The sequence below is a fragment of the Gymnogyps californianus genome, chromosome 1 (assembly GCF_018139145.2).
Source record: "Gymnogyps californianus isolate 813 chromosome 1, ASM1813914v2, whole genome shotgun sequence".
Taxonomy (NCBI): Eukaryota; Metazoa; Chordata; class Aves; order Accipitriformes; family Cathartidae; genus Gymnogyps; species Gymnogyps californianus.
The window spans coordinates 44,419,047-44,662,839 of NC_059471.1; the positions used below are offsets into that span (position 1 = coordinate 44,419,047).

Consider the following 243,793-nt stretch of genomic DNA (forward strand, 5'->3'; position numbering starts at 1 on the left):
CTGACAGCAGCCAGTTGAGAGATCAGTGCAGTAGCAGACTGCGCCCATGCAAGAGCTGTATCTTGCAATTATTCCCCTTCTGCTATCAGCAGTCAAGAGAAACACCCATGATTGCATCCATAAAAGTAAATAACATACGATAGGACCAATTATTTGGCCCTGTAGGCAAGAGGCATGCTGCTGTTCGCATCTATACAGCTAAAATCCCTTTGCCTCCAAACAAAATAGCCTTGTCTCTGCTTCTTACTGAGAAAAGCCCTTGGCTCATGCAGAATTCTGCCCAGCTATCATTAGAGATAGAGAGCTATTTGGTATGGTTCCTTGTTTGCACAAGTGGACAAGATGGGCGATTCTAGATTATGCTTAAGCCCAGGTCCCAAACCTGTTTAGTTTACTTGTGCAGATACAGTCAAAGGTTGCAGGGGAAGAGAGATAAGAATATTCTAGGTTCTGTCTTCATTAATGTGTATTTAATTCTCAATACAACTCCACACAACACAGAAGATTGATTAAGATTGAAATTTTAAGGACAGGGACACCTTTTCACTGGTGCACTTTATTCAGTAATGCTGCATACCTGGAAAACAGGCCATCACTAAATTGTTATAGTTTCTATTGCTACAATACATAGAAATTTTGTTCATAGCCCAGGTTCATATAGGCTATGTACATAAAAGAATAAAAAAGGGAGACTTTGATTCAGATAAAGCACTATTACACAGTACCTTTTACAAGATTACATTCAAAATCCCGTTGTTTGGTTGTAAAGACTTAGAAAACACAAAAATAATACCGAAGTTTTCATTTTTTCATGTTTGTCAGAGAAGTAAACCTTGACTGCTGTTACTCAGTAGGAAACCTGGATTAAAATACAGGTACGTCTGGCACTTCAACCCAGTACTGCAGCCACTACGCTGTATTGCCTTTCCCACGTTCTACAAACCTAGTCAAAAAGCAAGAGTAGGAAAATGTCACAAATATTTTACTTTTCAGTGAAATGTTGCTTTTTTTTGTCTAAGATAACTTTTAGGGTGTGTGCCTATTTCTGCTTTCCATGATTGTACAGTAAAATCTCTTTCAATGTCTTCTGCAAAAATCAATTGGCAAACAGATTTTTACAATAACATTATTGGTTTCTATTAAAAATACATGTGTATCATGCTAACTCTCTCACAATAGAACAAAATGTATACACATCCAAGTGCAGAAATTACCAACATCCTGCTGGTTCTTTGCCATGTAGTGTGCCTTTAGCTTCCTAGTTCATGCAATTGTAATATTATCAGTAGATGGCATGATTGGCTGGGACTCAGTACCAATTTACTTTGGGGCATGATGGAATCAAAATATCTGTTGTAGATTCTCATGCTTGCTTTATACCTCATTACAAAATTATTATAGCTGTAGCTATGCACACTTAACCAATTTCAGTGTATGCCATACTATAAGTTAGCGGAAGGGAATCTCACTATTCTCTACAGGGTTCAAAAACCTCAATAAAGGTTTGCCAGCTTTTTTTTTTTAATCCAATTACAAGTGGCAAAAACACATTTACAGCAAAAGTTAATAGTGCATGATTGTGAAGCAGCAATCTAGTTCATGAGCACTGTGTCCAGCAAATGCTACGGGCAATGTGATTCAGCTGCCGATGAAGAAAAATCCACTGCTGTTACCACAGTACATTGATCTATTCCAAACTAATTTCATAATTCCAAGGTTTGCATTGGTTGCTCCTGAATATATGGCAAGCCAATTAAGGGCAGATAGAAACAATTTGTGCAATGTATATCAACATTAGCAACCAAACTTTATTTTCATTTTGCTTTTTAAGGTTTTTAATTTAGCTTTCGTCTAGAGAACGTGCTTGAGTTGTGTTTGTAGGAAGAAATATTATTTTTACAGTGCGAAGGAAAAGAAAAGAAAAATAAAGCTGTAAAGTGCCATGAAAAGCTGTCTGCTACAAGGGCCATATTTCTCTCCTGACAGAAAAGCTCTATGTTCTTTTTCCAAAACCCCTCACTAAACTCAGAAACATTGATCCAGACATTTCTATTGCTTCCTTGCTCCACAGGTTGATTACATACTTCATGAAAAGTCAGAGCTGTTGTAAATTTTCAAACAAAAAAAAGTATACCACTTATCCACACCGCAGCAGAATGGCATTTCAACTTATCTTATAACTTTCCCACCCACCACTTCCACTCACAGTCTCAGGACAGATTAAAATATTAAGTAATGTCAAGTTGTAATGTAATGTAAATACAAATTAAAAGTAATGCCTTGCTCTCAAATGTCTGTAAAAGCAATGTATTATTTTAGTAATTAGAAGAGTCCTTTTTCACATAGTGCCACAAAAAGTGACAAAAATGTGCTAAAAGAATCGAGGTCAAAATCTGGATTTTTTGTTGTCATTGCTTGAATATCAGTTCCCTTTAAAAAGCATCAGACTAGGTTTAGTCCCTGGTGTAACTCTTGCACCTCATCACTTTCAGCTACTCAGCCTGTGCCCAGTTTCAAGTGCAGGTATACTGGGGAGGGAAGAATCTTCTTACAGTGGGTCATCTTACTATCTCAGGCCTCCCCTTTCTCCCTGCTCTTTCTCCAGGAGTTCCCCACTTCAACACAGCCTTTTAGAGCTTCTTTCTATAAACCGTTCATTTAGCCAGAATGAACCCCAACTGAAAGCTGCCTTTTTCTTTTTCTTTTTTTTTAATGACTGCTCAGGTGAGAAAATTATATTTTCTCAAGAATTTTGAGGAAAGGAAGGTTAGGAATGAAAGTAGCATTTAGAGAGCATCGTCTTCTGGGCAAATGTGTTTTACGAAGGCAAGGGATTTTTTGATCCAAAAATCCAAAATACCAGAATCAAAATAGTTGTTAACTACAGTAATAATGTAGAAACCAATTGTAACTAACAGGACCACAGGAGAGAGACTGAAATGGGACAAAAGAAGAGGACATTTTCTTAAGCCATCGAATTAAGGTAGTGACAAAGGATAGGAGGAAGAATAAAAGATGCAGAACTACAAGATAGCAAAGAAATTATTTTGGATTGAAAGAAGAAAGTTAACTCCCTGCCAAAATTCAGTAGAAGTGCCTAACCTGGATGAGTGTTGAAAATAAACACAGAAAGAGTGCCACAGAGATGTAAAGCAGTACAGGAGAGAAGCAGCGTTAGGGAAAAGTAGGAATAACAGCACTAGTAAGGAAAACAGAACTAGAAGGAATGTCATGAGTTAAGTCCAGCTTTCTGCTATCCCAGGTGTAGGTACTTGCTACTGGGAATATGACTCCTATGCTTTCAGAATTCACTTTCGTTCTGTGCTTCTTTTCTTGAAAATTTCTTTTACCTCTCACTTACATTTTCTGCTTGTCCCTAAAACTCTTTTCAAGATATCTAATCTTTCCTGTCAGATTGTGATATTTTCCTACATGTGTCCCCATGTTCTTTGCGTACAAACTCCAATTTCTGTATTTTTAACTAAAGGAAATTCCAAGTCTTCTGTAGATTTGACTGCCTGAATCCACATGTAGCTGACTTCATTATCTTACTTGAAATTATTCAAGTTCATCTTTTTTTAAATTAAGATACCCAGCTACAGATATACTTCAGCTTTTCCTTCCATTGAATTCAATTTGAATCGAATTGTGATTGCTTGATCCAAGACCAGCTCTTCTATGATGTTTTTATTTTTCACTGAAAGAAAGTCTAAACTAGCACTATCTCTTATTTCAGGAACAGTTGGTGAAAAAAATCTGTTAGTATAGAAGTAAGTATCTAAATCCAATATTACAGATATGAAAACATCATCTCATGCTCAGATAAATATATGTTAGACGTTACTAATAGCACTGTTGTGGTCATGATCTGGTTCTGTACACAGAGGTAATAAAATTATTAGTCTAGTACAGCTGGACAAAATGGATGAGCTTCTGGACTCATGAGTTGTAGAATGGAAAGAACAAAACTGAAACATTGCTAAGACACCGATGGATGCATATGCTGAATAGTACATGTAGTTCTGGAACCCAGTGTCAAAAAGGATACAGTAGCACAGAGAAGAATGACAAAGAAAAACAGAGAAGAATGACAAAGAGAAGAAGGTACGCGACGGTTCCCATGCAAAGAACAGCTAAAGAAACTAGGATCCTTCAGCACTGAAAAGATACGCAACAGGGTTTATAAATCCGGAGTGGCATGGAGAAATAAAGCAGTCCCACACTGATCTTCTTAATAAAAGACAGAAAGAGCCTTACATGAAAGATCACACTTAGCAGATCACACTGTCAAACAAAGGACGTTTTTTCTCATAATTCACAGTTAAACTGCAGAACACTTAACCACAAGAATTTTGTGGATGCTTAATGGTTACATGGGTTTGAAAAGCAAATAGACAAACTAATGAAGAAAAAATCAAAGTCTAGCAAGTGCAAAAATATGACTGTTATGTCCAAAAGTCCCTGAGTTGCATATCAGTGAAAGGTGTACTGGGCACCTATCACCACATGTACTTCTCTAGGCACTTGCTGTTGGCTGCGCTGGAACTGGGCTGATGGGATTTCTGCTTCAGCACGATACAGTCATTCTTATATTGCTATTAGCACCACTCGATTTTAGTTCAACTTGGCTTTGGTGTATATTGGGAAACAAAAGTAACTCATTCTTCTAGTTTCCTTCTCTCTTACTGCAATAGAGAACTGCATACAATTCAAACTGGAAGAAACGTGTTTATAGCTGACTCCTAGCCCTATACTAAAACTTCCCTTATCTTTCTTTTTTATGATTCTGGATCAGATTCTCTCTTTTCCCTGGAAGTCCTCTCTCCAGGGATCTGTGAAGACATAAGCTTCATGTGGGAGGCTGAACCAGAAGGGTCACAGCTGTAGGAGCCAGCTAACAGAGGCAAGGAATTTCTCTCCCTTGACTCCGCACTGTTTACTACACCTCCTCAATATTAATCTTTTTCTAGATGCTATTTTAACCTACACATATCATTTCAAATGCTGAAAAAAAACCCACAAATTAAATATGGGGCCTGTGAAAACCTGCTATTGACTAGTAGGATTTGAATCATGTCCATGGTGTTGATCTATTCTGCCTGCAAAGGGAATTAAATTAATGTCAAAGTCTCCTGGCCAATACATATCTACATCCACAAAATGGAAAGCATCTTGATTCTTGCAATAGTGGCACCGAGCTGACGAAAATAATATCCTTTTCACTGCCATTATACTAACACAATATAATTGGGGAATTGCTAGAGTCCCTATATTTAATTTTAGTGCCTCAGCAAATGATCCTAATAGCCTAATGGCTAGATGCTGCTGTTGCTAATGCTGTTCAATTGACTAGGTTTCAAAGTGTATCAATGAGTCTTTTAAGTATCCACTAGAGCTGTAGGTTTCAGATTACAGCTCTTAAACTATATGTGATCTCTAATGAAAAAAGGGGGAAAAAAAAGGAATTGATAAAGCAAGCTAAGGCAGCAAACTCAGCAAAAATTGAGCAGACGATCTAACTTCACTCTATAACTGGGTGAACACATAAATTACATTTAGTCAGTAAATAATACACCTGGGAAAGTAAGCAACAATGCAAATAATAATCCATTTTTTAATAATTAAATCTTAGCTAGGTCCTCATTTGGTCACAATGATAACTTTTTTATAGAACTATAAGTATAATCATGGGATTTGTAAAAAAAAAAATTGCCTTGTAGCTTTTTATGAAAATTAACGCATATCCAGTATTGATCCTGATTTGTGCATGTTAAAACAAGTCTCCTTGGGTAAAATATTCTTAAAGTCAATAATATGCTGTAATCTCATGTGACACTAATAAAATAACACAAATGACAATTCATTTTTGTTTACTTGTCTCCTCTTTAATGGATTGATAAATTTTGTTAAAAAAAAAGAAAACTAGATCTTGGTGCATAGTAGGCATATTTCTAAAACAGTTCTGATTGATTTTTGGAGTCATTTTTGAAGAAACAATCAATCTCTAGAATTCTTTCCTGAAACATTTTAATGGCTGTTGATGTATGTTGTACATATCACAAACACCCAAAACGCAGCACTGAAGGTCTTAATCCAGCAAACACTTTACACTTGCTTCCCCCAAGCATTTGATTCCTCCAAACATACACGTAGCTCCAGCAAGGCGCAGCTGATTTCACAGATTTTAAGTTAAGCATATGTGTTTGCAGATTCTAGCCTAAAAGAAGCTGAGATATTACAGAAAACAATTCTGTCATGATCAGAGTTTATCTGTGTGCAATGCCAGCTGTATTTATTTCAAATTGCCCCAAATTAAGATGGCAGCTATTGCCCTTCCTCAACTAGCTGTGTTTCGCAACCTCTTGGAAAGAGAATAGGAAATGGTGACAGTGCTGTCACGATAGCGCTAAGAACTACCTGTATTTACCGAGACAAACAGAACAACCTTGAAACTATTCTTCTGCCAAAGACAATATTGCATCTCCTCAGTAATGGGAGAGAGAGAGAGAAAAATAAGTTAATTTACTCCACCTGTACAAACTGCTAAGAGGAAGCAGGGTTTCAAGGTGTTGACATGCTTTTGAATTGTGTTGGTTAGGTCAAGTATTTTCACAAGAGCAATCTCAGTGGTCTCCGTTGATATTTCGGTGTTCACATAATGGAGCTAAGGGCTCAGTAAATGGTAGAAAAAATAAAGTCTGAATGGGGAAATGGTACCAACCTATCTTTTCAGAGCAGAGGTGGATTTGGAACAGGATTCACCAGCTGTGAAAGAGTTCTGCAAGCAGCAGAACCAAAATTCTGTATTTGGGCTAAAAGGTACAGCTCCCATGGCAGCAGTCTGATTTCTAACAGGGAAAAGTCCACACTGAAACTGAAAAGTTCAGCTTCCCGCAGTGGGAACACACTCTTCCTCATCTGGATTTAAATGTTTCTTGAGCAGGGGACAAACAGCCTCCATACATAACCATGATGATGCAATTCTGATTTCTTTAGAGAAAAAAGACTAAAAAAGCATTTACTGGACCACATTGTAAAGTGCTATTGAGTTCAGTAGAAATGTTCACGGACCGGATCTGTGGATAAACTTTCTACCCTTTTGTGCTGCCTACTGTCCAGACACCATGTTTCCTATGACCTTGTGTTTGGGCTGTCCTTATCCCACAGTTCCTGAGATTTAGAAGTGACTAAGCAGTACTAAACAGAAAACAAACAAAACAAAGTAAAGCTATCTCCTCTTTTACACAGAGCCTCCTCTTTTTTATTTTTTCTCCAAACATTTAATTTCCAAGAAAAATCCCTGCCTTCATCGGTTTTCTGCAGCAGGAAGAATATTGTCAATGCCTGGCAATTTTTTAATAAAAAGTAGTACTTGCTGAAAATAAACAAATTCATACCAAATTCATAATAAATTCATAACAAATTCATAGTGCTGCCATTTTTTTAGCTTACCGCTTCTGAAATAATCTGAGAAATTCTTTTTAATTAACAAAAGCAAAGAAAAATGTTTTATATGTAAACCATATCAATTTAACAAATTACACACCCTCAAAATTCCAGTTTAAATGAGTTAAATTCTCTGGCTAAACAAGTTTTCAGTGTTGCTCCTCCGTTGTGAAAAGATCTATTCCAGAGACAGATTAACCTATATGCTTTCTGATATCTGCAGGTATGCATTGGCTGAAATACCTTCCTACCTCCTCCCGATTCAATTTAAGGAAACAGATTACTTGAATTAACATTACCTATTAAGTCCTTCGCTTTGTTTTTGCCTCAAACAGCCTCACTTCTAGTCTTAAGCTCCTAGAAATTCCATCCGGCCCTCCACCGTTCATTAAAACAAACACTGCCTATTTTATTATTTGCAGTCCCGCCATCTCTCCACTGAAACAAAAGGGTAGATTGTCTGCTGCAGGAGACACCTGGAAGGTGCACAAAGTACAAAGGCCAGAATTCAAAGGAGTTCCCAGTGTATTCAACAAGCAATTACTTCTGCTTGTGACGGGAGACTGTCAGCTTCAAACATGAGGCATTCTTTGGAAAGATTAGTCCAAATTACATTTTATTACATTGGCCTGCTTGGACGGCCTAAACTTCATCTTGTTCTTATTCTAATGGAATTCAATCAAGGGTATTAATATATTGTTTATGACATGTTTGGAGTTCTTGTGTTATCAGCATACATTCATGAGAGGAGCTTCAAACAGTATCAGATAACAGTGAGCTGGATGTTGGATGTTGTACAGCACAGGGGATTTTATCATCTTGTTGAACCAGTGGCAGTGATTAAATTAAACTGTCTGAACAAAGCTTTTGCATGTCAGGCTGTTGAATGGCAAAATGAAAGAGTGACACACTTCAAAGATCAAGGAGAGAGAGAGCTGGAAAACCATACTTACGTAACTTCTTCTTTAATATATTGAATAACCAAACCATTGGCTGCCCGGGCTTTTACTAGCAAGTAATCAGAACAAAACATTTTATGCATTCTAGCATTAATTCACTACACGTGAATGCCAAGGTGCATACAAAGTTCTCGTATCGTTGTTATTTATCTCAGTGAGCACCACACTGAATCTTAGTAGTTTTTCCCTGCCATACTTTTGAAATACTTCCAGAATATCTGATTTATACCAATTTCCCTTACAGTTTAGTTTTCATATTTGTGAGGTCCAAAAGCACAATTCTTACATCTTTTTTAAAATGAGCAATACCAACATGCATAATTTCATAGACACCAGTAGGCCTGTTTGTGGGAATAAAAAATGTTCATAAAAGTAAGGACTAAAATATCCAGACCCCAAACTCTTGAAATGCAAGGTGGTTAATAACTTATATTACCTTTTAATATCAATTTTTTAAAAAAGAAAAAAATGTTAATATGGAAAGACTGGTTGAAAGAAAAGAAAATAAAAAACAAACTAATGACCTACATGCTATCTTCCCAGAGTGTCTGGTTTCTGAAAATAACGACTTTAGGCAAATTTCATTTGGATACACGAAAGCTTTTAATGTGTACAGCATGATTTACAGTATAGCATATAACTTGCTGATATTTTTGGTATGAACTCAGATATCTTCCTTCTACCAAATCTTATGTAAACAAATACTGCTACCATTTCATCTATTACACTGCAATCTCCATAAAAAATGGCTTTCTTCTAAAATCCCAAATAAGAGACTCCGAGATTTAAAATAAATAGGCTGAACCAAAAAGCAATTTCTGTTACAAGGTTTAGCTGAATCTTCACTGAGGATGGATTATTGGCTAGGTATTCATTTTTTTTATATTCATTACTAGCATAAGTCAAATTTTAAGAAACACCGGAATGATTTTCTTTCATTCTATGCAGAACCCAGAATAGGTCTTGACCTTGTTCAGGGTGTTAACATAATATGAATTATCATTTCTTATCAATAATAATTTCATCCCATTACTTTACTTTGCACATTTAAACAAGCTTTAGTATGCTTTCTGCATAAATAAATAAATTTCCTTTATTTATACAGCAAGATTAATTTGTTTTCATGTGCAAAAATGAAAGCATCCTTATTTTTATCAGAGCTGTGACTTAAAAACCATCTTCTTCAAGACTTGTAGTGTTTTTATTTGATAGTAATATTCTTCCTTCTTGTAGAGCCATAGTGCAATGACATCCATTAACATTCAAAACTAGAGAACGCTTTCAAATTCAAATCCACTTGAGATGGTACAGTAGCAGAAATGGAGCCTGAGGGAAAGAATTTTGAGAATAAACAGAGGACCAACCCATTAGAATATTCCACTGTGTATATCAGTTTTTATAATTGGTGGTACATATGTGTGCATACATGTTTGTATTTCATTGCAGCTCTACAAATAAATCAATATTTAATATTTATGGCAAACAGGCTAAATATCAGATGTTTCAGTGCACTACAGTCTTTATGCAATAGTACAAAGACATCTAATTATCTGCTGTATATTTAAGCATATATATGTGCGTGTGCTTATTTAAGAAAAAATACACAATAACTTCCCAGAGATACTTTTTTATATTAGACATTTCAGGAATTTCAACCTATGATTTACTATATGTATAATTCTTACTTTTTTGATCTTCCTCTGTTTTCATCATTAAATAGCACTGTATATGAGAAAACTTAATAGCCAAGTAACATGAAATGTTTTACTTCCTTAGAAAACATAATTGCTTAATTTTCTTTGCAAAAAGTAAATATTACATATTCACTACTCATGAGGCATGGGCAATCTAACCAAAATAATGTAACCATTTTACTAAATAACAAGTCTATTTTACTATTTCTCCAAGCTATATTTCAATTTAATTTTTCAAATAATTATACCTAAAATAAGTATAAAAATGCTGGCTTTAGTATCATGCAAGTTTCTAAAGTTTGCTGAGATGAACAGCATTATAGTGGAAGGAATTCAAGAAGCTCTTCTCTTTAATTTCAGTTCTGCTACTAGAGAAGTCCAAAAAATGGGTTTCATTATTCATGCGCATATTCATGCAAGACAAGGAGAACGTGACCCAGGTTGTACAGCAAGTTACTACACCCCTCTGTGTTGCAGTTTTTTTCAATCTATAAACTAGAATAAAAAATTCATAGTACTATGTACACAGGTAACGTATCTTTTATTGCGTATTGTGTATAAGCATATGTATATATGCACGGTGCTTTGGGGCTTTATGCTTTTGCCTGCCTAATATGGGTGTAATTCACTAGTAAGTAAGGTGAAAGCATTGAATAACTATCAGATTATAATAATAGTTGAGAATTTCCTCTGGTGTCTTTTAGTTACTATGTGATTTACTGACATCTTCCAAATCAGATAACTTTCAGGTATTTGTAGTATAAGGTCCTCAGCCTGTGAACATTTATACATATGACCAGTTCCACTGCACTCAGCAAAAATACTACATGAATAATGGTAGTTGAGTCTCTGAGAATGCAATTCATCTGATCAATAATAAAAAGCTGTGTCTAATTTAATCTAGATAATTAGCAGATTAATATAATTTGATTTATCCATAACAGTAGTCTAAAACAAGTCAGACTGTGCCCCCAAACTGCATCTCTCCACCAACAAACAAACATGCCTAAGGCAACTAGCTCAGTAGTAGACCTCATTATGGCAAATGTGAAGTTAGACAAGGTGAATCTCCAAGCTAAATACCTGCAAAGTCAGGTTCTAGCATGAGGGAAACAGGGTCTCCATCCCGAACTATTCAAGTGCATGGGAATTCTTCTGTAACTCATAAGGGAAAAATAAATGTATTCAAGACAGGATTGTAATCTAAAGCAGGAACAAGATGAACGCTTTCATGGGCTATATAGGTATGAAAGAATCCACTAACACTCTTTGAGCTATTCGTTTCCTATCATCAACCTTTCTTAAATAGTTTCACTTCAAGTAATAGTAGTTTATTAATTACATTCTCATCAGCGAAATTCAGATTGTTTTCCTGCAGATATAAAATAGAAACAGTGTTGTGCTTCAGTGGTATCATTCACCATGGAAATGTTTCAGTTTCAGGGAAAATGACATTTGGGCTTCATTCCCTATATTGCTAAAGACTTCCAAACCCCAGATAGAGTCTGGGGAAAGCTGCTTGTGAATTCCTTTCCTTACCGTGCTATTCCATACAAAGTCATGGAGACACAGGCTTAAATAGTTCCATATTCTATATCGAAAGTGGAAATAACAAACAGCAGAGTCCTGTTTGTCTAGTAAAAGCCTCATTTAGAAAAGCACTTTACAACATGACTTTGCAGCTAGAGGACACATTACTTCAACTAGAATGCCTGAGGAGTCCGTTCCCATTCCTAATATCTAGAAATGTATTAATTATTCTTAAACATGGCTATTAGAAGTGTTAGCATATCAATATAAAGCAAAGAAAAAGACAATTTAAAGTGTGCAAAAGGAGCAAGGCAGTATTTTACTGTTTAAACTATATGCTTGTGTTAATACTCGTGGTCAGAATCCATCATCATGCATCAATGCGTGGCAGGTCGTAGAGGAAGGAAGCACCACTTTAACTGGCAGCCATAGCATGGATCAAAAGACCAGAGTGATATGCTAATTTGGCTTAAGATGAATAAGCACGTCAGCTGCAGCGTTTTATGTAAAACAGAACTTGTGAAGTTTTACAGTCAGGTAGACACCAGAAAGGAATTACAATAATCTACCTTGGAGGTGACAGAAGTACCATACGGATTAGCATTTCAGCTGTGGCCTGAGAAAATACTATCCTCAACCCAGCAACAGCAAGCACATAAATGAGTAAAAAGTGTAGTGAGGATGGCATGTAAACAACCACTAAAGAACACAAAGAGTAAGATGACTATGATTATCTCTGGCAAGAGATACAGGGAAAAATGCGGCTACAGAGAAACAACTCGAGGAAACCACTGAAGTTCTTATATGTGGCTTTTATCTCCATAGTATCTGAAACACCTTTGTACCTTTATCTGAAGGCCCTTATTCATCAATGCATTTAAACTGGCAATTTGAGATACATCCAGGAGAGCTAGAAAACTCTAGCCAGTGCCTAGTAAGAGAGAGGGTGACTCCTACAGGGCTGCAAGAGATGTTAGCTCCTGAAATGCTCCTGAATGCTAGGTAGTTGCTGTGGCCCCAAAAGGAGTTATCCCCCCTACCTTTGCTCCTGACATGAATAATGAGGGATTTTTCTTTTTATTCTAAAGTTCGACACTGTGTTCTAATAACAGTTCTTACTTCTTTGCCTAAAGATTACCATCTACAAAAGCAGATGTAGCAAAATCACTGGTGTGTAACATAGCTGCCTACTTAAAAATGGAAAGTCACACTGAGAGAATAGTAAGCCAGTGAACTTGGATTTGAAGTGGCTATGAATAAGCTTACAGAATCAATTAAAATATTTGTTTAACATTCCATCTTAAACATTTGCACTCTAGGAAACCCTTGTACAAGTCTGGCAGCATAGGTTAGGCCTCCCTCTTCTAGTGAGAGAAACGGTACTCTATGCTGCTTACAGGGCAATTATTCTGGCCATGACTTTAAAACCCGAAGCTTATGTTAAATGTATATACTAACGTTCCTGTGCTTCGTTTTGTATGAACAAGGATTTGCTGAGTGCCGATGTACCAAATAATATTTCCTCACGGAATTATGCTGGACATGGTGTGAGTCTAGTTTAAACCATTATAGGAATATAACATATAAAATACAAAGATTAAGCATTTTGATAAATATGGATATAATTTATTTTTGCTTCACTGGGATAGGTTACACCTGGACAGGTGTTTTATGGGGACATTGCCCATGAAACTTATTATCCTTATTCTATTGAATGCCAACAGGCATTTTAATTGAGAAAATATTATCGCACATTCAGTGTCAAGTAGTTTAATGGTGTTTAACCAGGTGCTAAATAAGTGTCAAATACTAAGCTCCACACTTCTAATATGTATGTTGCAAAATAAAGATTAAGCAGGTATATTTCATGTGTACATAACCAGGCATAATTCTTGTACTAAGTAGCAAATAGATAAATAAATAAGGCTTAAGCGTACAGGATCTAAACAAGTGGAGCTAGATTCACAGCTTTACTAACACATGAAAATAATTTTATAGGAAATATGCAACGCAAACCCCACCAAAGTAGGATGTATAGTTGCAATGGTATTCCATATATTCCTGCAAATTTTCTGCTTTATATTAATTTACAACAATGGGCAGTTTGATAAGTAAACCAGTGTAAGAGCTGTACGAGCTTCATTACACAGCCACATACTTTTACTGTCACTGTCTTTGTTAGTCCTCTGTCTTGCTACTGTTCTCCGTGTGTCAGATTTGAAATTGGCTTGTGAACTTTTTCAGAACTTCATCAGAAGCTGCATTACATTAAAGTAACTTTATCACTCCCCCTTTTTCTTCTCAATTTAGATAATGAAACATTACAAATGTCCCTACCTTTCTGTCTGACTCAGAGCAGCAAATAACACAATGTTTTCCCTCATATTTTTGTAGTTCAGGATGCTTTAAATGTTGCTAGGCTGTGTAGGAGCTGCTTAAACTTCTCCCCCTCCAAAGAATGACTCTTACTTTCCAAAAACATTTTCGACAATTGAGGAACGTCATAGTCTTGGCCACCACATAGGCCACCTGGTTCTTGTAAGGTTGGTAGTCTGAGCATATGTTTAGGTTGTTCATAGGCAAAACCTTTGGACTATTACAAAGCCTGTGAGAAAATGTTTAGCTTGTGATAGATTTGGGCTATGCTGCAGTAAGGGAAAAAAAAACAAATAACAACTAAGTATATCTTTCAAGGCCTATTTTTATATAGTCTCCTCTGGACAAAAGAATCAACAAGACACTTGCAACAGTGCCATCTGGTGACTCCCATACAGTCAGCCCGAATAACAGGATTCATTTTCAACAGTGAAAAAGTTTGTAGCACAAAAGATACCCACAATAATTAGGAATGTCTAAATTTTCATTTTAACCAGTAAAACACAAATGAATTTCCATACTTGGATACTGTCTGGGGTCAGAGAAGTGCTCTGATTACTTTCTATATTTATAAACAGCAGTCAAAAGAGTAAGACATACAAAATTATAGAAAATAAAAATATTAAAATATTACATCATATGATAATATACACATAATTGGAACTACAAAGGATCTAGTTATGTACAGTTAAGGAAAACAGTGGGATGAAGGAAAACCTAATCTTTAGTCTAGTGCTATAAATTTAAAAATCTGGAGAAATAAGATAATTAGCCCTAATATTGTACCATTCTTTTGAAAGGGCAACTGTGATGACCCAGGTAACTTAAGACCAGTAAGCATCACAAAAAACCCAGGGAAAATTAATGGAAAGGCTAATAAGCTGATTCAATTAATACAAAATTAAAGGAATGAATGTAATTAATGATGGTCAACATGGTTTTGTAGAAAATAGGTCTTGTTAAATCAAACTTACTTCATTCTTTGATGGGATTATTAATTTGGTTTATAATCAAGTCACCACTCTATCTGTAAGTGCATACTTTTAGACTTTCGTAGGGAGTTTTGACTTTAGAAAGCCTGACTGCCCTTTTTTTTTTTAACGGCCTAAACAATCGCAGTAAAAACTCCTTTCACAGGATTCAGAAATGTCTAAATCTTCCAAAATTCAGTTTCCAAAAGCAAAGACATTGTTGATTGATTTAAATGACAGGACATATACATAAGCACACACTATGGCCATATTATATAATGCAAGAGCACACACAATCAGGAGCACCCATCCTGATTTTAGCAGGGTGCTGCAAGGTTCAGTAGCTGAGCTGATACTTTGTCACTGATAACCTGGAACTAAATGAAAAAATTGTTGCTGATACAGTTTGTAGATTACACAAAAGCTGGCAGAGTGGTAAATGTAAACACAAGACAGACAGAAAGAGGGATTTGGAACTGTTCAGTAAGGTGGACCAATTCAAATGAAATCCATTTTAACGCAGACACATGAAAAGCTAAACAACCAGGAAAAAGTTGGGCCATACTTGAAAAGTGGAGGACCATGTTCGGCAAAACAGTAACTCCAGAAAGGACTTAAGGGATCACTCAGAAAGCATAATTCAAAGGGAACGGTGAGTATGATACTGGAGCAAAACAGTGAATAGGGTAGACCGATCTTATCTCCACACACAGCACAGGTGAGATTGCTATCAGACAGATGGGAAAGCAAAAAACCACGGGTTGCAGAGAAGACCGGAATGAGCACTGGCGAAAAGAAAAAAAAATGCTTTACAGAAAGGAAAATCCCTTCAGTTTATCAAAAAGAAGATAGAGTGGTGACTTGATTACAATAGCTCCCTCAGGAGAAAATCCCACAGACTAAAGGGTTCTTTAGTTAAGAAGGAAAACGCATAACAAGCAGCTGTGTACTGAGCTCAAGCTAGATAAATTAAAACAAGAAATAAGGCACACAAAGTTTAATAGTGGAGATGATTAACTATGGAACAAACCAACAAAGGAAGCAGTGGATACACTATCTCTATTAATGTCTTCAACTCAAGAATAAATGTCTTTTTGGATACGCTTTATCTAAACACAAGTTATTGAACTCAATAGAGAGGCTGTTGGGTGAAATTCAAAGGCTTGTGAAATACAGGAAGTCAGAGTAGATGATCTAATGGGAATATTTGCAAAGACTAATCTTAGCCTCAGGATACTAGTCTCCTTGGGTTACCTCTTCAGTCAACAGAGAGTTTCCTTTAGAGAGCAATTCAGAGACGAAGAATAACTTTAGTGCTCCAATTTGCCCCTCTCCACCGAGAGCTTGCCTCTTTCCACTGACTGCAGAGAAAAACAGAGGTTTAAGGATAGTTGAAATCATCTGGGTTTTTCACTAAAATACCACCACCCTAACGTATAAAATTACAATATTATTAAATATTTGGGGAAGGGCTTAGTGGGTGAACTGTGGGGAAGACAGGGACGGGGATGGGGACAGCTCTCTTTTCACTAATTAACACTTGATAACCTAATCTGATTATGCTGGGAGCTACAGCTTGTCGCTGAGAGATTATGATCTACAGTGAGAGACTGAAGATTAACATGGCACTCCTTTCCCACCCCCTTAAATCTACTTTAGGAAATCTCCATCCTTCCTCCATTCCCCTCTCATTTTGGAGACCACAGGCAAGCAACAGATCCAGAAACATTTGGTGGACAGAAATGAGCTCCTGGCCAGAGGGCAAGTGGGAGAATTCATCCTGCCTCTACTTTCCCTTTTCACTACCAGAAATGATAGGAGTTGTCTTAATTCTTACCTAATCTACCACATCTAATAAATGTGGCTATTTATTTGGTATTTATTTTAAACTGTGATGCTACTATGGTATTGGTAAATCCATTGGTATATCCTCACCAGGGAGGCACAACCCTTATCTCAATTGTGCCTTCTTGTCTTAAATGTTGTAGATTGCTGACTAACCGCCAGAAAGTACATAAACACCAAAAAGAAAAAGCTAAAGTGGCTATGAACTACAGAGGGTTGCAGAACTTCCTTCAGTGCAGTTTCTAAGACAGTTTGTGTACATTTCATTACTCTGAATGAAAGGAAAAAGATGCCACTTCAGATTTGCTATGCTGAAAACTCTCTCTATTGTGGCTATTTTACTACTGGTATATCCCATTTGAATAAAAGTTAAATGCATAAAATACAAAATGTTAAGTGCTTAAACCCCAGTTCTCTCTTTTGTGAGCCAAAGCCATGCAATCAATAGCACACTTTTTTATTCTTCCTTCTAGTTTTAAAATGTTTTAAAAAATAAATCAAAAGGTTAAATTGCACCAATCCTTCATTAAACTGGAAATTGATCCTAAAATACTATTTATTAGAATCCATGCAAAACTAACAGAGGGCTATTTTACAAAGCTGCAGCAGTAGTTGCAAATGTTTGTCTGCCATCTAGTGGAATATGCAACTGTTTTCAACAATATTTATATTTATCCTCCTTTGTGCTTTACAAATATTGGAAGTTCTTAAAAAAAATAATTACAGAGGTAAGCATGAAAAGCATGAAGGATAACGGTACCTTCCTCATAAAATTCTTAAACAACAAACTTTAATTGCTGCAAAGACAAAATAGTCACCTTTGTGGATACAAAGGTCTGTAACACAAATCAGGCTGTGTCAGCTGATTATCAGAGAAGCTGGGATAGAAAAAGACGAATATGTTGAAAACAGGGCAAAGCTCTGTTTTTTCTTCTGCCTGAGATTTTTTCCTAGAGATTTTTTGTCCCAAACCTAAACCTATAAACAGATGCCAAATGTGACTCGGATACCTAGTATTTGACTCAGCACAGGACAGTAATAATAAAAAACAAATAAAGTTGTATTTTAGAAGAATGAAGGATATCCCTGATACTTATGTGGTATCTCTACGCACAAGATTGGCATACATATACCAATGCATTGGATACCTACACTGCACACTATAACACTCTAAAGGTATTTTAGGGATACATAAATACAGAAGTTTGTGCACCAGGACACGGAGCAGATTTGGCCATGCAGAATATTGTGCAACTCCAGTCTCTCTGATAGTTGTGCACATATTAGGACCAATCGAAATAATTCTATCAATCAAAACTGTTTCCAAGAGAAAAATGAGTCACCAAGAAAACTATTGAATAGTGCCTGATTATCTTGGGGAAATATTGTAGAAATGACTGCTGAAAAATTGGAAAACATTGAAGCTGACCCCCTCTAATGAGAGAATTAAAATTAAGGGGAGGGGAGAGAGGAAAATGGTGAATTGTGGCAGATGTAGTTGGCAGAAAACCCAGCTCACAGAAGAGAAATGGGAGCACAAGACGTAGAAAGACAAATTATGGTAACACTATACTGAATGAAAATCTTCGGAGCTTTAGTAAAATTATTTTCATTTTTTATTTTAATTATTATTTTTTAATATTTTGATGAAGGAAAACAACCTATTTTAACTAGAGTGCTCTCCCACAGCAAAGCTAACGGATCTGCCCAAAGAAAATCATGTCTTTATGTCCTCTATTCAGTCATAGTTAAGATGAACAATGCCCATATCCACTGTTGGTTCATGTCCTGTATTGCTATTTCACTAACTTCAATAAAACTTCACAGGGTGCAGGTCAATGCTGAATTTGGCCCAACACACCTAAAAATGGAACGGCTGCTGCAAAGTCATCTAACCAGAGCAGACAGCCAGCCACTGATTGACAAAGACTGTAGCTTTATTACTGATGCTGTTCTTAACAGTGAAATGCATAGCCTGAGACACCATGCTAAAAATATAGGCCAGATTATCAGTCTGTGTATGTCCCATAGATATTTTTCTGCCTTCAATGCAAGTGCAATCATCACAACATGTAGGAATAAATAGCTGTGCATGTACCTTGCTGAGTTGTACCTATGCCTGAGATTGGTTTCACCTGAACAGTGAAGCTAAACAAAACATTCATTTTTTAATTAGAAAAGCGCTTGATCTGAAAAGAGCCTGAGTTTTACTTCAGCCTGTATCTCCGTATATACAATATCTTATACAACTCAGACTGTATCCTGAATTCTCCCCAAGAGAATAGCGAGGCTTCTTTTTATATGTCCTAGGAATTGTTTGTCCAGATATTTTTGTTTGTACCTTTACTTCAAAATGTGTAAGAAAGACCAGTGTATGATTCTCCTTTAAATCTCTCATTAAATCTTATGTATGCCGGAGTACTGTATTTGCAAGTGATTAATATTTTTCCTTAACATTGTTCTTGCAGCATTTATATCTCATAAAGTCTTGACCTTTACATGTAAGGTGCGTATTATTGTAACATCCTGGGTTTTTCACAGCTGCAAATCACAAACAGTAAATAACCACCTGCTGCTCACCATACACTTTGAGTTCAACACAAGTTCACTGGTCCCAGGAATGAGACTATTCCTCTGTCCTTGATTAGCTGCCCCCTCCCAAAATTGTAATTCATCCTGTTCACAATCATCTGCCCCTATAAACTGGCTTGGGAACAAAACCAGAGGGTGTACCAAGCAGCTTTGCAAGAAGGTAAGAAGAAATGTCATGAGGAGCTTTTCTGGGAGCCTAGGGAAGTGGGATGGAGCAATAGCTTACGAGATGGGATGGAGCAATAGCTGACGACTTGGCTCCTTCAAGCAGCATCCTCACAAGCTGCGCTAATGGGCAGCGATGGCAGAGGGGTCAGCGGCCTCATTGTCTTACCACTGCCAGCTTCAAGGACAAAAAAACCTCTGGAACAGTCCAAAATGTTTTAGCACAGCCACTCCAGGCTTGCATCTGACCCCGGTTCCCCTCACTGGGCCTGGCCACGTCTCCCTGGCTGGGGCGGTGGGACAGGCCCGGGCTGCCAGGCCCTGCCCTGATGGACCTCAGGGGGCCCCCGCCACCCTCAGGGAGCCCCCGGCCTGTGCAGTACCCTTGCACAGCTTCAGCATTGCTGAGAGTCATTAATAAATGATCCCACCTGATCCAAAAAAGTCTGTTGTTCAAAGGACCAAACCCGTGGGTGGGGAGTAGGGCAGTATGACCACCTATTAACCCTAGTCTCTCTTTCCTGTATCTCCTGTCCATTAAATAGGAAGATAACTCTTACCTGTTGCTATCTTCAAACATACCAACTTTGGATCTGGTGTACAAATAAAATAATCAAATAAAACCAAGCTGGGATGTCCCTCAGCCTCTTCACCGTCCCGTGGCCTCCTTCCCAGCTCAGGGGTCCTCCCGGCTGCTCCCTTGGGGAACCACAGCATGGCAAAGCGCTGCCTCCTCCACTCCCACATTTTCCATCTCCTTCACTGAAAGTTACATTCAAGCGTTAAACTCCCACTTGCCCACATAATGACACCATTGAGCTCTTTCAGAGATCCATTTTCATGAGCTGGTCTCTCCTTACATGTAAGAATCAGAGGTGAGAAAATGGGCATATTTATAAAGTGATAATAAAAGTGCCTAGACTCAATATATTCCAGATTGCCAGTTCAGATAATTAATAGTTGTGTTGTTGGGTTTATTTTATCAGGTAACATTTAAATGTCTCAGAAACCAGGCTTCCATTTATCTTACTGACAGAAACATCACTGATATTCATCCTAAATATTCCTTATTTTCTTCACGTTACTTTTACTCAGAGCTGTTTTACACTGCCCTTCATGGACTCTGCAGTCAGAAGGAACTGCTACAGCCAGCGTGCCTGACACCCTGCAGAGAGGTATTATAGACTTTTCCCAAAAAAATGGATTAAACTATGTCTTTTAGAAGTGTTCTTAATTTCATTTTAACAATATCAAGCAGTAGTCAGTTCGCCATTTCCCTAGTATGCCATGACGAAGTCTACTTACCTTCACTCCTGGGAAGTTGCACCATATTCTTAAGGTATGATTTGTCTAGTATCAGCTACTGGATCCGGTATGTTTTCTCTGTCAGGTTAAAAAGATGTAGCCACGAGACTTCCTTCTATGTTCAAGGGCATACCCATGGTCATTATGTCTCAACTTCTTTTTGAGAACCTGCACACTCCTGAGTTCTTTCAGACCTCATAAGGCTTGTTCTCCAGTCCCAAAACAGTTTTATGGCTTTCATGTAAATTATCCTTGGGTCTCTACAACTTTCTCAAAGTATAAACAGTGGGCCTGGAAGCAGTAATCAGACAGCACTATGGTTTTACTTCACTATGTCTACTTGATAAACCTATTTACTTCCTACAACTTCACAAAATCCTCACAGTAAAGTAGCTGTTTATGATACTTCAAAAATCCTTCTCAATTTACCATTTTTCAGGAACTGAGATTTTGGTTTTTACATTTTTAAAGGTTGTTTTTTTCCCAAACCTCACTCCCAAGGTAACAAGACAGCAAAACAGGTAACAACACAGTACATTTGTGTTTTTACTGAATGATGCCAATGGTGTGTTTTAAGTGAAAATTGTCCTGCATAAATTCAAGTATACTACATCAACATCTCACACATAAGCCCATAAATAATAAAAAAATTAGCCCACTGACATTTCCACCAAACATTGTTCAAATGGAACTCAGTAATTTTTTTGTCTTTCATTCTTTGCTGATAAAACCCCAAGTTCACCAGTTCACTGTTTGCTAGTGCTGATGCTAGGCGACGGGTCTTCAATTCTGTTATCACCCTTGCTCTTTTAAAGGTTGAAATTACTTTGGCACACCTTTCATTCTTTGGAATTCTATTTTCCAAACTTTTAAAGTAATATTTGTGGTTCAAAGAGTTGAACCTCCACTACTAAAGGCATGCCTAAGTCCCTAGCTCAGATCATGCATAGTAATGTAAAGCCCCACTGTTCAGCATTAGCTCTCTTTAAAGCAGGTTGTGTACAGCCATACTACATAGTGTTTTGTCATGGGTCACTCCTGATTCTTAGGTTATGGTCATTTTTTGTGCTGCCTTTTTTTTTTAATTTAAAGTATATTCAAATAATAAGGGCTGCAGGGTTTCTATAGCATGAAACTATAAGCATGCAAAAGTAGACAGGAGTGTTTGAAGGTGAAAAGTGTTGGGGAAGAATGGAAGAACCCAACCTGGTAAGGAGCCAACCTGGTGCAGCCTGCTGGGTGCAGTCCCTGGAGTAAAGTGTGCGCACAACAGCATTCATCTCAGAGGGAACTAGTTGACTGAATCAAAAAGCAAGTCTAGGATTGAACCAGTATTTGCTCAGCTGGAGACTAGCAAGTAGGAAAGAACATTAGCTGACAAATATACATGCACTTTTTATGGATACAGATTTATTAGGTTGCCTTGGCCTGATCATCATCCAGCTTTTTTTAATTTTTGTTAACAGGTTTTTTTTTTGGTTAACATAATTTCCTAAGAAACAAAAACTTCCTAATATTAAGATGGAGACTTCAGGATCATGTTTGTCTTCTTTTCTAGTACTCTACAATCTCCTGAAAAAAGTTATTTTCTTTCTTAAGTTTATATTTCTAAAATGTAATTACACAAATACAAGTGTCAGGGATCCTGACAGTTATCTAGAATGCCATGCTCTCTGCAGGACTGGAGTCATGATAGTGCTTAAGCTCTCACAGCTGTGCTATATGTGACACTAAAGATACACTGTATAAGAATGAAACTGTAAGTGGTAGGCCGGACTGCAGTTTATTCAAAATCACCAAAAAGGAATGAGAATAAACCATCAGTTCCTGCCACAGGTCACCAGTGGTACTCTGCAGTCTTTGCTAGGTCATGTGCTGCTTGACCTATTCATAATTAACCTCAAAAAAGGGACAAAGTGACAAAATTTGCCAATGATAAAGTCAGTGAGGGTGGTAAGACTACTGACAAACTGCGAAGAACTGCAGAAAGACACGTAAGACTGATTACGAAATAAAATGGCAGATACAATTCAGCATAAATAAAAAGTGATACACGTGGAGGTAAACCACCATAGTTTCACATATGAAACAATAGCCTCTGAGCTTATCATTACCACTTAAGAGTGAGATCCTGTGGTTACAACAGATAATGCCATGAAAACAGCTCAGTGCTCAGTTCAAATTTAAAAAGCAAGTCAAGTATTAGGAATTACTAGGAAAGGAATAAAGAGCAGAAAGTAAACAAACAGGCCAGTACTTAACTACATGGCTAATGCTGCATGCAGTTTTGGCTCCCTTCTCAGAAAATAATATATGAGAGACAGAAAAGTTTCAAAGGACAAAAAACACAGAAGCTATTCCATGCCTTTGGTCAGCCAAGGAATACTTTAACTAACACATTTCAGTTTAGAAGAGGAAATTTAAAGGTGAATGTTGCATCTGCAGAACCATGACTGGCACAAGCATGGTAAATAAAAGTTTACTGTGCAGGGAACATTAAATTAAGCTAGTAAAAATCAGGTTCAAAATAAACAAAAAGTGGCAATTCTTTATGCAACAGACATCAATTGATAAAGGCTGCTCTTATTCAGGAAGTGTATATAGTCCAAGGGAAACTGGACAAGTACTGGAAAAAGCAGCATTGGGGATTATCAAATAGACAAACCATATGTTGTTCAGGAAAGCCTGGAACAGAAGACACTTGGAAGCTAGGAGAACACAGAAGGAAAAGAACCAGATGTGCTTGTATTGTTCTTACCCTTCCTCAGGCAGCTGCTTTTCACTACAAAAGACGCTATTGTGTTAGAAAAGCCTTTGGTCAGAACCTGTATAGCTATTCCTATGTTTATCTTTTCCAGAGTTCCAAGAGTAAGTAAGAAGCCCAGAGGAAAAGCTCATGCTGTTTGCTTGGCTTCTTAGTTAAATGTAGTAGTAGGTGGTGTGTGTTACAAATGCAGCCAAGGCTTCTCAGCCATCAATGCTAAGTCCGAGCACTCACATTCACATAGTGGGGATGCTAATTAAGTGATAGACTTATTTTACAGCACAGAAACATTTCCAGTATGAAACTTCCTACTAGAAGGATTTTCTTCTTTCTTTCTTACCAGGAGGAAGAAAAAATATTTCTTTTATTTTTCTGGATGGTACCCCAAATCAAAAGTGATCAGGAGTTCTGTTACACCAATTCCTAAGCACATTTGTTCCATGCAGTATTTTAAAAGAAACTTTGCCAAGTATGCTGAGGGAAAGTATACAGACTTTCTAGGTAACCACAGATGTGCCAGTTTTAAGAAACATGTCCTCCCTGCTTTCAGCCCAGATATGTTAAATATTCAACCTTAAGGTTCACATTTAATTTTGTAAATATGAACTATTAAGTATAACCAGTGTGTCATGGTTTAACCTGTCAGCAGCCAAGCACCATGCAGCTGCTCCCTCACTACCTGCCCCCCCACTCCCAGTGGGATGGGGAGGAGAATTAGGAAAGAAGGTAGAACCAGTGGGCTGAGATAAGAACAGTTTAATAACTGAAGTAAAATATAATACTAACAATAATGAAATAAAATAATAATAGTAATGAAAAGGAATATAACAAAAAAAGAAGAGGGAAAAAGGAAAAAACCCAGTGATACACAATGCAATTGCTCACCACCTGCTGACCGATGCCAGAGCCATGATCTGCCCCTCCCAGCCAACTGCCCCCAGTCTGTATACTGAGCATGACATTCCATGGTATGGAATACCCCTTTGGCTAGTTCAGGTCAGCTGTCCTGGCTATGCTCCCTCCCAGCTTCTTGCACACCTGCTTGCTGGCAGAGCATGGGAAACTGAAAATCCTTGCTTAAGATAAGCGCTACTTAGCAACAACTAAATCATCAGTGTGTCATCAACATTGTTCTCACTAAATCCAAAGCACAGCACTGTACCAGCTACTAAGAAGAGAGTTAACTCTGTCCCAGCCAAAACCAGGACACAATGTTACCATTTAGTTCCATGTAATAATGAAAATGATGCATTTTTAGTTTTATATATGTCAAATTGGGGTTTTGAATGTCAAAAACATGCCCCGCTTCTACAATTCTGCATGACAAATGGTCTACCAGCAAATGTCTAAGTGCATAAAAACAGTAAGCTTATTGATGGTAAAACAGTAGGTGCAACTTACTGGACAGATCAAGAGTTTTATAGAAGTTGTTCTCATATTACATTTGCAGGCTGGTTTTAAGCATTTCAAGGACATAGAACCAAAACTGAAATCAAGCTAATAAGTTAGAAAAACCCCTGGAAATACATAATTGCAAAGTAATCAAGACAGTGACATTCAAGGAAAGTCATCCAAATTCCTGTATTGCCCAAAAATCTGGCAATGGAGGAAAAGGAAAAGCACCAGCAGAAACATGCACTCTAATAAGATTTCATAATTATTTTGGGCATATTTGCTATAGTTTACAGAAAACTTTCAGTTTAAGTTTCACAAGTGAGAACTCACAGACTTAGATGTGACTCCTGAAAACAGGAAGAATGCTCCCCAGTCTTTTCTCATTTTTGACATGTAGCACTGAGTCTAGATAAAATTAAGTAAAAGAGCTAATTGCTAATTTGTGTTGATCTGACCTGGTGTTTTCATGATGTTTTACTGATTTTTCAGATTTCCTAGGATAAATTTCATTGTTGATATCTTTTCATACTAGGGATACCTTAATGTTTTCAAAAAACATTATGGCCAGTATTCAAAAGTTATAAATATGAAGTTACAACATCAATTTACAAAGGATTTTAAGTGTTGATGAGTGAGCAAAATGATACCACTTAAAAGTCTCCCAGCTTGGCTATCCAGAATTTTCACAGCATCCTCCTGGAATGATTTTTTGGCCAGGCTAACTGGAAATAATAGTAAGTGATTCAGTGCAATATAAATATTTTCCTATTCTCTCTGCCCAGCAATATGAAGTATTTAGCCTCATTGATAGCTTTTTGTAGAGCTATGACCTAGAGTACATACGATGTAAACTCTTAAAGTAGAAAGAACTTTTTTTCTCTGCACAAATATAATGTTTGGCTTAACTAAGATTCCAGGTTCGTTTCCAAATGTGCTCCACCCTTTTAACCTTGGAGGTTACTTTAGGTCCCATTAACACTATACCTTGAAACCATGCTAACAAAAAAAAAAAATCAAAAAAGCTTGAACAGCAGCAGATGAAGAATACACACGAAACCATTTTCTGATGAAGTAGAATTCCTGGATGCAAGGATATTTACTGGAAAGTAACATGATAAACAGTTTACTGTATACACTATAAACACTTGTTTTGGCATCAGTGAAGATTCCTAGTGCTGAATGAGAAGACATTGCTATACCAAATAGCTTCAAGACTCATGATTCCCATCAACCAAATCCAATGCTCCTCATATATGCCTTGACTAGGCAGTAACAGGATAGCCTTAATATTTTTACATCTAGTAGTCAGAACAAATGTAACAAATGTAGCATCTAAACCCCGTAAAATATTCAATGTAATCTAGAATTTAAATTTACATAAGTTTCTGCATGGATAACTGAAGTTCCTTTGTTACCCAAGTTAAAAAACACTTTTTCCAACAATTTGAATCAAAAGGATAATTCATTACCTCCATTATCAAAAGTGCTTTATTTCTTACTTTCAGATTGAAACTTAAGTCACTACCCTTACTCTAACTAAAATAAAGTCAGGATAGGCTTCATTTCTATCTGGTCCATAAAGCAAAGCTGAAATTGTACATGTAGTTTTTCAAAGCAAGAGATAAAAACCAGGACATATTAGCACTTCTAATGGATGCATTAACAAGCTATACTCATTATAACAATATTCATTGCTACACACGAGTAAGTTCAGCAAGTGTGCAGTATCTGACATGGTTTAAAAAATACGGGATGCAAAAGAGCAATTGCACTATACTCACAAATAATTCACAAAAATACCAAGTAATGAAGCTATTGGTGAACTTATTAAAAAACTCTTCAAAGCTATTCTATACATCATCCTTTTCAAGAAGATTACAGAAATATTCTGAAACCTTCACACACACACTTATTTAACTTTTTTCTGAATAGTGGCAATCTTCAAAGCCTCTGTTAACTTTAACTTGGCATTCTTCTCACACAGAAGTCTTCTCCCATGTCAGCCTGTCATATTTTCAGCGGCCTAGAAACAGAAAAAACATTTATTGCAAGTCACCAAAAGCAGACACCATTTAGATTAAATTTAATCTTTTCTTGTAACTATTTTCATTTACCTGGAGAACTTAAAAGTCTAAAAATAAGCTACTTATGAAAATCAGATATGTAGTGTTGTTCTCTAATGAATACTTCTATTTTTTAAAAAATAATGCTGTCAACTGCCATTAGCCTCTATTAACACAGCCATTACTGTTTGTTTGTGTTAAATTGTATATCCTGTATCTGAGCAGCTTGCATCCTGTACCTTTTACCCTAATGCTTTCAAGAAGTGCTCAAATGCATGATTTTTTTTCCTTTGGAGTTTACTTCTTTATACAATTTATAGTAATTATTACTCCCACTCATACAGATAAATTATTGATACAAAACTTAGAAGAATGACACTAATCATAACTGCATAAATCACACTGCCAATTATTTGATTAAGGTCATCAGTAAGTATTTTTATTACCAAATAACTCAACCCAGCCAACAAGGTACAGTTGGAGACTGACATTGTCCCGTAACTTGCTTAAAATCTACCAAACAGGCAAAGGATAGCAACAGGAATGATAAACCAGTAAAAGCAAAGGAAGAAGTAAAACAGCCCTCAATTACTTATATACACATAGTTAAACATATATGTATGCACACATTTAAGCAATGTACGCAAATATAAAATATGCATGAGCATAGAAAAAAGTTAAAAATTAAGCAAAAAATTTGAAAACCAGTGAAAAATTGCCCTGTCTAGCATCCATCTAGTCAAAAATCCATAAGGTGACTTTTCTAAGAATCAGAATGCAGTCTTCCAGAACAGAGATAGGCAGGCTAGATCTAGGTTTCCCCTTCATCTCCCCAGAAATAAACAAATAAAAGATACAGTGGAAAAGAAATCATGTTTAGGTAGACAATAAAGAATGAAAATCCTCTAAAAGGCAAGTGAGGATTCTTTTTTTTAAACCACAGTTACCCTCTCTACTAGCTAAACATGTAAATGTTAAATTATGAAAAGCCCTATATATACACACACCATGAAATCCCCTCTTGTTTGCCTTTGGAGAGATTCAAAGGACAGGTTAATGTGGTAAAAGCAATATGTGACAATTACATTAGCAAGCTGCATGCACCTGTTTACAAGTACTGCTGCATACTATTAGACCTGAGGTTGTAGAAATGAGGTGATACAGGTTAAAGGAGAAAGTAGCAATCTATTTGTGATATGATGCAGATAAGGGGGCAAATGGTGGCTACAAAAGCCCAGAACAAAAATTTGTGGGTTTTGGTGGTTGGTTTTTTTTCCTTCAGAAAAGTTAATTAATTATTTCTGAAAAGATTTTATCCATACCATTTCTTGCTTCATGTTCCATTCAGTTGTATTCATTGCCTTTTCTATGAAACAGTTCATTTCCTTGATTTAAAAATGAGTCATATCTTAAAGTACAATTTACAAATTAAAATATAGCAAGTTGAACACACATCTGACTCTTAAAAAGAAATTTATAAGCTTTTTAAGCAAAAGCATTACCTTTAGAGCTTCTGTAGCCTTACGCAGTTCTTTAATAACAGATGATAATGCTTCTGGATTTATCCCCTGTTCACAAAGCCGCACACAAATAGACAACGTCTCCATATCCAAGCCAGTGTTTAATATTCTTGAAATCTCAAACAGAACTGCAACAGAAAAAATGAAAGCATTTTAGTCCCTACAGACTATGAAATTTCAACGATCAAAAATGTTATTCATCAACATTTAATTTCTACAGCAGAGTCTGTGATCATGGCAGCTGTGGAAAACTTGCAGTCTGAACCTCAACAAAAGCATTCATGTTCAGCTTTCCAGCATAAGCTAGAAGCCATAGCTTCCAACATAAATACCATGCTTTTCTGGTTCAGCAAACTTAATTCTGGATAATGGATTTTGAAAAACAAAAAATAAGTGAAGAATTCAATAATTAACATGCTTGCCAATTATGTAAAATGTAGGCTATAAGAATAATCTGTGCTTTTGAACACCAGATACTGACGAAGTCCTACTAAAATGGACTGGAAGCACATTCTTAAAGCTTTTACAGAGAATGTCAGGAGTTTTCTAGCCACCTCCTTCCATCATTAAACATGGCTTTAGGTCTAACATTAACACTGGTTTGAGGACAAGCAATATGATTTGATTTTTACATGACCTGAATCAAGAGCAGCACCATATGTCAGTATGAAACCTTTTGGAGAAGGAGATTCCAGTCAGTTTTGTGCAGAAACAAAGATCGATCTCTCCCCTTCCAAACCTTCCCTGGAAGGCCCATTTTCTTTGATTTTCATAAACAGTTTGTTATATATGTAACAGAACAACTCACTGAGATTTTATTTCTGGTTGCTACAGTAATCTCCATCCTGAGGCTAAGCCCCAAGCAATACAGGTTGATTTTGTAGAGATGTTATTTGCACTGTTTCTGTAATCAAACCTCCCCCAAGCTAGAGGAAAGTGAAGAAGAAGGTCTTTCTCACCATGTAAAAGCAGCATGGCAAGCAACTACCATCCACTTGACTGCTACGAAAATATTCTACTTTGGTATACCAAAGACATACTGCAGCACACCCTCAGTCACACTTACCCAGGCCAAGACATTAAAGGCCTAATGCATCCAGTCAATTCCACTGAAGTCACAGGGAAATGTCAGATGCTATGAAAAAACCTTTAGGTGTGATAATACTCTTGAAGCCCACACAAGTAGGTTTGATTAAGAATATGCTCAAGTTTAAGACATGAAAGCAGTTTGTCAGACCAAAGCCCTAGCTACAAGCCACAAGGGGTGCTTCCTTCTCCATAACAAGGCTTTCTGTTCCCACTGGCTTGAAAGCAAACCATTCCAAACGCATTACACATGCACACCCTGTCCACACAAAAGCATCTTCACCAGCCAGATAAAGCAACCACAAATTGATACATTTGCAGTAAAATGCCATTGAACATTAAGAGCTACAGAACTAAGAAAGACTACTGACAACTTCCCAGAAATGAACAATTCTTATTTTCTTCAACCATTTAAAGTTTATCATAAAATTTACTAAGCATGTGATGTATTTGAAGGCAGAGCAGTAAATCTAACTAAAGATAAGTTCCAATTTCCTATGTCAGCAAGGTCACTAGTTTCTAATAGAAAATATCTTTAGGTGTTGAGGCAGCATCTTTGGCAGAGAGATGTAGCAGTTTCTCCACAAAAAATCTGAGCTCTTAACAAGAATTCTGCAGACAACAGCTGCTAAATATTTATATCTGACATTCTAGATTAAACATTTTACTCTTCTAAACTACTAAAGATATAGAAGAACACTGTTTTTAATACCAACCCATTTACTCCCATTAGGTGCCTATTTCTTATGCAGTAAATTAAGACGCAACACAGATTTCATATTCTATTTAAAAAGGTCTAAAAAAATTATCCTACAAATATTTTTTACTTATTATGATGGGCCCTCATCAAGAAAAATCTAATTACATGGACACAGCTATCAGTGCTTTACATTTTCAGTTACTTCACCAAAGCACTTTAAATAAATATTCTTATAATGGAAATTTCAAAAGATTAATGTTATTTTGAGCAGTAAAAAACCCCAAAACAATTTATTTGAGTGCAGTAAAAGTTCAAACATGAGGGTATTTAAGACTATTTAGGTAAATCTTTAAAGATCAAGTGTATGTTTAAGTTAATAGAAATTTATTTTCTTCTAAAACCACCTGACCTCAGGAAGAGATTAAACGATGAATGTCTATCCTAAATAAAATATACACATTGTTACAGAGGAAGCCTGGGCTCCTAAATCAGAAGGCTAGTACACTTTCCACAGCAGTTCTCAAAAGCCTTATTTTGTCTTTAAACCTACGTATTGTCCCTCCCATCTAAAACATCCCTGCAGAAGTGGAAAGAGGGTAGGCGTCAAGTACAGTTACAAGAACTTAGAATCACTGTCCTTCCCAAACAAATCTCTCTCCACCTGCGCAGAATGGTCTTATCCTCTTGAAGCATCAGAGCAGCCATAATAATCCTGCTAGTCCTGCCTTGCCTCCAGCAGCAGGTGAGAGTGGGTAGATCAGCAGCTGAAACACTAATTTTTACACCAGGAAGGTCAACTCAGGAAGGTCTTTGCTAAGGAATCCTTATGTAACAGTAGCCATAACTATAATACAAGGGAAGATAGTGAGAAAATAACAAATGTAAAGCAATACCCTCCTGAACAGTCTCTAGTCCCTCATCATGGCATCTCCAGAGAAAGTCTTCATATTTAACAACCCTCAGGGGATTTCTTTGCAACTTCCCACTCTGCCTGAAATCCATATAGGCTTTTAGCATAGCCATTCCGTGGAATTCCAGAGTTTCACACCACACATTGCTCAGAAACACCTCCTAAACCTGCCAGCTTTGATTCCTCATTGTCATGCTGGAAGAGAAAGTGAACACCTGATCTTTATTCACCCTGGTCACATTTCTCATGGCTTATAAATCTCTGAAATATTTCTCACTACTCCCAGTGCCACTTCTCTCACATTGCCCATCCCAAAAAAGCACCTTTTTTTTGTATCAGCAACTATTCTAATTCCTTAACACTGACTGCCCTTCTCAAAACTTTTTTGCTGTGTTTTGTTTTTAGCAATTTACTTTGGTTTTCTGACACGAGCCGTCCACAGGAACAACGTACTGGAGTTAAGATCAGTTCAGGTGCTGCCACTTACAGCACCACAGGGTTGGTTCTTCCTCTCCCTTCCACGCACTTCCTTCCCCCCAGTTTAAATCCAAGATGCACAGAGCCAGGTAACATTAACTTGCACTAACTATTTCAAATAATGAGAAAGAATAGCAAATGTATATATTTATAAACATTAAAAAATAACGTTATTCTAAATTAAATACTTAACAGCTAACTAAAACCCCAAGCAAAGTCACACGAGGTGCAAAGATACTAGCACTACATGGATATTTGAAACGTTTCAGACGTTACGCGTAACGTGAAGTAAAAAGAAATTGCTATGCGCTAAATCCTTAAGCAACCGCAAACCGTAATCCCCTTCACGGGAGAGGCGCTCGCGTTAACTAAGAGCCGGCTCAAGGCCCCGCAGCCTGAGGAGAGGGGCGAGGGCAGGAGCGCTGAGGCAGGTCCTGCTCGGAGAGGCCAGAGGCCGACCCGGGGCTGCCGGCGCGGCGGGAGCGGGCCCCCCCCCCCCCCGCCTCTGCCACCCACCGTCCATCGTCTCCCGCACCGCGTTGAGGCTGGCGGCGTTGCTCGCCATGGCGACCCCGCGCCGCCCCTCACCTCCCAACCGGAAGCGGAAGGAGCCCCCACTTCACCGTCTATACCCCCCCCCAGTTCACCAACGTCGTTCAAATACTCCCGCCCCGCCCCCACTCTCCCCACGTGACGCCCCAAACGGAACCCGCTCGCTTAACAGCAGGAAGGCGAAGGGCGGGATTTCTTTCGAATTTGTGTAGCGGCTCCCCTTGGCGATTGGCCCGTTCGAGAGCGGGGGAGTCCTGCCATTGGCCTGGCGGCGGAGACTGAGCGTCGTGATTGGGCAGAGCCCGGGAGGGGGCGGGGCTAGTTAAAGAGCCGCCCGGCGCGGCGGAGGCGGGAGCTGTGATCTGGGGCGAGCATGAGCGGGTGCGGCGGCGTCCCGGTAACGCCGGCAGGTAGCTGCTGCGTGGGCCTCGGCCTCGCGTCAGCTGCTGGGGGCTGAGGAGAGTGGCTTGGGGCGAGGCTCGGTGACACCGTCCTGGGGGGAAGAGGGAGAAGGGGCTGCCCTTGGGGGGGGCTGAGCGGGGGCATCGCCCCGGGACTCCCGTCCCCTTCGCCACCTTAGGCGAGGAAGCCGCCGGGGCACGGCCTGACGGGGGGGGGGAGCAGTAGACCCTCCGGCCTTTCTCCCCCCTTCCGTTGTGGGAGGGAGCGGTGGTGCTTCCCGGAGCCCCTCGGGGGCTGGGGCTGGCCTCGGCCCGTTGCGGGGAGGGGGGGCGGTTTTAGCGCCTGAGCGAAGCGGGACCTTTCTGAGGGCGTTATTGCCTCCGCGGCTCTCCCAGCCGTACGGGCAGTACCGGGCGTCTCCCCAGCGGCCGGCACGGCTGCTTCCCGCCGCCCGGGGTTAGCTGCCTGCAACTAGAAGCTTCTGGGGTTGTCTGGTGTGGACGACGGCAAGCTTGCCGGCAGCCCCGTCTCGCCGCTGTGGTTGTGGCTCTTCGTTTCCTTCTGTGCTTGCTGCTTAGCTTGTGGGTAACGCAGGGCGGGCGGGCTGGCTGGCACTGAGGGGCACCTGGGGCGATCGTCCATGTGCTACCCACATTCCAGTAATACTTCCTTATTTCTGAAGCCCTTGACTGCCAGCGTTTGGTATATGAGTTGTCCTCCAGGAATATATTTGGCTTCATCGCCTTTTTGTTTCTTCTGGTGTTTTTTTTTTTTGTTGTTGGTCGTTGTGGGTTTTTTAAATCGCCTTTTCAGTGTCCTTTCTTGTCCCGTTTTCATAGGTTCTGTTTATTTTTAGTTGTTCTTCGTATCAGCCTTATTTATCAGCTTCACATGTCAGTACATCCAAGCGAAAGCTAACTTCATTTTTGTTAGTCTTTTAAATGTTTCTGGCTCCTTAAAAATGATTGATCATCTCTTCCCAAAACCTTCAGGATGACCCTCAAAAGTCAAAATTATAATTTCCTTTTTTTTCCCCCCTTGATTTTTCCTCTCCCTCTCTCTTTTCCAGGTATAGCTTAGTGTTATGGGTGATACAAAAGAAGCTAAAATGCAGATAACACCAGAAACTCCAGGACGAGTCACAGTCCTGAATCCTTTTGAAAGTCCCAGTGATTATTATACTCTTCAGGAGCAGATTGTCTCCAGTCCTTCAGTCTTTAAATCAACAAAATCCTCGTCTGTAAGATCTAGTCTTTAGTTGAATAACTATACAGATGTAGTGCTAATATTTGGAAATGCATTAAAAAGTGTATTTTATTTAGCGTACTTTATATACTAATTCAAAGAATTTTGGTGGCATTTGGTGTGTCTTCTGATTACAGGAGTATGCTGCTTTTAATACTAACGTTGTCACTTAGTCTTCCTACCTTCCTGACTTTTTTTTTCTTTACGTATTAGGTGTATCAGTCGATTAGCATATACCCGCTAAGTGCCAAAACCAGTTGAAAGTAGATAAAGGACAGTTGTTGGATATGGTGCTCGTCCCACTTAAAGTGGAAAAAACCAGTTCCTACTTACATGCTAAGCAGGCTGGATGCAAGTAAAACTTAATTGCACTTCTATTATGAGCTGTTTGCATATTCACAGAATCAAGTTAATGATTTTGTGTATATATAACATTTTTTAGTTGCAAATTACATTCTGGTTTGCAGTTGGAATTATTTTCTGATAAGCGGTAGAGATGATGTGCTAATGAAACTAAAAAGACTTGATTGGTAGATCATTTTCAAACAGATATTTGAACAGTGTTTTGTAATTAAGTGTTAAAGGGGTGAAGCTGCTTTATTTCTGAATTGGGTTTTGTTGTGCACTATGCATGGCATTATGAGGGAGACTTTGCAGGATGCATATGGGGTTGCAACTCCTAAGTATTCTTGGAAATGTGAGGTGAAAGGAAGGCTGCTCTATTATTTGGATAACTTGGGTTAGGTACGGACACTGGGTTTTCATGGAACCGCAATTTTGATTGTGGCAATCCAGAAGCAACTAAATTTTATCCCAAGTTCTGTATCTTTAGTAGATCTATCCTCAGAAATTGAGAAGAAATTGACACCTCAGTTTGTAAATATTAACTATAACCTTCCACTTTATTTTATCTTGTAAATCATTGTAATACCACTACCAGGATAAAGAAGCCTGATTGACTTACTCATTTTTTTTTTTTTTTTAAAGTAGATCATTTAAATAGAAACTCTTTTGATTGTCTTTGACAGAAACTATATGGAACTTATGATTGCATTGTTCCATTGAGATTTGTCCTGTGGTTTTATGTTTATCTTTTTAGACTAGCAAGCATTAAGATGTCCATTTCTTTTTTTAGACACCAGGAAAATTTAGATGGTCTATTGATCAGCTTGCTCTAATAAATCCTGTGGAAATTGACTCGGAAGATGTTCGACGCCAGGCAATGTGTTTGAGTCATGCGAGGTAACTTACCATCTCTTTTTATGCAGTTAACTTAGCTTGAATGCTAGAACGCTGTTCTTTTGCTTTATTGACACTTCAACACAGCGTTAAAGACTTTTTATTCAAATCTTTTAACATAGATTTTTAAGTGTCCCTGATGTGGAGATAATATTTAAATGAGGCTGCCTCTGTGTCGTTCTTTTTTAATGTTAAGAACTGCTGATCCACTCTGATTGCAATTTGGAAGACAGCCAGATAAAAGCAGTCAATGGAAGCAAGAAAATGTCTTGCCAATGATTGTTACCAAGCTACCTCTTCTGCTGCTTGTCACAACACTATTTATCTTCTCAGAGTGTTCCATACTGAGGCCTATGAAGTGTAGGGTTCTTTGGTCTTTAGGACTCCTGCAGAAGGGTAGAGCTGGGAAAGCTAGCTAGGTAAGCCAGTACCCTTTTTGAAAGATATAGATTGAACTTAATGTGAAGGAGGGAAGACCAATAAGCTTGCCATCCTTGAGAAAAGGAGATTGCTAGTTACTTGAAATAATTTGGGGATCTTGATCTCAACTTTTTGCTTTCTCTGAAAATAACTTCCATGGGGAAAAAAAATGAGTAAGTAAAACAGGCTTGGTATTCACAGCTCATCTTGAGGGATAGTCTTACACAGTAACAGTACAGAACAACATGCCAAGTGAAGGTGGTCAAGGGAAGGCCACAATGGTGAATCCTGTAGACGCTTCCATACATTTCTCAGATATGAACTTGCACAAAGAATTGCACCTCATGGCATGAAGCACCACAGTAATAGAATAAGAAAACAATCCTCCATCCTGTTTATGCCTGTAGGACTTTCAAGTCCTGTTAGTGAAAGGAAACACAGATAGAGGGCTGTTTAGGGCAAGAGTTCTCTGAATATTCATAGAATCAGAATGGTTTGGGTTGGAAAAGACCTTTAAAGGTCATCTAGTCCAACCCCCCTGCAAGGACCAGGGGCATCTTCAACTAGATCAGGTTGCTCAGAGCCCTGTCCAACCTGACCTTGAATGTTTCCAGGGCTGGGGCATCTACAGCCTCTCTGGGCAACCTGTTCCAGTGTTTCACCACCTTCATCATAAAAAAATGTTGTGAATGAGACCTATTGTTCGTGGTTTCTGAATGAAGCTACATCTGTCTCTGAACAGGAAGAGGTATAAGAAGGAATATGAATTTCTTGCTACAGTAGAGATGTAGAAAGAATATAACTGTCCTCAGCTGTTTCTGTGAATCACTATGTCTTAATGTCGATGCTATTTTTCTTAACATCTGTTTGTATCCTGGCCTTCCTTAAGCAGCCAGTAGGTTTCGGATTCTAATGCTTTTTAGATGTTATAAAGCCTTAAGCCTTATGTTTTTAGGGAGTTGATTACATTCTTTCTGGAAGCCTATTAGGACACACACAAACTAGCTTTAACTTAGATGGCTTGGGTGACAATTCCAATGATGGTTAGTGGCATGGCCTGTAGATACAAACACGCGTTATCTCAGTGGGTCCTTTCAGTCTGTCCCACTGTTTCATACCCACTGTGATTTATTTTTCTTTAAATCATCTGATATGACTAGAAAGAGGCTAGTTTGTCTATGTGTAGATTTGCTGTGTCCGTGCTTGCATGTTTCAGTGTAGTACGGACTGAGGTGGTTATTTCTGGTGGCTGCAAATTTTATGTGGTTAAATGCATAAGTATATATATATACATGCACACACACGTGTGTGTGTGTGTAAGATTTTGTATGGCAACTGATTTTAATTTACATTTCATAAATACTGCTTTATGAAAACTGAAGTGTCATAAATACAGCTCTTGGCATTAAAAGTTCCTGATAAAAGAACTGAGTTTTTAAGCCCGTGCATAATGTTACACAAACTATATACTCCATTTTACTAATGCTTGTTAACAAGTAATTTTCTCAATTAGTTGCAAAGAATCACAAGCATAAGAAATTTGGTGTATAAATATTTGAAACTGTTAATTATCCATTATGTAGTGAAAACAGTTTCGGTAGCAGCACAGTGTAAAAGCTCATGAGCACTTTGCGAAGTGTAAGTGTGTATCACGTGTAGACTTGATTTGGTGCAGTATTACTGTTTCCATAAACTGGGCATCATCTGTGTGTGGTGTGTTTATTGCACTGCTTATAAAAGGAGAACGTTTTTCTGGCAGACTGTGTTAGTGAAAAATAGTCTTTGTCAGTAATGGAGCAGAGACAGCGACACAGTCTTGTCCACAAACTTTGTTCTTCCTTTTCTATTTCTACTGGTAGAAATTGAATGTTTCTAAATTGGATGCTATACTATTATATGTTAAGTATTAAAAAAAAAATCTGTACTGCGTGTTACATACTGTGTGTCACAGTTGCAAGTGCTATGTTGCTTGAACTTGCATACAAGACTGGCTTGTTTTTATTCTTGTTAAATACATATGACGTTTTCACTTCGTTATTTTCCTGGAGTTATGCAGTAAAGAAGAAACATCCTCTTCTGCACTAACCAGCACTTTTAGTGGGAGCTGTTTTCCCAGTTCCCCTGTTTCTCCTTTGGAATCTGGCTTGTAAAGATGCTTATTACTCGTGATCCACCATGCATAAATATACAATGATTGTATGCTTTTTTTTTTGTACAATAACTGAATTTTGTGCAAGTGTCTTCACAGAACTGTCACTTTAGCAGCATCTAGGCAGACATAGTTGAAGATGGCATGTCCAAGTATTGCATATCTATTCAAAGGCTGATTAGCATCGAAGAAAGAGGGCTGTGAGGGAAAGTTTATGTATGTATTAGGCACATCTACATGTATTTGTGTAGCTAATAATGTCTGTTATTTGACTGATTTCTAAAATTATTCAAGGGTAATTCAGGTATACTAACTGTGTATGAAAGTATTATGTAAGACGTGATGAATAGTCATTGTAAAATTTTTTGAAGCTTATAAATTACATAGTAGTAACTGAAAGTGAGACTTGAAGGTGAACATTAAAGGAAGTATAAATGTAGAATCTCACACATCATTTGAAGATGGCTGAAGTAACTACAATATTTTTTTAAAAAACTAGGTTAAAAGCTGCATAAGGGAATGTGTTAATTGATCCAAACTGAAATACGATATTGTATCCTGAACTGAAGAAAATACGTCAGACTAGCTATTTGAAAGGGGGAACTCTGTGCTGGGCTGTGTCAGGAATTTGAGTATACAAACATTCCACGAGTATCTTCTGTTGCCCTTTTGTTCCTTACAGTTCAGTTTTTTATTCTGCTTGATTTTGTAGTGAGATTCTTTGTAAGCCTGGTCTCATGGCAACTTTAATAGTAAAATCTATTCATATGACAAGTTCAACATAACTAAATGGATTATTTTGGAAGATCAGTTATGATTGAGTTTTTGTCCAGATAAAAATACTTGCTGATACAAGGAGTGAATAGAAGATTTGCAAATACATACTTATAAGTGGTACAGATCTTTTTCAAATGAACTGAAGTAACTGAGAAGTGCATTTATATTTCTAAATTTATAGTATGAGGTTATTGCACGTAACAGTAAAAACATCATAAGATTTAGGGTTTAGTGCAATTTCATTTCTAATGTTTCTCTTAAGCATCTGTAAAAGATTACATGGTTGGATTTTTTTTTTCCAATTATGTGATGGTTTTGATAATTGAGTTTTTTCATTTGTTACCTAGAATTGATAAGGAGACAGAAGACAGAAGGCAAAAAGCCATTGAGGAGGTAATAGAACTTTCTATGCTATCAAGTATTGATTTGTTTTGGCTACATAACTAAAAAAAGATCCACGTCTATTATAGGATTTCAAAACCCAGAAGCCTGTTATATTTTACTGGTCAGTAAGAAAGTAATTTTGTGTCCTGATTCTTTGCGGTTGTAGTTGGAATCTACATGGTCTTTTTCTTGCCATCTTCTTTCACACACCTGTAGGTCAAAACAGCAGATTTTGTTTCTTTCGTGTTGCTTGGCTAGTGGGAATGTAGCTGTAAGATAACTCTTATAAATAGTTAATTTAAGGTTAAAAATAATGGTTGAGTATTTTGGGTTTTACAGTAACTATAGTGTTAGGTAGCTTAGTTTCTTTTATTGCATTTTTAAAAATACAGCAGAACCTTGGTGATTTTTTGTTTCTTCCAAAGTCTGTTTAGTTGGAGGCAAGACTGTCTTCTGGTAGCTTGTAATTCTTTCCATCCGCTTTTCATTTTATTTCTTACTATCCATTTGTCTAGCAGAGAAGAAAAAGTGTTTCAAATCTTCACTATATAAATTGTCAATGTTATTTCAATTTAAAAAAATAAAATAAAGCTCTGATAGACAAGTCTTCCTGTTATTGACCTTTTTATATCGTATCATGCTGTTACCAGTTTCAGTCTCTATAAACCAAAAATATGTTTTATGATTCCATAAAGGTGCTATGTAGTTGACCTGCAGCTAAGATACTCTGTTGTTCTAAATCTGCATTGAAGAGGATATTTTTTCTTTGTGAGGCATAAGCTAATGGATTATGCAGCTGAACAGCTTGAAGCCATGTCTCTGATAAAAATTATGCCTTTAATAGTTGGGTGTTTCAAGCTGAATTTTTTTCATTTGCTTTGAGTCTTGCTTTTATTGTGAGAACAGGATTTGCCATGTATTTCTTGAAGTGATGTAATAGTGTTCATTTCCTCAGCATCAGGGTGTTCTAGAGTGCAACTGTGACAGCAGATACAGTTTCTGGTTCAAAGAAAAAGACTGAAATGCCAGTACTCATAAATGTTTCACTGCTAACCAGTTTAGCCAAATACACTAATAATGTTGCCAAAAAGCCTTGGTTGTCCACTTCTTTTACTGTTACTGCAGTGTCTCTTTAGCACTTCTGTGAAATAACTCAATTGTCAAAATACAACAATTTAACAAACTGAAAATTTGAAAAGAATTATGTTAAACCACTGTACAGTAAGTATGGTAGAGACGATTCAAATTTTTAAATGAGTAATTAGTGTTAGATGAAACTTTAGTACAATTTTCACTCTGCAGACTTGAAAGATCTGAGGTGGTATGTGTCATAAAGAACATGGGGGTCTTCAAATCAAATTGTTTTTTCTTTAACCTCTCTGGGCCTGAAATAATGAAATATATTTTGGGTATAAGGGATAACTATATAGGTTTTGGAGAAGGAAGAGTTAAAATTCTTAAAATATAGATCTGAGTAGCAAAAGGTATGACTTAATTTTTTCTTGTTCAGGGTACTAATCTAAATATGAGAGTCTCCAGTTTTTAAAAGTGCTAAGATGGTTTGTTTCTATTCTACTCCAGTTTTTCACAAAAAGACTCATAGTTCCTTCTCCTTGGACTGAACATGAAGGCAAGCAAGTTTCTCAGTTTAATTCAACTAAATGTAAGTTGCTTTTGTGTGTCTACCCAAAACTATCTAGCTTTTGGAGAAATTATCAAGCATAATTTTTTTCAACATCAATTTAAATTCTAAGAACCAATGGTAAAAGATGGCACAACTGACAGATTTTTAGCTGTTTTCTCCAAGTGCTTTCTTTATTTAAAAATAATTTATTAATCCAGAATCTTATGTAATTTTTCCTTTTTGTTATTTTTGGTTCCTGTTCTTAAATCTTTTTCCTTTCATAACCTGTCTTCAGCCAGTTTAATTTGCACACACAACTTTGCTGGGTCAATACCGGCAACAGCCAAGTCTTCTACTTCACTCTTTTCTTCTGATATCTGCACGTCTGACTTACTCTGACTGCTTTCCTGCCAATATAAGTATATGGGAAACTGAGTTCCATATTTTTATACCCTTACTTTCTCCATAAATTCCTGTTGTCGTCTTAGTATCCTGCTAGCTCACTGTCACTGTATGTAGGGTTGTGGGTTTTCTAAGTTTATTTCGTTTATGCCATTATTAGATTTTATTATTAATGCTGTATAATTTTAAAACTCTTAAAATTTTTTATCAAGGAGATGCAGCTTGTGGATAGTGTATTTTTAATTGTCAATTGTAAGATTGTTACTTCTTGGGCAGAGAACATAAGCCACAATCCTAGACCTGGGAAAGTGAGTTGTGAAAGAAAATGGTCTAATGTGTTCCTTAGCTGTATAAAAAGGGTGGAGTGGCAGATTCTTCATCTTTGTCTTCAAGTCCAGGCTGCATGATTTTTTGAAAATGTGTTTTACTTGAACACAGTCTGTTTGGCTAAGCATTTTAAATTTTTTAAGTTTTAAAAATCTGTAAGTTTTAAATCTCTGTAATGTAGAGGAGGCTGCAGGAGATAAGATTTGGGCAAAGCTGATGCTACTTCACTAAGCTTTTTTTGAATAGAAGGGTGCTGAAATTCTCTTAATCAGCTATAAAGGTAACCTTTTTTCAGTACTCCTTTCCAATCTCTTCCAAACTTTGATGCAAAAATTTTGTTTAGTTGTATTAAATATTCTAACTTACTGCTGCTAGGTTTCAAAACTCGATATGCAATGCATGCTTAAATATAAGTTCTTGTCTGTTTTACAGCCATAGATCTAAATAGCATTTCTCCAATTGGAAGACAGCTAACTTTGCAGCCTGGGAAAAGCAATGGTGGGTAAAAGGCAATGTCTGAAATTACAGGCTTTCTCTGATGCAAAGTAACCCATTTTTTAATGGCTATTTAATTTCAAAAGGGAATGATTTTTGTGTTAATATTCCTGTAGAAATAATTGTTCTTGAACTGTATGGTACTATTAATATCAATTTCTCATAGTAATTTAATTCTATTATACTCTTTCATATTTTTTCCGAAGTAAAAACTGAAGTCCTCTGTAGACTGTAGAGTGCATTTTTTCCAACTCAATGTATGCACTTTTTCTGAATTAAAAAGTGAATATAAGCCTCAGGTTTATGGGTAAATTACAGTTTCAGGAAGCCTTTAATGTGTTGGATCATTTTGGGTTAGAGAATCTTCATTATTTTCTCTGCCAAATAAATAGCAGAAATCTTAAGACATCTTTTGAACTATTTCATTTTAGATAAGTAGGTAGTGTTTTTCCCCAGACTATAATGATCTTTCTCCCATTTCCTTTTGAATCCTTCCTTTCTTCAGAGACTTCGCTCCTCAGTTAAGAATGCCTCTCTAGAGGCTTTTATGTTACAACCCTTGTTTTATTGTCTCTAGGCCTGAGTGTGCTGCATATAGTGTTGTCAAATCAGAATCCTAGCTTTAATTAACGCTTTTCCTTATTGCAACTGTAACTTAAATAGCTCATTTGCAGAACAATTTGAAAGTGAATTTTTGTTTCTACAGTTTTAGTAAAAGGTCACTGCAAGCTAATTTTGTTGGTTTTATTCATTGCAGCTTCTTGTCAGACGGTACTGTCTTTGCCAGTGGATTTTAATTTAGAGAAAATACTAGGTATGTCGTGTAATATCTAAATTTAATTATGAATATCTAAATAGAAAACTTGTTTTTGTATTGTTTGGTGGTTTTTTTGTCTTACGAAATATTGAAAACCTAATGTATAAATGAAAGTTTTAAGTATGTGTTCTAAATAGACAGTTATTGCATGTTGCATGGGGCATCTGACTTATATGATTTGAGTGTAGACATAAAGATAAAAGAGGAGGGATATGGAGGACAATTGGAAATTGATTAACAATTCTGAATGCATAAAAGGTAGTAAGCAGAAGACACCCCCTACCTCCCCCAAACAGAGCAGTTATTTAACTTGGCAGAGCTGTTTGACTGACAGGTTGCTGGCCATGAGGCTTGCATGCCCAACCTTGCCTTGAGCAAAGCTATGCTGTAATTCTGTGCCTTTAATTTAACTGAAGCCATGGTGGTGACTAGAAGTTGTGTGGTGGCAAAAAAGCCGTGACTGCTGAGTGGGGAGACGAGTCCAAATTAGCTGTCTGATTATAACTGCTGTATCAAGCAATTGCTGCCAGCTTCTCAGGCAAGGGGGCTGGAAAGGCCTGTTCTTACAGCTCATATGGGGGAATAGTGGGTATAGCCAGCTTAGAGGTTTTTGGCTGCGTGCTCCTATCCCAGTATTGAGGTTCACAACCCTGATTGTGGGCCATCAAAATTAAAACAGAAGAACAGAACCATATCTATTGCTTTTGTGTTTCATCTTAACAAATGCTTCCATCAATGCATAGTTTGTGAATTCATGAAAAATTTCTTCTACAAGGAATATCCAATTAGAATAAAGCAAGAGCAAAAAACTAAAATAATCTGGTAAGTCTCAGCATATTTTAATGGGTCTTTGTTAGCATCTATTTGCTTTTCTACTGTAAACTGCTAACTGCTTTGACTTTCTTCGAGTTGAATCTGGTTTGCCTTTGGATGTATCATGATGACTGTCAAAGCATATGGGAGACGTGAAAAAGGGTCTAGTTTTGCTTGAGTAGTATAACCACCCCTTTTTCACAACTCGGATGTGAAGATTACAATTTTGGGAAAAGGCCAGTAAGTAGATGCTAGCCAATATTTATATTTTTTTTTTAAATGCAGACTTCAGTGTTAAAGGATGATAGGCAGAAGTGGAACCTTAGTAGACAGAGTGGACCTTTTGTAATGCTAACAAGTGATCCTTTGGGATAGGTGCCTAAATTAGATTAATTATTTGCTATATTGGTAAATTGGATTAAATGTTTTAATTTAGTTATATATGTCTCTGTAGTGGAAGTTTTTTTTCCCTTGCATTCTTATTGGAAACTCCTCCCCCACATTTCTAGGTGAATATTTTAGACCTGATGAATTTGCAGATCAGTCTCAGGAAAATCTGAGCTCTTCATCACTCAGAAGAAAGCTGTTTTTAGAAGAAAATGGAAGTGTATCTGAGTGTTTGTCCCCTTCTCTGCGTAGTCCATGCGGTAGTCAGCCACTTGGAGTGCTTTGTTCAATAGACATATCTCCAGTCCGGTGCAGAAGCCCTCTGGAAACATCTAGTTCAGTAAGTAGCCTGTTTTGGAGGCTGGATGGAATGTGACTTACCTGGCACAAGAGTAGTTCTTAGAGCAGGCTGTACCGATTCTGTGTTCTAACAGGCTTCACAAGATGAACAACCACGTTTTTAATAAGCTACAACTGCTTTATGAGAGAGTAGGTATTAGACCAAAGGTGTGGGTTTTTTTCAAATTCCAAATTCAGAAAAAAAATATGTGAACAAAAAAAAGTCTTGAAAATATATTACTGACTTTTTATTATATCGAATTATTATGTTGTGCTGCTATTCTTTCTTATAGAAGGAATTATGCTTTAATTTTATGTTATGAAAAGGAAGTAGGAATTGATACATGTACAAGACTTGCTGAAAGCATGTTGAAACAGTTTTTTTCATAAAATGTGTGTACAAAAATAAGTCCTGTTTTAAATCCATGAACTGCTGTCTAAAATATTAGCTGATATGAACAGGTGATATAATTATTTCCCTTATAGCTCATAAACTCATTTATGACTTGTGGATCTTTGAATGCAGTGCTAAATGTGCTTTTTTGTTTTCCATTGACCAGAGATTTCAGATGAGTAGACCTTTATTAGAATACAGAACATAATGTCTGTTTTTTAAATTAAGTGAGATAAATCTTATTCCCGGGTGGACATAGCACAGCTAAACTAGTTTAGGTGGTATGGTTTCATCTGTTTGGTGGCTGAAGTGCATAGAAAAAAACTACCCCAGCCAGAGTGTGGCTTAAAAAAAAAAAGTGTTCATTATGTTAACCTAGTAAAGAATTCCTACAACATAATTATACTGCTAGAAGTGACTTTTCTTTTTGCACCATACTCTTAAGCAAGATCACAACCACTATTCTCTTTTCTTAAGGAAAAGTATTTTGTCTGCTGCTGAGTTAAATAATTCAGATAATGTGGATTCCATTAAAATATAAATAGTGGCTGGCTTTCATCTGCATTGGTATAAGTAAGAAATGGAGATTAAATACTTGACTATATACACAGATAGCACTAATTCTCTGTTTAGGCTTCTCATAGTTCTTAAATATAACAGATGTTATAGTCTTAGTTGGTATTATGTGACAGTTGGAGTCCATTGCTCTTTTTCTATGTGGAGCCATAACGTCCAAGTGAAGAGCTGCAACTGGAATATTTAAGCTAAACTAATGATAGAGATTGTCATTGTACAGGATTAGTTTTCCTCAGTGCTGCCATATTAAGCTTTTTAGTTAGAACACTTTTTATATATACATATTAGTCAAAGTTTACATTATGAAAATACGCCTTTTTTTTTTCTTGGGTTTTTTTTTTTTTTTGTTTTTGTTTACTAAAGGGTCAGTTTTCATCAAGTCCTATTCAGGGAGGAACAAGGGCTTATAGTCTGGGAAGTATAACCAGTCCCACGTTTCCAGAGGGGTCTCCTGCACATAATGGTTCTCCTACTTTTTCACCAATTGCTTTTCACATAAGAAAGACACCGCTGTCAGGTATGGTTAAATTGTGTATGTATTATTCTTTCCTGATTTATATATTTTTATTATAAAAACTGCTGCATTCTTACTCAGCTTTTTTCTGTTCGGAGACAAGTTACTGTGCTTGGCAGACCAGCAGTCTCCTCCTATATGACACATTTACTGTTTAGCAGCGAAATTTCTTAATGATGTAGAACAGTGAAGTGTATCTGCTTGCAAAAAATCAACTAGGGAAAATATTTTAGAAGAAGCAATTGAGACCTAATAGGAATGAAAAAAAATTAAAGGCTTAATCTAGTGTGAGCAGGGGGTTTAAAGCCACATGCCTGAACTGAGTCAGGTCACAATTCTGATTTGGCCCCACCTGAAGCATTTTAATTGGACAAAGAATGTTTAGCTTCAGTTTTCAAATCATGTGATCGTGAAGATTATTTGAAATGAAACTGACTACTGAAGAAATCATGAACATTTTGTGTCCTCATTGCTCTAGATGATGTCAGTATTTCTTGTTTCATCCATTACCTCATAAAACTTAAGCCATGTTTATACATGATTTTGCTCTGATGAGCCTTGTGGTATTTCAGCACCGTTATATGTGGAGATTGCATAGGTGTTTTCTCACTTATCTGATTTTCTTGAAAACTTTATTGCTGCCCCAGATTTTTTAAATACCTATAGAATATGTGTATTGATATTTGTTTGGAAAAAAGCCACAGTGTGAACCAGCCTTCACACATTTTCCTTTGAACACTGTGTAGTATTGACATTTGAAAATGCAAGGCCTCCACTACAGCAAACCATGTCATAGGAAACAAATTTCGTGGTAAAAATGGGATAAAAACTTGCCTCTACTATGATAGTTTAAATGTGCTGGTGGTTTGGTTTTGGGTTTTTTTGGTTTGGTTGGGTTTTTGTTTTGTTTTTTTAAGAAGGCCTTGGAGCTGGGAGACAGGGATCAATGAAATACTATGTGGTTGGCTATAATTATTCAAAGGACTGTAGGGCTTTGAGGATGATGACTTTAATTCCACCTGATACCTGACAGAATAACTTTGTTGTTTTTTACAGACCAAAGAAAATTTACATTTCGTTCTCCAGATATTCCTTCTTCCTCAAATAGAATGACACCCCCAAGTACAAGAAGTCCTTATATAGATGGTTGTTCTCCAATTAAAAATTGTTCTCCTATGAGGCTTGGAGCATGTAGAGGAACTGCCCAGTATCAGACTTCTGTCATTAGAATACCGATTGCAGTTGAGAATCATGGTGAGGATGAGGAAGACAAGGAAAATGCTTCTCCAGCAGAAGCTCGGTTCCCAGAAATGGGTAATGGAATAAACTTATGTCAGCAAGACGGTGATACTTTTGCACATGGTACACATCTTGTGGTAGCAACTGTGTCTATTGCACCAGAGCACTCAGAAGCTTGTCATCAAAGGTTGTCATCATTTCAGGATATAGAAGGCTCAAAGGAAAATAATACTGTAGATATGGCTGATGCAGCTGAAGTGTCAGAGGAAAACACTTGGATAAAAGAAACAATTGGCAATAGCAATGCACCAATGACCAGCTTTATGACGGGGATTACTTTCAGTATTGAAAACTCTCGCATGTGCATGTCACCTCTTGCAGAAAGCAGCGCAATTCCTTGTGACAACAGTAGCATTCAGGTAAAAATAAAAATCTTTTTTTGCTTCTCTGTAAAACTGAGCTCAACAGGCTAACTTCTAATATGTATACCATTCCGGAAGTAATTGTCTATTTTCTCTTGTTGGATGAGGCATGCAGGTGGTATTGTGACTTTTATTTCTTCCCCCCATCCCCTTTTTCCTCTCTTAGTGGAATTAGCATAGCAATTGTAAATTATTTTTGTGTTACTATGTACAGTAATACATTTAACTTAATCCAAACTAATTCTGACAGACCCGTTTACAATTTGCTTTTGTTATTAACTGATGGTTTGTTGGATTAAGTTCTGTTAATCAAATGCAAGTCATATCAGGTATGAGACTCTAAGGAGTTTATTGGTGTTAAATTACAGTACGTTTTTAAAGCCCTGCTTCTTGATTTCAGGTGGACAGTGGTTATAATACACAGACTTGTGGAAGCAGCATTATGGATACTGCGGGGGCTGAAAACAGTTGCAGAGAAAATGATGTGAATACTAACGTGTTTCAGAATAAATCTCAGCTGCTTAGAACAAAGGTAGGAGTTAAATTGTGATACAAAAGTGATAGGCTTCCCATCTAAAGCATCCGTTCCCTATTTTATTCAGTTTCAGAGAGCCTGAGGGGAGAGACTGTCAGGTCATAATAGAGAGCATGTTAATGTAGCATCATTTCAAGTATTATGTTGAAAACAAGGAATAAATGCAGGACAAATACTATAAGCTGGCAATAAAATTAATGTGTTCTATGACAAAGGCAGAGGTAGTTTCAGAGGAAACAGGTATAGGCATGAAGGGTAGTTGTGAGGCTGCTCATGGCTTCTGATGTATTGTAGTCTGTCTCTTATTTTTGTTTTTGTTGTTCTTGCTGCTTTTTTTTATTGCTAAGTTTTTAAATGTGTGCCCGTGGAGAAGCACATTTTTGGGGAGAAATTGTCCGCTACTTTTCATAAACCGGCCTCAAGTTTCCTAGACCATACGTGTCATGCTGACTTGGTGGGGTACAGTCTTTTGAAGACAAGCCCATCTTAAAAACAAAACAAATTACAAAAGACAATACATACCTAGCAAGACTCCCAAGCTCTTAATCTTGTGACTGATGGGAAGGAGTTCTAATTCTTCCAGAGAATGGGAAACAAGGCTAGTTTCTTTGGAGGAGAGAACAAAGATAATCTCCTCTCACTTAGTAATTATGGTCTTACGGTCTTATAAACTTAGTAGCTTATGGTCTACTACTTCGCATCATTTACAGTTCTTGAAGGGGAGATGGTACTGACCACTAGTACCAGGTTATAAAAAAACTCAAGCCCATTCAGCCCTGACTTCACTTCTGTATCTGACATGCCACTTCTCTGCCAAGGTAAAGAGCAGATTGATGGTGTCTTGTAGACCATTGACATAAAATTTTGAACTCTGCCTATTTAAGATTAGGGTAACTCTGCCCTTACAGGAAGAATAGATGGATATTTTATCTTTAACTTCTAAAAATACCCATCTACTCTGATGCCCCAGTCACCCTGTTGGACATGGATTTTACATGTGAATGTACTCATCAGAATCAATTGTCTAATATCAAACCTGTCCTAGAGACTCACCAATGTCATGCAGCTGTCTTCTCCCACTGCTAGTCTTTCAATTGCTAGATCCTGACTAAGCCCAACTTTGCATTTTGGATTAGGATTTAAGTGTGGAGGCATTCAACTCTTGCAACAGAGAACCCACAGAGAATGAAAAGAAAAAAAGCATGGACGTTGCTGGCTGAAAGAATCCAGTCTGGCTCATTCAGAGCATGTATGCCCTGAAAGGAGGTTCTTGCTGACAGCACGTCTCAAAGATTTGTGCAGAGAAAACATCTTTCATTTCTTTTTCATTTCAGAAGGGGAGAGATGGGAGGCTCAGGTACTAATTGTAACTTGAAATTTTCAGCTAGTAAGTTTGGATCTTGTTTCTTTTGGGGAATTTTTGTGAAAATGGTTTTAAAATTAACTTTTCCTTATTAACCTAGGAGTGTTCCGTTTTAAACCATAAGGACAATCAGTTGCTGAGAGCAAAATCTCCAGAGAAGCAATCCTGTTTCCAAAAAGCAAAACCACATAGTACAGTATTTGGTCAAAATGCGACTTGCAACATTTCTGCCTGGAAACATAAAAATGAAAATCAAGTTCAGGGATTTCACAAAAATGGTATGTAGTTTTCTGATGGAGGACTTAAATTGTGTTGTCTAATAAATTTTTATATATATGACCTCAATTACCTGGATTATACATACTATTTTGCTTTTTTAATGTAAATGTAATAAATTGTCTGGTATATATTAAGGAATTTTTAAATAATGTGAGTTTTTCAGGTCTTATTAACAATTTTATTGGTATCGTTAAGCGATCCTTTTGAAAATTAAGGTGGCTAGACTTGGTACAAAGAAACCATAGTGTTTTTTCAGAATTGTGTTCCTTCTGTGATTAGGGTAGATTCCATGAGGAGCCTTGTTTTGAAAGTTTGGACATAACTTCAGCTTCGAGAGGAATATTTCAGATAGACTGAGCAAACCTAGGGTGACTTGCATAGGAGCCGGTGTAACTGCAGAAACACCTACGTTTTAAGACACAACTCCTAAAGGCATGAGGGCAATTTTTCTTTGGGGGAGAGAAAAAGGAAAGGAGTATTAGTTTTGGTTTAGATTGCTTTTCCCCTGATCAGATTTATTGTGTGGCTTCAGGAATACTAGCGCTGGTACCAAGAAAGAGTCACTGGACAGAAATGAACTGCTGGGGGTGTGATGAGAGCAGGGCTGGAGTAACAGCAGAGGGGTGAGTGTCTGTCAGTATCAGTCTAAAGAAACAGTGATGAAACTCAGCTGTGACTTTCACAAGGAAAGAATAAAACTAGTGTTCCAGAAATGGGTCCCTGGAATATGTGTATGTTTTATCGTAGACTGCAGCCTGTTGAAAATGAGTGCTTTGATTTTGATACCAGGCTAGTCCTTTTAATTAAGTTTTCCTTGTGAACAGCTGCATGAAAACTCCATTCTAGTTATGGAAATTATGTACTTTTCCACAATTAAAAAAAAATTGTTTAATTCTCTTAGTAATAAAATGAGCTTTATATCAAAAGAAGCCTTTTAGCAATTTTTTGAACAGTTTTTTCCTTGGTTTGACAGAAAACTACATATCCATCAGTTAGCTTTACCATTTACTTAAGTAAAATGTACTATTGGTTACTTTAAAATTAAATGATAGTGTTGTTACTGTAGTAATTGCATTAGAACTAATCTTGAAGTTGATCACCTGACTCCACCAGTGTCTTCTAAGAACACTTGTGTCCAGATTGATGCTCCGGTACCCTTTCGAAGGAACGTGAGAAGGTGCAATAAGGTTAACTGGTCTCAGTACATCATTAAGAGAATGGTGCAGCCTTCCTTCTATTAAACTATTACACTTTTACTTCCTTCTTATGTTTGATTCCCTATACTATTCTGTTGCTTACAGAAATTACCAACATATTTAGATGAACATTTAGAAATATAATTAACTTTTGCATGCCACTTATTGCAAAAAGTATTAATATAAACAAACTCTTGATACTTTCAAGAAAACCATCGATGAACAAAAGTAATGAAATGAGGAGGGTCCGGAAGCCCAGAACTCTCTTTGCCTAATCAAATCAGATTTGGTTAAATTTGATTGGATTTGTTTAAAAGAACCTTCTGGAATTTATAAATGTGAATGGGGAAAAAAAATCCCTATGGTAATCTTCTAGCCCTAGTGACTAAGAGGGGACGAAGAGATAAGGGAAATACTGAGATTTCAGGGCTCTGTGTTTGTAGAGCTCTGAAGTAAACTTTGTTGTATTCATCAAAAAGGAAAGTCCGTTGTAGTACGTGCCCCAGGTGAAGCAGTCTTCCTCTCTTTTCATAGCAAGGATATCCAGTCCCAGGATACTGGATGGAAGTTCTGCTTCCTATTTGTTCCACAACCCACAGAAAAGCTTGTACCAAAGTGATAGACCATGGCCGATGAGTAGCTATTGGCACACTAAGCCTGAAACAGCTGGTCAGACCTAAATTTGAAGGCAACTGACAACATTTTTTTAAAAATCTCAAAAAGGGGAGGTATGAACAGAATTGCATAGCATTAAAAAGCAGCGCATTAGACCTGAGACTTGTGTGCAAGTGTTGTATGAATAGAACAGTTCTTGAAATATTTTCATTAATAATTCACCAGTGAAGGCTTTCTGAAAAATATACTTAAAGAAAAGGGAAACTTCTATACCATCGATAAAGCGTCACTTGGTTTTAGTTCTCACATTGCAAAAATAATAATAAAAAAAATTACTTTAGATTTCTAACCAGCCAACATGATATGCATTATTTTTACTTCCATAGCCATTTAATCAATCCTTCTGTCACGCATATCGGATTGACAGTAATTGAACCTAACGTCTTGAAACAGTGCCCTACTAAAAGCTGGAAATACACTGAATTGATAACTTTTAGGGAATGAATTTTGTTAAAGTAGAGAATGAACTTAGATTTCTGGAAAATGAATTTATTGAATAGGGCCTTCAAAATGTTCTTAGCTTTAGCTTGTAAGGTTTGTAGCTCAAAAGCAAGACACAACTTGTCTGACATTTAAAAGCTATTTACGACCTTGTGTCTTTTCTGTTTCTCATGATAATTCTCTTTAACAATAATCAATTGAAAGGGTGAATTCCAGATTTCTGTACTGTACAAAGGATTTATTTTTGCAAGTGTGATTACTAAAAATGGTAGTAATGTGAATGTAAAGGGGAAGAGGAGAAGCAGGATGGTCCAAATTATGATCCGTTTCTAAACTGTCTGGCATGATATGTATAGTTAAGATTTGGTTTTATTTTTTTAATTATAATTTTTGATTCTTTATAACGATATGTTTAATGATCAGAGTCTGTCGAAGTATTCACAAATAAAAAAAAAATCACCAAAATATTTAATTGCACCCTGTGTAAGTATTTTCTTAAAGCTAAGGGAAAAGTAACAGCACAAATGGGTGAATGTGAGAAGTAATTAAGGATTCCCCCAAATAAATGGCCTGTATTTTCTGTCACTTTCATAGTCTTCTACTAGATGGGAATTATTTATTTTATGAAAACGTGCATATTTTTTATTATGTTTGTGTAATTGTTTTGTAGAAGAAACCTACTGTGCAAATTATCATGGAAATCATTTGACCATTCTGTTTCTCTAGTTGTACTTAATGCATTGCTTGGCACACGTTGCACAAAACGGTCATTGTTTACATTAAATTAATTTCAGTAGTTTTAACGAGAGTCCTTTAACATGTATAATTGTAAACTGAGTAGTGAAACAGAATAAAGACATTTCTTTCATACCTAGATTGTATTTTTTTTTTTTTTTTTTTTTTGCTACCATTTGCAGCATCCTTCATTTGAGTGCTGCCTGTAACACACGTATGTGTATATTGAGCGGGGGGCTTGGGGAACAGAGGAAGGAGACCAGGCAAGGAGCTTGGCAAGCTTTTGCTCTCATACATACAGTTAAAAAATGGGTTCAGTTACTATAATATATGGTGCTGAATTACAAGTGCGGTACCAATTACAGATCCAGTGCTCTGCACATCTTTCTTGAAACTAAATTTTACTTTTAAAGTTTCTGAAGCCTTTTAGATAGTGGTGACAGGATTCAAACGTCTCATTCATGGGGTGTGGGTTTTTCTATTGCAATCAGTTAAACATGTTCATTATCTCCTTTTGATGCCTTTTACAAATACCGATTTTTATAATTCTGATCCAATCCTTTACAATGACAGCATACAGGGAGCTGAGTAAATATGGCCAAGTGACAACCATGTACTGATCAACTGTGACCCACTGATTCCCCAAGGAAACCATGGAGGAGCAACTGACTAGTATAGAAGTTCGTGAGCTGTAACTCTTTGAAGATCACTTGAGGAACAGTTTCCTGGCTTTGAGAGCTAGGAATTGGCATCAGCAGAACCGGTCTGTGGGTGCTGAAGCTAGAATGAAAACTACTATAATCCCAGGCACTCTGGAGGACAGTTTTACTGAAATGAACTTGCAGAATTCAATAGCAACCACCTCGAAAGGCCCTGTGGTGGGAGTTCAGCACTGAGTCTAGGAGCACACTTAAAATTACTTCAGTCCTCAGCACATAAAACGTGTTTTATGACTACATAGCCAGGTGATGTAGTGAGACTGTAACAATGCAGTTCAGGGCACAAAATGTTTGGGGTTTTTTTGAGAATTCTAACTAATAATTCTAACTCGCCAGCATCTTGGCAATACAAGCTTGAATGATCACCACAAAACCTGTCGTTACTTGCAGATTTTTGTGTAACACAAATATAACTGATGGTTTCCGTCCTTTTTTAAAGGCAATTCAGCAGAGGCTAAGCAATGACTTTAAATTGCCTTAAGGTCTAGGACAAAGACTAATGCACATTTATGGTATGGTTTCTCTCTCCATCTGCATATCATGTGCATATATACACACACAGCTAATCTGGTGTGAGAGAACTTTCCCAGAAGGAAGTGCAAGTCTGCTGAATTTATCTTTCAAGAGTAAATTCTGTTAGCACTTAAGACAAGTAACTAGCACAATTACTTCTTGCAGTTCTGAGGTGCTAAAGAGAATGCACTGAAGACTGAAGAGACTGACTTTTGTCATGCTCTTGAATGGCCTTAAGGCTGTTAAAAAAAAACCCCAAAAAACGACAACTATTCCTTCACTTTGCAAAAGCATTTATTTTCAACCACAAGACAAAACTGTAGACATACTTGGTTTTAAAACTATTGTTCTCCTGCATACATATATTCCTTAAAAGTTTTTTTAAAAAAAGCCAGTTTTACAAATTATTAAAATGTGTATTTAAAAGTAAACAAGATCTGCTTCTAGCATTTTACCCATAGGGAAAAAAATATGTAAATACAAATAATTCATGTGTGACTTCCTATGAACTTTTATATCCAGCTATTTTTGTAGCTTCTTTTTCTTTTTCTCCGGTTCATTCTCTGGAGACAGACTTGCAGGCACATCATTTCCTAGGATCTACAGAAAGAAACGAATTAGAAGTCGGAACATGTTTAACTCAATTCTAGCTTATACTATCCTGATAAAACTTTGAGTTTACTTCTACAGACCTTTTACAAACACTGTACTAACATCAGAAAGTTCTGTTAGTAGTCATCTAAAAGAGGGTCTACCATCATATAACAATCACAGCTAGAACGCTCAACTGAAGTAAAAGCTGGAAAAAGCTAAGGGAAATAGCTTTGCTTTTAAAACAATCACCACTGCAGTGTTTTCTGAAGTGCTGCTCCCATCAAGCAGAGGCCCTGTCAGGCTCAGGACACGGCATAGCAAAATGGCATTTAGCTTTGGCAGAAACTGGAAAAACTTTTGACATAAATGGAAAATAGACTTTTTCTAACGCAAGGAACAACAAGGATAGAGAAAAGCCTGTATGCTTAGACAGAATGACTTGTCCTCAAGGAAAGAGGTCATCAAGAAGCATGCTATGCTTTCTTTGAGAATATGGACATGAGTGGCATTCAAGAGGAGTGAGGCAGGCTATGATGAAATACAGTTCATTTAAGTAGGTTCATAAAACGATTGGACCAAGACCAGACACATGTATACTCCTCTACACTTGAGTCTATGGGCATACTGTAATGTCTGATTAGAGAAGGTAACAGGCACTTCAGAAGCTTGATGCAAGGAAGCCGATCACTAGGACTTTAATACCAGGTTATAAATGACGTGAAAGCCACAACAGCATATACCAGTAGAAGAGTCATTTAATTGTGTTAGAGTAACACAGGCATCTATAGTGGAATTAAACCCACTGCCGTAAGCTGAAGGCTGTGTTTTTGGTCAGCTACTTAAGGATGGCAACGATTATGACATGCTAAGGAGTATCAGAGAGGCTGCAAGAACAGATAACATGGTAACAATAAGTTACCTTCAATGAGTAAGTGTCACAAGAAGTCTAGGTTTCTAGGTGCCATAAAGGCCTGTTTCTTGGAGCAACTAGTCAGAGAACCCATAAAAATGGAGAACCAACTCTTGCCTGGGGACCTGCTTAAGAGGTTACCCACAGAACCATCCCTGTAATACTGATTTCAGTGTACTTACTCAAAATGCATCACCACGGTAGAAGGAAAAAACCCTCAACCCTTAAAATGCATTACATGAGCAATAATAAGGAATTTAGTGAAGATTTTATTAAAGGGGGTTGCAAAAAGGTAAAATGCTTTCAGGGGTGAGATGGAATTTAAAATGAGACTTGGAATAAGAATATGCCATTTATCAACAGAAATTCAAGAGAACAGTTAAAAAAAGTCAGTAGAGTGATAAGTATTACAAGTCAACAGACATCCTTTAAGAAGTGAAAATCTTGTCCAAATGAAGAAGAAATAAGTGCAAAATTAAGTTAAAATAAACAGGCAAGCCCAGAAGACTGAGGAACACTAATAAAAATTCTCCAGATAAATGAGATGCAGGGAATTCTTCCTTGCTCCTCCATCAATGGATAACTTGATGATAATAAAAGCTAAAGCAGGCATAAACAACAGGTCATCAAAGTGTCTTTGAAGCACTCAAGAAAATTAAGACCAACATCAAGAAAACACTTACAAATGACCATCATCAAAAAAAAAAAAAAAAAAAAAGAACAAACTGGGTAAGAGGAATACTAACAGTGCCAGGACTAGACATGGTCCATCGAAGAGTTCTAAAAGCAAGTCAGCTAGCAACTGTTGGTGTGTATAAACTCATTGCTTCAAACTGGTCTTGGAACTAGAAGGAGTAAAAGTTGATGCAAAGTGTTCCCACGTAACACCATACAACACAGAAAACCCTGCATGTATCTCTGTGTGTATGTGATCCTGTATGGATCTATGGTGTGCTCACATTCAGAATCATGCATGTGCTTCTGTTCCTCCCAGCCCAAAAAAATCATATAACGGAACTACAAAAACATAAAGGTGATGAGGAAGATCAAAGATATGAAATAGTTTCCAGAAAAGCAGGAGCTAACATAGTGGATAATAGAAGTATCTAGAATTGAGTGGCATGGGAATGGTAAATAGGAATAAAAGACTATTTTTCATAGTGTAGGAAATACAGTATGTCATCAAGTAACAGTATTAGGCATCACACTTGAAACAAATGAAAGGTTAAGGTACTTTTGCATACATGGTGAGCTGTGGAACTCACTGTTACAAGACACTGTGGGAGTCAGAAGTGTAAGCTGGGAAAAGAAGTGATTAAACAAATTCACAGAACAAGACTCTATCTACTGAACACAAAGAAAGATGTGTATCTCTGGGCGAGACAGTATTTGAGTTCTAAATTGCTGGAAGCTTTGAATGGACACAAAGGGAATGATCACTGTATGTGCATCTTACTCCTATACTCATTCCTTACCAGGAAGGAGGACTAGTAACTGATGTTTAGGATGATGAAGTATTTTGGATTAATCAGTACGGCCATTCCTGTATCAACAGATAAGCTAAAATGGTAGTATTTGCTTTGTTGTAGAGCAAGGACCTTCACAGAAATTAGTACAAGAAGTAGAAGGGAAGGGGGGGGTGTGTGTGGAAATAATCAGCTTGCATTAGCCTTACTTTGTGTCGATTTTCAACAAACAAAGTGCGTCCCTCAGGGACTGGAGTCGTTGCAACACGAGTGTTCCTGAGTTATGCCCACTACAGCAGCTCTGACAAACACTAGTTCGTGAGCACAAGCAGTAGGCAGCTCAGCATGTGAATGCACAGCAGGACGCAAGGTTTCTTTCTACTACAAATTTCATTATCTACTCCTACTTTCTGAAATCATGAGGATTGCCTTCAACTCAAGCTAATACAAAAGCTCAAAGATCAGACTATTACATGTGTTTGGAAACAGATGATTTCTCAGAAAAAAGACATAATAATGTTTGACTGTATAAACAACAAGGGCCTCTTGCTTATTTTGAGTTTTCTTTTTCCTCCACAATTACAGATACTCAATTACTGCAACCATCTGTTTACCAAAAAAGTCAGATGTAACAATGAAAGTATACAATCTTGTAATGGCACGCAAAATACTCAGCAGGCCTGAGGTGCGAGACCAGGTGAAAACCCCAGTGCCCCAGATGCACTAAGAAGCTAGAATTGAACAGTCTGAAGACCAGAGACACAGTTATTAGGACATTACGGTTCTTACATTATCAAGAGAGAATTTTTATATTGTGGAAGTTGTAAGAAAGGACTGCCATTTACAGCCAGCAATTATACAGAGTTTCCTTCTGAGCCACCCATCACAGTTACACCATAATTTACTGGAGCAAAAAAAAGATCCTACTGAGTTTTGGCAGATTTTCAAAAGGGAGACTTGATTACAGAACCATGAAATTCAAAAGATATTACTTCAGCAAATCATGATCTTTCCCATCAGTGGAAATATCCCTGATGGGCCCAGAAGGGAAATTTAATTTAGAGCCCTTTATTCTTTTCAACAGCCAGTGAAAGCAGAGCTGTGTTTTATTGAGAGCAGATATGAAGCAATCGCTACAATCTGCTGCTAAATGATTTTCTTCTTCTGGGTTAAATTTCAATTTTACCGTATGCTGATTTTTAACATTACTGAAGCATAATATGATTCTATGAATCACAAATCTTGTGCCTTACCTTTGGTTCTACCAACACCATCCGAATTTTCTGATGCTGGATGTTGGAAGCATCTAACATGATGTTCACTTTAACTTTATCAAATACATGTAATGTTGTGTCTTCCACAGTAAGTGACGGTACCTGAAAGTTCAAATTTTGTATAAATAGTGCTTACAATGTCTTATGTTTTTATACAAACAAATATTTTTGTAGAAAATTATTAATGTTACATGTCAATAAAAATGAACACAAATTACTGTCCTGAATGTTCAGTGTCATAATACGTGGTATATACATTTTTGCAGTATTTACTCGATATAATTAGTGCAGTATACTAGATATAATCAGATATCAGTAGTATCTATTACAGAAACCAATTCCTGTCAGAACCTGTTTATTTAGACTTATAAAGACCATAGTGGCACTACTACTACAGATTAATAAACTTGCATTTAGAAAAGCCTCTCTTGCCCTTCTAAATCCAACTAGAATAGATTTTAGTCATTCTGCTCACTTACCAAACCAAAAAATAAAACTATTTAAGAACAAACCTTATAAAACATACCTCATTGTTGTAATTCAGTCTTGGTGTTGCTTTACCTTTTTCTTCAAAGAAGACTGTGCCTTCTAACCCATACTTGGGAATCAGAACCACAACTGCGTTTTTTCTTACAAATAATATATATGCATCTTCATTCACTACTCCTTTGCTTTTGAAGAACAGCTGTAACAAAAGTAAAATACATGAATAAGGAAAAAAAAGCACTAGAACATTCTCTTTTGGATTACAAATATACTGGCTTAAAAAAATAAAAACATTCAAATTTATACTATTCAAATCTATACTTTGTGATAAATACACACCATATATTGAAAGCAGATTAAAAAAATCCCATAAACTGTTTATAACATTACTGTAGTATTAAGCATTCATCATATTTATAAAAAACACAAAGTAAAAAGAATCCTCAAGATGCCATTATTCTAAATTTTTCAGAACCAGCAATGCAATGTTGAAGCTTTTCCTCAAAGAAGCAGCCCTCATTCTTAATCATTCCTGCAGCCTTGCTTGGTTTTGCTCTACAAAGCACAACTCAATGTTCCCTCCCTTCCTTTAAAATCAACATGAATTGTCCAAAGTTAATCCTCACATGTCAGAACTACTTACCTGTGTATGGAATGTGACAGATGCTCTTTGTGCGTACTGAGCCATTTTATGTCGGTAATTGAGATTTTTACACATATCTGCTAGTTTATGTTTATCTGTAAGTTCTGGGTAAGTACTGTCTGCTCCTATGGCCACTGCCAAAAGTCGATGTACTATAATGTCAGCATACCTGCAAAGATGAGATTAAATGATCAATGACATATCAAAACATACTTTAAAAAAAAAAAAAATTCTGAATACACTTTTTTTATAAATCTTATAGATAAAAAAGTTTTTGTAATAATGATGGTCTGCTGATAACTCCCCGTATTAGTTCAAGATCACTCTCTTTGCTGACCAAAGATACACTCTGCAGAGCCAGAATGAACTGTACTGTTTTCTAAGAGAAATTCTTTACTGTATTCTACCAATAGAGCCTGTATTATTGAACGTTTACAAAGAAGAAACAAAGTTTTATTTTTGGACTAAAGAATGATGTTTCACCATGGCAGCTTAAGCCGCTCCCTCTTCCCTTTCCCATGAACTAGACAAATTTAGTGTAGAATGGTATTTCAATGCCATTGATCTGCAAAGCATAATCACACTGGAACTTCTTGGTACATAACTTCTATTACAACTTCAGCCAGGAACTTTCTAATACATCAGTTAGCAACTAAAATTTACTATTAGGACTCCGAGAAGCTCCACAAATTATGCACACAAATGCACAGGTATTTTAATTCACCTGTAAGAGATTTCACTTGAAATGTTTCTAAGGAGCAAAATACGATGACAATTATTTTCCCCAAAAATTAGATACTTCTTGGTTAAAAGAAAAAAACACCCTCATTTTCCAAGATGTACGATTTCATTACAATGCAACAACTACAGTAGCAAGTTTCAAATTAGCAATGTTTTTATATGTAAAATACAGTCTCCTCAAAATTTAAACACAGCTCCACCTGAAAAATGACTGACCAAACTCTGCCTCAGTCTCTGGTTAACTTATATAATGCTAAATGATCCTGAAGTGCATTTCTATGCCAGAGATATGCATTAGGGATGTATTTCTCTTATTTTTATGAGCCTTTTTAAAAAATTTTATTAGACCTTAGGAGTCATAGACAGTGAACCTAGAAGCTTACATGAAGATGGATCACCATGTAAAGCTACTGCTGTCTCAATTGAAATCTAAAGCTGAACAGAAATAGTATTTTGTTTTACATGGACACCACCACAATTTAAAATAGAATTTCTTCACAAATAAATCACTTCTTTTTGTTCTCTGAAACTTTCATAAAATAAAAGTACCTTCTAATGGGTGAGGTAAAGTGGGTATAAATAGGTGAGGCTAAACCATAGTGATGAAAATCATTATCCATTCCAGAGCAGAAATAAACAGCTTGCATCATGCAGCGAGTGGTCAAAATTCGCAACAGTGTATTCAGATAGGGGAACTCAGGAGATTCAGCTTTGTCTAATGATTCAGCTAAAGCCTTTGCTGAATCTGTCTTAATTTCCAAATTCTGGAAGGAGGGGAAAAAAAAATTAAAAAAGGTCAGGTATTATTAGCAAATATTAACAGAATATAAGCAGAAATGTAACGGCTACATCCATGCTGATCTTAGCAACTCGCACAGGTATCACACCTAATAACCTAATGGAATGCCACTATTACAAAAAAAAAAAAAAAAAAAAAATCCACGCATGCACAGATCCCTCCCTCATTATTCCTAGTGCTCTATGCAAACAATGAAAAGCTAAGTCAGTAGCCTAGGAATTCAGAAAAGTCATCCATTCAGAACTAAGAAACACTTTATGCTAATATTAACAAGTTTTTTATTTCCTTTCATTTGATTTTTCCATCCCTTTATTGAATAAATCAGAAAGGATATTAAAAAAAAAAAAAAAGGAAAAAGTATTTATGCCACACAAAGATTCTAATCCAAGCACAATGTAAGCAGTAATCAACCTTCTTGTATTTTCTCCACAAAATTATTAAAACTTATACTTGGAAAAGTGATTTGTAAAACTAGTACTGTATGACATGAAGTTTGTTCCCTGTTTGCCAGCGTTCCCTGATAAAAAAATCAGGTAGCGTGAAAATAAATAATGCATTTTTAATTTCCAGTCACACAAAGTTGCATCACAAGATCAGTTGAATTTTCTTTCCTTTATGTACATGTACACCACTGACAACAAAGTATGATCTAGAGATCAAACTATGTCTGTATTATGGTAAAATAATTGCATATGTACTAAAAAAGTGTAACAAAAATATAGCATATTAATACTTAATTGTGATGGTTCTGTCAGAGTAGTGAAAAGTCACTTTGGTTTATTAAAAGAACTTTTGTCTATGCACAGGAATTTAGCTTTCCAAATAAAACGGTACTTTAAAAATAATTTTCAGAGTACAAATGAAATCATTATCATTATTCCAGTTTTATAGCAGGCGAAAATGAAACGGGCTGGGTTTGGGCTCATCTATTAATCTTACACTGATAGAATTCAGGAGTTTCTCTCTTGCCTCTAGAAAAAAAAAGGCGGGGGGGAAGCACTGAAGGGAAAGGAAATATGAATGCACATCACAACGTCTAGAAAGTTAACTTTAAAAGTGTAGCTCGAATGGGGCCCACAATCTTTGAATAAAAGGTCCTGAAACTGGAAAAACCATTTTTCAGTTCAGACTTGTTAATTAAATCAGACTTGTTTCAAGCTAAATTAACCTCTAGCTGATCTAAGGAAAGGATGGAAACTATAAACACATATGAACATGCTTTCTTACTTCCTGACTTTGAGAGAGACATGTTATTTGATGCGACTGACCAATTTTTAAATACATCAATAAGGTATATGATCCGAAGCCAAAAACTGACTTAAAAATCACAGGTGGCTTGGAAAGGAGAAACATTCACAGCGCCCAAGAGTTACAATACAAAAGACTTAAAGAGTGATTTGCTTTCTTTACCTACGAAAGGGTTTTTAAAAAGCACAAGATTCTTCCTTTCATCTAGAGGTACAGATATCTTGCTGCAGGTACCAGCAATTTCAAAGTGTAGCTGATACACTGTCAAAATACTGCTTTCCAACCCTTATTCTTGGGTAAGTGGCCAACCAGAGAGAAAACACAACTTTTTATAATTAATTCACTTAATTAGCATGGTAAAAACTTGCCTTGGACTTTGCTGCCTTCACAAGGATGTCATAATTTGATGGGGGAGGTGCAGGATGCTTCCTGAGTAAGGCAAACTCTGGGAACTCATTGTAAATTTTTTGTGCTACAGAGACATTGGCAAGCAACATGAACTCTTCAACCATGGAGTTTGTTTCTCTATCAACATCAAATAAAATTGTTAGAAAAGCATTACATTATATATTTGGTTTGAGTGCCTAATGAGAAACATTCCACCATCCTAACAATATTATATAACAGTAACTAGTGGTTTTGAATATTTATACAATTAGGCAAACGTTTTAAAGACTAAAAACGTAACAATTATTTACTAAGTTTCAAATACTGAGTCAGACAAATATTCTAAATAACAAAAATAAAATATTCTAAAATAACAAATTAAAGAAAAATGCTCTTTAAAATGTCCACAAAGACCCACAGATAAGCCTCTTGATTTCTTCCTGAGTACTGTTCAAATATCATGCACACGAACTTTGAAAGCACCATGTTGCACACCATAACGTCGTGACAGTATGCATAACTAAGTGTAGATTTTAGCACAGAAACTAAGTAGTAGTATGAGAGAAAGCAAGTATCCAGCTTCAGAAATTGAATTGGTAGCTCCATTTCTAGAACTCCTCAGTAAGATTGTATCACTCTGTACATATGCAATAACTGCTCTGTTGTTCTTAAGGTTTCAGTAATCCATAACTCCAAGTTCTACTTTCTCTCCTTCGTTAGTACCAGTAGGAGAGCATCACAGAGAAGCCAGTGGGATGTAGAGAGTTTGGACCTTAGTGCTCCATTACATCAGTAGTAAAGACTTAAGTTCATATATGAAGCATACAGTTCAAATCTTGCTTCATAAATAGTGCAGTAAAATACAGAGGAATTCTCTTCTCTAGGATCAGCTTGCCCAGAGAAGCTGCAGATGCCCCATCATTAGAAGTGTTCAAGTTGGATGAGACTTTGAGGAACTTGATCTAGTGAAAGATGTCCCTGCCCACGGCAGGGGGCTTTGGACTAGGTGATCTTTAAAGGTCCCTTCCAACCCAAATCATTCTATAATTCTATGATTGTCCTGCATCTAAGACAAATAGGAACTTTGTACACTATTAAGTAAATGTTACTACTTAAACATGCCTTTAATTCCATCCCTGCCCCGAATTAAGTACTTGAGGAAAAGAAAAGGCATACTTGAGCTCCTTAGTCTGCAGATCAATAGGATCATGAGTTTCACTGTCCATGTGGAAACGAACTTCTGGTGAGGAAAGTGTCAAGGCTCTGGAAGACAGTAAGTGGTATTAACGAACTACAGTAAAGCAGACACAGCAGTTGAGTTGCAACCCTGTACACAACATCTGGGTCTATCATGAAACTATAATTTAAAACTAGTAGAAATTTAAAAAGTTAGAAGAAATTAAAAATAAAATTGTGACATTAATGTTCAAATTAGCAGAAATTATGATGCTGACACACATCAACAGTAGCTCCTAAAATTTCAAATGCTACTCCTCTGGTTGTGTTGTTATAATGACCGTAAGAAATCCGTATTGATTGATCTTGTGAAGGAAAAGTTAACATCCCAAGTTTGTATTTTTGGGGAAATAAAGATAGGCATTTTTATGCAAATTGAAATGGCAAAATACTTCTCTTTCAAAAGATTTTCACTAGAAAAATGGACACAGAGGACCATTATACAGTTTGACAGCAAAAGATAGTCAGAAAAAAAACAGAGAAAAAAAAAGTAACAGGGACATTGCATGGTTTACCCATTATCAATTCTTTTCTTCTTCAGAATTTTTGCTAATTTGTTTAGTCCACGTAGGCTGGTAGTAATATCATCATTCATAGCTGCTGAATCAATTCTCATCTGTGCTTCGGCATATGTAAGAGAAGCCTTGAAAAGGTTTTAAAAAAAAAAAAAAAAATAGAGACATCATGATACATAATTGAATACTGAAAAGAAAAACATAGTTCTGACTTACAGGAACTGCAGTTTGCTGTCGAAGTTGGTTCACAATAATGCAAAGCTTTACATTCAACACCTAAATGCATGTCATTCTCAAAGAATAATGGACAAAACAGGACAGATCTATGCAAGATACTAAGAAATACCAGGCATTTACAGTGGGTTTTTTTATGCCGATCACAGATGTATTTTATACATTAGAGGTCTAATTTTTGGAAATATATTAAATACCTATAGAGTCCACTGAATTTAACTGAAAATTATGACTAGCTGGTATATACCATGTCCAATATATATATCAATACATTTATACTTTTAAAATGAAATACCATAACAAAGTAACCACACAAAAAATATTGCAGCCTTAAAGGTTTAAAATAACAGGGCAGAATCAAACATTCTCTTTATTTTTAGGATTTAAGCACCATTTTCTAATTCTAAGAAAATATAAATCAGTAAACAGAAAGAAGAAAATTTTATTATCAAGTCTGTTGATCACTTTTTATAAAAAGGTCTCCAGCTTTTTTTCAGAAGTATAATAATATTTATGTGACTAACCTTGGAATTAATAATACTTTTCGTAAATCTGGTTTTTAGAATTTCAGCCTTATGGTTCATCTCCCATATACATGAAAATGCAAGCCTATAAGAAGGAGAAGGGGGGGAAATTTGTTAAAATCCATATATAAACATCTGGAGTTTCTTGTCAGGATCAAAGTATGGACCATATACATATACCTGTCCACATTAGATCTCAGGGAGCATAAATTGGAACTAAGTAACTCTGGAACCATATCAATCCTCTGCAAAGTAAAGAATAAAAATTATGACTAGCTGTAAGTACATATTTTAATTTCCTAATTCTTAATATACTAAAAGCTTGGAAAGAATAATTATTTTTTTGCTACGAAAGCTCAGATTTCTGAAAGAAAAGTAAGCTACTTTAGAGGAAATTCCTTCCAAGATCCATTTTAATTATCAGGTTTTTAGTAACAGTTATTTCTGAAAAGACATTGTGGTCTGTGAGAAGGAAGTTAAAATAAACAGGGCTAAGTGTACAGTTGTAATGAATACAAATCATGGGAAATAACAGATATTTAGCTATCACAAGAAAGAACAATGGAAAAGGCAAAACCAGGCCACTTCGGCAATTTCAGATTGATATTAAAACAGTAGTCCAGTTTCAGAACTACATGTTATGAATGCTTCAAACAGGAGTTGAAAGGGATATTCTACAGATAATGGATTTAAAAAGAAAAAAAAAGAAAAAAAAATATTTCTCCCTCTTGCTGTGCAGGCTGAATGACAGAAAGCACCTTCATTTTGATAGTCTGAGGCAAATTAAGTGCAGCCCAAAGGAGTCTACTTTTTTTTTTAAACTTAATGTCTCTACTCCCAAGAATTGAAAGAGGAAAGCGATGAAAAATCCAACCGCTTAATTGTACAAAAAACTTTTTATATAGAAAACAATTACTTTTTCACACAGATACACTGTTGTTCCTCTTTTTGCTGACTCCTCATCCAAAGCATTTCCTGGGCGAATAAAATGACTGACGTCTGCAATATGTACACCAACCTAAAAAACAAGCATCACATTACAAAAGAGAAATAGTTCTCAACATGAAAGAAACTTTCTCAAGTTTTTCTTTACAACCCAATTTACCCATTCCCAGTTCCCTTCAGCAGCTCCTATATTTAGTAATAGAAATAGTTAAAACCTATCATACTTCTATTAAAAAAAAAGAATAGTTGCAGCAATTACGCAAAATTAGGGCATGCGTACTTTTAGTGGAAAGTTATATTCATTACCAATGCAACTCTTCTTGCCTGGGGGCTCAAATAACCTCTTTCACTTTCTTCAAGGCTCACTGCAAATTTTTGTTTTTCTGTTTGCTAGACCTTCCATTTTGGTACACTCTGCTATTACAATTACAAATTAATTTATAACAAAGAAAACCTGACTAAATAAGACATAAGGGGGTAGAGAGCAGGTGTTAAGCCTGTAGTTTTTTAATGTCTTTTTTTTTTTTTTAAATAATCATTCCTTAGGCATTACAGAATTAGCTTCACTTTTTCTACCGATAGCTCCTTATCCTAGCCGTAGACACCCATCTTTATCCCTAGCTAAAGCAGTAAACAAATTCTATGATAATTTCCCATGCCAAATGAGCAGAAAGCAGGGTGAATTTAGAATACATTAAATTCCCACTTCTGACACTGATGTAATGCAAATCAAGTCCCTTTCCTTATTACCATCTCGCAGTTGTGTGAACACCATTAATTTCTTTTACAACAGATCTGGAGCTTTGCTCATGTCATTTACTATTACCACTACTGCACTGTTTGTAAAATAAAGGACGTAGTAAATAAATAAATAAATGGCTGGCTTGATTAAAAAAAGAGAAACAATACCTCTATATTTCCATTTTCTAGTTCTCTGCAATGTAATGCATCATCAATATCTGTACAGCCAGGAGGATCAACACTACAAACATACAGATGCCTCAAGTCCTCCCTGTATTTCATATCCTGAAATTAAAAAAAAAAAAAAAAAAAAAAAGTTGTTTTCAATAATATCTTCCATATGAAATAAAAATGATCATTTGAGAAAGGCACTTTGCATAAAATTTTCCAAAGCAACCACGTATTTTCAGAGTGCTTTTTTGTTTTGGTTTAGGACAAGATTTGCAGTAATATTTATTTATAAGATCAAAACAGATGTGCAGAAACTACAGTGACAGAAAAACTAAGACAGAAGATGATGAAGTACTCAAAATTTTTCTGTTTTACAGCAAACAGGAAGAGAAACAGAATAAAACAACAATCTTTTCATGATCTCAGAATTAGTAGGACCAGGAATCAAGATTTTTAAGTGAAATTTTGACTGATGTCCAGCTGAACAAATTGTTTAGGATATGACTGCTCTCAACTAACTTCAGCTTTCTAAGGCTTAGATGTCTAGACAGTTGAAAGGAACTGCACACTTTGGAAGTATCTACCTGTGTATGATGGCTACAAAAAGATCTCAGATAGCTATCTTAGACCAGACAACTGACTTTTAGACAGCTAATTCACACAAAGATCCCTCCTTCAGTTTCCACATTCAAAAGAAACAGGAGTAGGTAATAAATTATAATAAAAGTAGCCCACCTCAAAGAAATTACAATACACAAAACACACAAACAAAAACACATCATGCTCAAATTGTTCCCTGATGACATTTTGCCATACATTCTAAAGCAACCGTTTCCCATATTTATGCTACTGAGGAGAACCTGAAATTCACTAACAGCATTTAAAACGAGCAATTCTGCAAACACCAATTTATCTTTCTCTAGTTACTTTACTGGATTATAGCAAGATATATTAAAGTCTCCTCTCCTCAGATTATTTTAGCGATGACACAGGCTGCCACATTTTGTTACAAAGCTATTTAGCAAGATGAAAAACTCTTAGGGATGATCTTACAATTATTTGAATTGTAGTCTCTCTCCTTTGCAAAAAAACTTTGTTTATATTTTTATTTTTTAATGAAACCTGTAATATGTTTTTTATCTTAAAATGTCTATCCTTAACAAACATAGTTTTAGCCAAAACCCAAAAACTTGCAGAGGCCTTGTTTCCATAGGAAATCCGGCTTAAAGTCCACCCTAAGACAAAATGGTTTTGGACAGCATTTCTCCTCTATTTTTGGTGCACTGGGATATCCAAGAATGTCACAGTTTGATTTGAAGGAGAAAGCACAGTATTTATTACAATAATTTAAAAATTATTACCTGTTCTGTAATGCTCCATGGCATTTTTGGTAGGAAACTAAGGACACCCTGGGAAAAGGGCTGATGAGGGACATCATGTTCAAGCAGAAGAACTTCTGTCTCGGTCTCTTTATCTCCAGCACTTCCCAAGTTCTTTACAAAATGACCCTGAGGAACAATATACATACATACAAATATATATACACACACACATGCACATCAAGCAACATTGTTCGCTCAAAAATAAGTATTTGAGACCATTATCTCATAGGTTATTAGTATATTAAACTACACAGGAGGAGTAATCTTTCCTTCTTCAGTTAACTTTCTCATCTTTAAGAGAGAAATTTAATTTCAAACATTTAATTGATTCAGTAAGTCTGAACTTTGTACTTCCCCCTCTTTTCCTAGAATGGCACTAAATTCTCCACATTTAAGACTGCAAAAATTGTAAACGTGGCAATTCAGTTTTGCAGAAAAGAAAAAACATTGCTGTATAAGCAGCGAAACTAATAAGGTCTAGTTTCTCTATGGGTTTGTGTTGTGCCACACATCCCACTCCCTAATACATTAACTCTACTTCCTTCCTCACGTGTCTCATCCTCTGCAATAATGCTGTCTTTGTCTTAACACTCTTGCCATATATTCCAAGTTTCCTTCATTTCTCTAAACATTTGAGACAGCTGTGCTCTCATTCATGACAAGCTATGCGTTCCTACACAAGCCAATGAAAGCCTCCTCAAAACCTGATGTTCAACACAAATTGAAACCAGTGTCCTCAATTTGTCTTACATCCTCCTGTATATTACAAAGAACTTTTAAGAACTTAATTACCTGTAACTCTGCCCCACTGGCAATTTGACCAATGTGTTTAAAACTACTTGCCAGAATGGTGATCAGCGTGTGGATGAGCAAAGCCACAGTGAAAGGTTCACATTTCTAGGAATCCAGACTAAAAGAAGGCAGTCCCTAGTTAGTCTAAATAAAGCACCTAAGTTAGCACGCATGTTCACTGCGGAACCTAAGGAGCAAGCTTTTTTACGTATGATAACCCATACCTGTTTTTTGGGGGTAAGAGTAAACTAAATCATTTAGGGACTTCCTTAAATTGCACCATCAAAGAATGGCACTCAAAGAACTTAAAATTCACGTCAACACTTTTTGAAGTTACTCAGCATTGCAGATAATAATAAACATCTTACCTAATAAACACATAAAAATTGGATAGATAAAAGTTCAGAAGAAAACATTTAAACTTACATTGGGATACCTGGAATTCCTGGGCCAACCGTCAATAGCAACAATTATTCTTTGTCCTTCCAATGTATCTGCTTGTCTTGTTTCTATTCGAATGCGAGGAATTCTGCGATCAGCTGGTGTAAACAAATGGCGCCTTGCCTATTAACAGCCAGAAAAAGGAACAAATAATTTCTAATTAAAGAAAAAAAAACAAAATCTGCACTTTCAATAACTTATTTCCTTACCTCTTTGATCTGTGATTTGGAAAGCATGCCACAAAACGGTCGCCAGTTTCGTTTTATAATGCCCACTACTTTTCCTGTAGGTCTCAGCATGTCCTTGTTAACAGAAGTCTTCAGCTGGTAGAAAACACGGGTTAAAATCACAAAACTGTCTGAACTCATGGTAACATGTTTGATTACAGCATATATCTCAAACCTTGGAGGTAACTTATGTGTCACTATAATGCCATAAATTCTACTATGACTTCACAAACAGAACTATGTCTCCCTGTGCTTTGCATGACTTAATATTTTTAATATGTGATATGACTACTTTGTTGTGGTTTTTTTTTTAATGGACATCGTTTCAGAAAAACAATGAACAGCAGAAAAAGACTCTGCAGAAACGCTATCTTGTTCCACTGTCTCTGCTTAGTACACAACTATCTCCATTTTCTTTTCCAACCTATTATAATTTTTAGGAGTCCTTTTATGTTGCTTGAAAATTCTCCAGTAATTCTAAACACAATAATTAAAAAACATTCCCATGGAATTCAGTGGGAAGATCATGTTTTTAAAGAAATGCAAATATTTGTTGGACAGGGTAGACGTGTGTGCACTGCACACACATTAAGCGGAATTACTGCAAGAAGCTAAAGAATATTTTACAACTGGTTCCAAATGTATGCATTGCCTATAAAAGCTGACTGTCATAGTGATACAACACCTGCTCCTATTCTAGTAAATCCTAATCTGCACATCAGTATATAGCTTTGTATTATTACCTGACTACCACTCAGTAACTTTCAGATTTATGAAGTTTAACACAGTAATGTGGGAATTTCTGATTGGCATTAATTAAAAAGTATTCATTTTATACATAATCATGTATTTAATGCAACTGTAGGACTACAATTAAGTTTTATAATTTCCGCATTCACAATAGCTTTTAGGAGTCAGTATAAAAAGGATCTATAAATCTAAAGCCTAACATTGTCAGTGTATTGCAGATTTCATCTCTCTCTTAACACGAGTTAAGTAAAAAATTATTTATTTCATACAATGTTTTCTTTCTCCTGTTCATTTTCAATGTCATCTTCATTCTGGCCATCATCTTGCAAGACCACTGAGGACAGTGCCACCCATTCATCTTTTGCCAACAGCTCCACAGCTACAATATCTTCATGAACTGCTCGGTTTAAATGTTTCAGTCCCTGTATAATTATCTGGATTTTTTAGAAAACAAAATGAAAATGCAAATATTCATGATGATAGCAACAGAAGACCCAAATCAAAGCAGTGTAACAGAAAAGTATACATGTATAACAGGCTCCGCACTCTAAAGAACATTGTAAGGCATGTTGTGATGCATTTTTTTCCTCTGCCTAGGTTTCTTTCAGTACTGATGATATTACTTCACGATTCCAATTGCCTCTATAAAAATAATTTGTAGTCTTCTAAAAAATAAAAATAAAAATAAAAAAAAATATTCAGACAATCTTTCTATTTTTGCAGGCTAGGGGACTCCACATACTACTAGGAAATAGGAAAAAAAGAAACAGAGAGCCAGAGAAGCACCTCCAGCTGCCACCACAAATAGGGAGGAGGAGGCAACTGCTGCTGCTTGAAAACAGTGTCTGTACAACTGTACCAACAGAGAATCCAGCAGGCAGACAGCTGGGTTAACTGCTCGGAGGGGAACAGCCTATCTACTCATCACCAGGCATGAAAATAGCCGGGGAACTAAAGCAAGAGAGCCCCACAAGGGCTCACCACAGTTTTTCTGAAAATCCTCCTACAAACATGTTTCTCTGTCTTTCACCATACATTTCAAACTAATTTTAAAAAAAAAAGTGTTATATTTGAGTCAATTGAAAAACTATTAACAACTAATATTCAACCTTATTTTATCAAATACTTTATCAAAGCACCAAGTATAATTTTAAACACATTATTCTTTTCAAAAAGAGCATAGTCAACATTTCAGTAGTCTATATCCATATAAATAAACAAACAAAAACAAAGAAAAAACGTCAGAAAAACACAGAAGAGGAAAAATTACTATAATGCTCCATTTTAACATATGTCATCATAAAAGAATTACATTTTAAGTCATTACTGAGGCTACTTAAAGTTCACAGCATGAAGACAAAATGAAAAACTCACCTCTTTGTTTTCTTCAGCATCTCCGTGAACCCAAACAGTAGCTTCAAGATAATTATCTCTGCTCGCCCTGTAAGTTCCTTGGAGGTAAATACCAGATTTTATTCCTTGCTGCAATTTGCTAAGAGGAATATGTTCTGGGAAAATTATTCTTCCACTTTCTATTTCTTTCTTTTAAAAAAAAAGAAAAAAAAAAGGAAGGAAATTTTCAGACTGTTGTATTCATGATTATTCCAAAACCGAGCTCAGGAACATGACATTCAAACTAACAAACTCCAAAATCATAACTATGTGCAGGTATGAATGTGCACAACAATGAAAAACTACCACTAAGCAGTAATTTTTCTAATGAAGCATAAAAAGCATAAAGAACATAGAAACATGGCAATTCTAGGAACGCCTCCTTTTCTTCTTCTGTTTGCCTGCAGTTACTTAAAAGATACTGCACAAGTGACATATGCTTTTATGTTGATTTGGATATACTGACTAAACATATACTTAGTGAAGAAAATATTAGCATAGTACTGCATAGTAAAGAGTATGGCACACAGTGTAAGCATATACTGTAAATCTATATGAAACATTATGAAAATACATTACTGTGACTCAACTTTGGAGCAGTCAGACAATTAGTTAAAGCTGAATGAACCACAGCTAACTGCTGAAATGGTCAGCTGAGCCCTCCACTTTCTTCCCACTCTTGCATGTCCCACTCCATTCTGCTAGAACTAACTGATGAAATTAACCTTCCCATTTTTTGGTGGTGCTAGTTTTCACCTATATCAGTCTTATGTGAAAATACAAGTCTTGATTCTGATAAACACAAAGCACAAGGAAATAGAAGAGGATATAGCTCATCTTTGAGCTGCAGCCTGCACTTATGTCAACTTAACTGCCCACAAAAATCAGAGCTTTTGATAGAAAATGCTTTTGATCAATAATAAGTTAACACAAACTTTCAAATAATAGACACAAAACAAAGATCTAAATGGTTTGCAATACATACTTTTGTAGTTTTCATTTTGTTTCCATTATTTCTAACATTTATACATTTTCTTTAACCAACTGTTATTATTCTCATCTTCACATCATTTATCTAAAGCAACTGGCTTTTTACAAATAACTAGATACCTACTAATAGGCATATAAGCAGCAGTAAAAACAGCTGCAATATTTCCTTTTTTCTTTTCAGTTGTCAAAAAGTTATATGGCCAAAATGGTAATAAAGTCGAGTCGTCATATTCTAAACTGATGCTAACAACCTGACATACGGTGTCCAATAATATACTGCAAACCATTTGTGATTAATTTATTTTATAAAAAGAAAATAAAAACATACCCCTTCATCAGATACACAAGCAAGACGATCTACAAGATCAGGATTAGCTATCAAGCTCTTTATATACTCCTCACCTACAAAAGCATACACATAAATATTTATGCAAGAGATGTATGGGATTTAGGTATGAAGAGACTGCTGAGACTGTTTATCTGAGCAATAAATTAAACATACATGCCATTTCACTTACATGTATAAGCAGTTATCCCTTCCTCTAGAGCTTTCTCTTTATTAGTTCTGTCATTTGTTAAAAAGATAACTTGAATCTTCTCCTCATCCTCTATTTTCTTCAAGTGTTCATTGTACCATTTTACTGCTACCCGAATGGCTCTGTCATTGCGGTCATTAGAAGATTCTCCTTGCTCTTGCTTTATGTATGTTTCTCTAAATAAATTAAAAAAAAAAGGGGGGGGGACGGACAAAACAAATCCCAACATCTATCCATACTTCCAAAAATTTTTCAGACAAACAAGATCAAGACTGTGAGGCCAAAAGAATCATTGCTGTATCAATTTTTATATATGTGTAACACTCCATAGGCCACTGAAGGGTCAGGAGACAGAAGGGTAAAGAAAAATAGGAAGGAAGTGTTAATTTCTCACTGACAATTGAAGAGAAGTGTCAACCTTCTCACTGACAATTGAAGAGAAGTGTCAACCTTCTCACTGACAATTGAAGAGAAGTGTCAACCTTCTCACTGACAATTGAAGAGAACTGCATTCAAGATGCTAGAACTATGGATTCAAGTTTCCTAGAACTATGATACTGCAGTATTGGAAACTACTTGTGAGCACAAATAAAGGCAAATTAATTGCATCTTCATTTCTTAGAGCTTTCTGTCACTAACAGATTTTCAAATTCTGCTACAGGCTGAGCTGGCAATATTAATAAAGCATTGGAATATGTTTAAAAGGGACACTAAAATGGAAAAGCATTATTCCATTGCTCAAGTTAACAAACAGTCTTGTCTGTAAACTTTATTCAATATTCTAATCACCTTTTCATAATATATATATGCTTATACTAATTATAAACCAGAAAAGCTCCTGGAACATGCAACTATTTTCCAATAGGATTCCTTAGAAGTATACAGTTCTATGCACTCTAGTGTAACTTTTTTACCTAGTTCACATGTTCCAGTTCTGTTTCCCAGTTTCTTTTACTGGACATCAGTACAACTTTGTTATACCCTATTCCACACCTTACCTATGATGTTCATTGGTGAAAGAATAGAAATGTTTTTCAGGGTTTTGAATCACGTCCCTAATTCGCTTGTATACTGGTGCACTCCGATTCCTGACTTCCTGTAAGACTGTCTGTAGCACAATGACATTCTTGATAACAGGATCTTCAAGTATATCAATCTGAGGAACAAAATGGAAATTAATCAAAAATTGTTGTTTAATTCTATCCAAGAACAGGACCTGAAATATTTGTTTGGTTAATACATAAAAAGCTAACATGAATAATGAGTTGCACTACTTCTGCCTTCTTCTCTCACCATTGGGAAACTGAACAGTATACTAAGCTCCCTCCTCCTGCTTGTGGGCAAAAAGTTCAAATAGGATTCTCCAGCCTCTTCGTGACCTGAATTTTGCTGGACTGAAGGTAAGGACTTATTCTGACTTCCATCAAATTCAGCCCCAACGTATGCAGGACTCCAATCAAATTTAAGGCCAGGTGTACACTAGAATTTTGTTTACGTAAGAGAGGTTCTTGTAAACTATAATCTTTGTAAACAAAATACATCTATGCACAATCTGACAGTAATCCAACATAACTTAAAGGCTGTCTGGCATATGTCTTCGTGAGGAACGCAAACCATAAAATAGTACCTGACCACTGTTACACAGCTAACACGGACATGCCTGTGCATGTGTAGGCTTAAGTTCTCCAAAAACAATCCCACTGTTGCACTGCAATTTTAACTTCCACAGATTCAAATCAGCTGGAATTCTGTTAGCTGCTCTTCACCTTTTCAAAGACCAAATTTTTTTGCGGAAATTTGTTACAAATTTTCCAGCACTTTTCTTTGCCAACCCCTGACAGCCATTGTGTGCAAGAGAGAGAAATGTACACCAAAAAGTCATGCTCTCTGTCAGGAGAAAAAGATGTGAGCCTCATTTTCTAAGCTTGTGGCAAGGAACTGTGCAAAACCCATCTCCAAAATGAGACAGCAATAAGGTTCTAGAGGGCATGGCTAGAAGAATTAAAAGCAATGCCAGACCAAGCTTCTTTGCACCTGATGTTTAGATGACCTAAAAGATTTAGAGCCACGTTCACAGGGCAAGAAATCCAGTATTATTCTATGTACAAGCTGAATTACCAGGCCAAATCTTACTGTTGCAATCCTGTTCCAGTTGCTAGGTAAAACCTTCTCCTACTGTTACCAAGACTTCCTAATCCCCGCTGCTCCAGTTCATGGCAGCGTACCCTGGCACATTCTCAGAGTGCTCTGTACTATGTATATACAAACTTTGCCAACAAGACACCAAGAATTCCATGCGTAACAGGCTGAAAACATCCCTTGACTTGCTGTTTTCGGAAGAAAATCCTTACTTACAGCTTTTGGGATGGGTAACTGCTAAAACATGAGCGCGTTGTGCCCCTCTCCAGAGCAATCCATGTTAGGATTCATGAATTACTTCCAGTCTCCAATGTCTGCACGGGGCTATTCTACTTTCTACAGATGTATTCAAAAGCAATCAAAAAACCCAAGTCAAACATTGAGCTTGGGAATTCACTGCCTCCCGGCCTGGAATTCTACTGTGTGCACTGCCCAGACTCAAGCCTTTGCACAATTAGTGACGGGCTGCTGAGTAAAGTTCATCCCATGCTTCCAGAGTTGTACACAGGATGATTTTTGCAGCCTCTATTCATTACCTGAAATCAACATCACTGTATAAAGAACCTAAGCCTACAACAGTCTCTGAAAAACAGAACAGGTATTCAGGAAAATTCAGGTTGACAGGAAAATTCAGTGACCACCCGACGATCCCGATTGCTGCTTCAGAGTCTATTCACTCACCTTGCCTGACTTTCCATACCCATATCAGACCACAACAAACAAAAAAAAATGCTGTTCTTTATTGCTACCGTCGAGGCAGCAAAAACATAAAACCGGAATACAGCCTAAAACCAGACTAGACTCGGTGATGCTGAAGGCCTCCTCAGTAGCTGGTAGGGAAAGGAAAGACTACCCGTTCAGGGATCAAGCACACACAAGTAACAACGGCAAGACCCAAGCCCGACAGCGCACTGCTAAAAGCGCCTCTCCAGGAACGACGCCTGAACCCCACCCCGAAGGGGCGCGGGGTGATTCACACCCACACAGATTTAACCCAGGCCGGAGCAGGGCTTAAGGCTCCGCAGGCAGCACGGCCGGGCCCAGAGGGAGGCGGGCGGCGGGCCCTCCCCGGCGCCCGGGCCTGTGGCTCCGCTGAGGCAGCCACCGCCCGCCCCCCCCCGCGCCGCCGCCTGCCCCTCCCGGCGCCGTCGCCGGCAGCCGCTCACCTGGTGAAGGAGGAGGTTGGTGTCGGGCAGGAGGTAGTGCGGCCCGGGGCAGAGGCTGCTGGCGGCGCCGCTGGGCTGCGCCTCGAGGCCGAGGCCGGGCCCGGCGGGGCGGGGGGGGCAGAGGCGGCAGGCGGCGGCGCCGCAGGGGATGTCGTCGCGCAAGTAGTGCTCGCGCACCACCTTCACCACGGCGCCCGCCCGCGTGCGCTTGAGGAACGTCCGCGAGGTCAGCATGGCGCGCCCGCGCGGCGGCAGCCCGGCCGCTCGCCCCACCGCCTCCCCGGCGCTGCACCGCGGAAGGGGGCGTGGGAAGGCTCCTTCTCCCGTCGTGCCGCGCGGCAGAGCGCGGGAAGGGGCGCGCGGCGGCACCCTGGTCGCCGTGGCGATGGCGTCGCGCAGCCCCGCCTCCGCCACCCTGAGGGAAGGCGGAAGGGCGCGCATGCGCCACCGGGCCCGCGGCCGCCGTCCGAGGTAAGGGCTTGGCGGGGCGCGGGGGCTGGGGCCGCGGGACTTGGTGCTGCGCCGGCTCCTCCTCGCCTCGGCGTGCGCGGGGGTCGGCGAGCCAGCGCCAGCGCCCCCTCGCTCCCCCGCACCCCGCCGTTGCCGGTTGGGCCGTCGCCGGTTGCCTTCCGCGGAGCTGGGCATCCGGCGGGTAGGACAGCACCTCCTCCAGCGAGCTGCTCCTGCCGTGGGGAAGGGGGTGGTGGCGCTGCCCTGTGGAGGCGGCAGCGGCGCGGGAGAGCTAGCCCCCGGCGGGCTCCGCGCTCCTCGCCGCAGGGCAGCCTGGCTGGCGCTGGCCTGGGCTCTGAGTGCAGCATCTTCTTTCTCTGTTGGGCCTTGAATAGCATGCGTTGGTCTGTGCGTCTCTTAAGTAAAAGCTGTGGTCTGTACCAAGTGGTTGTAAAAGTATGTGTGACTGTTAAGTAAATTAGCCTGGTAAGAACAATGAAGCTACTTCTTCAGAGTAGGCAGACGTGGCCATCGAAGTATTCCTTTACCATTTTCTCCAGCAAGTCTTGTTACGCCCCTTATTGGATGTTCTCTGACACTGTATGCCTCGTGAGTCCCAGGAGTTTTCAGTGCAAGCTCTTCTGACAGTGTGAATGGCAGATGCACATGTTGGTTTAGCTATAACATCTTGCTAGTAAGCCTGATTCACACCAATATTTAGCTTATTGCAGTCAAAGCCCTTGTTAATAGTTATTGAGGAAGAGAGTCCTCAGGCAACTGCCCTCTTCAGAGCTTCTTAAAGTGTTTTTCTTGGGTGAACAAAAAAATATATTCATGTGATAGTGAGAAGTATTGCTTAGTGGTCTTGTTTAACTGGTTAATTTTTCATAATGCCTTTCACTTAATTGTTTTGATTCTTCAGGGGGCTCATCTCAAAGTGTAACTTAAAAGCTTTGCAGAAAGCTTAGTGGAAGAAAATGTCACATAAAAGCTCTAAGGAATTCAGGAAAGTAAACGTTTCTAGCTCCTTGGAGTCTGAAGATATTAGCTTAGAAACCACAATACCAACTGATGATGTTTCTTCCTCTGAAGAGAGAGAAGGTACTGTTAAAATCACTAAGCAGCTGATTGAACGGAAAGAGTTGCTCCATAATCTTCAGCTGCTTAAAATAGAATTATCTCAAAAAAACTTGATGATTGACAACTTGAAAGTAGAATATTTGACCAAGGTAAGAAATGTTGTTCCTTTTGTTGTATAATCTTTTCTTGTTTCTGGTGCTTTTAGAGTATGGTAGAAACTTCTGTTCTGAAAAGAATTTCTGTGAATTGCATGCTGGAAGCCTACTTAGTTGTTTTTTGGGGGTTTGGAGGGGTTTTTTGTTTGGTTGGTTTTGTTTGGCTTTTTTAATGAGAAAAGGAGGAAACAAAGATATGGAAAACTTAGCTGACTTGTCCAAGTCTTTATAGTTATAAATGAATGAGGTGTGATCAAGTTAGTTTTTCCTTTTCTAAAAACAAAAGAAAAAGACCTGTTTTCTTTCAGAAATGAAGAATAATTTTGTCACTGATGTAAGCAGCTTAATAGGGCTTTTAACCTGAACTTGTGGAATACTGTTCAATGGTCTGTTAATGAAGATGTGGGTAGAATATACCAATATGCTAATAGTAGGAGATTTTGTTGTGTACAGTTTCCACTAAGATGCATGAAACTAAGAAAGGTGTAAAAGCTTCGCCGTGTTTGTGTGCAGTCCACACGTACAACCTACTATATACTAACTGTGGCTTTCACTGGGTTGCTACTCTGAGTTTAAGCCTAGTTTGAAATTAGCTGAACAAGTAGCTATTTGGCTGAAAAAGATCAATTTTAGAACTAAGTCTTTCCTTAGAGCAAAATCCATATCACATTTTATGAAGCCTTAGCTATTTTGAAGTCTTGTTAGACAATCATTATTGCACTTCCCAGGGCATTAGGCGCTCCACTTTTTTCCTTCAAGTTGTTCTTTTTGTAAAATATTTTTTAAAAATTACCAAGGTAACTTCTTTTCTTCATTTTATACTTATATTCTTTATATTTAGATTGAAGAGCTAGAAGAGAAGCTTAATGATGCAATCCATCAAAAGCAGCTGTTGTCTTTACGACTGGATAGTCAGCTGGCATTACAGCAAGAAGATGCCAGGTATGATGGAAGTAAAACTAAGAACTTCATCTTTAATAACTTAGTAATATGAATTCAAATTAATTCATGGACAGTTAATGGAAACTGATTATTATGAATTGCAGGAATAGGATTTCTTGTGCTGATTATATTAGTATTTCCATTCTAAAAATGGAATTTACATATTTAATTTACATATAAGTAAATTTGAATTCAGCTCTCACTGGCTGAAGTTTGTGGTTTTGGTTTTATTGTTACCTGCATTCAAAATTTAATAGGAACTGGGAGTAAGAACGTTCTTAAAACCAGTAAAGAGCAAAAGGAGTAGGTAGAGGGGGCAGACTTTCCATCAATTTAAACTGAATTTTTAATAACTCTGCAGCCTAGACGACTTGGGAAAGGTAAGGGGAATAAAGTTTAGCACTTCCAGTTAAGATTGCTTATTGGTCAGAAATGCTTTCAGTTGATGATGTAGAAACTTACTTTTCATCTTGCTTTTCTGAAACATTTTGAGTCAACCTATAGCTGAAAATAGACTGACTAGCAGGCTTCTCCAAATTACTTTGTCAATTAAATGTTTTAACACCTGTGAAGGAAGAGCATTACTTAATAGTCTCATGTTACAGTAGAGGATGCACCAGCTTACAGGATGTCACTAATTCGAAGTCATATTCTGTAGTAAGCCTAGAACAGATTTAGGGATGTGAAGCCAGACCTGAGATTAGTTACAGCAAAGTCTTTCAACTAAGAGCAGCTGACTGTCAGAAAAATGTCTGTCATTCTGTATGCTTATTTGCACCAGAGTGGAATATTTTTATGTTGGCCATACTTGAGTTATCTGAGGAGTGCTCAGTAAAAAAGTACTGATCTGCGAATTGTTATTAATAGGCGTAAAAAAGTTGAACTACTTTTCTTTCCCCAGTCTTTTCATTAGTTTTTCTGTCTGTCTTTTACCTCACTTTTTGTCCCCGTTTAACAGAATCGTACACTATGTGCGGAATATGTCCTTGTGTGACTGCTTTGCTGACCTGGGACTTTCTTTTGTCTTTTTGAAACCAGTGGGGCAGACATCAGCTTGTAGTACTAGCTAGTATTTTTAATATTACTTTTTAAATAAAGTAGGAATTATTGTGTTTTGAAGAATGATTTAATTTGAATATGTTTTCAATAGTTACAGCTCCAAAAAAGTAGGTCAGTCGCCTTTGATTAAAATAAAATAAAGAAAACACTTTGAAACACCTCTAAGTGATGTGCAGTTTCTCTTGCCATATAATACCTTGTCACTGATGATAATAGTAATGATAATGTTTTAAGGCTGGAGGTAAGGTTGCTTGTTTAAGTGTAGTGGTGTTTGTGGGGTTTTGTTTGTTTTTTTTTTTTTTTTTTAAAAGGACCCCAACTTTGTATGTTGCACTGGGTAGAAAATGAAGGGTTGTATGTGGAATAGGCCATAAGCATGTATGTGCTGCAACTTGATAAGACACAAATTGAAGTTACTATTGCTTTATTTGGTGACTTACTAGTTCCTTGGGTTTTGTGTGGAACTATATTCTGCCTTTTCATGGTTTTAACCTTTTAATGGGTAAATTAAGACTAATTTGTAAATTCAAGTCAGCATATGTGGAGATTAATTGTCGCTTCTCAGATTCAGCTTTGTATTGTCAATGACTATGAAGTTCCTGGCTTTTTATATATACTGTATCTGATATGATTGTGTAACCATGGTGGTATACACTCTTGTGCTAATTACTTAATCTCTGTGTAAATTTTCCCCTCTACAAAATGAGCATAACTCGCTCCCTTGCCAGGGTATTGTGAAGGTTTGTCACTTGTGTTACTTGCTACTTAATGTCTTCTGTTTTCAAATCAATCTTGAAGAAAACATCAAGCTCTAATGAAACAAGAAATGGAAACTATTTTATTGAGACAGAAGCAACTGGAGGAAACAAATCATCAATTAAGGGAGAGAGCTGGAGATATCCGTCGTAGCTTGCGAGACTTGGAATTAACAGATGATTGCTATGAGAAGCTAAAATCTCTTCCTGAAGATCAGCTTTCTATCCCTGAATATGTTTCTGTGAGTATTGTGTTTTGTATTGGTTTAAAATATAGCTGTATCCTGGGTCTGGCTGGGATGGAGTTAACTTTCTTCATAGCAGCCTGAATCTTGCTGTGCTTTGGCTTTGTGGCTAAAACAGTGTTGGTAACACACTGGTGTTTTGGCTATTGCTGGACAGTGCTTGCACAGTATCAAGGCTTACTCATTTCCCCATTCTGCCTCCGCCTGTCCCCAGCAAGCTAGGGGTGGTCTTGAGATTGAGCTCATACAGCTGGACAGCTGACCTGAATTGGCCAAAGGAATATTCCATACCATCTAACATCATGCTCAGCAATATAAACTGGAGGTAGAGGAAGAAAGAGAAGGTGGGGGGATGGCTTCCAAGGTGGATATTGCTCAGAGACTGGCTGGGCATCGGTCTGCTTGTGGGATGTGGTGAGTGATTGTCTTTGCATGGCTTCCCTCCCCCCCCCCCCCCCCCCTCAACTCTGTCTTTCCTTCACTAATTAAACTGTTGAGAAAACTTGACACCTGACTTTTCTTGCTTTTGTTGTTCCCACTCTGTCCTGCTCCCACTGGAGGTAGCAAGTGAGTGAGCAGCCATATGGGTGCTTGGCTGCTGGCCAGGGTCAACCCACCGCAAGCTGTAAATTGCTTTTGTTTAGAATTAAAGGGATGTGCATATAGTAGAAGCCAGTCTATACTCCTAGAATTCTTATTCTTCCCCAACTAGAAATGAAGGACCTTTAGAGGCAGATGTGCTTCTGGATCAGTCTGTTATGACTGGATTCCAGTAAAGAGGGGAACCTTTTGATCCCAGACTCTGATGTCTTAAAGAGAGTAGAACTGCTGATGTATTTTAAGAAGGTTAAGCAGATGGGGTGTTACAATTAAATGGTGGGCACACATTGATGATATGAAATACAGCAGGCTGAAAATAGGAATTTGAGACTTGGCTTGCCAGGACCACAAGGTTGAGATGGCTCTTGCAAACATCTCTTACTTTCCCTCATGCTTTCCATCTGGCCCTTTCCTATCTGACAGGAGACAAACTGTACCTTAAAGTATACTTTAAGCACATTTTCTTGATTTAAGAAGTTTGTTAATTATGGCTTATGGGTAGATGGAGGGGTGGAGGGTACTCTGCTTGCAATAAAAAGACAATGACTTCACAGACTGTGGGATGTGTCCAGAGCATCCTGGCTCACTTCTGAGAATGAAGAGTATTTAGACATGTAAACCTTAATTCACCAAAGTATTAGCATTGTGCTTATCTATAGAGCTAGTTACTAAGGAAGCTGTAAATAATATAACATTAAAAAGCTTAGTGCATTTGTTGAGGTATAAATGCTGCGTGAATGAGTTCTCTTGCTGGATGAAAGTCATGATATACTGTGCTCTAGATATGTACAGAGAAGTAAAACTTGTCATTCTTATCTAAAGGATGTTCTTGGAAACTTTTTTTCAAAAGTTCTGAAACTTGGACTTTTGAAAGTACTAAGAAAATCTTAAGGCTGAGTGATAAACAGGATGCCCTGGTTTCAGCTGGGATAGAGTTAATTTTCTTCTTAGTAGCTGGTACAGTGCTGTGTTTTGGATTTAGTAGGGAAATAATTTTGATAACACACAGATGTTTTAGTTGTTGCTAAGTAGCCTTATCCTAAGTTAAGGATTTTCAGTTTCCCATGCTCTGCCAGCAAGCAGGTGTGCAAGAAGCTGGGAGGGAGCATAGCCAGGACAGCTGACCCAAACTAGCCAAAGGGGTATTCCATACCATGGAACGTCATGCCCAGTATATAAACAGGGGGGAGTTGGCTGGAGGGGCGGATCGCAGCTCAGGCATCAGTCAGCGGGTGGTGAGCAATTGTATTGTGCATCACTTATCTTTTCTTGGGGTTTATTTCTCTCTTTTTTTAGTTATATTCCTTTTATTACAATTATTATATTTTTATTATTAATGTTAGTATTATATTTTTATTTTACTTTAGTTATTAAACTGTTCTTATCTCAACCCATGAGTTTTTTTGTTTTTTTTTTTTTTTCTTCCTGATCCTCCTCCCCGTCCCACTGGGAGGGGGGAGGAGTGAGCAGCTGTGTGGTGCTTAGTTGCTGGCTGGGGTCAAACCATAACACAAGAACACTTAGCTTGGGGCCTATTAGGTTATTATGCCCTACCTGTCTACTGTACCCACTGCCCTCTATAGAAGTATTTGGGGGCGTTTTGTTGATTCCTGCACCACCATGGTCAATAAAGCAGATTTTTAACACAAACTGAAATCCATGTCAGCCTGCCTGAAATTGGTGTGCAGGAAGCTCTAGGACTTCAGGAGTTGATTGACAGTCAGTACAAAAGACTTTGTAGCCGGGCAGGACAGATACCAGGAGTTAGTAACCTTAGCAGCTGCTTTAAGTGAAGGTGTCACAGCACAATTAGAGTGCTTAGATTGTATTTGTGAGTAGAAAGGGGCTCTAAAAAAGATGTGAAGTGGGAGGGGTGAGTAACAGCCATCTTCTACCCCCTAATCTACCATTGTTTTCCTTTTGCTTTCAACCAGTAAATGCTACTTTTGTCTGTGACTCAAACTCCACTAATGTGTTCAGTGAAGCCCCTTTCCTCTTTACATATGTCACTTTTTTTTTCTTTTGAAGAAGTCCTTTTTTGGCCAAATTTATTTTATTTTTTTCTGGAGAAGACATTCTAAAGATATACTGTAGTAAGATGCTGTTTTCTGCTTCTTTCAACTTCTTTTGACAACAGGATCAGTGTGAACCTGAGAGTATCAGTTAAGCTCAGTGATTGTTTATCATTACTTTGAGTTATTCAGCTGATACAGATCCTGGCAGGCTACAGAACTGTTTTTCATATCTTGTCTATGCATCCATTTGGCTTCTGAAGGCTAGGAAAAGAACATTGAAGGGAAAAAGTAATTTTTCTGATGCTGTTTTCTGCTTTGCTTAACAAAGGAGGAATTTTGCATTTCTTGGGCAGATAAAATCTCTGGTTTCAGATCTACGTGCAGACTAATAGTCTAGTCTACTGATATCAGGGTAAAATTCTCCTTGGTGAGAAAGAGTTCTGCTTAGAGAAAAGTTGAGCAAGAAATTTCCAGACTTTTTTTCTATTAGTTATAAAAAACTGCCTTACAATTCACCAGGATAGAAGTAAATGTATATATAATGCTTACACTTTATTTGAAACCTGGTATACTGGACAAACAGCAGGAAATGCTTAAACACAGATTTTGTATATAGAGATATTGCAAGTTTAAAATACTAGAATTAAAACAAATGTGAAATGTTTTTCACTGTTCTTCCACAAAGGGGTGCAATAGTGACATGTTAGAGCAAAGACTAGACAATGTTTAATGTTAATGATGACAAATGAAAAATGATGTTTTAAGTGTCTTTCTCTTAAAATCATGCTTTTTGTTTTGAACGTATATGTAAACATTTAGATTTTTTTTAACCATTTATAAGAATGATTTTTTAGAAACAGTGTATGCAAAATTTTAAAGCACTTCAGGTTGTTGAACTGGTGATTGGCAGCTGAATACTTAATTTGTTCAGTAAAGTCAGCCTCTTGTGCACTCTTCTGTAAAAATTTTTCACCAAGTTGTTTAAAAACAGTATCTGCAAATTCTGTTTGATCCGATTTTAGTCGCCATGTCTTTCAGTTCCATCATTTTCCTAGCTACAGCTCAGTTGCTCTTTGTTTAAGAAGGTAGTTAACTGATACAACTACTTTCGCATAACTTCATTTAACAGAAGACAACTTTCTCATCCTCTGCACCCACCCATTTTTAGCTTAACTCTAGTTTTCCACAAAAAGTGATGGGCACATGCTAAGAGTTTTTTAAAAATTGCCTAGAAAGTGGTAACTTTTTCCTTACAGCACATCTATATAAATTTGTAATTTTTAAGATATGCAGTTGTTTCTGAAATCTCATTACAGTAATTTTTGTTTCTGCTATATTGACTTGGCAAGAGGCAATGTGTGCTTTGACTGCTGAGTTACATGAATGTTTATTGGCCATCAAGCAAGCTAAATAACAATAACAGTTGAACTTCTGCTACAACCTTCCTCTCATCTGCTGCATTCATTTTATTTCCATGGGTCAATCTTTTCTTGGGAAGGCTGCGCAGATATGTTTATCCTTGATACCTGTATCCCCTGTCATCTTGGTTTGATACTGGGGAATCTCTTTTAAGGCTGTTGTGGTTTAGGAAGTAAATGTGGCATGATGGCATAAGTTAGGTTTCCTAGGGAAATCATAGTAAAAATACAAGAACTTAAGCGAAAAGCTAGGTGCGGTTTCAAAAAAACCCACAATGCTTTAAATGGTTACCAATTAGTGACAATCAAGGTTTTTTTAAGAAAAAAAATTAAAAATTTTGTAATCATTTTTTGGGGGGGGAGGGGAAAGAGGGTTTTATTGAAATTCAGTTGCTCAGTTTCACATGTAATCAGACAAGTTCTTAAAGAATCCAGATAGATGAAAACTGGTCAGCGGAAGCTGTAGTTAAGAGACTAAAATTGTACTTACTGGTTTGCATGCACATTTCTGAATTTTGGGTTTTTTTTCCTAAGGAAGTTGTTGAAGCCTGTTGTAGTTTGGAAGTTAGAAAGAACCCACAAAACTAACTTCACTGTTTGATTTCATGCAAACCCATTAGAAGTAATGTAATTTCACAGATGGACATGAAAAAACTCCTTAAATATTGAAGAAATAGAATACTGCAAGAAAAAAATAGTAATGAAGCAGTAAAATAAGCCAATAATATGCAGTTAGTTCACTTCCCAGAACAGAAAGACAATTTATAGTTTTAACTGTAGCATCTGATGATTCGATTTGTCATTTGGAATTTTCAGAACATGAACAAAATATCATGTTATCATACTGTATTTTGGGTTTAATTGAATTGTAGTTTTAAAAACCATCTTAATTTTGTTCATTTTATGTGTAAACTTAGGCATAACGAATTGAGAATCCCTTGTTACCATCTTAAAAAAAAATTAAAATAGCAACTATATTTTGCGAAAGCTTGCATTTTTTTCAATAAGAAGTAACTTTAAATTTATAGCATATGTCCTATTTTAGCTTACTTATTTTTGCATCTAAAAGTAAGGATGAAAGTGGAGCTCTTTTGAGTACAACAAATTCAAACAACTGCAACTTTCAACAAGCACAGTATTTGGAAAAACTTGAAAACAAAAACCAAAAAAACCCACCACTTTTTAGAAAATTTCACTTTTCTGCCTTATGACTATTCTTCCAGTCATGTTGTGCACTTGCTCTATTGTATAGAGCAAACTACACTCGTATTTACATCGCAAATTTCCATGGCTTCTATGTTTTTTAGAATTGTATGCTGTCAGTTATATGGAATATACCTGGAACTTTTCTTTGTCTTCTGCTGTTTACAGATTGCAAACAGACTGTCTTGCTTCTGTATGGAAGTGTAGTACAGCTTGCTCTTGAATGCTTACTTTATTTGTGCTTTCTTGCTTATATTTCTTCTTTAATCATATATCAAACGAAGCGTTAATGATGGGGGTATGGAGTAGCTTTTGCATGAAAATAGTGTTTAATTATCTATTCTTTTCTTTTCATCCCCCAAAACAAACATTTTAAGGTATCAAGTTAATGGGAGTAATAACCTCTGTGTACGTGTGTGTGGGTGTGTATCAAAAAAGCTCTTTCTTCTTTGTTTTGTCTCTTTGTTTTTTACTACTGATTTTGTGGGTTTACTACTGTGTTTTCTAGTATTTTTTTCTTGTTCAGTAGAAATGTTCTGGAAAAGTTTTATGGATCTGAGACTTACTTGTCTGACACTATACCTATGACTGGAGTAGAGGAAGAGAGGAGTATGTGTTACAGATTCCTCCTCCCCCCCCCCCCCCCCCAATCGTTTTACAAGGTGCTTTTTCAGTGTTAATTTGGCAGAGTCGAGTCTTTCAGAGGCTTAGCTGCATGATGCAGCTGAACTCATATAGCAACATGCTACTGCTGGAAGTGTGTGTGTGCGGGTGTGTCATGGTTCTTCCTGGTTATGTGCTGTTCCCACTTCCTGTGCTTGCTCTTGCATTTTTGTTGGTGCAGATTCAGCACACTGAACTGGCAGAAAACAAAACTAATCTCTCTTTCGCCACACCCCCATAAAAATTTATATTGGCTTGGGGGAAGTTAGTAAGTTAAGTTGGTTTATTGCTAAATAGGCTTTTTTTTGTTTTTTACACTGTTAATCAAATACGCTCTAGAGTTGGCACGAGTAAGAGGGTGGGACCATGTGGTCCATTAGCAGCTGTGTTTTTTAATCAGGCAGCCTGACTGGGAGCTGCCTTAGTTGAACAGAAATGTGTATCTTTACCTTTATTCCTTTTTTTTTATTCAGTGCCAAACACAAACTGATTATTTCTTAGCTGCTGCTGTCAAAGGCTAAAAAAAGATGTTGTCTTTCCTTTAACATTTCCCCACCCCCACCACCCCAGCCCCAACCAGGTTCCTGTTATGCACTAGAAATCATTTGGTGAATTATTGCCATAAAATGTTGAGCTGATTTGTTTTTGGGATTGTAGTTTTGCGATTGCAATTTTAGTAGTCTCAATTTTGAACATTTATCTTGTTCTTCTAGATCCGATTCTATGAAGTAGTCCATTCCTTAAGAAAAGAGCTAAGTGATCTACAGATGAAAAAGGACAGCCTAACAGAAGAACTAAGTGGGTACAAATCCCAGCTGAAGTGTCTGACAGAGGTCTGTGCACCTTAACTATCTCAATTAAGAAGCTGTGTAAATATGTATATCTAGTGAAAAATTCATTCTCCAACTCATTATTCATGTATAAGATATAAAAGCTTTTTTGCTATATAAAAATAACTGGGGGGAGGAGGGAGCAGGGAAGGAGGGAAAGGGGAAACATGCTATATACGTCCTTGCATAACAGTTAATTTTACATAATGGCTACCCTGCAAAATTTGCTCATGAGACCGTTCAGGATAGACTCTTACCAGCTATGTTGTGCTTTCTGAGTGCAAGGTTCAAGGCGGGGAAGCTGAGGCAGGAGATCCATCCAGCAGTAGTTGAAAACACATTGATGGTTCAGCATATAGTTCTTGAGACGGTGATGTCTTGGTAGTAATTTGCTTCACCTTTTGTTTTAATGATATAAAAATGCATTTTTTAAGAATTCTTTGGAGTTGCATCTTCTCTGTTATGCTTTTCAACTTTTTATATTTTATTTTTCCTGTTTATTTCTATACTAAAGAAAAAGATAATTTGATTTCAGCTAACGTATAAACACCAGAGGTAGAGAAACAGATTATCTAAATATATTTAGTTTTTATTTTCAAAGAGTAAAGGAGTTGAAACAGTATAAGGAGAATGTTGTTTTTAAGGTATTTATGAATATTTACAGTACTCTGAGTATGTATACAGCTAGGATGATTTGTATTTTAGCTTAGTTCCACATAAATCTGGAGTTGTGATAAGACGGTTTCAGGTATCCAGAGTATATTTACCCAACTCATGCCTAGCAGAAACTTAAATGCCATTGTCATTTTACTACTTCTGAAATTATTCTTTAGTTACAATGATTTTTTCCTTGAAATTTACTCATGGAATAATCAAGTGTAAAGAGATATTAATTATACAGGATTATCTTGTGAAATTCATATTATTTTCATTTCTCTTTTTGATTGAATTATAAAAAGTAGTCAGGAAAATTTGTGCATTTATGTGCTTCAGTATTATTTTGTGTCATCATCTCTGGTCATAATTGAGATTAAATTAATCCTGTTAACTTCGATTTACATGAGCATTTTCCTTCATTGTACATTTAATGTGCTCTGTAACAAAATTCTACAGGAGAATTTCAGCCTTCTGAAATTTGACTGACATCTGTGTTAATTTTTGCTGCAGCAATTTAACGGAATAGTAGATAACAATAATTAAAGTTGTGCTAGAAACGATTTTCTTCGTACATTGACCTTTCTTTAATATAGAAACTTCTAACTTTGTTCTTTTATACCACTTGGTGGCAGTATCCACCTTTCCCACTGATTTATTTTTCAATAGAATGTTGCCTGTGTTGAACTGAGGTGGTTCTTTGAATGCTTATACCCTGTTTGCTTAATCATACTTGAAATGAGAGACAATTAGTGAGAATGAATACCTTGTTTAAAAAAAAAAAAAAAATCGGGGAAGAGATCCAGATGTTGAAATGTCAAAGGAAAAAAGACTTACAGTTGTTAATAAAAATTATTCCTTAGGATTCTCAGGTTTCAGATAAGTTCACTTACTACAGTTCTTCCATATGTACAAAAAAATTCCCAAACCCAAGTCTTCACCCTACTTTTTATGCATAGAGGTGACATGTTTTGGATATTTAATGAAATGTGACCTGATATGAGGTATTTTATGTATGGAGAGACTTAAGAGTCTCTGTATTTTGCTTCTGGCAAGTTCAGATTTGACCTAGTGACTTGAAGAGTGTCACTGTAACAAGGTACCTCAGGCTGTTTCAGGTAATAGGGTAAGAGGAGCATCATCAATACGTGAGGGTACTTTAGAATCTCTAATGTACTTAGTACGCTAAAGCTAACATACCTACACATCTCTTGCAGTTTACGAAGAAGTGGTTTCAAGGTGTACTGTTGGGGTAACTTATTTATTTGAGTTCCTTTGATAAGGTCAAGCTTTATTGCAAGGAAATTTATCAGTAGGTAATAAAGCACAGTTTCATTTAGAGTCTTACTTAAGCTCTTATACTCTTTAACTGTTTTTGTGGTATTCCAATCATTCTTTATTTCCAGCTACATGAAACATAGTTGCTGAAGTTTCTTTCCTGTTATTAAATAACTTACACTCTTCAAATCCTTCCTCTGTTTTCCCATCCAATATTTCTTAAATTTTAAGTTTTCTCCAACAGTTGCAATATTTCTGTTCTCTACATAGTTTATCAACTAAATGTCTGTTCTGGGTTTAAAACTTCTTTAGGAAACTACTAATACGGACATTTGAAATACAGTTATCAGTGAAGTTAAGACAGTCTCCCCCCCCCCCCCCCGTCTCTGTGAGAATAAACCACTTCCTACAGTAAGCATTCCTTTTTTCTGCTATTGCATATAATTAAGGCTCTTTCTAATGAGTTTCAACATGATTTTTTTTTCCTCTTTGTGGAACGTGGAAAGGAACTAAAATATATGCTTAGCCCAAATCTTTCTATTAACTACTAATGGCTTGGGGAGGAGGATTTTGCTGGCTTTTCTGGTTGTTCATGGCTGACAGACTAGGTTTGAGTAAGTTTTATATATGTAGATATTCACCCAGAAATAAAGTCATGAGAAATATGAGAGAATTAGGTATAGACTCATAGGAAAGTCTATCTAGCCAACAAAGAATTGAAAAAGTTTAAAGGAAAATCCAAACTAGTCTAGTATGTTAAGCCAGCTCTAGGAAAATTTAAATGTGAAATGAATTAATCAAATAAGACAACCATTGCCTAACATCAGTTATGTTATTTTGTGACAGGATGGCTGTAGTCCTTTAATTTGCTCAAAGGAAATGAGCTCTAATTTTACTGTTCTTGTTTTGGAGTGTGAACATAAGACACTTAGATTATTTTGTTTTCTCTGCTCATGAGCCTTTATATACTGTTTTGTGAGAAAGCAAAGCAGCGCAGTTCTATTCTCTGGACACTATTGCAATGAGCCGATATGGCTGAGTATCGGTTATATAAAATCAGGTCTTCAAACCCACTAAATCTTTTTTTGCTACATGCTGCCATTTATCTTTTTTTCCTCGGGGACGGGGAAAAAAACAGCCATCAAACAAAAACCAAACAAAACTCATTGTTGTCACAACAGACCTAGCCTGGCACAAAAGTGAGTGCGGTGGCCTGGTATTGTGGCCTCTCCAGCCAACTGAGTTTATAAGCATCCAGCTGTACCAGCTAGGAAGCTTGGTTCTGTAAATATTGAATTGTCCTTGTAGCCTTGTAGAAATTAATTTTCTAAGACTTGACAAACCCACATGTTCTTTTTCTCTAGGCAATTCATTAATTCATTTGTATTAGAAAAACTTTTATTTCTGACATCAGGGCATAAAATACATCTTTCAAATGTTTGTCACCTGTATTTGTACTCTAGGTATATGAAAATATGTTTTGTTTGTTCAGAAGGGGCAGAAGGTCCTAAGTGTGTATCGGCCTCTGTTAGCACTCATTTAATTCTTAGTACGCTGAGAGGTAAGACCACTAAAACTCTACAACTTTAACAAAGTTCTCTTGTTGATTGTTGCTGCTCTGAGTTAGCACTTAATCAAAGCCTGCTGAATCTGTAACACAGACCCAGTGGGGTGGGGAGCTGCTTCTGACAACTGGTAGCAAAGAACAGTGTGTGAAGACTTATTTCTAGCACTGGAATATAATCTGATAAACACAGCTAGTGTCAAAAGATCTTTGTCACCACTTTCTCTTTTTATAGTGGTCAGTATAAGTGGTTCTGCAGTACTACCACTAAGTTAATGGCTCTCTGTACACAATTGTTGCATCTGTGATTTAGACCAGTGCGGTTCCTCTGATTCTAGGTGCAGCAGCAACAGACTGGGGGGGAGGTGGTGGAACTGGTAAAAGCGATGTTCTTGTATTGCAGTGCTGACTGATCTGTTACCAAATGTATAGCACAGACTCATCTCAGTCCTTCTTTTACAGTGCTCAATACTTCAAGTACAAATAATGTTGGCACCACCACTTTTGGAGGTACAGATAGAGAAGAAAGTCCAGCTATAGTGTTGTATTACCAGGAGCTTCCCAGAAACAAAACCAGCTTCTGATGTGTGTGTTCCCATGCTGAACATCAGTGTACTATTTTCAGAGTTGTTTGCTTCCAAAGTGGTTAGAACCTTCCCTCAAACAGATGTAATTTACTACTCGTGTGTTTCTCTTAAGGCTGGGAGAGAGTCTGAGAAGGAAATTCTGCTTTTCTTTGTAGCTCTAGAAGATTAAGTATTGCTTTCTTCTTCTGGCTGTGAGTTTCTTGGCAATGTTTTCCTGGAATTTGGTCTTGATACAGTTTTATCAGAGCTTCCTTTCTTTAGCTATTTTTTTCTGTAAAGTTGCCTTTAGGACTTGCAATCAAATTTATAGTATGACAGTTATCTAAAAGCTATGGTTAGCCTAAAGACAAAGCTAGATGTATGTAGGACAAAGATCTCTTCTAAGACCTCGTCTCTGAATTGGGATTAGTAGCTGTCAGATTTTGCTAGACATACCTAACAATTTTCTCTGTGATAATGTTTCCCAGCTGGAGGAAAAACGTTTCTATAGTCTTCAAAGAACGAACTAAGCTGTTGCACTCAAAGGATCAGTTGGCACTAGATGTATCTGAATGCTGTAAAATTGAGGCTACTGTTGCTACTCCAGAAGGACTGTGTTCCCTAAGATTTCTTCTGAAGTTTGCACATCTGTAATTAAAGACTGCACTCTAGAACACTTCCCCAGCCCCCTGACACAAATTCTTTCAAGCAGTGCTTTGATTACTCGGTCTTCACGTCTCTCTCTAGAAAGGACAGATGAGGCCTCAGTCTTAGGTAAGATATGTGCCTTCTTTCCTTCATTATTGTTAATATTTATCTTGTTTAGGAAAAAAGCTGCTAAGAAAAATATTCTACCAATAACTGTTAGCTTGGGGCAGCAGTTTAACACTTCTAAGACTCAAGAAAACTTATGTATCTATGAAAGTTCCCATTTCTATCCAATGTCTTTCTACCTCTTTTGATATATAGCTATGGCTTGTATAGACTGCTAGGTGTTGTTCAGAAGTACCAAATGGCTTAATTCTAGTCTCTAATGCAATGATCTCAAGGATCCTTTTCACCTGAGAATATTTCACTGAAGATTCTAGTCAGCTCAGATCCAGAGAGAAAGAGCTTTTTATTCCCCCCACTTTCTTTTGCAATAGAGGCACTTATGCCAAAGCTTTTCTTTCTTACCTTTCTTGCAGAGCTTCCCTATTTTGGAAGTAGCTTAACATTTTGGTTTGTAATTTTTAGTGGCAGATAGTGTCCCATCTACAATCCTTGGCAGATTACGAATTTCATATCAATATTCTAGAAGAGATGTCTTATTCATCCAGTTATGTATAACTTCTTCCTGATATTTGGGCAGTTGTATTCAAATAAATAATGGGTTGACCAATAATTTTTGAATGCATACTATGTAAACAGATGGAAGCAAAATGTCATCTTTACTAAGTAGCACACCTCATCCAAATAACTTGAGGGGAATTGGTTTTCAGATCACAATAGTATAGTAGCTTTACAGTTGCCTAGGGCCTTTAGGTACCTTAGGGTATGAACAGGAAGTGCCGGCTTGTGTAAGTGGTTCTTCAAAGATGAAGTTCTTTTAAATATGCTTTTTAAAAGCAGGATCACTTTCTTCCACAGGCTTATCTGTAGACAGTGTGAAGGAGTCATGCTACTTCTGCTTGATTGGCTGATTAATCTTTTCCCGGCATTTCTGTTGTTTATCTTCTTATCCCCAAAGGCTTTTTGAAAGATCAACTAATCCCTACCATGTATTATGTGTCGCTAACTTTGTTCAAAAAGTACGTCACCCAGTTTTTGTACTTGAAATTTAGCTGGGTGTTCATTTCAGTGACTGCTATAAGCTGCTGTTCATTCCAGATGGAGGATAACAGTGAAGCTTAATATCATAAAACTGAGGCCTGTCATTAGATCTTTAGCTTCTCTACCAGTTTGGGTTTTAAATGGTGCAGATCAGGCAAGTTCAGAATCTTCTTGCTTGAAACATCCATCTGTCGACAGTGTAAACCAAATGGAAGCGCTTCTTGGTAGGGACTGCTTCACATGTTCTGTAGAAACTGCCTGTACTGGTTAATACTGGGTCTCTTGGACAGCTCTGTTAACAGTTTCTTTAGGCAATGTTTGCCTACCCATCTCGCACAGGACAGTTTTGTTTGTTTTAACCACCTCATCTGTCTGAGTTGCTACTCTCTGCAGTAGCAAAAATGAGTAAGAAGCTGAAGAAAAGCCATGCATTGTTGGCAGGATCATTGCAGTCACGTTCCATGTGAGGAAGTACTGTTTGTCCTTTAATTTTTTTAAGGTTTATGGGCTTACTTAAGTTATTTTTATTTATTGGTGTTATTTCCAGGACCTCATTCATGTCCTTGAAAGTGCTCTGTATCTTGTTCTTTTAAAAGCCCACTTTTTGCTTCACCAGGACAAAGCTGTTCATCGAGACTTCCAAGCTATCTCTTGAAGATAAATTGAAAGATAAAGCTATTCCATTGCAGAAATCTTAAAATCAGTTCAGGGTATATGGACATTATTATAAACTAAATTAACTTCATCACATGAAAAGCAAGGCTTATTCTTCCTAAGCACAGGCACCTTGATTGTATGTCTTTAAGATGTATTGCTATAGAAATCCAGAAGCTTGTATATCTGGTACCTGGAGATATGCGTACCATATAGGGTTATTTGTGCGTTAGCCTATAGACTGTTTATTAGCTTGCCTTGTCACGTTTCTTCCTGTGATTAAAATAAAACTTTGACACCTAAAAGATTAGATATGTCTTAATCACTTTTTAAAAGTAGAATTTAACTTCCCTCCCCTTCACTGGAGTTATCATATTGTTACGTGACATTAACAACTGATTTGTTAAATAAAATTCAAAACCTAGTTTAGGTCTCGGGTATTAGAAGGAACTAATTTTGTAGATATTTAACTGTTCTGTTAACTGGTGCTTTAGAGCTGTTTCTGATAAATTTGTCCAGAGGCTAACCAATTTAATTTTATACTTTCGGTAGTTGTCTTCTAGCTGCTAAATGTGTAATACTGTAGCAGCTTCAACAGCCCACTCTGTGAAGGGCGTATGAATTCCAGCATGGTATTAGCAGCAGAATGGCACAGGATATCCACAGAGGAATTGTATCCAAACTTAATCTTTCAATTTGCACTTAAGTTAAGTGCCCTTACTACCATTTCCTATTGCAAGATGAGTCATGTTTGCACTGTGTAACAAGGTACTTGCACCTGTATGTTACGTATTTGAAACTCTAGCTAACTTGTAGACAACACCTTTAAAAATATCTGACAGGCTTTACCATTATGATAATGCCATCTTTATAAATGATGGCATGTTAATTGGTTTAAGAAAGTGTTCTATAGTGTTAATTTGCTTAATGTATATCCATTAATTAGAGTAAACATAAAAGTAAGCCATATATACCAGTATGTTAGGATGAATAACAATTGTGTCTTTAGATGACGTGTTCTTAATGATATACCATCCAAAATCCTCATGAAAACTTTCTCAGTGTTGTGATTTTGTGATTGTGATCTAATGTGATTTTAGTGAAAGTGAAAATTACTAGATTTGTGAAATATAAAACAAAAAATTCGTAGTTATCAATAGAATAGTTACAGTATGTTTAGTAGCTCAGGGAGCTTTTCTGTAGTGTCTTACAAGTATTTAGATGTGTTTTCTCAAGATGGCATTCTGTCAGTCTCTCAGTTTATGGTGCCTGTGAATTTGATCAGAGTGTTCTTTGTGTCTTTCCATCCCTATCCTAGAGTATTATCCTTGTGTTCATTCCTCCTAGGAAGCTGTATTTAGGAGTCATCCACTCCATATATGCTGTTGTCCTAAACTTTTCTGGTCTATTAAAAACTAGCTAGACACAATTACTATCCTTTCTTGTAACTGTATAAAACATAGTTATTTCAGTTTATTTTGAAAAATTATGCACTCATACTATGTCCCTCACTGCAAAACAAATTTAATTTGCAGTGGCTAAATGGTTTGTTCAGTAATCGCATCTTAAGGCAGTCATTTGGTTTTGTGTTCACCTTCAGTGAATAATATTGTGATGTCCATTCAGTATAACCAGATGGAGTTACTGTTTATCAAGCATCCATTATCGAGCTTGCCATGTATCAACCATAGCAGAAAAACCTAGAACTCAGCAGTATTCTGAGAAACAGAATATGGAAAAAATCTAGATGCCCAGGGGGTATTCTCAAATTTTTAACAAGCAACTCTTTTTGTTGTCCATCAGTTTTCCCTAGTGTAGGTGGATGAGCATTTTTTTTGGTTGTTTTTGTGAAGAAATTACTAAGTAGTACAGCATTTAGGACAAGCAAGTAAGGTAAGTTTGTGAAAATAAATACCTACTTTGTAGAAAAATCTGAGAAATGGAGTCTAGATTGGGGATTAAAGTACAAAAGTCTGCTGTTCCCGTAGAGGGTGTCAGGGAAGAGTACGGTGATTAGGAAATCTGTTTATCCTGAAAACGAATAACCAGTGTTTTAAAAGACAAATGCTTTCTGTGTGTTCTCTTGCTTTGGTTCCTTTTTTCTAGTTCCCATAGTAGTCTCTCAAAGTATATGAGGAGGAAAAAGAAGGGAAAATGGAAATTAATGCTGATAGACCATTAAATAAGCACTGTTTTTCTTTTCATTTGTTACTTCCTTCACCAAAGCTTTGGATGATATGCTTCAGCAAACATAAGTTACCAGATACAATTTGGGAGTAACTGTGTGAAGTTTTTCATATAATAACAGAAGTTGCCAAACCTTCTGAATGATCAATCCTCTTTCTTTTTTTCAAATGGACGAGCAAGTATCTTCACAAGGAAGCTAGTTTGAAAATGTTGTAAAGGTGGTGTGACTTTTGTGCTCCTACTATAGGTTTGTAGACCACCAGCTGTGTATATGAAGGTTACTGGTCTTGGAAGTTGTGCTAATCGACAAATGTGTTAGAAAAAATAGGTGCATTTATCAACTATTTAGAATAAGATCAAAATACGTTGAGTATTACCATAGCTGGTCACTTTGTGATGTGTGCTAGATTTCCAAATACTGAGACAAATGAAAATACTACCACTTGAATATTTGTAAGAGGTCTTCATAAAACTTAGTTGGTGATTGCTTTAAGTAAATATCGGTGTAGCTGTGATCATTTCAAAATGTCTTACCTTCTAGAGCTATGAAGACGAGAGGAGGAATCGATCAGAGCTTGAGGTTAGATGCCAGCGTTTAACACTGGAACTGGCTGATACCAAACAGATGATTCAGCGAGGTGATTACAGACAAGAGAACTATGATAAAGTAAAATGGTAGGTATCTCTATAGTTCAAGTGTTATGCTAACATACAAATGTTGGTAGATAAACTTCAACTTTGACTAGAGGTTTTAATTTGATTTTTGGCTTATGCACACCACAGATTTTTTCCTTACCTCAATCCACTAATGGTTCAATTATCTTATGACTGCAATATATTACAGGAAATGAACAACGTTTTGAAATCTGATGTGTCAAATGATCTTCCTAAAAGTTTATATTTAGAGATTTACTGTGTTTTCAGAAGAGCCTACCAGTCTCATTGCAACTAAAGAAGTGGGAGCTGTTGATGCCAAGCGTCTTAGAACAATGTCCTGGTTTCAGCTGGGACAGAGTTAACTCGCTTCTTAGTAGCTGGTACAGTGCTGTGTTTTGGATATAGTGTGAGAATACTGTTGATAACACGCTGATGTTTTAGTTGTTGCTAAGTAGCGCTTATCTTAAGCCAAGGACTTTTCAGTTTCCCATGCTCTGCCAGCAAGCAGGTGTGCAAGAAGCTGGGAGGGAGCATAGCCAGGGCAGCTGACCTGAACTAGCCAAAGGGGTATTCCATACCATGGAACGTCATTCCCAGTTTATAAATGGGGGAGTTGGCCAGGAGGTGCAGATCGCGGCTCTGGCATCGGTCAGCGGGTGGTGAGCAATTGCATTGTGCATCACTGTTTTTTTTCTCCCCCCCACCCCTTCCTTTTTTTGTTATATTCCTTTTCATTACTATTATTATTATTATATTTCATTATTACTATTGTTAGTCTTATATTTTACTTTAGTTATTAAACTGTTCTTATCTCAACCCATGAGTTTTACTTTTTTTTCCCTTTCCTCCTCCTCACCCCACTGGGAGGAGGGAGGGTGAAGCGGCTGCATGGTGCTTAGTTGCTGACTGGGGTTAAACCATGACAAAAAAGTACTTTTTTTTTTTTTTTTTTTCCTAGTTTAAAAGCAATGATCTAACAAAAGGCCATGTGCTCTACTGTGTGGTGCCTACACAGTGAATTAAGAGGGTAGGACCTTGGGAATTAATATTTACAACTTAAGATATCCTTGTAACCATAAATTTGAAAGGGCTGTTATGGGAACTCTTTGTCAGAGAACCTTAGGATTACCTTAGTGAATTGGTTTAACTGCAGGAAGTTCCAGTGTCTCTCTTCATTTTTAAAATACAGATTTTACAGTTCTAGCCTATGCTTTGGATACCCATCTTGTAAACAACAATTGCAAAATAGTGAAAATGGACTTCTTATAAATACTCATAGATGTATACTTCACAGTCCAGCTCCCAAATGGCTTTTTCAGTGTGCTTGCAAGTACAAGAAATCTGGCCTTTAGCACATTTGTTGGGGAATGAATTAAAAAATGGGGATTATGAATAGAAAACACCCTGTCAGCTCCTTAGTTGTTCATACTGAATGAACTCAGGCACAGTTACTGACACAAATGACTTTGCCACTAAGTCATTAGAAGGAGAGTCTGTCTTCTGGATAACTGTTCACAGCTATATATACTAAAACAACCTTGGAATCTATCTAGAAGCTTGTTGCAAATAGGATGGATTGATGCCATGGTTTGCTTCCCATGTGCAACTGCATCTTAAGTGGATTGTAATAACGTTTATGTGAATGGCCCCAGTGTTTAACAGTGTACATTTAAAATAGTAGAGTTGAAAAAGGCGTGAATGAACGTGCTAAAACTATATTTGAGAGAGTGAGTTGTATTCATCTGGATAGGCACAGACGGAGGGGAGGGGAGAGCACTGTGGGCATGACTGCATGAGGATGTTTGGGAGCATTGCAGGAGTTAATCACTTCCAGGCTCATTTCTGCCTTTAAAAATGCTATGTCAAATCTTCTAGTTCTGGTGTACTACAAGTTATCTCAGTTTTAAAGTTGTGCTATGCTTAATATAAAACTGGTTAGCTTTTTTCCAAACTGCAAGCTCATACTGGCTCATTCATTTCACTGTTCTGACAGGGTCAGATAGAGTGGAGACATAGAGCTGCTTCTTTGTGCGTATGGAAAGCACTCTTATTCAGGATACCAACATAATTTTTGCAGCTGTGTCGTGTATTTTAAACATGAGGAGAGTAGTACAACCCCCTCTGGTATCAAGGGACTGTATATAAGGGAGAGTAGCAACTGAGAACAAGTATACATTGCTTTCTGTTTGATTAGGAAGATGGGAATGAAGTTGCTTTACTTTTTCATCGGACTTCAATGTCTGCAAAAGATTCATGGGAAATAGCATCAAAAGCTTGATAAAGCTAAAACGATGGACAAGGGTCCTCAACAGTTCATTGCTAAGAGGGGAAACGTATAGCCCAAAGTTACACTAAAGAAGAATAATCAGAGGAGGATGAAATAATTTAGGATGGAAATTCAGGATTACTGTACTAATAATTTAGGATTATTTTTTTTAAATACTTAGAAATGAAGAAAATTATTTCATATAATAAAATACCACTGCAGGTGTTAATAACTAAAAAAGGTAGTATTATCACGAATTGCCTTATGAGTGACTGGTTGGAAGAAGTCAGTGTCATGAACGGAAAGAAGACTGAGAAATTACGAATGCATAGGAATCTTGTTCGTTACATGTTATGCATCTAATAGTTTCACTTTATTTTAACAGTGAACGTGATGTATTTGAACATGAATTGTCAGAACTCAGAAGAAAGTATGAAATATTAGAGGTGTCACACAAAGCACAAGCTAAAGAAAGAAATGACTTATCAAAAGAGGTAAACATAAAGTTCTTATTTCAGTAATCGTCTGTTTCTTCACCTTGGGAATTTGATTCTTTGTCTCATCATGTCTGTCAGGATCGCCTGTAGGATCATGGAATAATTTAGATTAGAATGGTCCTCAGGAGACCAGCTGGTCCAACCCTCCCATGCAGCGCAGAGCCAGCTTAGGTCAGGTTGCTTAGGGCTTTGTCAAGTTTTGAATATCTCCAAGGATGGAGATTCCACAGCCTTTCTGGACAATCTGTTCCAGTGTTTGTCCACCCTCTTTGTGAAAAAGTTTTTGTAAAATCTAATCAGAGTTGTTGCAGTTTTTTTCTGTTGCCTCTTGTCTTGTCACTATGCACTTCCAAGAGTCTGGCTCTTTCTATGCATTCCAGTTGGATAGGTGAAAATAACAATAAGATTTTCCCCACACATATTTCTCTTCTGAAGGCTGAAAAAAACTCCATTTCTCTCAGCCCCTTGTACATCATGTGCTGCAGTCCATGACCATCTTGGTAGAGCTCTTCTGGTCTTGCTTCAGTATGTTAATGTACATCTTTATGAGGAACTCAGAATGGAACATGGCCCGCCAAATACAGTCTCACAAGTACTGAACACAGGATAATAATAATTTTCTTCAACCTATTGTCTGTATTGTCGCTAATATGGCCTAGTAGGCACTTGGCCGCCTTTGCTGTCAGGGCGCACTTCTTGGCTCATGTTTTGTTTGTTCAACTGATGTTTGCCTATCCAATCCATATTTTGCCAGTTTTCCCATAGAGATGTTACAGGAGATGGCTGAAAGCCATGCAAAAGTCCAAATGACATGGACAGCTGTCCCCCCGTCCACAGAGCCAACTTTCTTGTCTGGTTTGCTAGACACAGTTTGGCCTTGGTAAATCCATGCTAGTTGTTTCCAGTCACCTTTTCCTCCATATGCGTGGATATGGCTTCCAGGAGGATTTGCTTCATAATCTTTGCTGGGACTGAGATTAGATTTACCAACCCGCAGTTCCCTGCGTCCTCCTTCTTGAAGGTGGATTCTGGTCACCAGAAGCCTTGCTCACTTGCTATGATCTTTCAAAAAGCTGGCCAACCTCACAGCAACGTTGGCTATCTCCTTTAACATTGGTCAAGTGCTTTCCATTTTTCCCTAGGCATTATGTACGTGCCATTTTCCTAGGTCTCTAGCTTAGTCTTCCTTTGCTTCAGCCTTCCAAACTCTGCCAATAAGCTCAGGAACCTGGGAGGCCCAAGGGCAAAATTTACCAATGAAGGCTGAATGCTGTGAGTATGCTCTATCCCTCAAAAGGTGCAGAACTAGTTATAACTTGCTTTAGCTCTTTCTGACCAATAGTGACAGTAGGACAGAGCTACTGTATGGCTTATGTTTTGTTGTGTATGTTTTTTCTATACATGAATAGAATACATAGTTTTTCTTCTTTGTGAGTTCAGTTGCCTGAAGTTTCCTTCAGTTCACCTTTACAGAAGTTAGTTCTGTGTCAGGAATAGGGAGACTGCTATTCCGGACCTCTTCTTTCTATCACACTGCATATTGACAAGAGGAATTCCAGTGCTGCTTCCCTCTTGGGCAGGACTATCTACTAGGGTGATGGACTGTTTTTCTCTAGCATGTCTTCATTAGTCTTTGAAAGTCTTTCTGTTGTGAAAATGAATAAATGCCTCTTCAGGCACAGAGGGGTTCTCATCTTTGTTAGAGTTGAGTGAGTTCCAATCCAGTTAGGTCAGTCACTTCACTCAGATCTCAGTTGTTGCCATTCTGGTAGCACTAGTATTGCACAGGGGAATGTGTTTCTGCTGCTCCAAAGACATTCCAAGAGCCAGAGGCCTGTCAGGTCAAGAGAAATGTCCCTTGCTGCTTCTCTATTCAGTAATTCATTCATCCAAGAGTCATGAATTGTGTTCAGTGATGGCTCTCTTACTGGGCATGTATGATAACTTTTGGGTCAAGGGACTCAGAGAAACATATATAGAGAATGTTTCCAAGTCCACTGCCTTGATCTGTAGGACTTTTGATGGTTTATACCAGTACAAGCTTCCATTACTCAGTATCCATTTTCCCTATTTCTGCATCTAAATTGTTTATAGGGAGGATTGCTTCACTGAACCTCCAGGATTAATTATTCACCTTAAGTAAGCTTACTTAGGGTGGTATAAGGAGGATTATTATATATCCTTATTTTTTATATATATCCTATTATATATAATTATATATCCTTACTTAAGTAGGGTAGAATCATCCAAAACTATTGGAATCACTGAGGGATTTTTCCCTTCGTCTGATGTAGGTGTAACTTTGCAACAGCTTTTTGGGAGGGAGAAGAGGCTTTTACTGAATCTCAAGAAAGAAACTTTTTCAGTTTATATCATCATTGACTAATTATCAGATGGTTTGTAGCTCAGTGCAACTTTGATGCAAAAATAAGTATTTTTTAAGCTGTGTTTCTGTATAGAAATCTTTCTAGGAAACACTAGAAGGAATAGAGAAATAATTGATTGGCTGTTCTGAATTAATATGTGAATTTATTTTTTAATGTGATATGAAAGGGGCACTGCATGAGAAAGTTATTCTTGACTTCTGTACTGGTCCAGGCAAAAATCAAATGGAGGATCTTTGTGTGTTAACACTTTGGCAGTTGAGTAAATGAGACCAGTTATACCTGAGAGAATTCAGGGGAGATTGTGTTCCTTAGTGTCTCTGTATAATAGTGTTACAGATAAAATAGTGGCTATAACTACCACTTTAAAGATAGTATTCCTCTGCCTAACTTTACAGGTAGCCATAGAGATTCTCTATTAGAAAATATCTTTTATATTCTCCTCTTTGATATCAGTCTGAAGGCTTTGTTAGGCTGTTTATTCATCAGTGTTCTAGCATTGTAAGAAGACATCAGAATGCATGTTTGTTCTCAGCACATAACAATGGCCAAAAAAGTATTGCCATCTACATCAAGTTTGTGTGTATGCATCAAGTACTGCAGAGTAGCAGCAACAATGGCTTTTTTTCATTAACTTTATACTAAATTAATCTGAGAAGGAATAAAAGTAGCACTACTTTAAACTAAAATACCGTTTCAAACTGTGTAATTACTTGAATCTACTGGAAGGTCCATGGTGGTTTTTGTGTATGCTGATACAGTATCACAAGTTCTGGATTGGAAGAGCATACATTTGTAAGTGTTTGCACAGTATTTATTCCAGGGGAGGAGGAGTTGGAGGGGTAGTAACTCCTAGATTTTTCTTCATGTAGTAATCCATGATGTCTGTGTTCACTGTGGATGTATGTATAACCTGTTACTTGGAGAGAGAGAGAGGACAGTTATGTTTCTTAAATTAAACAAAGTATAGAACAAGCATTTGTACCTCACTCTCTGTGGTGCTCAGGAAGTGGGCAGATGGAAAGAAGCATGCCTCTAAGAGCTTTTTTTTTTTTGTATGAATTTTCAGCTGTTTAACTAGTTGCTCCATGTCTTTGACTCGAGTAGATCCCTTAAGTAACCTTTAGTGCTTTTATGACTCGGGAAGAGTCAATTCTGTCTGAAACATGTACATGATGTCTTCCTAGCTTTGGGGGACATATTTCTGATAAGTTATTAATTTATCATTCTTTGAACTTGGCATGTGACATCCTCAGGAGCTTAAACGACAAAATTATTTAAGGTGATAAAACTGCATTTTGCTGTCATGAGTAAGGAGTTGGGCCACTCTGCACCAGTGCCATTATGCTCTGTGGCTGTTCTCTGACAGTGTTCACCTCAAATAGATGGAGACTACTCTCTCCCACACCACTTTCTTCTTGGAGTAGTAAAGATGACTGATCTGGTGATTGGGAAGGCTGTTACAGAGACTCACAAGATATTCATGTTTCTACTTTGGCATCAGTTCAGCCTTCTGTAGCAACACCATGCTAAATGAAAGTCAAAATAAGGCATGCATAACCCTCTTTGCCATTGGTGCTGGCCTGGAACACTACCTTGTCTGCAACAATCATGATTTACTTCAGCCCCAGAACTAGCAGTTTTTCTATTTCTTTATGGAGCAATAGTCACTCTGGTGCCCTTAAACTTTTCACTTCTGTTTCTGAGAACGCTGTAGCCAGTATGATGACAGATTGGCACCAAGACTCGACATCAGTATTTCTGACATAGTACTATTCAGTACTATCACTATTCAATACTTCAGTACTATTTAGATACTGAGGTAGATTAAGGGGCACTTTACCTCCTTCAGGTGCCAACTACCAGAAACAGATCATGAAAACTCATAAAATTATAATTTTATTAAAGTCTTCTTTCAGCATAAAACTTCACCAACTTACGTTAAACGTGAGTGTAAATAGAGTTTTTTGGTTCAGGTGATTTCACAGAAGAGAGTTAAAATGAAATCACAAGTATATGTACATAGGTTAAATACTTATCTTGAATTTCATGTTAAAGTTTTCTTTTTAATGCCTTTTATAGCTGGCAACCATACAACAATCCCTCAACTTGTTGCAAAAAGATAAAGATTATCTTAATCGCCAGAACATGGAACTTAGTGTTCGCTGTGCACATGAAGAAGATCGTCTTGAAAGACTTCAGATTCAGCTAGAGGATGCCAAAAAAGCTAGGGAAGAAATGTATGAAAAATATGTTGCATCCAGGTGAGTTGTTGTGTGTTCAGTTCTATCAGTAGACAAGTTATTTAACTGTTTTCCCTTGTTTCTTGCACAAATCCTGTTTAATTAAAAATAATTTTAACTTTCAGAAAGCTAGTCCATATTTGTATAACTAGAAACAGAACACTTTTGTTGGGTCTTAATGTGGATCAGGAAGTTTTTTGTAAACCTTTGATATAAGACCATAGTAGTGAAGATGTCAGCATTGAAAGTTTATGGCAACTATTCTCTTAGTTGTATATAGAACTTTATGGAGGTAACTGTAATTAATTACAAAAGAGAGAAAAACTCTTTAAAGTACATATGTTACATATCTTACCCCCTCCACCCCAAATGACCTTTATTAAAAATAGGAGTATTTGAAAGACAATATTAATGATTATTGCAGAATAAAATATATTTAATTTTCACAAATGTTTAAAATAAGACATAGTATGTTTCGTATCAGCTATTAGAGCTATCAGTCTTTCATATCTCAAGTTTGAATACAGATTCTCTAAATGTAGCCTTGAGAAATAGATTGATCATTGTATGCTAGCCACAATGGTAAATAGTGTCAAATCCTTATGCTATCTGAATTGGTGTAGATATATGTATGGGATGTTGAACAGGAAACACTATGCTATTCAGCTACATGTCTTGCTACATATGTAATGCTATACTGCAAAATTTCATAGAATCATAGAATATGTCAAGTTGGAAGTGACCCATAAGGAGCATTGATTCCAACTCTCTGCTCCTCGCAGGACTACCTAAAACTAAATCATATGACTAAGACTGTCGTCCAATTTCAAACCACATTTAGATTTTTCTTATTCAGAATTCAAGGTTATCCAGTTCATGTTATTTCCCTACATCTAGATGCCAAAAAAATAATTTCAATATATATCCCAGAATTACATCAAATATTTGCCTGTATGTACTTTGTTAATGAACCATTAACTTAACCATTTTTTGGTTAGTAGTGTCCTTAGAAAAACACCTGTGGGTTGAAGGAATAAGCTTAGAGTATGAAGTAGGTTCAGCTTCTCTTCAACTGCTTCCTTCTGTTTGAATCAAGAAGATGGAACTGCAAAGATCATCTATAAATCTTGTGTCCTTGTATAACTAAGGTGAAGTGTGCTAATATGACTCTCCTGTAATACAGCTAAAAGACAAATTGTTATCTAAATGGAAATAGAAGAGCACTCTACTGAAATTATTGGCTATGGAGTTCTAGCCCATATCAGAAGTGGTTTTAATACTATTTTTCCTTTCAATGCAGTCACTTAAACTTTTTAAAAATTTGTTTAACATGTGTGTATCTCAGACCTATGTTCACCTGGAACTTCTGCATTTTAAATAAATTTTTAAGACTTGCTTTTAAATGGGGTTTTACAAAAATCACGTAGGTCTGAGCAGTCTTCCTCTAGAAATGTGCTTGTAAGCAGTGACTCTTGTAGCTAGATTTCTATTTCTAGAAAACCACTGTGAAATCCTTATTCTGTAGTAATGATGTAGAGGCAGTTTTACAGAGCTGTCTCCATTTGAGGAACCTGGAAAGAGACGTATGTAGCTTGCCTCTACCACAGTTTGGGATACTGTGCAAGCCTGCTTCACTGTCCTCTGGAATATCAGAGGTCTCTGTCTCTTGCATTTTGATACCAACTAAATATACCAACTATACCACAGAGAAATTCTGTGATTCTTACTTTGCCTTTAGAGATCTCGATACTGCCATTGGGATTCTGTACTGTTACCCCATCTCTCTCTTAACGTCATTGGTATTGGTGACTCTCTTCATGATGCTAATTTTCATAGGACAGATATTAACCGTAATGAATAATGCTGGTATGCCTCCTCTGCTCCAGTGACTGTTATTGTCTTTTGCAGGGACAATATAGCATAGCAGACAAGACAGTGTACTGTATTGAGCAGCATGTGTAGGACTGCACTGCAGCTTGGGCAGCCTAGGTTTTATTCAAGGTTCTGCTGCTGACCTGCTGATAAGCTTTGAATAAGTCTTTTCATAATATAAAAATGTAGTGTCAAATGTAAAAATGTTAATGTAAGATTTCTTTTGTAAAATGGGAGTAATAGTATCCTTTTGTAAAGTGCTTTAAAACCTGCATGAGATCTGCAATATTGGAGAAGCTGTCCCTTTACATTTTCCCATGCACATGTACACACTTTGTGTGCATCTTCTGAGACTGCATCCCATAGTGGGGATTCCTGTCTGTTCAGCAATTTAAACTGTCCATCAGGTCAAATATCTACGGTATTAGGTTTCTTATAGAGAGCTCTACAGAATCCTATTTGTTTGTTAGATAGACAGGTACAAAAGTAGAGCAGAAGAAAAGCGTACCAACTAATGGACATTCTACAGTCCTCAGTGCTACCTGGAGGTGACATCAGTTTTGGTAATAAGATTTTATTTGCTACCTTTTGAAGAATTTGAGGCTTTTTAGTGCTCACTTCACATCTCAATATCTTTCAGTTGCTGTAGTTCAGGAATGAAGATGATGAAAACAAACCCAAGTATCTATTTTTAGGAATAAAGAATAATTCACCTTCTGGTCACCGTCAGAACTGCTGGTGTTGGGTTACTGTAGTTAGAAAATTACAGACTTTAGGAAACTGAGGAATTAATCTGACAAATTTTATGAAAGACCCACTTTAAAATGGGTTGAGATTGTGGCAAGATGAATGGCAGCAGCTCATGGATACAGTTCTTGGGAATCTATGTGTATGCACGGACAAACACAAAAGATTTCCCTTTATATGTTTAATCTTAAAACACAATCCATAGTTGCATTGAGATGCTCAGATCACGTTTAGTTTATTCACAGTATAAAGCCTTATGAATAATAGGCCTGGAAAGAAGCTCATTAAAGCCTGCAGCCTGAAGAAGGCAAAACAACTTGATAAGGCAAAAACATTTTTAATTACTGCTCAAGCAAAAGACCATAACAGCAGATCAGGAATAAAAATTGCAAATGATGTTCCTTTTGCTTCAGCAGCGACTCAGTTGGTGTTTATTAAAAGGCGTTGGCAGGGCAGTCAAGTTATATACTTGGAATATGCCCTTTACTATACCATTTGTTTATTTTAGTCATCATAAAGATAAGCGTCACTTTGAACTGTCTTCTGGTGACATCACTGTGGGTGTTCAAGACTTTTCCAGATTCTTCTAATTTTTTCAGTGAACCTTCCTGACTTTTAGCAGTCTTGCCATGGGAGGGAAGGTGTAATTTCTGCAATGACAGCAATTTCTTTTTGGCAAGTAGTAATGGTAATAGCAAATTGTCCAGGTACCAAGAAAAGGGTAATGCTCATTGATTCTGCACATAAGAATTGTATCCCAAGGTCTTTCAGCATTTTTTTTTCCCCCCCTACATATATTGAGCCAGATAAAACATAAAGAACACAAAAAGTTTCTGATGGGGACCTTATATTCCAGTACAGTGTGTTCTTTGGGGTTTTTTTGTGGTTGTTTTTTTTTTTATTATAAACTTCTTCACTGTATCAAAGATCTTCATAAAGTGTTTTACTGTAGTGTGACACAATTGAGGAAAGAGAGGAAATAAATTTACTTTTACCTTGAAGGGTAAACTGAAATTCAGTGTCTCAATAACAAGAAAACAGGAAAACCTGGACAGCAAGCATTCTGACATTTAAATATTTTGGGGCTTTTAGTTAATGTAAAGTAGTTTTTGGCTAGCTCAAGTACTGATTTCTAAAAATTATGGGCTATTACACAATTGGAAATCGAAAGAAATCTAAAACCTTTTACTGTTGTAAATGCACATTTCTTCATAAACATGCTTTTATTTCCAAACCTGTAATTTCTACCAGTTGCTTCATTGCTGATCGATTGTTCTTGAACATTAACTAGATGCTATAAAATTTTAACATTCCTTAGCTGTTAAGTACTTACAACATAAGCCTTTTTTTGTAGTTTTGTAGGAGAAATTCTTTATGGGATTCCCTACAATCTGTCATGGGCTTCCAAAGTTACAAAAAGATGTCAATATTACTCTGAAATGAAATTCTTTTATCCTGGAATCTTCTGATATCTACTGATTAAAAACTTAAGTATGTATTTTAATTAATTTATATGTCACATTGACAGGATAAATTCCCAAATCTTGGGTTTTTTTGACCTCACAAATCTCCACAGCATGTAATCTTCAATGTTTCTTGTGATGTTTTTTCCCCATATGAAGTGCAAGTAGTACACAACAAAGTCTTGTAGTAACATGGCAGTATTGTAAGTTAGCAAGTTAATGAACCCTTACCCAGTGATGAAGAAGCTAGAAAACTTTGGAAAGCAAGGAATTTTTTTTTTTAAATGTTTAATTAATATAAACACTCATGTAGAGGCTGACAATTTGTGGATGAATGTTAAGCATAATGTTGCATGATTAATCAATGACAAATTACTTTAAAAAAACTTAAACAGTATTGTCGTGGTTTAACCCCAGCTGGCAGCTAAGCACCACGCAGCCGCTCGCTCACTCCCCCCCACCCCTGGGAAGGGGGAGAGAATCAGGAAAAAAACCTCGTGAGTTGAGATAAAGACAGTTTAATAGGACAGAAAGGAATGAAAAACAATGATAATGATGATGATAATAATAATATGACAATAGTAATACTAAAAGAATTAAACTACAAAGCAAGTGGTGCACAATGCAATTGCTCACCACTCATTGACCGATGCCCAGTTACTTCCCGAGCCGCGATCCGCCCCTCCCAGCCAGCTCCCCCGTTTATATACTGGGCATGATGTCATATGGTATGGAATAGCTCTTTGGCCAGTTTGGGTCAGCTGTCCTGGCTGTGTCCCCTCCCAGCTTCTTGTGCCCCCTCCAGCCTTCTTGCTGGCTGGGCATGAGAAGCTGAAAAATCCTTGACTTAGTATAAACACTACTTAGCTACAACTAAAAACATCAGTGTGTTATCAACATTATTTTCCTACTAAATCCAAACCACTGCACTATACCAGCTACTACGAAGAAAATTAACTCTGTCCTAGCTGAAACCAGGACAAGTATGCAGAAAGTTTTTATTTGTTCCCAATTAAATATTATTTATTCCTGATTGATTTTCACTCAATTTGTGTAACAACATAGGCTAATATGTATTTCAAGCAATTTGGGAGGAAAATGAGTAAGAATTAGAATAAAATGTAAAATCAAGAAGTGCTCTGCTCTACTTGTACAGCTGTACCTGAAGTTTTGATATTTTGGCCAGTGCAATTAATTTTAAATTCTTATGTTGTGTATTTGTTTATTTACAGAGACCACTATAAAACAGAATATGAAAAGAGACTGCACGAAGAGTTGGAACAAATAAGGTTGAAAACAAATCAAGAAATTGAGCAACTAAGAAGCACTTCAAAAGAGATGTATGAACGTGAGAACAGGTAGATAAGATGCAGGCAATAACCTAATTAGGGCAAAAATGACCAAGTACTGTTTTGTGCTTAGGTATAATCCTAGTTGACTGGCTCTTTGAGAGGTGATCAAAATGTGAGAATTTAAGTTCAATTATAAAACTGATGAGAATCTTGTAAAAACTAAAATGAAATTATACTTTTACAGTAAATATATGGTGTTATATTTGTTATTAAATGATGGACATCCAACATTGTCAATGAAAAGTATTATTAAAATTCATGTTCTAGATAAACATCAGTGGTTTGAAGTTTCTTCAGACGTATAGTGTTAGTTAATTAATACAAAATGTGTTGGTTTACCTGTCAGGCTATATGGGCGATCCTGAAACTGTGCCAGGAAACCAGAAGAAGAGGTGTTCATGCAGACAGTAAAGCAGAAAAAATGAGGGAAACAAATAGGACTTATGCCTTTCTTAAATAAATCTATTTGAGATTGTTTACAGCATTATGATTCAAAAAAGCATTGATTTCCTGTAAATTATTATAAAATCCTCTTTTGGAGAGGATCCTAGTCCTGCAAAGACCTGTATATCGAATCTTATGTGTGTGTCATCTTGTTGAATTCCATGGAATTACATGCAGAGTTAGGCACATACATAAGCCTTTTAGGGATCTAAGGATTTAGACTTCTGGCACTGGATTTCTTTTTGAGCTTATTTTTTGCCCCTTTTATTCCTTTAAAATGGGAAGAGCACTTAATAATTCATTATAACTTCATTGTAGATGTCCTGAAAGTGTCTTGTGTGGAGAAGGAAATGACTGTAGTAAAAAGATATTTGTGGCATCAGCATCTGTTCCTCTAATAGGTAGTTTTGTTATTGCTCGGAAGAGTGAAAAAAGAACATGACTCCTGCTCTCTGTCTTCCGGTCAACTGAAAGGTTCTAATTAAAAAAAATTACATCATTGTGTAGTTTTGCAAGTGTGAGTAAAATATATACACACATACATCCACACCGCTTCCTGTATGCAAATCTATGTTGAATTGCAAAGTATGAATTTAAACCTCCACTGTTCGTGGAGATTTGACAAGGGTCTGTATATCATTGAGAAAGCTACTGAAAGATATTTTGTTTGTATCTGGAACCAATTTACAGAAGTTCTGTTCCTCATTTTGAAATAATTACTTCTGAAATGTAAATCCCTTAGATTTGACTTTGTATTTTGCAAAAATGTATTTTCAGCATGTGTTCTTTCTATAAAATACTAAAAAATTCCACCATAAGAGTGCTTCCCAGTCTGAGGTGCCCCTCAATGGTGAGACAAATGGAACCCCAAATTGTGAGCAAAGCAGTTTGCAATGAATTTATGTGATGTGGTGAGATACTGATTGTGACTGAAAATAAAGCTAAGATGCTGGTTTCATCTTCTAATGTTCAGTTGCTCTTATTTCTTACCACTTTGCTAAGCCTGATGGGCCTGATGTTTGCCTTGAATTTATTGGCACTTATTTTACACTTGGATGAGTCAGTTCAAGAAGCTAAAATGGGGGAAGGGAACCAATAAAAAGGTGATGCTTTCATTCTTAATTTATTTGGGATCAGTTTCACTTGTTTGGTTGTAGTAAGCATTGACTATGTTTGCATTAGCAAGCATGAGTGAATTCACAGGGCATGTGAATGTCTGCATGAGGTTTGACTTTGGATTAGCTATAGTCTGTTCCCATAGATGAAAGACAATTTAGTAGTTTTGAGCATGTTAGATACTATCCCTGAGCACATCTTCTGACTTGGTTCAATCTGACTGGAATCCAATTTGTGCACTCTAGAATAGTTTAGGGATGTGAACTGAAGTGCAATAAATGGCAGTTGCTAAGATGTTTATGTCAAAAGCTAATATAGATGCCCTTGTGCTTCTGCTTCCACTCCCCTGCCCTCATCCCACTTTTTCTTTTCCCCCATACCTGTTCACGAATCTGTAGGTAGTATTTCTGTCCCATTTTAGAAGAGTACTTTCACTTGTATGATAGGCTTGCTAGATACAGGCCATGTGGACCATCAGGTATGTGCAGCCGTCGGATAGGTGCTTTACCTCTTTTAAAATCGCAATCACACAGTCTGAAAACTGGCAGTGTTGCTAGTGTGTTTCCTAGCTCTGTTGAAAATATTTCAACATAAGTTACATCACATCTGTGATTGTCGTCTTGTTGGTTGAGTAGTACCTCACTTGTGTCCTTTCTCCTTCTATTGCATTTTCAATTGATCAGCTGTTCAGTTAAGCAAAATAGTTTATTCTCTAAACGAGTCGCTGTATATCTCCTACCACTTAATTTTTATCCCACTTCTGTTACTCTAGTCTTAAGGATACAACATTGCACTCTCACTCTGAGACATAATATGCTTGATCTTAATGCTGGTAACAAAATTAATTACCATGTTCTTATATTTTGGTATGAGTCAGTTTTAAAGAATCTACTCACAAGATCAGTCCCTGAATTTCATCGGTAAATTCTGTAACCCAGTAACTCAATTTTTAAAGAAAATTTTGTTATCGTTCTCTCATAGCCAGTTAACTGTTACATAATTCTGATGTTGATTCTTCATAAGTAACTATTTCCTATTCGTATGAATTACTTTGAGTTCAGAAAAGTGCCATTGATAACATTTCCTTAGTCCAGAAAACAGTCTTTCGTCCAAGAATTATATACCTTTAGTGTGGCTAAAATGACCTAGGATAACATTTAAATGGGCTTAATAATTTTCCATTTAGCTTATCTTGACTTTTCTCTTTTCTTCAAAATTTGCTTGAGACTATGGTTTCACTTTACTTTAAGTCAAAAAGTTCCTGTGGGGGAGGGAGGAAGAAACAACTTCAGTGGGAAGAGCTTGGTTGCATCTACATTAACAGTTTAGTTCAGCTGAAGAATGTGGTTTTAAAGTGAAACCCCCTAGCCATTGCTGCTTGCCACGTTTTTGCTTGCCTCACAGTTTGTGCTTGGATTTGTGGTATTGTGCTCACATTTGTAGCACATGAACAGGATTCCTTTTGGATGAAATGAAATTGAAAGGAGTCTCTAAGATCATCTAATATATTCCAAATGCTAGTGAGCGTTCAAGTCACAGGAGCAACCCAGGAGTGAAGTAAAATCCTCGAAAACGGTCATAACGTGTCTGGTCCTCAACAACCACTGTTTGCTCTGCAAATTGGCTGTTACTGTGTTGCACTAAATAATGGAGATACAGCTTATAAGCACTATCTAAGCAATACTTCCACTTAGTACAATTTATTGCAATGTTATGCTACAGGCAGACTACAGATTAACAGACCATTAATACCTATATAATTTTTTAACACAAATACTATATGTATTATTCTTCATATCATACTATTCTCATTTGTGTCAGTGAAATAATAATGAGGTAGTTTGCAAGTCTTGACTGATTCTTGGTTAAAAAATTTTAAAAGTATAGATTGATTGCAATAAAATGTTTGTGGTTTTTTATGGTTCTGTGCAGATCAAAAATAATGCCAGCAATAGAAGCCAGAAGGAGACACCAATGATAGTCCGATATATAGGTTATTGCATAACTAGCCAATTAGTTGTATGTGGAAGTAGGATTTCTATGCCTAGCTAATCTTTTCCTGCTCTGTCATAAAAGTTGTGAATCATCTTAGCTAGGAGGACAGCATTCCCCTAGTTATTAGTGAAGTACCAAGCAAAATTATTGAAATTTATTTAATTCCTACAAAAAATAAGTAATTTATAGTTCTAGTATTCTAGAATTATTCATATATTTCTACGTATAAATAGGTGGTTTGATCATTGTTTTTAGAATTTCAGAACTGGAAACTTTGCTGGTATATACGAAAGTAATCTTAAGTAAAGTCTCTGTAATGAATAGGCATATAGGTACACAGACCCCTCTATCATTCGATGAGAATTGAAGAAGGTAGTATTGAAGTTAAGATCAGTCAGTAGTAATTCATGAAGCAAAACAGTCTTTTTTCTGAACAGATTCTTGACAGAATAACTTTTGTTTCCTTCAGAAATTTGAGAGAAGCGAGAGATAATGCTGTCGCTGAAAAAGAAAGAGCAGTTATTGCTGAAAAGGATGCTTTAAGAAAATATGATCAACTCTTAGAACAGTAAGTATCTTTTAAAATGCATATAAAAAAATCTAAAGATATAACTATATATCTAAGGAATTTTAGGTAGGAGGAATGCCTGCTTTGGCTTTCTGCTTATAAAGAAAAAATTGAATTACAAACATTTTGTTTAAATGAAGTTACAGATTTAATTCTAGTAGTAAATTTTTTCTCTGTTACTAGTGCAGTAACAATATGAAAGTTTGATTCTTCTCGTACAATCCTGTAAAGACAAGCAAACAATTATGCATCTCATAGCAAGAATGTGGATTTCATACTGTATGATAGCAGTGGTCAAACTCTGAACCTGTTCTGTCGGGTTTTTTTCTTTAGTTGAAAGTAGAAAATTATCTTGTATGATGACTTCAATTAATAGTTTTTGTAAAGTGTGGATAGAGAGCAGTAGTCATGAACAGTTATGCTTGCTACGTGCTTCTTTTCTTACTGCTGTCTCTTCTCAGTCTTTCATATTCTATGTATAAAATATAGTGTCTATACAAATGTACAGTTCTATTCATATGGAGAAGAAAACTATGGCTGATTTTCTGCCTGTTTAGAAGCAGTCTTACTATCCTGTTCTGCAGCACCTTGTCTTCGCCTTTTGTAAATTTAGAATATTAGCTATGGTAAATTATGAGGTAGTTTAAAACTATGGACAGTAATTAAAGCTGTTCAGGGTAAGTTTGTCATGTGTCCTTAATTTTTGACTTGATTCATTGTTTAATCCAAATCTTTTTTTTTTTTTTTCTAAAATGAAAAGGTCAGTTCATTAACCAACTGTGCTACCTAGTCATGTACTCAAAGAAAGTACTAGATGTGAATGTTTTTGCTTGGAATTGTTTTTAATTACAAGTAGTAATCTGTTAAAATGTTGTTAACTTAAGCATAGGCACAAATAAATTAAAGCTTTGAGTTTTTATGTGTAACTCCTAAATTGCAGTGGTGATATTACTGAAGAAATAGCATTGCCTAAGGACTGAAAAAATGTCATTGCTAACTAGTGGTGTGAAACAATAGGGGTAGTTCTAGAGTAAACGAGATGGGTCAGAGGACTTGATATCCATGCTGAGTTTCAGGGGTTTGACTTCAGATTAATTCTAGTTCAGGCTGAATGGGCCCAAGGATGCTGAATGCCTTTTAGTGGTTAGAGTGCATTGCAGGTGTTCTTGGATTCTCAAAAAGGAATTCAGTTAACAAACTCTGAGATGATGGCTCCACAATGCAAATCAAAATGTGGAAATCAAAGCTGGTTAAGTGGGGACAACCAGGAAACTTCATTCAAAACTGATCTCCTGAGTCAAAATAAAATGCTAATGTGAGTCAACCATGTGTTTCTTTCTGATGAGATCTCTACTTTTCACTGTGGTAAGACTTACTATGACATATGGGGAGTTCATATCTAACTGGAAGCTCTTCTGGAAGATAGGTCTGGTGTATGATAATTTGAGTATGTACTTTCTTGCTTTTAATGAAAATATCAACTTTATAATTCTTACTATATTTATTTTTAAACTTAAGAACCATGGAGAAAATACTGATCTGTTCTGCTGTATTCCCACTCATACAATGTGTCATTTTCTTCATATTGTTGCTTTTTTGAGGAGGGAGGTTCCCCTGCAATCAAAAACATAGGAAGATTTTAAAACACAAAATTTAGAGGGGAAGAAAGTAAGTTAGTAATATGCCATTTGTTGTCATCTTGTTTGATACACTCATGCTTCTGTCCTCTTGTAGCTTTTTCTAGTGATAAGCTCTTCAATTAAGTAAAACTCTCCTTTCCTCGATTTAAATAAGTTAATAAGTTGATTAATACTCTTTTTTGGAGTTCAAAGAAGTAGTTTATCCCTCAGAAGATTACGCTTTTCAGAGAAAAAGCTTCTGCTTGCGAAAATGGAAAACCCATACTTCCCTTCTTTAAAATGTAGATGTCTCTCTTTAAAACTACCTCAATTCTAACCACAGTACAGGTGTCAAGACTGTGACTTTTTCCACATTCCAAGTGATCTACCTAATTGAACTGCAAAGTAACAAACTGGCGTGATGAGATGGAATAAATACCTTAACTTAAAAGACCCCAAATTCTGAATTTACTGTGGACTGATGTGTGGCAGTTCTGTGGAACAAAGAAATTTTCTAATAGCACCAGAAACCCCTAAGATAAAAAAGGAATACCTGTGTTGTGCAATTCTATATTTAAGTGATTATAACAGCTAGTTCTACTTTAGTAAAAACAAGGTGACTCATCGTAGTTACCACTGGTATCATAATCTATATAAACAAATGTGTTTGAAAGCTTCAGAAGTATGTGGAATGTTGACTGGCCTGAATGGTGGTTAAATAAAGCCCCTGGCAAATCTTGTGATCAGAAGTGTAACTAATACCCAATTTTCTAGTCAACTGCAGTTATTTTCATTTTTCTTACTGATGTTTGTGATAGCTTTTTGTAAACAGCTGTTTACAAATGCCAAGAAAATACCAAAGTGATAATATTCATGAAAGAGTTATATTGAGAAAGAATCTGCTGTTTCAACTTCAGAGTAGATCACTATGATGTCAGGATGTAAGTTTTGTTGCTCTCTTTGCTGTTATACAGCTGTGAATTCTGTGTGAGAATCCATGTTTCATTTACCTGTGACAATGAAAAAAAACTTAACTGATTTGATATTTTGGATTAAACTGTGGTCAATGTCACACATGTCCTAAAAAAATTATGTCCAAATGGAAACCTTTTCACTTTGTTTTAAACTGCTGGTAATGTGACTAAGACTTTTTTCTAATTTTAAAGCTATATTACCTCAGTTGAAAGTGTCTAGGGGTTGAATGAGGAGAGTAATTCTATAATACCTCCATCATCTACTAGATAGTAAAGTGTAGATACTAAATATGTTCCAACTTTTCCTTTTCTTGAATATTCCTGGAGTGTTATTTTCAAACTGTTGACTGTTAATCTGTTACTTCTCCTTGCCAAAAAAACCCAACAAAACAACAACAACAAAAAAACAGCACCAAAAAGTAGAACAAATGCATCCTGGTTTCGTACCGTTTTTTTCCTACTGGTTAAATTATCTAGTTTCATATAAGATGCAACATCAAACTGAAATGGTTCCTGTGTTCAAAGTGGACTCTAAGGTCTAATATGGGGTGAACTCATACAAGAGCACTTCACCTCAGGGGATGCCTACAGGAGCCATCTCTTTCCTTTGATTGTTGAATTCCTTTAAACCTTAAGGAATATAATGTATTTTTCCAGGACTGTGCAGCTCAATCAGTGGAAACTGATTTAAAATTTCCGGAATTACTGGGAACATAAGGGAAATCCATAGATGGTATGATTTTACAAAATCTTATTTTTCTTAGTGACAAAAAAAAATAAATCTGTACTCTGTTACAGTTGATTGCTACTCACGTGATATACTGAGGGTGATTTTTCTTTTCCTGTCTTTGTAATGATAAAATGAGAAGTGTAGAAAAATGAAGAGAAACAAAATAGGTATGCGGTAAACAGAAAAAGAATATTCAAGAAGATTGTGTTATGGCAACACTATTCCTTCAACTTCGCAGTGGGCACTATTTATAAAAAACCCTCGGTTTCGTAAAAGCTAATGGGAGGTTTAAATTCCTGCCTCTGTCTATGAGGTAATAGGATATTTTTAAGTATGTACTTTTTTTCTTATTTGAATATGCACAGATGATGAAAGGGCATTTTTAAACAATGTTTTTATAGTTGGGTTGAGTTAAGTCAGGATGATGGCTACAAAAAATAGTTTAGAGCCTTAAGTTCTATAAAGATTTCAAAGGATTTTGGATTCTTATTTAAACATTTCTGGATTGATGTATATAGCTCAGCTATTTAAAACTATTGGATTTGTAATGGACAATCTACTACAGGTAAAAATACCTTTTGGAGTATTTTTAGTGTTTCTATTTAGAAATGCCTTTCTCAAATAAAAAGCAAAATAGAATAAAAGTCATTGACATTTCTTGATAGCAATTGTCTATGCTTCATAGGTTAAAAAAAGTATGCAAAAAGTTGTCTGTATGTTTGTGTTTACCTATTTAATGCTTTTCTTTCCAGTCAGCTGCAGGCCATGTATACATTTTGGAGACTTCTTTTAGTTTATCCATTAATCTTTATAATTTGAATCTTTTTTTACCTCTGTTTTCTGTGTTCTTTGTAATTGTGGTACTTTTTAGAATTCATTTGGAGGTGAGATTAATGCTATCTGGTTTTAGTCATCTGTCTTAAACTCTGTAGGTGATGGAGAGAGGTGATCAATCCTGTTCATAAAATGGGTGTCTAAATTAGATGAAATTAAGATCCCTATATCTTCTTATTAATTGCAGACAAGCCTAGAGGACTATCTTAGATGAGAAGATAATTGGATAAATTTACTGAATAAATAAATGTTCTACTTTGCATTTAGAATATCTGCTGAGTATGCAGGAATCTCATTATTAGATTAGCATTTATTACATTATACATTCACTGTTAACAGAAACATTAAAATTAATTATTTACCCCTTCTATTAACATGTTTTTATAATCCAGATGTTGCTGACTGCAATGGCAGGATTCTAATCTTAAAATGATAAAGTCAATGTATTTGTGTGCTGGACTTATTGCTAATATTTAAGTAAGGGCCTATTATCTCTTCAAGAATATTTATATAAAATGAGGATTTAAATAATGAATAAAAAAAAAAAATCCGTGCTGAAAACTTCTAGCCAAAATATTTGCCAAAGCTGCCATAACCCTATATTAAAAACTACTGCATAGCCTTTTACTCCCTAGACATGGCTGCTACTTTTGTATATGAAGCACTTCGTAATCCCTTGAATTGAAGAGCTATATAGGTCTTGAAAATTACTACTGCTTTAAATCTTCAGTTTCAATTAACTTCATTAGTGTTTTCTAAAATACTTTTTTGGTAATAATAATTTGCTCCTGCTGTATTCATTTATGACTTCTATAGTATGATGTGCATATGTAGTTTTGATAACACTTAGGATTTCTGTCAGAATAAAGCTGAGCCCTTTACTGTCATTGTTACGCCTTGTCTAGATTTCAGCCCTAGCCAAAGTTACTACTACACATTTCCCATAAAAACTACCTTCATCTTGTTCTGATGAGAAAGTTAAGTATGAGGTGCAGCTAAAAGGGTAAAATTCCATTAATGTCGTGGAAATTGCTGAAAGACACCCTCTTGGAAGTTCAGAATCAATGCAAAGAAGGCAGTGAAAGGACCAGGAGTGACAGTATGAAGCAGAAGCAGAGAAAAAGTCCATTTCCCAGGTGACTGGGTCTAGTTTGTTTCCAAGCTGTAGAAGCAGCACTGAAATCCATAACAAAAACAATTCTATGTGTCCTAAATTTCTACTGAAATGACTAGGGAGGCTCCTAGTCTTTTTCCCTTTTCTTCTGAGGATATGTTTATTTGGAGTTTACATCATAATGGATGATTCTAAGCTGCATTTTAGTAAACAGGAGAAAGCCTAAATAACTGATTTGATCAAATAGATGAGTAGTAGTGTTAGGAAGACTGCATGCTTGCTAGGGCATGCCTAGTTGTCTTTGGTTGTTCCCTAATAAGGATCTCAAAATTTTACATTCTTAGCTAAGATAGTGTTCTTCCAGAATGAATGCTTTAAGCCCTGTAACCAGTCACCTCATAACTGTAACTGTCTTGATGCTGTAGAATTATCAATGTCAAGACTCATAGGAATGATAAGTTAGTCTGATGGCTGACCTTTCTGAGCTTCATTACATCTGGAACGCAGGCTTTGAAGTTTGTTCTCTTACTGTGCAAGGAATGTTCAATGATTATATTTATAGCTCTAGAAATCTTTTTATTTCAGTTCCTCTTGCCCCAGCTCCTAAGAAATAATTCTCACAAAATATTATTAGCCTCTGAATGATGCTTTGGGAAGGTTGTAATATGAACATATCCTCATATCATAAAGATTTTCCTTAAGCCCTGACGTTCTTGTTTTACCTGTTCATTTCCTACTAGCCAAAATGCCTTAATCTTAAAACATTAAGATTAGTAAAGGCAAAACGTTAAAATTCTGTGATGGCTATTATGCTGAGTACCTAAGAAACTATTTACTCTTTTAAGTCCTTAGGTTTTTTGTTAGCCTGGAAAGGTTGAAAATGTATCTGTGTCCTTTGAGAACAACTTTGAAAGCAGTTATAAATTCCTTCAAAGAGGCATTATATGATATAAGGGTGCTGCTGCTTAGACATCATATATTTTTTTTAATTATAGGGTTGAAACTTCCACTGCAGTCCATGATTTTGCTATGATTGTTAGTATCCCTCACGTATGCACACATTTTTGTGATTCGCTGCGCACAGCTTCTCATTAATGATGAGCACTGACAGGATGAGCAAATAGGGGTCCTTTGGAACTCATTACCAAATGATGTTTCAGGTGCTAAAAGTTTACATGAGTTCAAAAGGAGACTGAAAAAGCTCAGAGAGAAATTTGAGAATTACTTAACAAGTAGAAACCACATCCAATTCAGGAAATCCTTGAGCTAGAAGTCGTTGAACACTAGTGGCAGAGGATTAGGGAGAAATACAATCTATGCAGAAGTTTTTTCTTGCTCTCCTCTACACTTTTGGCTACAGTTGGAGACAGGATTATTGGGCTATATGGGCCTTTCATCTAATACAGTACAGCTATTCTATGTAGAACAGAACAGAAGCTATGAAACACTGGGAAACTTCTCAACCTGTTTACTGCATGTGCTTTGTGTCCCTTTGAAATGTCTAGGCTGGATGTAATGACAAGATATAAATTAAAGCATTTATCTGAAGATGAAGTTAAAGTGATTTTTATTTTTTAAGATTGTTACATATATCAGGTTATCTATGCAAATAGTATTTATTTCTGGAATGTTTCTAACCATCTGAACTTGGAAGGATTAAATTTGTGTGAAGCCCCTAGCAGCATTAGGTAGCCCAAAACATTAACACTTCAATGGCAGATGAGAAAAGAACCTGTTTATAGGAAACTCCAAGTACACAGTTTTTAGAATATAGAAGAAAAACAAATCACAAACAATCACTGCATGTATTTATGGTCATGTTGTTAGTTGCATATGTCTACCAAAACTATGTATTACGATGCCTATTCAAAAGCTAAATTCTTCAAAGCAGAGATATTGTATTTTCTGTATGGCTGTACAAAAATTTTGATATTCAAATGATGGCTATTTATGTAATATTATATTTCAGCCTAATAAAACCATAAAAGTTTTCTTTTAATAGTAATTATCTTCCGTAATTACATTCTGAGTCTGTGGTTACATTCCGATTACCCTCTGGAAAAGGATGTGATGCTATACTGATATCTGGATAACAAACTGTTGAAGAACAGTCTGTCCAAATCGGTGTTTATGTGGTTTGAGAAGGAAGTTACAGCTTTGTAATCTTATGGACCTCATAGTAAACTCATGGGAAACTGAAATGTCCGTCATGAAGTCTGAAGTTAGTCATTTATCAGAGAGAGCGCTTTGGGCTGGGTTTTGGTCAGAGCTTGTCTTCTGCAGAATCGCATTCAAAGTGTTGAGAAAATGTTAGGTATAACTGGAAGCCTAACTACTGCCCTCAGCCTGATCCTCACTTGCATGGTGGTGATACCTGTTTCATGTAAGTAACTCTCATGAATAAGGAAAATGGTAGCATATTGTTCTGGAACTGAGGGTGGCTCGTCCATTTGTAAATGAATAAATGAAGGACTATGAGTAAATGAAGGACCATCATATTGTGTTCATGAACACATTACTAAAACAGTGTACATCAGTAAGCCAAGGTACTTTCAGGCCATAAGCCACAGGGAGCTGTTTGCCTTGGGCATTAGTCCATCCAGCATTGAATATGCCTAACTAATCTTAATCATATTGAGGACTTCCCAAAAGAGAGGGACATATGATACTTACATGTAGTGCTCACAACTGATGAAACCACTGTTCACAACTGATGGAATAACCATGTGAGTCCTTGGCAACCTGTTTGCTGCTTTCTCTCTTCATGAAATGGGCTTGTCTGGTGACTGGTGCCTCAATGAGGAGAGAATGGGAAGACCAGGGTTGGAGGGCTGACTTCCCTTTTGTATGGTCTTGTTTCTAGATAAGATTTCCTCAAGAATGTATCCCAGACTTTGTCAAGGTTGGCTCAGAGAGTTGTTTACACTCAGGGAGACCAGTAAATTTTTTTTGAAACTACATGCCTTCAGCACTGAAGTATTGCATCACATATTGGATAGTGGGAAGGCCATGTCCTTTAGTTTACTCAGTGCAAAGCTATTTAGATAATTTTTACAGCTGTTTGTGTTTCTAGCTAAATGATCTAAAGGCATAATTGTGTCTACTTATATGACTATCTGGGTAACTCTGTAAGAATATTCTGTGAAACCAGCAAAACGAACGTGCAATTAATGTTCAGTGCATAGTTAACCAGAGTTCAAGAGCTTGCTAAGGAATACCTTGATCCTGGATAGCTGTAGAGTGGTAATGTGACATTTTAGCAGCATTTTTACCAAACATCATATAGCTATAGTGGCACTTAGATGTGACATGACATTTGAATTGTGGGGACACCAAAAGGGTGGTACTGCTTTGAGTTATTTATGATATTAGTGAGTATATAGGTTTGAACTGGTTTTATATTTAAAAAAAAAAAAGTTACGTACAGACAGAACTTCAGCAAGACCAAAGTGAGATGGGAGCGCTTGTTCTGAATGGGCCTCTGAGGGGAGCACTGCATGAAAGTAGATATGCTGGACTGCCGCTGATGGTAGCTAGTGATGATTAGTGAGAGGATTTGTAATTCTATGGTGGTAGGAGTGTGGTGAGAGGGCAGTAAGGACAGAGAACCTGGGAATTGAAGAAACCCAGCAGAGATGGAATGGCAGGGTGCATATGAAAGAGTAAATCAAGGGGCTTTACTACAAGCAATAAAGGGCTTCTGTAGTTCTTACCACTAGGTAGAATTCATAAAGATGTTGCTCATATGAACATGTACTGCCCAACCCGTTCTTATAAGCCCTGTTTATTAGCAGGTTTTTGTACTTGAAAGGAGACTAATGTTGACAGCTGAAGACGATGTTGCACAGACCACCCTGCAAACTCATTTCATGAGGCATGGAGAGGGTAGGGGTTTTGTGTGTGTGCCCCTTACAGGTACTCCAGAAGCAAAAAAATTGCCATAGCTTATGCCAGCTTCTCACCCACAGAATAAATATTCATACAGGCAGCATAACTTGAGAAACTTTCTCTTAAAGGGAAGTAAACTTTTTCCATCATGTGGCAGTGTATTTGTAGAAATAAGTGTACTAGAAATATAATTTAGGTTCCTTTGAGATGAAGCTTGGGCGTTATGTAAAATGCTTATACCTGTCAGTCATTTAGTCTTTTCATAAAATGTTAGATTTCATAATATACATGCAAAATGTAAATGTACATACTTGCACTTACAAGCCTATTTGTATATCTCTTCTAAAATTTAAATACTGGATATATTGTCAAAATGCTGCAACTCTTGGCTGATATTTTAACATAAATACTACTGCATGTGTATGTATATAATCTAGTTTAAGCTTTGATGTGGAACTTGTCATCTGGAATTGTTTTCATGGATATTCTAATTGTTTCACGGAAAGTGTTCGTTGCCATGGGTAAACAGATATAGAAGTGCACTGATTCATCTGATTCATCCCTTCTGAAATTTTGCTTAATGTTTGCTCTGATTTTTCTGAGATCTTAACCTTTTCCTTTCCAGAAATATAATCTAGATCATAAGTTTCAAGATGCTTCAAAAAGTTACATCTTCCCATTTTACCTTGGATACATTGCTGGGGGCACTAGAATTGGTTGTGGGTTGTAGAGGGGGGAAGAATTTGTCCCATTCAAAACCTGACGGGAAGGGGAGAAAGTTTTGTTTCTGCAAAGTGGTACCATAAGTAGGTGAAAGTAATTAGAAACCCTAGTCCTCTTGTCTTCATACACCCCTCACTTCAAACAATTAACTGACTCTTGAATCTCTGAGTATACTCAATATAGACTATTTCTCTAAACGGTAGAGGACGAACACAGTATGGCTGATGTAAATCCCATGCCCCCATGAAATGCCCAGAATTAGGTGGAGTGAAGCCTTGATTGATACCTTAATTCTAAGATTTTTAGACCTAAAACTATATGAGGAAGTATTGTATCTTTTTCATCTGTTACATGTTCATCTAGAATGTTTTTGTTTTTACAGGCAGTGTACTTTTTAGAAACTAGTGGGGCTGGGTTTTTTGGTTTTAGATTTGTCCCTTATGACACTCTGTTCCCAGTCACAAGTTGTGAAATCTGGGTCTAATTTCTGTGTTATGTCAAAGTTCTGGGCTTTTTTTGAAGTATTCTATATGCATAGATAAATGTGGTACATTTCAGGTTTATTTTCTCGGTGCCAGATGAATGCCTCTTTTCAAAGAAAAAACTTTTAAAAGTGGTGCATGTGCTGCAAGGTACTTGCATTATTAAAGTGTGAAGATGAACAGAAAGTAGTTGACATGCTACAAGATAGAAAAGAGCTACCTTATGGTAATTTGTTTGCCTGCCAGGGCTCTCCCCCTGCCCGGCATTTTCTTACTTAGTAAAATAATCAAATCTTCCTTTTGTCCTTTATGTCTATGGCTATCTGTTTATACAGAACAACTGTATTAAACAGTTTTAGTTTATCTATTAGAGTAAGCAAAAAAAATTGTGACCTTTTTTTATTGCTAAATTGATATCTTTTGGCAGAATTATTTGTGAATTATTTTTAAAGATAGCTTTTACATTCATCTTTAAGTCTCTTTTGTTATGCCAGCTGTCTAAATCTTTTCATAAACTTCAGTTAAAAGAAACATATTTTCCATGATTATTTTAAAATATAATGTTTACTGGAAGGGAAGTCTAGTGAATTCCCACAGATGAAGTGTGAGTGTATTTCTCCCACTTGTAAATGAGTTCTTATTTCCTACAGCACATATTCTGGTACCACAATGAGTCATTTTCAACATGTTTTAGTTTAGCTTCTAAAACATTTAAAAACTTGGCAGATACATGTAAATGTTACATCCAGTTTTAGAAACTGCTTCCAAATAGTATTTTACTAACATGATGACTGTGAATAGACCTTTCAGAATGCAGCAGTGTCCTTTGTGATAAGCCTAAAAGCATTTGCAGAGGTCTTATTTTTATTTTGGGTTTTTTACCTTTAGAACGTTTTGGTTTAACCATCCTGTAAAACAGGGAGAATACTTTTGTGAAAAAGACTTCAGGTTTACAGGCAAAGTGTTGTAAATGGAATATTTTAGTCAGGCAAGTGATAGCTTTCTTTAGGTATATGAACTGAATTTTGCAAAATTTCATGCTATTTTATTTTACAATTTTTCAATTTTACAACTTTTTCAAAATAAATATAGTGCCATCTCTGTTTTAATATGATATTGTTTAAGGTTATATATGCCATTCCACACTTTAATCTGTTTCCCAGTATGTTACCTTGATAGTTCAAATATTAGAAAAGAACTCAAGACTAAATAGTTTTAATGATTAAAAGGGACTTATGAGTAATGGGGGTGGAGTGAGAGGAAAATGGGGGAGGTAGACCAGGCATACTTAGATTTAAAAAAAAAAAAAACAAACCAACAAACAAAAAACAATAAAAAACACAACCAAAACCCAAACAAACAAACAAACCAACTCAAAATCACCAGTGTTCCACTTGTGAGAAAGTTTATTTTCATTTATCTATTACTTAAAGAATATTTCTTATTTTAACTTCCTTGTCCTGGCTTCCTGGTATCTGGAACATTTATTATAATGGGACCTTAGATACTTTGCTCACATGTTGATACCTATGCTTAGACACACTCACATTTCTGCAGTGTGGATTTGAATACCACCCTAAATTTTTTCCAATTGTTGGCAGCATTTGTCTTGTCAGTTTAATATGCATGGTAGGGATAACTTTGCAAGTCTGTGATTATTCTCTATTTCAACTTTAACCATCTGTATGTTGTCCACAATGCAACACTGTGTTATCAGTAAGTTCTTGCTGTAATTACCATCCTTAAAAATTTCTTTAGCTTTTTACAAGACTCGGAAGAAGGTTGGGAAAACATTTAAAACTTGGATTACTAAGTCTTTCATTTAAAGATTTCCTGGAATGCCTTTTCCCTTGGTTGTGTGGTATAACATATAAAGGAAACCTATTGCAAAACCCTTCTTCTCCCCCCACCCCCCGATCTTAAATGTATTTAACTTTTCATCAAGGAGAAATTGAAAATAGGAGGGGGAGCAGTTAGTTTAGGGGATTGAGAGTCTTGATTATTTTGTTAGACAAATACAAATACATTCTTCTCCTTCCATTATGTCTAAGTTTTTGTGAAACTTGCAGAAGATTGATGATAGGCAAAAGAGGAAAGGTAATAAAGATGAGGGGTGGGGAAAGGCATAATGTGAATAAAAAAAGAGATAAACCAAAAGAGACAGCAGTCATGAAAACTTTACTCAGTGGGATTCATCTAAGTCTAGAATATATAGTGCAGTTTGCCAGTCTTTCTCTTTGGAAGAGTGGTCTAAGCCAGGCAAAAACAAAACAGTTGTGTGAAGGGATTGGGTGAGTGGAAGGCAATGTGTTGGGGATGCTGGCAGAGTCCATTTCTTCCATTCTGCCCATCCAGTTACTTCTGTATAGCTATTTACAGAGGTGGAAACTGTAAATCTTAGTGATGGTAACTTATTTGATATGCATTTTGTTCAGTACAAGGTGAACATCTCCTTCCAGTTCTAACACCGAAAACCCTTGAACATCCATTTTCAGAGATCTCTATTTTGTTCATACCACTGTTTCAGTATTTTGTGATCTTTTTGAAGCATTTTTTTTGATGTAATATACTGTTAGACTTTGGATGAATTCCAACATTAGTTTCTGAGAAAAGTAAGTAAATGCAACATGGATTTCAGTACAGCTTTTACTGTGGCTGGCATCAGTCTTGTCTAACGTTAAATGCCTGCGCCGGGATGAAATAATGTCTATAAGGTACTTGTTTCTTTCCATTAACTTATAAAGGGAGTCTACACAACGGGCTCAGATGTAGATACTGATGTTGTAAACATCTGAAGCTAGGTGAGGCGAGTCCCACCTGTCTTTCCTGAGTTTAAATGAGTTCAGCATAGACTCTTTTCGCAAATTCATGTTTTTTGGAGCTTTATGCTTTACCATCATTCTTATTGAGTGCTCTTCCAATGCAGAATCTTTAAGCCTTTAAGCGTTTGTCAAATGCTGGTCATAAAATTGAATGTTTTCATTATGAAGTATGATATACTTTGATATACTTTATATGCTGATTTTTTTTCCTTTTTTTCTTTTTTTTTAAGTGGACTCTGCTGTCTTCCATGATTGGAAAGATTTTGATTGATGGAAGTTCATTGAGATTATATAGGTCTAGAGTTGTGATTATACAAAGGATTAGATCTGGTTAATGAAACTACAGAAGGTAGGAAGATACCATGCTCCACCACAATTTTCAATCTTAGCGATCTTACAGTAACTTTTAGAAGAGTTACCACACCCAAATGAAGAGGAAGCTCGCATTTGTCTTTTTAGAGAAAAGGGGAGAAAGGACGGACAAAAATTGGATAACACACCATACGGTTTCCGTAATATAAAATGCATGTAAGTCCCTTGGGGTCTAAATGTGACAGCACCGTTAAACAAAATATGCAATAACTGTACTTAAAATGTAATACATGGTTGATAAGTACAGGTTTTGCACATGGTAATGGCTTTCCAGCAGGTTGTCATAGTGATATCTGGGGGCAGATTTTCCTTGACTAGATTCCACTGAAGTCTTAGCAATACCTCCTGTTCTCAAGCACCACCTAACCTCAGAGGCACTTAAAATCAATCTGCATTCCAAGTTGGAGCACATCTAGGTAGAGGTCCCTGTGCATGCTCGGAAGTCTCCTGATTTGGAAAGCTAAGTGCTTATTTTGATATGGGTAGGGAGGTTCTTGAACTCTGTTCAAGTCCCTGAAGGGCCTGTTTTTATTAGATCATGGCTAACTCATTCAAAAGCATTGAGTTCACTCCAGAACACTATTAGAAGAGGAGGTAATAGCTAAGCTTGCCTCTTTTGTAACGTGCTTTGAGCACTCGCCCAGGAAGTTCAAGACCTTGGTCCTGTCCCTCTCAGTCTCCCTAATTATTTAAACAGGTTTTGGTGTTACCTGGAAGTTATGTCAATTTGCCCAGAATTATTGGCAACAAGTGTTAATATACATAATGCATGAGTTAAGCAAAATGCCACAAAAGAGGAAAAATAAACAAATTTGGGGGATTTTTTTTGTGAAAGGCAATCATACAAATCCTCAAAAAAACCTATAAAAATTCAATTAAAATATAACTTTTAGACTTTTTTAGCTATATTAATTGCCTTTTTGCATTTCTTTTTCCATTATTAAAAAAAACCCAAACCGACAAATGTGGATATTGGCAATAAAGTAGTTACCTATAAGGTTTATAAATATAATTTTGAGAGTGAGCCTTTTGGATCATTGATTCTTTTGTCATTGTATGTAACCATCTTTTCATAAATTAAACTCCGATCTCTACTATTCCTAGTGGAAGCTATTCTAGTTGTTGTGTTCAGATGGAGTTTTAATTTCTGTTCTAAGATTATTTTTCTCCTGATTTATAACAAGGAGTTCTGATGCTAGCATTAGTCCTTAAATATCTGTTGTTTTGCCCTCTTAAAATCTTAGTCAGACTTTATTTTCCTAGATTGTAGCTTATTTGACTTCTCATGGGATAGATTCCTTGTTCTCTTGAACATCTGAGTACCATTTCTTTTAATCCTGACCTTCCTTCAACACAGATAACTGGAATTCTGAAGAATGTTTCAGATAATTTCTTGCTCTATCTTGTATGATACCATCATTTCCACTAGATGTACCTTAGTGATTCCTGGAACTGTACATCTTTTGCATAGCTGGATCATGTTAGCAGTTTAGTTATCCTGATATCATATAATGAATCTAGATCCTTCTCCTCCTGTCTTCTAAGTGTCTGGATGAAAAGAGCCACCACCTTAAGTTTTTTAGCCCTGCTCTAAGTCCTGGATTTGTATATGGATTCTTATTTGGTTTTGTTATTATGCTACTAATGTAAGAACCACACTCTCCAGCATATCAGAGAGGCACATCACTCTGGAAGATGTGCAACCTTTTTGCTCCAAGTACTCAACATGAGATACAATTCACCTAAACGTAAGTGTACTCAGCATGGGTACTACAAAGGAGTTGCAAACGTCTAAGATATCATTATGGTAAGTGGAAACTTAGTAAGCACAATCAGTGGGGTTTGGAGAGCCACTCAGCTGACCAAATAAAGGCTACTGCTTCAGGACTGCAAAGGGTTCTCTTTATAACCCTTTGACTGCAGTGACTAGATTTCTACCAGTCATAGTGGGGACCTAACTTACAGGTAGATGCCTAAGCCTTTCTAAACCTAGATTTAAAAAAAATCACAGAATGGTTGAGATTGAAAGGGACCTCTGGAGATCATCTGGTCTAACCACCCCACTCAAGCAGAGCCACCTAGAGCCAGTTGCCCAGGACCATGTCCAGATGGCTTTTGAATATCTCCAAAGACGGAGACTCCCTAACCTCTCTGGGCAACCTGTTCCAGTGCTCAGTTACCCTCACAGTAAAAAAAAGTGTTTCCTGATGTTCAAATGGAACCTCCTGTGTTTCAGTTTGTGCCCGTTGCTTCTGGTCCTGTCACTGGGCACCACTGAAAAAAGCCTGGCTCCATCCTCTTTGCACCTTAGTGGTCTTAAATGTACACAGCTGATCTAGTAATGAACTATATCATCTAAGCAAACAATGGAGTCTAATGTAGAAGCTATAAGTAGTGGTATGATGATACAATAAAAGATAATGTTACATGAATGTCAAGGAATCTTTACAAACTTAACCCCTACAGCACTTTCATAAAGGAAGCATTTGAAGCATTTTAGAATTTGATTTAGCAAAATTCAGTTGATGTGAAATACAAACCAATCTTATGTTAGTGAGATAAGAGTAGATTGGCTGTGAGTAGGTTTTATTTCTATTTTCCTATCCCATCTTTCTTTTCTACAGCATTTTCTAGACTGAGATGTGATATGATTGCCTAAGCAACAATTCCTGAAGCATGTTTTTAACCTGTATTTTTAATATTTTCTTCAAATCTTCAGCTCTTCAATGATGTGTTAGTAGCATACAAAAATTGAATTGCTAAAAAAAGAAATGAAGTAGGTTTCAAAAATTACAATTTTAGCTCTGGTGTATGATACTAATCAATGTGAACTCGCATTACTGAATTGTGGGGGAAAAAATAATGTTTGTGAAAAGTGCAAATACTTGTAAGTTGTTTCCTTTTATCATTTAACAGTTCATACAAACCTGTCAAGGCATTTTTTTCTGTGTTAGTTATGAAAAATCATAAAACAAATTATACCAGTTTCTCTGTAATTTTTGTACTTGCATAAGTTTTAACTCTTCTGTACATTTTATTTAGCAGCTACCAGATTTAATTGTTATGAAAAGGTTGACTAATGTTACTTTTTCATCTTTTAGAAATATGTAGGTTTTAATCACATTTGTTTTGCTAATTACTAGTCATATGGACTATCCTTCTGTGTCCTATTACACAGAAAATGTTTCATCTGTAAGAATGCCTTTTTAATACACTCTGGGTTTTAGGAAGAGAGTAATATAAATTATGTTACAGTTCAAACAATAGGCTTACCTTTCGCTTGCCTGCTATACTTTAATATTTTACCTATGTGTTATAGCTTGTCTGTGAAATGATTAGACATGTTTAAGCATCCCTTCTTAAATTCGTAAATTCTCTCTTATGATATTAGTACTTACTATTTTTCCATAATGTTTGCAGTTCCAGCAGTTTTTGTACTTACTTGCCTTGGCATTCCTACTCCACTTTACCACCCTACAAAATAAATCTTTGTATATTCAAATTGATGCCAAGATCCCAACAGTACAAATTATAATGTATGATTCATATTACAAACTCTTAGAGCATTTATTGGTATGCTAATACATTCCTATGAAATGACAAAGTCAGATAAATTTATATATGTAAATGTACGATCACTGAAGAAGATTGTCTTTGTTGATCTTGCATGTGTGCACATTTCATATCCATTCAATGATCTTTAAATATGGTTAGAAAGTAGTCATTTTCTGTTACTGCCACAATAATGTTAAAATAGTAAATGAACCATTTAAAAACAATCTTCTGAAATACTAAATTTGTTTGAAAATTAGAACCATTATATATTTTCCAAAATAAAAATTGAGTTTGTGTATCTGTGGAGGGAATACAATGAAGGAGAATCTCTTAAAATAAGAAAAAAAATATTTTAAAAGGTAACTGAAGTGTGATTGTGCCAAATGAAAGAAGAATAGTTTTGCCAATACGACACGGATGCATATAAATAGTTTTCTAGATCTTTACAAAAATCTGAGTTCTAGCCCTACCAGCTGAATTGTGCTCAAGACCTCTTCCTTTTGCTATTTTTGTCATTTTTTTCACATTACAATTTCAGAAATTTTGTCTTTATTGCATGCTAATACAATAATACTTTGAGAATTAATAATATTTATGGAAGTAATAATACGTTGAGAAGGCCTTGAGAAAAAGATATTTTTTAATACAATCCAAAAAACCACACACAATTTTACTGTTGAAACTCAGTGGCAAAAATTGGCAGCATGGTTTCTCTATCACAGAGAGTGAAAGAAACGTATTTTAAATAGTACTGTAGAAAGGTTTCTTTTCTCTTCTTGAGTCACTTCAATGTCAAATGGTCTTTTTTTTTTTTTTTTTTGAGATCTGTTTTACTCTTTGGAATTCTTTTGAACAATAGCAACCTCTACATTTCTTTTTTTTTGAAGCTGCATAAACTAATTTGAAGTCAGTGAGAAATGTAGAATGGGAACTGTACATGCCATTAGAACTGTGGAAACTGGAGTTCATAGGAGAATAGTACCAGAGCACTAAGTATTGTTACTTTTGTTGTTGTAATTTAAAGTATAAAATCTGACAAATATATTTGCAATAGCAATAGATTTTTCTTTATTAAATCCATAAAAATAAATGAATATGCAAGTTATAATTCTTCTAGTCTATATTTTAATTACTTCCCTCTCCGCAAAGTTTATGGTCCTATTTTCTGTCTTAATAAGAGTACCAAATACTGCAGTATGCTGTTTATTTTATTAATCATATTGCATGCCGTATTTGATCATGATCTGAGAGATGCATTGAATTACTTTAAACACATGCTTTAGATTCCTATAGATCCATAGTACAGTTGTTGGACATACCCTGCATTTCTAAAGAAGCAAAAAAAGATTGCTCACATTCATACAAGAGCTTGCTTCCAAGCCAAGAATGACAGATGCTGTTAGAGCTGAGAAATGTAGTGTTTTAGGAAAACACTCAAACAGTAGTTAACTTAGGTCAAAGTAGAAAAAAATGAATTTAAGATGCCTTAATCTAAACTGGAGTTAAAGGTAGTTGAGGGGTAGATGTTGGTTGTACAAACTGTCAAGGATTATGTTCCAATTCAGTACATCTGCAATATCTGAATGAAATAAATAGTTCTGGTCTCTGCTTTTATTAATTTCAAATGTGCCTAATTTCTTGTATTCCTCATTTTAAGTAAATATATTTGCAAGAATTTTTTTTATTGTTTGTATTTTCATATTGTAGAGTATGTGTAAATGATAGCATACCAAGGAATGGTGAAGAGGGGAGTTGTCTGTACATAATCCAAACTTCTGTGGCCTGGATTTGACTTTACTGTGCCAAAGCAACATATTTGTCCTATTTTAATGTTGGCATGATCAGCTAGAGTCTTTAAATTCATTCCATGTGCTATAGAGAATAATTCACGAGAGATTGATTGTCATTTTTAGCAAGAATATAAGGTAATAGAGTAAATAGAAATTTGAAAAGTAAGGGAAAAGTATTAATAAGACAGAAGTACTGACTTACATAGCATCGTGTATAATAATGATATGTCTAGCATTAATACACACTATTGTAGAAACACAAGAGAGTTAATGGCACAGACTCAACAGTGTAGCACTTAATGTACCAAAAATCCTGGCACACGCTATTGCACTTAAGTGATGACAATTTTGGTTCCTACAATACTAAAAATGTGTGTGGCTTTACCTAAATAAGAAAAAGAGTTGTTCTGAATTTTTTTTTTTTTAAGAAGCCCCTAAAGATGGCACAGAAGTAGTAACTTCTCAAATCTGTCAAAGTCATTAACTTTACAAACCTACAAGTAATTCTTTACAGTGCAGCAAGGAAACTTGGGAAAGGTATTTCTTGTCACTGAAAAAAAGATTCAAAACATCTATAATGAGTGAAAAAGGTATGACTCTGCAGTTGTAACAAGTTTTATTCTTTGATTAATTTATAATGTTGTGTGTGGTGGTAAGTGGCAAATAACCAATAATTCATTTGGCTTTAAAAAGAGGTTATATTTCATATAAACAAGCAAGTTCTGTTGAATTGTGTTACATTCTGTGGCTAGGGAAGAGAGTTTCATAAAGAACAATTTCTTCTATTTTGAGGAAGCAATTTTAAGGTGGAATAAATTGCTAAATATTCTGTATCTTCCCAGTGTTGGTGTTAGTTGAATTAGCTTGATATTTTTTATTACTCTGAAGGGGAGAATTTCCCTTGAAAGTTTGAAGAAAATTGTTCAAACAGTTTAAGCCACAGGCTACTTCAAAATAATCCGTTTAGAATTTGATATGTATCTAAAATACTGTTTCTCTCAAAGTAGATATTCTTTACTCTTACTGACATTTTAATTCAAACAAGAATTAATTCAGGAAAGTTCTGTGTTTTATGTGGGTCAAACAAGCTGATCTCTGTGGTTACTTTTGGCTATATCTAAGACTACGTATACACAGTTCATTGTGTTTTTGAATGTATCTGATCTAGCTTTATAGTAGTGTGCTCATATACTGTTATTAGTTTCAGCACAAAGCTCAGTGAGGACTAATTTACTCTTCTGCTTAGTTTACGTATTGATTGGAATCTTGGAAAATGTTCTTCATTATTGAAAGCCCAGACCTCTCTTTGAAAACCCTGCTGTGGCCAAAAGAATTACAAATCTTAGCAGCATTCATCCAGAAGTAACAACTTTTTAATGAAATACTGATTCCCTTAGGTATTTGTCTCCACATATGTGCATTCATACACTCAAGTCAAAGGAGAGTTTCCTTTGTTTATCAGTATTCATGCATGTCACCTATAATCAAGTCTTGCATCCTCATACTTAGTCCCTTCCAACACAAAGCTGAGGATACAGAGCATGAGGTCCAGAACTATACTGTGATTTCTGCTTTTTTCGTCATTTCTCCAGGGGTGTCACCTCCATCAGTAGCTTTCTCATTGAAGCTAACTTTCTCAAATTTGACACTCATGTTTTTTACTTACTCTGCTTTAAAGAGGGGAAAACGGACATTTTGTGCAAGGTCCAAAACACTGACAAAAAAAGCTGTTATTAAAAATTCCAGGAAGAGTCTTTCTTGAAAGAGTCTGTGAGCTCCTTGACAAAAACAGGAAACCTGGACGAAGGTCCTGTTTTGAGTGAAAGTGTTTTTGATCTTCAGTTCCTAAGATCTTCACTCCCTAAGATCTTCACTCCCATGACAGAGACCTTTTACCTCGCCTAAGGACTTCATTCCAGTAATCTGCTGATGTAAGGCTTAAGCTTCACTCTGGAGAACAGTTTATGCTTCCATACCCCTGGAACTTAAGAATAGGGAAAAATATTCACAAAGTCCTCTGCCTGTAAGTTCAGTATCATTATATGAATAATGATGGGGTGACACTATTTTCATATCATTTACTAACAAAAGTCAAAATGAGATCTCCTCACTTAGGAATAACTGATCAAATGGAATTGGTTCATCAACTGACAGGAGTGTTGAACACATTAGTAAATAGGATTGGTTGTTCCCAGTTAAAAGATAATTAAAGTGTGGAGTGATGATTTAAGAGCTGTTTTCAAAGAACTTGGAGATAACACAAGATTGGTCATCTTACCTTAGACACCAACAGGAAGTAAGTGTAAATCTTTCTCTTCAAATTTGGATGAACCGGGAATGAATTTGAGAAGTTGTTTTTTTTTTTAATTTCCTAGCTGGGAAAGCTGCTGAGTATTTTCCCTATGTTGCTTTTGCTGACCAGAATCATCTGTACAGTAAATCCCGAACACCCTGTAACAGTGGGGATTCTGCTAATGGAAATATAACTAATAAAGTTCTTATAATAAGACTTTCTACATAGAAGTTGAGGAGACTGCTAGTATTCTTGAAAATTTTGCTTTGAAATTGGGTCAGATTTGTCATGTAAGCCTCAAATCCCTCCCCTGTCAGGAGTACTGCCAGACTGTCAGAAGTAGTTTTCCTGCTCATCACAGGCATTGGGTAGCCTGATATGAGGAAGTATTTGTTAACGTGTGTGTGGTTGAGTCAATCACATTCTTGACTTATTTTATGGCTAGGTCGCTGACCTTTTTTGAGGTAATGTGACTAGTGCTTCATTAGATACTGTAGTTTGAAATGTTTGGCCCTTTAACTCTGTCAGGCAACAAGAAGAAGAATTCCTTTCCTTCTTATTCTTCTGCAGTGAAGTTCTACACCGCTTGTATAGGTGACATGCTTTCATTTGATGTTAATAGACTCAAAACTTTTAAATACTTTGTTGTGTGTGGCAGAGTGATCCTAGGGAACCTTGATGTCTCAGAGCTTTCTCACGGGATGAAAAAGCTCTAATATTTGTAATCATAATCTCGTAGAGGCTGTGTCACAGTGATGGTTCCCAGTACAAGTTCACCCCTGAGATTTGCACTGCTGTGTTTTAACTCCTGAAGCCCTTAGGCTTTATGTTGCTTTCAGGATGGTAATTCTGCAGTTCATATTGAAGATTCCCTACCCATACTCATGGTGGTTTTGTGAGGAATACAGCTTGGAGTCACTAACATTGTGGATGTCCTGAAGCAGAAATCAAATTTACCTGTAACTGTTCTTTAAGGTGTGTTTTCTGTATGCACATTTGCAGCACACCCTCTTTATTGCTTGCATTTGAATGTCCATTTATGGTTACCAGGAATTCTGAGATTAGGAAGAACTGAAAATACGGGCCAAACTCCACCCCGTTTATATAACAGCAGTCAAATTATTAGACTGTGTGCTCCATTAGTATTGCTAAGACAAGCATGCTTCAGTTTCATGTACCTATAAACACTGCATCTTCAAAAACAGCTGACAGAAAATCTGTAAGCAGATTTTTCTTGTTTTCTGAAAGACTGACTCCATTTTGAATTAAGGCAAGTTGAACTATCAGCCTATTAAGTGGTTTTAGATTAAGCTTAGAGTCTGGTTCCAACCTGGTTCAGACTTTAACAGTGGAAGAGTGGAATGCTGAGAATGGAGCTCAGAGTGGAATAGAGTTTAAAATACTGTGGAAAAGTATTAAACACCTCCATCAACTTAAACCTTCTTGTAATAAAGAAGGCAAAAGAATTGCACATCACACAAAACAAGGTTAACTGAATTACAGTAGTAACTAGACTGTTTTTCAGTCATGACTTAAGTATTCACACAAAACTGGTAACTAGCATGGTCAGACTGAAGTGCAACAGTTCATTCTTCATATTTTAAAGGGAAATTAACTTTTCCTATCCATATTGTATTGGGTTTGCATGGCAAGGTTTTGGTAGCGGGGGGGCTGCAGAGGTTGCTTCTGTGAGAAGCTGCTAGAAGCTTCCCCTATGTCCGATAGAGCCAATGCCAGCAGGCTCCAAGACAGACCTGCCGCCGGCCAAGGCCGGCGACGGTGGTAGCACCTCTGTGATAATGTATTTAAGAAGGGCGAAAGAAGTTACCACGCGGCAGCAATTGCAGCCAGAGAGAGGAGTGAGAATCTGTGAGAGAACCAACTCTGCAGACACCAAGGTCAGTGAAGAAGGAGGGGAGGAGGTGCTCCAGGCGCAGGAGCAGAGATTCCCCTGCAGCCCGTGGTGGTGAAGACCATGGTGAGGCAGGCTGTCCCCCTGCAGCCCATGGAGGTCCACGGTGGAGCAGATATCCACCTGCAGCCCATGGAGGACCCCATGCTGGAGCAGGTGGATGCCTGAAGGAGGCTGTGAACCCATGGGAAGCCTGAGCTGGAGCAGGCTCCTGGCAGGACCTGTGGAGAGAGGAGCCCACGCTGGAGCAGGTTTGCTGATAGGACTTGTGACTTTGTTATATTTTCTCTCCCCTGTCCAGCTCAGGAGGGGAATGATAGAGCGGCTTTGGTGGGCATCTGGCATCCAGCCAGGGTCAACCCACCCTATACATCTAAGTCCCCATTCAATGGAAGTCTTTCTTGTAAACGGTAAGAATACACATGGTTAAAGCCATGTTTTAACATACTGTTCAGTGAATAGGTTCCTTTACTTTTATCGAAGGAGTTAATGTTAACAGTATGGCTATGTTAGAGGGAACTTTCCAGCTGCTGTTCAGTGAGTACAAAAACTGCATCTTCAGTTGCTTTGTTAGTTGCATGATAGATGTAGCCATATTCTAGGGCTCCTAGCAGAAGGAATGGATGATGACAGGGATGAAATTATGCAAGCAATGAACACACAGAGTAGTAGGAGCTTTCTCTTTCTATTCCACAATAAAAAGATGTCTGCTTTGATAGGCTACGATCTAAAAGTTAAAAAGAAAAGGTTATCGTCTCCAGATACTCAGTTGGGACAAGGAATATTTGGAGATCAGGAGTGTTTTATCTACAAGTCCCATTAGGGGAAAGGACCTGAAAGAACAAACATTTGTTTTCAAGTCCACTACAAGAAGAAGGAGGAAAATTATATTTCTCAGATGTGGTTATTGCAGGGTTTGTGATAATTCAGCTGAAGAAAGAATTCTTTAAATGGTGAGAGAGAATGGAGAAAATGGGAAGAAAATACAAAAATTAAGACAAAGATGTAGGAAGGGAGAACAGAGCTGGACATAATTAGAGGAAGCAGAGAAACAGAAACTTGGTTAGTCTAAGAATTATATGCACTAAAATAAATAAATTTCAGTTCTTTTTGCTGTGGCCTCTCAGGAGCCAAGTGACTGTTATATCACATTTAAGACTGTTCTTAGAAGGTATGCTTGAAACTTCTATTGCAAAGCCTGTTGGTATCCCCATAATTCATGAATTCTGACTTCCTTTTCTTCTTTTCAAACCTGGATTTCATTTTCTCCTTTTTTAACTGCTTCCCACAATACTACTCTTCTCAAATTAATAACTTTAGTATTAATACAGAAAAGCTGTATAAAGGCAAAGTTCTGTCTGTCTATTAAAATTTTGTTAAACTTGTCAGATGACTGATAAAATATAGAAAAGTATGTTCTGAAAGCAAATATGCTCAAGAATGGACACAGCTTGGAGTTAACTGATTATTTATCAAAATAGTTACTGCATTTTTGAAGTATGTTCATTTTTCACATGCCTCAGCAGGTAATATAGGATAATTTGATAACTGAAGAATTTATTGGGACAGGCTGCTTTATAGAAAACTTGGATTCAGTGGACTTTTTCCTGCTTAGAAATGAAGAGAAATGAGACTGTTTCATTAGTGTCATAAACAGCTTGGTGATGTATCTGTTCAGGATTCATTTATTACTCTGCTTGAAACTTTTAAGAGTGTGCAGAATGTGACTGTAGCTCCTTCCTTTTGTTTTGGGCTGTAAGAGTGTCTTCCAGTATCTTCCATATTCTCTTATGCTATTGATGCTGTTGTCTAAGTGTGTTTATTGTTCTTACAATATCTTCAGAAGATTATCTGATTGATTTGAAGGACTTGTACAGTTCAGGAAAATAATTTTTAGAAGCAATATATGTTTCATTTCTGGATAATGACACATGCAGGTATCTACATCTTAAGACCTGTAACAAACAAGCTAGTATACAACATTTTATTATTTGATAGTTGTCTCTAAAGCTGAAATGCAGTTGATGAGCTTGTTTTTTAAGTCATATGAATGAAGAGGTCTTCACGCTGTCTCCTTTGTTTTCTCATTAATGGTAATGTTAATGTGGTTCCAGTTACTGTCACTGCATAGGAAAGGATATTTCACATATCTTAGACTTGAAAGAAGACAGATCCAGTAATGGTCCCCTACCTGTTGCTTGTCTGTCAGTCATTTTAGTATCCTTTGATTATGTAAGACCCATCTCTGCTAGCTGTTGCCGTTATCGTGTCTTTCCATCCTTTGCTCTTCTAACAAAAACTTCCTTGAGCTGCCCAGTTGCACTGAAGCATGCCTGATGGCCTGCAGGCAGCTCAGTGGAAGTTCCTTTAAGTTCTGAAAGGCAGATGGAAATCCATGCATTTTTCCAGTATCATACTTAGTTTAAAACAACTGGTGAAAGTACAGTTATAGTAGTCTTTGGTACGTGATTTTTAATATTTTAATAGTTTTTATGTAGCATTCAAATGCTAATAAGGAAATGCTGATTATCTTGTGTGTGACTACACATCATCCTTCTTGTCTTTGAAAGTAACAAATTTTTTTTGTAAACAGCAAGCTCCATATTAGCCAGCAGTGTACCCTGACAGCATCCTGGGCTGTATTAGCAGGAGAATAGTCCAGACATCAAAGGATGTCCAGTTTTGGGACATCCAGTACAAGTAACATAATGATAAACTGGAGTGAATCTAGTGGAGAGCCACCAGAATGGTCAGGGCTGGAGCATTTGCCCTGTGAGGAGAGGCTGAGGACGGTGTTTGTTCAGCCTGACCGCTGGGGCACCTAACAGCAGTGCTGCCAGTGCCTACGAGAAGGTCACCAGAAGATGGAGCCAGGCCCTTCACAGCAGGGCATGGTAGGAGGACGAGAGAACATCGGTTGAAACAGGAGATTCCAACTTGGTACAAGGAAAAACTTTTTCACTACAGCCAAGCATTGCTGTGGGCAGTCTCCATCCTTGGGAGTTTTCAAGAGCCAAGTGGCTAAAGCTTTGAGAACCTGGTCTGATTTTCATAGCTGACCTTGCTCTGAGCAGGATGTTGGACTAGATACCCCCTGAAATCCCTTCCAACCTGAATTATTCAGTAATTCTGTTTTGTATTTGCATTGTTGAGATATTGTTTTTAAGGGGTAATTTTACTGGGGAATAAATGGAAAATGATGCAGCAATATGCTGGCCTCTCATATTTAGATTTTACTTATTTCTTAAGTCACTGCAAACACCAAGACCCTCCATTACGTTAATTCTTAGGGGAAAAGTTGCATTGCTGTCCATCATTGCTAGCTGTAGTGCTTTTAGGAACACATGCTTGACAGATAACAAGGTACGCCTGTACTTTGAACTCTGCTTATCAGGAAATCAAACCTGTTATGTGTGATATAAAGGACATACCAATCATTTGGTAAATTATGGCAATTTGAACCCTAACCTTCTGACCTACTCTGCCAGACATTCAGCAGGGAAAATGGAGGGAGGGAGCAGTCTCTCTGCTGATACAGTAGTTACATGTATCTTTTCTTTTTCAGATGTCAGAGGAGCTTTGTCTGATGGTCTCCCAGTTAGCCCTATCTCAAAAGATTTGTCCCTACTTCCACATTTCTCTCCATGTCCTTTTCTGGGAAGCTTCAATGATGACATTTCCTTTTCTTATTTTTTTCCTTGCCGATCATCCAAAAAGCTCTTTTTTTCATCACTGTATAGAGTAGAATTTTAGTTTTGATATTATTAATTACATACAAGTTACATTTGTGGAATTAAGAACTTAAATATTTGTATGTTTATTTCTGACTGTTTTAAGGAGGTATATGGCATTCCAAACATTTTTCTTCTCTTTGTAGCTGTCTGTGGTTTTAGTGCTTTTTAGATTTTGTTAAAAGGAGAGAGACATTTCAGTATTGCTGTTGTCATTTATATAACTGCTGTTCTGTCAGTCATTTCACATTGTCTTTTTCCCTTTTTGCATTAATGGAATTAAAAATCATACAGTAATTACCTTTTATGAAGTATTTATTTACATCTAAGTATCTTAATGAATTTTCTAGTAAATCATACAGCAGCATATACAACAACAGACAATAAATGCTATTGTGGAAGGTAGAGGGTAAGATTGCTGATACATATTTAAGTTTCTTTTCTTCTTAAACAGTGTAGAGTTTTTTATGTTTCTAATGTGTAAGATGTGACTTGAATTTAATGATTTAGACTGTTATCTTTGTTACTCTTTCAGTCTCTGAGTTTACTGCAAAAGTTTTATCAAAGTTGTATGAGATGTCTAATTGCCTTTTGCGTAGTAGTTTGTGTATAGGACTACAACATATCTGTATACCCATTGCATGACCCATAATATTCTTTCAAAATATCCTTGCAATCCAATTTTAATTTTCTGGTTTTTAATTTTTAATAAACTGCTTATGCAACCTAGTTTGTAGAAAGAGTAGCAAAGGGAAAGGATTGGAGAGAAAAGTATATGCAATTTACAGATCAATGTTCACAATGTAAATCATGTAAATGAATAGAAAAGGTAACAAACTTTGTCAACATGAACATCCAAAGAGTTTATTTCCTTGAATCACATCCCTCTTGTTCATTTATGGTTTAGATATGACCAATACGTGTATATCAGAAGCTTCGTTTCAGCATCTGCACAGGTTTAAAGTTTGTGACTTAAGATATTAAAAAAAATAAGTTAGTCAAAATGTCTACTAGTTTTAGCAAGGAAGGTTTTATGACTTCTTTCAGAGTTTGGGGTTTGTGTGTATGTGTGTATACTTATGCATGCACATGCATGTTTGCATACAGTATTCTTTTTTCATGGTGACAGCACTAGTGTGGATTGATTAATTAAAGAAAAAAGTCTATTCCCTGGAGAGGATTTACAGCATACTGGGAATATTGACTGATTGTTTACCTCAAGAATTTAATGTAAATTTGGTAGTTTAGTTACAGTTATGTCAAGTTTCATTGATTATTAATCTTACATTTGTTTCAGCTACTATCTTGAAAAATTACTGCTCGAGAACATTCAATGAAGGGAGTGTATGCAAATATGCCAAGGGCCAGTTGTGAGCTGAGAGGGTCAGTAATGCTACATCAAAGTGTATTTGAGCCATGTAAAGTAAAACTACATGCACATATTGGCACTCTGAAAACTCCCTGAATACTGAATTACCCTGGCAAGTAATAATCACTCTATCCAGAATCACAAGAAAGACCTGAAAATATTTATATTTATTTAACTGAATATCTGATGTAAAAGAACCTCTGTGACTAGTGGGAGTGGAGAGTTTTAAAAGATACATTTTTGTATGTTTTATCCAAGAGAAAAAAACAATTCAAGCAACAGTTTCAGAGTCTTTGTGTAACTGTTGACTCCGATTTCTTAGTTTGCTTGAGCAATGAAGAACAATGTTTGCAGTGCAGTAATAAAAATGTGATGAATGATTTCTGTAGCTTCCGATATCCCCCAAATCTGTTCAGGTATGTTTTATCTGCTACAATAGCAATTTATTTCAATTATATTCCAGAAACACAAATACTGCTATTATTAAAGAATATTTTCATGAAGTAATAGTATTTCTGGAAAAGCCAATACTTGATTTAAAGACGTAAGCTGTTGAATCATTATTGAAATTGTATGGTAGCTTAAAAAAATAATTAAGAACAGCAGAAAAAATCATCAAGCCAGACAATTCTAAGTGTATGTTACAAATTTGAAATTTAGTATAAAGTAACACTAAAAGTTGATGCTTTTCTTTTTTTAGTGTTTTATAGCAAGAAAGTTGCTGGCGTTTTCTTCATTCAGGTCTATTATATATTTCTCATATCAAAACCTCTCACAGTTACAACTCAAATTAACTGTGTTCTCTACCAATCAATATACTTTATTGGGGGATAAGTCTCTCTACTATTCCTTGCCTTTTTGTTGATTTAGCACAAAATTCAGCTTTGTTAACATGGCAATTTTTGCAAGGACTGAAGTAAACTATGAAATAAAAATATTGGTTTAATAAATTTAATGGCTTGGGATGCCGTGGGAAATCAAATAGAGAATAGTGTTCACACAAAATGTGAATAAAGACATAATGAGGTTTTAATAAATATACTTCAGTTTTTTTGCTCTTGGATTAAAATATGTACAATAGACAAAACCATATTGCAGAGCAGGGATCCTTTTCAATCTGTTACTTCAAAGTGAATTTTTAAAAAAACTGAAGTAGTTATCTGTTTGAGCAAAGATGTCATTTAGGCAATGAGAAATCTAATCATGCTTATTCTGCTGCTTGTGCACATGTGCGTTCCGCCTCAGTTCAGCATGTTTCTCATACTTTCAAGGTTAGAGACTTCTGCCATTTTATGTGCTCGTGCACACAGATGCAAAAGATAGCTTTGTGCAGTGTATCGAGGCTGTGCCAGAAACAATAGAACTGTTCAGCTTCTTCTGACTGCTTTTGGCTTGAGGTAGAGCTGCTGGTGTCTGCATCCTTTAGCTTGGCTATGTTTCCCTTTTAGATTGTTGTCCTGTACTTAGGAGAATTCTGTGAAGCTATTTCCTTTGGTATCTCTTCACTAGGCTTCAGAGAACTCATTTAATAGCCTTCCTGTTTGGAAAAGAGGAATCTTTTCTCTTTCTTTGGGGTTATTTTGAAGTTTTATTCAAAGGATCTTGTGAGGTGATAATTTCCATTTTTGGATTCACAAACTAGATATCTCTGTGCCTACATCTCCTGAAATACCTGATCTGGTAGGTATTCTCTGACCAACCGTGTATACTGATGATTTCTATGTTTAATATTTGTACAGTTTTTCATAGATTTAGAATTCATCATCCCCGGAAACATAAATGGGAACACAAGGATATACATCTTGACTAAAGATGTATAGGCAAAGAGAAAAGCAACTATCATGAGACTCCTAAAAATTACAGGGGTGACTCTGTTTTCCTATTTATGTATCTAAAAAACAGGTTTTGAGGAAACTGTGGAATTATATCCCATTCCTCATTATATGCTTGTTGGTTTCTTCACATCCTTTCTTTTTGTTAAGGATGCTGTCATTAATATCTCTATACTGATAAAGTTCAGTTAGGTTATTTGAATAGATTTTGTGTTTATTTCATTGAATCAAATAACAAAGGAGTTAACTCAATCAAGATGCTGATTACTAAACTAAGTAATAACAGTCTAGGCAAGTGACTCTGAGCAAACTAAGCATGCATCAGCAGCACTGAATTAACACAGTAACAACCACATCCTGTTTCATTTTTTAAAAAGCATGACAGGAGTTGCTCATCTTTTTTACAGTAGCCCACTTTCAGGAAGTGGAAGACTGGATTCAACGTCCATCAGAGCTCCAGGACTGAGAGAGAACTCCCTAGTGAAGGTTTATTATTAAATTCTCATGACTGAAATGTAACTCCCAAGCACAGGCTAGGCTAGGCTGAAGCAGTCTCTACCATTACTGTTGAAGCTGTATCTCGGTGCAGGAGCGAGTCTTAAGTTTCATAGTGTCAGAGTCAAATAAAAGGAAGCACAATTGCATAGTCCAGAGACAAGGAAACAAAGATGGATTTCAGTCCCTGCCAGTCAGCATGATTTAGCAGATATATCTAAAGCAGACTTATCTTTCGTAATGTTCATTCTTCCAATTCTTAGAAGAGATGGAACACTCATCGTGGTAATTAGATCACTGTCCTAGATTCCACTAGGACAGCTAAAGATAAGCAGCTACCTTTATAGTAATTCATCAGGATGTGCCTTTTATATGTATATTCTACAACCCCACCTTTAACTTTGCTCTTTACCAGTCGTGTTACAGGTTAGCGAGAAGATCTGTGCAGCAGATAACCTGTTTCTTTCTCTAGCATAAGGCACAAGAATACACGGGAAGTATGCATGTTCTCATCAGACACTGCAGGGAAAAGTGTCCAATCTAGTGTACGCTGGGCTTTAGTCTAGTTAGGGTAGAAAGAATACATGGGTTCTACATACTGAAGAACTTCACTTATTGCATAGGTAATTTTGGGTTTAGGTGTTCTGAAACTACAGGTAGTGTAAAACAGCTGTTTATCTTACTGAATCTGGATGTTTGGAACTAGCGCTTCCTACAAACTGCAAAATAGTATGTGGAAGTGTTGCCTCCAAGGAAGTTGTTTCAACAGAAGGAAGATCAGAGGCCAATACATAACAAATGCTTAGAATGCTGCAAAACACAAAAATCTGCTTTGAAGCAAGCAGCTTTAAACAAAGCTTCTAAGCTTTCTCTCTCAAACAGATTTTACTAAACCACATGCAAACGTACTGCATGTTTAATTACTTGATATGAAGCAAATGTAACATCTGGCAAGAACTTGCATGTCAAATCACGTTTACCCTTTAGCATTTAAGCTATATGTTTCTGGATTTTTTTTAATAACAATCTAAAACAGGAAAAAAATTCTCAGCATGTTATTTGGGGAAAACACATTTTAAGTGAAAACTATTTCAGCAAATTTTTCATTGTTTAAACAATTTGTAGGTGGCATGCTTCATCTTCCATTTAATCATTATACTCAGAGCTTTTTTTTCTTTTGTTGGAGGTATTTAAATTTGTTGTTACTAAGTGCATTGTTATTTTAGTCCAGATGAGAAATAATTTAACAAATTGGTAGACATTAATGAAGCAATAAATGGTACAAAAGACTGAAAATGCCTATAAGGTTAGTGTAACAATCTCCATAAAATACGCATATTTAAATGAAGAATGGCAGGTTTTTTACCCATTTTGTAGTAAATATTAAAACAGACTTTCAGTTTATGAAACCAGCCAGATACATGACACATCAGAATTAATGTTCAGTGCTTCAGAAGCTGAGCAATGAAAGCATTTGAAACTAAGGATCAGAGTTCCTACATTTTCAGTTAGTGGGTAGCGTTGTGGACTCAATTCATGGGAAATTTTTGATTGCTCAGAAACAAGCCAACCAGTTTTTAGTACCAAGGATCAAAAAGAGAACCAGTGAAAACAAGATCCTTTGAGTGCCCGTGTTTGAACTGGAGTCTCACAGTTTGCTACATGTGTGGACAGCGTATGTGCAGTCTGTAACATGACTGAATTTAACTTAGGTCTACCTAGACTGCTGTTACTCCTTCTGTGACTCCAAGTGGCACAATGAAGAGTAAGGAAAATTCTGTTCTGTATTTTTATACTTAGCTTTGGGCTCTTTGGAAGTGAGGAAGCCTTAACAGCCAGACTCAGTTGCAAAAGGTAAGGAAGTTAAACTGGGATTTGAACCTCATATTGAAAGAAGTATGGGTAGGATTTGATGAAGGATGCCGAACTATGAGGGTGATATAGGAATAGAGAGAAAGAAAACCAGCAGATGGAGAGTAGGGCTATAAGACAGGAATGGAAGCTGAATAGGCTAGGAACACAGGTGAGAAGAAAAACAGATACCCCGAGTAGAAAGAATTAAAATAGAATTGGAAATCAGGAGAAATCTGGGCTGGCACTGGGACAGAGAGGGAGGAGGGCAGGAACATTAGAGGACATGTTGGGGCTGGAAGTGGGAGGTTTGCAATAGGACAGGTTAGGGAGGAAATGTCTGTGGCATTTAGGTTTCTCTGCAAATTTGGCACTGAACCAAAGCACAGACATTTGTACAAATAGGAGAGTATATTGTAATTACTCTAAAGATCTTAGATCTGGAACTGACCCATCTGTGGAGTCAGGATGATTTCACAACTTCCAGGGTTTTTTCCATTTTTAAACTTGAAAATAATGTCTAAAATATATCCTAAAGAACTTTAGGTTGGTATAATGAAGTTTGCAAAATTAGAAAGGGTTGGTGTTTTGTTTGATTTGGGTAGGACTTCCTTTGGAAGATGTATTATTTGTATTTACTTGCTTGGCATTTTTTCCTATTAACAAGCTTAATACTAGGATTTGCTGCTTCTTGAATGCTTAATATTACAAATTTATTGTCTTCTAATGTACTTCACTGTTCAGTTACACTTTTGAGGAGTACTGCTGTACATCTCAGTTTTTGTCAATGGGATAGACAATGGTAAAAAAGAGTATTTCTGTTAGGTAAAAACAGATGAGAGTTGCTATCTCAGTACTTGTGGGATGCTTATAAGAAGTTGGAAATGTTAAGTGAATCTCACTTTACACACATATATGATAGAAATCTTTGAATATCAATATTAGATAAGGCTGTGCTGGATGTGTTTTGTAGTTCCTCCATTCAAAAAACAGTTGGCTGCCATACTTTCTTCAGTATACAGACTACATGATTTTACCATGAAATCTTTCAGTTTACTCTCATTGTGTGCAGATTTTGAAAAGTTATTGTATCATTATCCACTATTTGCAAACAGACTCCTGTGATTGAAAAAAATCTTAAAACCATCCTTACAAACCAGAGTTTAAGTCCCTTTCTGAATATTCTCTCTTCTACTTTACTCTAGAAATAACCTTTTTGATAACCATTGTGTCACTCTGCTTTAGCAAACTTCAGGCATTATTGACTGGTCATCCTAATGGCACAGAGACATAATGAAGTTGAGATCTCATTCCAGATGATCCTTACATGTGGGGTTTTTTCCATTTTTTTCATTAGCTCAATCTGTAATTTCCCTTTCATTCCCAACCCTCATTGTTCTGTGAGATGAAAAACCTCTGCTCTTTCACTATATCAAGTTTGCTAAAATTTCTTGATGGAGAAAAATCCTGCACACCCGCATTCCACTATTTTTTTTCCATAATAGTAGTATTATAGCATAGGGTGGTTTTGTTTTCTTTTGTTTTCCCTTAGGGACCATCTAGGCAGGTTAAGGAATGTATTTTGACATTGTTACATGACTCTGTACACACATGCACACACACTTGTGCTGAAATAGTAGCCAAGAAACCAGAGATACTATTTCACCAAGTAAAAGCAAATCTGACAGAGAAACTCTGAATGGTGCTACAGTGGAGGAGTTACTAGTGAGCTCAACAGTGCAGTAAGGTCAAAAGAAAACTGACCCTTCATAACCTTACCAGTACAAAACAGACCATGCATGTGTAAGCTACTTCAAATTTCCAAAACAAAGTACAAAATTTTTTTCTGAAGTTACTGTTCATGATTGGGTTGATAAGCACACTCTGGAAGCACCCAGCTGATTGAGTAGACTTACAAAATCATCAGAGAACTATGGACTTCTCTGGCAAGTATAGAAAGTAGGTAGAGAGAAGTATGCATAGCCTATGTTTATGCATGTTTCCAGTGTGTAAGCTCTGTACAGAACAGATCATTGAACCTCAGATTAATTTAAGGTCTGAAGCTGTGTACAGTAAGGCATTGCCATTTATTTTGTGTAAAGGCAGAAGATATGGATTTGTTGTTGAAAGTCAATAAATATGACTTGTAGATAACTTTCATTTGTGGGTTGCATTGCACATCAGTTGACTGGATGACATGTATCTTTGTGAAGACTTACTCATTTTGAAACAAAACAATCTTCCCAGGATGGTAAACAATGCGTATCGCAGAACAGATTTAGTGTCATGTCTGCAGCCAATCATGTACAAAGTGTGGAGAAAGTAAGAGTGCTGAAACTATTTTTGTGTGGTAAAATGAAAATAGGAACATACAGTCAGGGAGCAGTGATGAAATACTTAAAGTATATCAGCACTTGAAAAGCATCCTCAAGCAAAATTGACAGCAGTAGTCAATAACCAGATAGATAATTGGCATTTAGCAGTTTGAGTGCAGTAACTCTGTTTGAGAACAAATGCCATACTAATGAAAAAGAAAATTGTTTTAAAAAGAGCGACCTTTTCATGAGCCAGTAGGCAGAACTTCCAATCTCTGCTCATGCAGCCTGTGTGGGAACAATCTCATTCATGCGTTGGACTGTTTACTCATACACGGATGTCTACAGAGTGATTATAAAGGGCATCGTAATGACACCTGTTTGTTCTGTTCAAGTTAATTCCAGTGAAAATTGCTTCCTCTTTGTGCCTTAGACACATTCCTACATCTGAAATCCTCAGGGAAAATATTTGAAGTAATCCCCTTGTTTTTGTTAAACACTCTCAATCCCACCTAAAGATCAGGTGCTAAATAGGATGGAATTGTGTTGCAACTGCTGTTTGACAAATGACAGCTAACATAACAGCTGTGCTGGGTTAGAGTAAAGGTTTATCTGGCATTCTAACAATTTGTTGTTAAGTGACTTCTGTGTGAGAAGTACCATCTTGCATTTAATAGTTGTCAGAGGATTTCTCTGCTGTGAGTTTGTTCAGTATCCTCTTGAGTCAGTGTTAATTTTTAGCATCCACAGCATCTTATGGTAAGGAATTTCACAGCTTTCATGTGTGAAGAACGACTTCTATTTTTCTTCATTCTGTGTCTGCTAGCTTTATTAGATGCCTTCTCATTCATCTATTGGAAAATACAGTTGATTCCTATTCTCATTCCACATGTCACTCATGATGTTACAGGCCTCGCTTATTTCTTCCTTTTCCTTACACCATTTCTTTTCCAAGCTGCAGAGTCCTAGCTTGCTTGATTAATTTCTTCCACACAGTGCAACTGTGTAAGTGCATGATGTTGCTGGTTGTCAAAGGTAATCCTTATTACCCTTCTCTGATGCTTTACCAGTTCTATGATATGCCTTGTGACGTGAGGTACTAGAACGGTAGTCAGCATTCAGTATGCAGGCAACAGCATGGAATTGTAAAGTGACGTGGTGATTTCTGTATTTTCTCTGTTGCTTTCCCAGTAATTCCCAAAATGTTGGTTTTGACCATTATTTAAAACTGAGCCAAAGTTTTCGTGGATTTATCTAGTATAACCCCAAGGTCTCACTTGTGAGTGAAAACAGTCAGCTAGGAGTTCATCATTTTATGTATATGGTTAGGATCATTTTTACAACCTGTGATTTACTTTGCATATATCTCCTTTGAATTTCATATGTTATTTAATGCTAAGATTCATAAGGTTTTCTACTGTTCTTCACATCACCCTCATTTCTGCAGTCCAGTAATTTAGTATTCTATCAGCAAACTTTTTTAGCCCTCTTTTTTGAGATTGCCTGTTACGCATAATGAGTAGAATGAATGAAGTCCACTTCTAAGTGGAATATTATTTGTCATCTATAATTACATTATAGTGATATTCTCAAAAATACACTTCATTTCTGAGAAGGACCTGTAGTTCTGAATGACTGTGGAAATTAATACACCATTGTGGTCTGATGTTTCTTCATATCTTTGGGTATGGGGAAAAAGCAGTGTAGTTGATATCCCTAATATCCCAAAGGCATATCCCAAGGGAAGCGCCATTGATATCACTAATGTCTAATACCACTTCTCCCTGTCGCGTGTAACACATGGTCATGAATACAGGAGACAACATCTCCTTAGTATCTCTCCCATGAAAAGACTCAGTGCATACATTCGTGTACCGAGAAAGAGATTCACATTGATCTAACCTTTTTAAAAAATAAGGTATACTGTAAGGTCATTGTCACTTGATTGCGCATTAACCACATATTCAGAAAAGCCATGGACTTGAGTTTTCCAGGTACTGTGTTTTGTTGTCACTATAGTATTGCGTTTTCCTAATGATGTTTCAAATACAGGTTACAATAGTTACATAGATAATGTATCTAAAAACTAATACTTTTTAAACTCTTAGAAATACTGTATTAATTTCTGAAATTTATACCTGTAATGAACAGAACTAGCATGTAGTCTAAGTTTGTTTATTTTTGAATCATCAAAACTTTTTTTCTTTTTTTTTCTTTTAGGTATAGACAAATGCAGCTTGGCACAGAAAGCAAAGTAGCTGAACTTCTTCACCAAAGTAAGTTAAAGTCCTTTGAAAGTGAACATGTTCAACTCATGCAACAAGAAACAGCTAAGAATCTTTCACAGTGCCAAATGGAATGTGAGAAATATCAGAGAAAGCTGGAGGTATGTTATATAAAGAGACACTTTACGGGGCATTACATAGTTGTTTTCAATTAGAATGTAAAATGGAAAAGCTTGGGGAAAAAGTAGCAAAGAACATACATGGCTGAATTAGTATCTCCACTAAATTCTGCTGAAGCAGAATCTAATGAAAAAGCTTATTAAGTTTTACCACTTCAATGGAAAACAAGACTTAGGGGAGAGGAAGAAGGCAAAACAATCTCTCATGGAGAGATGTTGAAGACAGTATCTCATTCATGTGAGGTATATATATGCTTGTATCACAAAGCTGCTTATATCAGTCTATGTGATTATTGTAGGGAAAGAAGACAGTTACACCAGAACAGTTATGGTGAATTCAGTATCATTATTAAAAGCTAGGATTTGTAATAGCATTGTCACATAATAAAAATACTTTTTATTGATACGCAATTCTGGAACAAATTTTTACAGCTAAAGAAGTCAGGGAGAGCATGGTGTATACAGCATTGAAAAGACCTAATATTGCTAATCCTGTCATGGTGGGTTGACCTTGGCCAGCTGCCAGACACCCACCCAGCTACTCTCTCGCTCCCCCTCAAGAGGACGGGGATGGTAAATAACCTGAAAAAGCTCGTAGGCTGATAAAAAGATAGAGAGATCACTTACCAATTACCATCATAGGCAAAACAGACTTGACCTGGGGAAAATTAATTTCACTTACTACCAACTGAAATAGATTTGGATGGTGAGAAACAAAGACAAAAACTAAAACATCTTTCCCCACCCCCTTCTCTTCTGGGTTCACCTTCCCTCCTTCCTTTCTGACTCCTCTACCTCCCCCTCCCCAAGCAGCACAGGGAGGGATGGAAAATGGGGGTTGGGGTCAGTCCATAACAGCTCCTCTCTGCTGCTCCTTCCTCCTCACACACTCCAGTGTGGAGCTCCATGGGCTGTAGCTTCCTTCAGGAGAAAATCTGCTCCTACTTGGGCTCTCCACAGATTGCAATTCCTTCAGGGCATGTCCACCTGCTCCAGCATGGGGTCCTCTCTGGGCTGCAGTGTGGATATCTGCTCTGGCGTGGTCTTTCATGGTCTGCAGGAGGACAAACTGCTTCACTATGGTCTTCTCCATGGGCTGCAGGGGAATCTACTCTGGCACCTGGAGCACCTCCTCCCCCGCTTCTCTCACCTTGGCATCTGCCCCAAGGCTGTTTCTCACACTTTTTTTCCCTCCCTCCTAACTGCCATGCAGCACTTTTGTCCTTTCTTAAATACATTTTCCTTGAGGTGCCACCATCTTGGCTGCTGGGCTCAGCCATACCCTGCGGTAGGTCCACTGGAGCCGGCTGGAACCGGCTATGTCCAGCACAGGGCAGCCCTGGCCTCTCCTCACAGAGGCCGCCCCTGCAGCCCCCTGCTGCCAGCACCTCAACACCTGCACCCAATGCACCTATATACATAGAGTTGAATGACTTGGACCTGTTTATCTCTACAAGCTTAGAATTTATTATTTTTCAAACATGTGCTTTCAAAAATGTATCATATCCTGTTCACCTATTTTAGTATTGGAAAGGTGTCCAGTATTCAGCAGAGCAAGCTTCCTTTAAAACATAATTTCTTCACTTGTGCAAAGTTAGTCCCAAAATCATATCACTGAGTCCAGTTTGTGAGATTTAAATGAGATTGGCAGTGGTATGTAAAACAAACGTCAGTATACAAACTGGACAGGACAGAATAAAAACCTTTTTTCCAACTGCCAGCTATGGCAGCATTCATTTTTTGGTGAAGGATGCTGTTCTTCAAGTCCCTGCATTTCTAGTGCTGAACCTGCCTAGGGTGTTTATGAAAAGGGACTATAGAGTGGAAACAGAATTAGAGAGTTTTAGATAAAATGTAGTTTCTCGTTTTGTCTGTATTGGGACATTCAGATCCTGGCTGATGAGGTTAGTTGTGGTCATGAGCACTGGGAGTGCCAGTTTTGCTAGACTTTGAGGTTGCTAAACAGATTTTTAATTGCACAGACATGTCTAAACTTTGAGAGATAGTTAAATTTGAGTTATATTTCCATTTTCTTTGTGGATATTTATTTGATCTGATAACATCTTGAATATTTGGCATTCAATTCTACTAACACTTTTGGCACTTTCTTTTCTCCTTAGAGAGACGCTTTGAACCCAGTGTTCTTTCATTAACAAATGTTCTTGCAGAATTTAAATATTTGATGTCTGAAGCTTTTACTTTTGTTCATTTTGACTGAATTCTTAATTTTTTTATTTCCTTTCATATATGGTGAAACCCAATGTACTAAGGGTTTTTTCTTACCCTTCTTATAGGATATTGATCTTAATAGTGTAGTCACTAGTATCTTGTGGCTCAGCTACAGCTGCTTTGTGAACAAACTCTTGTTTTTATTTGGATTTCAGCATAGAGTAGTTCTCTTCTTATGCATGCTAAAGCTAGGAAACAGATGGTTTATATGTTGCCATATTTTAACCTATACATTTATTCTTCTCTGACACTAGACCAATCTTTTTATATTTGAGTGGCTTGTTTGTCTAAGCATTGTACATTCTTTAGTGTTTTTGACAGTGAATCTGGTTTTACTGCTGTATACACAATGCATATATTTCTGTATCTCAAGATCTATATTCAGTTGTCAACTTGAATGTTTGGGATTTTTATTTGGTAAGTTAGTATTAAACTTAGCTACAGTACTACTTGGTTATTACTTTACCTGTTTTGGTGGGATTTTTTCTGTGAAGCATGTAGATTACTACTTTACTTACCAAGGATTTTCTTATTCCAGTTGGTTTTATAATATTTATGTTGTCAATGTTGTTTTCTATTTTCAAGCACTATATCAAGCTTTAGTTCTTATATGGACCTTCATAACTTTTGCTTTTGAATATGTGCTTTTTTGTTTAAGCTTAGTGGATTAAGTATTTACGTTAGACCTGAATGTTAATGACATATTACCTTTGAGTAATAAGAAAATAATAAGAATCTGGTATATCTTAAATACCAAATTTTGATATTCGTGCATTTACCATTCTGTAAAGGAACCTTCATTTTTTAAATTGATGACTGAAATCTGAATCCAGTTAAAGCAATGAAAATAAATGCATTTACACTGTTTTGACTGCTGTGTATTAATTTTTTTAGCTGTTACCTTGCTTTTCCTAACTCTCCTTTAAAATTCTTGTAGCTTTTTCAGAGAGAGATTCTCAGAATTACTAAGGCCTTAGAAGATAGGCATAAGTGGTATGACCTGAGAGTATAATCTGTGCAAGATAATATAGTTGAGAAAATAACTGCTTTTTAAAGTATTTTAATCTTTCCTGTGCAAAAGTTACATCAAATATTTAGTGTCATACTGCTAAGCATTTTACATGTATTATATTTTGCCTCTTTCATAAATAGCTGTAATGCTGAATCCCTGATCTTTCCATTATTCATTCTCACAGGTGCTTACAAAGGAATTTTATAGTCTTCAGTCTTCTAGTGAAACACGCATTATTGAACTTCAAACACAGAATTCTGAGTTTCAGGCAAGGCTAGATACTTACGAAAAACTTGAAAAAGAGCTTGATGAGATAATATTGCAGACAGCAGAAAGTAAGTTCTGTCACAAATTATATTGTATCTGTAGGTGTTTCTGGCATTATGATAAGATATCTTGTTTCTCGTGGCACTTGGAAAGTATTACAGTGCCTGTCAGTCTCCCTCCTTATGCCTGACAATTAAGATGCAGTAATTATTTGGATAGAAAATATTAATGATGGGTTTCTAAATGTATTTGTAAATATGTATCAAATAAACATGAACTTAGATATATGGATATTAAAAATTATCTCAGTGTTTCTTTTTCCCTCATTTCTCTTTTCCTTATTGTAATCATCCATTATAATTAAATATGTTTTTTAGGATTCTCCTATTATTTAAGTATATTTTGAATACCAGGAAACCCTTTTTGTTGACAGACAATTATAGGTTTCATTGTACAGTACAGTGATTAATGTGAATTTTTTAATGAATTGGGGGCAAAAAAGCTCTTCCTTGTGCTGAATTAATAATAATTAGACATTAAGTAGTTGCTTGTGGCAGATCAGTCTGTTCCAAGTACTAAATCCTGTATTAAATTCAGTCCTGATTACTCTTGAAAATTTTTGTCTCTGGTTGGCAAAAATAACAATATCTGTTCTCAAACACAGCAAAATTTCTGTGAAATCTCTATTGATTTGATTCTGAACCTAAATGAATCCACAAAGCAAGTAATTTCTAATTTGTAACTAAGACTCTAATCTTGAAGTCTTTTAGCCTGTGTATAAACAGAGTAAGACATTTTAAGATTTCAAACTAATTCATGTATCTTCTTGTCCTTTTCTCTTTCTTTGCTCCTCCAGAAAATAATCATAATTTTTAAATAATGTTTTCCAGGTAGAAGATCATTGCATAAGCTTTATATATAAACAATAGTGTAGAGCAAAGTATGTATTACTGGGGTGCAGTGATGTCTGGGTATCTTTAGTAATTAGACTGTGCATACTTTATTAGATTTCTACACTGCAGCTTGTACTTGTTAGAATGGCATGACTACCCAAAGGTTCCAGTCTGACCATAAGCATGTTTGCTATATACATGCTTATGTTTTAGTTGGTAACATGGTTTTTGAAATGTGTAGGTATATAAAGTTGCCTAAGGAGTATTTATATATTAATACAGAATTTTTGGACCTTACCTTCATTTTTTCCAAGGAGAAGATAGAGTTCAGAATGCTGTTTTTTGCTTACGCTGATTTACATTTTCTTATGCATCTTGGGATGGCAGTAAAGTTTTTTACAGAACTAAATCATTCTTAAGTATGTATTTTAATTACAATTTATATTCTATGCTACAGAATATGACTTAAAGAAATGAAAGTTTCCAAATGGACTGTTCTGTTAAAATACAATGACTTTATTTTCTGATTTTGTTGGAGAAAAAAGGGAGTTACAGTACACTATTATTTCAATATACTTTCTATTTAACAACCAACATTGTTTTTTCTTACTGTTATTATAGTGTATTTGATATTGAAAGTTAGGATTAATACTAATTAAGACTGAATTCCAGCACCAAGGTGAACTTCTGAGGAAAATCAGAAGAAATAAAAGTATTTCTTTTTTTAAAAACACTTTGAAGGAGAATGCAGACATACTTCCTCCTATGTCTCAAGTTATGTCCTGGTATTTACATGTCATAAATAGCTACAGGTAGAAAAATAGTTGAAAGAAAGGAAATATAATTTTTTCTCAAATTTAATGTGTTCTGGAAATACTCCAGTCTGTCTTTCAGAGAATATAATTTAGGCTGAAGCATTATGTGGAAGACAATTAGAATTTTCTATGGACTTTAATGAGAATAAGTTTTTATTCTTCAGTCCTGTGGTCACTTCTTTATATTTCAATACTGTGTAATATTTTTTTCTTCTCCTTGAGTTATGAAGCCTCTGCTTCATAACTCTGTTTTACGATATTTGGGGGTGCTGGTGGGGGTTGAGTTCTCTGGACTTTTTAATAAACTGTGTATTTGCACATGTGAGGTGGCTTTTGTCATATAAGCATATAAGCTTTTTATTTTTTCCTTTGGAGAATGTGCATGTGGAAGAGATCACTGAATCATGACTGTTATTCCCTCATCATTATGCCTCACTTTATTAATATTGAAATAACATGAAACAGCCTATTCAGGAAACTATCAAGAATTTATGTAGCCACTCCTTACAGCATCTGAGTGGTTTCCACATGAATAACAATAGTAAACTTTCTTGGCATTTGTCTATTCTTCCTTTTCAGGGTAAAATCTTCACTTTGGGGTATTTTTTTTGTAGACTAGTTGTTCGATTTTTATTGCTTCCATTGGTTAGTATCTTTTTAAGAAAAAGGTTGAACCTATCTGTATCCTCACAATGGCACTTTTTTGCTAAGTAGTGTAAAAAACTGTCATTAGTAAGTGTCCCCTAACTTGTAAAATGTATATTTTACACCACAAAGTCAGGTGAAGAGCCTAGAAAAACATAAAAGAACGTAAGAGAAGCACACTGATAAGAACATTACTTTGGCTTGATATCTACAACATTTCCAAATTTTTTTTGTATTTGTCTTCATGATCTGACATTTACATGGACACTACTGACAGATATGAATTTATAGGGCAGGATCTTACTGACATTTTTGAGACCTACAACACTGAATTTGTAACCAAAAAGAGGGATTATGACAAAGGCAGGTTAAATTATTTTTTATGTTTTTCTGAAGCAGAAGTATTTAAGGCACTGGAGAATTCCCTGTCATATCTAAGACAGCCTTGAAAATCTGAAGTTCTGGTGGCTTTGTACTGCCACATCAGTAAACTTTTTCAGTCATAGTTACTGGAATTTCTGTATTGTTTTTCGTGTAACTAGATATGTGACTTATCACAAGTGCTCTACTAGAGGCTTTTTCTAAATGTGTTTTAAGAATCCTTGTTTAAAATAGCATTAAAAAGGTATTAGACAAGTGAGGAAAGAAGCTATAGCATTGTGCAAGTTGTTGAGAGGAGAAGGTATTTCTGATTTTGAGGCACTTGAGCATTAGGAAAGATGAGTCAGATAGGACTGTCACATAATTTCCTAAATTTGTTTCTTCTGTTCCCAACTCCTTGATTCATCAAAGCTGTTGTGTAGTGCCTGGGCTGATGTTCACTTGTGCTCCCTCCCTCTCTCACACCCCTGCCGCTCCTGCTTTCTCTTTGTCCCCCTTTACCCCTCCTCTCTGTCCCCCTCTCTCTGTCCCTGCCTACCTCACACACACACACACACACTTTTTTTTTTTCCTTGCCCCACTTTATCTTACAGAAGAGAGGAAACCTGAATTATACGAGCTGAAATATTACAATCTGTACACGTTTTAATCTTGCTGCTATTGGGATTTCTTTTCAAAGCAATTCCAATGTGTTTTAAATTCTTAGAAATAAGTTTTCAGAAATCAATTATCTATGGAGGCAGAGATTATTTTGAATATTTTTACTTTGCATAAACATAAGAATCTCCTTCTTGCCCTTCTCTGAAGATGGGTATGGCATTTATCTTCCTCAGGTTATCGGAAATTTCTGATCACCTCAGTCTTTCAAAAATGATAGTGAGCAGCCTCGCAGTGACATCAGCTTCCTCAGCAACCTCGGATGAGTCCCTTCTGGTCCCATGGACTTGTTTATGTCCAGTTGGCTTATTTTTATCTTAATTTTATCTCAATTTTATCTCCCTAATTTTTAATCTTAATTTTATCTCCCTAATTTTATCTTCCTCTGCTTCCTCATGTATGCACAGAAAATGAATTCTTTAGAAAAAAAACCTAAGCAACCTAACCCTGTACTGCTGAATTAAACTTACAATATTAGTGTGTATTTTGTGACTATACCAATAATATGAATATTGAAGGACACTGAACTCTTTTCCTTTACTTTCATGTTGTATAAGTCTTATGTTAATCAGAAAAATAAAAAGTGAAAAGCCTGCCAGTGTTGTAAGAAATTAATGTATGGCACTGTATTAATGCTAATTGTGAACAAAATTGTTCAACTCAAGTCCAGAAGGTTACACCAACTGAAAATCTAGCTTCTAGAAGAATGTTTGTGTGTGCGTATAATTATAAATAGAATTGCTTAGAAGTTTGGAAGTTCTTGCACTGTAATTATGTTCTTCAATGGTAACTTTCTGCAATTTTTTGCAGTGGAAAATGAAGTTGAAGCTGAAAGGGTTCTCTTCTCATATGGGTATGGTGCTAATGTTCCTACAACAGCCAAAAGACGACTAAAGCAAAGGTAAAAAAGTGCCTCCTGAATTTACTTGTTCAAGATAAAGTAAGTGAAGTTATGTGCATTATGTTTTGTCTTAGAATCCAGCCAGTTTGATTAACATAAAGGGGTTTTTTTTAATGACTTAAGTATACAGGAATAGAATGAAGACTAGGACCTGTTAATGTGGTTGGTGCATATAAATGAGCATATACATATTTTTCTAGGCCATTTTAAGATCTTTTTTCACTGTCTTTCAGAAAGATTAATTTTAATTGTATAAAACTAAACAGCTGTAAAAATAGACTATTTACATTGTTTACATTTATATAATAGGAAATAAGTTTTTAATACCCTAAAAATTATCATATGCAATTGTAACAAATACACATCTGTCAGGAAATTAAGATGACCAAGGTTTCAGAGCATCACTATTTCATCTTTACAAATACAGGATCTGATTTCAGTTATATTTCTTCAGTTTGCTCTGATACCATTTGATCAATAGATAAAAATGATGTGTAGACTGAATAACATACCTCTTGATCATAGTCATTTTTAAATAATAAATTTATATTATGCATTGTCTCTAAGAAATAATAGTGACATTTGAATGGCTCATTGTGAGCATAAAGGCTACAAGTCATTGTGAAGTATAAGGAATGTGGATTTACTTATAACATTTTTAAACTGTGACCACAGCAAAACTTTTGCTGTTGTTCAAAATATGTATAGATAGTATAAAAAGAAAACATAACCTAAGATTGGAATAGTGGGATGATTTAGGTTAGAAGGAACATCTGGAGGTCAGCAGGGTCCAACACCATGCTCAGAACAAATCTAATTGTTCAAGAGCTTGTCCAGCTATGTTTTGATTTTCTCTGTGGGTAGAGATTCCACATCCTTCACAATATCAGGTCAGAGTAATGTGATTTTTTTTTTTTGTCCAGAATCCTGTCTCCAGCCTGACAGAGGAGACACCACAATTAGGATGGTGGTTTTCCCAGGATTAGACACATTCCTTGCACTTTGAGTGTGCCTACAATTTGCTCAAATGCAGGAAAGTCAACTGCATAATTTGTGTTAGTGGTAGGCTTTGACCATGCTGTCTTCTACCAAAATGAGGAACTCCACCATCAATGGTGGACGCACAAAGAAGAGTATACAGACAGGGTGTCCTGGTTTTGGCTGGGACAGTGTTAACTCTCTTCTTAGTAGCTGGTACAGTTTTGGATTTAGTGTGAGAATGATGTTGATAACACTCTGATGTTTTAGTTGTTGCTAAGTAGCGCTTATCTTAAGCCAAGGACTTTTCAGTTTCCCATGCTCTGCCAGCAAGCAGGTGTGCAAGAAGCTGGGAGGGAGCATAGCCAGGGCAGCTGACCTGAACTAGCCAAAGGGATATTCCATACCATAGAATGTCATGCCCAGTATATAAACAGGGGGGAGTTGGCTGGGAGGGGCGGATCGCGGCTCTGGCATCGGTCGGCAGGTTGTGAGCAATGCATTGTGCATCACTGTTTTGTTTTTTTTTTTTTTCCTTGCCCCCCTTCCTTTTTTTGTTATATTCCTTTTCATGACTATTGCTATTATTATATTTCATTATTACTATTGTTAGTCTTATATTTTACTTTAGTTATTAAACTGTTCTTAACCTACGAGTTTTACTTTTTTTCCCTTTTCTCCTCCTCATTCCACTGGGAAGGGGGGAGGGGGAAGCAGCTGCATGGTGCTTAGCTGCTGACTGGGGTTAAACCACGACACAGGGTGAACATGTACCATAGCTTCACAGTGTACATTTCTAGCATTCAGGAGCTGGAAGTGCCGTTTTTGTCATGTATAGCTATTTTTTACTACAAGTACTAGTTTGTTGTTGTTTTTGTCCTCTTAACCCCCATGTTCTCCATGACAAAGAATATTTAACATCGAAAGTTACTGGTGAGAATTAAGGGCGAATGATGGTCTGTTCATGTTTGCAACAAAGATTTATGGGCCACGTACTATTTCTTCTGTCCTTTATATTTGTTTTTCAAGTAAGTGTTGTCGATATAATTGTCAATCAGATTAGACCTGTTGTGCACTGAGTTACCTATTGCTGACAAAAATCGTAAAGATTTTATGTAGTACTTAACTTTGGCATGGCTTAATTTGCTCTTTCACATTTTTAAGCCTCTTCAGATTGTTTCCTTGTAAGATTTCTTTTTATATTGTATAAAATTCAAGAAGAAAAAAAAAAAAGTGGGGGGGAACTCCATAACCCTGTTGTATGTCTCTTTTAGGAGACTGTTGAGAGTTCTATAGCATCATTTCCTAAAACTTCAGTTCCTTCCTCCTCTGTCAATAGTTTGGGACCTTTTCTGAGTTTCACCTTAGATCCTTCTTTTTCCTCACCTTATTAGATTCAGTTTAGATTATTTACATATAAAAGAATTCTGCTAAATCACCTTTGAATGGTGAATCTGATGATCAGTAAGCCAGGATTTCAGATGTGCTTGAAAGACACTTTCTGAGCTTAGAAGTGGCTCTATCAGAATGCCTCATATACTTTTGTTTCAAAAGGCATTGGCAGATAAAGCAGATTTAATCCTTCATAATGGTGTTGGAGATTTCATAGACTATCTTTTAAAATTAAGAAGATTAAAAAAGCCATAAAAGTCTGTGTATGGTTTACCTGCTGCAGTTCTGATTCAAGGAAAACTGTCATGCAGAAAATGTGTGTGATGCCTTTGGCTCCCTAAGCTTTAAAACAAAGTCTCTGTGACAGTAACTTCTATGTTTAGAGCCATTAAAGAAACACAGATAAGTTTTCTGCTCTCTGGGATTGCTTAAGGAAAGAGAACCTATGACAAATGTGAATAATCTTTTTGAAGTCCACTACCTGCTCTTTAATTCCAGATGTATGGGATCCTAAATGAAGAGCTCTTGTAAGTTTACAGCATGCACTTCAGTCTCTGAAACTTCATACAAAACCACATATTCAAGCATAGTGCATTGTGGGGTCTATACCTCTTTGCCTACGTGCCAGAACCAACTATTTCATTACTTCGGACATAGGCTCCATACACCCATAGTAGTAAATTAAACATTCCTGGGAACATTCTGAAGCATCGAGGCCAAATGGTATGTAGTAGCCCACTTCCATAAAACTAAACTCTCACTGTAGGTTAGCTGCATGTGAACTACGTATTGGCAATGATTGCTTGCCCACACTAACCTCTCCAGCTATGCCTAGGAACTGTTTGGGAGAGTGTTAATGAGTAAATGGCAGAATACTACCAGGAACACTCTAGTGGTTTGCTAACAATAAATTACCACATTCTTGAGCACTGCATAATTTTCTAGTATAGTTGGAATCAAAGTTTTCCAGAATAAGATGTCTTTGCAGATCAGTGCCTTTGTCCCTTTGTTTTAAATTTAAACTAGTCAAAAAACATATTGACAAGCATACTTTAAAGACGTACTTGTGTTTATCCTTAAATACTTGCAAATTCAGGTCAAGTTCACTGAATAGTTGTAGCCCATCATAATTTTCCCAGCTACATTTGCAAAGTTGCCATGGGAAGGTATCCAAGTTTCCCCTTGCACTCTAATAGCTAATGTTAAGATCCCTAACTAGTCAGAGAAGTGGTTCATTTCTCTTTTGTACTAGATGGGATCTTAACACACAGCTCTTATCTCCTAAATAAAAATCCAAATAACCAGTTTGGAGAATTAACTTATCTTTTTCTCAGTTATTGTTTACACAGTCTAATGCTCCTTGTAGGAGGAACTGAGAGAACCAACGTCTTAGTGAATGCTATTGAGAATTTCAGGTAATTCCTCTCATACAAGCTGAAAGTAAAAGATTGTCTGTATGAAAGGGTAGGTTTGTAACACAGGTGAAGAATATTCAGACTTCTGCCAAATCTAAAAGTGTATTCCCTTTTACTGAGGAGAAGGTGGAGGTTATGACTGGTCAAATTTTCAGAGCAAGTTTATACACTCACCTAGATTTACAGGCTCTAAGCCTCAGCTTAAGGGTAAATATAATCTCCCTGTCAGTCTGCTTTGGACCACTTACACTCTTATAGATTCAATGTCACGGTCAAGAACTGGATAACACTTTGCTATCCATTATTTGGAGACTGTCCTGGTTTCAGCTAGGATAGAGTTAATTTTCTTCCTAGTAGCTGGTATAGTGCAGTGGTTTGGATTTAGGAGGAAAATAATACTGATAACACACTGATGTTTTAGTTGTTGCTAAGTAGTGTTTATACTAAGTCAAGGATTTTTCAGCTTCTCATGCCCAGCCAGCAAGAAGGCTGGAGGGGCACAAGACGTTGGGAGGGGACACAGCCAGGACAGCTGACCCAAACTGGCCAAAGAGCTATTCCATACCATATGGCATCATGCCCAGTATATAAACTGGGGGCAGTTGGCTGGGAGGGGCGGATCGCTGCTCGGGAACTCACTGGGCATCGGTCAATGAGTGGTGAGCAATTGCATTGTGCATCACTTGTTTTGTATATGCTAATTCTCTTAGTACTGTTATTGTCATATTATTATTATTATCATTATTTTTTCATTCCTTTCTGTCCTATTAAACTGTCTTTATCTCAACCCACATGGTTTTTTTTTCGATTCTCTCCCCCATCCCACTGGGTGAGGGGGGAGTGAGCGAGCGACTGCCTGGTGCTTAGTTGCTGGCTGGGGTTAAACCACGACAGAAACTAACAGTCTTACATTTTCAGTTTATGGACGGTGTGCATTGAGAGTCTAAGATCTGAACTGGAGTGACTTCTGCCTTTCTTCAATATACAAGTTTCTGAAAAATGGCACACATTTGACTGGAAGGATAGATTGTTGTAGAGAGCCATTAGTCCAGTGGTTAAGGCACGCTAAAAAGTGGTATTAGCCCTCTATATCTTCCTCATTTTTAGAGCTCTGAATTGCCCATGTCATCTTGTGAAATAGATTGGTGACTAGAGTACCTAAACACGGAGGGGTACAGTGATAAATTCTCTAGATACAATTTTGATAATAAGCCACCGAGCTGCTGAATCCTACAAAGATGGCAGGATTCATTACAGCACACACGAATTTAGACATCTAATCATAGGTTTAACACGGAGACTTGGCATCTAACCTCCCATTATAACCAATTTAGTTCTAATCAATACAGTCAATGGAGTTTGGAGTACATTTCAGTTCACCATCCAGGAGTCCGTTTTAGTGGAATATCATCAGGGTCTACGGACCAGACTGTATTGAATAGGACTAAATGATTGATAACAGCTTGAAAGACTGGGTTAGATGTCTGGAAGTAGGCTCTGCAATTGCATACTGAATCTTCCCATTGCTGCCTATGGAACTATGCTGTTGGATTGATGATAAAGTCTTTTGACTTTGGACATGAAACGTGCAAGAGGTTGAGGACCTAATTTTTTAACTAGGGTGTTTAAGTAACTCAGTAATCCTTTCTCTTCATTTCTAAGTTAATTTGTGGATCTGCGTAAGAGTTTATTTTAAAAAAAAGTGGAAATAACATTTAATTATTTAGCATATTAAATGTCAGACAAAACAATTTTGCCTGTTTTGAAAATTATAAAATACTACATTTTTCAGTGTTCCACTACAAAATGTATATTAATGTGCATTTTTTAAAAAAATGATTTAAGGAGAAGCCAATTACAGTGATTCCCTAAAGTTGCTAAAATGTAAATACTCATGATTAGTTGAAACATTTTGACATGATTACTGCAATTGTGTAGTATTGTACAAATTATATAGGTAATTACTTTGTAAAAAATATTGCAATGGCATAACTGTGGGAATGCTATTTCAGTGCTGTTAAATTTTGTAATATTTTCATTGTTTTTCTAACTTTGACCATTCTGCATGTTTCACTGTAGTTTATATATATTAGTATTTAAGCATTGGTGAAAAATTAAGGCAATCAAGTTCTGAAGTATAAATGTGAGAATTTCTTTTGCATATTTTGGAAAAATCAACTTGAGTTTGCTTTTTATTGGCACAGTGTTCACTTGGCAAGGAGGTTACTGCAGCTAGAAAAGCAAAACTCGTTGCTTGTAAAAGATCTGGAACATCAGAAGGAACAAGTAACACAGATTTCACAAGAGGTAAATTACTGATACAAAAAAATCAAATCTGTAGAGACTATAAACATTGCAGAACAGCTGTTCATAAAACAAAATATTTTCTAAAGTCTTTTTTATCTATTTGATGTCAAAAAATGGCCTCATAATTAACCAAAACTCTGTGTTAAAAGTTTTCAAAGAAGTTTATATTGTATTTTGCAATGAAGATTGAAAGAGGGGTTACTTTACAGGCTAAACAAGAATGTAAGCCAGACAGACAACGTTCTGATTTCTGAACAGAAGACCAGCTAGCCAAACTAGTTTGTTCTGTTTGATAGTTAATTGTTCAATGATTACCTCATTAGTTTTTACACAGCTCTTCTCTTAAATCACTTTTGAAAACATTTCTGTAAATCCTTTTCTACATTGTTCAGTTCTTGAGTCTTTTGAATGTACAGATCTAGGGAATGTTTAACATAAGCTGCTTTTAAAAAAAAGCTACAATTAATTTTTTTTTTACTGTGTTACGAGTTTAATTTCATGATCTTTTAAAATTCTGTATATAATACCTGAAATCACATATTACATTGACATGGAGAACAAACACTAAACAAAATTCAGCTTGAAATCTCCCAGAATTAAGGCAAACTAATTTTTTGAAATATTTTTAAGATTGTCTTCTAAGTTTCTCTTAGGAACAAAAGCACTTCTAGATTTGCTATTAGATATTGCCACCATATGGAATTTCTAGGCTGACTGTTTCAGAATGTGATTAACAGTTTGATTTTTAAAGCCATGGTAGTTATAAATTAGGATAACTACACCCAAGTACTTCACAGTGCAAATACTTGCATTTTCTACATATTTTAAAATTACATGAATTTTATGTATTTTATATGTGTGTATATATATGATTATATATGTTATTTCAATGAAAGACACATGAACAGTGAAGTTTTTGTATGAGGTTTTTTTTTTAACCAGTACTGCAATTTATTATGGATTCTTCTTAGGTATATCCTAATAATTTGTATTTGAATAAAACATATCTTTCAAATCTTCTTGCCTTGAAGACATCAAGAGATTTGTGAATCTAATGTTATCCTTGGTATTTTTCTCTGTCACTATTCTTTCACTATAGTTAATAAAAATCTATGCATTATTTCCTACTTAAATCTGTCTGGTTTCCACTTCAATACATTTCTTCTTACTCACAGTGGTTTTATATTTGCTTCTAGATCACTGATGAAAGATTCAGTACCAGTGACCTTAGTTCAAATTCCTGCAAAATTCCACTAGAACATCTTCACCTCATTTTTATTGTCCCATGAGATGTCATGTAGCCCTTTCTCGATCTTTTATCATATAATTGTATAGTTTAAATCAGAATGTCATCCAGTATGAAGTTAAATGTCTTGCAGATAGCTAACGCACAGCTATTAAGCCTATTAACATCAAACTCATAAGGTTAAATAAGATCTTTTAAGACCTGCTTTGTATTAAACTTATGTCTGGCATTCAGGTCTGAATGCTTCATCATATTTCTTTCTTCCCCTTTTTTTTTTTTTTTAAATTTTGCATATGATTCTAGGCCATTTTGTTTGATAACAATTACTTAAGCCATTCTGCTTGCCATCCTTCAATATGTGCACAAAGAGTTTACACTTGTTATTAATGGACTGGAAAATAGTTCAACATTCTCGTGTTATCCAAACTGATCATCTGACTTCTTTTCAAACAGAGGGCAAAAAATTTTATTGAAAAATTCTGTGTTTTCTTCAGCATTATATACAGTTTTAATGTATCTCTGCCATAATGGGTTGTACTGTTTCTAGGATTTATTTGCTCCTATTTTTTTTTGTTCTAAGAGTTCTATGTCTGCTAGTATCAACTTTCCCCTTGAAGTTGTAGCTCCTTTTGTAAATTTTCTGTATTTCATATTTTATACTGATTGCTGTTATCTTTCTTTATATAGTTACAGTTCTTAAACTTGTTTGTTGTCTTTACTGCATCCCCTGAGCTAAGATAGATTTTTACTCCAAGCGATCATCTTTCTTGATTTCTTTTTATTTATTTATTTATTTATTTTAATATTAAAGAGCAAAACAGAGATCCTGTAGACTACAGCATGCTCAGGTAGCCCATTATTATTCTTTTGATTGACAGTTTGTTCAGTCATCTAGATGAAATCTAGAACATGGATTGAAAGTTGATGCTAAAGTGATTGGACCAACTTTTCTTTTGAACTCAGATTAAATACTGGTATTTCACTGCAGTATTTATGATACAACTTTTTTTTAAGCTCTTTAAAGGAGGGAGGAAAAGAAAAAGATTGCAATAACTACAATGGATGCTCTTTCTAAGATTCTTTTTTTAGACTGTCCTCAACCAATTGCTGTTGAGCTTTATAGAAAGGAATCATATTGATCTTCTTGGAAAGTCCAGCGTTACCAAGAAGAAAATATTGACTTCTCCATAATTTCATTCATTTGATGGAAGTCTGATATAATATGCCTGCTTGAAAGTTGGAACCCTATGGAAAAGCTCAGCTGCTGAAAAAAACTTGTCAGTCTTCACTTAGTCCCATTATAGTATGTCAGGCTTTATTTAACTGCAGGATCCTATCTATTTTCAGGTCGTGATACAGCATTAAAAAAGAATTTTCCCTTAAAGTCCTCTTTCTGTTGCTTTGTATAGCTGTGACCTGCAGTGTTAAAGTAGGTATTGAGACTTACTTCATCCTACAGAAAATTTGTTGACCATGTCTAGGACAAAGAGAATAAAGGAATTCTCATGACCTGATCCAAGAAAGATCCTCAGCCTAGTGATAATCAGTTTATTGCCTATGCAACTCACTTCATGTTACTCTCAGTTTAAGTAAGTGGAAGGCTATACATCAGCTTCTGCAAAGTAGTGATTTGCAATTACTGTATTTAGTGTCCAATCTAAATTTTGGAATGAATTCACTTTGCAGAGGTTTTGAACAACAGTGCCAGAACTGATGGATAGACAGTCTCTTGTGTCTAGAAGGCTAATACGGTCTTTGGGTGACTTAAAAAGCAAATACTGAGTCAGTATACAGTAAAAGTGATATCCTAAATAAAGAAATTTACTAAGCTGATATATTTGGCTTGCTGCTGAATGACTTTTTCGAGCCTTTATCATGGCATTGTATTTGTGCTTTTTGTATGCCTCGTTTGAAACATTTTTACCAAAAGCAGGTTTACATCTCTCTCTGAGAGTATGGATCAAGCTGAACAATGATGAAATCCTTCAGCTTGATAGAGATGTCCATTCAGGGATAAATAATATCCAATTGCAAGGTATTAGATTTATCGCTTAAAAGAATGACACAGAAATACTTAAGTAAATCTTGTACATTAAGGCAGAAAGAAATCAAAGTTGCTTACAAAAAATAATGCTTTTGCTCAAGGATAATGCTTAATTTATATACGTGTGTATATTAGTAAAATTGATCCATTAAATGCATTTAATGCTTAATTGAGTACAACCTCTTTCAAGTTTATAGAATCAAACAGGCAGCAAAGCACCACCATGGAGAGGGAAGGGATAGCCTTTTTTCCTAACAGCAGCATGCTTTTTAGCTGGTAAAGTTAGCAAGTTAACAGATGACTTAGCAGCATCAAACCAAGCTTACAACATGTCACTTGTCCTTTCCCACTGAAGTACGTTAATTCTTATCAGTGAGAACAATGAGGAACTTCATGCTGTGATGACAGCATCCTTTGAAAGTTCTTAGGCTGTCAAGAACAGGATTCCAAACAAGATCAGTTGGATTAATTTTCTCCTATAAAGGCAGCCTCAAGGTTTTATACTGCAATTTTTAGACCATCCTAGAGATTAGTACTCCATGTCTTGGAATTACCTGTTTGTCATGACTCTCTGTTGTCTTCCTGAAAGAGATCTTTTTTGATAGCTTGTACACTTAAAAAAAGCTATTATTTTTCTAATTGTGTATCAATTTATTGAAGATAATTAGTTTCTTCAAGAAGATGATTGCCTCTTTTTTTTTTTTTTTTACTTCTCTACAATAAACTTGGAATTTCACTGTGGGCTAGAGTAGGTATTTCCTGAAGGAACTAATGTATTTAAATAATACCTAAAGATTTGCATTAATTTGAAGAAGTGCAATGTTGTTGTCTCTCATTTCACTTTTTAAAACATGAGGTGGAGTTAACTCCCCTTTTAGTAAGGCCAGTAAGATGAGCAAAGTTTTGTCTATATTCTGTTTTTTAATAAATGTGAACCATTAAATTATAAGTTCTTTGCACATTTGACAGAGGGCAGAAGTAAAACTGCAATAAAAATATAATGGAATCAGAGAAAGAAGGAAACAGTCTCATGTTTTGAAAATTGTGAATGGGAGAAGAATCTGATTTTAGGAAAGTCCTGAAATATTATTTAAACGGGCTAGTTCTGTAGGAAGGTGGGTTTTTTCCCCCTGCTTGTTTGGAACAACACAAAATAGGACAACTGGCTCCTGAATCTGATTTGGCAAATGCAGATTGTTTAATCTATAGAGAAATTTTATAAACTAATTGGAAAGCTTAACCATTTTCCGTTGGATTCATTCCATTAGACCTGTTTGTATCTAAACTTAAAAAGATTTTAATTTATTTTTTAAAGAATCTAGTTGGTATTCTTGACTTATATGTACTTCAGCTGCTGAAACTGCTAAATCTTGATGTGTGACCTTAATTCTGTACATGTTTTAGTGAATGATCTTGTTATATTGCTCAAGATGCAACCCATATCATGCAAGCTTTTTAAACCTAGTGATCCTAATTTGTTCAGGGAATAGGGCTAGAAAGGTTTATTTCCTACTTATGGGTATGACAGTCATTTTATACTACTCTTGTAAACATCCTGTTGGATTTCACTGTTCATATACAGTAATTGGTTAGAGGAAAGGGGACTTTTCTTCCATTATGACTGTGTTTTTATTTAGATTCAATTTCCAAGCTGAAAATTCCATTGTAATAGTATACTGTTTTAAAAAAGTCACTTGTGGTCAATAAGGTGAACAAACAGAGGCCTTGTCTATACTAATTTTTTTCATCAATGGAAGCTGTTACATTAAAACTCTTGAAAATGCAGATTAGGGAAGTGTGGAGAGCGGTAGCATGATTGCAGTGAAAATATCGTATAATTAGAACAGAAAAGAGGATAATCTACTAGATAGTAATTTGAGGGTAGTTTGTTTCTTTTTTTTTGTGAAATAACAGGTTTGGTTTTAATATTATTATGCAATTGGTAATACTGAATAATATCCAATAATAATTCAATAATAATCAAGTAATTGTGCTTTATAAATTATGAAATTTATAGTAGTAATACTTCTTTTTTTGTCAGCTTGACAGAGCAAATTCTTTGTTGAGTCAAGTACAACAGCCGTACAAATACCTCATTGAAACTGTGCAACAGAGAGATTCTCAAATAAGTCTACAGAAAGAGCATATTACACAACTTGAAAAAGATGTCAGGTAATTAAAATTACTGTTTCTTTATTTTAAATTGAAAGTAAAATCACTTACGAGTTTATCATTAGAAAACAATTATGTTATTGGCCATGAAGCAGATGTTGACACTCCATCATTGACTAAGTCCAGTCTTTATGCTAGAAATCTAGCATCTGTGATTTCTCTCATAGTGTCAGAAAAAGAGGCTTTAGGTTTGGAAAAGCAGCAATGACAGTCAGGTTGAAAGTAAGTTTGGAGTGGAGAAGAGCTCTCATGAAGTAGAGGAAAGTTCAGAAGAGGAAAGGAAAGAATGACACACCAGATGTACAACAGTAAAAATAAAGACATAAAGTCAGAGAAAAATAATAGACTAGTCCACCAGCAAAGCGTATTTCGGGCATAACTCGAGCAGACTTCTTCTAGTGGAGACTCTCTGATTTGGTGTTATATCCAGCTGTCAGAACTTTCTGACCACTGAGCAACTTCCCACTGTCATATAGCTTTATAAACTATGTTTAACATCTGGTTCCCAAGTAAGCTGTTATAAAATAATCTGCCCCTTGATTTTCAAGGAAGTCAATAGCTGTGTCCCACTGCATTACAGAAGAATTAGCATTTCAACTGTTAGGTGTTTATGTGGTATCTTGGTTTAGGAAATGCATACAGTAACAATTATGAAGCATTAATGTGATTGTATTATGAAGCAATTACAAGAAAAATACAGGTTTTTTTCCAACAAATCTGCTGAAGCAATGAAAATAGAAAAAGTAGGACTCACTATAGCTAAATACTTTATCCTACATACTGTCTTACATATGTATCTATTCATTCATACTTCCTGACAAGATATCTTTCACTGGACTTAACTTTGATTCGGTAAGAATAGGTATTTTTTTATTCCAGAATCAAGTGTTTTTAATATTTTCTTAGCCTTGATATATTATAAGAAAAACTTCAAAGGTAAATTATATTTTTCCACAAGATGAAAAATCACAATGTTCTCTATATATGCAGGATCTTACTTTCCAATTGTGAAAAAAATCATCAAAGAATTGGTCACTAGCAAATTAAATTTTTAGATTACAGTAACATGAAAACATCTTTCATTATTCACATAGTAGTCCAAAAGTGTCTCAAAAGCTAGGAAAAAAAGGGAGTAAATAGGTGAGGTCATTTCTGAAAGTGTATGGTTCATGCCCTTAAAATATGTAAGAACTTAAATGCATTGTTAGCATTGATTGTCTTGAGGTTTTATGGCTCGTTACAAATAATCTGTATGCCCAGATATTCTTCCTAAATTTAGCTTACAAATTAAGGCACCTAAATTAGGAACTTAGGTCAGCTTTCCTTAGTAGTTCATGGAGGAAGTGGCATCTCCAAAAAGCAATTCAGATTTTGGATGGAGTGAGTCATTTGCTAGAGATGCGTGTTACTCTCCATTCACTATAAAGGGAATTTTTGGTATCTTAAAGTGCCTGAGGTTAAGGAAGAAAACGGATCTGCACCACAGTGCGAGCATTCATGGTAAACATACCAGCAGTACTCTACTGTGGGGAGCTGGGGTGTGCTCACCACTAGTTCGTGTTTCTGTAAATGAAAGTGTGGTCTGAAAAAAAAGTATTTTTATCCTTAATGGTTTTGTAGCAAAAAAGTAACACTTACTTTGCACATCAAATGTTTTGGTAAGAAATTTTTTCCTGTAGTTTCCAATATTCCTTGTAAACTAAAAATAACTATTATTCCCTTATCAGAAGTTTGCCTCAACTTTGCCATAGTTTCAAAGGCCAGTGAAATTTTTGGAAAATAAATGTCTCAGGGCTTTTGGTTCATATCAGTAGTCCCTAATTTGGCTATTCATAACTCCACATGTAAAACAAATGTCCTAAATTGTTAGCTGATATTCCCTGGAGCACAGGAGAAATCATGATCTGGTATAAAATTGATGATGTTGGTCCTTTGCTTTCCCGTGAGAGGAAGGTTAGAGGAAGCGATTTCTATCCAGAGAACCATTACATTCCAGCAATCTTTTGTCATGAGGATAGCCTTTTGGAATCTGCTGGTGACAGTTTTAAATTAAAATATCCCTTAGGTGATTTCAGATTACTTTGTGGACCACTCTAGCTCCCAGCTATTCCAGAAATGAACCAGAATGGGATTTAAGTAAATTAATGATAATCCCTACCAAATATATGCCAAGTGAAGCTCTGCTGGATCAAAAGATTTAGACCACTATTCCTATCCGTCTTAGTTTACTAAACAGCATTTTGTTGATTTGTGTGTGGAATATTTTTGAGAGGATGAGTTCAGAGACTTAATGCTCTTCAAGGAGGGCCCTAAATTCTGCAGATAATGTTGATGCTATTAGAAAAGTAATAGTGAAAACACTAAACATGGTTTATGAAGCCTGGTTTCTCTGTGTATCAGAGCTAAGGGCAAAAGTTAATATTTGTAAAGCCATTTCAAAATGAAATGTTTTTTTCAACCCTTACCTATAATTAATAGTTAATACTGCAGTTCTGCAATAGCCGCTTTAAATTGGGGTTTAATTTATGCTGCAGTTACACAAAGTACATTATTTTTAAAAATTTTACATACAATACATGCATTAGTTTTATTTCTAAAAAGCAATTTCACAAGTACCAGCTAACAGGAAAATAATGTTCAAATTCTTGTTTTCAGACAGACCTTTAAAAATACTAGTGATTTTTTTAATATTTTTTTTAAAATCTCATATTTGAGTACCAGACTATAGACAAATTAACATAATGTTGATATGCCTGCACCCTGACAATCAAGACTGAATACTTAGTTTTATCCTCACAGCTGCCCTATGCTTGATCATGCTTTTCCTTCCTTCATGTTTAGTGTGCAGAATCTGTGGTGGAGTATTCTTTTCGTGTTGTGTTTTTTATCTCATCTGCTCAAGAGAGATGGTTCTGCATTATGTAAATTACGGATTCCTTAAGCAGAGTCACATCTGTGTTATCAGTGCCAGTGTTCTCTATCACCTCTCACTTAACTTGAGTGTGGAGGGATCAGCAAGGACTAATTTGCAAATGAATTTACTTTTTTAGACTTAATCCATAATTGGCTTCTGTGCACAGTGATGACGGCCAATAATCTTTTTAGAACATACTCCTAGGGTGGTTAGGTTCCAGCAGATTTCCCAGGATGATGAGTCAGTACTTTCTTGCAACCTTATAAATGTTTTGCAGCAACCTGCAGTGTTTTGTATTTCCTTGTCTATTGAGAAGGCTGTTGGTTGCTACTGGATGTGGGTTTGATTCTGTGATGAAATAGACAGTCTTGATGAAATCAGCACATGAGGAAGGCAACTATGAGGAAGGCTATCTATGACGGCAATCTCCTTCATTTGGGCTGTGGGTGTTCTTGTGCCGTATTTTTACCAATTTTTCACAAAATGGCCTAAAGTGGCTTATAATGTGGTCCCTTGACAGGCAACAGATGTGTTCAGGATTCTCCACACTGCATCATTCTATGAAAGTGTCATTTCTGACAGCAGTTATTTCCACAAGAGGAGCGGGAAAGATTCAGACAGATCATTTTGATATAACACTCTTGAGAAGTCCTGCAGATCCATCTAAGTTTCCTTCCAACGTGATCTTCAAAGTTCACTTTAACCAGAGCAGCTTACATGCCTTCATCCTTAAGCGTCATACCTCTAGAGCTAAGGCTGTCTTTCAGACCCTCTGTATCAAAATGTCTTGCTCACTTGGAAGGACTATTCAAATAGTACTCAAGGTTGCTTGTGTCAATAGCTGTCAAACTGAATCATAGAATGGTTTGGGTTGGAAGGGACCTTTTAAAGTTCATCTAGTTCCAACCCTCCTGCCATGGGTAAGGACATCTTCCACTAGATTAGGTTGCTCAAAGCCTCATCCAACCTCTCTGTGAAAGGAGAGGAATAGTCAAATAGGTACCAGACTGAATCAAGGCCTTAAAGTAGTATATTCCACCAGAGCTGGAGATACTTTAGTGGCTTGCTGAGAAGTGTGTCTCTTCTGGACGTCTTTCACACAGCTCTGTGGATCTTTAGCCATACCTTCACTAAGAACTGCAACAGCTATTGTGGTTGAGGTAAATGCTTAGCTGAGCAGCTGTCATTGCTGTTAGTTATTTGCATGAACAACTTAGGGACCCATCTCCAGGTTATTACAGGTGTGTGACATTACTGCTTAGATTCAAGTGTGAAGGCACAAGTGTATTACCACTCAAAGATAAAAGAAGAGGTTGTTTAGGGGTAATCGAAGCTCTGTCAGATGTGGCGCACACATATGTTCACTACCATTCTCCTTCCCATCCCCTTAGAATTCTCCCAGGCAGGCCACAGGCTGTGCTGGCACTTTGCCATGGAGAGAACCAAGGTGGCCCTGGGAGCAGAACGCTTCGTGTGCTTGTGCACTGAGCCGTGCACCTGCAGATACGCTTCGGATACAAAACCTCTGGTCTTGAGTGACAGGGCGTCTGCAGGGTGAATTTATAGGTGGTCCGCATATCTCAAAATACTCTGTTAAGTAACCTCTCATTTATGTTAGTCCACATAGCGCACTCTTTAATAAAAGTAAATACTGATGGTTAATAAGAGCAGTGGTATGCATGAGGATGACTCCTTCCTACTATAAAGAAATCTCTCTAGCATACAGTTCTTTAACCAGAAATGAAAACATCACATTTAGCACTCCTTTTGAAAAGAAATGCCTTGTAACTATGTCATGCTGTGGGAAAACAAATCTCTGAATTTCATTCTTATGTGTGTAGTGAAGTAATTGTAGTTTTAGTACGTAATTTTGTGCTAAAAACATCTAGGTTTATAAATAACTGGAGACATTAAACAGGACTTCATTCATAAAGAGAGGATATTTATTTTAAATGCAGTTACTCACATTTCTCACTACCAATGGCTGGTTTTAAAAGTGGTTCACTTACCCAAAAGCACTCTTCAAAAGCCTAACTGTGTGGCAAATCTAGAAGCAGTGCAAGGATTTTGCTCACTAAGAAGCTATGTACTGAAATGTTCCTTACCTAAACATTTTGGGTTCTCTAATTGCCATCAAAACATTATAAAGCTCAGCATACAGTGTTAGCTGAGTTTTTTCCATCACGGAATGGGCAATGAGCTTTTTATGAGAACATTACCATTCTGTGAAATATGCATCATCTATTCCAACACTACTGCAGTTTACCTGAGAAATGCTCCAAACAAAACTTGTAGAAATATATTTCTTTTTTTTCTACAAATGAATGTTTTCTGACCTGTATTACAACTTTTAAAAAGTTGTTTGGGTTTTGTTTTTGTTGGTTTTGGGGTTTTTTTTTGGTTGGTTGGTTTTTTTACAATTTGAAAAAGTAATTTCTTTTCAATTTGGACACTACGCGGATGAGTTTTTAAGGCATCTGAAGCATTCCAATTAAAATCATTAAGCAATATTCTCCTAAATTCCTTTAAAATATGATCTGTGGTTATTTAGCTGCACAACAAGAGATCACAAATTTTTCATGTATTCTCTCTTCTAAAGAACTTTTATTTGCAGAATTTTTTATACCTCCGTCTAACTCCATGACTTAAAATTTGACTTAGACTTTAAAAATTAGCTGTCTGCTCTGAGCTATTCATCTGTAATTTGCAGAGAAGGGATAGCTGCACTATATACCTGTATTATATATTCAGTTTTATGTACAAAACCTTCACATATACTATTTCTGTGTTTGATTTTTTTTTTGATGGTAATATTTGTACATGAACATAAGTTTTCAGCTTCATCATGCTGTAATGTGAAATGAACAGAGAGGCAAAATCTTTATTTCTTATAGCATTTGCGGTACACAGTTCACTGAAAAAGAAACCTACTTCTTTTCAAACTGAACAGAAGTAATAATAAAAACCAGTAACATATAAAACCATGTTTATTTAGGGTGTCCAGCATAAGCATATTACCCAGAACATCTAATAATAGAAGCTTCTGAACAGGATAGTAGCTAGTGTATTTAGACCAGAGATTTAAAAGATGGCTTAATTGCCCAAATTCAAAAGGCTTTAAAAGTCTGCGACTGGGAAATGTTAGTTTCCATTCTCCAGGAAAATCAAGTCAGCTAAAAATGTCTTACTTATGATATCCAAGCTACCTTGGCTTTAGATCCTGAGTAAAGCGAAACAAAACAAGCCAGTGGTTGCTATGAGCAATGTGTATGTATATGACAAGTGTATTCATGGTAAGTCCTGCATTCCTGGTACCTGGATTCATACCTGGCTAGGTTTTGAAAGTATGATGGAATGAAAATGAATCTCCTCCCAGACATTTTGGTTTCTTCTGGAAACCCAGGCACACAGAAAAAGCAGGAGCTGCACTGCTTTTCAGTTAATTCTCCAACCTGGACTTTTGGGGCCATGGTTAGATGATGTATCACAAAGGGCACCTTCTCCACACTCAGGATGGAGCAATCAGTGACCAGGACTGTGGAGCACAGCATGGTCTATGCTTGCCCTGCAGTGTGAAAACAGCCAATTGAGCTGTTAAATAACTCCAGGGATACTAGATCATTTCAACACAGTCCATTTCTCTCAAGTGTTCACATGTTTTCACCCCAGAACAAGTCATTGGAAGATTTCTTTTAATGTTTAGTGCTCTAGTACTTTAATACATCTCTGTATCATGAAAACTTAAAAGTATTGTTAGTTAAAGATGGTCAAGAAGATCCTGTCTCTTCAGATGAAAGTTATAACCCTTGAGCTCAAGAGTGAGAAGCTGGTTTGTCTAGACTCATAGACTGTGGTTTCAGAATCATAGTAAGACAGTTAAGGCACTCTGTCACCAAATGGAGCAGTCTCATCCTTACCTTCAGCTGTGGGTTTCCACTGTACATGGTAAATCAAGTTGTTCTGGTGATCCACGTGAAGAATAACCTTTAAAAAGACTCCAGCTTCCATCCAGATCAGTGAAGTGACCTACTTATGTGGTCACAAATTTTCTAGTACCAACACAAAGAGCAGGTTACTAGTATATGGTTAGGGAAGGATTATCTTTCAGCAACAGTTTTCACTTAGGTCAGTTGAAACAAACTGTAAAGCTGCTCTCTGATTTGTTACACTGCCAATTAAAACTGGATTAGGTTAAGCTACTGTTTGATGGAAGTGTAGGGTAGTTTAAAGCTAGAACCTCCTTGACTGCTGATACCCAAGATGCCCATTCAGAACGTTTTCATAACAGGGACTGAAATGGTCAGTCTTCTTCCCAAAATTGAACTTTTGAAGGTATTGCTGCTTTACTTGGTCATTACAGGTGTGAATTTATTATCATTGTGTCTGGTAACTGCTTTGTCGCTCTATTAAATGTATATATGCCTCTTTTGCAGTATTCTTTCAGAAGTATATGAATTATTTCCTTGTATCTGCAATGATGAAAAAGCATAACTATTGCAAAACTACTAAATCTGAAGTCTGCACGTGCTTTGGTAATTCTATATTCATATGTATGACAGAAAACACATCAAGTGCTACTGAATGATGTAGCAGTCTAATTCCTATATTTGTCCATAAACAAAGAAAATTAGAACTGTTCTACATGGATCAGTCATGTCATATTGTTTCAGAAGGTATAAGTAGTATAACTAGAATAGGTTCTGTTCTGTAGATGAAATTGAACCTTGAACATGAACTTCTGGTTTAGTCATGAACACTGATGTTTATGCTTATTTAGTACACTATTTAAGGCATACAGGAACTTTTATTATTGCTTCGCTAATAAGTTTGAGAGTCATTCTCTAAAAGGATTGGTTTATGCTGTTAGGGAGTACAGAAATCCAAGAAAAACTGACGTATCGGTAAGTTACAACACATGAACCCAGGAAAAAAAATAGTACAGCAATTTCATCATGATTAAAAATGTCACAGAAAATAAAACTCTTGGAAATATTAAAACATCTTTGTAGTTTTTCATAAATATTACTACTTTCCTTTTAAATAACTCAAGACAACTAAGCAATTTTGCCAAAGCATACAATTTTTCTGAGAATTAATGAATGCCTAGAAGGAATTGACAGTCATAATTTACAGTACAGATCTTGCAAGGAACTGCCAGAAAATCTCTGGGGCAAAGGATGATGTTGCTTATTTGAAAGAAGCAAATGATACACAGCCAATTAAAGAAAAGGTTGATTTATTTTGTTGATCGTTTCTGGATTAAATACTGGGAATATTAAATAATTTGTGTTTGCAACATATATAATTGCTCCATTCCATTTATAAAATTAATACATTTGCTTTTGAACTCCTGACCTGTATTCAGTATTACATATTTGCACTCCATATGCAGAATTGCATTTTGCATAGTTGTTGATTTATGTTATAGTTTATATTGTACAACCTATTTAGTTAAGTCATGATAACGGCATATATACCATTGTTCTTCCAAGAAAATCTCTGTGGCTGTTTTAACAAACTAGATTATATACTGACATTATGCATGCATTAGTCTGAAGTTTATTGTTTGAAACTGATGTTGGGGCTTAATATGAAAATATGTTTAATTATATTAGAATTGCTGCCTGGAATCAGAATGTGTATGCTAAACATTTCAAATGTTCATATTCTATAACTAAGAAAACAAAGAACAATTAAAGTTAAACTTTACATTGTGCTATAAAGGCATGCCTTCATGCTAAAACAGTTTTCATACTTGGTTCACAGTACAAACTTGATCCCATGCATTATCCTGGAATATAAAATAAAAAATGGCAAAAATATATTTACAATTTCTGCAGAAACTACATAGCTAAAAGGGAAAGCTGGATGTTGTTCTTTCTTGTATTTGTTATTTTCAAAATTCTAAATACAGTAGTATAAAAAGAGGTGATGCTGAGAGAACAGTGTGTGCTGCTACTAGTGATGCATACAACAAAGAAATCCACATTTTGATATAGAAGTGTAGATATAAGGAGCCTTACTTTGCTTATAAAATGAGCTCATTTTGCCTAGAAGAAATCAAGAGATAATAATAGAAAATTCTGATAATTTAAATTACCCTTCAGAGAATCAGAAAAAAAACCCATATTTTATGAAGATTTTGAATAGGATTTCTGTTTGACTAAAATAAGATTTTGTATGTATCGGTACATTCAGGCCCATTTATAAAAATTCCAATGCTTAAACATAGAAAAGGATCATTTGATACAATTACTTGAGCAGATTTTCATTGTTGCCAGTATTTAGCTTTAGAAAATGCATGTTTCAGCCAGAATACAAGATTAAAAGAGATTATCTGTTGCTATTACTGCATTTCCTATCCTCTTTCTACCAGTCTTTTAAATAAAGAAAAGACAGCTTTGCTGCGTGTCAAGAATCAAATGGCAGCAGATTTGGAGAGACTTCTAAATCACCGTGAGGTAATCTTCCTGTTTTAGCATTACTACCATAAGTGAGTTTTTTCTCTCCTCAGCCTTAAACCATGGGAAAAAATTGGTTTACTTTGGTTTGATTTGTTGGAGGTTTTTTTGTCTCTGTCATTTTCAGAAACACAGGTGATCCTGTCTGTCAGGCACTCAGGAGGCTCTCAGTTGCTAAATTCTCTCTGATGACTTAGTCTCACTGTTCTTTCTTTTCTTACGCATACAACAGACATGCCTTGCAAAATGTTTAGCGTTTGCAAGCATTTAACTAGTATTTAGATAAAGGTGATGAAATTGATACAGGTGTAATCTGCAGGGCCTACATGTGCCACAGTATGTGCCAGGATCTCTCCCTGCTTCCCAATCCTTGAGACCAAAAACCTGGACAAAGCATTGCGCAATGCATTTCCAGTATACACATCTGAGCTTCTTTTCAACTACAAAATAGGATTTGGGGAGAGGAAACAGAATGGTAGTCACACAGGTTTCATCCAGACAAGAGTCAGGGTATTTCTTTATGTACTTACCTGAGTTTCATTCAAGCAAGGAGTCAGGGTGCTTCTGAAATACACTCTCAGATCTAAAAGTATGCAAAGTCTTGCCATTTAGACATAAATGCTCTATATGGGGATTCCTAAAAGGCTTTTGTCAAGATTTCTCTCTAAACAATCTTAAGAGACTAACATGTCATGGAGTATGAGAGAAAATCTTTTTGCAGATTAAATGTCTGAAACAAAGGATAGAAATAAATGAAGTTTACCAAAGGAGTCCATACACAAATGATCTGAAAAAGGGTGAACAGTAATATGGAAAGCTTGCTGAAGCTACAGAATACTGAAGGTATAAAACCAAAAGCTGACCATGAGCAGCTGTTAAATGATCTTCCAGAGCTGCTGAATGATTTGGTAAGGATTTGCAGAGAAAATACAACATTAATGAATCAAAAATTATGACTGTGAGGAAAAACAACACAAGTTATATATACGCAGTGATGGGACCTAAATAGGCAGTAACCTGTTCAGAAAGATCATAATAGAGTCGTCATATCAATAGTTCTCTGAAAATATCCTTTCAATTCTCTGACGAGGAAGAGAGGAGAAGATGGGGAGATTCCTTTCAAAGAATCTACAACTCACCTAAATTATCCTGTCTGAGATTGCATTATCACTCATTCTAATACCATTATTTCCATAGAAAACTGACTATCCATGCACCTCTTGAAGTCCTCTCACTCCACCTCCAAAATTGTTCTCCCCCATCTCCTTTCCTTGCTATTCCCTCAAATTCCCTTCTTAGATCAGTAAACCAAAACCCATGTCATGAATTGGTCCCAACCAGTTTGTCTCTGCTGACCAGTTACAAAGCCATTTTTTGTTAGAACCAAACCAAAACAATTTCACTGACAGCTGAGTCTGTGAGCCTCAACTTAAGTGAAAACTGTACTAATTCTGTTCCCTGAGTGCAGATCTCAAATGTGAAACAATCACCTTAAAAGTAAAAAGAAAACAAGTTCTTAAGTTGCTTACTTTCTATGCTGAATTGCACTGCATGTTTGTCTGATGCAATTTCCTCCTAGAACAGTTTTTGCATTTAACTCTCTGAATTGATCGTAGTGCTTGTGAAGTTCCATGCATAGAGATTAAAATAGTCTAATTACAGAAGAGAGTAATTGAACATGCTTCCCCAAACTGCAGGTGTCATTGACCTGGCAGGATCATCTGTAGGTGCATCAGAAGTAATCATTCGATAGCTCTTATTTCTGATGTCTCTATCCACATCGTATATTTAAATTTCAAATTCAAGACTGAGACAAAGGCCCAGTTCGGTTTGGGTTATATTTGGGTTTGCTTTTTTCTTTTGGTTTTTGGTGATTTTTTGTTTGTATGAAACCTGCTGGTCTCTATTAATGTAAGAGAAAACATTTAAAGCATTTCTAGATAATTTATAAGCCTTATCATTATAATAATGATATGAAAAATACTCTGAGGGAACATGACTTAATTGTATAAACATGTAGTGAATTTTCTGAATTTCCAATATGATAGGCCTTGGCAGGCTAATTTCAAATTAATTTCTTTCAAAATTTCCTGTTCCTACTCCTTCTCTCCCAAGTAGTGGTGCTGCCAAGTAGTTATGCTCTCAAAGTAGTTATGCCTTGGGTGCCTAGTTTTAGTAGTGTCATATCAACCAACATGCATTGCAGCTGATTAAAATCAGTAGAAAGTGACAAATAAAGGTAAAATTTAACATTTTGTAAGAAAACTGTAAAATTTCTACCTCAAGGCTATGTGACATTGTTTACATCCAAACAACATTAGCCCCTATGAGTACCCTCATAAACTATTCCTGATATGCAGCAATTTGCTTCTTTTTGTCATTTCACCACTAATAAAATTTTCAAACTGTGGCAAACAATGCAAGCAAGGCTGAGTGAGGCAGGCTTTATAAAAAAGAAAGCAAATACTTGAGTCTGAAACAGACTTCATCTTGAATGTTCCTCATACCCTGGATGTTAAGAAATTGAGCAAATATTTCCAAAATTATTACTGTTTTGTCAAATTTCTTTTTATATCTGTTAAAAAGAGGCCATATTAGCCATATTGTTTTACTTAACAGTGATAATGTTTTTTCAAGTCACCTATGCAGAAAAGGATATAAATACTGAAAAAGAAATATTAGAAGTTGCATGTTTGGGGGAAGAAAATTATGAAATGCCAGTACAACACACAAAAAAACCCTAAGAAACACAAAAATAAGCTAAAGTTGTTTTAGGAAAATGTGTGAAAATAACAAGTAGCTTTTTTGTGTGTGTATGTTTAACTTTTGTCATTTCTGTTTATGCCTAATGTAGCCTTTTAGTTTTTACTTTTAATGCAGACCTCTTCCAGTAGTTTTACAGTTTAAGAATTTCTCTAAAAGGCAATTATCTCATGTATTGAAATCTTTGTACAGGATACGACAACTTAGTTTACAGTGAGTTAGTCTTCAACTAAATTTTTTTGCCATCTTAATAAAAGAGTTAAATATGCAGTAACATCACAATTTCACAGTAACTATCCCTGCTAATAGAAAAAAACAGTCCAAATTTTCTAATCTTGGGTTAGTAAAGACTTAACTTCATTTAGACAAGGTATGTGTTTTTAAATAAAAGTAACATGCAATCTGTAAATACAGATTTATGCAATTTGAAAAAATATGAATTATGGATTTATGTGTTCTGTACGTGCTATCATGTAATATGATTACTATCAGTCTTGTTTAGTTATTGCACATACTAAACTGTCATGTCTTGTTAGGAATTACCTTGTTGCCCTCATGTTTGCAAGTAAAAACATTAGAATTCTTGACTAGATAGACCCAAGATACTGATAGTTAACATAAAATGAAGTTTAGGAATGTTAAAAGTACAAGCAAAATGCCAAAACAATGTTAATGCTGTCTTACAGCGACGTGTTTTAATAAGTATACAGTTTTGACTTAAGGTATTCCAGCCTGTGTGGTCTCAGACTGTATTAACTCTTTTTAATGAAATGTTAGAGTTTGAGGGGTTGAGGTTTTTTATTTTTATCTCCTTGTGATATCAGCTGGATTCATAATGCTTGCTTTGGAGGTAATTATAGCATTTTATACACTTTTTAAATAAAGAACTTACATTTATGCTTAATCTTACTTTTCTTTTCACGTATTTTAATTTTGGAAGAAAAAAGTTAAACATTAAACTGAATCTTGGAAGAATTTATATAGGATTCTAACGTGAGCTCTTTTATTACAGGAAAAAAAATGACACTAGATAGTCATGTAATAAAATAGTTCATTATTTCAAACTATGTAGATAGCTAATTTGATGATGATTATTATATTTTGCTGTGGGAAATTAAAGTGAAAATTGGTCATTTGACTATACACATTCTTAAAAGGTTGGGTCCACCCATGAAGGAGAAAAATTGAAGCTTTTTTTTTTAGGCTATATTCTTGGCCCAAATTCTTAATTGTTTCTTGGCCTGCTATTTCCTTTTTTTGTCTGAATTAATTAGTAAATGAATGTGGAAAACTTTTTAATCTAGCTTCTCATTTAGATCATTGAGAATCGGCTGGTACGATAAAATTTCTTATCTTCTTCATATGGATAAATGCAAACTTCACTATTTGAGAGGGAGTTCAATGGCATTATCGTGAATGATCAGTACCCAGGATCATGCTGAGATTATGTTCTTAGAGGTTCATAATAAAGCCTTCACAGTACTGCTGCCCTCTTTGAGCTATCAGAAGGAACTGGGGTATGCAGTATTGTGATGCCGTTTGTAAACCCCTCAATGCATGATAGCAAGTACAGTTAGTACAGCCAAATTCTTCAGCTGATTTCAGACTAAGAAATTTTATATGTTTTGTCAAGATAACCAATAGGGGTTTTAATTGTTTTTCCAGATCTATCAGAAGAGCATAAAACATTGTTTGGAGGAACAATGGGGTCTCCCGTTAATGACCTTCTAGTAAACAGTGTTCGTTTTTTTTTAAAAAAGGATATTTCAAATCCAGATTTTTTTTGCATTATTATTTGTAGTCTGTGTTCTCTTTTTAATCAGCTGAACTTTACACCCTTGACCATCTATCTTTAACTGTGGATAACCAAACCACACACACACAAAAGACTTGTAGTCTTGATTCTTTCCACTCTAACTTCAGCACTTACCCCCACATTTGGACCCTTGTTGCCCTAGTGTCTTTGTATAGTCAGCGGAGCACGAGTAAGAAGGATGTTCCTTCAAAGCATAAATCAAGATGAAATTATACATTATGCCCGAGTTGACCCAATAGCTGTAACACTGCCTTACCTCTTTGCTCCTGATTCTCCTTCTCTCTCCTCCTCTTGCACCAGCTCTGGCACATCTCTAAGGCTGCACTGGGACCATTCAGATCACTAAACAGAAAACGAACCTGACCAGAAAAAGAAAATCAGAAAAGTGAATTGCTGTCTGTTAGGTTAGCAGTTTGAATCACCTTTGGAAAGGGTCCAGCAAGGAAAAGAGCAAGTAAAAATATTTATATGTCAATATTGCTTACCTTTGAAAAAGAGAGTGTTTTGTGTCCAAAACTGCAGAGTATAGCACACCAAGCTTCTGTGCTATTCTTTATCTGCACCCAAACTTTATCCTTTTGTGTATATAACGGGAATCTATAACTTAAAGGCACCAAAGTGCAGTTCTCTGTTCAGTGCTAAAGTTAAGTGGGATGAATCCACTAAATCTTTTTAGCTGAAGCTCTTGATCCATGATTCCTTTTATCTGGTTTTTTTTTTCCTTCTCTTCCAACAGTCAGCCTTTGACTAAAAGAAATATTTACCATGAGCTCTGTGATCCTGGCACTTCCATTGCCTTTCATGCTTGATGCAGTTGTTAGTATTTTGGAACATCAGAAGTGCAATTTTAGACCTTATCTATTGGCTTGCAAACTTCAGATGAAAACTTGGAAGGGCAGTCTGTCAGCACTCAGATGTTTGGCAAGAAGTTTTAGTAATCATTTTCTGAGGTTACATTTAAGAGGTTATAAATTTGCTAAGCTTTGATGTATGGCATTGTACTATTTCTTCAGATATTTAAGATGCAGACATACAGTAAAGAAAACTGATAATGTGCGTAATTAAATCTATTTATTTTAGCTTTTCCGATTCAAAGTGCAGAGTGTAGAAACTGACTTCTAAAATCTTGAAAATTAACAAACTTTTGTTTATATTTTTAATGTGGAGTTCATAATCCATTGGTTTTTTGGGAAAAAACAGAGCAAGTATAACAAATGGACGGGTTCTTTTTATATTTTAAATAGAAATATTCTAGGAGGCATGGAAAGAAACAAAAATGAGACAGTGATGTAAGAGACACCAATAGAAGGCTTTAAATAGGTATTCCTCTAAGTGCTAAGATCAGTTTCAGTTTATATGAATATAAGGGAGTTAGCTTAATTTACACTACCTTCTTTTTTTTAAACTGCTTGAAATCACCTGTGTGCAATGTAGTCTGGCAATACAGTAATTTTTAATCTATAAAAGTAAAACTAATATTGTGAAACTATTGTAGTAAGAAATAAAAGGGTAAAATTTATGACAAACAGTGCAAATGAAGGCTGTTTATAATACTCATTAATTTCCTATAATGCAATTGTTTATGCAGACATGATTAGTTATCAACACATGAATATTATATATGGTTAAAAAGATATGAAAACCTGCTGATGTTTTATCTCCTTTACACATCTGTGCACTTGTGGTACATTAGCAGCTGTGCATACAAGTGATAGAATGTAAACTTGCTGAACTAGTCACCTGCCTTATTGACACATTCATGTGTTACTGTGCCAAAGCTCTTCAAGTGAAGTTAGCAACCAGAAACCAGGCTCTGGCTATCTGCTGTGGGACAAAGTAGAAAATGTGTAGTAGTAGTTTAAATAAACCTATTTGATATCAATCAGTTAAATGGATACAGACACATGGGGTTTGATTGCTATTTGTTTGCTTAAATCCGGTTAGCTTATGTCAGTAAATTGTTGTGTCACTCTAATTGAATTGAGTGCTAAATCTGTCTAAATATGTGTACCTGAATTGGTACGAATCTTCAACTAGACTGGGTTAAAATTTATTTAGGTTAGCCATTGCAAGCTCCTATTCTTTTTAAAACATATTAAAGTATTAAAAACTCTTACTGAGCTGTTCTTGCTGAGAATAGTCTACCAGGTTAATATTAAAGTGCTAATTGCCTAAATGACTGTTATGTTGAACTTATTTTCCAATTGGCAGGTCAGAAGCTTTCCAAATCTGATGTATAACTTACCATTTATGAGTAAACCTAATGTTTTTCTTTTACTGTCATGTATCTCTTCCCCCTTTCCAGGTTTTCATGGTTTCTTAACAATATGTCAAAGTGATCCTGTTTAGTAACTGAGTATTTCTCTGGCTTTCACCACAGTAACTGAACACCTCACAAATATTATCCTCACAACTTAAAGCAGAAAAGTATCACTACCCCTGTTTTGCAGAAGGAACAACCACAATGAAAGAAATGGTGGTTTGCCCAAAACTCCCCAGTTAGTGGTAGAGGTTAAGAGTTCATGTGTCCTAATGCAGTATCTTAATCACAGCCATTCTTCTTTCCTTACATTTTAGTTCAAAAGCCTGAAAAGAAAATCTCCTTGGTGTTTATTTTTCCTAACTAGACACAAATTAACTCTTTTCTCTAAGTCATCTTCTTATATATGAACTGATTGTAATTTGGAAGTAGTTTCACAAACAAATTACGTTTTCACTTTGTATTGTTCTGAGAATTTACATTTACATTCATTTTTTTTAATCCACGTCTCCTGAAAAAGGCCACTTTCCAAAGTCCTGTGAGTCTCTTAAAAATGAAATATGATTTTTTTTTATTTGAACTGTAGAATGGATATTTTATATTTTTTTATATTATATTTTCTGAAAAAAAAAAGAAAAAAAAATTCATCTTATGTGAATGAGATTAAAAGTGTAGCTTATTTTGTCCAAGCAAGCAGAGGATCTGATGGGGTGCAAGAAAAGGAGATAAACGTAAGGCAGCATTGTGTAGGTGATAAGTAAGAATAGAGAAAAAGACAGAACAAATGAGAGAGAAAGGTGAAGTTAAGAACAGAAAACGGTTATTTCATTATCTTTAAAATGTAGAAAATCTGACTTTTTTTTTTAGATGGTTACCAAATGCATTTTCCAAGTGTGTGTAAGATTGGAGAGAGTCCACGTGATCAAGCAGGAGGAACAGCTACTAATTAGTCCTATTAGAATATGCATAGTTTGTTAATGGCTCTAAGAGTTTTTCAGAGAGCTTCTATAAATGATCAGGCTAAAGTTCCTGAGAATTTATATAAATCTTGATGAACGTTAGACTTCAACCATGGCCATGTGAATTATCAGAAGCGTTTGCAATTCCATGACATTGTTCCAAAATTTTAATGTTTCCAGTGTCTGAGAATCTAGTAGTCTCTGTGCTTGCACATATTCATCTCATGTCAGTATCCTGCACAAAACCCTGTTTCTTCTCAATAGTTATCCTGTTGTCTGGCCCACAAAAGTGAAAGAAAAGACAGGTGCTTGTATTCTTTTCCTCTTTTGAGGAGAAGCAATGTCTCCTGAAGTATCTGTGCTTTACCTTACTTTGAGCAGTTACTCCTATATTCTCATGTTTATCTTTCTTAGTTTGTATTCCCCTTGAGGAATGCCCCTCACTGCTAAATTCTTTACGCCCACAGTTTCATTCCATCTCAGCAGTGACCTTGAAGATTCCAGATGAGTTTTCAGGATTTCATTATTAGTCATACTTTAAAGTATGGCTAATACTATCCTTCTATCCTTAGCTGTAATTAAGTTATGCTGAAGAAGATTGACTAGAAGTAACCTAGGACAGAAAGCCAATGTGTTGGATTTAGGAACCTGGAGAGTAGCAACAGCTGCCATCTGCAAAAAACAGAGGTAGAGAGAAGTTCAGAGGCTCATGAAAAGCTTTGGAGTCATAAAGGGGAGGGCAGTACGTGTTTAATCAGGGATGGAAGCTTAGTGGATAAAAGGAGAAAACTGCTTTGTTGGGGGAGAGGGGAAGGAAGGGGTATCTGCAGGGGTTGGGAAGACACGACTGAAAAGAAGTGATTGGTAACAGGTGCCTTCAAACAATCTCTAGCTCTGCCTCTTCCCCTCTTTTCTGTGTAAAAGATTGTACATGATAATGTCAAAATTATTTGTGTTTCTAAAGTGAATTGCTTCCTGCTCATCTATGTGCTGCAACTTGTTTTATATAAAAAAAAATGCTGATGTACAATGCTTAGCTCTCTTTTTAAATGTTAAGCCACAGAGTAATTATCATTTTTCTTATGCTACGTTTATGTTCCAAGATTCTAGTTTCTATTAATGTTCTGCATGTTTTCTAAGTAGATTACAGGGACATTTCTGCATCACAAGTAAGCCCCGGAGCTATTCTCAGCTTAAAGCTTGGAGAAACAAAGTGACATTTACATTGCTAAACGAGCGTAGAGAAGTTTCTGGCTCTTTTTACAAGGAAAAGTATGCTCCTAAGCAGTATTTCTCATTTTTGTTATCTGTTTTGTTGCTGTCAAGCTTTAATAAAACTTGAATTCCAAATAGTACTGAATTTAGGAAGAGGAAGGGCTTAACAGCTGGCTACATTCATTCTTTTCTTGGAGCTGTATTATTCACAATGTCTTACTAGTTTTCATATATATTCTTTAAAGAATTATCTTTCTGTTCACAGTGGTATACACTAAACAATTGTGTACTAAATGGTGATTTCTACTCAGCATTTTTTTTTTTTTAGACTCTTAGAAACCATTATAATAACACAGGGTTTAGTAATGTCACTTTATGTAAGTCAAATATAAATACATTTTTCGCTCTCAAAAATAGGAAGTTTCATAGGCAAAATGCAACTTATTTATGGATTATGGGATGGAATTGGCACATGTATTTTAAATTATATGTTTTTGAGAGAGCCAGAATCAGTTAAAGTGATAAATATTTAAACAAAAAATTATTGACTGTTGAACAATCTGAAATTGTTCAGATTTTCTGAACATTTGACCAATGTTCTGTTATATTCATTTTTCCTGTATTGGCTATGAATATTTCCATCATATTCTGCTGCTTATCAAGCTGTGTAAAAAAATTTTACTTTTGTTCACTTTATGGTAGCATTTGAATATTACCAAGTGGAAAGTTAATTTAAATACTCTGTAAGAAATACCAAAGACAGGGAGAATCAAACTAAAATGTTACCCTCTCAGAAAATACAGGAACTCCTACATAATAATTTATGCAAATAAGGCTGTTTTGACAAATTAGCATTTTTAGCCTATGTTTCCTGTAAGTAGAACTTACTCAAGAAAGCATACTTTTTATTAAACTTGAATTTGAGTAAATGAATGTCACAATGGCTCAGATTAAAACAAATTTGGGGATTTAGTCCTAGTTGTAATTGCAAATATATTTCTGATCTTCAATACAAAAAGTGAAAAAAACTCTCAGAATTTGACATGCAAGTTCTGAATTATGAGACAAATTATTTCCTATTTTTCTTAAGCAGTTATAAAGATTTAACTGTTAAGAACAAATTTAAGATACAGCTGAAATAGGCATATATTTTTATGTATCTAAAAAGACAGAAGCTGTTCACTGCAATGACTGGGCCATTTTATTGTTGCCACAGTTCTAATGCATTCACCTTATAAACCTAGAAGTAGTTTGTAGATCCATATAGTCACAGATCTGTCAGTTCATTTATGTTTTTATATGCACTGGGATATAGAGAACTCCTGAATTAAGTGTAGTGCAGAGAGGCTATCAACATCCTGCATATGGTCTGGCATCTTTCCACCACCCAGTTATCAGGTTCATTTGTTTGATCAGGACATTTCATACTGTCTTTCAGTTTCCAGCTTTACAATGTGTATCCATGTGCCTAAGATGACCATATGTGCAAATCTCACACCAGAATTCTTGCTGACTTCTCGTATTTCCAGTACAGCTGCAATTGAGGATGCAACTATGTAAAATACACTCTGCCTTACATGAGGGATTAAATCATGACTTGTAATTGCATAGGTGGTTGTTAAAATCTTCTTTTAGCTCTGTTATGCATGTAGGTTCTACTCTTGATAGGCACAAGCCCAGAGCGTTCCACTGTTGAAGATGAACTTGCACCATTTGTGCCACTGCATCCTGTCCACCTGCAGTCATAAATAGTGGAATGGACTGACTTACCATTTGCTTCATTTTGCTGTCACATCAAAATGGAGCTTCTGTAGTGTCTTTCTACTATTTCACACTTTGTCATCATTAATATTAATGTCCAGTGTTGTTAATTCTGTGCTAATAGTGTTGGTCTTTTTTCCACTTTCAGTGAAAAAAGGGAGACAAATAATGTATTCCAGGTTATAGGCTATAGCCCTTCTGCAGTGTGTCTCTAGCTGTTTGGCAGAAATAAAACCTGTGAAGAACAGTTCTAAAATAATTCTTTGTGTGAATTGTCAGTACTTTTAAAGAGGAGACATTCTAGGTACTACTTTTGCTTGAGAGTCTCATTCCTTGATAATGACACATACATGTCTCCTTTCTCTAAGTGCACTCCGAAGTTAGAGTACCATATTCAAACTTTTTCTTCAAAGTGCTGCGTGCAAGTCATTGCATATGTTGAAAGGTGGAAGCAGGTTCTATTTCAGTCCTCTGGTTTGTTGTTCTGCAGAAATATGTCAGTGACTTGATGTTCTATGCCAACAATCTGTACAGAAGGCTCTGTTTACCTCCATTTTAACTGGTGAACTCCAATGATATTAAAGAGCACTACCAGTGTAAAGGTGATCTGAGAAGTCGTTTGTCAAGTCAAGTGACAAAGTAGAAGAGATGGATCTTGCCTAATTTTAAAAATCTGTGGTGTAGATGTCTACATCTGAACATCGTCTAGGGATTTGTAGTCAGAAAAGAAAAACAGGCACTATTATGGTGTGATTTACCATATCCTCATCTAAAACCAGAAAAATTAATTGTAACCTATGAATTTCTCACCAACAGCTATACAGAGGAATCAGGCAAGCTAGTTTGCCTAGGTTTAAATGTTATTACTGAAGATATCTAAAGGTCAATGTGAGGAAGTCCAACCAAGTATCCCGTCACATGTTCCAAAGCTGAACTGCAACCAGAGTTCTCACAAAGATTCGCCTCCATCTTAGTATCAGCTGTTAAATGATACAACTTTATTTTTAACACATCTTTACTTTCACAGAAAATCACAGTAGGAATCTAAGAGGCATCCAAGTAAGAAAATGCACAGACTTCATAGAGGACAATATCCTTAGTATTTTCTCTACCATCACCTTATATGCCCGTCAAGCTTGACCCTACTCAACACCTTGAGACAGACAACTGTGAAGACAGTTCCTTCTGAACCACCCTGCCCTACCCTTTTCCAGATTGAGATCACTTTCTCTCAAGAAGGAGTTATAGGAAGTATAATTTTTTTTTTTCTCTGAATCCTCCCAAGAACATTTGTATATTGAACATGAACTTTTAATTCTTGAGAAACTGAGAAATCATTTCTGAAATATGCTCTTTACAAAACACTACCAAATGAATATAGCATTCTTAAATGCTGGTTTAGGTTTCTCAAATCAGTATTCTTTAACATACCCATAACCTCATTTTCTGAACTCTGCTTTCCCGTGTGCTGACTTGTTGTTTGAAGACTACAATAGCTGCCTAAATGAGAGGGTATGTGCATGTGAAGACAGATTGCATTGACTTAGCACGAACATGTTTTTCATCCCAGTACGGCTGTCTTCCCTCACTTGCATGTTTTATTATAGCTATTGTTTTTATTGTTGTTTTTATTTTAGAAGTTAATATAGCCAGAATAGTCACCAGACTGCTAAACTCAAACCTACTATTTGGCTCCCACATTGAGAAGAGTGCAGTTTCTGGACTGAAGGTGTAGCGCACAAAGTCTCTCGTGAAGCAATTTTTTGTCCGGTCCCCTCTATGCAAGGGGGGCTGCACAGTCAACTGTTCTTGGACCTAAAGGCAGTGCTGTAATTGCTCAAGTTTCTCCAGACTGGATACATATTTTTATTTTGAGTTATAGTTTAACCACATGGGAACCATATGGCAGTTAAAGTGAGTAATACAAGCTTTCCAAAGGAGGTCCTGAACATACACGCTTCACTCTAACATAACAGAAGACTTACAGATTGGGGGTGGGGCGACACATCTAAAATCATCATCTTAGTGCTTGACTCTCAAATTCTGAGAGACCTTAAGTTTTGATCAGCATCTTTGAGGGAGGCAAACCTCTGTTTTTACCCCTCCTTCAGCTGATTTTTCTGGTTTTGTCAGTGAAATTGGTTTTCTTGTTTAAAGATCATAGCGTTTAGTGCCTTTTCTGTGTTTCCATTCTTTTACTGGGAATTTATGCTGTTTTATTCTCTGGGAACCCTTGTCAGTCATCAAAATTCAGTGGTTCTGCCAGAACCTGATAAATTTTCTAGGACAGAAATTTCTTGTTCAGCTTCCACAATACAAGTTCTCTGCTTCAAAATGGAGTTCTAATCCAAGGTGAAGTTTGCAATCATAAATTCTATACGTAAAGCTAAAAGTAGAATACCGTTTGTCATGGTAAAGGTTCAGTTAACTGTACGTGCTATTGTTAGGGTCACTTTTGCTTTAGAGGATATTTATCCGAGTGCAGTAACCATGGGCTTTACTGCATGAGGAAGGAGCCAGATGGACCTGACACCCATTGGCTTCTTTTGTGATTATTTTAGTGATATGAAAAAACATTAAATTGACCATCAGAATGAATTATCTTCAGGCCAGAAAGGTAGATGTCTCTTCCTACTGAGCATTTCCAACTGTTCAGTTTGATCTATGTAAAGTTTCTTTTTAAGATCATTGTATGGAGATTATTTGAAGGTGCAAGACATCCCTGCCATAAGAACGTAAGAACTGACATCTATGTAGTTGATTCCTGTAAGCCAGTTGCTTTTCCTTGAGACTGTTATTTTGCATCTGCTTCCACAGTATGATATATAAATATATATCATTTTAACTGCTTATATAAATTTACATATTTATTATAATTATAGACACACATATATAATGTTAAGTGCCTTTGCAAGCTTTTGAGTGCACAGAGAAGATTCTTTCTTGCTTTGATTATAGTTACATGACAGAGACAGTAAGAAGAAAAATCTTTATACTTGTTGACAATCCACTGAAAAGAAATGGAATTACTATCTTGATAAATATCTGTTGTGCTTAATGTAGGCAATTTTTTCATATACTTCATCAATTATTTACTTGATAAAACAGCATTCCTTTTTACGCTTCAATTATTTTCCATATCAGGCAATTCTTTTTCATTTTGTTTTGATTATGTAAGTTATCATTTTGTTATAATATTTAATATTACACTGATTTTGAATTTGTTGTAGTACTGAAGTAGGAAAATGTAAGATGCTTTTCTGGTACATGTATGTTTGAGCACGTATCAAGGACAACAAAGTCAATGTTAATAGAGGTCGCTTTATAATATCTATAACTCAAAATACATTTACATTTTATATTGCTGCATGCCTTATTTTTCCATTTGCTTGTCTCTATCTTCTAGTTGTATTGCTAGTTGAAGGAATCAAATTTTATCCTTCATATTCCCAAACTGATCTTCAGTCTCCATTTTTCTAGGTACTATTGCAATTATCCATAATAAACAGGTAAAAACATTTTTAAATAAAATATAACTTATTTTTACTTGCTTCAAGATCAAACATTGTCATAAGAATCTCAGATTCTTCTGAAATATGAGTAATATCAGCAGATAGCATCCAACTATTTTGCTTTTTTTACTTTACCTTTTAAAAACAATTGACACTTCTTTGCTTTGGTTCCTTTAACACTGTTTTAAAGCTTGATGATTTTAACATGATACAGAGTTTTTGCAGACTGTAAGAGTTCCACAACAACAGCACTGATAGCATTCAGCCTAATAAATTAACAAGGTAGAATTAGGGAAAAATCCCCAAACAGAAAACATTTTAATTAATGAACATCATGGAAAAGATTGGTGCCTGTCCTTTGTCTGTACCTAAATATCTCCTTCTCTGTTTGTGTATTAGCACACAAAATTGCTTTTCCGATTTTTAACTAAGGTTGTTGGACATCACAGTACAAAAAATAAATGAAAATAAGCAAGTAAGTTCTTCTGATACTATTTACAATCCAATACATGTTACCGTACCTCACCTATATGGGAGCTATATCGCTCCCATTGTTCTCAGTCCATTCATTCTAATCACTTATTTTGAATTCCAGCTACTTTCTGGTTATGTATGCAAAAGTTTCAATGATTCTTTTATAGTTCAAGTAATCTTCATAAAATGTGAATTAATGTGCATAAGTAAGTGGAATACAGGACGTTAGATTGTTCTAAAGTATGAACCTATATATGTTTAGGAAAACTTACACAAGTAGATGATCTGTGGTGTGAATGCCTGTTCTAAAAATGCAGTTCTTTTTAACACAGCAATTTGATACTTCAAATATGTGTGCAAGGGGAATTACGATTGCAAATTGGCTATTCAGGATGAAAGTTGTTTTGGGTGAAGTAGAAGGCTGAGAAAAGTAAATGATAAGGAGAGTGAGGTGAGAAATGGATTCAGCTTATGACAACTAAATTTAGGTATCTAAATGGAGGTGTCTGCAGTGAGGTAAGCATCTTACTTTGCTTTATAGTCAATAGCAGCCTAGTCAATATGGCAATTACAACATGATTCAGCCGACACACCAATAGTTGTCCACTTCTGAATGAGTTGAGTCACTTTCCAAGCTACACTGTCTGTAATGGAAAATTAGATTCCTAGCTCATGTGTAGATACTTAAGTTTAGACACATAAATTTAGGTATTATAAGCTTGAGTTAAATCCCACTTAATGTGTCACGCAGCTCATTACTTTGTTTTTTTGGCATTTGTGCTGGTAGGCAGAGCAGGTTAGCATCCTTAACAAAAATTCATCAGGTTTCTGTGGACAGACTTTCAAAATATTTAATAATAGAGTATAGCCCTGATACTTGTTTGTATGGGTGACACTCATTATACATAAACAGTGGTTTTGTGCCAGCTGCATACTTGAATTTTTTCCTTGTTTCGTCTTAACCCACCTTTTCTTGCTAACTGCATTGTTTTCCATTTATCTGCCCTGCCACATCCCCACGAAATATTGTGTAAGCCGGGAGTGGGTGCTTGTGTTCCCAAAGTTTGGGATAGCGAGACCAAAGCTGTAAAGCCAGTGCAGAGAGGAGCTGGGTGAATCTACTCAGAGATGTTAGTACTCATAGTCCTCCCAAGAACGATTGCTGTCTGGCTCTCCAAAGCCAAAGCCCTCAGACCCGAAAACCTCAACACAGTGACACACAGCTTGCATAGCATGGCTTGCTTATACATCTAGGAGCCAGCATAGCAAGGACCAGGTACCTCCACAGAGAAATTGGGACATGCAGAGCTTTAGCAACACTGTTTCTACAGTGCACTGAGGAACCGAAGTGAGTACTATAAGTAAACAATATGCACAGCTCTGCCTGGACATAGGACCGTGGACTTGACACAATAGAAATATATAAAAATTTTAACCATCCATTTCTCTTCGCATCTTCCTTTACTTAGCTTATTGTGGTGGGTTGACCCTGGCTGGATGCCAGATGCCCACCAAAGCCGCTCTATCACTCCCCTCCTCAGCTGGACAGGGGAGAGGAAATATAACAAAAGGCTCATGGGTCGAGATAAGGACAGGGAGATCACTCAGCAATTACCATCATGGGCAAAACGGACTGGACTTGGGGAAAATTAATTTAATTTATTGCCAATCAAATCAGAGTAGAGTAATGAGAAAATAAAAGCTAAATCTTAAAACACCTTCCCCCCACTACTCCCTTCTTCCCGGACTTAACTTTACTCCTTATTTTTCTCTACCTCCTCCCCCCGAGTGGCACAGGGGGATGGGGAATGGGGGTTGTGGTCAGTTCATCACACATTGTTTCTGCCGCTCCTTCCTCCTCAGGGGGAGGACTCCTCACACTCTTCCCCTGCTGCAGTGTGGGGTCCCTCCCACAGGAGACAGTCCTCCACGAGCTTCTCCAACGTGAGTCCTTCCCACAGGCTAGTTCTTCACAAACTGCTCCAGCATGGGTCCCTTCCACAGGGTGCAGTCCTTTGGAACAGACTGCTCCAGCAGGGGTTCCCCACGGGGTCACAAGTCCTGCCAGAAACCTGCTCCAGCGTGGGCTCCTCTCTGCACAGGTCCACAGGTCCTGCCAGGAGCCTGCTCCAGCATGGGCTTCCACGGGGTCACAGCCTCCTTTGGGTATCCACCTGCTCCGGCATGGGGTCCTCCACGGGCTGCAGGTGGATATCTGCTCCACCGTGGACCTCCATGGGCTGCAGGGGGACAGCCTGCCTCACCATGGTCTTCACCACCACAGGCTGCAGGGGAATCTCTGCTCCGGCGCCTGGAGCACCTCCTCCCCCTCCTTCTTCCCTGACCTTGGTGTCTGCAGAGTTGTTTCTCTCACATCTTCTCACTCCTCTCTCTGGCTGCAATTGCTGCTGCGCAGTAACTTTTTTCCCTTTCTTAAATACATTATCACAGAGGTGCTACCACCATCGCTGACTGGCTCGGCCTTGGCCAGCAGCAGGTCAGTCTTGGAACCCGCTGGCATTGGCTCTGTCGGACATAGGGGAAGCTTCTGGTATCTTCTCACAGAAGCCACCCCTGTAGCCCCCCCGCTACCAAAACCTTGCTACGCCAACCCAATACACTTATCCTGAAACTAATACATGTCCTTCTACACAAAAGATTCTTCCCATCCATTTTGAAATCCTATACCTACTTTCCCCTTTTTTCTCAAGGTCCTGTTCACACTTGAATAAGTTCACATATTTCTGCTAAGCACAATCTCTAGAGCTTCTTTTTCCTTGCTAGCTTTCTGGACCAACTTGCCAGTTTTTAGGATCGGCAAATATTATTGAATCATGGTAGCATGCTAACAGTAGCAGGTAGAGCTAATGACTCTTTGTTTAGAATTTAAAAGTCAAGCTAAGAATTAAGATTGTGTTTAGGCGCAGAGAAATTTAAAGAGACGGGTAAAATTATTGCAGTTCAAGACAGAACTTTGTTTTCAGTATTTCCTTGGTTGAAAACAGCAAATCTCTTGCAAATGTGTTGGTCCCATTTTCTTTTCTTGTTTAGCAGTACACATACCAATGATTCTATTGGATTCAGTCTTTCCTGTGCTATTTTGCCAAGTTTGTTAAGGTCTTTCTCGCTAAATGTGGAAGGATTTTAGAACAAATATTAAGGCAACTTTAGCTAAATTCACGTGATAAATTTGGCTGTGATGCCAAAATAATTTATTTGTTGTGGGCTAATTTGTCATCCCCACTCCCTGTCATTCCTTCCCATAGCTTCACATTAGAGAATTCTCCTGTTACAGGGGAAGCTCATGTGAGAGCTGACTCTCCAGAGCCTATTTCAAGTCTGAAAACAGACAGGGCTGTCAAGTACAGGACAGATTCTGTGAAGTAGAGAAGACCTTAGACTGCCGAGTGGATCTTGACACAAGAGAATTTGACCCTACACATACAGGTTTCGACTCCGTTTCTGAAATAAATCTGCATGACAGTTTTTGGGTTTTGCCTTGTTGAAACGTGCAACTATTTGGTCCACAGAATAACGCAGTTCAAGTATAGGAACAGCACTTGTTAATGTCAAACCATTGTTTATGTACAATTTAATCTCCTGTGATGGTGTATTTATTTGCTGTATACTTGCTTGAGTTATTTTCATCAAGAAATTCTGTCTATGTGTCGCTTTGGCAACATCTTTGCAGAGTTTACAACTTTGAAAAACATGTTGGCATCAACTATGCAGTCCTTTTAAACAGCTGCTCTGCAGTCATGCTGTTTCGACATGCCACCACACATGGCTGAATTATGCAAATAGTTAATATTAAATGACTGAGATACAAGAACAATTTGTACACTCGATAAAGCTGGTCTGTGGAGTGTAACATCCATTCATATAACTGAGTTAGTGTGGGACAATTTAGAGGCAACAACATGACTCTCTTGACTTTGTATCTTGTATTAAAGGCAGCAGTGGACAGAGAGAAGGTATATGGCAGGAATGTTTTAAAAGGCTGAGGGGTTTTTTAACTCGTTACTAATAATGCAATGAAAATAGAATGTGCATCAATGTAATTTTCTGGCAAGTATTAAGAAATAGGTAAGATATAACAAATGCTTGTCATTCAGCTATAAATATGAGTTACCTTGTTCTGGTTGAGACATAAGATAGAATGTTAATTATATAGAATGCTAATACATTAACAGTATTGCTTATTGAAGACAACAGCATTTGTAAAAAGCAAGCAAACAAAAACATTAATAGTTAAAAAAATGTAAAATTGTCTTAAAATTTACTTTGAAAGGCTTTTCTACTGACCTTGCTGTTCTAGTTCTGCAATAATGAATGCTCTAAATAATAATAGTACCATAAATAATAATAATAAATAATGCTTTAAATTCTGTGACTTATTTTATAGTAATTACACCCATTACATGTGGGGGGAGAGAACGTTAGGCACTGGGTGATGCAAGATGACAAAAGATGATGTTCAGTTAAAGTCACAAAATATGTTTTTTCCTTTCTCATTCTACTATACGTGTTGAATAATCTCTTTTGTTCAGCTAAGTTCTAAGAAAAGGTTACTTTTTTAATTAATCCAAATTGTTTACAAAGCAAATTATTAGAACATCCAAAAAAGTCTTCATTTCTATATGCTTTTGTTTTTCTTTTCCCATGTTGGAACTTTCATTTTTCACAAAATTTCTTTTCCACTCTGATCTCATTTTTGCTATAGGTCCTCTTAAGTTTTTTCATTGATTTTTCTTTTCTGCTCTGGATATAAAGACACATATATAGTTCTAGTAATGTATTTATAAGACTTCTGTGTAAGACCTAGCGCTCAAAAGTACAATTTGTCACAGGCATTCAAATTAGATTTGTAAACTCCCTTGGCCTGACAAAACAAATTCAAAAGAATTCTTTTAAATTAAATGGAAGCTTAAGTTAAAAGAGATAGTGGGTTCCTTATTACACAGTAAATGTTTGCTTTTACAGCCTTTAAGCAATACAAAATTTGAGTTGTATAAATCCTGCGTGCCTCTTTTATTTTCTTACTTTTACTAGTGTCCAATTAGTAGTCCTATTAATTATGGCAAGTATATGTTCATGCTTGTTGGATTTACTGATCCACTTACACATTTAGTTTGGTGAATATAAATTTATTATTAACAAATAAATATTTAATAGGTTCAAATGTAATTTTACTGAATAACTTAACATTGTTCTTTTGTGGTTTTATAGGAACTAGCCACAATGAAACAGATTCTAATTAGTCTACATGGTAAACACCATGAACAAAATTTACCTTCGCCTGATATTGATGTAAAAAGTGCGAATGCAAAAAACAGATCAAACCCTTCAGTAAAACTGCTGCCAGAACATGAAGAAGAAAACGTGTTTACACCTAAGCCAACTTTATTTGTAAGTACTATGATAAGAGTAAGTGCCATAAGCTTTTTTGATCATTCTCCTCACTTTTTAAAAAGAAAAATACAAGTTCATACTTCAGGGAGATGTATAATTAATTCAGCTGAATACTTGCAGCTTTTTATGGGAATGGTCAATGTTGAGGAGATAAATTACAGTTTATGATGTTATTTAGCTATTTGGTAGTTTCTACATCTTAAGTTCACAGCAAACTAGATTTTTTTTTTAAATGCCATTATAATATTACAATATTAAGAGTGGTTAGAAAATTGTTAATAGCCGAAGGGATCCACAGACTATGTATACAATTTTAAATCTACCCTGATCATGTATGAGTTGAGTGTGTGTATATATATATTGAGGAGCAGGAGTGAGGAAATAGGTGTATTTATGTATACTTATATTCATGTATATATGTATATTAATATGTGTGTGTGTGTATATGTAAATATATATTAAAAAATACATGCCCAGTATTGATATCACTTCTGTTACTAAGGATACCTGATATTATAAACCCCTGTTTTATTCCGTTAGAAACTAAATGCTTGGATTTAAATACTTCAAATGGCCTGCTTCAGATTTAGTGCCTCTAGTATTTGAAAGCTTCATGAAAATGGTTTAGAAGTTTCTGCCTATGACTGTGTCTGAACTGATAAATTTAAGAGAGCCAAGTTGCAATGCTGAATCACAAAACAAATCATTACTCTTATTTACCCTTCCTGAGGCTACCTTTCACGAGGGTAGACGGGTTATATCCACACTGTATAGCATATGTGCTATTTTGGTCCAAATATACATCTATACAATTTTTTTTTCTTTTCTTTTTTTTCCTGGTGGAGACTTTAAAATTCAGTGTATTAAACAATATGAGGTTTGTATTGCAGCACATCAGATAGTGATTTTATAATACAAAATGTAGGAAATGGTTGCATCTCTTCGACGTGATGTGAGGGCATTTGGGATTTTAGGGGTTCAAAATTTGCTTGGATGGTGTTATGAGACTAAACACAGGCATACCCAGTGTTGTCTCATCCACAATCCTTTCAGTAGTGCTAAATCATACTGTCCAAACTTTGTCTTTAACGGAGCTATTCAGTGATCCAAAATAGAGCCAAAATGTGAGCTAACAATTAGGTTGTGTAGATGATCCAGGGTTTCAGTGTTTAATCTGTCCTGTCTTACTTAGGGATATAGAAATGGTGTAGGAACCTAGAAGAAATGCTTTTACACTTAGAAATTGTGACCAATTTCTCTTTGAAAAATTCTAGGCTTTTCTGACTTTGGAGTAGGGAACCGAAAATGGGCAGATGGCAGGGTTTCTTCTTAAATGGGGAAAGAAGTTAGTAGTCCTGTGAAAATCCTGCCAGTTTAGGTCAGTTTCTAGAATTTTAAAAGCTTGCACAAATAGAGCAGATTTATTTTTGTAACTGAAATCTTCAAAATGAGAGAAAGATGGAGATTAAAATGTGATGAGAACCACCACCACAAGGCCAGCTGAATAAAGTTGATTTTTAAATTGAATGGTTATTAAGTCTTGGAGGAAAGAACGAATAGAGAGCAGACAGAAAACGGAACTAGAAAGGGACAAGTTTAGGGTCAACAGACAAAAGAGACAGTACTCACTAACATGAGAGATTATACCCAACCCTGAAAGCAGAATAGTCCTTACCTTGTTCCACCTCCACTTCTTTAGTTTTATTTCTGTATACAACCAACCACTGAATTTGCCACAAGAATATTAAGCAATCCTGACTGTGCAGCAGTAGCCTGTAGGATTATGAAGGCAAGGAAAAGTTGCTCACAGATAATTCTCTGCAATTAAAATACTTTCTACACTGTCAGAAAACTGCTGAATTCTTTTATTTTTAATTATAATTTTTAAAGAACCATAGTTCTGCATAAAGTGTTGGTCAATTATGGCACACCTAAGATCTCTTTTCTAAATTCCATCCCCTTCTCAACTGGGAAAGTCAGATGATAATATTTCAAATGAAACCTATTTATGGCACAGTTGATGCATGTTTTCATTGTGATAGATATTTTAAAACAAATCATATACTTCTTACTGTATAATCTGCTTTTTATAACCTAGAAATAGGGAGGCTTTAATACAAATATGTAGTAATAATAACCTTAAATGCATAGTCTTGTTTTTAATTTATTTGCATTTAAGCAAAGAACTCAATTATCACTGTGAACTACATAAGAAGGAAAGAGACTTTAGCACAGATTGCATGTTTTTCTTCTGACTTCCACTGTCTCACAATTAAAACATTCTTTATTTTACAGACAAATAAAGAGGCACCTGTATGGTACAAGAAACTGCAGAAGAAAACATCACCATAGCATTTTTCCAAAATTATTCAAAATAATCCTTTGGGGAGCTTTGCTTGGAAGAAAGTTATTTTCACCATAATGATGCCCTTTTTACCATAAAAGCAAACAACTGTTTTGTTTTTAACTATTCTTTTATACCTGTCAAATGATCTTATGCTTCATAAAATAATTTTTAGACCTGTCATGTGAATAAAATGTGTGGAAATAATGCATGCAGTGATTTTACTAACATATATTTGAATTTTAAAAGATAAATAAACACTAGCATATTGTACACATTTATAATCTGGGCGGTTAAAGGACGTGTTATTCAGAGTGTTCAAATTAATGCATGTTTCAGCTTTTTTATATTGTTTTTCTTGGACCCTGTGTTTCATGCCACATTCCTTGCAACTATTCTGGCTCATAGAAATTTTAAAAATATACATGAGTTAGCATCAGACTATATCCTACTTTCTATGAAGGAAATTCATGTCAGGTGGAAAAAAAAATAATTTCTGATCGGCCTTGATTTGTATAGTTTGTCATTTGATGTCATTTGTTCTACCAAACAGGCTTTAAAAATATTCTAAAGAAGCAATAAAATACATCTTAATTATCAGCACTGATACTTAATGGACTAGATACACTTGGTCTAGTGTAGTTACGTCAGTATAATAATAAAAATAGAACCATGATGTGTAAGTATTGTAGCATGTAATGGTGAAATGGATAACTTGCCATATTTAATTATATGAAAATAAGCCCCATCTTCCAAGAGCACAGTCTACTTATTTATTCCACTCTACCATCTATTTAGACTACAGAAAAGGTCTCTAATATTTTAAAGCACTTTTGACTGCATATGGTATATATGCATATATATAACATAAATATAGATGATATTGTTTAAGTGACTGTATACTGAAAATATTGCTCAGATTTCATTTAAGAAAAAGCTTCTTTTTCTTATCTCCTTTTTCCTTGACAATCTGTCTTCAACTGATTCATTGTTCCTACCTGGACATGAACAATAATTATTTACTATATAATACTGAGCTATATCAAGCTTATGATTCCTAGATACACTTTTCTTCATTTTCCAAACAGCAGTTTGAAGCACAGCAATACTTCCTCTGCTCCAGGTAAACTCCAAGTCCAAGTTTCTTTTTTTTTTTTTTTCTCCTAATTCTGAGAGAGTGAGGTAAAAATGCTCGCAATTGCACATCACAGGATTAAAATTATCATTCTGTGAGTGAGGGAGGCCAGGTGTGTAGACAGAGGTAATATCTTTTATTAGACTAACTGGTGTTCACTGGGGAAAGAAATACACAAACCTTTGGGCTCACAAACCTATCTGTACAGATATTCCTGAATAAACTTTTGTTTCCTGAAGTCTAGGGGTTTATCTAACTTGTATTTTTATGTGAATAGAATCATTAACTTCTCTTTCATGTGAAACAGCTCCCACATGCAGATACTAATTTGTAGTTTGTAATAGATATTTTATATGATTCACAGTCCCTAGTTTAACTTCCTAGACTATCTTGTTTGTCTGTTATCACCCAATAATCAATAAATTGTATTATCTAGAAAGACTGTGAGCTATTTTAGGCAAGATACTAGTTGGAATTTTAAGTATTCACGATTTGTTCTCCTATAGTATCCTTATAGACAAATTGGTGAGATATGGACTATAAGGTGGGTGGAAAATTGGCTGACACACCAAGCTCAAGGAAATGTGATCAGCAATGCAAAGTCCAACTGGCAACTGACGAATAGTAAGTTCATAGGCAATACCAAATTTGGGGGTGTAGTCTATACATTGGAGGGCAGGGTCTCAGAGGGACCTCAACAGGCTGGAAATCGGGTCAACAAGAACCTTATGAAGTTCAACAAAAGCAATTGCTGTCCCACATCTAGGATGGAATAACCCCATAGGCCAGCACTGACTGGAAAGCAGCTTGCCAAAAACAGACCTCGAGATCCTAGTGGACAACAAATTGAACATGAGTCAGCAATGTGCCAGCCAGCCGCATCCTGGGTGGTATTAACAACAGGATAGCCAGCAGATGGAGGGAAGTGATCCTTCCCTTCTGTTTGGCACGTGGGAGACCACATCTGGAGTGTTGCATCCAGTTTTGGGCTTGTTCAAGAAAGACATTGACATATTGAAGTGAGTCGAGCAGAGATTCACCAAGATGATCAAGGGCTGGAGCACCTGATGTAGAAGGGGAGGCCGAAAGAACTGGACTTGTTCAGCCTCAAGAATAGAGGGCCTGGGGGGGAACTTGTTGCAGTCTCCAACTACCTAATGGGATGGTACAGAGACAACAGAGCCAGACTCATCTCAGAGGTGCACAGCGATAGAGTAAGAGGCAATGGACACAAGATGGAGCACTAGAAAACTCAATTAGCTATTATGAAAAATGTTTTTACTGTGAGGGTGGCCAAATACTGGAACAGGTTGCCCAGAGAGGTGTTGGAATCTTCATCCTTGGAGATATTCAGAACTCAACTGGACATGGACCTGACTTTGAGATGAACTAGATGACTGATTTTCAGAATTCCTGTCCAACCTAAATTACTCTATGGTGATATTTCTAAATATACTAATATAAGATAGTGACATTAATTTACTTCTTACCATCCAAAAGACACAAAGTGTTTAATTCTTCCATGGAAATACAATACACAAGAACATTTTGATGCTTCCAGAATGAATTGTGTGTTGTAAATTTCTGTGTCCTCTAGGCAACCTGATTTTCTAGGAAGGCTGACAAAATTAGGCTGATTTGTGGTGAAATTTTATTGACATTTAAACAGTTCTTCAGATGACAAAGTGACATATTTTGGCAAAGTTTTTTTTTTTAGAAAATTACTAACAAGGTCCATCTTTAAATTTGCAAAAATAAAAGTAACTTGTTAGCATATACTGATAACACTGTTGGTAAGTTCTTGTAATCCACGTAGCCCCTGTGTAAATCTCCTCAGTACGTAGGGTTTTTTTCCAGTTGAAGACTTTGTATTTTTCCTGTGTGTCCTCACTAGACTCCAAGGCTGTAATTAATTATCTAGGAGGAGACCTTCTAAGCTTTTCATGTGAAAGCTAGAATGTCACTTAAATATAACTATTCAAATGTGAAATGCCCTACAGCAAAAATTAATGAACCTTTTTGCTCTTTAAGTAATGAAAAGGTTCAGTTGCATTACCTGTATAGCATTTTTACTGATGTTCTTTCCCACAAACATAGTTGTCAAATGAATTATTCCAAAATTCTTCTTCATGGTCTTTGCAGTCTCCCATTGTAGTAGGCCTCGTGTCAATGATGTGTGAGTCAAAAATAATGAATTAAAGAGAAAATTCTAAGGGTAGTCATGCATGTAAGCAACTTGTGACTGAAGTGCCCAAACCACATAATCATCCTCAGTTCCTCTTTTTCAAACCAAAGGGAGCAAAGAGAGAAAAATATCTCTCCTGTATCCTTCTGTACCAAGAAATGTTCTTGGTATGTTAAGTTGGTGTTACTTAAGTGGTAAGTTTTGTAAGTATATAGGTTGAACAGGAAAGAAGGCAGGACAGTTGGTTTAGGGCAGGTTAGGATGTTTTTCTTTTTTTTTAACAGTGCTTTCTCACCTTTCTGTCCCTTGCTAGAAGCAAAGAAGCTCTAACGCATCAAGGAAATCTCTTGTTTGACAAAAAAATTGAAAACATGAAATTGCTTTTTTTAAGGACCTAAACTTTTAAGGCTTGTTGCTGAATCCTGTGCTCATACTTCAGTGGCATTGTAGTTTCTAAATATTTTCTGTACAAAGAAATGATATGTCATTGGGATTTGCAGTCTTCCTCCCCTTCAAGACTTTCTGTACAAAACAGTGATGAAACCTTGTAAAAGAGGAACAACTGTGAATTCAAATATTAGTTCTCTGAGTATTTGTCAGTATCTCTGGGATACAATTTGCTGCCTCTTACACTTTAGCTGTTATTTTCTGTTCCAGTTATCCTTTTGTATGATACCTAGTTCCAGCAAAAAAGGAATACTAATTCTACTAAACCTCTGACATCTGCAAGATGGTCAGGTAGAATTCTTTTGCTCCTGGTAGGCACTCATCAACTTCCATGTCTTTGGAAGACATGACTCAGAGCATTACTCTATAGGAACAACTTACTACCTTTTGAGGAAGTATTCATGTTATTATGTATATGTGTCTCAATCAATTGTCAGTCTGTTGCACGTTTACATGAAAACAGATTTATACACAACAGTTTTGAGACTGTAACAGCCTGTCATCTTTCAGGGTTGCTCTCATTAGGGAGGTCTACTGAGGAAAGAATTTATCTCCCTGTTAACATTACATTTAATAGAACACATGCCAGACTTTTTACCGAGTCAAAGAAATGTATCCCTGGTATTTTCTTATACCAAAGAACATCGAGAATCTGTATTCATTCTCGACCTTTGAAAATGAAACAAGTATCTCTAGATGATCAAGTTTTGCTTACTGTCTTTGGGCAGTATTATCCCCTTCTTAAATTCCTAGGATTGACTGGGAACTCTTGACCTTTAAAATGCATACTTCCGTAGCTTAATTAAGGCAGTTACACTTAGGGTATTTCAGACTGAAGCTGGCCAGCAATCAGCAGCAGTACAACGTGCTAACTCTTGGAGGACGGCATCGCTAGCGGAAATGGACAGTAGTTGGGAATTATGGAAGAGTGAGTGGCGGGTATTGCAGAAGCTTTTAGCAGTAGGAAAAGTAAGTACGGCTCTTTGCAGATGTTAGACCCTCTGCAGCTCTTTAAGCCCTCTGCTGACAGCACAAGAACCACCAACTTTGTTCCACAAGAGTTCATTTTGCAGAGTTCCCTGGGTTTCTTTCCTCACTGATAAGTTTTCCATAACAGTAAATACCCGTTTGGGGTTTTTTTTTTCTTTTTTTTGATAGAGAGACTCCTTTTTCTCAGGACATTGTAACTGGTTCAAAAAAAAGGGTGAATTTTAATCAACTTACCCTTTAAAGGATGAAGGGGACAAAAACCCCCAGCAAATTTCATCCCCATGAAAGCAGGAAATGGCAGAAATATTAAATGCAAAAAGTTAGCATTGGTCATGGAAATAGCTTTTACTCAGAAACTTACATGTTTTCGTAGACTGTGTGCCCTTTCTGAAGATACTACAGAAATAACCACTGTAAAAGAGAATGCTGCTTTGATTGAAGCAATAGAATCAACTTTGTTTGACCATGAATAATTGAAGTCTTTGTGTTAATGCTTCTTTTAAGGAGTAGTGGATCAGTAAATGTAACTTAATTGCAGGAAAAGTCTTATGGATGGAATTTATGACTGTATTTCAATGAAAGTCTTTTCATTTTTCCTTTTGGTTAAATAGAAGAAGGATTACTTAGATTATTCAGTATTGCAGCTGAAATCGTTAGCAATTCCCAGTACTCCTTTTTATCGTGATTTTAGAGATACATATTGCAGCATGCATGACTTTCTCTTTTGCTTTCTTATGCAGTTCTTTAGAAGAATTTGTTTCTTTGTGCATTATTATTAGGTAGAGCCTGGCAATGTAGCGCTTGACTTCTATGAGGGAGTTGTCATCTAGAATGTATATGTGGATTTTAAACAGGATTGTTACCGAAGTGCAGTGGTCCTTTCTAAAAGGAAGAGTTGGAAATATTCCCACGGAGTTCTATCTGAGACCCTGAGAGAGGGTCGTTTCTGTGCCCAAGCTTGCTTGTGCTCCCCATCGCTGGTATAGTGCCACACATACAGGAGACTTGTCACTCTACGTTTCACAGGCCTATGGTTTCCAAGCACACAGCTCCCAGTGCCAGTGGAGCCGTGTAAACAGAGATTCACAAGTTGTCATCCGGAGCTATGTGTAAGATGTTCACACAAAAATTAATATCACTCATCTCCTCTGTGATACTGTGGGAAGTGTAAGCAAGGGAAAAAAAACAATATTTTGGTGCAGTCTATTCTCTTGTCTCCTTTTCCTTCTTGGGGGTTAAATTATTTTAGCATATAAATAAAACTCTAGTGAGTCTTTGTTCTTGGACGTTGAAAAGGAAACATGCTGCAAGTCCTTCAAGGATGGCTAAGTCCTTTTTTCCAGATACTTCATCAAAGATCTTCTGTGTTCAGGTCTCAGGTACTGACCAGACAACTCCTAAGAGATCATTAGGCACCACTTCTTACACATTAATCTTTATTTTACTAACTTATTACTTAAATACTAAGTCCCCAAAATCCACTCAGTATTTATGAGTAAAGGAGTACGTGCCTGAAAGTAACAACGAGCAGTAAAGGGACTAATACGTCAATGACTTGAGTCTTACTGAATTAGCACATTCCTTGTCATTTTGTGTCATTTCTTTCATTATTGCAGTAATTAACTTTGCAGAATTGCATTTGTTCCATTCAGCAGGGAATGGAGAACAATAACAGTGTTTACCAACAGCAGGAGGGAGCTTACCTTTCTTTCTCAACCCCGTAAAATCTCTGCAGGCTAATCTCAATGCACAGCTAGGGTGCCCTCCTACACAATGGAGACTGTCCGAAACCTCCCTTAGGGAAACCTATGTGAGCTGATTAGATCTGTTGTCAATGAAAACCACAAACCCAATCCTATGAAATATAGCAGTTTTTCATTCTGACGTGCCATTTCAAATCTGTACAGGCTGAAACCTTTGTCAAGTAGTTTTACACCGTGATAGTAATTCTGAGATAGCTGAATGACTTAAAAACAAGTACAGAGTATTTTTAATCCATTAAACTCTGTGAAATTACAAAGAAATAAACTATGTAAAGTTCTTACATTTCCAGCTGCAGAAACATCAAAAATCTTTGATAATTCACTATTATTCTTTTGTAGTTGTAAACTGAAATATTATATATAAATATGTGTACATTTTTAACATAAATAACTTAAATTATTTGGGTTTAATTATATTTATTTTTAATACAAAGCAAAATATTTTTCTGTGAACATCCATGTTTAAGGTGCTTTTGGTCTTGAATGAAATGCCAATAAAGTATCTTGAAATTAATTTTATTTAAAAATATAAAGCTTACTGTACTGCATCATCTTCATGGGCTTGTCTGATCTACTGTCCTGTCTCCAAGAATTGTCAGGTTCATGACAGAAAGGCGCAAACTCCCCATGGGCCAACAGTGGACAGCACCACATTTACTGATTTGAATGACAGCCCTCGTTTTCATAAAAATATACAGTATCTTTAATATGCAAGCTTTCAGATTCACTGGATGTTTCTGGAAACAGGAATACCTGATCCACCTTCTCAGCTATGTTTTTTGTTATTCTTTCATGTAAGAGATTTTCTGTGTTCTTTATTCTTGTCACTTCTATCTAATTTCCGAAAACATACAGATGTAACTGTAAGGTTCTTAAAACTCTGCTTTGGCACCACTCAGCCATGGAGGTACCAAAAGTACAGATAATGCCGGCATTCTCAGTGACCACCTAGACTTGTCCTAGTCCTGACAACACCAAGTCCTACTTCTACATAGAGAGATGACAGTACTAACCGTGCTTCACTCTGTATGAAATACCAATTATTGAGTTTGGTAATAAGAACAAGTGTGATTCTGAACATGTATTTATTGGGCCAGAAACTGGAACCCAGTCTGAACAGAACTGGCAAGGCTATTGGTTTCACAGTGCTCTATAGCCGTTATACTGCTTCCATTGGAAACTGAGTATGTTACCATTTTCCTCAGGTGGTGGATAGGATTGAATCTGATCATCCCCGTTGAGTCTCCACGGACGTTAACTTTGGGCAAGATAATGATGGGAGCATTTCTGAAGAAAGGAGTGACCTTCAGCCCTTCAGCTTTGGAAAGAAATGGCCAAGAGAAAATTCAGAGCTTCCAGTCTATTAGCTTGAAGCACCTTCTACAGACTACATAAAGCTCCTAAGTACTGACAGGGTACTGAATTTAATATATGCGTCTTCCTTCTTCATTTTCTGATGTCTACTTTAAAAATACCAGTTTTCTAGTTTTTATTTATCCCATTCTTAAGCACCTAACTTCATGAAATAATAAGCAACCTTGGACGACTCTTAGAGAGTATGGATACCATGACTACTTCAACACTCAACTTTTTGCAAAGGTTAGCACTTACTTTTCAGCTTTAAGTTGCCAGTAAGAGTAGACTTAATCCAATAAAGCAAATTATGGGGCCACAGCATTTGATGGAGGGTGGACATTTAAAAATATAATGCATTAATGTTTAACAAAGTATTTGTAGAGGGGAATTCCTTAAGTTGCATAATTCAGTGTGAACAGGCAACTTCTTTGGCTATTTGGCTATTACTGAGCTTTCCGTGAGCACTGTTTTCACTCCTGCATTCAGAGTAGAGGGAAGCAGGCATTGCATCACACTGTCTCTCAGTGTGATATTTTTGAAAGAAACACTGACATGAGACCAGTTTAATGGTACCACAATGTCCTTGGGATGCAGAACATAGAGCTTTTTTTGTTCTTCTTAAGTTAGATACCAGGAAAGCTTATTGCCACTGCTTCATACTATAAATAACATCACCTGGATTGGAAGTGCTGCAATGGATCATTGCAAAATGCTTCTGCTGATAGAACACAGTGGACCAAGCTGGTCTAACCTACTGTGATTAATAATTATCTCATAGGTGAATTTCACTATGTTCAAATAATTGTTTTAATTTAAGATTTAAAATAACAGGGATGGATGCAGATGCGGTATTGATGAAAGACTCTGCAATTGCAGCCTGTTCTATTCACATGATCTGGCAATGCTAACATGAAGCAAAAGGAAAAGAGTTAACATCCTCTTTGTCCCTTCCACTTTTGCTTCTTTCCCTTTTCAGTGAAGTCATATCTGAATACAAAAGTGAAAATTTGAAAAACTGTAGTGCTGCATGGTAAAACACTTTAAAACATGTAGAACAAGATGTGATTTTTATCCTGGTCCTGCCAAAATATATGTTTTAATTTTAGTTTTTTTCTCTGGTGCAATAAAATATTCATTTTTTTCCCACAGGTTACATGCAGTTATGTAGCATCTTATGGCAATTTGTACCCGATACTGTGTGCCAGATTTATGAATCATTAGGCCTTACTCTTGAATTGCACAGAAGCAAGATTTTCTCATCACTAAAAACAGCTTTGTATTTTGTTACTCTACGAAGTTATCAATATGCAATCTAGAGAGAAAGAAGCCTTGTTTTGTAAAAAGATTGAATCAACTTTTCCTCTCCTTTATCTTATTTATATCTTTCAAGCAGCACAGGGATTAAGACGTGTTGTTAAAGTCTTGCCTCATCCAACTTGCCACATTAGTTACGAGTTCATGCATAAGCGGGCTCCATGCCTTAACTAAGCATGTTATGAACCAGTCAGGTAAACAGATTTGAAAGGGGCTACACATTCATGAACTGCAGTTTTCCATACCATAACACAATAGACATAGACCAAGCTTTCATTAAGTCACCCAGCAACAAGAATACGTATGGGTCAAATGTGAACATTCTAACACAAATATTTTTATCTAGAGCTGCTCTAGTAAAAAAAAATATTAACAAAATATCATTAAAATGGAGAAAGGGGTTTTTATTGGTCTCTTGTTCTGAAAGTAAACATTTCTTTTTACTTATTTTCTTTTTTAATATTTCAAAAAGCATTTTAAAAAAGAAATTATGAAAAAATGAACTTTTAAAAAATGGTTAGTATATTACAAGTGGAAACTAGCTAAGCTGGTTGTAACAGATCATTGCAATTTAAATCTCTCTTTTTGGAAAATAGTATCCTTAATTACCTGAATAAATGAATATCCTTAAAATAAGTGTAGAATAAAGCTGGATTGAATATTTTACTGAATATTGTGTTGCACGTTTTTCCAGCATGTTTTGTAGAAAATAATGTAGCACTTGAAGCTGCAAGTGCCAATATGTTAACAAAGTGTTTCATGTTTTTCTCACTGAAAAATTATTTTCTTCTGTTGATCAGGCTCTAAATATTTTCAGAAAGGCAGAAAATAATGAGGGAAAAAAGCAACATTGTGTTAATTGACTGTTTAACTATGTTGTATATTATTTAACATAATCTACTACTTAATGTATGTCTGAGAACTGAAATTAAAAACATTCTAAAGGACTTTGCAATTGAATGCATCTGCAACTCATGGGAATAATATAGTTAGCGAAACTAAGATGAGATCTGTAATACTGTCCTATGTCATTAAACGTTTCACCTTCTATAACATTTGATTTGACTTTTTTTTTTTAAATTGACATCTTACTTATGTTACTTATTTGAGAAGAGGGACGTTTCTCTGTGCATGCATTTTGATAGATGTATGTCAGTTCTAAAGCCTTATTGTGAATAGACATTTGAGTCATCACCGATAACCACTGTCATTTTCCCCCTATCATCTTATTTCTAGATTGTTCCAGTGTTGGCAAATTGGTCATTTTCTGACTATGCCTTACCTAAGTAAATGAAACTAGACAAACTGTGTGGAGGCAGTTGCTTCCTTGATGGGAGGAGTTCGTCATGAGGCAAATAGAAACCATGAAGGGGGATGCAGCTGTGCCTTTTCATTACAGTACATGATTAGAAATACAGAAATTTCCCCATCCAGCAAGATGAATATTGTCACCAACTCTGTAAGCCCCCAAATGAACAGGAGATAGGACTCGTGTGCAGCCACATTTTATCAAGGCTGATCAACTTTCTCGTAGTGGAAGACTGGAGCCTCTGAGGTTGGTAGCGTTTGGTTCATTCATCTTTCTTATCAGTCAACTTGTGATAGCCACTAAATGCAGCAGATGTTCTGATGAGTTTTCAGCTTCACTGGTGAGTCCAAATACATTCTCTGACTTCTGGAGTTTTGACTAAGATCAGGATTTTAAACATTCTCATGACAAAATGACATTCCTCTTCTATGGTGTGATTGGGATGAAAAATCAAGTACACCTTCAGAAGCTTTCACGGGAAGCACCTTTCAAACTCCCGACTCATGCTTCTACTGCAGCCTGAAGTAGGTTTTTGTAATCTCTACTTTGCTGTTATCTGTCCTGACAAGTGACATCCAGTTATTCAGCTCACTTATTGAAAGAGGTTTAATGTGTCTTCAGTGGAGGTCAAACCTCACTTAGTCTTGAGGCAGATGCATGGAAAATCAGTACTTGCTATTGACATTTTTTTAAATTACTTGCTTTTTCCTAATCTTCCTCTTTTTTTCAAAAAAGTCAATCAAGCTACCAGGACATGTTGAAAAATGTAATCATCATTTGAGTTATTACCCTTATCATTAAGCAAGAGAGAACCCTGTCGTAATTTTAGTATCCTCTGACTGACTGAAAACCCTCCTTTTGCTACTGCTGCAGCTGTTTCTGATAGCAGAAGGGCTGGTTCCTTCCTATTGGTTTTTTTCTCCCCAGGGGCATACTGTTTAGATGGACAGGAGATACTACCTAATTCTTTGTGCTCCTTTGAGTTGGGGTGGCTCCTCTGAACACATCATGGAATTGGGGTGCGCAACAGAAAAAATGAAGCAACAAAACCACATTACCAGTTTACTTAAACCGGGAATTCCTGAGCTATGGTGCGCATGCCATTAGTGCTCTATAAGCTGCTTCAGAGTGATTCTCAAATACTACCGAAAAAGATCCATCGGAACGTAAACAATGATACTCAAGCAACCTCACTTTGGGAGACTGATCAAGACTGAAATTGTCTAGATTTAACTCCAGCCATTCAACCTCCAACCTTGGTAAATCTTTATCTGATAGCTCAAAGAATCCATTCGCACAGTTTTTGCTCTATTTAGGCATCTATACTGCATAGAAGTTTTAAGTGTGTACTGAAAAGGTCCTTCCAAACAGCTGTCAGTCTGTGAGCTTGTGCTCATGAACTACTAGGACTCCTTCAAGAGGTAACTAAGAAAAGCAAGCCTGTTGGTAATAAGTTTACATTCATAATACAACCTTTTTTGGTTTTAATGAAAAAAAAAGGGGGGCCATAAGTAGGAAAGACTGCAAACTGCATTCTTAAAATGAGCACCTCAGTTTACTGCATGATCATGACAGAATTAAGGCTTTCAGAGGGAAGTAGTGCCTGCCTCCATGTGGAGGCCCAGCCCTCTCCATTGGCTATACATCGACTATTTCAGTAAACACTACAAGTGGGTGCAGGTTCAACAGCTAAGTGAGAGAGAGTGGATTTCACCCCCTCTTGAACTGTGGATGCTCAAAAAGATTGAGCATTTCAGTAAAACACCCTCACCAGTACCAGTTACGCTGTAACAGCTACATGAGGTTCACCTGTTCAGGCATCTAAGATTTACATCCTTCTTGGCCACCTGAGGAATCATCTTGAGCTAACTAGCCATTATTAAGCCAAGAACCTTTTCATGTCTTCATATATATCTGTACTGGAAGATGTATAGTTTAGAAGCATCCAAAGTACCAAGGAATCTAGGGATTTGTTGTTTCAGTAGACAGATTTCCCACCTTCATTATTTATTTCTCCCTCATGCTTAATCTACTCAATAAAATTGATCAATTATTTTGTTTTGTTTAAAAAAGGTATATAGCTTGTTGTTAAAAACCAACCCCCATAAGACCTTATACACCAACCCGGCAATATTCCGTTTGAAAAAATTTGAGACGTGTCAATTAGGAATTTTAGTCAAAAATGTTGAGCTGAATCAAGTGATATACTTTAAAAAAAATGTGTTCTGCATAAACTCTGTTATCTTTTGTGACCAACTTTATTCAAAGGTAGTTGAACAAGATCTTGTTTTTCATAAGCATATACTGAGTGGCATAAATTATATTATCTTTCTATTTTAATAAATTCCCACATTGACTATTCACATTAAGCTGCTCAAATTAATGTCACAATGCAAATTTATAATTATCTGCATAATTTAATTTACATTTTCTTTTAAGTATTGGTTCTAACTCTAGCTTTCTTAAGAGTCTTCTGGAACATGTCTAATATTCTAACAATTACTGAATATTAATCCTGAAAGCTCACTGACCAGCTCCTTTAAAATTCTTGGTGTGAAGTTATCCAGACATACTCATCTAAGACCATTAATAGTAGCTGTTTTAATATGCTCTTGAATTACTGTTGAAATGGAAAATATTTTGTCATTATATGATACAAATACATTTCCTACTCCTTTCCCAAATACAGCACAGGAATATTTAGCATGTTTTTTCTCCTTGCTTATCAACAGTTCTACATCTTTTATCTAAAAACAGACAATTGTTAGAGTTCTTAATACATTTCATGGACTTTTTTTAGATGTTCTTTTCAATGCGGGTCATTGACTTCTTAGGCATCTTTCTTCCTCCATATTATTTTTCCATAATCACTGCCATCAAAGTTATATTTGCTGTTACTAGTTCTTTTCCCAGCTGTTGAGTATCTATAATTATAAGTGCTTTACAAAATGCCCTCTAAAGAGGCAGAAGGAAAGAGGTCGTTCTTTTGAGAAAGGGGTGTTTTGTTTTGACTAGCTTCTGTGGGATTGTAGACTTTGAAGACTGTACTCACCTCACTCAGACTCTGCCTAATTATTCACTGGTCGCTACTTAAGCCTACTATTTATTTCAGCTTTGTCAAATTACCCCTTTTAAATCACCAAGTTGATATCTTTTTGCTTCAGTCCTTTCTGCTGATTGCAGACAGTATGATTAAGTAATCATTTGGGGATGTTCACCAAAAGTTTCCCTTTTTCTGACCAGTTATCAGATCTGGTGATTATAAACTCTAGTGCAGAATTCTCTTATGCCGGATGCAAGATTGTTTGAGTACAGAGACTACTGCTTATTTCTAGAAATTGTGAAGACATTAGCGCCGATAGCATGAGCTCTCCTGCTTCACCACTAAGGGTATAGCTACGTGACACACTGAAATTTAGGTTCCTACCACAAGGAACATCATAGCCACACAGGGTCATTAGCTTCTCTGGATAGCCGAAGTGGTCTGTCAGGGTCTCTGCAGTGCTCCCAGTATCGCAGTAAGCAGCACACTGTACCCTGCAGGTATTATGCTCTGAAGTCACCAGGATCTTCTTTCTGCACATTATAGGCAGTTGATTAAGGAGCTTATCCTTTCTTCCTCTGCTTGAAAGAAAGCAGCATAGGAGGTGAAGAATTTTTTTCTGACCACATCCCTTAATTATTTTTGCTCTCAACATCAGGATTTAGTTCCAAATGAGTATGCACTGCCCTCATTATGCTCCTAGGGATTGTTAAACAAGTAGCATGTCATTGCTTTAATGCCCTCCTAGCTTGTCCAGCCAAACAATCCCCTCTGCCACGTCCGAGCCTGTAAAGGCTCCATCTCCCAGCTGGCAGACCAGTATTTCACAAAACCCAAACCACTCTACGTTATTTCTCTAATCAAGAGGTTTCAGCCAAAACATGCAAGTATGGCAGTTTTACAGTTAGCGTTTGTGAACAAATTTTCAGCATAAACACTCTGGAGCCAAAAATACTTTCTTTAGTAGTAAAGAATGTGGGTTTGTCTCATATATTCAAGCAGTTAAACATCAGTGTAGGACCACCCATTGCTAACAAATGTTGCCAACAGCATTTGCTTTTATTAAGCGGGCAGCCTCTGTGTTGCATGGGGGAGGTGCAAGAAAAGAGTGGTGGTGGCTCCCACCAAACTTCCAAGTGACAGGCAAACCACCTTTCCAAAAATCGTGAATGTTATTTTCTAAGTACGCATTTTAATTAATCTTGTGTAATTACCCCCGTGTACAGATTTCCATCTGCGCTAATAGTACATAAATAATTAAATGACATGCTTAAGGAGTGTGCTGTTGTAGTTTCTGGCCCTGCCGTGCAACAAGTCAGAGCCGAGCAGCTGTATGACAACGGATGAAAATACAGGAAACACCTCCTAAAGCTGAGTCAGTGGCCTGTTGTTCTCAAAAAGGCCTGTTGTAATAAACAGCCTCCAGTTCAGATATACGTTAAACCTATAGAGGTCAAAAATGGGACTGGAAACAATAAAAGATTTTTCTGTACTTCCTCTTCTCAGATGGGCTGAAAATATTTGAAATGTACCTGAAACTGAGAAATACGAGGCTGTTACCTAAAGTTATTAAGACTCCTTAAAATCTGAGTAAAGATTGGGTTCAGCTACTGAGTAAGATGTCTTGTTTCCTCCAGACAGGTTGATGATTCTTAATCCAAGAATTCAAGTAATGAGCAGTTGAAGTTTCCATCTTGAAGCATCTGTTCCGCCAAGTCAGCACTGGCCTTGATAAATAGCAAATTAGACTGATGCATGCAAGTGTATACACACATGCTCAAGTTAAACTTGAGGGAAAATACTTGAACAGATCTCTGCATAGACAGATTTATATAATTAATCTGTAATTAGGCTTTATACAGTGCAGACTGACTCAGGTCAAAACACAGAAAATGCAGACATGGTAGGATCTTTACCTGTTGCTGCAAAAAATTTTTTCAAAGGTTATTTGTGGGTAAGTTTACGTACCTTCATTTAGTTGTCACAAACCTTCACTGCTATTCTAACTTACTCATCTTACAGTGGAAGAAAAATATGTTTAGCTAAAGGATAAAAACAAACCACAAGTACAACTGCATCTGGGTGCTTTTAGTAATCTTAGCAAGCTTCAAACATAACTTTAAAAGTTTGCCTCATTTTTAACTGTGCAAAAGAGAAGCTTTTGTACAAAACTCATTTTATAAAGTCTGTACCAAGGTTTGCAATGGCGACTCTCCCTTGGCCTGCAGAATAGAGGAATCAATTGTTTTGCGGTTTTTATATCTTTATATTTTAAAAAACCGTCAGATCCAGTTCTCTGATGCTGGAGTCACTCTGTTGAGGAGGTTTCTACCTGACATGATGTGCCAATTCAATTCCAGTAACAAGAAACGCCAAGCTGGTTCAGGAAGGTACGCTCTTCACTCCCGGCAGCACGGCAAAGAAATCCTGAGGGACTCCACTGGGAACGGGAAGGTTTTACACAACTGTCCTAGGGTATACAGAGGGTTTGGCAAAACGAAAACTCACTTTCTGTACATGCTTCACAACAAAGCCTTGTCCAAGGGGAACTAGAGGCATTTTCCTGATTGTAAGACTTTGTACACCAGAGCAGAAAGGTAGAACGGGGTGACTACTGAAATGTTAAGAGGGGAAAGAAGTCAATATGAAATGTATTTTTACTCAAAATGCCAAGCTGAGCTAATTAGGGAGTGCCATTTGTTATTTCAGGAGGAATATCCTTTTCTCCGTAGGGTCTATCACAGTATTTTTGGTAAAGTGAAACGAAAAATGGGAACCGGGCTTGCCTTTGCTTAAGCAAAGGGAACACTTCTGTAAGCTAATCCTGAAATGGCAACAGATAAAGGTACACAGCAATAGGCTATCGTTTCATGATTTTCCACATTCACTTTAACAGAAAGTCACCCTGCTACATTCCTCGTTGTGGTGGTGCTGTATTATATAGCGCGAGTGGCATTCGCAAAGCCTGTCATGAGTTAAGATGGTACCTCATGGCTAGTGCAATCCTCTTTTCAGTGGAAAGTTAGAATGAGAAAAATAATTACTTTCTTGAGGTAAAAGGATCATACTGGCTCTCTTTTGAAAGTCAAAAGTAAGAAGAGAAACCATTTCTTCCCTTGGGGAGACAGAGTCTAACGGGTGGCCAAAAGTACAGACGGCTACTGATTTTGCAAGAAGAAAGTTTATTTCCACTTCTCTAGTAAGTTTACATGAAAAAATGAGGCGGGTATTTGCTGACTCAGAACAGGCCTCTGAATGTGCTAAAAGCTCCTGAAATTATTATCAGACATCTTCCTATGGCTTCAAGTCTGGCTCAGTTCAGCTGAGGTCCTCGGGTTCCCCTCACCTCATCATTATGAAGCAGCTTGTCCCCGTCTTTCCACTCCTTCCCTAGCCCTCCAAACAACGCACGTGCAGGTCCCCATCAATTCCGGCCCTTCTCTCCCCACCAGGGCAGTGGAACACAAGTACCTGCCGATGAGTTAGGAAACCAGGGAGCCTGTCTCCATCCCGTCCCCCCTCCCACCCATCCTGAACTCCGTTGCTCCCAACCCCTCTCCCACAGGGCAGTGCTGTGCTCCACCACTGCCAGGCTCCCGACCGCCTGGGACTTGACATTTGTTCTTGTTTTCTCCTGTCTCCCCTAATGGGTATAGCTCTACTAAGCGAAGAGGAATGCACAGAACAAGAGAGTTCAAAGTAATTGAGTCTACATTCATTCAGAAAGCCTGGATCCTTGCCCGCTCAGAACCTGCAGCATTTACATAGTTTCAGAAAGTTTAACCCTTTTTCATTGAACCCGGTAATGCTCTTTCAAGCGCAGAGCGTTGCGCTTCTCTTACCAGTGACCAAAGACACTGAAAGGTGTCTTTCATATATCCAGCTCTAGGTGCTTACCACTCAGCGTTTTATTTCTCCTTTTTTGCTCTGTGGGACAGTAACTAAAGACCTTGAGTTGTCATTTTTATAAGCTGCTCAGGGAACTCTGCTGCAGAGGAATGATCACTTACTTACCGTAACTCCTGAGCGCGTCTGCCGAAAGTCTTAGTTAATTACACAAACAGAACTGTGCTGGGTTTAAAAGAACTTACTCGGTTTTCTGCTAAAAATTTGTCTGTTAAGGTGTAAATTCACTTCTAACTCTGTCTGCAAAATCAGTGAAGAAACAGAAAAGTTCCAAAATTATTATAACTGTAAACTCAGTTTTTTTTTCTGATGATTAATTCTGAACAAACTCTCGTTTCAATTTAATTTAGGAGATGATGTTAGTTGGCAGCTTATTACTGACTTTAAATTTGTAAATAAAAGTGATTTGTTCAAAGAAGCATAAAATCTAATAACAATGGAAATTCTTAAAATGGGCTATCAAATAATTTTTCTGTCTGGATCTAAACATGCATTTAGACTATCTGTAAGCTAAATAGTGCAGCACTGTGTAGGTCAGATAAGCAGCGAACCTGAGCAGGAACAAGAGTCGATCTGACTTGCCTGTTTAATTGTTAGTGACAGTAGAAATAAAATCGCCCTTTAAAAATTATATCGTCTTTAGTAATCTTCCATTGACTGCTGCTTGGCAAAAGACTGTAGGACCGGGCCCATCATTAGCACAAAAACATGGCGATGGGATTGGATTTATTTATCTGCCGTTCAGACCTAATTATATCCTTTTTAAAAAAATTAAAGCACATTCAGAGCTGCTTCTGAAAATGTTTAAGTATACACAGAGCTTTACTCGGCGATACCATTCTAATTAACCTGCCAAAGTGTTTGCCAGAGCAGGCCCTTTATAAATGTACATATATAAAACAAAGCAAAACAAAAAAACAATTTTGAAATTATCTGTTTATCATTCGTTTAATCAGATGGAGGTAAAACATATAATTAAAGTATGCAAGTCTCAGAAACATTTCAGTTACTACAGCCATACAATTTACATAAATGTCTGAAAGTTACTACTATATGCGCTACATCAGATGCTGCCTAGCCCTATATTGTGCCTGATCCAGAAGAATTACAGCCGAATTAATTTCCGGACAGCACAGTGCAGTATTACTAGTTTTGCATTTTTAAAGCTGTTACAGAGCAGTTTATACTAAACTTGTCATTTCAGAGGGTCAAAAATATAGTTCAAAGCCTAACTGGGTTGAAATAGGGTGCATGAAGGGCATTCAAAAAATGCAGTTTGAAGCATAACCCTAAACTAGGGTTATGTGAAGGGCATTCACACAAAAACAAAACAGGATTTTAAAATCTGTTGGTTAAAACACCTGTTTCTAGGCTAGGATGGGGAAGGAAATGCCAGCGATGAGTCTTCGGAAAAGGACACTGAAGTCGCATATTGTATAAATGCGAATACGTGTTAGTGTTGGATGGAAATGAGCCTGCATGACTTTAAATGCTACACTGATGGGAGTAGCCGGATCTACTTTAGTAATAACAAGCATCAAGCGGCTACGTATTGCTAAACAGACGGTTTGTGTAAAGAAATGTTATGCTGAACTCTTTCCTGGTTCTGTAATTATCTTTCTGCATGCAGGCTCTGAGACGTCCTACTCGCCGTGGACTGGAAGGCAAAGGGGAGGAGTGCCAGGTTAACCAGAAAAATGGGGGTTTTGCGTTTAAAAGAGCCTTGTCTGTAAATGATAGGGGGTAAATGTGGGGAGGGGGAGGTTGCCAGCATTTCCGCGGATTCACAGACTCTCTCCCTGCAAACTGGGAGCCCAGGGCTGACAGGGCCAGGGGAAAGGTGGAAAGTTTGGTTTTTTTCCAAGGCTCCGCTACGTGCTGTACTTTTCCCATACGACGTGAGCCCCTTGGTATTGCACAAAACGACAGCGTCCCTCCTTTTTCTCCTCCTTCAGTGAAACATGCGGGAGCTTAGCTCACCGTCCTGTGTCTACGGGGAAACACGCTTTGCGTCGGAACCACACCTCAAAACAAGTAAATAGAAACTTGCCTCATCCGAGAGGGGGGGAAAGAGAAGACACAATTGTCGCGCTCTCTTTTCCTCTCCCCTTCTTCCTTCTCCTCTCAGCTATTTCTGTAACAGCGTTTTCACAGCGTATGGTGGAGATGTATATTGCCGCGCTGAAACTTATTAGCAGCAGGTTTCGAGTTCGAGTTGCCTTCGGGACAAAAAATAGTAAATTTGAATGACTGCCTTTAAAACCCTTTTGAAGATGAAAGGTAGGAGAGACGGTTATTTTAGCATGCCTACATTAGCAGCGCTTCTTTAAAAGACTATAAATAATACTAAAGCACGAGAGGGGCCTCGGCAGACCGTCGCACTTGTTGAAAACCCTCTTCCACTTCGCTGCGAGCACCGCGCCGGGCAGCCCTGCCTGCACACAGCCCTGCCTGCACGCCGCCCCTGCCTGCACAGGGCGGCACGCCTGCGGCGACCGGACCCCGCGCCGGGCACCTCTCCCCGGGGCGCTGGGCCGGCAGGGCAACGCCGGGGGCAGCCCGGCTGCCGGCCGCGCGTTACCGCCCCACCGGGACCGGGACCGCGACCGGGGCCGGGACTGGGGCCGGGGCCGGGACCGGGGCCGGGACCGAGGCCCGGCCATCCCGCACCGCCGCCGCCGCGCTCCCCGGGGCTGGGCACGCCGCGGCGGGGCAGGGCAGGACAGGCACGCCGCGGGGAGGAGCCGTCCGCGCTCCCCCGTAGGCAGGGCAGCCGGCAGGACCGGCCCCCTTCGCCGGGCTGGGTGGGGTATAGGGGGGGCCGGGGGTGGAGTAGGGTGAAATAGAGGCGGGCGTGTGTCACCGGGTAGATACCCGTGGCCAGGTACAGGCGGAGGCACTGACGACACCGGAGTGGATGCGCTCGCGGGCTGGGGCTCCTGGGGAGTGAGCGCACGAGTAGCCGCCGCCCGCCCGCCCGCCGCCCGCCCGCAGCCGCCCGCGGGCCAGTCCCCCTGCGCCGGGGCGGGCAGCCCGTCCGCGCCGCACCCGCCGCCGCCGCCAGCCTGCCTCATGGCCACCAGGGTGCTGACCATGAGCGCCCGCCTGGGTCCCGTGCAGCAGCCCGAGGAGCCGGTGTTCGCGCAGCTCAAGCCCGTGCTGGGGGCCAGGGAGGCAGCGATCTTCCCCGGGGAGGACCTGAAGCAGCAGCAGCAGCCGCCGCCGCCGCCGCCTCAGCAGCAGCAGCAGCAGCAGCACCCGGGGGGCGGCGGCGGGGGCGGCGGCGCGACCCTGCCGGCGGAGGAGATGGTACAGGTAGGCGGCGGCCACCCCTTTCACAGCCCACCGGCCATCGCCCCTCTCCCGCGGCGGGGCCGCCCGGGCGGGGAGCGGCCGCTTAGGAGCGAGCGGGCGGGCGGGCGGGACTGGGTGGGGCCGGGCTGCGGGCGAGGCAGCGGACCCCGAGGTGCGGGGCTGAGGCGGCGGCGGGGTGTGTGTGGGGGTGTGTGTGAGGGGGAGCGGCCCCCGCCGCCCAGCCCGCCTGTGCGGAGGGCCGCGGAGCGGGGAGAGCTCCCGCCTTCCCGCCGGCGGAGCGCGGTGAGGCGGCCCGGGGCGCGGCTGAGGCGGCCGGGGCCGAGGCTGGGCGCGGGCTCCGGCGGCGGCTGACGGGCCGGCCCGGGGCGGGGGGGGGGGGGGGGGGGAGCAGGGCTGCCCCCGCGGGTGTGTTGAAAGCTACAGCTGCTGCCTTTGCACTTGCCCGGCGGCAGAATTACAGCGGCCGCCTGTCCTCCTCGCCCACGCAGGGAGTCATGTTCGGGGGGGGGGGGGGGGGGGGAGACACGACACACCGGGCGAGGGGGACTTCCCGGGACTTTCTGCCTGTCCCAGGAGGCTGTTTGGGAGCGGATCCACAGGCAAACAGCTGGAGGAGCGAAAAGCGGGAAGGCGCCGAGCGCGGCCGGGCTTCAGCCCGCGGACGGTGTTCACTCGAGAGGCGGCTCCCAGCTCCCGGTGGGCCGCGGCGGGCCGCCCCTGTGAGGCACCGGCCTCCCCCTGCGCGGGGGCTGCCCGCGGCCGCCAGCCCCCGGGGTCGGTGGGACGGGGGGTCCCGGGGAGCCCCCGGTGCCGGGCAGCGGTCTGTTCGGGCGCTGCGTTTCGGCGGTGTCTTCCCCAACGAATAAATAACGCCCGTCTTCAAAGCGAGCTGCCCTCGGCTCGTAAACAAGAGCTGGAAAAAGTAGCCTGGCATGTCGGGGCAGATCCAGATCAAAGGGACGGGAAGGCGGCTCTGTTTGTTTGTGGTGTTTACCGGGGGTCTTTGAAGAAAGGTCCTAAAATCCACTTTCGGGCAGAGTTGCTGTTTGTCAGCTGCTTTCTCTTGCGGGGTGCTAAACGGGTCTGGTATGAGCGCTCTCTTGACAGGGCAGGGGGGAATGTAGCATTTGCCCACTGGAGAGTGCGTGATAAATGTTTTGCCGATGACTGTACCAGTAATGTATCGGGCTCCAGCCACCCACGGATTCCCTCACACCACTACGCTAAGAGAATGATTTCCCAGTAATTAAAGAGCTCTCATAGGACCGAGGCATGGATAGGGACATGTTTATCACGCTATTAGCCAATTATACACTGCATAGATTATTTTTTTTTTTTAAGTGTAGTCCTGGAGACACTTTACACAAAGGGTGCTGTGATGCAGTCAACTGGTCTTCTTTTTATTCGAGATTTATAACTTTACAGTTTGGTGTCGTATTTCTAATCAAATACCTTTCTTGTCAGGATGAAAAATCCTGGAAGTATGGAATATATATATATATATAAAAAAAAAATTATTTGAAGTATTAGCATTCAAATAGCCAGCTGAGGATGTGGCTTTTAGAGTTAGCATTTCAAAGAGAAGCGGGTGAAACAGATAGGCAGTCACCCTGCTTGAGCAGTGAATTCCAGAGCAGGAGATCTGCAGATTAGGCACAGCGCCTGTCATTTCTGCGCCTCACACTGTCTTGTAGGCATAAAAGATGAAAAGTTTGTCGTACGCTGAAACATCAGATCGATCTTAATGCTTGCTCTGTGTGAACGACTTGTGCCATGACTTTATCTCCTTGTCCTTGATGATGTTGATTACTGTGCCGATTATAAAAGACAGGTTTTCATTAGTGTGAATGTTTATAACTTCCTCCGTAGGTAGCTTGCGGCTGGCTGAACAGTATTGCCTTTTATTTGCAAAGCCTCACACAACTTGCATGCCGTCATCTTTCTTAGTTGGTAACAAATCATGTGGATTATGGTCTGTTTTGTTTTTGTAGACAAGATGTGAAATGGAGAAATACCTGGCACCTCAGCTCCCACCCGTTCCCGTCATCCCCGAGCATAAGAAATACAGAAGAGACAGTGCCTCGGTTGTAGACCAGTTTTTCACTGACAGCGAAGGGTTGCCTTACAGCATCAACATGAACGTCTTCCTCCCCGACATTAGCCACCTGAGAACTGGCCTGTACAAATCTCAGCGACCTTGTGTAACCCACATCAAGACAGAGCCCGTCACCATCTTCAGTCACCAGAGCGAAACTACTGCCCCTGCCCCTGCCCCCACCCAGGCCCTCCCCGAATTTACCAGCATCTTCAGCTCCCACCAAACTCCCGATGTGAACAACATTTTCATCAAGCAGGAGCTTCCTACTCCAGATGTTCATCTTTCCGTCACGCCCCAGCAAGGCCAGTTATATCAGCTCTTGAGCTCACCGGATTTAGATATGCCCAACACTACTACTCAGGCAGCCGTGATGGACTCCCTTAACAATGTCTCCATGCCATCAGCCATGGCGGGCCTTAACACGCTCTCCTCGGCTGTTCCACAGACTGCGATGAAACAGTTCCAGGGCATCCCCCCCTGCACCTACACCATGCCAAACCAGTTTCTGCAGCAGCAGGCCACTTACTTCCCTCCTTCACCCCCAAGCTCAGAGCCTGGAAGTCCAGACAGACAAGCAGAGATGCTACAGAATTTAACCCCTCCTCCATCATACGCCGCAACTATAGCTTCCAAGCTGGCAATTCACAATCCGAATTTACCAGCGACCCTCCCCATAACCCCCCAGAACATCCAACCAGTCAGATACAACAGGAGAAGTAACCCAGATCTGGAGAAAAGACGTATCCACTACTGTGACTATCCTGGTAAGCAATCTGTGCCAGAAAATCCCAGCTCTTGAAATAAAAAAAAAAAGTGTGAATAATCATGGATGAGGTATAAGTTGTTTTCTTTAGCTGTAGCCTACGCCTAGGGAGAACCAAATAATTTCTTGTCAAAGTAGAATTTCTCTTCTTCGTTGTTTTATTTTGTGGCACACTTTCACATTCTTTAAATAATACATACCCTTTTCTTCATGTAATTTGTAATTCTCTTAAACGCCTGAGCGCATTTTACCATGTTAAAGAACTTGAACTCCATACAAAAAAAAAAAAGATGGCCTTCTCTAATGTAAGTCAGTGTGACCGTGCAGCTCCTGCTCTCACTTTTCCAGTACCCGTGATGGTGCAGAGGCTCAGTTTGAATCTGCTGGCGCTGGAAGAATCATTTCAGCTCCCAGTAGCCGAGGCCACAGCCATATCTTCCCTGTTACGAACACGGGATTCGGCTGCCCGCATAAATCCATTAGAGCTACCTCTGAAAATTTTCCCCAGATGGATTCCCTTCCAGCGTCTCCTTCTACGCTGAAGGGGAAGAGGGACCTGACTATAAACTGTGCCCCCATGTAGTACGTGATCCCAGATACAAGACGCTTACACCCATCCGAGCACAGAGAGGAATTGCTGCTCGTGGTTGATCTCCCCCTTTACCAACATAGTTCTCCGCGGTGTATCACCTGTTTGGTGTGCCGTATGATAAATGCTCAGTGAAAGAGTTATGCTGAGCCCTGGGTAACGATGACACTGAGTCTGGCTTGATCAAATCCTTTAGGAAATTTTTAAAAAATAAAGTCCCCCTGTGAGTTGTTAACTTCTGTAGCAGGTGTTACTGTACGTAGATTGTAGCGGCTGTTGGTCTATACTACGTTACAAGGTAGTAAATCTACCAGAAACATACGCATTTTTCTATGTAAAGCAACATATCCCTAGGAGCTTTCTATATCAAATTTTACTTCTAAATTATGATGGTGCCAGAAGGTAGTAAACTTAAATGATAGTACCCCAGCACTGAGTGAGGAAGTTTAAACGTAATGTGGAGCATTCCTGTTCTCCCTACTGAAATGCCTCTCTGCTTTTTTGTTTTGTTTTGTTTTAGGCTGCACGAAAGTTTATACAAAGTCTTCTCACTTAAAAGCACACCTGAGAACTCACACAGGTATGTACTCTCTCTCTGTCTCTTGTTCGTTCATGGCTTACACATTTTCTGAGAAAGCAAGCATGTTTGATCTGCCATCTTCTCCCTGTTTTCTTTAGAGTGGTGTGGGTTCAGGCTGGCGGTTCAGTTAAGAAAAATTTAAGGTTTGGTCAATGAGAAGAAAAATGGCTTTTAATGCAGTTTTGTTAAACCTTTTGTAATACAGAACTCAAAATAGCTAAGAATAAAACGGATGGAAACTTCCCTTTTCAATCTAAAATGCCATAAAGCATTAGAAAAAAAAGGACTTTTTTTCCCTTGAATAATGAATTAAGCATAGTAAACATGTTACAGTTTTCAAGATTTGTCTAAATAGATAGAATTTTCTGATTTGGGCTTTCTCTTTGACCTGTTAGAATAATTTAATCTTAGAATTTTTCAGAAACATCATGAAAACTCCCAAGATATCTCCATTTGCTTCGTCCTTAGCATTAAGCGTGCCTTTTTTTTTTTTTTTAAGACAAGTGGTTCTATATAATTTTTTTTTTTAAAAAGACATAATTTCAATTTTTGGTCGGTGAAAGACATAAAAATGGAGGAAATTAAAAGTGTCAGTGCGTCATGCTTGGTTTTTGTACCTCGATCGAGTTCTGCCTGCAGCTACAGAGGCAGTGCCCGTTCATGGGCCTGCGTTGAGTGGAGCTGGGGACAGTGTTGCTTGTGCGTGGGCGCAGGAGCCATGCGTGCAGAGGACAGCAGTTGGGAGGTGGAACTGCCCTAGGTGCTCTTCCTAAGCTTTCACCTGCTGAGGCAGGGGGAAGGAGGAGAGAGGGAGACGGGGACAAAAACATACCTCGCCAACGGCACGCCTGAAGCTATTTAGGACAGTTCTTTGCTGGGATCTTAGTACAGAAGTGCTTATGCTAAATCAGTGAAAAGCACATGACTTATTTTGTGAAGAAATCAAATGAGAGGGCTGCGACTCCTGTTTTTAAAACCGAGTGTGAACCCCAGCTCTTCTATGCATGGACCTCGATTCAGAGCAGAACACGAGTCACAGTTCAAGCAACTCGCTTATTGAAGCAGGCTGTCAGCGCTACGGCTGTGCCGTTCACCTAATGGGGTTTCACCTAAGTTAAAACCAAAAGTCAAAACAAAACTTCGCATGAGCTATGATCTAACAAAATGTTTCACTGTCTCTATGGAAACAAGGCCTTCTATTCAGCAGCTATTTTGAATCGATCGTTGGATTATCGTAAAGAAATTGAGTATCTCCAGGCTGAACGTTACTATGGAAATTTTGTTTTGATAAATGAAAGAGTTATCTGTGTTGCAGTCACAGTAAAAAATTAAAAGCAACTGTACAAAGATTATTGCTTTGTGTTAGTAATAGACTAAACGAGAACACTGTTAAAAATATTTTTGATATATATAATCACTCATTAGCAGTAAGCTTAGTAAGAAAGGAATATTTTCATGAGGCTATAAACCTGAATAATGTCAGAGAGCATAATCCCGTTGCTCTTTAATAAATAATCTGTAAATTTAAGAGTGTGCGATATCCACTTACGCACTTTGGCCAGCAACTAAATACCAGTTTTAAATATCTCGCTTGCTATTATACAGTAACTAGGAAGAGAGATAAAAGCAAAGCTTTAGTCTAAAAATGAACATTACATAGTCAGCATTTGAAACGTACGCTTTTCTTTTTTCAAATCAGTTTATATCTTTTTTGTACCTTGAGTAGTAATGACTTTAGGGTTTATAAAGTTAACACTTGTGTGCATGGAAATACATACCACATCGCTAATATATATTGCTTAGGGTCATTAATGTTTATTGTTGCCTTCACTTTTTTACCTATAGATATTTGACCTTAGAAATGTGGATAAATGTGCAAAGGTCAGAGGAGCTGATGTATTCATGGAAACAAGAATGTTGTTTTAGATAAAAATCTAGTGAACTTAAGCAGGTCTGTAATACAAAGGATCTTCTGGGGAGGTGAATGAAGGGATAAACTGTCTAAAGCGTGCATTACATGCAAGAATGTGAGTCCGTATCCTGTTACCTGTGTTATTTCAGAGTTTGCATTAGTTTAACTCTCTTGAATATTCACTTAATACTTGAAGATTTCCAGCACCGATTCTGATCTCTGCCTTAACATGTGGTTGACATGTGTATTACGAGCAAGATCTCTGACTTACCCAGTACTGTAAATCGATTAAATGAATGTTAAAGTAAATGAACACAAACTCAGGGAAACCTGTGAAGTCGCACAGCTCCCCCAGGAGTGCGGGGGAATCTCGCTATTGATCTCCAAAGAGAAGGGGTCGATGCCGAGGGCTAAATTTGGGTGTGTGCCTCTGTGCATCCCATCCCCCAGAACTATGAATTCATACAGCACTGTTAAGCTTTGATTTTTTATTTTTTATTTTTTTTTTTAAAAAGGACTTTTGTGAAGCTTTTACCTTCAAAGTCTAAAGCAAGTGTCACGTAATCCATTTTAATAAAGTTGTGTGTGATATTCTTTCAAATCCCTTCAGGGATAGCAGACCTGTTTATCTGGCTAAACCCGTTCTTTAGTAATCATGGACCACTGAAGTTGTTTTCTCCTTATTCTTAGTTTCTTAACAATACCTTTTAAAATTGGCTGCAGTCTCTCTCTCATCCCAACCAGTCCCCGCCCTTCTCAGCAATCTGTCATCTTAAAATAAAAGAGCCCGCAGCAAAGTTTGTCTGCCATTAAAAGTCAAGACAGACCTTATGGTTTTCCTTTTGTATTGGAAAATCTCAGCCTTTTCACAGTATTTATTTAGCAGCCTTTGTCTTCTGAAGGCTTTCACTGGGTTTAATAGACGTTCTTTGAGAACAAACCTAAGGGAAATGTTATTTTTGATAGGTGGAATGTAGGCTGGAGTCTTTTCTCCAATTCAGATATGAACACGCTGTCAGACTTTATAAATTACATTTAAATAAAACTACAGGAAATGGGCAAGAGGAAAATCCCTTACATTTTTCTCTTAGGTGTTCTCAAGGTATTTACCTTACACCAACTCAGGTGGTATAAGCTGGTATAGTTATTCTGATTTAATGTAATTACACTGGACTTTTGCTGTTGATTAGGAATCCAGTATTCACGTAACAAGCGAAGCAAGGTTAATGTATTTCTACTAGTCGCTGAAGCAGACACACATTTTTCTTTCTCTAGGTAAATGCTTTAGCATTTGTAAATTATGAAGTAAATTTTAGTTGTTGGTAAACTGGTAACCTCAAAATTGAACATGAACAAAGATTCAAATGCTGCAAATATACAGGACATTTTGTATCCATCTCCATGCAGTTCTGGAGCAGATATCTGGTACATTCTAATAGCTTAAAACATTTCAATATGGTATCTTAACTCGGTGTTAGTTGTTCCTGAAACAGGTAAAATGGTATTCAATTTGCTAAAGTACTTGTTGGAACATCTCTCAAAACAGATTGGATTTTTTGACCTTTTGAAGCAGGGATTTTATTTTAAAATAATTTTACCTGTTAATCATGGAACAAGTTTTGTTTCATAACCAGCATTGTGCAACTACGGTATATAATGGGGAAGGGGGTTATGCATTTGTTGTGGGCTGTCCAGTAGTAAAACCACCTTAAGGCTCTGGCATAACAGCTGTATGTCCAACTTGAAAAATGTGCCAAATGTCAGTGAAAAACAGTTACTTGTGTGTTGTAGATAAACCTCATTTGGTTCCTTTTCTGGCATCTGAGTATATACATATATATCGAGTAATTCTTTGGAAACAGCGGTCCTATAACTTATCCTGTTAGATTACTTTATATGTTAAAGATTTGGACTATGGAAGTTGAGCCTTTGATATGCAGGCAGCTGGAATACCCTACCTGTACCCTACCTGTAATGCTGCAGAAGAGCCGCTGGCTCCAGGGTGGGTTTTTTTTTTATTATTTCTGTGAACAGCTGCACACTTCAGAATTGTGTATGGTTTTAAGAGGAAAATCTGTCATTGTTTTGAACACATCAAGGCAAGCACATTGAGAACATTTTCCAGCTGCATGTTGGTTTTCCGTATACAGAGTCTTTGTACAGGCATGTTCTCTGGTCACATGGTGGGCTTGCCATTAATAGTTTCTAGCATTAACTGCAGAACTATTTCATCTCTATCTATAGATCTAGTTTGTATTTGTTGATGGGAAGTGGAAGCCGAGATAACTCAAGAGAAATGGCATTTCTCTAAATGAGATGCACTCAAAATACTTCCAAGGTCCCTTAGTTATTTCAAATGTTTATGTAGGCATGGGACAGCTGCTGACTTGTGCGGTTCCTCAAGGTGTCAAACATTTTATTTTATTTTAGATCTCTGCCCTCAATAGATCCAGAATTAGGCTCTGATGGTACATCAGAATTAGAACCAGTTGTGTGCGATAGACTTCAGCAGTCCATAGGACTTGGCGCTCCGAGTTTACCATAGCTGTAAACGGATGCTTGTTAAAGCTGGTACCATATAGAATTGCCCGGGAATTCAGGATGCCCATTGTTCAGAAGGGAAGACAAGTGGTAGTTGGACTCCCGCTGGAAAAAAAGCACCTTGCAAAAACATGTATTGACTCAAATCATCCTGAGACTTAGGTGAGGGATTTCACTTATGGTGTACAAGTGGGGAACGAAGGCCCCAAAAGACTCTGCCTTGCTCATGGTTGCAGCCTTCTGTGTACGTAGCAAACTTCATCCTGGAAAAATCTTTGCATCATGAAAATAGCTATTAGGTAATACTTCTGTGCAGATTCTGCTGCTTTAACCTGTTAGATGAGTCAGCTGCACAGATTATACTGCAAGGAGGTGTCAGTAAATGCCATCATTGATAGAGACAATAAGGAAAAATGGAGGAGAGTTAAATAAAACTGTTGACAAAGTGCATTAAAGTGCAGTGTTGCTAGACACTACTGGAGAATATATTGGTATCTTTTATTTATGAATTCTGCTAAATCCATTAGTTGCCTGTGTGAGAAATGGAAGTACATTATTTTCCTGTGCAAACCACAGTTTAAGGGAAAATAATGCTTTTTTTTTCAAATACTTGGTGAATGATCACAGACCTTGGGATTAATTGATCCGGTTCTTTATCTGTAGTCATAACCTAAATGAGACATGTTTGAATGTGTTGCTCAAAAGAGAGTGAAATCTTAGCAACATAAACCTAAATTTAATTAAATGTTGCTGGTCATTCACATCGGCGTCCAGCACGCAATTTTTATGAAGCAGGAGTTAAATTCCAAGGTGTCAGGTGAGGGGTACTCCTGTTAGATTTTAGACACTGAAAAGAAAAGCCTAATATTTTCTTTTTGATTAAAAGACTAGAAAGTCCCTCTAAGCATGAAAGCTTAAAAAAACTGTTGTTTCTGTCAATTACTCCCTGAGAGGATTAAACTTCAGTTCCAGGATATTTGATTCCTGATAAGGAAACTGTTGACCTAAGAGACCAGCTTTAAATATAGTTCATTTTGAGACCGCCCTACATAGGCTAATACAGTCCCAAGATTCACAGCAATTGCCGGTGATTAAAACTTTCCATTATTTGATTAGACATTCCTTATTGTAATTAATTTCTGAGCTCGACTGGGACGATTGACTCCTGGTTCCAGGGTAGTGTGTTGTTTGTTGTTTGTTAGATGACCTGCACCTCCCATTGGTGAAAGATTAGAAACATTTAAGTAATGTCCTAGTTTAGTCTGAGTATCTTGGTAGCAGCATTCCTGTCCTGTCAGGCTGAATTATTTATATTCAGTGATCTCTAACAGCTCTGATTAAGGACATATTAAAACCTTTGATTTTGGCAAGTGTACAGTGCTTCACTTTGAGTTAAAATAGCTTTAAGGTATTGCTTTCAATTTTTTTTTTTTGGTGTGTGTGCATACAGTAGATGGAAATCTGGAAGTCTACAGTACGTGTTTAATAAATTCCATTTTAAGAGCACCTCTTATCTGACTGTACAAGAGCCAGTGTTATTGGTGTGAGAGCTAAAGAGCTGTTCTTGCATCACAGGCATAGATGAGGAAATGTGTTCTTCAGCACAGGATGTGTAGACACAGCCATGCACCCCAGATGGCATGGATTTCTTATAAACCTACTTAAAAAAAAAAAATTCCTTTCCTCTTTGTTTGCATATCTCCTTGAAGAGAGACCACCTCTGTTAAGACAGAATGTTACACCAGAAAGAAAATAAACCATTGCACAGGCCAGTCAAGATTCCCCAGTAATCCTTGAACTGCGTAAGACAACACTTAGCAAAGTAAGAGTGCTTCAGGCACTGGTGGGAGCTCTGAGAAGATAATGCCTTCTGCGCCTCTGTAGTCAGAAAGTGAATGATACACAACTCTTTTGACTGTCCTCTTTGCTTACCAGTCAGTTATCTTTTTTCCTGTTCGTGCTTTTGTTAGAGAGAGATCAAATACTGCTTGATTTATCAGTGATCGGACTTATGAAGTGCAACAGCTCTCTGTTACAGGATTCCTTAAAATGCTGTTTCGTTGTGAAGTAGTACTTAATGGTCACCCTCTAGCCATTACTATACTAGGCAGAGGCTTTATCACTTTTAAAAATGTACAGCATATGTTATGCATTCATATCACTGGTGGGCTGGATGTTTCAAGGACTACATTTATTTTGTCACTCACAAAATAAGCTGGACGTACCTTGCATGCTGTCAGCCCTCTGATCCATCTTCATCTTGGACAACCGAGAATTTCAGTGCACTAAAGAGCTTTTAAACACCTGAGGGATTTTTTTTATTTTGAAATTTCAGCTTTCTGCTCTTTCTCTGAAAAAAAACCTGTCTTAAAAAGAGCAAAAATCCAACCAACAAGCTGCTTTTAATGGCAACTACAGTGCTTAGTCAATGGCAGAAGGAAGCTCTAATTTTAGGTAAATGTTGGGAGCTAAAAACTTCTTTTGAATGAGTGCAGACATACACCCAAGCAACTCCTTTCGGTTCCAGTCAGCCTGGAAGAGACCAGAGTATAAAACTGTGATGCTATGAACTAGAGGAAAGTTATTTCAGGCAAACTAAACCAGAGGAAAAGCATTTCATTTGTTCTTATTTTTCCTAAAAATTTGAGGCTATAGCATGTCAGGGAACTAAGACAACTGATGTTGAGATGTGAAAATTTTGAAAACAAATGCACCAGAAAACTTTGAGACAACATAAATCTTTATAATAACATGTTTTAAAACTGGGCATATTATAGGTTATGTACCTAACTGGCGTAATTATGGTTCAGAAACTTCTGCTTTGCCTACCACCTTTTTATCACACCTAGTTGAATATTTTTTAAGGCTAAACACTTGTCACTGGAAATAATTCCATAATAAACACAAGTAATATTACAATGATGGAAAGAATGGCAGGGGGATGTCTTTATACTTTTATACCCTTACGAGCTGTAATCGGGTGTTGTCTTTTCGCAGTCTTTGAAAAGCGTGCTGCTTTTTCTTCCTCAAGGAAGCTCCAAACTCACCGCTCTGACAGAAATTTCTGATAGGAAATAAGAGAAGTTGCAGGCATTGACTGGTGTAATACTTGTATTGGGATTTCTGCATACCAATAGAGTTACCTAACTTTAGGTTTGAAAATCCGACCCTTGCTGTTTGCAGTTGTATATTTAAAGCAAGCCCTCCTAGCAGTGAATTGCAGAAATAAAGTCACACAACTCTTTGGTGAAATAGGGAAGCTTATTTTCTCGTTAATGGGGAAATTAATCACTAATGGAGGTTTTCAGTGACTCATTTTTTCCAAACAGAATTTTAAACAGAAACATTTTCTTGAACAGAGGCTGTGTGTTGAAGAGAGAGGGTGTCTTCAAAATGACTGTCACCTGTCCCACTAGTGGCACTGTACCTTTACCCAAACGAGCATGGCCATGACGGTCACTGCCAGTGGCTAGAATTAATGTTAGGAAAGCAATTGGTGCATTTTGACACTACTAAATCCCAAGAAGATAAATTAAAGGGAGAAGAGCCAACACGGTGTGCCTCACTGGTCCAGACCATTCTCTTGTGGTATCGCCAAGGATCCCGAACCTTGGGATCTACCTTGGGATAGTTTATCTGTTGAAGTGGCTGGTTAGGTTAGCATGTTGTATGTGGATATCCAGACATCTTTTTAACATCCTTGCAATCTCACAGCATTGTAAATTATTTTTTCTAGCAGACAGACACATTGCAAGCAAAATAGTTTCCTTTCAGGTTAAACTCCCTTATCTCTTGCTAGGTGCTTTCTGTAAAAGAGCTTCCAAACTAAACATTAAGGCTTAAAATTTCTGTGCTCAAGTACAAGTCTGTTTCTCATGCTCCACAAATGTCTTTTTTTTTTAAACTGGAGAATGGATATGTATTAACAGCTCAAGAACTTAGAAATATATTTTGTGATGTATAAGCCTAGCAAAATATTTTAAATCAGTGATACTGGAAGGAGGTTATGCAGAAATCCAATTAAATTTATGAAATCCCTATCCTGTTGAAGTATAATTTAAAGGAAAGCAGTTCTGTTTCCCAGAAGTGCTGTGTATAATATTTCTGGCTTGGGAAGAAAGGGTTGGAGTGTGCTATTTGGCTGGAAATCGGTACCAGCTTCCTCCATGGTGTTTTAGTTGAACAGTGTTGACATTCTAACAAATCCCGTGGAAGCTCCCCTGAAGTGGAGGAGTTAGCTGTTTTCTTGCTTTTACAGTGAAATATCTGTTTGATACCGCGATCGTGTTCCAGTAACCAAGCTGTACTGCCTTCGTATTTGATGACCAGTGGCATTCTTGGTTTAACACCCTATAGAAGCCCTAAATTGCTGGAGGAAAACCAAGTATTTCTGAAACTTTACAGCTACTGTATTTCGCACAATCATTAAAGTAAACAAATCTTACATTAATATGTAGCCAATGAAAACAGTGGATAAAGAGTTCAGTGTCCCTTGTTGTGTATACCTGCTTTTTTTAAAATAAATCTTCAACCCCAGATTTCTTAGTGCTTTAAAGTCAGCATAGCAAACAAGTAGGATCACTTCAGAAAATATGTAACGTGAGGCTCTTTTTCCCTTGCTACAGGAACTTAAACCAAATTCTTATTTCTGCTAAATGACAAAAAGCATGTGTATAGGTTGAGACAGAGAAAACACTACCAGCTAGTTGTTCTTCTGCTTTCTTTAAAGGAGTGAAAATAATCTCCACCTTCTTTTTCTTGCCCCTCTTCCTCCTTGCCCAAAAGGAAAACATTTGAAATTGATTCAGTTCTTAAATAGAACTTTCCAACGGAAACTAGCATTACAAACATAGATATTCAGTATTTTACTCCTCAGATTTATCCAAAATAATCCACGCCTCTACATTGGTGCTAAAAATACATTTTCCAGTTCTCACTGTTGGCCAAAGCAGGGGTTAAAAGCAGCGTTCTGGCTTTAATTTCCAGTACATAAAAGTAACACTGTTAAAACAATCTGTGTAAGGCACCAGCTTGTTCCCCTCCGCACATCCCCTGAGCGCTGCTCAGTTTAGCTCAGGTCTGCAGAAGCTGGCCGGCAAGGAGGAGCGGTGCTGTTCCGCATGGCACTGCCTAGCTTTTCTCCTGAGCAACGCTGTTGCCCAGGAGGATTCGTGGCTATGGCATGCGTTGAAGTGACCATGGCAGTGGGGTAAGTTTCTAGATAGTATCTCTGGGAAGCTGGGTCCCCTGGAGTTTCATGGAGGTCTGGCCATTGGATTCAGTGTTGACTTGGAAGCCGTGGCACCCTGCAAGGCACAGGGTTCACCGCTGCCCCGACTGCTGGCGGTTCGTATGCCAGGAGCCTTCATATCACCTGCTGATGCTGCTCGCAGGTTAGAAAAAAGTTTTAATGGGGGGCAGCAGTTTTGTTTGGACTCAAACAGAATCCGGTACCACCTACGCGGGACAACTTTGAGACTGCTTTTCAGTACAGTGTAGTGTACGGTGAGGTTTCATATACTTCATACCTCCTTGACGCCAGGTTTGGAAACCGTGATTTTAATCTCCTCGTCCCCATTCCAGTCTCATTCAGTCTGTATACTCCTTGGCTTTTGCTCAACAAGTGCTATTTCCCCAACCTCTTGACCATTTCTCTCATTCCCAATGTAATTCTGCAAAATGGATAAGCAAGTGTTCAGAGTATACAGAGGCCTGACCGTATATATGCTCTTTCTGGGCAGTTAGGGTGGGAGAATCACAAGATTGGGAGTTTAGCATCAAGTATAATATGGCAGGTTTAAGTGAAAGTTTTTAAAGAAGAGTTTGAAGCTAATATGGGGGAAGAGGGGTAAGAAAGGAGAAAAAGAAAGAAATACACTGGCTTTAAGTTAAGGTGCTTCGACTGCAGGAGTAGTGCTTTTGTGCAACCTCCGTGTGTGCATGTGTGTTTTAACACAAAGCGTTCACGGAAGATGTCCCTGGTGCTATGCCTATGCATCAGCAACACAGTCTTTTACAGACTGCATTAATAACCCAGTTTAAATACATTAAAGATGATGTATATAGTGCAAAAGATCCCTCACTGAATAGAGACCTTTCCTGTCATTCTGCTGTGAAGACCAAATGTGTTATCTCAACTGGCTTCTTGGATGTTAGAAAAGCTTTATGCACTAGGTTTGAATGAAATCTGTATTTTAACCTATAGTATATGTTGCATGGAGCAAAAAAGAGTCCTATATATTAGATCATTCCAGTCTTCAATCAGCATCGGGCAGAGTAAATTCAGCTATGATAGAAATTTGTAATGATTTGTATCCTGATTTGCCATCCACCAAATAATTTTGAACTCTGTGAGAGGTGATGCCAGGCTCTAAGTTTCTTTTTCTTAAGGGATGTTATGTTTCCACTGTGATTTCAATAAATCCCATTCGCCGCTTACGCAAAGAGGTGGTTGGTTGGTTGGGTGGTTAGTTTTTCTTGTAGAGGTCTGGTTCTGGTTGTGACTGTGCTGCTAACATGAAGCCATGTCTCCATTGTGCAAAGGGCTGATTCTGCTCCTAGTAGTAGACAGAAGGTTACTAGTTAGTTGATCAGAAGAAGCAACAGAAACTCCCAGACAAAACCAGTTTCATAATTTCATCTGAATGATAAATTAGCATCTCTGAAGTAATGTTTTTGAGTTTCTCAAATGGTGTTCTCTGCATAACTGGTGCATAACAAACAGTCTGATTGCAGGATACTGGCTTCTGTCCTTCTTCCACATGCTCGTGTGATGGTAAAATGGAAAAGTAGGAGCTACTCCACAGTGCTGTAGGATTGAGACTGTGAGGGTAAAGGTCTGAGATCAATGGAGAGGGAGAGGATCTGTAAGATGTGTTGGAAAGGACTTTTTGGAAAGCTCAGCCTTGGTCTGATTCTGCTCCAGATGAAGCTACTGCCGAGTGCTTTGATAAACTCAGTTTTCTTTCTGGTTTTGCCTAATGGGTCAAGTTAGTATAAAGGCTATAGATAGCTATCGACTCTCCCAACTGAAGGGTGTTTTTGTCAACCAACGTCAACCAATAGCCTATAAATAAGTAATCTTAGCCTCTTTCTTTATACGAAGCTTGCTTGTATGGTGACATCATGTCCGTACCAGCTCCCGAGCAGGTGTATGTACATGCTTAAAGTTCTGGTTTCACACAGAAGTCATCTTAGTTTTGTGGCTTCATGTTTCTCCCATTTCAACGAACAAATCTATAATTTATAGGCGTGCTTAAAATACCACATTTATAGTTCTAAAATGGATGAATGCAAATATTTTGGGTGCTTGGGCTGGTATATTCAAGACTAGCTGGATACTTCAAAGCTGTATTCAGAGCTGCTGCAACACATCAAGTTTTCAGAGACGCCATGCTGCCCCTATGACAGTATAAACTGATGGAGACAGCAAGCACTTGCCACCTCTAAAATACGGCTATTTAAGCACCTGATTGTAGACATTCGATTCTGAAAATGGGCGCTTTGATCTTTTAGGTGCTTTCTCCTATATATAGCTAGCCCAAACCAGGATACCGCAAGTTTTTATTGCCTCTGACATTTAGGAAAATACTATCCCTGTTGTGTTTGTAACACACTGTGCCTCTTTCTTCACACATCAGAAGCTCTTGAACAGTTCTGCACACTACAAAGAATCTTTATAGAAATCTTCCTTCCTATTTCAGACCTCTTAAAAAAAGCTCTGTATAACTTAATTTACCCATTTTTAAAAGGTGCAAGCGTAAGTTACAAACTAGGCTGGATTGTCACGTGAGACTGCTTTTTTTTCCTACTCCCTCTCATATTGAGATGAGTTTAAGGGAGCCTATTTCAGTCTCATGCAGTTCTTTTACCTCTGTGCATTTCTCTACCATAGCTGTCTCCAATTTGTATGTTTGAAAGTTTCTTAGTTTTACCAAGGTATTAAATCACAGATTCAAGAGCAAAATTCGCTGAAAAAACAAAGGGGCTGTTAGTTTGGGGCCTATTGAATAGAGCTGTGAATAATTAGGAAACATCAGCTCCTGTTTTGTCATTTATTTCTTCTTTAAATTGGAGAGCAATGCCATTCAACGTGATCTCGCATCAATTTTCTCCCAAAGAGTGACAGCTGACAGTCTCATTTCTCTGTGCTCTCTTTCAGGTGAGAAACCGTACAAGTGCACGTGGGAAGGCTGCGACTGGAGATTCGCTCGCTCGGATGAACTAACGCGCCACTACAGGAAGCACACGGGGGCAAAGCCCTTCCAGTGCGCTGTCTGCAATCGCAGCTTCTCCCGCTCAGATCACCTGGCTCTCCACATGAAGAGGCATCAGAACTAAAAGCTGGACTTGTCGTTGAGGCTGTTTTGTATCTATGCAATTTCCTATTGACTCTCGACATACAACTAAAATTAGTTTAATTTTTGAGTATGGGTTATCCATTTAAAAGAAATCTCAAAAGAAACTGGAAATGTATATTTTGTATATTTATGCAGAAAAAGGGAAGACACTGTATCACCATACCAGAGTGTTCGGTTGTTTGTTTGCTCTCATGATGTATATGGCTTTAGTCAGCAGGTTTCATCTCTTTACAAGTATTATGTCTTGACACATTGCAGCTTTATACTTTTTTTTTTCTCTTGCGGTGTTTTGACCAAAGCAGTGTCATTATTGTGACAATGTTTAGTAAACAAATTAATGAGAGGCTGCAGATGAATGAACGCAGTGGAAAAGCCATGAATTGTAATCTGTCAGGTTTTTACTGGACATATTTAGTACTTGTGGGGTTTTTTTAAATGTTAAGTCGTTCTGTGGAGATAAAGGACATAGAAAAATTCATAAACAGCCATAGAACAAAACATTTTGTTCTGTATGTTGCATGTTTGCTATGACAAAGATTTTGTAAATATGCAAATCAGCTTTTTGGGTTTAATACAAAAGTTTTCTAAGAATCATCTGAAAAAAGCAGTTGTTTTACATTGGATAACACGGCACATTTACAAAAAAAGTTACTTAAATACCTCTCAAAACAGTACCAACTTAGCTTCATTTCTCTTAAGAGAAATAAGCCAAGCATTCAGATGTTCTGTACCTGTTAACTCCAACGGTGTGCACTGAATATTCAAAGCAGGATTTTGTTTTCAAATTGCTTAAAAGGGCAAAACATGTAGAATGAACTGTAAAGTCAATGTTGGAAGCTTAAATAACGGGGATAGTTACAACAAACACAGAATGTTAAACCTCTTACTATAAGCTAAACTTAGTTTAAAAAGAAGGATTTAGGATGCAATTTTCATATACAGACATGTTAAGCTGGTTCAGCACCAGTATGATCTAGTTTCATGTGGATATTGCATGTAATTTACTAGAAGGTAAAGGATACAGTAATTTTGTTTAAAATTACAGTGCAGTTTAGTTAATCCACTTTCCAGATTGACACACGCAGGGGAAAATTTACTGCTGACAAAAGTAGCCGAAACTCCACTGAAGTCAATGAAGTGGTGCCCTTTTATGCTAACAATGACTTTGATCCGCCGTGTTCAGCCTTGAAATAGTAGATGAAGGGCCAAAGACGAGGTTAGACCATGTAGAATTTGGCCAGACAACAGGAGAAAACCAAACAAACCTAGTAAGTGTCTGGACTTCACAAGCCGTAACATTAAGCTGTCAACCAAAGGCTAGAATAGACAATCAAAATACCAAAAAAGGGTCTTGCAGGAAAACCTAGCTTTGTTAAAACTGTTGTTTGTCTTTATTTATTTGTGGTATATGATAGACACTTTTTTTTTTTTTTAAGACAATTTTACATATACTTGATAAATTATAGTTTTGTTTGTTATAGTTAGAAATGTTGCTCTTAATGTAAATAGTTGACGAACGATGTAAATAATTTTGTAAGGCTTCAAATGTTTATACGTGGAAACACATGCATAAATTGGTTGCTGTTTTGCTTCTTTTGCCTCCCCCCTACCTTATTTTTGTATTGTGGTATTTCCTATGCAAATGACAGAGCAAACAGCTGTATAGTTGTAGAATGTTTTGAGAGAGAATGAAATGGTTTATATATAAAGACTTTTTTTTTTTTTTGCAAAATAAAACAAAGTGCCTAATGTGTGTGTGTGCGTGCGTGTGCTCTCTGTAGCTCCTGACAATGCAAGTTCTGTGGTTTTGCACTGGGAGCTGGAAATCATAGCAATATTAAGCTAAGAATGTCTGTTCTTCATAGCAGGGATTGTCTCTTTGGAAAGTACCTGGCACTTCTGCATCCTGCCCTGATGAAAGTAATAAATGTGAAGGGGTAAGGGATGGTGCTTTTCTGCCATCAGAACTTTAAAGGAAGCATACAGTAGCCTGAAAATGGTTGCAATTGTCCATCCACAGTAGCATGATTGTAAATTAAAGGTGCCCGTTGGGTGCGTGGAAGAAGTAAACAAATTCTCTCCCACTTTCAAAATGGCTAAAACCTATTCACACTCATCTACAGTGTTGCCCAAAAGAAGTTTCTCCCCCAAAAGGTCCTTTCATGCCCTCGAAAGGCAGGAAGGTCCCATAGCAGCGCTGTGCAGTGCCCCCCACAGCAGTGTCTCCTTTTCAGTACTTTTCCTTTGGGAGATGGAAGTATGGTTCAATTGAAAAATTCGAGTGGATGTGTATGTTCAGATCTGGGCATTACATCTGTCTTCTCGTCCTTTCTGCCGAGCTTAAAGAAAACAGGCACGCTGAGGTTTTTAAAAGAAATTTATCTTAAAACCAATAAAAGAGTCAGTTTAAATATCATTTACTACCAAATTGTAATCATCCAATTAAATCAACTATCAATTTATTCAAAATTCAGTTGTTAAACTCCGGCTCCTAAATCCTTTCTCGGATTTCTCTGTTCTTTCCTTACAACCTTTGTTTGTAACTTTGATTTTTCTTGAAATGATTTTTCTCTCTTAATTAGCCTCTCCCACATGTCAGCTAATCCCTCCTTTTAAAAAATACCTAGGATAGCATTAACGAAGTCAATGAAGACCTGGTTAATTACCAAGAAAATCTGCCTGCCTCTCACCTAACTGCACAACTGCAAACATAAGAGGGCTGTTTTGGAGAACGGAGGGAGAGAACTCCCAGAAGCGTTGCTGCAGCATTACCCTGTTCTGATCCAGCCATTAGAAAAACGCCCGAGTTTCTTTGGAGCGTTTCTGCTCGGACGGGAAGCTGGCAATGAATTGGGCAATCATTCGTGTGCCGTCACTGCGAAAGAGAGCTACCAGAGCTTATTTTGCTGAGCGCAGGGTGAAGCGAATAACACCGGCGTCGCGGGGTGTTCAGAGCCGCAGGCCTCCCTGTTGAGCTCAGCCCGCGGATTTGGGGTTGGACCAGCGGTGGGTTTGGTAGCTCTTTCTAGTCTTTCGCTGTGACTCTTCTCTCATCGTGTGTTTTGTCTCAAGTCCATCAATGAAGGCAGTGCTCGCTGCTGCGTTTCCCATGCCTTTTCACAACAAAAGCCCGCTGACTGCATGGTTTCAGCCTCCAACATTGCCTCATACTTGTTTTAGATGTTTCTATTGCTCAGCTACCTGGTTGCATAAACCAGCTTAATGGCTTCATATTAATCTTGAATGAAAGGCCATAATTAGGCCCATCTACTTCAGCAGCGTTTAACCTAATGCAAACAGAGACAGGCACAGCAGACCCATGCACCAGAATACATTACAAAACCAAAGGTAGAGGAGCTTTTTTCACTGGCAAGCGCTGTCTGCAACGCACGGTATTAATACAGTAGTTCAGCAGCATGGCTGATCTCAAAACCTGCAAGAAAAAGTAGTGTCACCGCAGGCCCCGCTCGGTTCGTTTAAAGCAGTTGGCACAGAGTCCCCCAGGGTACTGAGGCCACCCTCAAATTCAACTCTCCAATTATCCTTCAGCACCCGAATTATCATTCCACATGAAGAGGGAAACTCCAGTTGGCCAGCTGGCTT

General features: G+C 37.1%; 5 protein-coding genes across 5 annotated transcripts; 3 read left to right on the forward strand and 2 right to left on the reverse strand.

Annotated features, from left to right (window-relative positions):
• Positions 1–26,512: 26,512 nt before the first annotated feature.
• On the reverse strand, positions 26,513–32,365 carry MZT1 (mitotic spindle organizing protein 1). The gene is made up of 3 exons (XM_050902519.1): positions 32,315–32,365; positions 28,608–28,753; positions 26,513–27,065 (listed from the first exon to the last, which is right to left on the reverse strand). The coding sequence occupies exons 1-3, from the start codon at positions 32,361–32,363 to the stop codon at positions 27,042–27,044; spliced, it is 219 nt and encodes a 72-aa protein (XP_050758476.1). The 5' UTR covers positions 32,364–32,365; the 3' UTR covers positions 26,513–27,041.
• Positions 32,366–32,729: 364 nt separating this feature from the next.
• On the forward strand, positions 32,730–51,369 carry BORA (BORA aurora kinase A activator). Its single transcript, XM_050915128.1, has 14 exons — positions 32,730–32,760; positions 33,822–33,992; positions 35,133–35,239; positions 38,930–38,975; positions 40,548–40,629; positions 41,752–41,817; positions 42,572–42,628; positions 43,954–44,171; positions 45,504–45,657; positions 46,711–47,312; positions 47,716–47,847; positions 49,314–49,491; positions 50,025–50,115; positions 51,223–51,369. Exons 2-14 carry the CDS (start codon positions 33,837–33,839, stop codon positions 51,305–51,307), a joined length of 1,974 nt encoding a protein of 657 aa, XP_050771085.1. The 5' UTR covers positions 32,730–32,760; positions 33,822–33,836; the 3' UTR covers positions 51,308–51,369.
• Positions 51,370–54,047: 2,678 nt separating this feature from the next.
• On the reverse strand, positions 54,048–76,734 carry DIS3 (DIS3 homolog, exosome endoribonuclease and 3'-5' exoribonuclease). The gene is made up of 21 exons (XM_050914247.1): positions 76,501–76,734; positions 74,194–74,351; positions 73,178–73,371; positions 72,988–73,061; positions 71,652–71,819; positions 70,547–70,711; positions 69,510–69,623; positions 69,286–69,423; positions 68,047–68,193; positions 66,683–66,799; positions 65,745–65,846; positions 65,009–65,073; positions 64,829–64,913; positions 64,071–64,198; positions 63,496–63,582; positions 62,301–62,457; positions 60,435–60,649; positions 59,145–59,313; positions 58,542–58,700; positions 57,995–58,117; positions 54,048–54,371 (listed from the first exon to the last, which is right to left on the reverse strand). Exons 1-21 carry the CDS (start codon positions 76,732–76,734, stop codon positions 54,294–54,296), a joined length of 2,877 nt encoding a protein of 958 aa, XP_050770204.1. The 3' UTR covers positions 54,048–54,293.
• Positions 76,735–77,882: 1,148 nt separating this feature from the next.
• PIBF1 (progesterone immunomodulatory binding factor 1) lies at positions 77,883–203,341 on the forward strand. Its single transcript, XM_050897402.1, has 17 exons — positions 77,883–78,179; positions 79,027–79,127; positions 80,985–81,183; positions 87,799–87,918; positions 97,172–97,305; positions 99,939–100,047; positions 104,517–104,698; positions 109,992–110,117; positions 114,136–114,234; positions 151,156–151,321; positions 154,765–154,915; positions 159,049–159,139; positions 165,129–165,231; positions 170,563–170,693; positions 179,984–180,068; positions 200,058–200,237; positions 202,536–203,341. The coding sequence occupies exons 1-17, from the start codon at positions 77,928–77,930 to the stop codon at positions 202,590–202,592; spliced, it is 2,286 nt and encodes a 761-aa protein (XP_050753359.1). The 5' UTR covers positions 77,883–77,927; the 3' UTR covers positions 202,593–203,341.
• A 19,682-nt stretch (positions 203,342–223,023) lies between these two features.
• KLF5 (KLF transcription factor 5) lies at positions 223,024–241,933 on the forward strand. Its single transcript, XM_050901472.1, has 4 exons — positions 223,024–223,347; positions 225,339–226,209; positions 227,318–227,377; positions 239,992–241,933. The coding sequence occupies exons 1-4, from the start codon at positions 223,105–223,107 to the stop codon at positions 240,168–240,170; spliced, it is 1,353 nt and encodes a 450-aa protein (XP_050757429.1). The 5' UTR covers positions 223,024–223,104; the 3' UTR covers positions 240,171–241,933.
• Positions 241,934–243,793: the final 1,860 nt, after the last annotated feature.

Excerpts from the sequence above, each read along its gene's own strand:
- MZT1 (XM_050902519.1), bottom strand. The coding sequence starts at position 32,363 with ATGGCGAGCAACGCCGCCAGCCTCAACGCGGTGCGGGAGACGATGGAC. Across the intron at positions 28,754-32,314 it reads GGTGCGGGAGACGATGGACG|TTCTGTTTGAGATTTCAAGA; the intron begins GTGGGTGGCAGA and ends TTTCTGTTGCAG. Across the intron at positions 27,066-28,607 it reads AGGCTACAGAAGCTCTAAAG|GCCGCTGAAAATATGACAGG; the intron begins GTAATGCTTTTG and ends TTCTGTTTCTAG.
- BORA (XM_050915128.1), top strand. The coding sequence starts at position 33,837 with ATGGGTGATACAAAAGAAGCTAAAATGCAGATAACACCAGAAACTCCA. Across the intron at positions 33,993-35,132 it reads AATCAACAAAATCCTCGTCT|ACACCAGGAAAATTTAGATG; the intron begins GTAAGATCTAGT and ends TTCTTTTTTTAG. Across the intron at positions 49,492-50,024 it reads TCAGGGATTTCACAAAAATG|GAATACTAGCGCTGGTACCA; the intron begins GTATGTAGTTTT and ends GTGTGGCTTCAG.
- DIS3 (XM_050914247.1), bottom strand. The coding sequence starts at position 76,734 with ATGCTGACCTCGCGGACGTTCCTCAAGCGCACGCGGGCGGGCGCCGTG. Across the intron at positions 73,372-74,193 it reads TTCACCAATGAACATCATAG|AGAAACATACATAAAGCAAG; the intron begins GTAAGGTGTGGA and ends TAATTTATTTAG. Across the intron at positions 59,314-60,434 it reads TTTACCTCACCCATTAGAAG|GTATGCTGACATTATAGTAC; the intron begins GTACTTTTATTT and ends TCATCTTTGCAG.
- PIBF1 (XM_050897402.1), top strand. The coding sequence starts at position 77,928 with ATGTCACATAAAAGCTCTAAGGAATTCAGGAAAGTAAACGTTTCTAGC. Across the intron at positions 154,916-159,048 it reads AATATTGCAGACAGCAGAAA|TGGAAAATGAAGTTGAAGCT; the intron begins GTAAGTTCTGTC and ends AATTTTTTGCAG. Across the intron at positions 159,140-165,128 it reads AAAAGACGACTAAAGCAAAG|TGTTCACTTGGCAAGGAGGT; the intron begins GTAAAAAAGTGC and ends TTATTGGCACAG.
- KLF5 (XM_050901472.1), top strand. The coding sequence starts at position 223,105 with ATGGCCACCAGGGTGCTGACCATGAGCGCCCGCCTGGGTCCCGTGCAG. Across the intron at positions 226,210-227,317 it reads CCACTACTGTGACTATCCTG|GCTGCACGAAAGTTTATACA; the intron begins GTAAGCAATCTG and ends GTTTTGTTTTAG. Across the intron at positions 227,378-239,991 it reads ACACCTGAGAACTCACACAG|GTGAGAAACCGTACAAGTGC; the intron begins GTATGTACTCTC and ends GCTCTCTTTCAG.